Genomic DNA, 280,721 nt, shown 5'->3' with positions numbered 1-280,721 from the left:
ATACGGCCGACTGAAATCCCGCTGCAGTTTGCCAGTTAGAATGCTGCAGGTGCTGTGTACATCTTGAGATTACACACGAGCGTGGGTGCATTTTGGTGCACACACATCTACGTGTGTGTGTGTGTGTGTGCGTGTGTGTGTGTGATTACAGCTAACAAACCCAGCAGCCTGTGATGGCTGTGACGCTGACGCTGCCTATCTGTCCCGCTGATGAGTGCAGTGCATGGCGGTGATTACACGTCTTCACACTGACCTAATGACCGCCCACAGTTCTGTTTTGACATCATGCTGCCTGCTGTTAGAAAAAAAACAACATTTGTGTTTAACTGAGAGAAACAGTGAGGACGTTTGTAATGAGACTCTGAGCTTTGAAGACAATCTGCCTGTTTCCTCTGGTGGATAAGGACATGTGAGGCCTTTGTTTAGGATCTAGGGACAGATCCTAAACAAAGAGTCGTGGGAGACAAGAGGAGAGGGGATTTAAACTGAAACGGTCCAAGGAGGAGTGGAGTGTGGATCTGCTCCTATCAGCATGGATCAGATATGCAGGCAGCTGGACTGGGCAGAGGTAAGAGAAAGCAATGTGTACTAAAGGTCTATGTAAGCGCAGAGATGCAGCACATAGAGCCGCCACAGTCGTCCTCTCAAGGCTTCAGAGGAGCCACAGTTTGGACCTCAGCAGCTCCTCTGCAGCCTCTGCGTCACCGGCCAGGCTGTTAGAACATCATAAACATGCATGAGAACAACATGTGTCAGTCTCTCTGAGTCACTGCAGCATGTCTTCTTCTTCTTCTTCTTCTTCTCCTTCTTCTTCTTCTTCTTCTTCTTCTTCTGAGTTTGATGGAGTGTCCATCAGGGTGCAGGAGGAGGAGGAGGGATTCTCCTCTCACTGTTTGCTCTTCCTCCGCTGCCTTAATAACCAGCTTCTCCCTGAGAGCTCGTGGTTTTATGTCACCTTGGTCAAATCTCTGGATAATTCTGTCTCTTTTTTCAAAGCACTACTCTTGATAGCTCTTTGACAGCGGTGCCTCCAGCAACCTTGCCTACTTGAGCTGGTGAGATGGTGCTTTTGCATTTATTGCTCCGAAATTACAGACTAGGTCACTGTGAAATTTCCCCTCCTCCACTTTCCTCCATTTCCTGTGTGTTTCTGTATGTAGATGCACGGTGGCTTTGCGTTACGTTCTCTCTCTGCCGTCTGTCTTTGTACCGCGGCAGCAGCAGCCACATTCTCACCTGAAAATTTTAAAAGTCCCTTTGTTTGGGTGCTAAACTGTGTGTGTGTATTAGGGGAGCAGGCATAGGCAGGTGCAATAAAAGGTGAAATTACCTCTCGCTGCTTTAGTAAATCAGGCTGAGGGATTTATGGGAGGAATGAAGAGAAGTCTGTGCCCCGCCGGCAAAACGCATTTCAGCCCGGATATAAATCAGAGCGCCTGCTTTCTCTGTGTGTTAAGGCATTTAGCTCAGCGCAAACTGTTAATAAACAACAATAAATAGTCATAAATAATGAACTGTTAGTTAAAAAAGGCAATATTGAAGGAATTTGCTCTCTAAATTAATCAGACAAACAGCCATCAGTGGTAGTTTGGTACATTCACTAGGCCTGCTGTGTGTGTGTGTGTGTGGTTCTCCTTTCTGTGTTGCTATCTTCTGTTTCTGCCCAATTAGAAAGCAGGTGATGTCATGTGGTGGCGTCTCCATCGCTCATTGTCAGGCGTCCCATTGGTCGCCTGTGGGCATATTGTAAGTGTGTGTGAGTGATTTGTCTGTCTACCTGCAGTATCTGTGTGAGTGACAGCACCGCCGTCCTTTGTGTTTGACGCGTGTGCCGGATCGACTCTGCGACCCTGAATAAGAATCAGGGGGGCGGATTCATTATTTATTTGATATTGTTCAGTTTCTCATCTGATTGAAGCGGCTACAAGCGAGCGGCGCCGCAGACCCGGGCGCTTTTCTGGACGCCATGAATCATTTGCGCGGTGAATAATGGGGATTTGCATTGAATCTGGTTTGCCAAGTCGACACTCCAGGCGTCCCGTCGCCTCACGTCAAAGCTCCTGGAATTCTGCTAGAATTTATTCCAAATCTGTCAGTCTAACATCTCCCTCATGTAGGAGAAGTTACAGAACCAGACGGCGCTGGCTGGTATCAGCTGTACTCTCTGCGGCGATGGCGGCGGAGAGACGTGATGATCATGTGGTCGCGTCCCTGCACTGCAGAGAGGAAACGTGGATTCTTTCTCAGCATTTACAGATGCATGGTGTGTTTGTCAGAATGTTGGGAGGCTCATTTCTCTGTTTGTGTTGGATGAGCATCAGCATCCATCAAGATTGTTTTCCTCACATTAACATTCTGCAGTTTGGGTTCAAGCCAGCACTCGGTGCTTTTGCCAAAAGCTGCTGGAGTGAGAACGTTTCTTTGAAAGCCGCCATGATTGTCATGCTAAAGTCCATGGAGATGCTGCAGCTCTTCCTCAGTGTTCTTCCTCTCTTTTTGTGTGTGTGTGTGTGTGTGTGTGTGTGTGTGTGTGTGTGTGTGTGTGCCCGTGGATCATAAGTTACTAAATTATTTATATATCTGGAAAATGAGATGGGCTTGTTTTGACAGATGCTTGTTTTGGGGCAGCGGCCAAAGCTCAGCTTGATTTTCTGGATTGTCACACGGGAGACTTGTGGTTTATACTTTGTTGTTAGACAAACACAAATTGTTGATTTGGCACGTGGTCGAATAATTATGGCTCCTCAAAGAGACGTAATTGTGCAACTGGTTTTGGTTTTGAGGACAATGCAGGACATAGATTTGGGTTTTGGACGGCTGCTCGGCCCGTTTGTTCGTCTGGCCCACGGAACTCTGCTGCCATTTTATAATATCTGTTTACTGAAGATGGAGTTTGATTCCAGGGATTTCTTGGTTGCCTAATCAAAAGGATAATAATGTGTCGGAAGTTTCCATTTGCAGCCATAAAGCCTCTGTTTGTGTTTGAAGCGGAGGAATTAGCCGGACAATCAGGAATCCCTTGAGATTTGACCAGTCGTGCCCTTCAAGCCGTGGCTGTTAATGATGTGTTTAATTGTTTAGGATGTCTTTATTTTCCATCTTAATAACAGCGTTTCCCTGCAGCGCTGAGTCACGGCGGGAGATTAGCCTCCCTGTTTGGCCGTAGATCTCTAAAGGTGACAGCAATGTCACTTTTCACAGGACATAAAAAAGGCGGCGCCTGGCAGAGACTTTATGTGGCCTTTTAATGGATTCAAAATGAATGAGCTTTACCGAGCGGAAAGAAAAGTAGCAACACATCTATTTAATGTTGCTGTGACAGCCCCAAGTGATCAGATTTAATCCTCACAGGTAGCTAATAAGCTTTTATCACAGAGGAGGTTTGTTCCTTTCTTTGTGAGGGGGATGGAGCTGTGAGGGAGCGGGCGAGAGAAAGAGAGCGAGAGAGAGCTGGCTCCTCGCTGACAGGTTTGTTTATTCAGCTGTTTAACATCAATTCCAGGGTCCTGCGTCTTTTAAGAGCAGCTTCCCTTCACCAGGCAGCAACGTGCAAATGGCACCGCGCTGATTGAGCCTCTAAATAAGACAACCGGGTTTTATTAATTCCTTCTTGTGAATAATATTCTCCCCATCTGTAAAACATGAGGCTGAGATTTATCTCTTTTGTCGTCGGGGGTTTAGATTCTCTGGATTGGCTTCATTTGTGGGACCGAGTTTCACCTGAGAGCAAAGAAAACAAGAGCCAACTACCAACAAGCACAGCCAGGAGAATCACTAAACCTGTCTGTGTGTGTGTGTGTGTGTGTGTGTGTGTGCGTGCGTGCGTGCGTGCGTGCGTGCGTGCGTGCGTGCGTGCGTGCGTGCGTGCGTGCGTGCGTGTGTGTGTGCAATCCCATTTGTTTCTGGTTCCAAAGCTGCTGCGCCACAACAAAAGTGAAAGCAGCACAGAAACAGCAAATTGATTTCTTCATTTACAAATCCAACATCTGTGCTGTCTCAACAGGTGTGTGTGTGTGTTTGTGTGTGTGTGTCTGTGTGTCTGTGTGTGTACTGCCTGTGGGCATCTTGTGAGTATGTATGAGCACAAAACATTACTTACGTCCTGCACAATGGAAGCCCATCGCACAGTAAGACCTCATTCATAATGAAGCCAGAAGAGTGAACTTAAGTGGTGAACTTTGCCACAATAACAACATTTCCAATTCCAGTTTTCCAGTCATGTTGCACACCACCTGGGGGCACTCGAAGTACCAATGTTGTGCTTGTACCCCACAGTTTGAGAACCACAGATCTTGGCTAGAAAACAACATTATCCAATCAGAGCTAAACAAGCAGCGATCAAACACACGTTCAGTGTTTCTTTGTCTATTTGTAGAATCTGGAGGGTTTCAGGGTCTCAGGTCTAAACTTGGTCCAAACTCAACCTCCCTAACAGAGCGCTGATGACTCCAGACGGATGGTGTTCAGCTTTATGTTCTTATCAGGTGTAACAGTTGATCCTTTCATCCGCACAGATGTTAGCAGCAGCCGCGCCGCACTGGGGCAGCAGCCGTTACCTCCCAGGACTGCTTCAATCACGGGAGGCTTTCATGTGTCAAAGCATGTGCACAGTGACCTCTGCGACTGAGCAGGCCCGCTGCTGATGTGTTCTGCAGGCCGCCGCCGCCACCGCCACGCTAATCTGGCTGAAGTCTAAACAGGGAATGTATTAGCGCAGCGCCGTACGTGCATAACAAAGTCCTATCTCGGCTACATTTGAAGCTTTTGAGTATTCTGGAGGTGTCGGCAAGGATATTTGGAGGTGAGTTTAATTAGAGCGCAACTCCCCTCTGCAGCGCCAGCCAAAGAATACAGAATAGCTGGAAGACACCAGAAAGCAGCTTCATAACCTTGTCGGGGTTTTGATTTCTTTACTCTTCAGAAAATCACAGCGATCATTTACAAATAAACAATATTGGTTTATGCAGGATAAAATACCAGCGTGTTATATAGCGTAGATGCATGTGTGCATGTGTGTGTGTGTGTGTGTGTGTGTGTTTGGAAACTGAACGTTCTGTCAGTATTGTGGCGTTTAGTTTAACAACCTTTCTCCACTCTTTTCCTGTTGTACTGTAAAATAAACCTGCAGAGCTCAAAGTGCTTATAGAAAAATCTAAATGTGTGTGTGTGTGTGTGTGTGTGTGTGTGTGTGTGTGTGTGTGTGTGTGTGTGTGTGTGTGTGTGGATCCAACATGAGAGGAAGGGATCGATTCTCTCCTCTCTTTCTCCCGTGGCCTCTGGGAGCGAGCCAGAGTGTGCGGCGGCATGACAACAGCCAAAGAGGCTAATTGTCGGTCACATACAGTAAATCTTGGCCAAACGTCGTCTCCTCAAACACCACGCCGCGCCGTGGAAGCCGGCCAACGCATAATTCACCACGCCACCGTTGCCAAAGCCGCTCCAGTCGTGACCTTATCATTTTTGTAAACACACACATAGCCGAGTGTGTTTGGGTTGAAAGAAGACCGAAGCGTTTTTGGAGATGAAAAGCTTCTAAATGAGCCGATTACTAGACTTGGAAAATATTTAAAACTCTTAAGTATGAGATAATAGACGTGCTGTTTCCCTCCCTTAATAGCGGATAACTGGGTTAATGGAGTTTAAACGCGATAACGAAGACGATTCCCCTCTCAAAGACGTTCCGTGGATTGCCAAAATTGGAACACACCTGTGAGAGGGGCTTTCACTCAGCGACTGCCTTTCTCTCAGATTAGTCAGCGAGGATTAGAGGCAATGAGCTTCTTCCCTCTGCGCTCCTTCACGGAGACGGAAGCGTGTCGACAGGGGCGGCGAGATCAGGAGACGAGAGTTCACCAGCAGGGACGACCGCGGCGTGCAGGAACTCTGACATTCGCGCTGTGCGGCTCCGTCTCCGTGACATCCCTGGCGTAATTTCCTCGATGCCAAATGGAAAGGATGAAGGTTTGATGAGTGCAGCTTGAATTCTCACCGGCAGGACCTGATGTCAGCGCTAATAGCTGTGAGCTTAAATGGAAACGCCGATGCTAATTTCCTGCCATATTGTGGGATCTGCAGAGGTCACATGTCAACACGAGTCATGTAAGTGAGTTCTTGAACCCTTTCCTCTGCAGGGGAGTGACAGTGACTCCCTCCTCCCCCCTTTTGCTCCTGCTGCACCCCAACGAACGCTGCTACGCTGGGGCTCTGAAGTCCGTCAGTAGGAGGCGCTGCAGGGACACAAAGCGCTCAATGTATGGATTTCTATCAGGAGGTAGTGAGGCTTTCAGCAGATTCTACCCGGGAGGTTCCATCCTGCCTGAACGCTCCTCCTCCTCCTCCTCCTCTGCCTGTGTGTGAGGAGCAGAAAGCTGGGATGCGGAGCAACATTTCTCAAAGATGAAGGGACGGATGACGGCCTGCTAACAATCGCTTTTGCATCAGCTCACCTCACCTGAGCTAAGCCACCCTGTCATGTTATTAAATGAGCATCAAAGAGCATCACACGGCTCTGTGTTCTGTCTTCAGCTGGATGGGAGGGGAGACGCATCCTGGTGCAATCCGGGGAAATTGATCTATAAATTCTTGCGGAAAAAACACTTTGTTTATCCTGTAGGAGAGGAACAGAAACACAGAGGCTTCAAATTCACAAGCTCCACGTGCAAAAACACCAAAACTATTCAACTAAATGTCTCCTTTAGCCTTTTTTTGAGAAGTTAAAGGTGTAAAGTGTGAGACGTTTGCTGTACCGTTACTTTCAGCCGTGAGATTCTCATTGAACAAGTCGCAGTTTGTTAGAAAGGAACAGCTGGATTGAAACCAGTTTTCATACCGACTTAATTTCCTCACAGTAAATGAAGTCATCTAGTGGTGATTACTGCTCACAATGTGCCTCCAGCCGCACACAACCAAGGAAAGAATGGAGAAAAATGCAAAACAAGTTGTTAAGAACCACATGAACCTGAGTCCTAAGTGATTCCACCTGGATGCTTCTATCAGGGATTTGTTGCTCCAACCTTCAGCAATTTGCAATATTCAAAACAACAAAACAAATCAGATTTTCAACATTAATAGAAACAAAAACATATAAACAACTAGAAATGCAGCACATCTGACCTTTGACCCAAAACAACAGCAGGAATATAAAAACAGACAGACACTAATGGAGACGAAACGTTCTTAACAGAGATTTGCATGTAAGATAATAAGCATTTCATTAAAATAAGGAAATAAATGGAGTTGTTTTTGTATTCACATAAATCCTGGTTAGCCTGTTGTTCTCTGCTGTCTCCACCTTTTCAAACGTGTGTGTTCTAATCTTCCCCTTCGTCTCTCAGTCTGAGTGTGTGACCAACCACCAAACGATGCTGATTGCGAGTCGCACTTTGGCCACGTGCCAAGTCCGCAAAGCGTTAACGGCGCTGCAGTCGCTGAAACACATGGAAATGAAACAGGAGGTGTTCCACTTGTTTGACCTTGCCTCTCTCTCTTTTTTCCCCTTTTCCTAAAAACACTGTTTACTACACTGGAAGTGGAAACACAACTGTGACCAGCTGGCCGGCATCCTCACCGCCGAGCAGCATGAGATGAATATGAAACCGCAGGTCCTCGCATAATGAATTTGCCGGGAGTCTCTGGTTTGATAATGTTTACCTCAATCTTTATCATACAGAGCCATATTGTCATTCATTGAGCATTTGGCGAGTGCACGGCGAGCGCAGCGATTCCTTTTTAGAATGGACGCTCTCACATGGGAGCCAAGCAAGGGGCCACTCTCTCTCTCTCTTCTCTCCCTCTCTCTCTCTCCCTCTCTCTCTCTCTCTGTGCTGATGTGGTGCTCAGGTATGAATCAGACTGCCAGCTGTGACGGCTGATCATGGAAGCTGTCAGCCAGGGAACTTTTCAAGGCAGTCCAGGTTCATCGCCAACTGCTTTCCAGTGAGATTGATGCCAGGCCTGTGTTGAAGGATGGCTCTGTGGTGCAGTCATTGGGCATGGAGATTGAAGCTTAGCCATGGCAGAGCAACGGTGACAAGACTCATTGCCAGAGAATTATATGGAGAGAGAGAGAGAGAGGAGAGAGATGGGAAACACAAGGCCCCCGATTCATTCAGTGCTGATCAGTGGGCCGATCAAAGGACAGTAAAGCACCGAGCACAAAGGGCTGCCACACGTTTCATTAACAGCATATTCAGCTGTTTGGTTTCTACGGCCGCAATGAACAACAACTTAAACATGATTGAGTCGTGGATGCAGAGGAGGATTTGCCCCGTTTGGTTTCCAGTCGTTCCCGTGATCCCCGGGCTTCAGGGGGTGACGGTGTGATGTAATCAGGTAATCAGATTCCTGCTTCTGATGGTAAAACAGGGGATTACTCACTGGATTACATTTTTTAACACTTTTCTGCCAAGCACGCGAGCACACAGCACCTGCTCACAACAGAACTCTCCTCTGCGGCGAAGCTGCCAGTTCACTCGCCCGATGCTGTCAGAACGCAGACGCGAGATTTTCCAAAAGACGATCTTGACAAACGGCCAGCAACACAAATGTAGACGTGCAGACCGGCTCAGCTTCGTCTGTCAGGAGACGCGAGTCAAGCGGCAACAATATCACCTCCAAAATCTGCCTGTTTATTAAGAAACGGAGCCATAAAAAAAGTTTGTATCGCAGTTTATCAGACTATTACATCAGATGACATCACTATAAAAGATTTAATCATTAAACTCCACAAAATTCACAATATTAACGTTAGATTATTCCACATTATGTATCAGACATTAGAGATTAGATTGCTGATCTCTAAAGGGTTTCAACTCTAGGTTATTAAGTTCCTACAGGCCAAACTGCAGACTAATCTGTCTTTAGTAGCAGCGTGTGTGTGATCATGTGATGGTGTGGCTGTATGGCTGCGGTTCTGCTCCATAATTCGCCCCCCTTGACAAGCAGCACATTAGTATTCTGTGTCTGAGGCGGTGATATAGGGTCTGACCTATGTGCTACCAAATGAATTCAATACTGACGATTCCTCACGAGCCATAAACACGTACAGTGAAGCGCCGGCGTCCTGAAAAATGTCACATCCTGGCGTTTCCCCCCGCTTCATTTATTCTTTAACGAGTAGCTTTCATTATTTCCATCCTCTCCTCGTTTTTATCGGACGTCCAAAGTGACGCGGTGATGCCCGGTGATTTCCTTGAAGCCTTACAGACAATTATTTTCCCCGGGTTGAGCGATTAGCTCTCTAAACAAATGCCTCTGCCTTTTTTCCCCAGCAAGGAGGGCTGAAGGTCATCCATCTGTCTGCCTCAATTTTTCCTTTGCTTTGTTGTTGAGTTGCTTTCCCAATATGTGAGGAGAGTCATTGCGTTCAATACAGCGCCGGGCCCGGCACTAGTGCTTGGCACAGTGATAAATCACAACACAGAGAAACAGAACTTTATTTGCATTCAGCTTCCATCCACGTTTGAAGCCACAGATTTGGAATTGAATTTCTCCACCCTCCCGGCTCTCCTTCTCTTCAGTAAGAGGCCGTGATCTCGCCTCTGAAATATCTACCTTGTTTCCCTGAGAAGCCCTGATTCAGCTTGATTCTGGTGGCGGCAGCCGCGGCGCGGCGGCGGAACATTTGCATAGCCGTATAAACGCCAGCAGCAGTTTCCCGCGTCCTCGGCTCGATGGCTGCAAATCCAGCGAGGGAAAGAATCGGTTTGGGCGCGGGCGGCGGTCTTTCAATCTAGTAAAAGCATTAGAAAGCGTGCGGTCATTTATGTCACCATAAGTTATGGTGATTACGGCGAGGATAGAGGAAGGCCCAGAGGAAGCAACCCGCCACCAGATTTTGGAAGATAAACAACAGGGCATGTGGCAGGATGTTGACTGGCTCCCTCCCGGGTTTGCAGACTGCAAAGGGAATCTATCACGTCAAAGAGGCCACAGCCCCGCAGCACACTCCAAATTTGTCCCTCTGCACACACACACACACCCCCACACACACACACACACTCACATAAGCGTTCCGCTCAAGGGCCGGCCCCTTCCACTTGACCGCTCTCAGTGGCAGAGAGCGTATATACTCCCCGTGACAGTGGCACTCTGTTGTCCTGGTGGAGATGGAGTTCAGCCTCTCCTCTCCTCTCCTCTCCTCTCCTCTCCTCTCCTCTCCTCTCCTACCTGCCTCTCTCCAGTCCTCACGTGCCGCCACCTCCCTGTCCTACAAGCAAAAGGTGAAAATCCCAGCAATCCAGGAACAAACACTGTCCATCTTGTCAAACGCCAAACCGTTTTGTTTTTTTTGGGGTTTTTTTTCCCCACCTCCGTTTCCTTTCCTCGGAGCAAATGAGAGCCAGTGGCGTGTTCATCTGTGAGTCAAATGAGGGAACGGTGTCGCCAGGCTAATCTGCTTTGCTCAATCCTGTTTGGGAGTGACTGACAGCGCGCTGATAAGGCTCCAGCCACCTGAAGATGCCAACAGATTGTTCCCATAAATCACATTTGAATGTTGTTTGAGCTCCACTCTCCCAGTCATTTCATCTACTTTTTTAAAATTGTATTTATTAAAACTCTTCAAACCGTAGAGTCACACTCTGATTCACACGTCCTTCATTTGTCAGACGCCAAATTCAACCAAAAACCACAAACACAAATGACTGCAGGATAGAACTTTTGATTGATAACGCGGTAATCTCACTGACAACATTTCTACTTGAAATGTTTTTATGCAAATATGAATTTTAATGTGACGTTTGCTCGTCCTTTGTATTTGTGAGCTTCAAAAAATCGAGGGATTTCCCCAATTCTCGGGTGACATATGGAGCTTTCAGAAGCAGACATCCAGCGGTGGGACTGCACGCTTGCTGCTGCATGGATTTACATTACATCACCATAATCAAGGGCAGGAAGTGTTGCTGTAACAATGTTTTCCTGCTCTGTGGATAAAACTTTTTCTGAAAGTTGATGGGGAGTTGAGTTTAAGTTTAGAGAGCAAATCCTAAACTTCAGCGTCTCCCACAATCCTTTGGGGCTCCACCCTGAATATAAAGAGGATCTCTGACTCTCCTTCCTCATCTACTGGAGCTTCAGACTGACAAATAATGCCACATTACACTCAGGAGGTGATTATACAGTAGATTTAGTAAAGAGATAAAACTATGATCATGTGAGTATGAGAACAATTTCCTCTGAACATAACTGTGAGTAATCAGGCTTCTTCTCAGATTCTCGTCATTCATATGAACGACGATACCAAAGCTGTCACACTTCACAACCCGCGTTTGTATTCTCTCTCCCTTCAGACTGGCAGACAAACATCACTACCATGCGCACACCGTCGTGACTGTGATTAAGTGTGAAATGCAGTATGCGTCTATCAAAGCTGGGGGGAGGGAGGAAGAGAGGGTGTCAGAAGTCTCTGCTGAATCATTATGAGGAAGAATACGTGTGTGTGTGTGCTGTGATGGTTGATTCATCAGCTCTAACTCTTTGTATCGTAGCTTTCACAAAATGTCCTCCACAGCTGATCAGACATTTTGGTGGGGGGTGGGCGGGGCCAATGGGGCGAGTAAGTTGGGAGCTGAACTCGGTTGTTTCCTTCATCAAAACAAACTCAATGAGCTGTAACTTAATATCACTGAGCGGCAAACAAATGTGGTGCAAAAAGCACACAAGGAGTTAAAACAAAAGAAAGAGAAGAGGAACAGGAACAGCTCCCTCTAACTTCCTGAGCTGTCAGATTCAGACTTATTAATCATTAAAGACCCTAATTTCTGCGATTTATTAAATTTAACAGTCACCCTCTCTGGATCCGACAGGGAAGGTGCCGTGAAATGTGACTGACAGGACTAACAGTTAATTATACTTAACACCCCGGAAAGTTTGTTGATGGGACTCCACTGTTTCGGCAGCGGTGGCGGCGGCGGCGCTCTCGTTACGGCTCCTCTTCTTCTCCGGAGTCACAAGTTAGCGAAGTCATTAACGGCACCACCTTCATACACTTGGTGCTATGCTCTGCTGGTCTTAGCGCAATTAAATACATTAAGCATGGCGTGATTAGATCCTGAGTGAAGGCATTATGTGAGGAATTGATTTGATCCTTTGAATAATCACTCCAGCCCTCCTTAAATATAGTCAATACAGTGGGCAGTAATGAGTAGCATGCAGTATTGCATTAGAGCTCCTTCGACACTTCACTGGGTCCCAGATTGCTTTAGGCACAGACATCCTTCCTTGCTAGGCCTAATGAAGCATCTTGCACTCCTGTGGCAGCCTACTTAATCTCCCCACCATGGCTGCATTGTCTGAGGAGAGCGCCTGCATTAGGAGGTTGGAGGTGTGAGCCCGAACCCCCATCAGGAGTTCGCGGCGTCAACATACGGCGCCATCTGCCGAGGTGTTAGAACGGCGGTTCAGTCAGAGTTGAACTGCGTTGTTGCACTGTGTTTGTTCAAGCTGTAGAATTGTCATTTCTTGAAATAGATTTATAGGAATTTGATTATCGAAGCAGATGTTTAACAGAGAAATACTTAAGATACTTCAGAGAAATATGCCTGCAACTAATTGTAGAGTAATATTCCTTTAAAATAAAGGCAGAAAGGCGATTTCATTCACAACAATACCACCACACAGGCCCACAAAGCGACGACACGTCAAACTTCTGCAAATCCAATCACGGCTTCAAGAAACCGCCTCAAAAATTCTGTCGTGTTCCAAATTCACCCGATCACGATGCACCGAGCGTCACTTCGCTCCTCAAACTACCCGACCGACTTCCGCCTCACTAATCCGTCTCGATGTCTGCCGCCGCTCGTTAGACCGTCGCACTTGTGACACCACTGAATCAAGCCTGGTGCTTCTGTCGTACGGTTCTGGAGGCTGCGAGCGCTTCAGCAGATGTCATCGCGCTGTTTACGTTGGCGCTCTGAGGGGTGAAACATTGTTACAGAAATGCATTACCACCCTTCATTAAACTGAGACCAATCGCAGGCAGGATTATGTAAATGAACCCTGATATGAGAATCAGTATGCCCAGGACAAAGAGCCAGCGGTGCCAAGACGAGCTGGCCGGGACGCCGGCGCTCCGAGCCAAGAGTGGCTGGCTCCAGCAGCGGAGAACATGTGTTGGTCTCCATGTTGGAGTTACTTTGCATTTTCACTCCTGACAGTCTTCATCATCCATTTGGAAATGGTGGATGTAATTGGGGAATATGCCAGTGCAGAGATAAAAAGGTGGTCATTAACTCTACCCCCAGAAATCTTTTTGTCTTATTGTTCTACAAACTCAGAGTAATGGTCCGGTCTAAAGAACCATCACAACGCAAATCAATCAAGTGATGACCTTAGCCATCTGTGCATCTCCCTGTTCCTCTATCACATCAGACTGGCTGCTTACAAACTGGCACACACACACACACACACACACACACACACACACACACACGCACACACACACAAACACACACACACACACACACAAACACACACACACACACACTGTCTCGTCATTAGCAGCATATTTTTTCCGGAGCAATGGTGTCTGTTCCGTTGTTGCAATTAATCTAAAGTTCTTGTTATTTCACAAGTCAATCTGAGGCTGGGTCATGAGTCTGACACATCAGACTCCCAAACAAGAGACAGGATAAATTAAGGACGTGTATTTAGACAGGGTTTTATAAGACAAAACAGTCTAATTCAGCGTTTTAGAGCATGAAGTGGTCTCAACAGAGTCGGACTAATCAGGGCAGGAGCCGTACCTCTCTGTGTGTCTGTGTGTCTGTGTGTGTGTGTGTGTGTGTGTGTCTGTGTCTGTGTGTCTGCTCACATCCCCGCACAATACGGATGTCCGGAACCCGAGTGGGCTCCACCAGGCACAGTTTTAATATTCTCTCCATGAGGACAGAGGCCTTTTTATACGGAGCATCAGCATCTCTGAGTGTGCGTCTGTCCCGGGGAGCGAGGCTCCGCCGGGCTGAAGGTAATCGCCATGTTGCCTGCAGCTCTACCAGGGGAGGGATGAGAGCCGCCCCAGGCCACTGTCAGGAGAGCGGAGCAGAGCCCGGGCCGTGTTTGTCATCGCTCCTGGATATGAGCCTCTGTGAGAGCCGGCCCCCTAACAGCGGGGGGGTGGGGTCTCGCTAGTCTTGACGGAGGAAACGTCCTCGTACTCGTCTAGTTTATGGCCGTGATGATGATGAGATGACAGCAGTGGGAGAGACGTGTGTTGGTTTGGAAAATTAAACCGTATCAATTATTCAGACTTTCACCTGCCTCCTCTGCTCGCTTCCCCCCAGCCCAGGGGTTTCCATGACGCCGCTCCCTCCAAACATCCTCACCGGGGGGACGGCGTGACACGGCAGCTGCTATGAACGAGTTTGTGTAAAACAAGAACAACATTAACGTGGACTGATGTCCCGTTGTATCTATGATTAAACTCAACATCCTCCCCGGGGCTGGATGTATATCAGGAGGAGATGAGCGGGTGGAGCCACATGAAATCAGGCCCTGGGCTGTTAGCACTTCGTCACAGAGCCACACACTCCGATACGCGGACCCCCGTGGCGCCCCAGACCACCACTGGGCACTGGACATTATTACAGAGAGCCCAGTGGCGGTGATGTGATGTAGAGGTTCCCCCCCGAGGACGAGCTGCGGAGACAGAGCTGATATTTTTCCTTTATGGTCAGACTGGCAGTGATGTATTGTCCATAATTCAAAATGAGTGGAAATGTGTGGCTTTCTTTAATAGCCTTTAGCATCGTTCAGTGCAAAGTGTTGCGTTATTGATGTCTCCTTAACTGTGCGGCTCTTTCACTGGCCTCAGTATCAAACTGTGTGTGTTTGCGGTGTTGTGATGAAAAGCCCCTGAATGGATCGCAGGGAAAGTCGTGCTTCTCTGGGCGGTAATGACTGATCACGCTGCGTACAATGTATGCAGGCCATTTGTTGGTAGTATTTGCTATTCGTCTTCCCGGGGACGGGGGGGGGGGGGACGAACGCGGCGGGTGCGGCATGAGCGAGTGGGAGGTGGAGGTTGGGTTCTGGTGGATGCATCACCGAGGAAGCTCCCGAGGACACAGAGAGCCGTCTGTGAAGAATAATAAGGAGGGGATTTAAGGATCATTATTACAGATTTTCACAGGAAAACATCCTGAGTCCTAATCCTGCCGGTTCTCCACGGAGGTGTTCCCAGGGTCCTCTGGGTTCCTCCGAGCGGAGAGCCGGGTCCGAATTATACTCTAGTCTAATCAGGTCAAACTGGGTGCCATGCTATTGCAACAGGCCCGAGGCCCCGAGTGTGTGGATACGTGCTCTATCTGAGAGGATCCAGCCAGATCCTCCGTCTCTAATCGCATAATGCATCATAATCACAGCCGGAGATGAAGAGGTGAGATGGAGAGCCCGGTTTGACACGCAGGTGGAAATGGAGGCACGAGGAACAGGGGAGCTGAAAGAAGAGAAGAAGAGTGGGTGCCTTTCTCTCTCTCTCTCTCTCTCTCTCTCTCTCTCTCTCTCTCTCTCTCTCTCCGGTTGTCCGGTCGATGGGCCCGTCAGTTTTGTGTTTCCCTCCCGTGCAGTTTACAGTAAATGAGATCATGGAGGAGCCGGGGGAGCTCAGGTTTGGGCTTCAGACAATAGAACGTGAAGGAAAACGACGGGGGGAAGACATTTATATGAAATATTTGATATTAATATAAAACTAATTATGTGCCAGAGTTTTCTAGAAGCAAGAAATAAAAGAATCTGGTGAATTTAATACAAAGGGGGAATAATGAAAGAGTTTCCCGCTGCAGTGCAGAGAGGAGAAGAAGATGTTAGACTCCACATGTTCAGCACTAATGATGTTTGGTAAAGTTGCCAAAGCTGTTCACCTTAGTTTGTGCAGTGCTGCTCTCTTAAAGCAGCTGTCATAAAGCGACTGCACTCTTCTGGGATCCTGCTCCTCCAGATATCCCCGCTCTCCTCCTGCGCCCTGCATAATTGGTCAGCACAGGTATTTGGCATTGAAAACAAACGGCTAAATCTGAGGTCAGAGAGAAGGAGGCAGGAACTCTGTGGCAGTAGAGCAGCCGATACTGGATGCCAGCTCACTGGGCAGCTCTGGTTGCTCTTTCTGGAAGGCGAGCCGGCGCCTCGGGGAGCGGAAACACCATCAGATTTATAGGGCAACAGCTGCCACCCCGCTTTCTTCGAGCAAACTCGGCTGCAGAGAGATTTGTTAGTATTCACTCTCATCGCTGATAATCTGATTCCCCATTCTGACAGAGTGGCGTAATGATGATCATTCTAAAGAGTGTCAGCTTAGCCCTGCGCTGCTTCACTAGACCAGTTAATTTAAGAATGTGGCTTGCTGCCCTGGCACAATAGCGAGGCACATACATGCTGCGACCCTTATGGATATTCTCAGCCTCGGCCTCAGATTTGTGTGTATAGAGAGGGCGTGAAGTGGGTCACACACCGACGCCGCCCTTATGCATATCGATCCATCTGCACAATGCTCATCCCTGCTTTCCCAAACGCCCCCAGCGTACCAGGCTGTAGATTTTTAAGTAACCCCGGGTGGCTTTTTGTTCCAGTCAATCCATGTGATGATTAGTCTGTGAAAGGTGATCAGACGGCTTCCATCAGGGCGTGACTCGACAAGTCTGAGCGCTCAGGCCTGACAGATGAGGCAAAGACCTCCACTTAAAGATCTCACATCTTTGTTATCTCTCTCTCTCTCTCTCTCTCTCTCTCTCTCTCTCTCTCTCTCTCTCTCTCTCTCTCTCTCTCTCTCTCTGTCTCTCTCTCTCTCTCTCTCTCTCTCTCTCTCTCTGTCTCTCTCTCACCCACTCTCTCTCTCTCCTCGCAGATTGAACTCGTCTCTGTATTTTATTTGGTTCTATTCCATTCCGCTTTTTGTTGCCCTCCCTGTTTTTATTGCGTGATATAACAGAGGACGTGTTGCACTTTGCCCAAGTCGCAACACTTGTCTGTGATGTTTGTAGCTACGACAAGCTGTGTGTCCTTAAAAAGAGAGGCGTTTTCGCTCAGTGTGCACGTTGGGAGAGCAGAAGACACGTGTGACAAATGTGTGACAGATTTCAGCACTTAAGCGCCTTAAATCTTTAATTTGATATCTCAATGGTGTATTACTCTCTGTGTGTCGTCTTAACTCCCTCGCGAGTTAACGGCAGGAGTTGTAGGTTTGGTGGGACGATGAGGAGAAGAAGAAGAAGAAGCTGTAGCCTCAGTGAGCTGAAAACAATAACCAGCTGTTACGGGAAAAACCCTGTCAGAGAGACGGAGAGGGAGGCTTAGTGTTGATCCCAGCGTGGCCCATCATGTACGACGGGCGGGCGGTGTGTTTGGATGGGGAGCCGGAGTATTGAGTCGCCGCGGTGAGTCCCGGGAAGCCGGAGCTCGATAGCTGCAGTGAAAGAAAACGTTCACGCTGTGCTGACGTTACAGTCTAGTGGAACTCCAACGATTTTTTTTTCGCGCCCCCTGTCTTCTATCTGTGCTTCCTCGCCAAAATTGGATCCCGTCCTTCTGTCATGACTCATTGGTTCTTTTCAGAGATGTAAAATCTGTTCCATCTGGCTCCTTCTTGTGTTCCGGTGAAATTGAATGAACAGAGCGACGCTTGTGGAAACTGAATAATTTGTTAGCATTCATGGAGGGACACAGGCTCAGCGCTGTGGCTTTACCTTAACTTACATCTCCTATACGCCGCGTTTAGAGAGCAATGTGACGGAGGGGACATTCATAGAACCGACTGTCATAAAAGGCAGCACAACAAACATGTCCCTCCCCTCCTCTCCCCTACACATACACACGCACACTCAAACACACTCCAAAATACTGATCCAGAGTTTCCCCCCAGTCCAGTCAAGTCTACCTGTAACTGTGAGACACTCATTAGTCCCCTCTTCTGCTGTTGATCCCCAGCCCACATGCTTATGCTGTAGAAGTTCTGTCAGACCAAGCTGCCGGTGTCAGAAATAATGGTACTGTAGGTGTGCGGCGAAGAAAAGTGCGACGAGTGCACTTTCCCTCCCTCCAAAAGAGGAATAATGAAGTACATGGTCCGCGTTCCCCATGGGAGGTGTAATTTGGTTTGCACACCTGACAGTCTGTGATGTGCGTTCCTTTCTCAGGAACAGAGAACATGATTTATTTGCTCTGCTATTTTTGTCTGACCTAATTGGACATTATTCACATCACATCAGTGACAGGTGTAAATGTACCCAGGAAATATGAAAGTTAAATATTATTCCCTAAAGGCAAAAGAATGCATTCAGCCTCCACACCGGAGCGCCGAATGCAATTCAGCAGCTGTCCCTAAGGTTACCGTGTTGTGTTTCCAGCCTCCGTCACAAACCCCCGACACAGAATCAGGAATTAATTGTTGGCAGAGAGAGTGACAGAAGAATATTGAGACAAATTCAGGCCTTTTGTTGAACCTGATCACAGCCGCATGCGGCCAAATCAGCCCGATTGGATCTGTCACATGTGACAACAAATCACTGCAAAGCCGCGTTCCACTTTTTCACGGCGGCGGTGTTGTTCCAGCCTTCGCTTTTACTGCGCTTCACGTGTAAAATGTTGTTGGGGCCGCAGCAGCAATCTGCGCTGCCATAAAAAAAACCGGAGCAATCTCGCCTTGTGGCTGGGTTATAGTGTGTTCATCTCACAGCAGACGTGTCTGTAATGTGGCCCAGATACTGGAGCTGTTGGTATTATGAGGTTATAAACTGAGGCCTTGGGAGTCACGCCTAGCTTCATCATTATGTATGACCGTGACATCTCGCCACGCTTTGGCTAAAAAAAGCAACCGTAACACACAGTACAATAGTGAGACACACAGTTTGTCTGCGTGTGAGCTGGAAGTTGTTTCTCTGTCTCGTCTCATCTGTGCCGACGATGTGAGACGTGTTTGAGTGATAACGAAGACGATTTGAGGTCTTAGTGAAATGTAAGTCTGTTGCAGCGAGCTTCCATTTAATGCTAATGTCTACCAAGTGCTGCTGCGCTCCGTGATCAGCACACACACTTAATCAGAGAGGACCTGCAGCTTCTCTGTCTTCCATAGAACTCGTTGGACATCCATTAGAGGGACATTGATTTTAGTTGGACTTTGACTCACCTGCCCTAATTAGTGTCTTTGCTGAAGTGGATGCTTGGTAACATGCTGTGCCGCTAACAACAGCTAACCTGAATGTTGTGCTGTTGTTTCATTATCTACCTGTCAGACTTCTGTTTCTCGCTCTACCTGTTTGTTTCCAGCTTCCCAACACTCAATGAGAGCGTCTGTACATCAAGCCCCCACTGATTTCACCAATCCCTGACACTTTTAGGTGCAGCACACCTCAGATAGCATGGAGAGCCGTGAGCGTTCACACTCGCAGGGCGGTTCATGTGCTAACCTCACTCTGCCAGCCCATATTGTCATTATATACAAGTGAAATCCGTTTTCTATCGTGTAGCTCTGTTTGCCTGGCAGTAATCTGGATGTTAATACGTTTTGCCCTTGCAGAATTCCAATACTGTAACTGGAACATTTAAAACATCCATATTAATCATAATTCTACTTTCAAATACACACTGTGCAGTGAAATGAGTATTGCCTGATTTAAATGCATTGGATTTAAGAACTAGAGCAGCCAGAATACTGGACCTCATCTGACACACACCAATCCCACTAATCCAAATTTAGGTAACCTGCTTGAGTTTCCACATTTAGATTTCCCTGTTTCACCGCTGCAAACTGCCAGGATTGACTGGAGACTTAGGGGAATGTTTGCATTGAATTTGATCAGTGCCACAAAATGAAAAGGTGTCTAAACCTTAAGAAATGTCATGACAACATATGTACAGAAACAAAGTCAAGTTATTCTATCCAAAGCCGATTCCTCTGCTCCAGATTGGAATCGGTGCCGTCTGCACACATTAGCTTCAGTTTATCATGAATCAGCCCGTAATCAAGTGTTGGTATTAATTATGTCTTACAGACATCATGAACAGCAGCCGCATAGAGGAGTTTGGCTTGTTTGATTGAGGAGATAAGTTGTTAAACGTTAAAGTGGAACAGGAAGATTATCTCATGTCAGATATGTAAAACGCTCCTCGCCGTGTTGAACCTCAGGGGGGGAAATTGGCAGTGGTGACATTTTAACAAATACCAGGGCCAAGCGACTGTGTGACCCTCACTGTGGTTCCCTCCATCCAAACATCCAAACACACTGCGGCTCCCAAATAATCAACAAACTGTGGCACCGTAATTAACATTTATGTTCACTTTCATCCGTCTGCCTCTTTTCCTGTCATTCTTACCATTAATAATCTAATGTAGTCTGACTTCCCTGACTTCCTTTAGTCAAAACAAACCAACGCTTAACAATCAAAATCAGTGCAGATCACCTTTTCACCCCCACAATTCTGCCTCGTGTTTAAACTGTAAAGGAATTAAAAAGGAAAACTGCATACATGTCATCTGTAATGTAAACATTCAATTCATTTAGAGAGAGTTATAATTCATGCATTGCTGATTCAGCCTCTGATAGTCACACTGTAAATTGAGGAACTAAATTTCCCTACAAATGTAAATCAAACAGAATTTAATCTTAACATTGATTAGCCACAGTGCAAACGCACCCTCACGATGCGTTCAGGGTCTCATTGGCTCATGTAAAAAGCCATTTCAGACAATACCCCCCTCTTCTTCTTATTAAACGTCTCGCAAAATTACGACAATGACATTATTACTTGTTTAAATATGCTATGCAAATTTACAGCGGGGTCTTAATTTAAAGAGTGTGCGGTGGCAGATACATTTCTGGAGTTGACTCATGTTGTACATTCCTGGTTCAGGCACCTTTTGCCTTGATAAGCTCCACAGTGTAATTACCCTTCATATTAAGTCGACCATCCCGGATGTAATTGCTCCATATATCAAAACCAACCTGGACACAGATAGAACTTTAGAGCTCCGAGCCCACAAGGTTAATCTCTCCCAACAGCCGAGTGCAGGCAATCAATCTCTGCGGAGGAAGAGTATTCTCTCCGTCCATCCTTTGAGGAGTGTGATGGAGGGCTCTCTCTCTCTCTCTGGGGGCTGAAGTGATGCTCCAGCGACGGTGTGTGAGCAGCTTCTTCACACACCACACATCCATCAATACATCGCCTTCCACACACACACACACATTTCAGCAGGAGGGGATGTTTTTAAATGGATTTTTTTTAAATCGGGGAGGTATTTTTGGGGAGGTGTGTTAATAAATGAAGGGTAAACGCCACCAGCAGGCCCCTCCTCTGTGTGTGTGCATGTAGTAAACAAAAGCATGAGTGATCCGCCGCACGTTGGAGCGCTCTGTAGTCAAGGACGTTCACTGTGGCTCGACTGGGATGACTGCTGAACTGACAATGCTGATAAAATTGAAGCTCTTGTTTTTCTGTCAACATGGGGGCATGAGCAAATCTGATGATTGTTAGTCTATGAAGGAACTATCAGCGAGACTGTCATAGATATCAGCTTTGACAGTGCGAAATTACACATTGCACAGAAGGCAGGGAAGCGAGTGAAAGAGACACTTGTTTGGACAGGGGGGCCTGCGATGAGAACAAGCTGAAGCTGTTGTATTGAGTATGTGAGGAGCTAACCCTGGCAACAGCAGTCAATAGTTATGTATTTTCTATTTTCTCAGGAGTGTAGACTAAAGCCATGAATACATAATTGAACAAAGGGCGAAATATTCCAGGACAAACAAAGCGCCTGCAAGACCCATTAGCATGAGCTGTTTGGGATAAACAAAACTTAATTCCACCTTCTCGTCCGTGTTGCTGCACCGCCGAAACAACAGCTGATGGCTACAGAGTTCCTTGTGGTGCTCTTGGAATGGAAAGTTGCAGCACTCTAATGAATTCCTCTGCACGGAAAAGTTACAGTTTCCACGTGATTGCAATAATGAGCGGGCCGGGCCTTATCTTCAAGCAGTGTCTTCACCCTTAGACCCCGGCAATTGGCGGATTAGAGGACTGTAATTATCGAACACGGTGTGAGAAAATGGTATTTATTGGCATTATCTCAGTTCACGATGTCAGCCTGACTCGATTAACTCCTCTAGTGAAGAGCGAATGAGGTTATGAGCCTTATCAGGTGGGATTGTGCCTGCGAGCTGTTTGCCTGTTTGCCTTTGTCAGTCATGAAGACCTTCTTATTGATGGCTGGGGTCCAAGAGGCTAAACCGATATTACAGTTTTTAATGGCAGCTGTGCAGATACGGCACTCCGCATCCAGCGCCGCCAAAACCTTTTGTTCTTCCTGCCTGCAGGCAAACATGCCTTTAATCAACTCCTGGACCTTGTGCTGAGAGTGGCTTTGGAGATATGTTAATGAAAGCCACAAAGTACAGACTCTGCCTCAGCCGCGCCGCAAAAAACCTCCGCCGCCGCTCCGACACGTTGTGAAAGCCGCTTCGCAAAGCTCATTCAAACGGCGTCCCGCTCTTGGCTGTGATTCAGCCGGCGTCGTTTGAGCGAGACAGACTGAAATGATGCAGCACAGACCTGATAACAGATGAGCCGCTTGTTCTTAAGTGAAGATATCCGTGGCGATCAAGGCAAGAAAACAACAACAACAACAACAGATTACGCATGATGGATGAACAGTGTCGACAGTTGACTTTTAGTGCGGGTTCCAAAACAGCCCAGTGTAATAATAATAATAAAATGCTGAGATCCATTTGTGAAGGATTTCATAAAGCTCTCAGCAGGGGGTCTGAAGCCATAAAGGCCTCGTTTGAACGCCAGGTTAACGCCACACGTGCTTCCTCGCTCATTGTTGTTGTTTTGTTCACATGCCACATTTGCGCTACTTGCGTCAATCTGGAGGAGTTAACACTGTCTCCACTAGGGGGCGGTGTGCAGGCATCTTAACACCTTCAAAACTACTTCAGACAAGTTTTGTACTTATGATAGTAACAGCAGCTGCAGCGGTGATGGAGGAGGTGGAGAAGGTGAGGAGGAAACATTAAGTAATCCTGCCGTGTTCCGTTTCTCCCCACTACTTTCAGCCGTTTCTGCGTCGCTGACAAGACAAAACAACCTCGACTTTACTGCCCCGGCCATTTTTGTGTAACATTAATTCTCCTCATGGCCACAGTGGAAGGGAACATAATCATGGACGGCGCCACCACAAGGTCGAAAAATAACTACCAAAAAGATTAAAAGAGAAAGAAAGTGTTTAGTTTGGTGAGTCATCGCCCAGAACTGGAACGACACGCCGGCACGTCCGCCTCTTTACAAGTTTCCTGTCAGGGGAGAAGTGAACAAGTGGACTCAGCTGTGTGATGCCACACTTATCTTCATACATATGGATCACTCAGCTGCTTCGGAGAGCTTTGTTCTAGCCCATTTAAATCATTGTCAGCTGCTCCTTCCTCTGATTGGCCCAGTTTCATCCCGCCAAGAAATAAGACGTTTACGGAAATTACCCGTTTACCGGAACGCTTTAATGACTTTCAGCAAATGTTGCCTGTTGATGGCGTAATCTCAAGGTGAACGTGTGTGTCGCCTCTCTTCTTCCGTGTGACATGTTGCAGAAAGGCTGGATGCCCTCAGAGCACAACTTTGATGATGGCTTGTGACGGCCTGCCCAGGTGCAAGAATAACATTAGACCTGCTGGACAGGTGGCACTGTGAGAGGGGAGAGCTCGGAGGCTCAATAATGAGGGCTACGCCAGCTAGACCCCCATCTGTTGCCATGCACAGAACTCTGATCCATTTAATTGCCGCGGCGCACTCAAGTTTTGTCACAGATGAGAAAGTGTCGACTCCTCCAAGGTGTGATCACAAGGTTCCTCCTGTCAGGGAGCCATTTTAGGTCACCTACATATGCAGGTTGTTTTAATGGTCGACGCTTTGCCTTTGTCTGTGAATAACATTTGTACTGACATTCTCTCTCTGCCGTGTTAATGTAAAGAACACAAGTGACATGTCTTAATGGCTGAGCTGCTGTGTTATCTCTGCAAGGAGCAAATAACACGTTATACTTGGAGCGAACAGGCTGTGATATTTTCACGGTGAGGTTGACTAATTAGAATATGTGGCGGCGCTTAGAGGAAGATGCCTGGTGAACTACCGGGGTGTCAGATGATAAGAACTTCTTTAAAACGTCCTTGTGAGTCCTTAACTTTCTCCTTTCAAAAGCACATTAAGACTCCCAGGCCGTTGGATGTGAAGCTTCAGGCCCCCCGCTTCCTTCAGAAGGACGCAGGACGAGTGAACAGAGAAAGAGAACCGGCATGAGACCCCGACTCAGAACATTGTGCTCAATATAGTCCTGAAGAATTTGTAAGGGTTCTTTGTGCAGAATGGTGACCAGTTACCTTATACCAGAGTGAAAGAAGCTCACACTCCACAAAGAGAGAACACAGCTGGCAGTGCCCACTTATTTACAAAAGTAGCTGCCAAAGAACACGGAGAAGAACACGGTACACGTCAGGAATGAACCAAGACAAACGTCAGAATCCTCTCTCTGGAGACGCAACTAGCCCCTGTAGTGTTTGGACCAATCACAGGCAGGGGGCGGGAGCAGAAGCAGAGAGGAGTTAGAGGCCCTGCACATGGAGCCACGACAGAGCAGGAATCACTTCATCTCCAGGCTCAGACGACGTCATGTGAAGCTCGCTGTCACCTTGACAATCAAACGGGGAAGCTCGTCTCGGACGGCCACCTACAGGGCGGCACAGGGTGTCACAGCGGCCACAGTGGGAGCTGCTGCACACCTGAGTGGGCACAGGTTCCAGAGGATGTGACCGTCTGCAGGCTGATGCTGCGACAATCTACTTTGATAATTACACAATGGAGAAAATCCACCGCATCCATAGAGATGAATATGGATGGAAGTACGGCCTTGTTCTCTCTCTCTCTCTCCTGCTCCCTCTCTCTCTCTCTCTCTCTCTCTCTCTCTCTCTCTCTCTCCCTCTCTCTCTCTCACTCTTGTGCAGCTTAACTTGGATGATGTGTGTTGTTTCAGAGGGGGAAACAGACAGACAGTCTTTCAGGGATTTAAGAGTAAATCACAGCACTGGGAACCGGGCTGCTGGGAATGACCCTGTCAACAGGGATGTTTGCAAGACGAGCAGTTTCCTTGGATTTCCCACTGTCGGGCCAAAGCGGTGGCGGCGTTGCCAGAACCTGCGGTGAGCCTCGTGTCAAAGGAAAGTGAATTCCCACATACCCTGAGTCAGAACTCGTCTGGGGACTCTGCTGCGTCTGCTGGCTCGCTTCCAGCAGAGAGATCATCTCGTCCTCAGCGGGGTGTGTCTGTGCTCGGGCTGCCCGTCACTTCCCACCGCCTTTTTGTTTTTTTCTCCCCGGGGCCGACTTCATCGAGGGCTAGACGGACGAGGCTTTATTGCTGTGGCGCTTTCTTGATTAGTCTGAACTCTCACAGTCTCAGGTGGAGCGGCGCTGATACAGGCGCTGCTACAAAATTAAAACCTTCCATCTCTTTACACGTCTCATTATTAACAGGGAACAGTTCATCCTAACAGCATCGACTCATTTCCTGTCTTAATGTACAATCAGAGTCCAGCACAATCAGACAAACGCCCACATATTAACCTGTGACCACGGCAACAATGGGAAGGTTCCTGGTTAATGGTCTGAGCTGGTTCCACGCTCTCATTAAAGATGAGCAGCGTGCAGGATGCCAGATCATATGAATGGTCCTTCAGTCCGACCAGCTGGCTCCCAGCGCTGAGCCAGACAACAACAAAGCCTCTGTTTGGTCCTCAGGATTATATTTGTTGTTGTTGCAGGATTATTTCTCCCTGACAGCAGTCAGCAGAAAATATTCCTGACAGACATTCAACATGACATTCAGGACGAGAGGGGGACAAAAAGCTGCAGAATGAAACACAAACCAGAGACAAAGCCTCACCAGCTGATGTAGTTCCACACGCTGCCACCAAACCACCGGGGGCGCCAAAGAGCCACAACACCTTTCTACTTCCTCTTTCAGATGTGAGGGGACAGTGCGACCGTCTGAAGGTTTCCTGCTCGTCCCTCTTTATGGATTCATGCTCGCACGCAGAAGTTTGATTTATTTAAATGTTCTAATATTTAAAAGTCCGATCAATACGTCAGTAGCAGCATCGATCTCACTGAGGGTGACGAGGTCGTTTGGCATCGAGGTGCAGTTTTATTGTTCGGTACACTTAAAAGTAGCACATCGGTCATTTTGCTCACAATCTGAAAGGATCTTTAATTGTTTTAGGTTTGTTGTTTGAAGAATTCCTCTTTGAAATCAATGTGATAATCGATAAAATTGGAGATGGAAGGTGTTCCTGGCACACTGGGTTATTTAGTGAATTTGAATATTCCTTTGTCCTTAGAAGAACAGAAACAAACAGAACAGAACAGAAAGGAACAGAAAAACGCTTCACATTTTCACATTTTCCCTCGCCTGGGTGGTTTGACAATCATTTTGGTTTTGAATGCCTCAGTGAGGGTCTGACCAGCGAGGAGTCAAAGATGAAGAGCTTTTAAGTGTTCTAATGCAGCGCAAATGGCTTCCCTTTGTTCGGAGCAGAGAGCTGTGAATGAGAGCCGCCATGATTGAGGACCAACTCATGGCTGCAGCCTGTCAGCCTCTGATTCTGACACCAACACCTGAGAGCGAGGGGTTTAGTTTAGCTTACGGTCCAACTCCACTCTATCAAACATCTAAACAAACGTCTCCATGACAAACTACAACACGTCCAGGAGTCTTTTTCAGCAGTATTTGAGTGTTTTAGGGTTTATTTCCTCCTTGAAAGCTGCGAGGACGTAACTGACACTCATTTTTAAAAACCTACAACAAATCACGTCGTCTCCCTCAACAAGTTTCAATCCGCGTTGTCGAGCGCAACAATGTTTGCTCTCCGAGATGATTTATGAAGCGTCCATTTCATATCAAGGTGGAAGTCAGAGGCTTTAAGGATGACACGTTGAGAATGTGAACAGATTCATCAAAGTGGATTATCTCTGTGGCCGAACGAACTCTCCAGAGGTTGACCTTCTTTAGAATTCCATCACTGGGACATGGAACACAACTGTGAGTGTGTTTGGGAAGATAAGGGACTGATATGCCAGGAGGGTAATAAAGTGAGAGTGTGTGTGTGTGTGTGTGCGTGTGGGAGCTTTTATAGTAAAGTATGACACAGCAGAGATCCTGGGTTTGGCCTTCTGTATTAATGAGTTTATTTGAAGGGTTGGACATCAACGACAGCCCGCTCACTCCCAGTTTCCTGCCACATAATGACCTTGAGGACGCCAGCGCCTCTTTCTCCGTCACGACTCTCTGTGCCGATAGCTTAGAGGCAGCGGAGGTTGGAGAACAGAAGCCTGACGTGACGGAAACGAATCACAGTGACGGAGCTTGACCAAGACGCTTCATTCAATGATCGTCTAACTACACAACCGTACGTTTGCTATAAATAACAGAAGGTCGTCGTCGTCGTTGTTGTTGTGGTGAGAAAGGCTTCATTTAGTCGACGTGTACTCGCTCCGAGGGAACAACATTATCAGTATGACACAGCTTGAGACGTTCCACACAGAAAACAACACTGTTTTATGTTTAATCCTTTTCATGACAAGACTTTACAGAGCTAAATATCTGAAATACTTGGAAAAAGGGCTGAAGATAACTTCCACACGTCACGCAAAACACCTACAATCATCCCAAGCTACTCGGATCAACATCAATATGGTGTTCTTCTTTCATGCCCCTCAGCGACACAAAGGCGGCGGAGATGCAACGCAGCAAAGTCTTTCAAACGCGCTCCTCTCTCCTGCTGTTCATCATATCTCCCTTAAAATAGCTCCCCCAAGTATTCATAGGGCGTTTTTAAATCTAAATGGACTTCATCCACAGTTGTATCTTGTGGAACCAATTTGCGGCATGGCGGTCTTATCGCCCGATCACTCCACATCTGCTCCTGGAGTGTCGTTCCTGCGGCATTAGAGCCTTGTACTTGAGTAGTCGCCCGGCAAATAAAACACCCCGGCGCCGCAATCTTGAGTCTCAATTCAGACTGCATTAACTCCGCACGGCCCGATGCGTCCCCAAACTGCACAACGCTTTAGTCAAGGTATAAATCAGACGCTTAATGTGAGGAAATGGCAAATTTCCATCGGAGGAATGATTGGAATATTATCATTTTTATCAAATCAAATGGTGGAAATGTCAACATAATGCCCAGGTATTTCTCATTTAAACTTCTGATAAACCTTGTTTCCGACATTATTGTTCCACATTGATTGTGAAATTGGGGGGTTTTGAATTATGCATGTCCCTCGTGTGCTCTATGAAGATATGAGGTCTGACAGAGCAACCATCATGCTAGACTGAAGCCAGAGCAGAGGAGAGGGTGTGTGTGTGTGTGTGTGTGTGTGTGGTGTGTGTGTGTGTCTGTGTGTGTGTGTGTGTGTGTGCCATTATCCTGGGGGTTGGCAGATAAAGACTTTGGAGGGTTGAATCCTGGATTGCCTTAAGCAGGGACGCTCATCTGCATGCACGGTGACATCGCTGCAGACACATTTAATGTCAAGCTATTTTCTGTAACATGGGGGACAATTGATGAAGAACCAAGTGAAGAGTGGAGATGGACACTCCCAACATCTCTGTGGAACATCTGAGCTTTGGTGAACCCCAGCACAGACTGACTGACTGACTGAAGCATGATTGTTTCTATACAACTAAAGTACAGGATTGAGTTAATATGAGACATAATTACGCACAGCAGGCATTTGTTGTTATTGTATTCAAACAAAGGAGTAAATGTAGTTAAATCACTCAGAAGTCTCCTTCCTCTTAAGGTCCTGATGTAACAGGAAGTGTAAGTGCACATGATGCTAATGGATGTTTATAGAGAAATCAATCAATTAAACACAATATGAGAAAGTACAACTTCAAGACAGAGGTCGGTGTTTGTGTTTTACCAAATTTAATTACCGGTCTAAATCTTGTTCATGTTCCTGCGGTGCAAACGTCTTATTACAATCTGTAGAAAAGCTATTTTCTCTTGAAAGCACCATCGGAACAGTAAATCTAAAAAAGAGGCACCACCAGGAGCAAAAACAGAGATTTGATTTAAGTGTTGTGGTGAAGTTAAGGGCCGCTGTGGACAAAATGGTGTCTAGGAGAACAAAAGGGAGAGCAAGGTAATGGACAGCACATTATGGTAACGGCTGACGTTATCTTGGCATCGGTCCGTCTCTAAATTCAAAGCCATGTTCTCTGTGCTTGCCAACATGATTAATGGCTGTATACAAGCTGAGCTACTTCAAAAACAGGCTCATGAATTAAATAAAGGGCTGCATTTCTACCACCGCTGTGAGTTTAAACAACATGTTCACTAACGATACGCTAATTCATCTGCCAAACATCACACTGCCACTGTTTTAAAGTCAAGATGCTTCCTTGCGATGAACCCATCCTTTGCTTCTTCTACTTGTACCGACACAGCTGGCAGGGGCGCTTAAAGAACCTGAAATGGCCTGTTTACACTCAGTATGCACGGCTGAGCTCCAGCAAGAGAACATATAGGTGGATAATGTGGACTAATAGGGGATAGGAAGAATAAAGCAGCGTCAGTCAGGCATTGTTTTCAAGTACAAAGGTCGATTTTTGGTTTTATTTTCTCTACACGGGTGTGAAAACGTGTGTGGCTCTTATTCATCATACGGCGGCTACAACATGACACACCTGTGTGAAATCAACTTTTCTCAATTACTCTGGCTGTCTCTCCGGTGCTCGGCGCTGTAACTGGAGAGGGACGCTCGCCACGTTTACCAAACATGAAGTGTTTCGATTGGAACGCAGTTGAGACAAGATGAGAAAATTGAAGAAGAAATTGGTTTGGGTTGTAGTCAGCAGGTCCAATATGTGTGCCTGTAACGCTGCAGAGAAGCTTTTTAACTTGTGTTTCTACTGGAGCGGCCAGCAGAGACGCGAGCTGTGATTCTGCTCGAGCGACTGGCAGAGAGAGAGAAACACGTCGGCCATCTTCTAATGGGAGCGGCGGCTGTTTACGCCTTAATGAGGTAAAAGCTGGAGGTGAAGACTCTTTCTTTACAGCTCGTCCTCATCAATTATCCAGTAAGCGCTGAATTATTCACATGACCCCGCACGCAGGTGAGGAGATATTATCTCTGTAGAACTTTACAGGCTGTGTCACATCAATCTCAGCTTTTCCATCAGGCCGTTAGCGCTGACGTTACCTGTTGAGCCTGGAAAGCGTCGGGGCCGTCTGCTGAGAGCATTTCTGATGTATTATCCCCTCCAAAGTCCTCATTCAAGTCACCAAATTGCAAAATCATTCCTTTTAAATGACTAATAGTGCACTCACGTTGCTCATTGTTCCTGCCGGTTTGTAATTTACACCTTCAGATGAATCATTTTTGCCTTCAAATTACTCAATTACCCAAATCAATGATGTCACCTTAATTCTGTTTCTTGGTTTCTCTCCATTGATCGTTTGGATTCATTACATTTATATATTGATCTTGGACCGAAGCATGCGGATGAACTAAAGGTAACTAAAGGAGAAACTGAAATAAATAGAAGTGAACACGAAGCTCCAAATCTCAGTTCCAGTTTCATTGTGGGCCTCCAACATGCACAGCTACCTAGAGAAGCTTTAAACTAGCGATACGTGTGTGTGTGTGTGTGTGTGTGTGTGAGGTGAATATGATGAAGTGCTTCCCTGTCAAAGGCTCACTTACAGCCCCGTTGTCCCCGGAGTCTTTGTTGTGTGACTCTGGCCGAGTCGGGAGCTGTGACCCCCGTGCTGCCCCGCTGAGGGACAGAGAGCCGCTCACACTGCGCCGGAGGACAAAGCTCGCAGTGGTGGGCTAAACTAATCACCATAGGGACCAGATCCTATTGCTTCCTCGCAGGCCTGCATCCCCATTCCAGACTCTAAGTGTGAGAGATAAATGAAGGGACTTTCTTCTGCCACACTGAGCTTTGGAAACTCGCAGGATGCAAATGCGGCACAGCAGCTGCATAACAACACCAAACCGATGCCTGCGGTGGCCAAGCTGGCCCGAGTCCCATCTCTCTGCCTCACCGTGTCCCTTATTATCTTATTGCTTCTTATCTCATTGTCATTGACATCTTATTGTTTAGTTTATTGTTTCCTTCCTGCACCCGTGTGGAAGATGGTTGGTGTGTGTGTGTGTGTGTGTGTGTGTGTGTGTGTGTGTGTGTGTGTCCTGCATGTTGTTTCCTCCCAGTGTTTGACTGTTTGAGGTTTGAGTCAGGATGGATGCAGAGCTTATGGGTTTGTTACTGGCTTGGTTTTGTTTTGCTTTTGAATGTTTTTTCTAGCTTTTTGTTGCATAGTAGCTGAACGCTGCTTGTCCGTGTTTAGTTTGGACTCTGGGGACGGCAGACGGGCCGGTCTCAGATGACCTCAGGCTCCATACTGTAAAAGCATTCCTGTGATGTATTTGGGCCCTGAACTATTTTGTGATTTATAGAAGCACAGCAGTATTTTTTAAATCAATGTTCTGACTCCCCAGGACTCAATGCAGAGATTTAAGCACTGAACTGCTGTAATGTGTTCAGACTTTGGAGCAGCAACAATCTGAAGCAGCTTTCTCAGGGATAATAGTCTAACCTACTAGACAGACATTGTTCAGCTCCTTCTTTTCTCCCAGTTTGGAGGAGGCGATGCTGCAACCAGCCGCCTGTTTCTCCGCCTACGGAAGTCAGATGCCGTCTTCCTCTCTGTCGCACTCTGACCGAGTTTGTGGCGCAGCAACAAGATCCCAAACATCCCAAATTCCCTCTGCCAGCCTCCCACATGCCAACACGGACAATTGCGTCTGTAGGATGCACCGCTAATCAGGAGGTGCAGCAGCTTCCAGAGGGAAGTGAAACCAGGCTGGAGGGAAAGTCTAAAAGTGGAAACCAAAGACGTGCAGTTAGATAGAAAACAGCAATAAGATGTTTAGGAAGTAATTACATGAATGGCAAATGAAATAAATGATGAAAAAATGATATAAGCGTCTAAAGATACAAATTACTCGATTAATAATACAAAATAATCAGTAGATGAATCAAATACTGTATCAATATTATATCCTATATATTGGTAACAACAGCCCTAATTAGATTCTGTATGTTTTAACCATTAAGCGAGTATAGACGTCACACATTCTGGCTAAAATATACAAACCTGCCTCATTGTTATTGTGCTGATATGTGACTAAAGTGCTGCTGTGTTGATCCAGATGATGAATGTTTCACTCATTGACATTCTCGGTGCCCTGTTATAGATTTTCAGTGAAAGTCCTCTCAGGAATGTCAAAGCTCTTTACTCTTCAGATAGACTTTATTGATATGCTCCTCATGTGCCGCAAACATTTCCAGTTCACAGCAAAGGAGAATCTTATCATTGTGTCTGACTTTGTCAACACTATTAAATTTAGAAGCGAGTCAGAGATTAATAACTTCCACGCAGAGGGAAAAAGGGAAGAGGTGCAATCTTGGGAGCATACAGAAAGATTAATGAGTGTCAAAAACAATGAATTTTCCATTAGATTGCAGAATGACGCTTGTTACTCGCACGGCTCTCCTCCTCTCAACATCAGATAAGGTGGCGCTTGTTCAAGGATCACAAATAAATGACCTATTTTTTAAGATAAACATTTTGTCCTTTCTGCAGTGTTAAGATTAAACACTGACCCATTTCCAGGGCAGAAATAGCAGCGGGCTCCACTCCACCATCAGCTAGGAGCATTCTAATGATCAGAAACACTTATTTTTACTCAACATTTGGCCTAAGTGTAATTATCTCGCGAAAGAAATGTGCAGTACGTGGAAATTTGCCATTTAGTGTTTTGTGGCAAACATACGCGAAAATGATAATTTATAGAATTCCCCCGACTCCAACAGATATTAATAAGGTTTGCAGTGCGAACACGAGGACAAGGAGAGCTCTCGTCAAACTCTACACTTTGTGTGACGTCCTCAGCCTCTTTCAGGGGGCGAACAAGAGCGAGCGAGCGAGCGAGCGACCTGCGGGGACCCCGAGCCGAAACCAGCAAACACGAGGCCGCTCCGTCATTTACAGCTGACAAAATAATTGCACAACATAAACTAATGCGGAACCTTTGGTACCAAACGCTCGGCGAGGAGAAGTGAAGCACAATGACAAGAAGTATGACACCTGGAGACCCCGAACGCATCAAACAAAAGACCTGCCAAGTCCTGAAAGCACACGGAATAACATGGAGACAAAGACTCACGGATAGAGCAGATCAGCTGTGCATTGAAACGGAAGGTTCAAACAGCTCAGATGGGATAATAAAATAGAGAAAATAAAGGACAGATGGTTTCCACGAGGAGCTTAAACACTAATTCACTGCTAAAATAAAGATTGGAGTGTTTTATCTCCATTTGATCTCACAGGATGCAGCAAGTTTGAACGTTCAGGACACATGAGGAAGGCTAGTGTGACTCTGAGTGTGACGTTCACATGGAATCCACATGTGTTTTGTTTACATGATGGTTAAATAGAATCTATAGAGTCAGAGAAGCTCCGCAGTATCTGAGGCTAACGGATCAGAGCGGCCTTTAGCTTGAAGGTATTTCCTGTTTGGGTGGATGTTTGAGCGACTGAGACGTGTCTGTGTTCTCTGCTTGTTTTCTGCGTCTGTGTCGGTAATCAGACTGAAACTTTGTTGGTTTCTCATCCCGCCCGGCTGGTTGGAAAATCAACAAAGGGCGGGGGAGCGAGCAGCCTTTACCTGCGTGGAGCTGCGGCCTGATTGATGATGATTATCGCATGTTCTGTAGGATGAAGGGCGGCATCTGATCTGAGCTGAACCCAGCAATTTATCAATCAACTGTGTTGAGAAAGTGAGGAAGAGGAAAGCGAGCGGATTTCCATAAGCAGATCAATCGGCTCATCTGGGAAAAGCAACAACTTATTTGAGCTGGAGTGTGTGAAGCTGCTGGAAGAGCAGGTGTGCTGCCCAAGGGCTGGAATAGACTTCATCACTGGAGACTGAACATTCTTCCTCTTCTTCTTCTTTCTTTTGTGTTATTTTTCACATTGACAGACAGACAGGTATGTGTTTAAAGGTGTTTGTTCTTTGTTAAGTCTGCCTGTAGATTGGGTTTTCATCTGCGAGAACAAAAGTGCTTTTACCTGAAGTGCTGCTGAGAGAAGTTCAGTACCTTTAGTTTATTTATGCCATGTGTGCCATAATGTGTTGTTTACATAGAAGGTGAAAGCTGAACTGTACACAGGTTTTTAATTTCCTACAGTTCTATATGGAGCATTGCATTAGAGAGTGTGTGCTGAACTCCCTAATGCATATGAATTCACCCGCCTACACACCTGGATGTACACAAGCCTCCAGGGCGGGCGTGTGTGTGTGTGTGTGTGTGTGTGTGTGTGTGTGTGTGTGTGTGTGTGTGTACGCGCTTCCACATGGTCAGCCGTTTGTGTGTGTGTGGAGCAGAGCACCAACACAGCAACACACATCATCAATAAGAGCCCAGGTTAGACGCACGTCACATTAGACACTGATGGATTTGTGCGCTCGCTCTTCTTCGTTTCTACTCTGAAGAAGAACCCAACTCCAAAAGGGCAGTGTGTATGTGTGTATGTGTGTGTGTGTGTGTGTGTGTGTGTGTGTGTGTGTGTGTGTATTCTCCACTTCTACTCTAATTGCACCCAAAATGTTTCCCTTAAGCATAGAGGAAGTGTTTGTGTGTGTCCTGTGATGCTGTGTGCGTTCTGCAGTAATATCCTCTCTCATCCGGGTCAATGTCTCGCTCCTCTGTCTCATCTGTTAGTCATTGATGTTTAGGTAAATAACTAATTACCCATCCACAGTGCTCAAAAGGTTCTATTTGACACCCGATAGAATATAAATAAGGCTAATGCTGTGTGTAGCGCTCACATTTCCATATTCCATACACCCTGATGTCACCATGGATACAGCAAATGATCATCCTGCTATCAGTGTTAGTCTTTCATACCAGCTATCTAACCTGCTGTTTCCTTGCTTCCCTCCCTCATGCTATCAGTGGCTGGGACAAAAAACAAAGCGAAAGGTGAGTTATTGCCTCTATTTTCTTGCTACATGATTTATGTCGCACACAGTTCCCAATAAACAACGGTGGGATCGGCCTTTTATCTCCCCTTAGAGCCGGGGGAACATTAACATACGCCGCCTGCTGTAAGCCTTTCTGGGATCTTTTCCTAACCTGTATTTATACGGCAGAGGGTTTGCTGAACACGCTCTCGCTCCGTTCAGAGGTCCAACCTGCTCCACATACTGTACTGTATGTATAGATGTGCGTGTTCACACCGGGGAGCTGCCCGTCTCGCCGCCCGGTCATGCCTTGCCTCCATTTGGCCACTGTGCAGCTCCACTGGAGCAGTCGGGGGGTTGTTGTCGGTTCAAGGGCGTCTCTGTGCCGGCGCAGGGAGGGGAGAGTGTTTTTCATTTGCTTTCTCCGCCCAGAGTCTCAGCACGCCGCCTGTGCGTTCAGACCGGGGACCTTCTGCTCACAAGCAGGCTTCTTCTAGGTTACTGCCGGTCAATGTTTAATTTCTGCCCTCCTTTTTATTGTCTTATCCGTGCTTTTGTTGCTTTCACTGCCGTTGGTTACGACGCATCGGCAGGTTTAGATTCATTAAGCACCGATCTGGGAAATCCACATCAGCGCTGATCCCCACAAATAATACACATCTGATCATTCACCATTTCTCTTCCCTTCATTTTGGATTTATATTTTCTATCTCTTATTGTGGTTGTTGTGATTGGGTTCTTCCCTTTTCCCCTGGCTGACGCTGGGACTTCAGCCTCTATGGCATCAAACCACCGCCGCCCCAGTGGCTCTGCCAGTATGGGAACAGATGTTAGTGGCATTACTAATGGATGCCCTCAAATCTGTATTCATAAATCTGTCACCCTGGCTTGTTTTTCTTATTCATCAGTGTGAGGAAGTACACTTGTCTTGTGTTTGGGTGTCAGGCAAACGTTGGCCCTCCTGTTAGGCACAAACACGCCGCCACATTATCACTCTAATCCAAAGGCTTGTATTCATTATGTCAATGTTTTCTTTGAGGAGAATTTAACCAAAACTATGATTAATGTTCACAAATGATGGGAGGGCTTCTTTCTTTTTCCTCATTTTTGCAGTGAAACATTTTCTAATTACAGAACTAATTAGGGAGCTGGTTTTTAATTAACAGCAGATACAGATTCAGGATCCGAACCACTGAATTCTAGTTTCGCCATTTTTTTCCCCCCAACATCATTTACATTCAGAAGGCGATGCATATTCCATTTACATCCTGATAAACAGCATTTATTCACTGTTATTTGCAGATGATGTAATTAGAAGTATCGCTGTAATTATGCTTAATAAGTTTTCATTAGTAGCAGTAAAGATAATGAGGACAATCGCAAGGAACACTGCTGGATTTGTGGGTTTTGTCGGCTTCCTTGTGTTCTAATAAGTTACTGTGCCATTTGTTTAGCAACTGCAGAGGAAAGTAACTTTATATATATATATATATAACTATGACGGATCGTTCTGATAGATAACTGCTGACTGACAGTTTGGTTTTGGTTGCTGCTTTATTCTTCATATCGACAACAACACACATTTCTATCACACTGGAATTTTCCCGCTCACACACTTGGTTTGGTCTGTGTGTGTTGCCAGCTCAGGAATTCAAGGCAGTACTTCAAAGGACCTGTTTTCACTCTATGTGCACAGTGGTGCTGATTAGATTCACATTCAAGCATTGCAAAGATCATGATATTTAATATAAACTGAATCCTCCCTTTGGGTTGGTTGGAGTTTTTCTGCTTCAAGGATTAAAATGTTTTCTGTAATCTTAGAACGCCAAAGTTGAGATAATGTCAAACAATATAAAGCTGTTTTCTTCACTGCACTGAAAATACGGCATCTTAAATTTGAATCATTTTTCCCCCAATAACAGCAGTAGATTTGACTCTAATGTGCTCGTAAATGTTTCCCTTTAATCTGCAGTGTCATTAAAAGCATTATAAACAAGTCATATAAACGTATCAAACAGTGTCAATGTGTTTTAGGCGCATTAAAGTGTTTCAAACTTTCAAAATAGATCCAAAATGAAAATAAGAACATAAACATCTTGATACGTCCCCGTTTAAAGACAGATCTGTATCTCTGACAGTCCAGCCTGCTTAGTGAATCAAACATTCAAGTGAGGCTGTAACTAATCTCCTTCATTCCCACCTGATGGCTTCACGGCACACAAAAGAAAATCCATAGTTATGGTTATTGAGAAAATATGCAGTATAGATCACAATCAAGCTTTTTCCAGTTTGATTTCCTTTAATTAAAGCATTTATCCAGCTGCTCGGTGCTCTGGAGTCGGGCTTGATTGCTATAAAGGGTAACCACAGGACATACTTGCAGGCATATGCATAGCTCAGAGCCATCCAACGTGTAATTTTAACTTTCCCTGCCTCACCTGGAGACTGTACAGAACTCCTGACCCACTTTCTGGAGCTGATGTATCATCGCTCGCCCTTCTCTTCCTGTGCAGCAGGGGAAAAAAAACGCTGCTAAGAGTTTCCCCCAGCAGGGATGTTTTATTGTCACTTCGGCGGATTGTCCACCCCTCCTACCCCCCCCCCCCCCCCCCCCCCCTCCCTCTCCTCCCCCCTCCTCCCACTGTGGCAAATCACAGGGGAGCTGTGCGGCGCTGTGAGTGGAGGGAGGCTCACTGGCGCTCAGTAACAGCCACAGAGTGTCCTCTTTGATGGAGGGTAAAGCTGACAGACAGCTCACTCTGTCTCGCTTACAGGCTTCATCAAGCTTTGTAACAACTCAATCAAGTGACTAGAGCATTTAAGATCACGCCATCAATGCAGAATATGAATGGATGGCGAGGAGACGTGCAGGTGGCGGCTGACCTCCGCACGTGCGTCTTTACAGCCCAGAGATCCTCTGCAGACGAAGCGAGCACACAGCTGACTGCTGGGAAAGCTTTCTGCTAAAAGCATCCACAGGCCATTTACACCTGGAAATATGTGCAGATATTTTATCTTCTGTCTTCTTTCATATTGTAATGTGACGTGCAGATTGGCTGAGAAACAGAGAATATTACTAATGTGATCAAACACGATCACAGCCATCGCTCTGACCATAATTACATATGGATTTTCTTTTGCTAAATGAACTGAATATTACAGGGCCCATACGCTGGAGTCGGCTTATAGATGAGATTGTGTGCGTAAGATGAAATAGGACCATATATGCTTTTACACTTTAAATACCTGCCTCACTTTGCACAGGTGATCTACAAACTGCCTTCAGTCAATGCAGTGCTTTCATCACAGTGTGTGATCCTCATCTTGTGTTTATTTCAAATTGCCTGCGTCGTGGAAATACAAGAGAGAAAGACAAATCCTGCTACAAATGCAGATTCTGTTCTTATGGCAGTGATTTGCATTGCATTAAGAATGATAAATAATGAATCCTTAAAGCACATTCTTACCTAAAACAGACTCCTAGATTGAGATTCTATATTTTCTGTACTCCCCTATTACTTAAACTCTTATTTCCTAAAACAAATCAGCAGGTTTAGATTTAGCTTATTGTGCCTGTTTTGATTTCAGGCATTGATCCGGAATCGTTGAATCTTATAGACCAGACCAGGCTGCTTAAATACTCACAAAACTCTACCTTTAAATGATTAAAGCGACCAAATAAAGGGTTCCTGTTCAGCATCAGAGCGTTGAACACGTCCCAGCCTATTGAACGCCTCAAACCGCCGTGTTCAACATTACGCATCTGAGGCATTATTGTTGCCGCTGAACCAACGAGGCTTAAATTACACCGCCGTCAAGTGGCTGCTTCTGCTGGCGACAGGCTTGACCTTTGAGTCTTTACATAAAGAAATGACATGAAATCTGTTTTGCCAGTTAAGACCGTTCTCAAAAGGTCAGCTGAGGTGAAAGCTATCAAGGTTTGAGGGTTTTGCTCGGCGGAGCCATTGATACTGATGATCCTATCTGGTCCTACAACCCCCCCAGCCACACACACACCCCCATCTACACCCCCATCCGACCACAACCATAGCGTATCCATTAGCAACATGCTGACACTTTCTCCAGTCTGCCTTTGGATACGCCTCTAACCACGGATCTGCCTTTACATTCTATACGGTATCATGTAGTGATTTAGCTGTGGGTGGGGCAGGCAGGACATTCACTCACATCTCCCTTCCTCTACCTCACATTTCAAAGGGAAATACTGTACATTTAGCTCAACCACAGCTGTAGTAAACACCTGGAATCCAGCATGGACCCGTGAGCCGGTTACACTCACAGTTTCCCGTGTTCTTGTTCTTGTTTGGGGGTTTATTTAGAAACCTTTGCAAAGCTTTGATTGTGATTTGATCCACTTTCACTGCAGCATCTGTCAAAGCTGATTTTTGAATGCGGGGCTTTTACTTTAAAGACTGGAGCGGTGTGTTTTTGTGTGTGTTAGCAAGTCAATGCAGCCAAATAGATTTATCCCATTTTGGATTTGGCTTGTATTTCTTGTCTCTTCTTCCCTGTAGTCTGTGTGGAAATACAGTCGAGGGTGCAGTGGAAATCCATCAGAGTGCTGCATTCATGTGCAGTTGTTGGGGGCTGAATAGGAGTTCAGTAATCAAATTTTAGCTTCTGAGTGTGCATCTGTTTTGCTTTGAATGAATCAAAGTCATTGTGTACCTGTGAGCTGGAGTTTGCAGCTCAGCGGTTCATCTTACACCTTCACACCTCTTCTTCTTCTTCAGTTAAAGCAGAACAGACTCATTCCATCATGTTCACATTCCTCCTCTTAACACGCCAAAGCTGTTAACAGACTGTCTCCAAACTAAACAGCATTCCAGTTTATTTTATTTGCCTCACACACACACACACACACACACACACACACACACACACACACACACACACACACACACACACACACACACACACACACACACACACACACCGTGTTTGCGTTCTGGCTTTAAGAGCAACAGCAAGCAAGAAAGCAGCTTTTCAGAATTATTCTTATTTGAAATACAGAGAAGATGAAAGAACATGTAGCTGCATTCCAATAACACACACACCTCAGCATATTAATGTAGTGAGATATGCACACACTCTTCCTCCTGTTTTGACGTCTCTTGCCTGCAGAGGAAGAGTCGCCCTCTCTGAATAGACGAGCAGTATGATTCTACTTCTGCACTACAGGGTGAGAAATCTTTAGAATGCAAGAATACAGGAGGTGTTTTCATTTTTATGAGCTTCTAAAGGTGGGATGAGCATTAATCTAATCCACTTCACTCCCGTGGAGAGAGAGTTGTTGTTAGTTTTGGCAGAACGAGTACATAAATGCTGCTGTGTGATCATATCAATGGGGCTGAGGCCATTTGTGTGACAGGTAGCCATTAACTGGGCCGCCTGACAGCCTGATTATGTCTCTCTCTCTGCTACTGCATCAAGGTTTGGGGTGAGAGTTTTTAGTTTACACCGATTTAATCTATTTTTGCATTTTTTAGTGTTGTTAATCAGCGGTTGCCTTAAATGTATATGGACTCTGGCTCTCTCTCTCCTGTGAGCGGCTCAGGTCTCTTGTACTTTTCTATAAGACTGTATTTATCCCACTGGAGACCGTGACAGAGCATGTTGAACAGCTGCTAAGATGGAGGGCGCTCAAACTCTCCACCGTGTGTTCATCCCAGCTCTTTCTTTAAATGTTTTCTATTTCCTTTTCGTGAGCGGCAACATCGGCTGCAGTAACCGACAAAAGAAGAAGAAGTAAACAGCATTGTTAGAACACAGAGGGGAGCTTTGTATTGTTTCCCCTCATTTTGCAGGGTAACAGCACTGCCCTGAACATGTTACACACCCTGTTAGACACGTGTGTGTGTGTGTGTGTGTGTGTGTGTGTGTGTGATGGCGTGTTGTGCCATCATGTCACAGCTGGCCAGTGTGAACAGACTTACATGGCTTAAATGAACATGACAATATGAAAAGCTGTCTACTATGATACACTGTAAGTAATTAAAATAGTTTCAGAGTTGTGTTACTTTTCCATTTTTAGTAATATAAGAAAATGATGGTCTGGTAGGAAATTAACACTAAAAGTAAAGCTGTAACTCATAAAACATGGCCGCAAAATCCATTATTGTAATGAGAATAAAGCCCCGAGTGTCCTGTCTAAGCATGACATCACCTGTTCACCCCTCCTGGGTGGGAGAAAGTTTGCAAATATAAAGATTTGTGCGGGTGTTGGGTCATAACCTCCGTGTTTGCCTGTCAGACCTCAGACCTCAGACCTGTCTCGTTCCACAGTCTGAAAAAGAATCACTCCGCTCCAAACGGCTTCACCTCAACTTCATTATAACTTCAGAATGATCTCGCTTGAGGCAATATGTGCGTATAAAAGATTAAAACAGTTTAAAATGGGCTCCTATTGTGGTTAAGTGGACCAGAGAGGATAACTAGGAAGCCATTTATACGCAGCAGAGGTCTGAGTTTCTCACTTTCATAATTCCCTCTGCTCCCTCCCATGTCCCTCTTCAATTTGCTTTTTGGAAATTACCAAAGAATAGCTGACGAAATGCATTAATAAACAATAATTTCCCGCTATGCTTCTCTTCTTGTCAAGGAAATTAGATAGCAGAGACGATTCAGGGCCGGTTTGCGAGGCGATTCTCCACGTTGTATACTTTCACTGAGCACAGAGCCGCAATATGGCAAAAAGTACCATACTACACAACCGCACTTCACAATAATACCTCACAATTGTCTGCGGTTCTCAGTATTCCTACCCAAGGAGGTTATAAAGTGGCGACCAGAGGAGCAGTACCAACAATATAAACGTGGAGGTGAAGGGGCTTTTTTGGGGGAGTTGTGATTGAAAGGATGAAGTGGTTTAGCAGTCTGAGCTCGTCTGCCTGAGCATTTCACAGCCTAGGTGTCCTGACAGTGAAATCCAGTCATCCTTCATCTTGAGCCTCGACTCAGGAACTGTCAAGAGAGCCCAGCCTGTGGTGCTAAAGCAGCACTCCAGCTCACAAGAGGCCAAAAGGTCAGAGATGTGGCTCCAGGCAGGCCTTTGACTCCATATAAAGATGGTCAATAAATCTTAAAATCTGTTAAAAAATAATATGTAAGGATACCAAACTAGATATCTTGTGTTTTGTGTCCGAGGCAGGAGACTCGCTGGGAGCCTGCACTGCTGCTTGTTGGTTGAAGCAGATACAGTGGAGGTATAAGACAAGGAGATATGAAATAATGTATGGCTTCCTCTGCTCATCTCATTCTGCCAGCACGATTCCTCTGTCAGACAAAACGTCCCCGGGAATCTTCTTGGAACGTTGCCCGAAGCGCTAACATGTATCAAAGGTCATCAGTGAGAGGGCCAAGAGGAAGAACAAGGTGTTTGTAAACGCATCCAGCTGTGATAACAATGTTTTGAGAAGATGTAGGCGAGCTACAGTAAAGACCAAACGTGTCTGAGCAGCGTTTGTACCTTTGAGCTCCTCTGTGGCTGAAGGATGTCTCATCAATAACCCATACTCCCGCCACACCATCGACTCGCAAGTGCTAACAAACGACAACCAACTTCAGCAGACACAGAGAAACGTGAAGAGAATTTCCCGAGTCGTGTTTCTGCCTCAATTCAAGGCTTTAGGTTTCCACACATTCCCGAGAAAGAACATTTGGCTCTTTATCTTCACGTGTAACCTCTGCTGGCTGGGTGACAAAGGGGGCCGACCGGCTGTGTCAGAGCTTTTAAAGTGGAAAGAGCAGCTGTCCACCGCTGGAAACAGAGCAGGAGGAAGTGACTAAGCGCCCTGTTACACCTTGACAGGGGGTTTGCATTTGCACCCTGCATCACCACGCCTCCTGGTTCTCTGCCTGCACTGTGATCAGATCTGAGTGGGCGTGGCACAGACGTATATAAGCCCATCTTCATCTCTCATTCACTCAAATGTATCGCGCTCGCCTCATTTCAGTGACAGTTCCCCCGTTCAGCGTGTCAACTCCCACTCCATTAAGGTTTTTGAATGCGAGCGAGCACAGTCGAGGAGGAGGAGGAGTGAAGGCGGGGTGGCGTTTACCACTCGTGGTTGAATTTCTTGAATGAATGCGTCCCCGCTGTGCTGCGTAGCGTCAACACTTCCATAGGTGTGACAGAGATGTGATCACAGTGCGAGCCAGATCGGACGGCGATTGGATCAAAACGTGTCCTGCGAGCGTTTACACTCAAACGCTACGAGGCTGCACCATCAAACGGTACGAGTCCAAAGCCTTTGAAGCCTCTGGGGAGCTGCAGAATTGGGCTGTAGGTGCTGTAGGAACTCTAATTGGGAATGTATTTTCTTTGCGTTGTCAGTAATGCTCAGAGCTCTGAACAGTTTTTCTTATTTGTGGCCACTGAGAGTTGCTTTAAATCAGTTTTCTCCCAGATCTGAGAGATAAAAAAAAAAGGCAATGAGACTGCGGGCCCATATTTTGGGAGGGAGGTTGAGTCAAGGTCGCCTCGCTTCAGACGAGGCTGCGCTCTCACCACTATAAAATACTCAGAACTATTCCATCAGGAGTTATTTACAGCAGACAATAGAGTTAAGCTCCAAACCCTCTGTGACCTCTTTGAGGAATTTACTGGGTTTAATCTCTAGAGGAGCGACGGACTCATATACGATGCAGCATCTATTCGTTTTTTTCGAAGGCTAAGCCGAGCCGAGGAGCAGCTATTCTAACGCAGGTGTGAGACGCCGTATACTTTGAGTAAATGTCATCCGTGCTGTTCCAAAGCTTTCACACTCCCCAGTTGGATCAGCGAGTCGCCCCGTGTTTGTCTCACATTAAAAATATACCTCCATCATGGGGGAGTTGTTCTGTCTGCGCCTGCCCACAGAGGAATGCTCCCCGCTAGAGACCTTCAATTTTAATTAAACGGAATATTTATCCACGCCGGATGTTCAGTTTCCTTCCAAATAGGTTACATAGTTTAGAGTTAGCCAATTAATTACAATTATGCCAAGCCACGGCAAATTGTAGTGATTAATTATTTGGCCCTCGAGAGGATTTTATATTGTGGGAGTAAATACTTTGTGACTGTTCGTGATAGGGAATGTGGTTTTTGGAGCTTCTTTACAGCTTTAGAGGCTTCTGTTGTTCTGTCCGCTACAGACAACGACAGCAACTATCAAAGAGAAATGACGGATAGGCTGGACGTGAACATATATGTGTTTATTAACCCTCCAATGTCCAAAGCAAACTTTTAAAATCAGTGTTGTTTTGGGAGGAATGTAGCGTTAAGCTGCCGTTTTTGGGGGAATTTACAAATTACAAAGAGGTGGATTTGTAGTAGGTGAGGGGTCGTATAGGAGAGCGAGACCTGTGTGGCGTCTGTGCTTTATTGCTTTCGTTTCATATTGTTTGGATTAGAATCTTCCTCCAATATTTCTTATCTGGATCTTTTTCCTCAGCTTGGTTCCACAAAGTGGTTGTGAGTGAGATAACGCAAGTTCAAAAGTCCGAGACGAACAAAATGAAACAAGGGAGATGGCAGCACACACAGATGTAACGAGTGGATTGGTAGAAATGTCCTCAATTAATACGAGAGGAACATTTCTGCTGTAATCTGCATTTCATTATAAATATATTCACAATTTGTGGTAAATTCTCTTTACTGTTTATTCAAATTTGGAAAGGTTTGTGACACTTTGATAAACAAAACAATACACGGATCTGCTTCTACTGCAGCACCACCGTGTACACTGAGTGAATACAGTGGCCATCATTATATCCGCCCTGCTGCATTGTTATGAAGGTAACAGACTAATCAGACGCAGTTCCGGACCTGCGGTGTTCCATCAGCGCTAACTCAGACGATGAGCAAACAAACACACAATCCTCATTTCATATCACAATAATAATAAAAGAACTCATCAAAGGTGCTCTTAAATGTGACTCTGTATAATCACGAATGGGACCGTGAAGTCTTGAACCCGTGGACAACGAATTATCAAACAAATCATCGGTTCCATGGTGCCTGTGAAGTGATGGAAGAGATGTTTATTATATTCCAGTTTTTGTTTGTCAGGCGCTGTATGTGTTTGCCATGAGTCATTAGCATGCAGATGGAGGCTCACCAGCTCCGTCTCTATCTGCAAACAACTTCTTGTCACATCAAAGACCCGAGGTGAACCTACGGTTTCATAAACTGCCCCGAAAACTCACTCGGTATGAAAATTAATAATTGTTATTATTCCGTAATGAATGGAGGCGCTGGCTATTTCTTCAACCATCTTTCTCAGTTATTTGTTTTCTTTTTACTCTTGCACACAGCTTACAGTTTATTCTGCAGTGGTGTGCTTGACTGCTCTCTAGCCATTCATCAAGGCGCTGCTTTCCATTATTTGGTGCAGTCAAGTGAAACAGAGAGAAGCTTTTGGGCTGGTATGGCTCATTCTTTCTCCTCTAATTCCTAGCTTCTATTCAACAGAGATGTTCCTCACATTCTTCCACCTTATATCCTGTTTCAGCATTCATTAGTGGAGGCTGTAGAATCATGCAGAATACGCAACAATATAGAAGAATCCTGTTGTTTTGTAATGTATTTGCTTCACACGGAATCATTTTTAACGAGATTCATTTCCAATTCAGCCCTAAGAGATTGATCATTATCATCAACACTGCAGCATTAATCAGCTCATTCAATTCATCGTCTGTTTAAGTGCAGGAGATTTGTATCTTTCTGATGTTCGCCTCCTTTAGGCGCCCACCTGGGTCACAGGAAGCACAAAGCCAATAATCTTAGCCTCATATTCTCGGCCTCTAATGTTGTCAGACTCCGATCCCATCAGGCCAAAAGTCTGAGCTCCATTCTGATAAACGCGCCCAGAGAGACTATTTGAGATGAAATGAAATGGTTATAGTTAACGCCTCACTCCAGAGACGGCCACCGCCAACATCTGTATTCACGTTCACGCCTCGCCTCGCCTCGCCTCGTCATGACAACGCAGAGAGGAGAATAGCGCACAACCACAGCGGGGCCGTGTCTGATTTAACACACATCTGTTACTGTGACATACACTCGTCGCATATCTGTGTTGACAGTGAAGATGCTAGTCATGCACACAGATAACACACACACACACACACAGATAACACACACACACACACATACCGACCCCCCCTTACGTTTCCACTTCCAGCTGCATGCCTAAATATTTGATTGGTAAAACGTTCAGTGTGTAAGTTGATATTAGCAGTTGAGAGATGTGTCAGCAACATTGTGTGTGTGTGTGTTTGTGTGTGTGTGTGTGTGTGTGTGTGTGTGAGGCCGAGTAAACAACCTAACTAATCTGCTGTGTGCTGACATGGTGACTGATGATCGGTGCGCCGGTCGCCTGCCTGAGCGAGCCCCATAATTGTCCATAATTGTTTCATTGTAGCGAGCACTAAAACAAAATCCCCAGGTCAGACGCACATGGCTGCTATGAAAGGAATGAAAGCCCATACGGAGGCTGATATTGGGAATTATAACAAAGAATAAAGCATAAAAGCACACAAAAGCATAGATTCCTACAGATAAGCCTGCTGATCACTTATTGATTCTTCTTCTACAACACATATTTTATTACTTAAAGGCAGACGGATGCTACAAGTAAAGAAAAAGCACAAAAACCCCAATGGTGTCTCTGTTTGGAGGAGCAGCAGCAGCTTCTTTCTATCCAGATATCTCCGTTTACTCCATCCTGGCCTTCCCTCTCGCCTGTCACTGCAGGCAGGTCTCATACTGTTTACTGTAAATATGTGCAAGCTGTCATATTGAAGCCGGCCTCCACTAAAAATAAGAAGATCGCTGCCACTCAGAATAATGTGGCTTAGAGCTGGAAACCTCTGCTGCAATGCTGCAATCCCAAAGTCTACTTCTATCATGAGACCAATAAGGCACCGCACACCGCTATATTCTGAATACTTTCCTCTGAAACGGCTTCTAATAGGGAGGAATCCATCCAGCATGGGAAATTATAATGAAAAATGTGTCATTATAAATCAAAATTCCATCATATCTTATTACAAACTGAACGATTCATTTGTATTCTATTTATTCTATGTCTTGTATTCCGACTGAGTAAGATGACCAAAGTATTTCACCAATATCTAAAAAAATAAATGTAGTATATTATATGTGGAATGGGATATAGTTGTTGTTCCTGTATATTATTGTGGATTTGTGTTTCACAGTGTGCTCGGTCTTGTTAAACATTTGTGAGGTATTTGTTTACTCCCTGTCCTACTTGCCATTCTCTCCCTATCACTCACAGTATAGGAGACGGTGTGTCGGACCTTTGCCAAGTATGGAAGCTCGGTTTTGTCTTATTATTTTGTACATTTCTGCATGAAATGTCCCAATAATACAAGGAGGCAGGTTTTAAAGTGCAGAGCCTAACCCCCCTTGGTTCATGTCTAAACACGCCTTTGTCTATCAGAGGTGACTACACAGGGTCACTCACACACACACACACCTGCCTTGGATCCGTTTGTGGCTCACTGCTTTCCTCAAATGTGATATCACCCTGTAGAGGTGAGGCAGCCACCCAGCAATCACCATCTCCACAAAAAAAAAAAGAGAATGGAATTCACTTTGTGGTTGGCGCAGGGATTGTGTTTGCAGAGTCGCACAGTATTTGCCACACGCAACACTGCTACAGTATGTCAAGAAAGAGGAATTTCATGAATGTATTAGGTGAGACTGAGTTAGCTGCAGCACACACACAACCTGCGCTGACGTTTCCTCACCAAAAAAAACAACACAAACACACAGTGGCGCAGTCGGAGCTCTGATTATGTGAAGTGGCTTTATTGGCCTCACAGGGATAATTAAAAATGAGCCCAGCAACTGGTTTTGCCGTTGCGATCCAGCATATTTATATGATGCGTCTCCACCCCTGCAAAACCAGAAGGATCAATAGTTACATTCATTACTGTTGTTTATTATTTTTTTCCATAGGCCTTTGTGTGAACAGTGAATTGTATCCGCTGGAGACGGGGGGGAAGACGGGGGAGGGCTGCTGCTAGATGACATGATAAAGGAGCTGAAAGTTAGGCAGGAAGTGACAGCATCTCTGCTCATGGTACCCAGCTCCCACTCTGTCACATCCACATCCTCTCCCCTTGTTACTACTGTACACACACACTGTGTCCATCAGGCCAAGTGTATTAAAATCAGACTCAATAACAGTATGGTTGTTGACGTCATGTTGATGCTATAGAATTGGGAGGAATGAGAGGATATGAGGTGTTCCCTGCTGGACTCACTCTCATATTTTCATGAACTATTTATAGTCATTTTTACCCTCGTCTCTACCCAACAATGGTCTCCATTAGGACAGTCAAGGTCAAGGAAGGTCTGCAGACCTTTAGCCATCCCGGCTTCCTGGGATCCCCATGTGAGTTGGACTAATGAGGCAGACAGCTGCTCCCTTCGTTGAAACGTCCCTGTGGTGAACTGTACCTGAGAGGCAGAGACAATGTCACCTTCATACTCAGGCACATCGTGTGCCGCTATGAGAGGACGCCTAAGCCCACTCGTGAAATGAAGAGACTACGTGTACAAACCTTGTGTACAACGACATGCTCTCAGGAAAATCTGCTCCTTCCTGTTGTCAAGTATGAACCAAACAAGTGTGACACACTTGTGTTGTTGTGTTGTGGTAAAGAGGTGAATCAGCTCAGACTCATCCAGCCTTCGCTCCGCTCCGTCTGCCACAAAGATTGTTGGTTGTTTTTGAAGGTTGGCATAGTTCAATAAAAGACACGCAGGATAGAAATGCCTCTGCGATGTAATTAGGGGACTTTGTTCAGACGACAAGTACAAATGTGAAATAAGAAGGTAAAATCCAGCAAGGCCGGGTGATTAGGCCTCATTTGGATGTCTCCTGCACACTGAGACGAGCCGCTGTTTCAGGGTAAGGCAGTGGCTCGGATCGAAGGCTCACAGTGTCTAGGATTATGTGTCAATTTACCACCCAGCTGCAGTTCTAGACTCCACGGCAGAACATGACTACCTCTAATTAGGCCATGCTACCAATTAGGGCCCTGCAATAAGGCGGTGAGGAAGACACTCTGGGAGAGTGAAACCCATCATTGTTATCTGTGTGGGAAACAGTGTTTCCAGCACAGACAGCTGTCCAAGGCTGGAGTCCACGTTGAACAGGCACCCATTAAGCCATATTTGGTTTACTCTGCTGTCAAGGCCTTCATACGGTCCTGGTACATGACGATAGAACATCAAGTCTGAAATGTGTCAAGTCTGAATCTCACATTAACATGATTCAACCGAGGGAAGTGTAAGAACCATTTTCAGAACGGCAATCATGTGACCGTGACCTCACTTCTGTCTCCTGATCCCACAGGTGGCCAAGGTCAGTTCCCCATAACTCAGAATGTGACGGCGGTGGAGGGGGGCTCAGCCAACATGACCTGTCGTGTGGATTATAATGATAACACTTCCCTCCAGTGGTCAAACCCTGCACAACAGACCCTGTTCTTTGGGGACAAGAAAGGTGAGTAATGCTGCTGTCTGGGTGTAATGGCTTTAATGATAAAATGATGAGATGATAGAGAGATGATAAAGATGTCTGGGCTAGATTGCATTAGGCACAGTGGCCTTCATTAATTTTTCAAGCTCAGAATGTACAAAAGTGTCCTCGCCCGCTGTGAGCATCCTGCTTGACTGAGTGGAGGCAAAAGACTACAGAGATTTTTACTTTCTCCCTTAATCTGGAATCGGACTGTTAATAGATGTATGCCTCCATTGATGTCCCAGGGTACAAGCCACACTGAATAAAAGTGTTTTTGAAATGAAGTTTTTGTAATCACGCAACACTGACAGCCTTGTTTACAACCCTGTGCAGTGCCTGTGGATTGTGAAATGATTGGGCCTAATTAGCATGGTAGCTGCCCTATATTTGTGTGGCTGTTTGCATGTCACTCTGCAAGGAAACAGACTGTTGCAACCTTGTGAAACAAGGCGTGAGCCACAAAGAATGATAATGTGCTCTCACACTCGCCAAATCCAATTTAAAAGTGGCAAAAGTCTGCGGTTGATAAATTGGAATTGCGGTGAAAATGAGTAGAACACTGGACGGCTCCTGTAATGGTCGGGGGGGGTTTCATCTTTTAATGTTTCTCCGCCGCATATTAACCGTTTTATTCTATGCGGTAGCTGCTAATACAATATCATTGGTTCAGTGATTGAAGATGAACTTTTATTTGAATAACAATTGACAGGAGAGAGAGAGAGAGAGAGAGAGAGAGAGAGAGAGAGAGAGAGAGAGAGAGAGAGAGAGAGAGAGAGAGAGAGTGAGAGAGAGAGGGGAAGAGGGAGAGAGACAGAGAGAGAGAGACAGAGACAAAGAGAGAGAGGCAGAGAGCGAGAGATAGAGAGACGAAAAAGGAGAGAGAGAGAGACAGAGAGAGACAAAGAGCGAGGGGAGAGAGTAAGTGAGAGAGAAAGACAGGGAGAGAGAGAGAGACAGAGAAGAGAAGGTGAAAGATGAATGAATGGAGAGAAAAAGAATTGGCGTCTTATTTGAAGAAATACTTTCTCCTCACAAGTGATTGGATTTAGTAATGAGGTCTAAGGTGTTTTATTAGATGAAATTACTTCCAAATATAATTAAAGCAAAGTTAACTGAATCTTAAACAGATACTGTTGTGCCGACGAGCCCAAAGGATTTAAACCGAAGCAAAAGGCGTCGAAGCAAATCCATTCTTTTGTTATTGTTAGTTTTCTGTATCCTCTGGTGGCCGACGCATGTTACATTTTAATATTTGACTTTTCACAGCTAATTTTGAGAATCAAAAAATTCAATCAGGCAAACCACAAAAAAACTCGATTGCACATTGTTTGTACTTCAAAGAGGCGGTGAATCATTTAAACGTTATCTCCAAGTCATTTGTTTGAGTGGGAATGAAGTGGGGTAAGTGTGTTTTCTCAGGCGTCTCATCTCCTGTGAATACCTAACATAAATGTGTAATCTGCATCTCCGTGTAAATGTGGAGTGGAGCTGCCGGAGCGTGACGTCTGCCAGCTCACTTGCCCTTTTTCCTGTTGCAGCTGTTTGAATCCCCCCCCCGTTCCTGGGCAAAAGCGAGCTGAAGTTTGCCCGGGCTAAGTGTAGGAACGCTTCCTCTCCATCTCCCCCTCCAAACAGCCGAGTGAAAAAGCTTTATTGGCACGACTAACACAATGCCCGCGAGGCCGTCGGGAGAAACGGGAGGCGTGGAACAACACGGCTCCGTGTGAGGAAGAGGGTGGGAAGCCTGGGAAGGAATCTCTGCTGTGCCAAATCACCAGTTAATTGCTTGGCAGAAGGCAGCAAACGTCCCTCTCCCCGTTTGTTGTGTCTTTCTCGCAGGAGCCAATGAAATATGTCAGAACCAACCCTATGCTTCCTTTCCATCCAACAACCCACTGCAGATTGGCCGAGCCCGAGGCAGGCACTAATGAACAGCTAGTCATAAACTGCTGTCACTGAGTAGATGAGATTAATGCCAGTATGTCGTATTTCCTTCTTCTCACAGTCTGCAGCCGCCGTGTGTTGGCACGGCGACTGTATCCTGAGAAAGCAATGCTATTTTACCTGCGACTCACTTCCTTCCCTTCGTGCTCGTTGTCTAAGTGCTCCATTTTCTCTGGCAAACATGCGAGTTCCCCCGCTCTCCCCTTACAATTTGAGTTTGTCATTGTGTGTGTATGTGTGTGTGTGTGTGTGTGTGTGTGTGTGTGTGTGTGTCTGTAATCCTAAGCAATTCAGTTTTTACAGCTCTTCATTCTGGATCCTCAAGACGGGTAATGATGATAAAGAGGCATCTGCTGTTCAGTCTTAAATTAGACAAAATGCTCTGTGAGGCTTCTTTAAGCAAATCTACTTTTGCTCCTTCCCTCAAGCTCATTATTAGAGATAAGGGCATCTGTCTGCATGTGTTTAGAGTTTGATATAAAATAGTGAGGGAGGAGAAGAGTATTAAAATGACCTTTTTAAATCCTTTGAGCAGCGATGGTGAAGTAAAAAGGAAACATCTGTCCAGACACTGAAGATCCTTATTATATCAATTGGATTTGACAGCTGCTGGGGAAAGTAAGACAAAATCTGATCTTTGCCCCGAATATAATTTGTTCCATTTTAATTCAGGTCTCACAAATGAGAATATGAAAAGAGTAGCAATAACAGGCGAGGAGGAGGAGGAGGAGGAGGAGGAGGAGAGGGATTGCTGTGCCATTCCTGAATTTCAAAGACGCTGAATACCTTAACTCCAGTCCGGTGTCTCTAACAGCAGCGCTTTGAGCAGGGAAGGTAATTATGTGTGAAAGTGATCAGAAACATACAGAATGTGTGCGAGTAAAGGTAAGACTGTTCTAATTAAAGGTTGCATAATTGGACAGCTTTAACAGAAGACCGGAGCGAGCGTGAACATGGAGTGTCCTCAGCCTGCAGCTCCTGGGTTCAGCTGTGCCGGACACGTGGAGGACATGTGAAGTGAAGTGTGGAGTCTGGGATGTTCTGCCGGTGTCTTTAGTAGGAAACAGGAGCACCCAGAGGAGACAGAAAAATGGACTTGGAAGCTTCCAAAATTGCCAGTAGGTGTGAATGAGTTTGTCAGAGTCTATGGATCAATCCCAGTTTGGCCCCGGCTCCCCCGTTTGGCCCCGGTCTCCCTTCATTTGCACCTCTATGTGGAGGTTTCACCATATTAAGGTCAGGCAGTCCCAAAGCGCTGAGGGACGAGTGCGAGAGTGAACATCAGAGACGTTTACAGAATGTTTACAGTTTGATCATTTGCCAAGCGTTACGGGAAAAATACTCTAAGTTCCTCAAATGTGCTTTGCTTGTAGCCATTAGCTCCATCAGGCACATTTCAGATAAAAGCAGAAATCAATTGAAATAGGGCAGATGCATATTTATGTGGAGACGTTACGCAATAGTGGAGCAACAGCCAGTAAACAAACACTCCAGCTAACAAAGAGATGTTTGTTAAGAACATACACGCGTGTGATCCTCAGTCTTTAAGCGTTTAATGACACAGTTAAGTCTCATTCTTAACATTGGCGCTTTCTAGCCATCCTCACAAGTCCATTACCTCCCGTCGCTATTGTAGCATTGCTGCTAATGTGCTCTTAGCGCTAATCTTCTGCCGGCACCATCAAAGTAATTCCCCTCAGTGTGAAATCAGCAGTTGTCCCGTTAAAAACATTTTGGATAATTCATTACCGTGTTCGCAAAATTAGCTTTGTGAAGGAGCTTTAATTATGGTGGCACTTATTTAGCGTGATGTTGAGAAGTTAGCATGAATTTTTATCTGTTACCTTCTAAAGTATCTCAGCAGAATGATGATGACACACACTTGTAAAGGAGAGTGTCGTCTGCTAACAGAATAAGGGGAGAAAATATCCCAAACCGGTCTCAGTGATTTAAAGTGACAGATACTGAATATTCCCTATCAATGCTTTTACTTTGGTGTCCTTTTCCTTTTAGCAGTGAAAGTTGACTTCCAGGTCTCCACTGCTTCTTTCATCGCTGCCTATTAGTTACATCAAGTCATGAGCAGTTTTGTCTGCAGATCGACACAATCCTGGCAGCGCATCCTGGAAGCTGTGACCTACAATTCATCTACACAGCAATGTCAAAGCTTATCATGGAGGGGAGGAGAAGGGATGAGGCTGCAGCGAAGGAAACAGTGTGTAGGTGACAGCTCAATAGCCTAATGTATCATTGGTGAGCGTGTAAATGATAAGAAAGAGTTTTTTTCCTCCTCTCCTCTTCCGTAAGCTGCTCAGTCAAACCGCCCGGCGCTCCAAGACAGTTTTAACCTTGCTAGAATCCCAAAGCTGATCCATATGGGTTGGACTGCCTCAGCACATTTGTCTAAAGCTGAACACATCCCTCCTCTTATATCAAGCCAGCTGGCTCCTTGGCACATTCCCCCCCTTCATCCATTATGTATATCCCATTCTTGGTTGATCATCGCCACCTCGGAGCCTTCAACCTACACTGTGGCGGGGATCAGACAGTCCGGCATGCAGATTCCCTCCGTCGCTACCGGCACCGGACCACGAGACAACAGAGATAGATTACTTTAATAGCCGGGCCAAGACATCATTCATGCATTAGGCCAATTAGCGGAGACTGCAAAGGCGAGCGGCGCGGCGGCACGGCGGCGGTGGCGGCGGGCTGCCACTGTGAAGAAATTGATTTTGGCCTTATGTCTTTGGTGGAATTATCCTTTTATATGTTGCGGAGGTATGAATTATTATTATTACCGAGCAGGACAAATGAGAACAGAGCCGTCCTTTGCTGTCTTCATTATGATTTACTTCACTTTTTTTGGCGTCTGCAGGAAAGGGATAAAACCCTCAGAAGTGATGCTGTGGCGAATCGTAATGACATTCCTGGAGGGAAGCAAGAGCCTTTTGTGAGATACGGCGCATGTGAATAATGCAATTAATGGGAAGCTACTGCAGGTTGCATGTCAGAGTCGGCTAACAAATTGCTCTTTTGATCGAGGCTGATCAAACACCGCATGAACTCATACTGCCGATTAAGCCAGATGTACTGTAAACGCACGCCGTGGCAAATTCCACATCATTTCCCCCTCATCTCAGCACCATCTCCCAACACTTTATGGTTCATCATTCACGACATTTAATTGGAGCATTCAGCTTGGATCATAAAGGTCACAAAGCAAAATTGATCTTAATTGGCTTGTAGTAATCAAAATGCTGTTATGTGCTAGATGAATGCTCTAATGTGAGCATTAAAACATTCATTAACTTGAGAGAATGGAGCATAATTACCAAGGATGCAATTACTGCCGGAAGCCTCCAATGAAAGCGCGTTTAACCCGCCGTCGCAGTAAACACACGTTTGACGGCGTGTGTGTGGCGTCAGAGTGTAGTGGACGCTCACCTTTGTCATCTACTGTATCTACAAGTCCCTCTCTGCCTTGACGTTGACTTTAACCACCAGATTCAGCTTTAATGAAAGCGTGAGATAAGCAAACGACGGCAGGGAATTGATTTTATAAGGAGACGTACAGGTGACATCTTTGTCATCAGACACGTTGGGGAGCTCGCCGAAACAAAGAGTTTCTGTTAACGGCGAGATGAATATGTTGTGGAGTGCAGACTGTCATTACGGCTCCATTCACCCCTTTCTTCTTGATCAGTCACAGCTTCTCATGTGTTCTGCCCTTAAGTAAAGAAAAGCGCTTCCCTCTGAAAGAGACACTTATCTCGTCAGCTTCTTTGTAAAAAAAAAAGTAAAGCCGGTTTGTTCTGACAAGTGTTGTGTTTACTTTTGTGCCGCGGCGGAACAAGTATTCAAATCATACACTTAAGTTAGAGGACAGCACTCCCTCGCAAAGCAAACACCCGGCCGTCCAAATGGATTGTGTTACATAAAACTCATCAAGACTTTAAAGTCAGACGCCGATTGCTTAAAAGTAAAGATGGAGCCATCAGTTAATGTTTCACTCTACTGTGGAATTGTGACTTTGAAGAGAACTTCTGTGTTATTTTCTGTCATTTCTATCATGAAATTAATAATTGAAGTTTTTAATGACACCGCTGGCCAATCAGAAGAGAGCGAGCACGTCAGTTATCACCAGATACAAGCGTAAGAAGCGTTCCATGGTCACAGGTGCAGCTAATGTCTTCCTTCAGACGCTAATGGCTCTGAAAGTGTACTGGGTTACCTTCAGCGCTGTGCAGATCCCATTATAGCTCTGTATACTCCACCATTATCATTAATATAAGGTGGCGCTCTGGTATGAACTCCTCTCAGCACTCTGCTATACGGCGCTCTCCCGTGCCGGTGAATACATATTTGCACTTGAGGAATAATAAAGGCAGATCTGTATTTAAATTCCTTTTAGATGTTTACCTTGAGACACTCTCATTATCATCATCATGAGTTCTGCTGCATCTTTACCTCGCCTCAGACAGTTAGGAGGGGATCTTTGGAGGGGAGGCAGCAGAATGACATCACCACTCTGGCCGTGTTTCACTCGTCTTAATAAAAAAAGAAAATCAATTGGTCTGGAGCAAAACGACTCAAAAGGCAGAGAAAGTTCTGGCGCTGCCGGATGAAGCTCGTGTCAGCGTGTTGGAAACGGACACACTCAAATATATTCAGCCTCATTATTCACCACTCGAAGAGGGAATGTAACCTAGCCGCTGTAAGAATTCCTTCTTCTTTCCATTCCTCCCTCACGCGCTGGAAATTAGTCCAATTTGAGAAGCATCTGCTCCATGGGATCTCTGAGAGTGCAGGCAGGAACAATGGCCCTCTGGAACAAGGCCCTTTCCTTCTCTTAATTGCAGGCGCATGTGTGGTGGGAAAGAGCCCCCTGCCTGCTCCGCTAGCCCTGGCACGCATCCAGAATAGCCCACACAGTCACTGAGCGAGCCGCACACAGCCAGCAGCACACACACGCTCTAATTGCAAAGAGTGGAGCCCCCTGGCTGGGGAAAATGTGTGTGTGGGGCGGGAGGGGGGCTGCGCTAGGGCCCTGTGTTCTTGCTGAAGGACAGATTCTGCCTTCACATTCCAGCACTGGCTCAAAGTGTTTACAGGCCCGGCAAAAGTGGCCCAGTCGGGCTGTGAGCATTGCAGATGTAAAGCATTCTGGCTGAACGGCAGCGCTGCCGGCTGGCGTCCAAGACTAATGGTTAGATGCAAAATGTCCTTTTCTACCCGGACTGTGGGCAGATACTTCATGGTTTTTGATTGGAAACATCAGTGAACATCTGCCTGCTGCTCAGTGGAGTGCAGGAGTGAATGTGCTGTGATGAGTGCACTTCCACTTCCTCTGCTTCTGGTTTTATCTGCGGACAGAGCTAATGTAGCCGCCAGCCAGCCAGACTGGCAGCTCCTCTCCTGCACAGAGTAGAATACCACATCATCATCATCAGAGCCGCTACATTTACTCAGGCTCCGTCCTCAAGTACAAATCTGAGCTACTTTCATTTGGTGCAGCTTTCTACTCTGCCATATTTGTCTGATGGCTGTTCTACAAGATACTTTGCAGATTAAACAGCACTCGGCTGTCATCAGGCATAAAAAAAAACAGGTTTGAGCTGCGGGGCTCAGTGTATTTTAGACATTATCCCAAGAGCTCTGTGAAGGAGAAGCGGTTGAAGAGTTTACTGCAGCTGCAATCCTTTAACTCAAACCTTGAATATACTACAAAGTGGGCAGAACACTTTTCTAAGGTGAAAGCTTTGTATTTCCATTTTTGGATGAGGTGTTAAAGCAGCAATAACAAACACAACGTTACAGCGTGTTCACACTGTTCCACCTCTGACGGAGCTGAAGCCTTTGATGCCGGACACTCAGATCACACTCGGCTGTTCTGACCCAGATTGCTAAGTTTGGATCTAACATTGTTCTCTGAGGCGACCTGAGAGAGAAGAGTGATCCTCTGCTGACATGGTTGGTCGTGCAAATGAGTGTCTGGGAAGGCAAAGCAAACATTACTTTGCATCACTGGGCGGGGGGTTCAGGCCGGGGTGTCAGTTTCACTGATTTGAGACAGCCTTGGTAAGGCCTCCATCACCGGAGATGTACTGCACATTAAGCTGCCATGCTGCAAGGCTGTAGCACACACAAGGTCAGGGTGCAGATTTATGCTTCCTTCTAAGCAGAATGAACAGCACAGGAGCTATCTGGGGTTTGGGGGAAATGAACCTTTTCATCACATTGATTTCCTAAAGCACCTGGAAAAACGCTTTGTCAGCCGCTGGCATTTGGGTCTGATTGTGACAGATCTTCCCACAATCCGGGGCCCCGAAGCCTGGATTGGATCCTAGCAGAGCGCCTTCCCGGCCATATGCTCTTTGAGTAATAGATAACACTTGTCTTTGGGTTATTCAAACCTCCGTACATCTCATTCTATCAATATGTCATTGACCCACATGCTGTGTTGTGCCAGCAGCTGTCGAGCAAAAACGCAGCTTCCAAGTCCATCCTTTGTTTCTAAGTCATTTCTCAGCCACGATGGGAATTCAAACTGTTGGCTTTAGTATTTCAGGAGCTGACACAGATATGATTTAGCTCTGCTCTGTTACAGATCCTACACAGCATTGTTCACCAGATACAGACAGAGAAATGTACCGGGTGTAGATTTCACTTGAAATTATTGAGGGCTTTGCTTTCTACAGCCTTTGTTTGGGATTTAACCCAAAGTGTCAGATTCTTCTCCTCAACTGATCGTTCTTAGGATAGAGTCAGAACATTTACCAGCTTCTCTGAGGTGCTTAGACTCCAGTTATAGGGGGGATAAGAAGTACAAAAGCCACGCTCAACCCCCCCATTCTCTCGCTCTTTCCTCTGTGCACTGGAGAGATAGAGGAGCCTGAGCAAAGGGAAGTATGTCATCTCGTCTGAAGCTTTGATCCTCCCCGCCTCTACTCCATATCGTTTGTGTTCCCATATGGTGTTTGCTTAGACCCCATCACCTCTCCAATGCATCCATCCACCAAAAGGTTTCGCTGTGTTGTGCCAGCGCCTCTGGGCCTCTCAAAGCTCTGGCGGCGAGGACGCTTAACTACAAAGAACATCAGGCAGCTTTGTTTCAGCACGGCGTTTGCTACAGTAAGACGATCAGATGTGTGTATTAAGTCCCGCAGCGCCTAATAAAGCGCCTCTCTCTGATGCCACAGCTTGTTTTTAAATTCTAATTCTGGCATGAAAGATTGTTTTTATTATTTAGGCTACTCTTTACTCTTAAATAACAAAGGGTCTCTATTAAGAAACTTCTCGGGGACATGGATATCTCTCCAGCCAATCAATCTGAGCGTGTGTGTGATTATAAGATAATGATGGGGGAATGATACGCTGTAATTGAAGCAGAAGAGCAGCATTGTTGATAATGACCTACGTCTGTGTAAATCTAATAACCACTGCAGCCAATCCAATCCCAGTCTGTATTACATGTCAGCGCCGCCGCCGTGTTTATCGCTGGAATCAGACGTGAATGGAGCCGGTGATGAATGATCTTCATAGAGGCGGCCTCTTTTATCTGATAGGGCGCCACTTTACACGTTGTTTAAATCCTAATCAAGACCTACTCCTGCTGCATTTCGCCACGTTTGTCCCCGTGTCGCTCAAATCGGATAGAAGTTCAAATGACTTTGTCGGCAGGAGCGTCGGGGGAGAGCGAGCCGGCCGAGCCTAAAGGGAGCGCGGATTAAGAAACTTTAATTTATTCAATGAAGGGCATTTTGTCTGGCCGCCCTCTGGTTGGTCATTTGTTGCAGCAGGTGATTCTGGGTTTAAAAATGCATGAGGTGACACGTCTGAGGTGACCTTTCCCCGGCTTAGCAGCGTGACTCCTCCGCCTTTGTGGGGCTGGATCACATCTGAAAACACCAAAGAGAGAGTGTTCAAGGGATTCACGCACATTTTACCTTTCACTGAATTTGTCCTTCATACGTCAAAGTGCAAAGCTGCTTTCTAAGGAAAATAATAATGAAGAGGTCGACATTGTTTCTGCTGTTTTTGTCTGTAGAGGAACACGGCGTGCTTTAACTGACGTCAAAGAGTTTATGGCTAATTAGAGTTTGGACACACACACAAATGAGAAATGGAAGTGGAGATGCCTCATTTTTTGTTTATTAATTGACTTTTCTGGTGCAGTTTTTCCTTACAGAATCTTCTCCAAAGTGTTGTCCATACGTCTCCAGTACATGTTGTTGTCTCTGATAGTAACTGTTCTGTACAATTTGTACTTTTACAAGCACATATTATTACTGTATGATCTTTCTCTCAGCGTTCTCTCCTGTCTGCCAGCGCCTGTTTCTCCACCTTCTACTTATTCCCCTGCATGCGCGGCTGAATGTTTCTGTTTCTACGTCCTGTCGGCTCACAGTGTTGTTCCTCACTGTGTCGACGGTAGAAGCTGCTGCTGAAAGTCTTGGAGTGTAAATCAATATCAATGCAATGTAAGTGACTGGCTAAATAAATATTATAATCTAGAAGTATAAACGTATTCTGCTGTTCCGCTCGGCTGCTTCCAGCCGATGCCCTCAGAATGCTCACTGGCTGTGAATAAGACTCTCGGCCCAGAATGCAAATCTGAAACAAATGCAACTATTTTGAGCTGTTGACTGCAGAATGTGTTAGCGGCGCCAGACACCGGTGTGAACTAACAGGAAGCACGGGTCCACATGTGGGATCAGCGGTAAGCACTGATGCCTTACAGCAGGTTTGATGCCATCAGCCGTCGTCTGCTTGACTTCCACCCGCAGGCTCCATGTGTGTGGCCCTGCATATGTAGGTGGATACAGGGAATGAATGGATGGACAGTCAGCCGCTCTATGTTCTTGTAAATGTCATCTGCTTTTGTCATCGGCTGATATGAACCCTGTGGGCAGAGGCGGTCCGTGTGTGGGCGGCGGCTCTGCCAGGTGGGAGGAAGGACTGAGACCTTTTGCCACACTGTTTAGGACTGATGAAGCCTTTCGCAGGAACACTGAATCTTCTTCAAGCTCTGTTTCCCCGTCCTCTGGCAGCACTTAAACCCGGTGGCCTGTGTTGTTGTCGTCACCTGCTGAGGATGCAGCTCGGTGCTCTCTGTGATACTTTCTGTCCTCTTTCCCTCCCTAAGCCCTGAGGGACAACAGAATCGAACTGATCCGAGCCTCGTGGCAGGAGCTCACCATCAGGATCGGTGACGTCAGCCTGTCAGACGAGGGCCAGTACACCTGCTCACTCTTCACCATGCCTGTCAAGACCACCAAGGCCTTCCTCACCGTTCTGGGTGAGTACACACCCCCCCCCCACACACACACACACACACACACACCCCCCCCCCCCCCCCCACACACACACACACACACACACACCCTCCCCTCCCCCCTCCTCCGGCCCCGTCTGTGAAAACGTTCCCATCGCGTTTTCAGCCTCTAAGAATCCCGTCACATTTTGTTGTTCTGTTATCTGTCTTCACAAGGGATTCGTCACAATGGAGGAAAACAAAATGTGTGTCTTACATTTTGCCCGGGCATGCAGGAAGAAAGGATGACAGGCAGCCTTGTTGCTTTACGTTATGTCTCTGCACAAAGCGCCCAACCAATTTTCATATGAATGGAGTTTATTTATATGAAAGGAAGAGAGAGGGGGGAGCGACACTAACAGACTTAGTTTGAATCTAACTAAGCGAAGAATAACAGCTGTATATTACGTCGCACAACGGCGCAGAGTTGTGGCTTTGTAATTCGTTGTACACTGTGTAGTTTCCCTGCGCTCGCTGTGTTTCTGTTTAGTCTAATTTATTGATGCCGGTGCCACAGTGATGGAGAGGTGAGGAAGCTCGATAGCGGCTCCTCTCTCTCTCTCTCTCTCTCTCCGTCTCTCTCTCTCCCCTCATTTGCTCGCCCTGGCTCACATTGGACTGGAGAGCAGCTGTCCAGTCGTGGCAGGTTGAATCATGCATCACTCAATCATTTTAACGCCGTTTTAAAGTGTCTGAGTGGGTTCGATCCAGCGTATCTCAGTCGAAATATGAAATTGTGAAGTGTTTGTGCCAACATGAAATGTCGGACAGGGCAAAGAGACAAAACTCAAGCACCTGCATTCATTATCTTCTTTCAACATTTGACTTCATCGCAACAAATCATCGCACGGTAGCGCAACTCGGAGCGGTGGGTTCAGTCCTCTCAGTAGTTCAGACACGGAATAGTTCAAAGAGCAGTTTAAGAACGCAAACACACAGCTACAGAAGAAGCTCGATATGTTTACGCACCGATACTCTCGCCCTGATGTCACACACACTCATGGTGAGTCATCAAACAAACACACACCAGATACAGTGTTGTGCTATTTCAGTTTATCTGTATTGTTTATATTGAGTGTGTATTATGGTGTGTGTAGATCACATCTGTGCATGTATGGACTGAAGCCTGCTGTCACTCCCAGGCTGAGAGGTTCTGACTGCAGAAACTCATCAACCAGAGACTAAATCTGAGTTCTAAATGTTCCATGATACTAATAAAGCTTTGTTCACATTGGTAATGGGAAGATTTTGTAAAATTAGGATCATCCCAGTAACAAATACCATAATTAAGAAGATATTTATAACTAATCAGGTCAGAACATCTAAACTGGGTGAAACAGACACAGGTTCTATTCTCTTTATGACTTCAGAACATGTCTAACGAAGGTGTGAGACTCCTGATTCAGATTCTGCACATGTATCAGCTGTGTTGTGTTCTACATTTATCCCAGGAGTACCAGTGAGACCCGAGATCACCGGATTCACTAAGCCGGCCATGGAGGGCGACGTCATCACCCTGACCTGCACCACGTCAGGCAGCAAACCCGCTGCCGTCCTGCGCTGGTTCCGGAACGACAAAGAGGTCCAAGGTGGGTTTGTGGAGTGGACTCCTCATGGTGACTCCACTTGTAGCCTCTTAGCGTCATCATTACTGCCAAGTGGGTTCTGAGCGCCGTGCTCCTTTGTACTCTGTGTGTGTGGGTATCACACCCCCGCCCCGCCCTCCCTCCATCATGGGTTCACTGCCAATACTTCTATCTCTCTATGGCAACTGCACAATCCTTACTTACTGGACTTGGGAGTTGCTGTATCTCACTATCTGACACAAAAGCAAAGACCCAAGTTTCGGATCAATGAGCAAACTGCAAGAGACAACTTAAGTGCCGCTGATGTCCTTGGTTGATCACAAGTACAAGAACAATAAACCGACCACAACTTCCCCACACGAACAAACATCACATCAATAAATCTGTAGTAGTCTTCGAGGGGATGCGTTTCTTTACCCATCAGCCCCCGTCCGCCTCCACGCTCGATGTCGTGTGGTCGACCAATAAAAAGCCACGCAGGTGTTTTTCTGCTGAAACAGCCGCCTGAGACGACAGACGAGCCCCATTAAACAATCAAATATGAGGACACAAGCCTGCGCGGTCAGGAAGACCCCCATAAGCCCCTGCATCCAGGCAGAACAGTACTGACAGAGACGCTGCATTAGGAAGCAGATGGTGAGATATTAAGGCTGCTGATCTCACTAAACCGGAAGTTCTAGCTCACATCCCTACAGTTTATGCAGTTTGCCTTACAAGCATTTGCTTTTTATACCTTTTTTTCCCCCAAAGTGTGTGAAGCTCAGCACATTGTGTTTTTATAGCCTTTCTCACCTAATTATTTCTCCCTCCAAAAAACAACATCACAGAACAGAAGAAGTATTTCTCCTCAATTTGATGGCGGAGCTAAGCTGTGCCGAGCTCTTTAATGTTCTCCAGCCTGCTGTGGAGTCTGGGTGTGACAGTTGCTCTTTATTGAAGATTTGCACCACAGAGCTTCTTTTTTCGCGGCGGTTCCGTCTGTGTCTGCCCGACGTGGCGCCGTGATTGATGGCTGAGCGGCTGGGATATGAAGTTTTCTTGTTGGAATGACATGCACGTAGGGAGCTGTGAAAGGCCAGCGGTAATCTGGCACACAGCATCACCAGCAGGCAGCCTGTCCATCTGAAGAGCCACTGGAATGATCGCTTTCTCGCTGGATGTCACCGGAATATATGTGAGAGGAGAAGATAGGCCTCAAGCTACTTTGAAGTCTGGAGTCGCCTACGCATTAGACTCATTTCTGTCTCCTGCTCAATAACAATGACCAACAACTTTGACCGATAACTTTGGCTTTAGCTCCGATTTGGCTCTGCTACCAAACTTGTGAATGTATCTCAGTGTATCAAACACACTCGGTCTCACAATAGGAACCTTGTTTCATGAATCTACTGAGGATGGATTTCCCTCTTGATAGACATGTGCTTCACTAATGTATCATCTTGGGCATTGCTGAGATGTTTCAACGTCATCTGTGACCAATCAAGACTTGTAATGTAAGAGAGAATGCACTTTAATGGAATAGAAACATTATTATATTACACTTAAAGCAGATGTTCTCCCTCCTGCTCACCAACGATGCTGCATATACGTTTAATCTCTCCTCCTAAATCTGCTGTGTGTAGATGATCTGAACCTAACAAGCACCAACTCTCCATCGGTGTCCAAATAGTTGGAAATTTCATGTTTTGGGGGGGGGGAACAAATATTTAACCCCTTACCTCCTGCCTAAATCAGGGGGATTTACAAAGCTGCTCAGAGGATACTTAAGAAACGTATAAATATATAATGATATACAGTCCTGGTTCAATGTAAAGTCAAAGAGAGATAAAGAAGTAGAGACTGGAGGGATCAACCTGAAACCTTCATTTCCATGTCAAAGTGTCAAAGAGGAGAGATGCCAATCAGCGCTGAGGATCTAAATCTCTAGTAGATGCGGCGTTAAAGTCTTCTTTAGTGCGGCTGTGCTGTTACCAATGAGTCGTCTCTGGCAAATCATCGCCTCCAGTGTCGGCTGTCATTCAAATCTCTCCCACCGGGCCGCCGCGACGCAAACCTGCGTCACATCAGCAGGTGTGATGGCAGAAACATGACACATTGACTTCATGCTCTGATGATTTGTTTTTCAACAATTCATATTAGAAGTACACAGCATTTACAAAGCTACGACTGCGACTGTCACCTGATGTCAAATAGTGTGTTTGCTAAATTACATGTGTCACAAAATGGCAGCCAGGCATCGCTTCATTCCACCCACTGTCACTTTGTTTGTGTGCATTAAGTGGCCACAAACACACAAGGGCTCAGTCAATATGCAGAATTAGACAAGACATGTAGACTACAGAATACATTTTGTTCTTATTATCATCACTTTGGAGTTAGATGAAGTGTTAATAAGGCAATAAAGAGTCAGTGCTGCTCCAAGCTGCCTTCAAAGTCAAATCACTCAAGTGTTTTTCCCTTTAATCATCTGAAATCACTCAATTGATTATAGGCTGTTACATTTTTTTAATCATCAATCATAACATGTTGGAATAAACAGGAAACAGCTGCCACACAGAGCGATTCTGATCTTTAATCTTTTAAAGCACGTTCAGTCAAAGTGCTTGTCTTCTGTAATTGGTTTGTTTTGTGTACTAACAGTAAACGGTTAAAGGTTTAATATCTTAACAGGTCAGTCAGAGAGTCTAAACTCCAGAGAGGCAGATTGACCCTCTGAACACAGTGAGGTCATGGTCTCACACAGGAACTCAGCCTCCGCTCCACCAACAAAGCTGTAATTAGCAGCTTCCTCCTGTTTTCTGCATCTTCACACTACCAAACAACAATCACATGTAGATATATAAATAAGCTGTTCAGGATGTGAAATTAGGCTTAAACGAGTGTAAAATCTGGCAAAACGGCTCGTGTTCACACTAAAAGAGCAGTTGACATTAATTGAGAGATCAGGCCAAATCCTGAAACACAAAAACACCAGGGTTGTTTCTGTAAACATTTCCAGCCCTAATTACACATCAGCCAACTAATAATGGCTCAGCAGGCGATAGATGAACGCCTTCTATTGGACATCAAAAGGGGAAATATAAAAAATAAGTGGAGATGCATGTTTGATGCCCTCATGCATCAGAAACATGCTGCTAAATCAATAACACTGATTCCTCTGAGGCTGGAGACAACAACGCACACGTCACCAAAACACATACAACCCCAGATCATCTATTATATTACCTATATTTCATATTTCCACATGTATCTGATGGGAGCGGTAAAAGCCCATCACTGAGACTCTTCTAGCCGCAGCCTCACCAAGGTGAAGATTAGAGGAGTTCCCCCCCTCTGCTTCCTGAATGTGGATTTGCTTTGCTCCTTAGGATCCCGGTTCAAAGCCGCTGCACCTGTGCACATTCACCATCTTACGAAAGCTGCCTCGGCAGGTTTTCTGGCGATGCTAGCAGCCGACTTGAAAGAGAGTGACAGCCTCACTGTGGCAGTATTGATGCTGGGGGCGACTTGGCGAATGAGAGGAAAAGCTAGAGAGATTTGTGTTTGATGCCACAGAGGCATTTCCTTTCACTCCTCTGTACTTCTGGGTAAAGTACAAGGTCTTTTACGCTCATGTTTCCTGTTTGCTCCAAATGAAGTGAGATGTGATATTCCCCCAAAAGAATTCATTTGTGATGTATTTATTGATAAGAGTCGGCTGGTTTGAAAGCTAATGTGGTTTGGTGTGAAAATCTTCTCTCATCACAGTATCAGTAACGATCCGGAGCAAAGAGACGGCAGATTAAAAGAGAGTCTGCAACCATTTAACCAAAGCACATCTATAAAAGAGATGGAGGAGGAGAGTTACTCCACAGTGCTCCAGCCTCCGATAGCAGGCAGGAACACTTATGTTCCTCAGCTCATAAGGGGTTAAAAGCTGTGTATCTGACTATTATAGCTTCCCAAAACTGATTTCCTATTTCACTGAGAGCAAGAACACTTCGAATGAACTGTGAGTGTGTGTTTGTATGGACAGGAACTCCAGGGAAGGATGGAGTGGAGGAGTTTGTCAGGTTTGCTTTGGTTTGTTCTGCAGCTTCCAGAGTAAAGCTGCATGTTTTCGTTGCCGTATTTAACCTGCCGTCCACACTAAGCCACAATTATTCACACCTGAGAACTGGGCCTTCCTAACACGCTCTTTATTCTGCATACATCTCAGGCAGGACAGGAAGAAAAGAACCTTCTCAGAGATGATCATTGAAAACATTCCCTTGATTCACTTGAGCTCCGGCTGCCTGGCTGAGACAAACAGAAGCATCCTGCCTCCTCCTCCTCTTCCTCCTCCTCCTCCGACGCCTTCTGTCTCTGCTTATTTTGGATCCTAATACAGCCGATCTTACAGTACAGGTGTCTGTGTTTATCTTTATGCTGCGTTAGAGGAATTTCAAGCATAAGAATGATGCAATATGTGCAGAGGAATTACTCTACACTTTGGTTTAAGCTGCAACCAAATCCCTTTTTATGGAGAAGGAGATATTTTCCTACAGCATTTTAAGATTAAGGCCAGGACTCCATTTGAACAATACACACGTCTATGCACGCAGTGGCTCACACACTTGCTTATGTACTTAATGTCAATCTAGAGGTTTTAAACACAATATCCTCCTGGTGGTGATGAGGGCCCAGAGCCGACACAGCAGCCAGCACACGATCCAGGCCCAGGATGATCTGGGTCTGAGTGTGGACACGGTGTAGGGCAGAGCAAACACAGCAGGAGTGAGTCTGGAGCGATAGAACTCCACTCCACACACTCTGCCAGTGTGAGTGTGGGCTGGTTTGTGTTGACGGGATTGTTTGAGAGATGGTCCTCCAGGAGGAAACACACCCAACCAACCGAGGCAGAGCTCGTACTGCACTTCCCTCAGTGTTCACTCTACTTTGACTCGACTTTCAAAGGCCACGAGTTCTCTCCCTCAAAGGAGACGTGGAGAGGAAAAAACAACAACATCGCTTCTGTCAATGTCAGAAAAGTAGTATCTTGAAATAAAATGTCATGTTTCTCCGCTTTTTACTTAATATACAAGCCAGTCGCTCTCATCCACGCTTCCCTTCCAGAATCATTCAGAAAAGTCTAAACTGCACCATAATAACAAGGGATCATTCTCTTTCAATGCTGCGGATTCTCTCTCTCTATCTCTCTCTCTCTCTCTCTCTCTCTCTCTCTCTCTGCAGGCACTAAGGAGGTGAATGCCACAGGAAAATCCTTCACAGTGAGGAGCAGCCTCCAGTTCCAGGTGGACAGACGGGACGACGGCGTGGCCTACACCTGCAGCGTGGAACACGTCTCACTCTCCAACCCCTACATGACAACCGAGGTGCTGGAGGTCCACTGTGAGTACAGTCATACACACCACAAAGCTGGATTAGACCTGAGATTAGCATTGAGAAGAAATACGAGGATTGAGATTACATTTATGTCTGCAGGTTTAGCTTTGCATTTGCTCAGGATTAGTGCAGGATTAGGTTTCAGGTAAGGGATTAGTGGGAAGGCAGAACAGGGATCCAAGAGCTGCCTGCTGGGTAAGAGAGCTAACTACTGCACTACTCTGTCAGTGTTGGAGGTGAAGCCGTAAACACAGAGATCTGTCATGGCACTGGATTGTTTGTCTCTTCTTTTCAGACGCTCCCCATCTGAAGATCACACATTCACTGATTATTCCACAGGAAGGGCAATACTTCAAATTGGAGTGTGTTTCAAATGGCAACCCGATGTAAGTGTCATAGGAAGAAACTAGACTTCACATTCAGAAATGACGCCATGAGGGAGTGTGAGGGAGAGGATACCTTTCTACATACGGTCTGTGTTTTCTTTGTCAGACCTGAACCGGTGCTGTGGTCTAAAGATGGAGGAGAGCTGCCAGACATTGAGCGTATGATCGTGGAGGGCAGGGAACTAACCATCACCACACTAAACAAAACAGACAATGGCACATACCGCTGCGAGGCCAGCAACCACCTCGGGACCAGCAGTGCAGAGTACATACTGTTTGTATATGGTGGGTACCTCAGTAGTACGGAGGATGGCTTCTGATGCTGTTTCATGTTCAACCTCCGCAGCAAAAATGGTGTTCAAGCCGAGCAATGAATGAGCCCTAAAGCTAAATAATGGTCCTTCAAAGATCAGCGTCATCAGAAGTGACTGCTGAAGACAGTCGGAGTGTGTTCAAGGAAAATGTTTGGGGAAAATCAGAAGTCTAAAGTCCACAGTGGAAACTCTTCTCCTATTTTGTTTTATTTATTTTCTTGAGCAAACTTTGGGGCATAATTAGCAGTTTGTTTGTGTTTTCTCTCAATTTTTCTCTCCACTTCTTCTTTTACCAGAAGCGCAGTCTGAGCTCTCTCTGCCTCTTGAGGACCTCGTGTTTTTCTAAAAAAATATGTTGAACAGTGTCCCCTGGCAGCAGCAGGGAGCACCGGGTTGGTGGTGACATAAAAAAATCTCTGACCAAAAAAAAAAACAAGAAAAACAATCGGGAGTCTTTTTTTTTTTCGGTGATCAATCCAAAACAATGAACTTTAAACCGAATCTACTCCAGAAACAAAAAGGAGAAACAACAACAACCGGCCATAAATGCTCATTTATTATTCAAAAACTGCTAAATTAAAGGTAATAATAGTAAAAGTACACAAATAAATCTTAAGAGCTCTGGTCAAGCAGGAACTACAAGGAAGTGAATCTATTGCCTGGAGAATCCGCCCGTCTTATCTTTGTAGTGCTGCAGGACAATCCAGATAAGTTCACTACGCTACACACACACACACACACACACACACACACACACACACACACACACACACACACACACACACACACACACACACACACACACACACACACACACACACACACACACAGGTTTCACTTTAGATTCTTCCTATAAGAGGAAAAGTGTTAAGGATGCAGAATCCGGCGTGTGAGACCTGCCTGAAGAAGAGATAAATTAATCCCAAGACGATGGATGGGCTGAGAAAGTAAAGACAGCGTGGTGCAGGAGACGGATCATTAAGTGCTCCGCAGCACACGCTTATAATGTTTAGCAAATAAAGCAAAGTCAGAATACCAAAATGGGGCCCGATGCTAAAATACAACTTGGATTTATTTGTTTCCGTGATTGCTAATTAAACAATTCCGCTTGAGTGTGCAGTTTGTTAGGGAAGGATGCGGCTCAGGCTACGGACTTATTCAAGCTCGCCAGCAGTTCATCAATGTAGTGACGTCTCTGTCGGGTTGTGACAGAGGAGGAAGAGCGAGGGGAAGAGGAGGAGAACGCACTCTTCCTCGCGGCTTTAGTCGCCTCAGTGTCTTGTGACGTTGTGTTTTCCGCCGTGAACTGAAATTCCATCCCTCACACTGACAGCTTGGAAGCGTTTATGAATATTATTGTTAATTCAAGTGAAAATAAGGGATTAGTTTAGGTTTAGCTTTGTCATTTCAGCCAAAAATGACAGAAATATGTGGAACTTTGAGGAAGAATACAAACGCGAAACCCATTGAGCAGCTAACAGACTCATCCTAGCTCATGGTGACAGTCTGTCTGACTGAACACTTACCCGGTCTCTTTGGATCGTCTCAGCCTCCGAGCCTAATTTGCTAATGACAGGAGAGCTGAGAAGCAATAAATGTCATCGCTCGGCCTCGATTTATCACCGGCTGCAGTTCTGCTCCTCACTGAACTATGCCAGATAAAGTAGGGAGTGATAATTGTGCCGTCTTGAGATGTATGAGAGGTTTGTATTTGTGTAATAAGGCGTCGTCGTAAATATAAACACTGGGGGAAATCAGCGTGTCTGTCTGCAAAGCTTGTTTCTCACCTCTCATGTGTCACTTCACTGTGTAAGCATGATTATTTTAATAAGCTTTTACTTTCTACTGGAGAGGACTGAGCGATGCACTGATCACATCATTCACTCCGGAACCGATTTGTTACTGCCCCCTGGTGGATGTTAGCATGCGTGCGACCGGATCCTATCAGTGTCCAGGCCACATAAAGCTAACAAACAAAATCATCTACACAACTTGTGGGTGATATTTTGATGCTAGACAGCCAGACTCTGACATCAGGGCAGGATCAGCCTGAGCCCAGCAGAGGGTTAGGAAAGGAAATGACAGACATAAAGATTCTCCACACTTTCCGGCTATAAGACAACCCACGCTTCGACATCATTTATGTTGTCGTAACGTTTCAGGGCGATCATGTCGTCCCCCTCCTGTAGGCCATCGTCTCGTTTCCCTTAAACAGGATGTAGTTAACAGCCACGCTCTCAAAAGAAGGAAAGAAGAAGTGTTCCAGGCAGCAATATGGTTCAAAGTTAATTTGTCTGAGCAGCTATTTGGGGTTGGAGATGGGATTGAACCAAAAACTACAAGCGCTATGCTAATGACTCATAGAAGCATCATTTTAAATATCAAATTAGTCACAGAAGTGTTTTATTTGATCAGCTGGTCTCTGTTTAGGGGCAGAGCTGTTTTCTGGGAAATAAGTTCAAGAGAATTCCCTTTCTCAGCCTTTCTTGGAGCGTTTCCTGTGTGCATGAACTGTATGTCCATTTACCGGCCACCATCAACTGCTCTTATTTCAAAAGGTTAGATGTGGGCTATATGAGTCTTTCATGTGTGACTCATCCTTGTCCCCTACAAATATGTCTGAAAGAATGAACTCTTTCAGAAGCGGAGCTATTTGTGCATCTCCTGTACTTTGTTGCCTCGCACAGCTTTGTTACTTTGCCTGTATTTGCTCCGACCAGGTTTTTTAAAATCCACATGAAGGGATTGATTTGTGCTATTTGATTTCCCTGTAAGTTTTTCTCATGTTAAGCTTGTTCCCTGTGCAGTGGTTTGTTTTTGTTCCCCATTGTTTCTGTTTCATTTAGCAGACGTCATCACCTTAGTGCCTCCATCTCCAGCTCCCCTGCCTCCCTCTAGCCTCCATTCTTCCAGTCTGCTAATACCAACCCCACCACATCAAGCACACGCAGTCACAGCTGCGTCCGCAGGTACGCCCGCACCCTCCCGCGCCCCTCCCCCAACGCTCCACGCACTCACAAACATGAGTCTAAACACACAGCTGATGATTGATGAGCTAACAGCCAGGCTTTGAGCTAGAAAATAGCAATGTTTTACTTGATGAATTCAGCTCTCTCTCTCTCTCTCTCTCTCTCTCTCTCTCTCTCTCTCTCTCTCTCTCTCTCTCTCTCTCTCTCTCTCTCTCTCTCTCTCTCTCTCTCTCTCTCTCTCTCTCTCTCTCTCTCTCTCTCTCTCTCTCTCTCTCTCTCTCTCTCTCTCTCTCTCTCTCTCTCTCTCTCTCTCTCTCTCTCTCTCTCTCTCTCTCCTCTGCAGCAGTGTTTTCCTCTGCAGCAGCTTTATTGCTCTCTGATCAGCTTTATTGTTGGTTGCTGATGAGACAACTTGCAGAGACTGTAGGTGTGAGTTACAATGTGTGATACGGAACAGAGTCGCTAATTAATAGAAGATATGATGTTTATGTTTTGTGAGCTTGTGGGGAGCAAACATGTTAGCATGATGAGCAGCGCCGTAGACAGGTAGCAGCAGACAGGCAGCAGAGCTGTAAAGATGCTTTATTAGGGCGTCTGACGGTCCAGCTGCATCAGGCCATCAACACGGACAGATGCTCATCAAACAATCACTTTAACGAGTGTGATTAAACACACTTTAACCCTTTACATGACGACATCAACATGCTACAGAAGTCAAACTACTCACGGCCCTGTGGCTGCTACTTACTTACTGATAGGCGTCAACCTCAACTTTTGCTAGTTTGTTACTCCGTCTAACAACTATAAGGCCCTCAGAGCACATACCTTTGCCAAGGCTGATTGACTCTACAGTGATAACCCTCCTCCCCCTGCTGACAAACAAACGCTTCATTCTGCCGTTTCAGGAAGCTAAATGTAACAGTGTTTGTTAAAGCGCCACCATCAGGTCCATTGATTCTTCCATGAGTCCACCAGGTTGGGTTACATAAGACTAATTCCACCTTAAGGTACGGCACTTTGTGAACAATAAGCCACGCCCATTCAACTTAGGCAGACAACAATAGCAAATATATAATTCAATATAAATAAAACAATGCTCAAACATCTGTCCGGCTCGGTCCAGATGTTCTACATGCAAACCATTGCGACAGAATTGTAGGCGGACTCGGAAGGAATTCAAAATGGCGGCAGGTCTAGTTGGAGTGTGGCCTGTGTGGATGGATGAGGACACACACAAGGAGTCCAGGGGGGGAGGAGATCACCTCTATGACTTATTACAGCGCCACCATCAGGCTGAGCGGCACTAAAATCTAACGGCCTCTCACCTGGATCATGTCCAACCTGCCCACCAGGTTTCATTGAAAGACATTAATAACGTTTGGAGCTGCTAACAAATGCAACCGAATAAAAAAATCACCTCGTGGATTTGAGGAGGGAAAAGAACCTGCGACCCCTCTGAGTTACTGTATGGCTCCGTGCTCCCTCAGTGTGATTAATCGCGCTCGTAAATGTAAAGCACAGATGATATGAAGTTTTATCGATCGGTCTTTTGTGTAACGATTGTTGGATTTTCAGGTACAAAGTGAATGAGGCGTTCTGGGGCGCTGTGAGCTTCTATCTGAAAGAACATGAAGAGCTCCCAGGGAAACGTGTTTCCTCTGAATTAATAACGTCAAGCTTCCGGCTACACGCAGGAAAATGTCAGCACGGCCTCCTTTGTTCTATCGCGACGCCTTTGTGGATGAATCTGGTGCTTCGCTCCTCGTGGCCCTGAACAGTTCTAGTGTGTTCTGGAGTTCTGCATGCATTTGGCTCTGACACAAGCTTTGCTTTGTCTCACTGTTTCTGCACGCTGTCAAAGTAAAAGCTCAAACAAGATCATGCTAATTTCCAGTGTTGCTTTCAAAACTTTTATGGTGGCTTTTTTATCATGGTGTTGTTCCCCTCGTCTCCCCTTTCTGCTGTCACTGTCTGCAACCATGGCAACAGCCAAAGACTTACCAGGGGCTACAACAGGTAAATATTCCACTGCCAGTTCTTAGATAATCATTCCAAGCCAGATTTGCAGTGTGTGATGCTGGATCTGGATCCGGGTCAAGACACATCATGGCCTCCACCCAGCATGAGCCAAACCATCAGCATGCATGGATGCTCACCCTGCTGACGCCAGCCTCTCTCTCCTCCCGCCCCTCGCTCTCCAGCCATGTCACAGGCTGCATAAGTTATCACACAATATGTCTCTGCTTTGGTTTGTCTTTGCACAATGAAAACAAAAAGGGAGATCGGGCTTTATCCAGAGTGGAGCCATGCTGGAGATTATGTCCCTGTCAATATTGAATTCTTTGTTGTGGTTACAGCCAACAGATGGGCAAAGTCCAAACTTCTCTCTGGAAGCTCTCATATTTCTGTCCATATATATTCTGGATTCAAAATGGCTTCTCTTTCCTCCATTGTTCCTCCCTGGTTTAGTTTGCTATGCTGTCCATGTGTGCCACGCTGCCTGGATCGATATGGGGTTGTGGTTGTGGGGAAGGAAACAGGATTTCTAGATGGTGTATTATTAATTTAACAGCAGATAAGACTAATTAAAGCTAAGAGGGTGATTGATTTCCTCGCCTGGTTCTTGTTCAGATGTTCTGATTTTTCAAAACAATGTGACGGCAGACGTGGTTTATCTGGAATTTGCTTGTTTTTTTTTTGCAGTTGTGTGCGAGTTTATATAGGAAAACACAATCTGTTTACGCCCCAAAGCTTAACGATCTGCTGCGATAAGAGTTAGGCTTGTTGACGCACGTGTTAATGTTAAAGCTGTAGGAATGCAATTTAGCAAACTTTACCCCTGTGTGATATGAAAGTTGCTTATGCTCCTTGTTGACTGTGGAATCGCCTGTACAGATCATTTTGCCCATTGACATGCAACCTTGGAAGGGGAGTTAATTGGAAGTCCCTGATTAAAACAGCCATGGTGGTTTGGATTCTGCATGGACTAACTGTGAACAAACTGCATGTTTCACGACCTCATCTCTCTTTTTACCGCCCCGCACTTTCAGCCGCTGGAAATGAGGGTTTGCTTCCTGTTAACAGATGAGTTTAACAAGGTTTGCAGGGAACATCGCCGCCGTCATTTTCTCAGGGTCACTTTGCAAAACTGAGCCCAAGCCACAGCCATTCATCAAGTTGAGATAATGAGAGCAGGCGAGGTGCACAGTAAAGGCAGTTTACTGCAGGACAGACACAAAGGCCTTCGGCACACACACTCTGACCTCAGGATGCCTCCCGTTAAATAATAAATACCACTTTTTTTTTTTTTTACTGATCCTTTTTAAGAGCGTTGCTATGATAGCCGGCAAGGAGAAAACAAAAGATAGCGTTAAAAAAAATGCCACTCAGAGCTACACGTCTGTTTTAGTAGCGCATGGTTGTTCCCGGTGCCAGGGTTTTTGATTTGTGCGAGCATTTTGCCTTGTTATGTGCCCCAATTTAAGCACTTCAAAGCGGGGACGTGGGGTTTGCTTCTAAAAGTGGCAGAGGCTCACACGGGACCGTCACGCTTCGTTCACAAGTGTAAAAGCTACACCTGGATTATTTTTGTGCCAACAAAGATAAAAAATAAATAACAGTGGCAAAGCAGCTTTCAGGCGGTAATACTATTTTCCCACTCTTCCTCTTCCTCCTCCCTCCTCTCCATCTCCTTTCAGACCCCAACGCTTTAGGACAGCACGGACCTGACCACGCTTTAATCGGCGGCGTCGTTGCAGTCGTGGTCTTCATCACCTTGTGTTTGATAATCGTTCTCGGACGATATCTGGCTAGACATAAAGGTAAATAGAGGACTTGAGCTTGTTTGCTTGGAGGTAAATCCCTGTATTTGTGTGTCACCATGACACTGATGCATGTGTCTACAGGGACGTACTTAACGCATGAGGCCAAAGGAGCAGAGGACGCCCCGGACGCAGACACGGCCATCATCAACGCTGAGGGAAACCATGTGCATGCAGAGGAGAAGAAGGAGTACTTTATCTAGACTTCTCTCTGACAGCAGACATGCAAATCTGAAGCTGCCTCGGTGTCGCTACATGATCGGTTTGAATTTGACTCTTTTGGGTTTTTTTAGCTCATGCAAGGAAATTATGCTTGATTTCAAAATGTCGCCATCTCCCTTTGTAGTGTGTGTAAGCTTTGTACCATTTGGGATTCTATCCAAAGGTTTATGAGTTTGTTTGTATGTTGGTTTGTTTTTGTTTTTGTATCACAAACTACAAAATGCGCTTCAGCTAAATTTGGAAAAGCTTTTTAAAAACCATTCTGCACACATCGACCTATCAAATGCTCTCGTCGGACAAATTTTAAAGAAAGGGGGGTAAAAACAAAACTTGAAGCGACCAGACACAAAACATAGCATAGCAGCACTGTCTCTGCGATTGTCTTTAGCTGGAATCGGCTCCTCTCAGCTTCATCTATACGTTTCCTGCATTGAGTTCAGCTTTTTCTTACCCTGTTGATTTGTAACAACAGAGAACGCGCTAGAAAAATAAAGCACAAAGTCTGAGGACTAACACGGAGAGGGAAACATACAAACTGTTTATTGTCTCAGGATTCAGTACGAGTCGAGATGGAGAGACGGGGGTCACGGACACGGAGAGTTTCAAACATTAGCATTCATTGTCTTGGATGAGAAACTTTGCTTTTCTGTCGGCTATTTGATCTAAGAATCGAGGACCCAAACTGTGTGAGTGGAACCTTGTGTGGGTTCATTATTTATGTTAGTTTTTAATCAAACAACTATGCTCAGTGTGTGGATATTGCTGTAAAATACCTTGCTAATGTGATTATTGGTGAAAAGTATTGTTGAATCTTGGGATCCCTGACACATTTGTATATTAGCATATACAGTACATCTATTTAAAGTATTCAGCAACGTTTTGGTTTGTTTTCTTTCCATTTATCTAAAGGCAAATGAGATTGTTTGGCCACGAGGCATGTATATAATGTGTAAGTATTCAATTTTAGTAAAAGGAAAAACAGGTTACAGCGTTCTCATTTCCTTTCCTGTCACTTTGATGAGATTCTTTTGACATTTTTGAAGACTTATTCAAAACAGGGATTCTAACAAATAAAATGTATTTAAAAAAAAAAAATTCTAGTGGAAACATATGTATTTATTATTATAATTGACACTTATTATATAATACTATAATTGATTGATATTATTGCAGTTATTACTAAAGTAGTTGTCTGACATTAACTTGTCCATTTTTAATTACGTAACTCGTCATGGAAACAATACAACAATCACCGTTATGGCCTTTGAGTTTGCTGCAAACAGTACTAATGACATGTTGAGGCATTGGTGAATCAGACATCCCTCAGTGTAAATAATCACTCTATCAAAGACATCAGACCACATTACCAATGCTCATACATGTTGTTTTGTTAGTTGGGTATGATGCTATAAATAAATAACCCATTTTGTATAAAGTTTGAATCACTGTAATTAATTTGCTTTTTATTGGGGATGTGTGAGATTTTTGGCTTTTTTTTCTCCCAGTATTGAATAATCATTTTACAACTATGTCACTGTAAAAAAAAAAGAAAGAAAAAGAGACAAAGTTCAGATTAAAATATGAACAACTTGAAAAACGGCCATTTTGTTGTGTTCAGGTGAACTGCACTCATCAGCACCCCCTACATGTGAGAGGGAGAATCACACCCTAATCACAGCATCAGCCTCTTCTACATCTGCAGTCACATCAAAGTCACCAGATGCTGAGGAGCAAAACTGTAATTGTGACTCCATGCAAGTGTTAAATATGACTCAGTCTTAAATATTAATAATATGTGCAAAGTGTCTAACTTGTCCAAGGATTAAAAATCATGAAGCTCCTCTGGTAGATTGCCCGAGGCTCTCAGCTCCTCTCTCTTGATTTCTGCATTAATACAGGGTGACAAAAAAAAAGACTCCAGTCTCCCCCGTATTCCTCCCTCATCTCACTGGAGTTTAGTTCGATATGCTTGAAGTGGCGCCGTGAAACCACTCGCAGATGTCAAAACAGCAGGCTGCTGCTGCCCTTGATTGAACAAACTGGAGAGAATTAGGCGGCGTAAGAAAGACGGAGGCAAAGCACTTTGTGTTTGACGTTATGGTCAAGGATCCTGTCTTTAAAGTTGCCGTGCGGCTGATTGCTTTCATTCAAAGATGAAACTTTATTGATCCCTCTGGATGAGTGAGCTCATTGCAACTACAAGAGTAAAAGCAGTGAAGAGAGACGAAGACAAACGCTATCAAACAGCTAGGAAGGTAAATAAGACATGGGAGAGAAGGGGAAGACAGAGAAGGAGGCAAAGTAAGATAGGCAGGATGTATGGGATCTGTGGGTAGTATGGCTGAGAAATGTTAATCAAGCTACACAAACACACACACACACACACCATCAACACCTTAACAACTACATCATATATCTCATTGTCCATCTTCTGTATCTCTTAGTCTCTGCAGTTCAGGCCACACCCTCTCACTCTGACAGCTGCAGTCTGCCTCTGGATTGGAGGATGTTCTCTAAGAGTCTCTGAATGGATTCTTGAGCTCATATTGAACCTCTTCCCCCTCTTAAAGGCAGCACTCGTTCCAGGACACGAGGCCCGAGTCATTATGCTCCTCCATTCTTCAGCGCCCATTGACCTTGAGCATAATGTTGCTTCCTGGCAGACTAATGTTGCCATTATCAACACGCTGGCCGGTCAACCATCTGCCTGCTTCACACTACGACGCTCTGCCCCCCTCTTGTAGCCTCGGCTCCCTGTGCTCACTTCATAATCATTACCCACCAAAAGCCCAGCCAATTCAAATAAACACGGGCTCCCGCTCTCACACTCCTTTGCTTTTAAAGCCCGGTGCTTCGTTAAACTATGCAAATTGAGATAGACCGTCTTGAATAACGCCTGGCAGAAAATAGTCCATAAAGAATCCATCATAATTTAGTAATTGGATATCGAGAGGGGAAACAGTCGTGTGCAATCGTAAATAGCGGGTTGGAAAATGGATTTTCTCTTTACCCTTGAAATGTGAGAGCCGTACCCTGGGCGATGTGGCAGCGTGGCAGCGTGACCTCTGAGGCGGGGCCCTGGAAGTACAACCCGGGCTGAAAGGAGCTGAGCCTCAGTGTATCCTGTAGGCAGGGTCCATATCACCCCTGCAGCTCACCAGAGGCTCTTATCACGGCAGAACAGAGGTCTCCAACTAAACACTCCAGGGGCAAAACCCCTATCTGGAAAAACAGTATTACATTTGAACATATTACCAACACAGCACAGCTCCACTGGGTGCAACGTTACACATGTTCATTCTTCAGCTAATTCCATTTGCAGCTGGAAGAAAAATCAGCCCCGCACGATTACACACTTAAATAGGTTGTGGTACGTTTGCTTTGCTCCGACTCTTATAAAAGGAAAGTTGCAGCAAAGTAAAGTTTCCAGCTGAGCCTGACTGTCAACACCGCTCTTTCTTTCCGTCTCTTTTTTTCTCTACATCCCACAGTTCCCCTGTAGATTAGTGACAGAGCCACGACAAGACCAGGAGAGAAAAACGCCTCCAAGCCTGACTCAGAAAGCGGCCCTTCCTCTGGATTAACGGCGCCATATTTTATGAGGAAATAACAGTAATTCCACTTGTTTTCACTATCCGAGCATGTAAATTGCCTTCTGTAATTCACTGGCCATTTACAGAGAAAGTAAAAAAGGGATAAGGACGGATTTTGAAGTAGGTTTGGCCAAGTACAGTACACTGTTCCCCTGGAGATGAGTGTCAGGGAGAGGTGATGAGGTAATCCTCCTCCCCGTCCTGCATATCGGCCCCATCTACCCAAGAAAGTGCTTTAATTATTATTGTGTCATCATTCATATCGTCTGCCAGGCAAATATTTTGGATGAGTTTCATTCTAATCCGCAGCTCTGTGCCCAAACGTGATGAAGAGGAGGAGGAGGAGGAGATGAAACTCACAACTTTTCAATATCCTCCTTTTTCATTTTCAGAACTTGGAGTGGTGAGTCTGTTATCGTCACCCTCAGAAGCCCGGGGTGGCATTGTTTGTGTAAATGGTTTTGTCTTTGAGTGACAGCTCATTCTAATAGAGGATTGGGAGGAATAAGTGCATGTTTACCTCACGGCTGCCACCTGAGAGAGAAGACGAGAGGCATTGCAGAGGAGAATCGGAGCATCTGTTCGCATGGATTTGTTCAAATGTGTACAGATAAAAGCTGCCAGGCACGTCTTCGCATTTAGACCTTTAAAGCCGGCAGAGGCGGAGCTCAGCCCGGGCCCCGCCGTCGCCCTTCTGACTTATAGCCGCAGCGTTCACGCCTCATCTGTAATCGCTGCTGAATCAGAGGGAAGGACGGTACTATCTTGAGATGTGTTTAGTCTAATCATATTTGATGAGATTAAACAGATCACTCACATTTCCACTTGTGACAGGGCCGAGTGGAATTTAGACGGGAGTCAAATGGTGTGGAACAAAGAACATGAGCTTGTGTTTCCCCCCTGGATGCATCACTGTGCCATTAGGCCAGATGAATGTGTCTAGTCAGATACGACTCCCTTGTTTGCTGCATGAGGGGCTTTCACTTTGTGCGGCGGCGGTGGCGGTGGCGAATCAGGCCACATGCAGGCCCGTGGATGGATGAGAGGGAAACACGGCTCGCCACTGTATCTGAAGCTCATTCATCCACGCGGCCTCACACTCTCTCTGCGGCGCGGCGCAGCTTTAAATAACTTGCCCTGGGATCGTCTGTCTACCATGTGATTTATTCCATCTCGTATTTTTAGATCTAATTAAAACAATCTGTGTTGGGATGAATTTGTGACTCACATGTGCCGGAGAGAGAGAGGGAGAGAGAGAGGAAGGGTACAGTAAGGGAAGCCTCAGCCCGGAAAGTCTTCAGGGGGGCGGGGGGGGAATCATGGCACCTGTGACATAAGCAAGGGAAAAAAATAAACATGTGCCATCTGTTTAGATTTGAGCACTGGAGGTTCTTCCAAGAACTCACAGGAGACTTAATTAAAGTTTGAATATTAGTTACAAGGAGGCTGATGCTCCTCCACTAAAGCGACAGCGAGCAGGAATCCTTAGTTTGATAAGAGAGAAACTCAACCTTAGAGAGATTTAAGAGCTTTGAACTCAAACTGTAGCCGTTTCATCTGCTTTGTATTTAATTCCCCTTTATTCCCTCATTCCTGATACTTATGCACATTTAATGTACACGCAAGGAATGATGATGTTGAATGCAGAGGGAGAGAAGAAATGGCGGTTGTTAAAGGCTAATGAGGCGCCTCGTTAGCCGATAACAAGCGAGCGTTTTTGACAAAGAAGATGAGCTGCCGGCTTATGTTCTTCCTCAAAATCGCATTACTGTTGGATTGTTGTCTAAATTAAACATTCAGCGCTCTCCTGGTTAAACCGAGCCGGGGGTGCGTCTCCCTACAGCAACGTGAACCAAACTAGGGTTTCTAGGTTGCAGTTGGAGGTTTCTGTGAGCTTTCTGAGGTCCACAAGCGTAAAAACAAAGCCGCACCTGTAGAGTGGTTTGGTTGGACTTGGGTGTAGACGGTGAAGCATCCATTATTCAAACCCACCAGATTGCATCACTGAAGGAACAAGAAAGAGATTGGGAGTGTTAGGTAAATATACATTTGTTAAAAAATACATAAACAGCCTGAAGTCTTTAGTGCGTTTGTTTACAGTGAGTCAACAATTACAACATTTGACCGTTACAACATTCTGTCTCATCTCCAATGCAAACAGAAGTCATCCCTGTGTAAACAAGGAGCCGAGGAGGTTCTGCTGTTCTGCATGACGACATGTCAGCGTGAACACTAAGAGTGATTCTCCTCGACCTTGAGCAGCAGCTGAGGGTCGAGGAGACGGGAAGTATGCCAGGAGCAGGATGGCAGAACACGGGGACATTTAAAGTTTAGAGTATCCTGGACACAATCACAAAAACCCACAAGCAATCTGTGGAGAAGGAGCAGAGCAGCCTCAGCCTCAAAAATGTTAAATAGACTAAAATCCTTCAAGTGGTAATTATTCAAAAGAAACAGAAAGCACATACCTCATCCAAGGCCGAGTTGTCCTGCAATTACAAGTACGTCCCTCAATGAACAAATTCAACGGATGGTTGTCTAAGCAATCATGCAACCTCACTACTTATGGTAAAAGAATACACACCACAGATTCATTCACAGGACGCAGCAGCACATTCTGAAGAATAAGCCACGCCCACTCAGCTTTGGCAGCACACTATTTTGTGAGAATTGACCCAAAAATGTAGGAGGTAAAATGTTGCCGAGGAAGCAGTGAGAATGAATAGAAGACACACACATGTACACACACACACAATATTCTCTTCACACAAATAACACATTTCCCCTTCTTCACAAAGCAAACATCTTCTACAGTGACTCCATCTCAACCAACGACCTTCACACACATGAGCCCTCATGACGCCAAACTCCATGACGCTTTAGAGGAGCAGGACCCAAACTCAACAATGCAAAGGCTCAATTAGAGACCCGAAAACCATCTGCGGCTCAGAGCACAGCACACAGACAGGCTGACAGATAGGCAGACAGACTCTGCACCACACTCAGTCATTTCAAACCTCATAACAAAATTGAAAATCCAAACTTTTATTTAGTTGTTGTAAATAACCTTTTGCGACCCGCTACCTTCACGGCACACCAAGGGGCCGCGGGCCACACTTTGGAAAACTCTGCGTACAGACGCATCGTCCAGTCGAAATAAATCACTTCGTATTTGTCTGGTTTGTCATCAAATTAATTAATTAAATAAATATTTCACATAAATAACACATAATAAGCAGACAGAGCATTTAATGAAGTGCATTTATAAACACACAAGTTTCCTTCAAACTTTTGCAAACACACTGCGCAGGTGCGTCAATGAATTAGCATCCAGCCCTTTATCTCGTTACACACACACAAATGTTCTTACAAACTCTTTCTCTGAGCAACTTTTGCAACAATATCATCAAGTTCATGTTCATCTTTTAAACATTAAAGGCACATTCACTGACCTGTGATGATGAACAGAAGACACACACACACACACCGAGCAGGTGTTGGCAGGACGCTTGACTTCTTCTCCTCCTCAATGTGCTGTTGCCTATTCCACACCGCTCGAGCATCAATGCGCCATCTAGCGGCCTGGGTTAGAAACAGCAGTACCTACGAAATTACATGCATGAAAATAATTGAAAGAATACGAATAAGAATATAACGCGGGGTGCCTGTTTTCTTCTTCTAGTGCTGTAATTACACCAATTATACCTCTCCCACCCATTTACATTGACTTACTTACTTTTGACGTCTGTTAATTTGAAAGTGTGACAGGCCACCGGCTACTAATGAGGGAAACATTGGCCGTGTCTGCTGGAGAATAACGTCTGTCAGGTTCTGTATCGGGAAGCAATGACAGGTAATAACAGGCAAGGCTTTTATAAAGTCATATTAAGGAAGAACGAGAAAGAAAGTCCTGCTGTTACTTTCTTTTCTTTACTTTTACTATACCAAGGTTTTGAAATACCAAAGTGTTGCCCGATCGTATCTCTATTGTCTACCGATCAATCCAAATCTATGGTTTTGTGTGCGTGGAGCCCCCAGCAGAGTCTGAGCTCATACCAAAGGACGTCTGGTCTGTTGCTGCTCAGAATAGAGGGGACGGACCTGCGGGACCAGGCAGAGTTTGAATGCTTCCAGAGCGGCGCGGCAGTCGTTCTTATGATGCCAGTCAGTGTGATGGTGAGCCTGGGGGATTTCTCCAGACAGACAGCTCAGTAAGACAACTGATTAAATGGTGGTGAGAAGAGGGAAAATGTTTAATTCAGCCATATTTAGTATTCATGGGACGGACGGCCATACAAGAGTTCACCTTGAGGGGTCATCAGGAAGGGAAGGTCTGGAATCCCAAAGAGCTGCCAGGCCAAGTTTCCACACACTTCTTGGTAACAGCGCTGATTGTGTTTTTAATTGCTTTGATTATCTAGTTTACTTTGGCAGAATTGAAAATGGTAATGCAACACATAACAAATTAACCGACTGATGCGCTGCGAAAACCAGTTCTGTTTGGGATCGGGTGACATCGTGATGGATTCACTCGCGAGAAACCAACGTGCGACTTCAAGCGGCGGATACAAATAAATACATTCATCACACATTCCTCTCTTCGCTCCATCCGTATGACTTTACTCACTTCGATACGCACGTGAGCGTGTTTGAGTAAGAATGATAAGGTAAAGGATGTATATGTGTTATGCTATAGCTGCACTTTACTCACTCATTACTATGGATGAAGCTCAGAGGAGGACCGCTGGGCCTTGACATCGACAGGAGTCAGGATCATCTCATCAGGACGTCTCCAGGGAAGTGACCACGGGGGCCGACCCAGAAGAGACCGGCGTGATTATTGATCCCACCTGGCCTGGGTGAGGGAAATCTGGACTACTTTGTTTAGCAGGCCGCCTCTGAGACCTGGAGACTGATAAGCTGTAGAAAATGGACAGACGGACGGATGGAGTGAGATACAGTGTTTCAGTGAGGCGTTCAGGAGCTTCACTGTGCCATTGTGTCATAGTTTGTAAAAGCGTAAAGCTGATCACTCAAAATAAGTTAGTATTGATTTGCGGTGACCTTTTCCTCTGAGGCACTTTGGCTGACATGACACATTTATTCTGGACCATCACCTTTGTCCTATGATGGAACATTTCCATCCTGAAGGGAGTGCTCTCTCTCTCTCTCTCTCTCTCTCTCTCTCTCTCTCTCTCTCTCTCTCTCTCTCTCTCACCTTATGAAGATACTTTCTGTTTTGCTTTTCTCCTTTAATTTCTTCCCCATCTGTACATCATCACACTGGAAATAGAGCGGCGTGATTAAATAAGGCAAAGCCGTCGCTCTGCCTCTCCCTACGAGCAGGAAGGCTTCCCGAGTGTATTATGCAAAAGGTTTCCCACAAACCCCTCTGTATTCCTCTGTTTGCCGCTTCACCTCGTTCAAAACAACACCATTCATATTAGCTTAGCTTCCTGAGCGAGCGCCAGCTGTACACGCTCCATGAAACCCCTGTGTTCAAGTCCCTCCCCATGATGCTCCAAACTAATTTAATTCTATGCATCAGCAGTTCAATAAACCTACAGAATTGGGTTATTGTCTGAAATGATGGAGAGAAGAGAAAAAGAAAATATTCCAGTTAATCATGTGAGAATGAAGTTTAATGTAAAAATGATTTTCACGTCGACTCGCCGCCCAAATGGGCCCAGAGAGCGACGGATAGCAGAGCGATCCTGCAGTCGCTTGCCAAGTTATTTACTCTGCATCAACACCAGATCCTGTTTACTGTGCGTCGTCTTCAAAGCTATGCCTCATTGTTACAGAGGGGGGGAGATGGAGGGAGGCCAAGTCGGCAAGTAACAGGAAAAGGTTAAGAAAGAAACAGCAGAGTGGAAACTTTTGAAGTGGAGGCGATAATATGCCTCCCATACAGGCTGCATCTATAGCTGCCAGGGCTTTAAAGGGATTATGTTTCACGCAGGAAGGGAGATCCAATAAATGTATGCCTGCATATCGCACCATAAACGCCTGCTTATTAATTCAAGGCTACATGTTTTCATCAATAGCTCTCCCATCAAACACGGTGTATGAATTCATCTGTGGGAAGTCGATACGGCGGGCGGGCCGCCGGGGGGGCGGGCGAGGGAGGGAGGGAGCTTCACCATGAGCTGTGAAATTTGAGAAATGTTGTCAGTAAACAGAATCTCCACCGATCAGCACCAGAAGCCGTTTCTTTCTCACAAAGAGCCAAGATGCTAAACGTTCCCAGAGTGATGAGTGAGTCTGAATGAATGAGCCTCCACATAATCTGCCTTTTGTTCTATTAAGAAGATTTTGTTGCGTTTTGTTGAAATGACTGCAGCAGACAAAGGGATTCAAACCCACAACCTCCTTGTTGTGACATGAAAGTGCTTCCCTAAAGAGAAGAAAGGACATTTAAATAATAATATAGGACTTTATCTGTCAGAAATACATGTATAGTTTTTCAAAAAAATTTCCAGACCAAATTGCATTTATTGATAATCTAGGGTCAAAATTGGATCAGAATTTTTAAAGAAATCCTGCCAATCAATCAAACAAACACCACGTCCTCACCAACCATCATAAAGACTTCACCACACTCCAGCTCCCTTATTTGGTTTAAGGTACATTAAAACAATAAACACACCAGGAATCACAGCAGAGAAGTAAACATTCCCATTTCCCCCTCCGTCCCCACCTGTGCCACCTTGTCTCTGCAGCTTTGTGATAATGATGTCGGATGTCGCCGAGGCTCTTGATCAGCAGAGACACAAGAGCGCCCCAGAGATTGTGAGCAGGACCTTGATCTGCTGAGCCAACACGTTGTCATGGAGCCTGAACCCGCAGAGCGCCCGGGCAGGATAATCATCATAAGTGGCCTCCGTCTCAGTTGGGCCTGATTAGTTGGGGCGAAATGTCCAAATGACCAATGTGGCGTCTGTCATAATTGGTTGTGAGGTGTGACCAAGGGGGCCGTTTGCCCAGAGTTAACAAGGTGGTGGAGGCTCAGGTAAATGGTTATTGTCCTTCAATTCCTCCCATCCCTGTAAATCTGTGTTTGGAAAGGGCAGACAGGGTGCTGGTGATTTATTTATAACGACGAGCAGAGCGAGGATAGGACATCTACACGCTTAGAGGCGTCGGCAATAACAGGGGAATATTGCTTAAACGCTCCACCTCTGATCTGTTATTGACCATCAGGTTTGACGACGCCATGTTAATGACCTGCACACATGCGGGGGGGATCTATAGCTGGTGGGCAGGTCAATAACACACACAGCACACACACAGCACACACACAGCTCCGGTCCCCACGTTCCGCACATAATCAGAGGTCAAAGTGTTTGTAGATCAGCGTGGCGGGCGCCCGGTTGTTTGGACGGAGGGAGCAGGTGGCAGTGACGGAGGTGTTTGACCGTTTCCTCGCTCGGCTATTTTTAGTCACAGCTCAAGGCCCAAATTCATTGTGGCTTAAGTGAGAATGGCAGCCGGGCTGAGGCGGGCGCTGCTCATCAGGTTACTTATAGACAAAGATGGAAAGGAGCAGACATTCCAAGCATGCAACAACGAGGAGGAGGAGAAGAAGAAGAAGCAGAAAGTCTTAAAAGAGCCACAAGCCAAACTTTTCTCTACATATTTGGCAGGGAGTCCATATCCAGTAGGTGTGGAAGGTTGTAGCTTAGTGTTCTTTATGTCTACAGCTGAAGAGGCCGATTACTCAACAGACAGAATGAAAAAGAAAATCAATAGTATGAAGTATGTTGAAATGTCTCTGTGTGTGTGGAATGAAATGAAATGAAAGGTGTGGTAGAAAACCAATTCTGTCTTTATTGGAAAAGTCTCTACAAGTGACTGTTTACACAACCGGGCAATTTAGACTTATTGATCATGGCTACTTCCTGGTTCAGCCGGACTCCGCCCTGATTTCTTCCTTTCCCTCCCTCACTTTTAGGATTATTACCTTGGAATCAGATGTTGACTCCCCGATCTGCACCTCGACATCAGAACTCTGCCTTGACTCAAGCACTACAAATCTACAAAACTCACACACAATAGCTGGAATGCTGTTTAGATATTTATAACACTGAATAATTGAGAAGTGATTCTGTTCTAAAGGTCACTGCTGCAAGGTTAAAATGCAAAGTAAAGAACAGATATTAAAGTTAGAGATGTTGGACACAGAGGTTGTTGCGCATCTCGACTTCTGGTGAGGCAAATTTAGAGTCAATATAATAAAAAGAGTGCAGCGAACCCACAACATGCTGAGTGAGGAGCAAACAGCTGAAGCTTCTAAGGCAGTAAGAAGATGATCATGGTTCAAATCAACCAATGGGTCCAATACAACAATCCTTTACTCTCTAAATGATCAACTGTTCATGTCTACAACCAATACATCTGCAGATACATGTTAATCCTGCACAATGCTGAATCAAATCAAACATTTAAAGCAGCAGTACACCAGTATGAAATAATCATTGGAGAAAATCCCGTATTCACACATATTTATTCAGATTTATTCACAGATTCTGTACCCGGCTGTTGTATCATCTTGTCTTTGGATACATTATGTATCAAAGTTACAAACCCCAGATATAACATAAGGTGCTTCTGTTTCACACAACTTTAATTATATAACGCTGCCATCTGCTGGACAAGGCAGAGCAGACAAATCTGCAATTCACTTCATTACAAATCCTGCAAATCCTGAAGATAAAGAACTTTTAATTCAGCATTTCCTTTCCATGTAATCCTCTGGTGGTCACATCCAGAGGTGATCCTGGTGTCTGATGGGAAAATATGCAGTTGGTTTGCATTTGTTGACTGATTCTGGCCGAACTTCCTTGGTGTTCAAACTGTTTAGAAGCATATTATTACATTTCCAAAGCATTAAAGTATAAATATTGCTCAGCTGCAGCCGGTCTTCCTGTTTTCAGTTTGAATTATGTTGCAGAAACATGGCTCAATGTATGGTTTTGGTATCTGGAGCGATAATATCAGCTGATGTAAGATACAGCATGTGGATATAAACTCATTTTCAGCCACATAGTTGATGTAACCACTTTTAAACTAAAGCTTGGATTCATTGTCCGAGCTTCCACTCTGGGATGAGAGAGACGGTGGAGCTGAGAGCCGCACGCTTTAATCGCCCGGCTGTAATCCACGATTATGCAGAATTAATCATTCAAAAAATAAATTGGAGAGCAAATTTCCATGCGTGCGTTATCTTTTATTCAAAAGATGAAAATCAATACATTTCATAAACAGATGCATATTTTGACAATGTCCAATTATGAATGTGGTCTCAGGCATGAAGATCCTGCCTCCATTCCAGAGTGGAGCCGTTTCAGCAGAGAGACAGCCCCTGGGGGAGCGAGCTGGGACACCTGCAAGTCTCACTCACTGAGACCGTGCTCCAATCAACAGCTTGGAAAAGAGACGTTTACACACACACATGCACGTCAACAATTAATCTTAAGTGTGCAAATCCTGCTGCTCGATGTGAAACGTTATGTGTGATTTTTAATCCTGCTGAGGTCTCAGGTGGACCACACACACACACACACACACACACACACACACACACACACACACACACACACACACACACACACACACACACACACACACACACACACACACACACACACACACACACACACACACACACACAGGCTTGTTTACTTCAGTGTATCAGCTCCTTCATTGAAGCTTGCATGAACACTGAATTCTGCAGAGTTGCAACATTTAAAATGGTAATGAATGCATTTTCATTAAACCATTAATTCTCACATCGTTCTGTTTATTTTCAGAAAGAGTCGTTTCTACAACAAGGCGCTGGACAAATCCTGAACTTAGTCATAAAAAAGTACAAGTTTTGACTTTTTAAAAATATGAAACTCCTAAATGAAAGAATCCTTTGCCATCTAAACAGATCACACCTGATCACACTGAGGGCAAACCTGCATCAGATCCTCTCTGCTTCTATCTTTTACCTCCCTTCCACTCCAAAATACATCTGAAAGACGTCACAGCAGCCTTTCTCACTTAAGAACTGGTACAGCTGCCCCAGGTCCATGTGGTTCCCTCTGGTCCCATGGGGGTCAAACATGGCCTCCTCAAAGCCTGTGAACTTACGCAGGGAGTCCACACTTCCTACAGGACCGCCGTCCTCACCCGGGGCGTCCAGGGCCACGTCCTCCCTGTGTCGAACCATGATCTTCTTCCAGGTCAGGACCTTCACTCTGCAGAGAAGGGGAAACGTTTAGAGAACGATTCAAACCTGCTTCTTGCTGTGACACTCTTCTGCTGAACAGAACATTGGAGGTACCTGGACCAGAACTCCTCACAGGCGCTCTGAGGTCCTTCCACGCAGACGATTCCCGGTTTTCCAGGCATGCTGAATCCAGACAGGCCCAGCTCCTTGGACCACTCCAAGATATGTTTCCTCTTGGTCTTGTTGTAGATGTGGTGACTGTAGATCCACAGGCGGCTGAACACTTCCTGCGGCTTGGGGCAGGGGGCCTCTTTTCTGGAGGAGCTCCTGTCGACGAAGAGGAGCAAGTTGTCCTTCACCCACTCCACGGCGGAGAGGACGCACGGCTCCTCGCGGCAGTTCTCCGTGAGGTAGGCGTTGAGGTCTGCGTGGAGCTGCGTCTGCTGGGCCCGGCTGAGATCCAAACACCTTCAGGAACCAAACACAGCGGGACGAGACTCAAAGACAACTCAAGGGAAAGTGGAGGAGACGGAAGATCAGAGCTGCTGGTAAAGAACGCCACCCTAATAACTTCACTCCTCGGTCCTAAATCAACGCTGGATGTTTCTGCGTCTCACTCCGGGCTCTATGGTTCCGTAGAGCGGTCTCATAGAGCGCACAGAGCTTCCTCTTATGTCCGTTCTGTGTATTCATCCATGCAGGCTTCTTACGGTTTGGCCTACAGCAGATCAATGGCACCGCTTGTTCTCTGCTGCCTGTTTGGGCCGTTTGAGGCTCAGGCTGCTGCGTAGTGCTGCAGGCTTTATGGAATCACTGCTGCTGCTGCTGCTGCCACAGACAGATGGGCCAAGTTAGGAATGTACGTGCTTGAGTTGTTGATGTGGTGTTTCTTCATACATATGGTAGATAGCAAAGTGTGTGGACATGTGTTTCTGCATGGATTTGTCGCTGCTGCCAGTGAGGGGGTGATGAGGAGGAGGATGAGGAGGAGGATGATGTCTCCATCCATGTCTGTCTGCTTCTTTGGTAGCAGGATCTGATTTTCATGAAACTTGGTGGACACACTGGGCCAGATCCTGGGAAGAACCTGTTCAAGTTTGGAGGTGATTGGGATCTGGAACCAAGAACGTCTCATTAGGAGTGATCTGGTCCAGTTAAGGTTCTGATCTGGTGTGTTTATAGACGGGGGTCTAGTAAAGGAGCAAACAGGGACAGAACCCAGCTGAGATAATGCTGACTCAGCGAGGTGGAGACACTTTGATGCATCTTTACTGGTCATTTAAATCCAGAAGTTTATATCTGTGATGTCAGATGGATCTTTATGCTTCAGACCAAGCATGCAGTCAGAACGCAATTTCATTCTCTAAAACTGAGTTATAACTAAGTTCATATTCAGAATGATGAAAAGTATGAAATGTACTTTTATTATATTCAAGAATGCCAGAGGACTCACAGTACTGCTGAGCCCCACACACACACACACACACACACACACACACACACACACACACACACACACACACACACACACACACACACACACACACACACACACACACACACACACACACACACACACACACACACACACACACACACACACACACACACACACACACACACACACTTCTCAGGGTCTTAGATAGTTTAAACTGCACATGGAGATAAGCGCTCTTTCTTGTGAGGTCATTGATTTGAAGCACTTGATCTATGAGCTGCATGTGTAAGCTGAGCACCGTGTGTCCAAATCAGATTAGATTGACTCATAAAAGGGTTTCAGTGTCTGTTCAAGTTTGCTGATGTCACAGATAACTAACGAAGAGACAGGTGGAAGACCTGAGCTCTCATTCCATCAGAAACCAAAGAGAGTGCATTGATTCCACAGACACAGTCACATATGATCACTCAATTTGAGGCTTTAAGGGTCTAGAAATACGTAAGGATCCACAACAACAAAGACCCAAAGTCAGGATCAAGCTTGAGCTCAGGTCCTCCTCCTGTTGTTGAGTTGGGTTGGGTTTGTTTTGTTAACGTAGTAGTGGGAGCACTGACATCATCACTGCAGCGCCTCAAAGTTGTTGACATCATGAATGGAACCACCCCAGCTGCCTCCGTAATGACATCATGAATGAACTCCATAGTGGTTGATGACGTCACAGCCGACACACACACACCCTACTTTTAGAGCACGCTGGAGTTCTCTAAAAGTCGAGTCACGTTTATTTCTAAAGGCCTAAATATCAATGCACAATGTCTCAAAGGACGCTGCAGGCCCAGAACAGCAGGCAGCGCTTCCCCCCGCAGCCCAGAGCTCTGTGGGAAGACAAGGACAAGCTCCCCAAAAGCTTCATGTTTAAGGAGAAGGAGGAAACCCTGGGAGACGCATTTCAAAGAGAGATTCCCTCTGCTCGAGCGGCCAGGTGTGCAATAGGAGCCGCAGGCGGGAAAACATGCAACAATACGGCAAAACAGACAATCGTGCAGCAAAGCGACAAACAAGCGCCGCTTCTTACTCCCAAAGAGAAACCGCTGACATCATGCCGGAGGAGCGACCGCCTCTGTCAGCAGACGGCAATGAAACGCACCAGAGAGTGCCTCGAGCAAAACAGCCTCCAGAAAAGTCAGGTAACCATTACATCATGTACAACACTGGGCTGGGGTCAGGGGTCAGGGGGGGAGGGGGAGGGCTGGGGTGATGGGCAATGAGCGTCACTTTACCTTTGTGTCAGGTGCTAGTTTCCTGCCAGGCTGTAGCCATTAACAAAGGTCAGGGGTCAAGAGGATGATCATACTGGACTGCACAAACTAACATGACTTGACTAATGACTTTGGTATAACATGATCAACAATGACACATGTATGACACAGCTGATCTATTAGGGTGACCACATACTTTTGGCCACGTGCTGTATGTGTTTATGTGACACATCATCCTCAGATAAACAGTTATTAGAGCAGATATGAGTTATTGGAGCAGATATGAGTTATAAGAGCTGCTCACACTCACCGGACTGTGATCTCTGGCAGCACACTCGGGTATTCTGACGGATACGTGCAGGACAAAGTCACCTCCACCTGTGCAGCAACGAGAGACAACGAGACTTAATGACTGTCCGACACTGACATTGCGCAATCCCCGTGACACGCTGACACAGACTTGTTACCTGGGTTACCGTCGCAGGTTCCAGCCTCTGCTTGATGACGAAGTGAGGTCTGCATGCAGGAGGCGAATCGGACGGAGAACAGGTCTCCACAAAGTGCCTGAGCTCGGCAGCGGCCAGCTGATCCGTTAACTCGAACTCGTCCCGGGTGGGAAACATGCTGGACAGCAGCTCCAACTCGGCGAGCTGCGACTCGGCCCACTCGAAATAAGACATGATGCTGGCGACACGCAGGACACGGAGCTCATCCTCACCACTGTCCTCAAATCACTACATTACCGAGCTTTCCGGTGCCGTTTTGCAGACAGTTTGCGTCCACGTTTGCGGATAGATGTTACAGTTTAATTAGTTACCACGTTATCTGGTGACTTTTGCTCGCAGGCGTCACGTGGTAGCCGGTGACGGAAGTGTCAACCTCAAAAGTCCGAACGAGTGTTTGTAATGAAATATAATGTAATGAAAGAAAAGGGAATTCACAAACAGTTGACGTTTTGCGGTTTAATGCACTCAAATGTCAACATTGCCATTCTAATCTGATTGGTTTGCGTGAATTCGTTAATCAGCGTGACTGATTGTACCATTATCTTACGATGTAATAAAATAAAACTGATTTTAAAACGGACTGAAGTCACCAATTAACGTGGTCACTATTTACTACAGTACACCAGCTAACATGACGTGTTACCATCCTGGCCGGACTCGAAAAGTCGTTTCTGCTGACAAAAAAAATGCGGAATATCAGCGTGTTTACATTATTCAGATATATAGAGCGTTTAAGGTGTCATTTAGTTTACAAATAATAATCATAACACACCAAGGCTGTAGTAGCACAAACAAAGCTCGCGTTTCAGTCGTTTCCACCCGGACTGTTTTGGGCAGCACACCGGAAGTGCCCGTCCTGGCAGAGTGGCACCGTCACATTTGGTTCCTCCCGGTCTCCAGCAGCGGAGTCACACATGCAGTTGCTCTGACGCGACTTTATCTATGTAGATTGGTTCTTTGTCACTTTATCGACAGTAAAATACTAAACGTCATGTCCGGTCAAGAGATCTGAGCTACTTACACCTGCAGAAAGTGTAACCTTTGAGGATTTGAGGCTCCATCTGACAGAGTGAGTTGATGGACGTGGCGTTTCAGTCTTATAACGATGATTTATGAAACAGCGGATAAATTGATGTTGATGTTTTACAAAGCTTAGCTTTGATAACTGATGCACACACATCTCACATGTTTAGGTGAACATGGGGAAGAAGAGAGGAAAGGACAGGAGCATCAGAGAGGAAGATGACATAGACCTGACAGGTAAGTAAGAATCACTACAGCCATATCATAACAGTGCTGACTGTGCCTCATCACGTCTGTCTGTCTGTCTCGTCTCAGGTCCGTCCTGTAGACACATTAAAAAGGCAGTCGATCCAGGTTTCCTAAAGAAACTGTCTGCGTCTCCTGATTGGTCGAGCTGCCAGGACTGCAAGACGGAAGAACACAAAGAGAACAACAGCCCCAACGTGCCGCAGGACTGTGAGGAGGAGAAGGAACCCCCTGCTCTGTGGATGTGCCTGAAATGTGGCCACAGAGTGAGTCTGAGTCTGAGCTGACGTGCGGGCGGCTGCTTCACTCGTCACATCATCATCATCATCATCATCATCATCACTCTCACTGTGTCTCTCAGGGCTGCGGACGCAACTCGGAGAACCAGCATGCCATCAGACACTATGAGGTCCCTCGGTCAGAGCCGCACTGCCTGGTGGTCAGCATGGACAGCTGGAATGTGTGGTGAGCATCTTACACACTCGCACACAGGCACACACACATATTCAACTCTGATTGCGGAATTCCTGCATCTCTTCTCTGCATGTCCACCCTGGCAGGTGTTACATCTGTGACGATGACGTTCAGTACTCCAGCACGGGGCAGCTGGCCCAGCTGGTCACCAGCCTGAAGAAGCAAAGCGCCTCAGAGCCCGTGAAGAAGCCGCAGAGACGTAGGTACCAGGGCGAACACACAGGGAGAGGATCTGTGGGTCCTTCACTTCACTTTAAGGTGTTTTGCCTGTTTATTTTAAGGGGCGAAAGAGGAAGAGAGTTCATCGAAAGACGGGCAGCAGCCTGAGCCGGCGGAGGCAGCAGCGCCGGAAATAACGACGTCGGAGCAGAGCAAGGACAAGGAGAACAAGGAGCATAAGGAGAACAAGGAGAACAAGGACCAGCAGAAGAAAGGCGGCAAGAAGGAGAGCGTTCTGAAATCCAAAAGCTCGGGCGCCAGCGAGGGCGGCAGTGTGGTTTCAGTGAAGGGCCTCAGCAACCTGGGGAACACCTGCTTCTTCAACGCCGTCATTCAGGTGAGGGCCGCCACCTTCTGATGGCAGTGATGTCTTACCTGCAGTCTGCTTGTATCGTTCATTGATCTCCCGCCTCCTCCTTCTTCTTCTTCTTCTTCTTCTTCTTCTTCTTCTTCTTCAGAACCTCTCTCAAACGCAGCTCCTACGACAGACGCTCAACACCGTCACAGAAGAGAGGACGAGTCTGGACATAAAGCCGGGGACGTCCACAGATCTGGTGCGTCCTCGTCGTTCTTTCACCATAAATCTAGGACATCTTTCCCTTATTGCTTGTTATTGAAATGAAGTTTGATTGATGTGTTCAGGAGCCGATCGTAGTCCAGTTAGAGCATCCTGGATCCCTGACTCTGTCCATGTGTCATCTACTCAACGAGATCCTGGGGGCCAAGAAGGGCGTGGTCAACCCCAGGGAGCTCTTCACGCAAGTCTGTAAAAAGTGAGCCAGTCGCCGCGTCGATGGAGTCGCAGCTCTGAGCGCCCCGGCGAGTGTCACAGCGTGTGTTTGTGTGTTTATACATCGTCTCCTCTTCCTCTCTGCAGGGCCGCAAGGTTCAAGGGCTTCCAGCAGCAAGACAGCCAGGAGCTCCTCCGCTACCTGCTGGATGGGATGAGAGCAGAGGAGATCAAGGTACGTCTCTCTCTCTCTCTCTCTCTCTCTCTTCTCTCCTTTCCTAAACAAGGCAGAGAATAAAGTTGTGCATGTGTATCCAAATTTGTTATCTGTGACATTGCAGGTGAAAAGAAAGGCTGCAGGTGTGTAGAGATGATGATGATGATGGAGGATTTGAAATGGGATGCAGTCAGAAGTCTTATTTCCATTGTTGCTCTGTGTGATTTTGCACACTTAGCTTGCTCATTTCAGGCTCATTGGCCCTCAGTCTCCTGGAGTCTGAGCCGGCTCATAAATGTGGAGCTTGTTTATGCGTGAAATGCAAAGAATTGCTCCTAAATAGCTTTTTACACGCCGGCCTTCCATTTAATTACCTCTGAGATTTGTCTCTCCCCCGGCGCTCCTCTGATGGCTCGGCTGATTCTCACAGAGGAGAGCTTCTTATGAGAGAGCAATCACAGAGCAAAGAGAGGGAAATTACAGAGAACGCCGCCGCCGCCGCATTGTGTATCTGCTACATCGCCTCTAATGCTTCATCAAAATGTTATTCTCATCGTTTACATTTCAAGCATTAAAATTGCGTTTTGCCCCCCTAGAGAGTGAACGCAGGCATACTGGACGCTCTGAAACGCTCTGGGAGAAGCGGCAATGCAGAAGAGACGAAAACATTAATTAAAGGTGAGTAACAGCATCATTGTTAATGTGGAGAGGAAGTTACTTTTACTTATCGCCGTTTGTTTGAGATGAAATGCGGCAAATCTGACAGCAAAGTTTTGTTTTCAGAGTACGAGAAGAACGGAGCGCCCAGGAACTTTGTGGACCACGTGTTTGGCGGCGAGATGACGAGCACCGTAATGTGTCAGCTGTGTAAAACGGTACGTGACGGGGCAGGAGCGTGGAGGAAACATGGAGGTGATGTCATGTCAGCTTTGTGGTTAACGAGTCATGATTTGCCGTTGCAGGTGTCTGTGGTCACTGAGATGTTCCTGGATCTGTCCCTGCCGGTGTCTGACGAGGTGACGATGAGCTCACAGGCTGTAGTTTGAGATGAACCTTCCAGCTACTGAATGAATGGAATAACGGTGATGTTGTCTTTCAGGCGTACAGGAAGAAGCCCCAGAAGAAAGCGTTTCAGAAGAGCAGCGATCCGAGCCAGGAAGGCAGGAACAGCCCGGCTCTGACCAACGGAGGCGAGGACGTCGCTCCCAGCGGGACGGGAAGCAAGTACCAGCAGAAGAAAGCCAAGAAGCAGGCCAAGAAGCAAGCAAAGGTACTGAGAATACCACAACTAGAGGTGTTGGATGGTTGTCCAGAATGAATGTAACCATCTGCTTGGTTTCCATGGCAGCATCAGAGGAGGCAGCAGAAGCTTGACGGCAGGGTCACCTTGGACAGTCTCACATCGGAGACGGATCCCGACGCAGAAGACGGGCAGCAGGGAGGAGAAGCTGCTGAGAACGGGAAAGAACCTCAAGAAGAACCTTCATCCAGCCAGAGCAACCCTGAAGGTGCGTCTGAGCAGGACGGAGACACGGCCCACACGGCCAAGGAAGAGGAGGAGGAGGAGGAGGACGAAGAGGAGGAGGAGGAAGATTCAGTGATGGACTGCGACTCGCCAGCCTGCAACCGCTTCACCGCCTTATCAGAGGAGCGGCAGGCAAAGGACGGCGAGGTGGAGGACGAGGAAATGACGCACGAAATAGAGAAGATATCCCTGAACGACGCCTGCCTCGACGATTCTGACGCTACGGAAGAAGTCACGGTGAGCGAGAGCCAACCGCCGCCGCCGCCGCCGCCGGAAGACAAAGAATACACGGTGGTCAACCAGGACCCCGAGCTGGCCTTCCACACGCTGGCTCCCAGGGCGGCGCCGGAGAAGCTGCAGTGCTCCGTGCAGTCCTGCCTGTTCCAGTTCACCGAGGTGGAGACGCTGACGCAGAACAACAGCCTGCAGTGCGTCACCTGCACCAGGCGACACCCGGACAGAGCGGCAGGTACCTGAGATTACAGACTGAAGGTGTTTGGTGAAGACATACATCCACTCAAAGACATGTTAGACACACAGATGCATCTTTACCTGTGATCTGTTTCCTCTCGTAGGAGCGAAGAAGAGCGTTTACACCGACGCCCTGAAGCAGATGCTGATCTCCTCGGCCCCCCCGGTGCTCACACTGCATCTGAAGAGATTTCAACAGGTGAGCCACTGGAGAATATGAGGAATGAAACCATTTAATAAATACAACAGCTGGTGATCAACCTAAACCCAACTGTTCCTCTTCCTCCAGAGTGGATACAGTATCTGTAAGGTGAACAGACACGTGCAGTTCCCTCTCATCCTGGATTTAGCCCCGTTCTGTGCTGCACAATGCAAGGTGAGATGATAAGATGTTTCTCTGTGGCTCCACCGCTGTCCTGCTGTGTGAAGCTGCGAGCCTGGACACTAACTGAAGGTTGTTTGTTGACAGAATGTGACGGAGGGAGAGTCTCAGGTGCTGTACAGCCTGTACGGCATCGTGGAGCACAGCGGCACCATGAGGTCGGGACATTACACGGCCTACGTGAAGGCACGACCTCACTGCCCTGCTGCCTCGTCTAACGGACTCAAAGCTGAAGGTACGTTCACTCACACAGGGGAACCAGTGGGACAATAGCTGCTAACATCTGGAGTATCCACCCTGTCCTCTTCTCTTCCTCAGGAGGCGCAGAGCCACCCAGAGGATCCTGGTTCCATATCAGCGACACCAGCGTTCAGCCTGTGCCAGAGAGCAAAGCTCAGAGTTCACAAGCTTACCTCCTCTTCTACGAAAGGATCCTTTGATGGCACCTCGCCACATCTCTCAGGAAATCCAGACAAACCAGCGCGTTGCTGCTTCAGCATCTGACCTCCAGCTGACCGACCTCGGGCCTGCAAGGCACCAAACCTACTTTGACATTATTATACTGAAATGACATATAGGAAGAGTTTTGTTCATTACAGAGGGAGAGAACCACATTCTGCATCATGACTTACATTTAGATACTGCAACATGTGCGACGGTTCACCCAGTTGGTGGTGAACCGATTTAATTTTTGGGTTGTTTGATTAAAATGCAGCACAAAGAGCCGAGTTTCAGTATTCAAGAGCACAACATGGCCAAATGTGTGTGGACGCTTGGAGCAGTAAGGGCACACAGGAGAGGGGGACATGTCCCTCTGGAGGACCTGTGGGGACGGCGACTGGACATGAAGCCTAATCCACAGACATCAGCTCCTCTTATATCACATCACCATCTACAAACACTTTCCACAGAGTCCATGGATCCACTCCAGACTCATAACACAACAGTACTGTGGTTGTAATGGCCGGGTGTCCACATACTTTTGGCCATGCAGTGTCTCTATAATCAGTGGGCAAAAGTCGGTATGAAACAATTTGTACTAAATATTTATATCTGTATTTTTAATAGATGCCGTGTAATGAAATAAATGCCTCCAAACTGAATGTGTCTCTGAGTGAGTTGTGTTGCGCATGCGCAGTGAGGGGGCCGAAGCTCTTCCTGCCTGCCCCGCTGTCACGTGACTCAGTGGGGCCAGGAGACCTTAGAGCGGCAGAGACCGATGGCGCTGTGATCAGCTGTGATCAGGTGTGTTCAGCGGACACACACACGGCAGGTTGGTGATCGATTCATGAAGTTTGTTCGGCTTTTGTCTCCTGAGTAGCGACATGTTAGCTGGGGCCAATGTAGCTGCAGCTACCCGCTAATCCGACGCTACTTTCCCCTTCATGCGACATTTCCTTTTGATTTTAGCATGAGGATGAATATGTCGACACACTCGCACAGTAACTGCAGTAACTTTTCCTTACCATATGTTTATTACGTGTGTGTGCGCGCGTGCAGGCCCGTTAGTTAACTTTGTAAACATGAGTCAGCATTTTGAAACTTGCTTTGTCCCGATTATATGAACATGTTATAACAGTGACTCGACTCAAAGATCAATCTGATCATATATGCACAATCAACACCTTCCTATTATAATCTTTACATATTTATAATCTTAATCAGACTTAACCAGGTGAAGCAGCAGCTGCTTCACATATAAATTACATCTCCAGTATCGTTTTCCTCCTCTTATTCTGCTCAGAGTTCCGCATTTATCTCTTTATTAACACCGAGTCGTGATGAGTGAAACGGGGAGGACATGACGTCACCTCAGGGCTTCACTAAGGCGTCAAAAGACCAAAATAGAAGCAGAAGTAAAGAAAAAACACCATCAACAACACAAACACTCAGCTGCTGAGCATCAGACAGCAGCACAGGTCAGGGGACAGGTGGGACAGAGGGGACAGAGAGGACAGAGGACATGCTGACCTGATCTCTACGCCCCCTCACCACCCCCACCCCTTCTCCTTTATTTTTCCATCATTGCACAATTGCACAGCACATATGATTGCTCAACATGTGTGTGAATTCCTCTATTTCAAACTTGTACTGCAACTGTTGCGCAAGAATTTCCCTCTGGATAAATAAAGTCTTATCTTATCTAAGTGTCCACACATAAGTGAACCAAATACTTACAATAACAGAACACTTCCCAAACGTTATACTTCTGTTGTTACTGTATCTTAATTGTTGATTGATGTTTTATTAGCCCATATTACTGATTTGGGATCTTATGGAGCAGTTAGTATTTACTGTGTGTGTGTAAGGATGTGAGTGTGATGACTGGTTTAGCAGCTGTGAGTGCAGGATGTTGACGTTGCTGAAGGCTGACTCTGCTCTTCCTCCCTCCTCCCTCCTCCCTCCTCTCTCCTCCTCCCTCCCTCCTCCCTCCTCCCTCAGGATGCGTCTGTAGGCACCATGTCCCTCCAGCCCCCCCGCAGGTCGGTGTTCACCTTCCAGTCTGCGGTGCACAGCGGCCACCTGCTCCAGCGTCTGAACGAGCAGAGGCAGCGGGACGTCCTGTGCGACGTGACGGTGGTGGCGGGACACGGGAGCTTCCGGGCCCATCGCTCCGTCCTGGCCTCCTGCAGCGAATACTTCCAGAGCAGGATCACAGACGCCACCAGACTCAGTCCCGTCATCACTCTACCTGATGAGGTCAGTGACCCTCAGCAGGAGGAGGAGGAGGAGCTTCACCTTCGACTGTCTGCACTCACAGGAACGTCTAAGACACAAACCAACGTTCCTCTCCTGGTCTATTGAAGTGTTTTGTTGTTTGCTCTGTCCCATTTCATTACAGGTGACCGCTGAGGGCTTTGAAGCTTTGCTCCAGTTTGCCTACACATCAAAGCTCCTCTTCACCAAAGAAAACATTCAGGCCATCCACAGCAGCGCAGACTTCCTGGGATTTCACAACTTGGAGTCAGCGTGCTTTGATTTCCTCGTTCCAAAGTATTCTGAGGGCAGAAGCCCAGTGAAGGAGGTCAGACGCGAAGCGTGTTGTCAGAACGGAGAGCCCGGTGCCAGCTCAGGCTCCGGCGTAGAGAGCAGCCCACCCAGACCACTTCAGTCTCACAGCCCAGCGGCCTCGGGCAGAGGCGTGCAGACAGAGTCACCGTCACCATGTTCGCCCAGCACACAGGGTCAGAGCCACAGCAGGGAGGAACACTTCTGTCTGGTGAACTGCGGCCCACAGATGGCCCCCTTATCTCTGGGGTTGGCAGCAAACGACGTGTGCCCCATGTTGTCTTTTCCAGACGCCAACAAAGCGGACGACTCCTCTCAGTACTGTGAAGGAGACCTTTTAGAGATAGGAGGTGTGTGCAATCAAAGCCATTTGAGCTTGGCAGGATGTGGCCTGCCCTGCGAGCTGTCGACCCCCAGGGGGCCGAGCGAGCCAGACCTCCTTCAGCCAGCGGGCAGAGAAGTAAATCAGACGGTGGAAACACTCGGGGCTGAAACCAGCTGTAACCCCGGTTCACGTCCACTCAACGCATCAGAGGCAGAAGATTGCGGTGAATTGTTGGAGCAAAATGATGGCAGCCTGGAGCAGAACATGGTGGCTGATCTCTCAGGCCCCACGCTGAGCGCTCTGAGCCAGGCAGAGGGGTTTGAAGAGAGGAGCAGAGAGGAGAGAGAGGTGGCCGAACATCTGGCCAAGGGGTTTTGGCCGGATCTGTGCCAATCTCAGGCTCAGCCGCTCCCCCCTCTGGAGTCCATGGACCAAAGCACTCGAGCAGCCGACTTCCATTGGCTGAAGCAGCTGGACCTGAGCTCCAGCGCCGGAGACTGTCCCTTCCTCAGGGACTTTGGAGGAAGTGAGGACCAGGTCCCGCTGACTGACAGCCTGTCCCAGTCAGAGAAGAGCCCCTACATGTCCTCCTCCGTCAACTCGGGGGAGGATTCAGACCTGGACACAGACGGCGACACGGAGGCCAACAAGAGAAGAGCAGCAGAGGTCGGTGGTGGCGTCTCGCTGATGTTTACAAGTCAAAGACATTTACCAAAAATGAATCCGCTCACTATAACGCCTGTGTGTTTCAGATCAAGCTCCCGTTTCCAGTGGAGCAGATCCTGGTGCTGAGCCGGAGCGCCTTCCAGCAGCTTCTGAGGCACCAGCAGCTCACACAAGAGCAGCTGGAGTTTGTGCACGACGTCCGCCGCCGAAGCAAAAACCGTGTCGCCGCTCAACGCTGCCGCAAGAGGAAGCTGGACAGCATTCAGCAGCTGGAGTGTGAGATCAGTGTGCTGGTAAGTTTCAACACGTTTGGTTTCATTTAAGCCCTCTGGGACCTTTAATGACCTCTAGTGGTGATCGTTAGGAACTGCAACAACACTGTCTTAGCTTATTACAGATGATGACTCAGAGAAGATCCCACCTGACATTACTTACGTTCTTTTGCTAGGAATTGTTGTTGTTATTTATGTATTCAGTCACTGTTTATGAGGTTTGCCAGCTCTTTTGATTCAGTGTTGATAGTAAGGATAGTTTGAGGCTCACTGGTGGAGTAAACTAGAGCAGGTAAGTACAGGAGCCTAGAAGCTCTACTGAATGAGTGAGTGAACATTTGCTGAGCTCTCCTGATGGACGTGCACGTTGCCTAGTAACACCCCGTCGTGAATCAAAGCCATGTGTGATGGAAACAAGCTGCGATTGTTTAACGATCCTGTCTGTCTGCGCTCCACAGAGGAACGAGAAGGAGCGTCTGCTGCACGAGAGAACCCAGCTGGAGCACAACCTGGAGGAGGCCCGGCAGAGTCTCTGCAGCGTGTGCAAGAGCGTCGGCGTGGAGTCGGGCTGCGCGCAGGACCACAACCTCATCCTGGCCAAGCTCTCCTCCCCGGACTTCGCTGCGTCCTGCACGGGCAAAGACCAGGACTCCCAGATGAGCGTGGACATGGTAAGTTGCTCCTCGGGCTGCAACCCGGGGAACTCGCAGACAGAGGGGACGAGCCCTGCGCAGAGCGGCCTGGCACAGAGCGGCCCCGTCCCTGCGTCCGACCTCAACGACTGCCAGGACATCACAGACGGAGGGGAGGAGCCCCGCACAGAGCCCCGAGCTTAGAGCTTAGAGCCTTCATCACTGCCTGCACACTGAACTCCTCCTGCAGGATGGGGGGGTCAGTGGTGTGCTTGACTACATACTGTACTTCCCTCTGTGGGATAGAGACACTTTACTCTCCTGTAGATTTCACTAAACAAAGGCCTGCCTGGTCCCGGTCTCATAACTGGGCTGTATTAACACGATTATGCATCTCACTGTACTAAAGGAACTCTGTATTCATTTTGTTTGAGGTGCAAACGGTTTTCAGGTATTGTCTTCAAAATCCCAGTATGCAAAACGGGAAGAACTTTCTTTGTATTGTTTTCTCAGGGAAAATCATGACATGTGTGTGTGTGATGACAGAGAACACAGGCGTCATTACAAACCCTTCATGTTGACTGTATTTGGTTGAGGGTTCTTTATGATCTTACTCCTCTGCTACCTTTGATAAATATGCACAGCACTAACACAACTTTCATCCCTGAATAGATGTAATTATCTATAGCCACTCTTTTTTAAAGCATTATTTGAATGTCAGACTGAATCACCGTCACATCTCCACAGAGGAGCGGTGTGTTTGATGCTTTATGTGCCTTATGGAAAGAATCCTGGAGATTTAAAGGCAAATCTTTGTATTTTCCTCTGGAGCGCGCACACACACACACACACGCACGCACGCACGCACGCACACACACACACACACGAGGGTTCAGGCCTGCCTGCATGTTGAACACTTTCTATGGAACGCTTTGATTGATTTCAAAATTAAATCGTCTTTTACTGCACCGTGGCTGATTGATGTCAGCCAGGAAGCAAGGAGCAGGAGGGGGATCAGTCGCCCCTCTGCTGGTGGATGTAGTACCTCAGCCTGGCCAGTAAGTGGAGCTGTAATTCTATCCACCGCTCCCATCCACACTGAGGCTGTAGTGACTGAATCATACTGTGGCTGTTTGAAATGCATAATATAGAAACTTCTACTCTGGAGGCTCAGTCTGATATAAAGAGTTCATACAAGTTGAAGGATTAACCTGTAAGTGTTTGGTGAGCGATTAGCCACAAGTATAAATGCTAATAAAGACAAACCTTTACAAATGAAGGCGTTGTGTTGATGATATCAGACCACAAACACAATGGAGGAGCACTTCAGTGATCAGTCAGACACACAAGAGAAGGCTCCAGTATGTTGTGGTGAATCTACAAACAACAACAGTGAGCCTGAAACAATCCAGCTGTGACTGAACTCAACTAGTCCAGTCGCTTTGAGGGCTGAGAACCTCCACAGCCTGTTCACACAATCCATCAATCAACCATCCATAGAGTGTTTGATCCATAGAGCCATTCTGCTGAGTGTGTCTCCTAATGCACACTGACGCTCTGTCCTGCTGCGTGGGGGACGGACGCTCTACAACAAGGAGCCAACACTTTTTGGCACCTGTGTGTATGTGGGAGTCATCTCAGGACAGAAGAGAAGCCAGGCCAAGATGATTATGACTGTGAGGGGGGGAGAGGAGAGGGGCATCATTCTATACCTGGACGTTCCATGACTAACAATGCATTGAATGGTTGATTAGGAGCCGTGTAAATCATACAGGTCTGGCTTCGCCGCGTTACAGGTTGAGGATTTACGATCATATCCTCGTCCTTGAGCCGCCGCGCCGCGCCGGGCCGGGCCTCAGTAAACCAGGCCGCACGTTTGTTTTGGCTCAATTTGTTAGAATTTGCAGAACAATAATGTTCACTGGCCCCGGTCTAAGTGCTCCAGAATAGATTTCCTGACAAAATTGGGATGAATCAGAGTTTTAGGAGGAGGAGGATGTTCACATTGAAAAAGCAATAATGTCAGAATCCTCTCAGTATGTTGTGGTATCTCCTCATCCTCTCAGAGTTTGGATGATATTAACTGCGCTTCATGATCGCAGCGCTGCGTCTCATTGTATCTTCCTCACTACACAAAGCTTAAAGTGCTTGTTACCACAGCAACGAATAAGACTCGTACCAACATCCCCCGAAAGTTGTCTCGCACTTTTAAGGAAGGGTTGCAAGTGGACATGTGGTCTCAGATCTCCACATCCAGAGGATTAGATGATAAGGGCGCAGACAGGAGAACGATATCATCGCCCTCCTCCGCCCTGACACACACACACACACGTCAAGAGTTATGACCTGGAGCTGTTTCTCAATTTCCCAATCACATATTAGGATTCTTCCTGTGTGCAAAAACAAAGATGATCCTCTTTCGCCGCACAGAAAGAGAGACGTGATTTGAGGAGGAAGCAGCTGTGCGGCGTGGCGAGGTCAGAGGTCAGCGGCCCGTAATCCCCGGCCTCATTCATGCCAGATTAAAAACCTGCTCCGAGGTTTTGATTAAGAACGCAGGGTTAGAAGATTAAAGAGCTGCAAACAAGATGAAAGTAGTTTAAGCCCAATCCTGGAATTCATCAGAATGCCAAAACCCTGACCCCTGAACTGTCATTACAGCTGCAGATTAATGCAAAGCCCTCGAGGACTCATACCTCTGCTTCTGTATCTTGTGTGTCTGAAGCTTTCACTGCTTTTTCCCCTTCTTCATTCTGTAATTGTGTTGAAATGTTCAGAGTCACATTGCATCCATTTCCATGCTGCTTCTGCTCCTTCTTCCCTGAAGCAAACGTCTCCAGAGTGACTTCCTTCCATCATTCTGCTCTAATACATCTGCAGTTTCATCCAAATCTGTCCATCAGTTTACTGCATGAATGTAGGATGAAGGTTTTGCGTGCAGAATAAGAAAGGCGGCGGCGGCGGCGCTGCAGACTGGTGTTTCTCTCGCAGGGGGTCAGAATCCTGGAGAAAGACACAATGCCCTGTGTAATCTGTCCCAACATAGGCTCCATGACCTTCTTCAGCAGAACATAAGTCTCATAAGCTGGAGAGCCACTGTGTCCTGACTGATTACATGTCACAGTCAGTGTGAACTCCATCGTGTGGCGAGTGCAGGAGGATGGAGGCCCGGATCCCATTGACAGGATTATATAAATGAGAGCCATAATACTGTAAGCTCCCGGTGAAATGAGAGGCAAGGGGACGTGGCGACCCCAGTGAGCCCGCACCCTGCTCTGCAGCCAGCACCCTGCACCCTGCTCTGCAGCCAGCACTCTGCCCTGCAACCAGCACCCTGCTCTAGAGCCAGCACCCTGCTCTGCTGGCTCCCTGCTCTGCTGGCTCCCTGCTGGCACCCTTCCTTTCAGCTGCCGACCGTCTCCCTTTGTGTTGCACCTTTCACAGATGAAAACATGAGGAATGACTTCTCTCACAGAAACATGTAACAATGCCTGAGAGCTGGTCGGGAAATTGCTTCTCGAGTGTTTTGGGTTTCTAAAAATGAACATAAGAGCTGAATTTATTTTCACTGTCAGCCTCACCCATACCAAACCACCGCCTGAGCGGAGTAAGGCATGTAATGTGTTAAAAAATCATGGCTCCACCTCAGCCATCCCTTCCTGCAGAACCACTGTGCACACTGAGTGAAAACGGGCTGATTTTGGTTGTCTTTTGTAAGGCAACACCAACAAAAAGTCTCATTCACACAGAAGTTGTGGATTTTGGGAAGAACAGTAGTGAAGCAAACTGCCCGTCCAGCATCGGAGGACTTGGTTTACTCTCACTGCCAGACCTTCACACACTTCACACACATCTCTGAAAGGCTTTAATTGGGTCTCAAGGACCTGTTTTAGATGGAGGAGGACCTTTTCCTCATGCGGCCCCGAAAAATCCTCTCTGCAATCACCACAAGTACCAAACAACTCATCACATGATTTGAAAATAGAGGATTCATCTTCATCTATTAATGGCCGGACGAGACGGCGCAGAGCAGAGCAGAGACAGACGGCGTCTCTCTGAGGTTGTCTTAGTCTGACAGAGGACAGAGAATCCTAAACTTTGCCTTTGTTTGGACTTTTTCTTCCCGGTTGTTTGACAGTTTAAAGTCGTCTCCAGGTCTTTCATCACAGCACCGAGAGGAAACAACTGTCAGAACAATAATAATGGGATACTGGAGGAAATTGTTGATGGAAACTGTGTTTACAGGTGAAGACAGCTGTGAGGTGAAAGTAAAACAATCCACTGGACCTGCAGTGTGAAAGCAAATTAAATAAAACCTCAACATCCACGTCCACATGTCAGTGTGTCGTCTTGTTCTGACAGACACGCTATGATGAGACGACGCCCAGAATTGAGAGAAAGCTTGACTCCAAGACTTCGCATTGGTTCTGAATTTTCTCTCGTTTCATTCATAATGACGCCATAATGAGTGAAAGAGTGAAATTAAGATCTGACATTTAAATTGTGAAACCGCACAGTCAAAGCTGTCAATCAAAGCAGCACGGGCAAGGAGTTTCACCACCGACATGAGCGTCACTGCTGTGGTTACATTCACTCCCTCACCGCATGGATTCAGACATTCTTTGCTTTACAAACCAAAGTAATTGCAATTAGTGATCGTTCCCACTTAGATTCCACTCAACTGTCCTTCACCATAGAGATGCTGTAAGTGCTGGAGTCCGGGAGCTCTGTCACACCCTGCTGAGCTCACTTCAATCCTTTAATGCAGAGACAAAGCAAGAGGGAGAGGAAGAGGAGGAGGGAGAGGAAGAGGGAGTTTGTCATCTTCTTTCTACAGATCCTATAAATTCAGACCATTTTCATTTTCATGATCCACTCCTGGATGAAAACACAGTTTTACAATAAGTGAAGCTCCTATAAACCTGGTTTTGTGCTGAAAGCAGGCGGGGATCAATCGATTCAAAGCCATAATGAGGAAGTTTACAGGGATTCTTGGATTTGCTGCGTCTCAGGAGTGGAATCGATTCTTCAAAGTTTGACCCTAAAAACAAATAAGTGATGTTTAGAATGATGCACAACATGTTGGTTTGAATGTTAATCACCGACCTTTGCGGCCCTCAGGCTCCTTATATGGCAGAGCTGCACTCTGAGGTCAAGACTCATTCACCTGCAGGCCACAGAAAGTAAACAAACTCAACTTTAATCCAGAAACATCATAGGGATTTACAGAGGATTTGGGATTTTCCCCGTTTGCTCAATAGATGCTCACTTTGTATCTGAAATCAGGAAAGTTGTATTAAATCCTTTGCATTGTGTAATTGTCAAACTAATAAAGGAGCATAAATGTGGACTTATAGCTTCACACTAGAAGTAAACTAATGTCCATGTTCCTCTTTACATTGAGGGATCTGCTGGGGACCTTTGCAATGATTTAATGAGTAAAAACAAGTCTATTCAAGTCAACTGTTCTGACTTCCTGCTTTGCACACTGAGTGAAAACAGCACTGAAATCCAAAGCATCGACTGATTAAAGGATAAAGGATGGAACGTTCTCACATAACTTTGGTCATTCTGAATCCAAACATGACAGAGATGTATACAGTACATACATGTTCATATGATAGAAAAAGTGTGTGTGTGGACATTACGCAACTTCATGAACAAAAAACTGAAAAGAACCAAATGAGATCTTGAAATACACAAATCCATAGAAACCTCCTGCTGTAGAATCATTTCCTCTCAAACCTACGGCAGACGTTTCAGTGTCAACTCTACATTTACACCCACGTCTTTCTCAAAGGTGGCGTTTGTCAGCTTTACATTCAGGATAAAACATGGACCTGGACCTTCTCAGATCAGTTTCTCTATCCTGGAGTTTGGGATGTGAGTCAGATTTGTCAGGAGATCTGCCAACGTGACAAAGAACGGCGTTTGCCATTCTGACTCTCACGTCATATTAGCTGTATCTGCACATGCATGACACACACACACACACGCTCAGCACAGCTCTAATCCTCCTCTGACCTTTATGATATTTCATTATCTCACTCCTCATGTATCTGATGTTGTTTACGTCCGTTGGTCTGCAGTGATGCAGCAGGAGAAAGAACACAGAGTCCCGTAGAAACCCCTCACTCCTCCTCTTCCTCACAGTATCTTGGCTTGACAAAGTCATTTCCCACACAACACAATATTGTAATTTTTTTTTTTTTGCAAAAACACAGCAAAGGCCAAGATGGTCAAGTGTTCTGACATCAGGACTCAGCATCGCCCGGTTTCCTGATGTGCATAGTTCCTGTTTGGACTCACATCTTGGTGCTACTGAAACTACTGAAACACTAAAACTCTACCATCATTTGATTGTAACAATGCAGTTCTTCTTCTTCACATTCAGACTTGTTTGTCGCTCTGAAGACAACAGCGAGGCTAACTCTCCCCGGTCGCCTTAATACTTGTTGTGCCATTCACACTGGCCGACGCTCACCTCCTCAATGTCCAAGTTCTTCCTGGATTTGTAAATAAACTCTCCGATAGCTACGAACACGGAGAGGACGAGTCCGGCGGCCAGCACAATGAAGATGCCGCCGATGTTCTCCACGCCCAGAGCGCTGGCCTCCTTGCTGTCCTCCTCTGGGCAGCCGTTGCCTCTCCACCACTTCTCCTTCATCATGTGCAGCTTCCCTTCCTCCTGCAGCTGCAGGATGGCGATGGTGACTTTGTCTCTGTAAGGAGATCCTACAGGAGCAAACACAGCAGAGTCAGCAGCAGAAGCACCAAACAAATACTTCTCTGACAATTGAACAATTCAGTAAGAGAAGAGAGAATCCCACAGCAGCGTCACTGGCTGGTTTACTAAGATGATCCTAATAGTTTTCATTTCCCTCCTCTAATGTTACCTATGGGCGTTCCCACTCCGTAGCCCTTTGAGTCAATCAAGCCTCCGATCTGTGTGAGGTTGCAGTTGCGCTGGCTGATGTACTCGATGCTGGTGGACTCCATCAGGAGAGCGTAATCTGTGGTCAGGACCCTCTGGATCCCCTCCCGGTTGTTCTTCATCAAGGCCGTGTTTTTCCTGCTGCTCATGAACGCCCACATCTTCTCATAGGTGGAAATCTTGGATTTCTGCAGAGGGATATGTTGACGGTTAAAGCACGGCAGGTTTGGTAGCAAAGATAATGCAGATAAATGCTCGGTGGTCGACATTCGCTTGATTATAATTCATGGAATAAATCAGAATTTGGAGACAGATGTACGGAGCGATGGTGCCGGTGTGTGGCAGCGTACGATCCACCTGCTTCCTGTTAAGCAGATGGGATGTGACATTTGTGTCAAATCTATCTGCTTCATTGTATTATGGCTGCACATTCAGACATGCTCCATCAGAGGCACATGTCCTGTTACTATGGTGAGTAAGAACTAGTGACCTTCCCTCATTACCTCTGCCAATCACGTTACCTTAAAGAAGGTCATGGTGGAGCCGTCTCTCACAGCGCCGTACTCTATCTTGGTTTGCTTGGCCAAGTCGTCCGCAGAGTCGATGGGCGAGTCCATTCTCTCCACGGTGAGGAAGGCAGCCAAGTTAGCAGTGTATGAGGAGATAATGATCAAAGTGAAGAACCACCAGATTCCACCGACTATCCTGGTAGAGAGAGCCTTAGGCATCAGCTCAGATCCTGGGAGATAAGAACACAACAGAGAATGTGAAATTCCAGAAAGAAACGTAGAGTGTTTTATTCATCAGAGAGGAGGACACGTGTGTGTGTGAGAGAACATCTTATTCCTCCAGGCGCAGCACCAAACGGTGACAGCACAAACACATTAAAACATCTTACCAGGTCTAAAGTAAACACTCAAACACTCAAACACATTAAAATGCTTTCACCTTGCTGCATAAGAGCTCCAACACCAAACCAGACGCTGTTTATCAGAGTAAAGTTGTTTTCCACCACATCTGAATCTGGGTTGCAGGGGTGAGGGTTGTACCACTCATAGGGGGTAAACCTGAAGGAGGAGAAGGTTTACACACACTGCAGCTGAGCACAAAGCATTCAAACCACATCCATAAACTGTGAAATCTGCTGTTACGGAAACTGCTTGGTTGCTTGTAATGCCTTCTTCCAGCTCCTGTTTGTGGCAAAGCTCCAACTGAAGTTGGTTCATTTGGAATTTTGCCACAAACAGATCAGAATCAATATCTGGATCTGGGCTAAATGACACCTTTACACTCAATATTAGGTCATCACAGAATGTTCATTACTTGAGCTTATTCACACTCAGAGGAAAAAGCTTCTGTATCAATTTGGGGTTTGTCATTTAATCATTTCAATGAGGGCTTTGACTTTTGGTTCAGTTTGCAGTTCATATTAAAACAGCAGAACTTTAAATGCCATCCATAAAGCAGTATCGTTCATTTATTATATTAGCATTTTTAGTTAAGTAAAATCACATCGTGTTTCCTTTCTTACCTGGCAATGACGAAGAGCACGCAGCTGACGCCGAGGCAGGCCAGCAGCACGTACATCCAGATGTCGGGGGAGAGCGGGTTGAGGAAGGAGAACACGCCCGGGTTGGTGCCGTTGGGTTTGTGGTAGAGGATGCTGATCCCCAGCGTCATGAAGGGTTTGGAGAAATCGATCACCTTCTCTCTCACGTAGGTGATGGTGAGAGGAGCAACGGCGAGGTCGGCCACCTGGACACACAGACACAAGCCAGCTAAAGCCACAAAGAGCTCCAGTAGTCCTATAAAAACTCTGATCCAACACCGGTGGACTCCTGCTTACATGATCAATGAGTTCCCGCACCATCCCGTTCCACTCGCCCTTGTCGTTCTGAGCTCCATACTTGCCATCAGTCACCAGCTTCACCTCGTAGGAGAAGCCCAGGATGTTGGAGAGCTCTTTGAGCAGGTCCAGGCAGTAGCCTTCAAAGCGGTCGTTCCCGTAAAGCGGCTTATCCGACTTCTTATACATGACGTAAGGATTTTCCTGGAGCGAGATACAAAGTAAACCTCAGTGAATTCACCGGACGGCCCTGAACTAAACGTGGCCTGATTCATTTAAAGTTCATACCAGAATCGTGGTGACAATGAGTGTCCTGTTTGCCATGGAGTCGGTTACATTTGTGGATGCGTCCTTGTTGTTTTCTGTTACATTAAGGCCAGTTTGAGAATTCCACACTCCGATCTGAGCAGAATAGAAAAATTACAGATTACAATCAAATCCATAAAGATGAACAGTGTGTTCCTGTCCTCTGCCAAAGAACATCCTCGCCCCTCTGTTAGCAGGGATCACAGGATTACATGTAAGTGAGGGCAGATAATGTGAAGGAAGGGAGAGAAACCAAAAGTACAAAAGGAACAATTGCTGCACTTAGAGCTCAAGCTTTTCAGTTTGAAACACTTTCACCGATTTTCCGCCAAGTTTCTTTTCCCAATGTGGCCAAAAGTTGTGTTTTCTGCTCGGAAAACTTTACAGTAGTTTTACAGCAAATGGGGTCATGTGAGGGCGAGCACGGCTCAGTTCAGGAAAGCAAATGGGCATGAAAAGAAACCACGTTAAATCTCCATCCACATCTCTGATTATTGATCTCAAAGTTTTAGTTTTTGAACTGTAAAAAGTCAACAATTTGAAAAACCAAAAATAATGAGCCCTAGATATGCAGCAGCACAAATACACAACAGAAGAAGAAGGAGCAGAAATAGAGAGTGTGTGTCTGTGGGTGTGTGTATATGTGTGTGTTGGGTGTGGGGGTGTGTGTGTGTGTGTGGGGGGGGGGGTAGGACCTCAAAGCACAATATCTCATGGAAGCTGAACTTTCATCAATACTACAGACCTTCTTCCACACTTTATTCAGGCGGCTGTTGCCCGCGATTGTCTTGCAGAAACAATCAAAGAAAAGGCATTTTAAACGCACGGGGACTTTACTTAAAGGAACATGCTCAAGAGTACTGCCTTCAAGACACTTACAAGTACTCTGATCGCAGCACTTAGGTATGTTTACACTGTCACTTGACTTTAATGTACTCTGCTTAGACTCTGCTCACTCTGTGCTGCCATCACATTAACATAAGCAAAGTTGAACTGAAAATGACACAAATATTTGCAAAGACGGGGCTGAAAACAGATGAGTTCATTTTTGGAGGTAAAATTAGTCGAACTTGCTCATCAAGCCACCTTAGAAACTAATGTCATGTCTATTAAAGGTGTATTTGCCTTATTTGCATGTATTGGCAGCCTGTAAACACGTGTCATGTCATGTATGTCACCTTCTCCAGCCCGTCCTCCTTCAGGCTGATGACGTCCAGGTCAAACTCTTTCCGTAGACCGTCCGTCCTGTTTATAGCAATCAGTCCTGTTAAGCCGTTCCACTGTGCCTGAGGCAGAGAGGGAAGAGAACAAAGTAACATTTACAGTTCATCTGCACAACTCTGCTTTACCTCAAACCTGCTTTTAATAGCTTTTTTTATCTGAAATCATGATCCTAGATACAAGACAGTGATCATCTGAGGATCTTACAACAGCACAGTTACTAATTCATCCACATTAAGCATTCAGGCAGCAGCTGTGTGAGCCTGAACCCTGCATGTGTCTGCTCTTCACTGAGGAAGACCATGCACAGTGCAGAAGACCTAAAGTAGGTCAAGACTTAAGGTGATAATCCTTAAGGTTTCTTTTTTACACGCATCTCCATTTCAGATGTATAGCTACAGAAAAGAACATTTGCAGATTTGTTTGGATGTCCATGAGTGACATTGTCGCATTTCGCATTGGAATTATGGGAGCTGTTGTTCGCCAACCGGCTGTAATTAAGAGAACGATGATGATCAGTTTGTCGGAAAATAAAGATAAACCAAGTGAAAGTGCTGATTACTGTTAGTGACTAAGACCTCGCTGTTTGATGAGAATGTTTGTCTCCATGGATCTGCATCTGTGAGACAGACTTAACCCTTAAGTACAGATTTGTTTCTGTCATTATGTTCCTCTTTAAATCCTCACCAATCTACAGTGTCGCCACCATGTGTCTCTGTCATTACATGTGTGTGTGTGTGTGTGTGTGTGTAGTGATGACATGGATCTGCTTGGATTGGAGCGTCCAGATGATTTAAAGGCCAGGAATGATCAACATGATACTGAAACTTTACTTAACACAAAGATTAGAGCCTATAGAGAAAGCATCTACAGGCGCTACAGAACTAATATGTTTCTTTAAGCTCAGTGAAACTTTCTGCAACACTTATAGTGATTCTCAGCGTTTTATTTGCCTTGGCTGAAGGAAAATGTTGTTCACGGATAAAGAAGCATGTAAACCTTCATCTCACCTGAAGAACACGTCTACATGCTTGTTCTAATCCCCCCCTACTCCAAACAAGCTCTATACTGTATAAAAGCATAGAGGTTGAGAAAAAATGCCCCACATCACAGCAGCTAAAGCCGGGGGTCAAGGGTCAAGGGTCAATCGGCCTTGGAGGCATCAGCATCTCATCACCGAGCATTAATCCATGTTTCACTTGCTATTTGTTTTCCAGTGACTTTGACCCGATAACAGCAACTGGCAACAAAACAAAGCAGACAGGTTTCTATCAGTCAGTTCGAGCCACATAATGAAAAGAATGGAAGCGGCTGAGAGCTCCTCTGTAATAACTGGAGCAGGATCTATGCTGGTGAATGAAGTGCGACGAGCTGCTTCATCACAAACGGACAAAAAGCTCACACTGGATATCGCCGCTGATTTATGTAACAGCGATGATCAGGAGTCTAATTACACAGCGGATCTGCTGAGCCTGTGGAGCAGAAGAGTTTATTTACTCACATCTATTCTGCACCCTGAGGTGTTGTTAAGAGTTTGGCATTGCCTTTGTCCTTCAATATTCTGTCGCTGCTTGCAAACTGAAAAGCTCATTTGTCAAAGAAACACCTAATTAGAGAACGCTATATAACAAGAGAGGCCATTACATTGGCATTAATAGATCTGAGCCAGGGCTGTAAAAGTCTGCTTCAAAACATAAACGGAGGTTATAAACACGGCTGACCTGCATCTTCCTCAATGTGCAGCGGGTTTAAATGTGCTTTTATGTCATTGTGAGTGGCACTGGTGTCTCCACAGATCGATGCTTAACATGATGAGTAGTTTGGGCCTGGAATTACTCCTGTTGCATTTAATCTTAGTCTGGCTTGATTTGACACAGAAACTTCTCAAGCACATAAAACACAGTATATGCACATGTGAGAAGTCATTGGTCGGAAATGAGCAAGAAATTCCGAACTGGGAGACGTTTACTGTGCTGGACCCTTGGTATTAGTTCACCCGACCCTCTTATCTATAAGAATCCTACAGTTTTAAACATTCATTCATTCCCCGTCTCTTCAGAAAAAACACTGAAAATGAAGATAATGGTCTTAATCATTACTCATGCACCGCACATGATCTCCTCACTCTATTGTTTGTGCTTCTGCAGCCAAGGAAATGAAATAAAGGCGGCAGGCTGTGAAGGGATGGATGGAGCGGCGTCACGCATTCATACACCTCACTTACATCTTTCAGCATGTTCATGAAGCGAGACCCAAAGCGCCAGGGTTTATGTCGGTGGCACTGGAGGGAGCTGACAGTGATCTGGGAGGTGCGTTGCGAGGCGGCGGCCACCATGTAGACGGCGTCGTACATCAGAGCGGCTTCAGTCTGAGAGAGACGCACACGCACACAACAGCATCCATCAGTAGAGATAAGGCATCACATGTCACGCCTTTATCAGATCAGCACGTGTATTTCCCCCCCGAATCACACCCGACTGAAACGCAATCCAGTTTTACGAAAGACACGAGGTACAATCAAGTCGCAGACCACAATCAACCATAGAAGCACAATTTGGTTGGCCGTTTTATTTCAGAGCACTTTACTGATTGTTCACGCAATCAAATAGCAACATCGTGGACAGTTTTGCTCCGACACAAGTGTGGGCGATGACGTGTTTGGGTTAGAGCCTGATGTGTTGTTATGTGCCGCTACAAAGAGATGTTACGGATTCATTTTTACACATCGCCTGGTTTGCTTCATTCGACATCGGTAAAGATTTCAACTAGGTTTGGTTCTTGACATCCATTAGTTTCTAAGATATTTGGATGATTTGGAGTTTGTTCATTCCTGTAGTCTTTACACAAACTGGAAGGCCTTAAATGTCTACAATTAATAGATCTATTATTTATTTTATGAACTCAAAATGCATAAGTAAATATGGAGATCAGATGCTATTGACGGTCACTGACACTGTGCGACAGGAAGCTCTCAGAGGTGGAAAGTATCATTACAGAATTGCACCTAAATTGGTCTACAACTCTAGTGTGACGGTGTGTTTGATGAGTAACTTAGCCTACATGCAAATGAGGATATAAAATAGTAATGCCTCCTTTCGGGGCAAACGCTAAAAAGGCTTGTAAAAGGCTTTTACGAATGAGGGAACATTGATTGTGTGATGCAAATTTGCCTTAACGAGATGTTAAATCTGGTGCTGTGGGAGATGAATTAATTTTCTTTAACACATTTGAGAGGGAAACGTCTGCATGTAATTTCTTCTGCATTTGTCTGAAAATCATAGTGAATGAATGATTTTCCATTCACTGTGAGATAAACCATGGGAGTTGATTTGACGAAGCTTCAACATTGTCAAAGGAGACATTTGAACCTGGGTGTCCACCTTTGCAACAACATTTCCTGTATCAATGCACCATGATCCAACATCAACAGGAGGAAGGTAAACGTAAACTCACTGTAATCATTCCCTCCATCATCCCAGTCTCATCCTTGGAGGGGGCTTGCGTGCGCTCCATGGCCCACTTCTCCACCACTGAGGCCACCTGAGGGTTGTCTATGTTAAGGAGCCTGAAGCCCGTCATGTTGACCCCACTGTAACGGTACGGCTCCAGGTCCAGGGCGAACAAGTCCTGTCGGAAAAGCCGCTGCGATTAACTCAGCCAGACATTTTGTTAGGTTAAAACAATGGAGCAATATATTCTATTGTACTGTGGATCAAAGGCTCGGCTCACAACCGGCAATCTTATTATGAAACCAACCACAGATGTATTCAATCTCCAGGTGAACACACTCATCTAACAGGACACTGACTCAAGACAATGGGACACAGAGCAATAACATGGCACCTCACCAAAGTATATTTTATTACATTTTACCATCTAGTTTTAAAGGGATTATTATGAAAAAAGATGACCTATTTGTAGTTGGGATAAATTGAGATCTTATTAAGATGCTGGATGGCCGATTTCTTACCAAGGTGGTGAAGAAGAAGTGATAATATTCAGTCATCATCCCCATGGACAAGATCTACACAGGATAAGACAAGAATCACTGAATGATTATAAAGTTAACTGTAAGAAATATGAAGTTGTCAATTGTCAACAAATATACAAGGTTCTAAGTTACATAATAGAACAGGTGATAAAAAGGTCGGTCCCAATACCTGGTGAGCTGCCCGGGGAGTCAGCTTTTTATTGGGACACCCTACTTTGCTACACGTCACAAATAGTAAATCCCAATTTTTCAAACTGAGATAAATGGCTGAGATTATATTTAATTGTTATTCTACGTGTTATATTTAACATCTTAACCCCCACATTGGTAAATATGCTTTAAGGAAGGTCATTTAGGGTCATCTCAAATCCATAAGATACATTAAATGGACTTTTTCACATTACTAAAACATTACTGAGTACAATACAGAATAGATAAGATAAGACATTTTTGATTTCCCTTTTATGTCAGTTTATTTGAGATATGATATACAGCTTTCTCTATAATGCATCATTTGGTATCTTTGAAAACACTGGACACTATTATAATTTAATATAAAACTTGATGATGTTTGCCTGAGTTCTAGTCAGTAAGAAGTATTACTCCATAAATAATAACTTTATTTGCATAGCACCTTCAGAAACAGTTTACAGAATGCTTTGACATACAGGACAAACAGAAACGAGGAAATTAAAATATAACACATTACAGACATATAAATATGGAAAAAAACTAATCAAAGAGCACAGAGTTCTCCAGTATGTTGTTGTCATTTATGGCTCCAGGTGAACCCGGTGCTCCAGGTGAACCCTGTGAACCAGGTCTCACTCCAACTGCATGCTGTGAGCATCACCATGGAAACTTCCTTTATGGATTTATCTGCTTCCAGCGCAGCTTTGGTCCCTGAAAATGAAGAAAAAACACCCATGTTTGCCAGTTACTGGCAGATATGTGCCAGTTACCCCGTTGGTAAATTAGTTTAATAACCCTGTTAATTTTAATTTAATGATTCGATATTCATATCTGCGTTAACTTAGCACGAGCGCTACCGCTAGCTAGCCCAGCCCATTAGAAACCAATCGGCCGAGGGAACACAGGCTAACATGCTAATCCACAAAAAGACCGATGTACAAAAATGTCAGAATGAGCATTTATACGGCTCGTGTATAAATAACACCATATCGTGTGACTATTCATGACAAAACGAACCCAAAAGCTCCACAGTAGTTTAAATAACTTACGTTTGAAAGTGACTTGGCTGCTCCGCTCTCTCCTGCGTCAGCCATTGTGGTTCGAAATGTTTCACCTGTAGCTCCGCCGCATTGGATTATGGGATTGCCTGACTCGCTTACGTCACTAAAGTGTGTCCCACGATTTGGTTGTAAACGCGTGTGGCTCAAAATAAGGCTCCGCTCAGAATATAGAACTGAAGAGAAATTCATCATGTCCGACACATATTCACACCTTTTCTATGAAGATATTGATAAGCTGGTTAATATTGAACCACGTCACCTGCTTGAGGACGTCAGCGGATGTTTGGTAGGTGCAGTCGAAGATGACGTAGAACTCTTTCCCCTTCTTCATCTCCTTCAGCAGGGGCCGAGCATCTTTGCTCCCTGTGGGCAGCTGGCGGATCTTGATCTTGATGCTGTACCTGGACGGCGCTTTGATCAGCTCTTGTAAACGAATTAGTCCTTCAATTAAAAACGCAAAGAAAAGACATGAAGTCATTTTTTCAAGATGCCTCTCAAGGTTTGTTTAGATGAGTAGTGGTTGCCAAGATATCAGGAATGCAGGATGGGATGGTTGTTTTTTATAAAGACTTTTCAATCATACATGACTTTAACTCAAATGTATATGTTCCAAGTATTGAGGATTGGTACTTTAATCAATCGGTCATTTTACCAATTTGGAGCTTATTGTCATATCCTAACTGCACTCATGATGCTTTGATTCACGATTTTCCATTCTCTCACCCGTGGCGTCCTCATAAACGATGGTGACAGTCTTCCACTTGTAGTACTGCACAATGTCCAGCACAGCTCGACTGATGGAGGCATATTCAGGATACAGGTTGATAAAGAAGCTGTCCTTATTGTCCACGGAGGGGTGTTTCCAGCGCGTCTGGATGTGCGGGACCTCCAGGGCGTTACAGATGGACTGGACCGCACTGACGGAGGAGCTGTGAGACGGGCCGAACACGGCGCCCACACCCAATGCCAACTGGTCACAGGCTGGAGAGGAAAGTCATCAAGAAAATCCAACAGGTGAGACGCATTAACAACAACAACCTGCCTTCTGGGTTCCTGAGCACATGATATTAAACAGAAGAAAGATCACGCTCACCTCTTCTGGAGGCTTCAAAACTGTCAAACAGGTTTATTCTCTGTATGTCATAGGTCAACGTGGTGTTTGGCATTAAGGCCCGGTTCCTGTTTATGTTGGTTACAGCGAATTTAAAGGCCATTTCTTCAACGCTAATGGGCTCATTCTCAAGCGTCTCAAAGATGCCTCCTGTGGGTAGAGCAGAGAAAGAGAGTTTAAGGCCATGCAAGGCGTGTTTACATGGAGTTGTAGGTGCCAACCCAGCTGGACGTTGACCCTTATGACCTCACATGCACAGCCTCCTAACCTCAGCATGTACATGTTATAGGGTCAAGTCCCTCTTCAGCCACAGCAGCATGTACACAGATTCTTTGTGTGCAAAATAGTGATCCACTGAGTCACTGTCACTCAGGAAATGAATCATCTTTTCACAATAAAACCAAGTTGTCAAGCAAATTTCATCAGTAAAGTCTGTGACCATCTTCAAAATCTTCAAAAGTGCTCGATCTATAATCCTTTTTATTTGACATCGTCTTCATTGAATTTGTCTATCATTTAACACTTTATAACTGTAAAATATAAATCAAACATTCACAAGACACGACTACAAACAATTGTCAACTATGAATAAGGAAAACCCTAAATTTATGCGATCATTTTGCCTTTTGTCTCTGCAGCTACAATCCAGTTTCAAAGTCTGAGCAACTGAAAAACACAATAATGTTCAGTATTCGATTGAGTAAAAACAAACCACATTTCAAAGCATCCTTGAGCACTTAGATCCAGGTGCAGTCACACCCTCTGATGTTCCTTACAAGGCGATAAAACACTTAGCTGATGCGTCTAAAATGAGCCGAGACCAGAAGTGTCCAAACGCAATTTAGACATAGGGACATTTCTTCTTTTATCAAAATCACTTTTCAGCTGGCTGTGTGTGTGCCAGGGCCACAGGGAGGCAGGAGTGTGTGTGTGTGTCTGTGTTGAGAGGCTCTTAATCCACCTCTGTGCTGCAGAGAGATGGCTCTCGTAACATGCCACGGCCGCGTATTACTCCAGCCAGGCACGAGCGCCACAAACAATGCTTCACATTACAGTTACATAAAGTGCACCGTGACAAACAGGCGGATTAAGGGCAGAAACATACAGGATTGTCACCACCTGCATATAAAACGAGCAGAGCTGTGTGAGATTCAGTGTCCTTATCACTGCTGAATGTGTGTGTGCACGTCCGTTTCACCCTGAGCCTTTCAAATGTAAATCGACAGAAATCTGCGGCCTCAGTGATAGGGTTTCTGAAATAACACGGCAAAGATTTGATCTTGGTTTCTATCATGGCGACCACCTGAAGCTGAAGTGGAGGCATCAGTTTCTCTCTCCTGGTTATTAAAAAGATGTGATGGACAGCTGTTTATCCAGCTAATCTCACTAAAACGACCTTCTTTCTGCTTTCTGTGTCCTCTGTCGTTCCTAATATTTGTGACTTAATACATTATGAATACGTACACACAACAATGTCATTTCAATGTTGCAATAGTTTACAAGTGATTTCACACAGACACCGAGGCTCCAGATGGCAATAGGTCATCACGCTCGGTTACAGTCTTTGAAGAATCATCTGTGAAATTGTGATTGAATTGGAGAGGAGCGAGGGCCTTTAACTCTCTCCCCTTGAGACCTTGATTGTGAATGACCTTTTTCTTTGGTGTAGCTTAGCCGCCGCCGCCTCAAACTGAGAGCGCATTGTCTGCACTCGCCGCTCACTAAAAGCGTGCTTGAAAGTGCCAATCCTAATTATGGTTACCAAGTGTGAGTGGGCAGCTGCCACGACCTGTTAAAAGTCTCTCATTCTTTCCACTGGAATTTGATGTTATGAGGCTGAACACACAGAGTCATTTGAGAGGAAATGTTGTCATGATATCCTTAGTATAAAGGGGAAGTAAACATGGACTCAGAGGTCCTGTTATAATCCATTTGGCAGCATGGCAGCAATCACTTCCCGTCATTCTATCCCCATACTAAACAGAGCCGCAGATACACACACACAGGTACAACAAAAACATTTTATTACGTTACATTTTTCATATTTAATCAGAGAAGGATTCATTTCAAATAGAGATAGTACAGGCTATGCATCTGCCAAGTTTGTTAAAGGATATATAACAGATAAGAACAAACGGTGAATAATCAAATAAATACTATTCCGAGTCATTTGGCCTATAAATCAAGACAACAGCTCTTCATGATGCTGATATACTAACAACAGTACAACCAAATGAATTTACTGCCTCTTCCAGAGAGGAATTTACTTCAATTCATTATTGATAAACCAATGGCTGTATTGTGTAATGGCAACCAGACGAGAATGCAACATCTGGATATAAAAGATGCATATTTTAAGTTTTATGATGGAGACAGACGACATAAACCTACAACACAACATTTTATTGTCAACAAAAGGAATATAACGTTATTGCCCTGTTTACTAATTCATTTCCTCTCCCCTCTTGCTCGGCAGAGAAATGTGTCCCGCCGCGTCCGAAAACACATTTGTCTTTCCTCTCATTTCCACCTGAGATATGATCTTAAATTTCTGTTTAAAGCATAATCACTTTCTTTATTTCCACACACGGCGGCCCGGTGGCTACGACGTAAGGTCTGCCTGCACTCACTGTTTATCCAAATCAGCTTTGTGCGCCTGCTGTTTGAAGCAGGCGGTCAGCACGTTGTGTGTCTGTGTGTGATGTGCGTCAGTGTTAGATGGGCTATTGTGCTGCACAGTACAGAACTCAACTACAATCATGCAGTTATTATTATTATCATTATTATTATTATCACACTCGAGGTTACCATCAACCAACAGACAGCTGGAGTGAAGTGTGTGTGTGTGTCGAGTGACTGGAGTGTGTTTATTGGCTGATATATTAACAAGACTGCAAACTGAGGCAGGAAATCACAGTCTGTTATCTCTGTGAATGTTTTCAATTAAAATACCTCACAAAGGACTTTATGCATATCACCAGGAAACTAACTGTCCCTGCTGACACAAAAGGTAAACATGCTCCAGGGAGAGCAGCACAACAAAAACAGGCAGAATAACCTTTAATCACTTGGCTCTGCAGACAGATGTGTGTTCATGCACCACGCGCAAACTAATTGCTTTATTTCACCTTTTAAAAAGGAAATGTTGGACTGAATTCCCTGCTCTTATTCTCATGTAGGGGCCGATTATGAAACGGTCACGATGCTTAAATGTGTTTCATGTGCTGCAGCATGACTGTGCATACTGAGTGAAAACATACTGTATAGAGTAAAGATCCAGGTCTGGTTAGCAGTGACATGACAGGTGCTCGCTCATACTCGTGTTTCCCGGAAGTAAACCACTAAGTGACCTGCCGTGACCCCACATCACACACGGATCAATGTGTTCACCCAATAGGCTATTGACAAACGGACAGGAAAGTTGGAGCTGCCTGAGGTAATTTGTGGAAATCATTACTTATAGTCTGCGGAACATTATTAAAAATGAATAATAAATGCTTAGGAAATTCAATGATTTATGTCCAGTTTTCAAAATACTCTATATGAACACTGACACTGATTTGCTTTAACTTTGACTCTCCTGTGTGATGAATGCAGCCTACGCACACAGCCTGATGTGCTATAGATGCCATTAATTGTGATTCAATGTAATTTTCGGGATCACTGAGCTTGACAATGCTGAGGGATGATGCATGATAGGAGGTCACAGAGACAAAAGATCCGGCCCTGTGCTGCAGGCCACCGCTGAGACGCCCTCAGGTGCTGCGGAGCCTTTTTTCCTTACATTTCTGCTTCTCCCCTGCACTTTACAGAGCAAGAAAATGACTACGGCAGCGCTTAGGTCGCTTTTAATCCGGAAATGTAAAGGAAGAAGTCTTTAGATTCCAAACGGTGACTTTGTGTCTCTGTGCAATTATCATATGAAGGGAAATCTCTTAGGCCGAGGAACACAATGACGTAGTGTTTTGCTTTCTCCTCCCTCCCCAGCCTGATCCAGTTCCCAGCGAGAGCCCACCAGTACCACTCCACCCTGGGCCCGTGCCAGGCCGTGAATGAAAGAGGAGGTCCTAACCGGGCTACTATCTTCGTTTGATGTGGAGCACTGAGGTTCCTCTGTTTGAGCGGGTAACTGCAAGACACCAGGCACCAAAACATTTGGGCAGCGAGAAGGGAAGCAGATTAAAATCACCGAGTCAGCAAAATCTGCACAAATGATAGAAGCACTGGATACTTAAGATGGGTGATGGATTACATCAACTCAAGTTTCTTTACTTAAGAGTCATTATTACTACTGAAGCAAGATGAATGAGAGAATGATGAAATATGATTTTTTTTTTTATCGTAACAACCACGAGCTGCCTTTGTGAGGAGATTTGGTTGCAGCCCTAAGAATCGTATATGAGAAGAGACTTTCTGCATGAAGAAGATTAGTGTTTGTTGTTAAAGGGCTTTGGGGAGAAGATTTAGCGTTATTACCAGCTGCAGAGAACGCAGCCTCAATCTGATGCCAACACTCGCCAAGACAGCGAAGCGTTAATTACACCAAGTCACACACCATATGGGAGAGATTATGAGCGTATGAAAATGACAAAGATTAGGTGGCGTCAGACAGTGATATATGATTTAGAGAGATTTAGGATGTAAAGCACAGATCGGGACTTGGAAAAGGGGGAGGAGCCACTGGGCCATTAGCCTTGAAAGTTGAAGCTCAATGCCACAAGTCTGATTGTTTCTGGCTTTAAAAGTAGAGGAATTTTAGAGGAAGTCTTAAGTCGCCCTGGGCTTTTACTGGAGCAGAGATTGCTGAAGCCTAAATTAAAAAGTCATTTTTTTTGTGATGCAATCTTTCAACCCAAGAGAGGAAAAGAGGCGAGCCAATGGGAAATGAGCAGAGAGCATTAATTTGCCTCCAAACACCAGCTCATTGTGCGCTTCTGTCTGGCTTACATCAGAAATCAAAGGGGGACAGTCTGAGCAAAGGCTCTGCTAAAGTTGAAAGTGGAGAAGCCTTTCATTGTCAACTCTCAAAGGCAACGCAGGCAACTTGGACACACACAGATCCACTTTGATAGATGCTCCCGCTCATTAGCATACAGTATCCAATATAGATCTCCAATCTGAGTCTGTGAGAGAGAAGAGAGGAGCTTCTACTACCAGAGGTAAGGTCATCTCACTGGCAGAGCCTTTGCCCACATTGTTCTCTGTATCTTGTTCACATTCCTCTCTGCCAAACGCATCCTCATGCCAGCAGTGCGAGCTCTCAGATGCAGCAGTGCGCCGGTTTAATCACTCATCTGCCTCTGACCCGCACAGTTAACATGGACACACACACACACACAGGCGGAGACTCCGGTCGCGACCAAGCAAAGTAGATTAATATGATTGGGGAGAAAACCAATTTTCTCAATACCTGGAGACCTTTTGACTCCACCTCTATACTCTGTTGACAGTACATTCCTTATTTAACAAAGGGAGATTTATATACGGGCTTTGATGGAAACATTACAGCAGAATAAAGCAACAAATTGTGTTTACAGTGACTTCACTAATACCATAATACCATCAGCACACATACGGCCCTTAGGGATATTAAATGATACTGAAAATATGATTGTGGGATAACAACAGATTTAGATATCATAGGTCACCACAAACACACTGTCAGTCCCTGTAGAGATGTTAGAGCGACACAAACCGTGTTAGGTGAAGGCGCTCAGAATTGAATGTTATCCTGCTCACAGTTTACTCACATGAAGGGGCTGGACAGAATGGACATTTACCCATTAAATGATGAAGCACACAGTGTATTCAGGCTGTGAGATCATCCTGACAGTCTTTAAACGATAAAAATTGCAGCATCGTAACTTAATGTTGAGTATTGGTTAATTTTTTGGATTCATTTCTTCATGATTAGTGTATAAATTATCAACAAAACTGACAATCCACCATCAAAAGTTAATTAATTCACTGTGATATGAAAGAGAGAAAAGCAGTTAATTCTCAAAAGAAAACAAACAGAACCAGCCATTATTGTTGAAATTTTGGAATCATTTTCTGTCCACATTCATCAGTCCTTTGATCTTAACAACCAGAACTATAAATGCGGAATTGTTATATTGTAGAAATATTTATAAGATTAAAGAAGTGGGTCTGTAGAGCTGCACAGGTGTTAAAATGATATTTATCTTTGTATCATTTGCAGTGATGAGCCCTTTAATTTCAGGCTCCACTGTGAATTCATCTACTCACCAATTCTAAGGACTTGCTGTGAAGTGAGCCAAAACTCTGGCATGAAGTAGAGCAGTGAGAGTAACAGTCCCTTCCTGTTGGCCATGGTCCTCCCTCCTGACTGGAATGAACATTGATATCACTTTGTCTTCCTCGGATCATTCATGCTGATAACTTGCTGCTCCTTGTATCCATAAAGAGAATCAACTGGCATCCGACCCACATCCTTCCCTCAGACATTGTCATGACACCAAAACACACACACACATACATACACACACACTCCACTTGTAATTGTTATTGATCAACTCAATAATTATTCCCGTTTTTCCATTCGCAGCTCCTTGATGCACTAATCAGGTTTTCCTGCCCTGCTTTACTGTCCTGTCGTCCCTCCTATCATTTTCCCGGTGTGTACTTGAATTAAAGGCTGCAAGTGAGAAAGAGGAGGCGCGCTCTGCTGTCAAACTCACGAGAATACTAAACTTTTGTGACGCTCAACCTCGTATTTCAAAATAAAAGTCTTGTGACGGAGCTCCAGATAACTTCAATAGCAACAAACCAAATGATAAGTATCTTTCCTTCCCCGAATCCCTTCAGATTAGATGTGACGTTTAGTTCCGTTATTTAGTGTGTATTTAATCGTTGATGAGTTTAGGGAACTACTACAAACACCCCGTATCTTATCTGTATTATCGTTTTCATGTGGTCTATTTGAGAGTCGTGCTCTTATTGTGAAGGATGCTGTCGTTTCCGCTGTAGTTGTTTTTTGTCGCACGCTTGCCGCATCTTGTCCTCCGTGCTGTCTCCGTATTGAGGACAGAGTCCAGCCGCTGATCCGCGGACATGGTTTTGTCCTGAAGATTAACTTAAAATCTGCCATCGTCCGACCTCGACAGCGTCTTTGCTGCTGCTGCTTCGACGAGGAATGATTAAATATCTGTGCTGCGGGATGGAAGCGCACATGTTAATCACAGACAGTAAAGATTAACGACCTCAAACTGTTGATCTGTCACAGTATCATAGTCAAGTCAATAATCTGGCCCTTTAACACACTTCACTGGGTTTTTAACAGCGGAGTTGAACGTGTAGCGAGGAAGAGGCAGGTTGTGTATGTATGTGTGTGTGAGGAGAAGCTGTTGTTGCTCATCTGCATCCATCAGCAACTTGTTGATGCTCCAAATACTAATTTGTCTCCTCAAATTGGGGAAATGGATAAATATAATCCCAATTTTGCGTCTGTCCACCTTCAGACTGAGACAAAGTACTTCTCTATATTCAAATTTTACGAAGACCTATAAATTGGAGCCATTGCTTGTTATTGAAAATATCGTTACAGTACATCATCGGATTTGTGTGCGTTATTTTTCCATAAACACGCAACATAATCAAGCATTTTTTCCGGAGGATCCATCATGGCTGTAAAGGTGTAATAAGCTGAATACCAAGAGGCTCGTTTACACTTTAACTAGGACATAAAACTGAAGCCTGTAAAACACGGATGTAACTCTGAAACAATCATATCTGTAATATCATCATAAATGGAAAATAAGATAGTCTGGACTGTAGTAAACTAAACTTCATATGATGACTTAATGTCTTTCTCAACTAGAAGTGTGTCGCCAAACAAACTTTGAAAAGAACCAGAGAATATTAATAACATTGATGAAGAGTTGTCTCTCATAAATCCCTGTTTTATAAATGTGTCCATCAGTGTATGAGTCATATCCTCTGACAGGCCTGTTTTCATCTTTTGTTTACATTTGGATCACTGACTGTACCTTTAATAGACAAAATGATGGTATGCATTTACTTATTACGACATGATGTATACGACTATTACAAGTATGCAGAGAACATTAAGATAAATATGTATTTGGAGTCAATCACTTATTCTAGAGTTTATATATATTTATTTTTTTCAATACATTCCCTGATGAAGGTTTTAGCTCATGAAACTTGTCAGCAGATGTTGTTGCTGTGTCTGTCCGCGTCCAGAGCAGCCACCGTATACTCTGCTGCCATCTAGCGGTGAACTTTGGTAGTGTCACGTGTTAGAGTAGGCCACCATGGTCTGAGCATAAACAGGAGAGATGTGTACTGCCAACACGAGCTGTCTTGGCTTAGGCACTGATCACAACACACACACTGTTGGACTGTTGTGTATACAAAACAACATTTGAATATTCAGAGTTCAGCAAAGGTTTAGCTAACAATCAGCCGGGACACAGATACATTTGCTTTACGTCTTTTTCTTTTGTTTTCAGAGTCTTTCCCAGTCCATCAAAGGGCCGATACAGATCCCACCTGAACTGCATGTCTGTAAGAAACCAACAGCAACCAACAATACCAACAATGCCTCCTCCTCCTCCTCCTCCTCAGCATCATCAAAACAGTGAGTGAACTGTGGCATTAAACATATTACACACCTGCCAATATAAATACATAAAGTATAAAGTCTCTAAGTAAGTTGTAATTGTCCTCTATCTGTATTACTTGTACATTAAGTATATAAGTTAAAAGTTTATCCTCTGATCACTGAAGCACATTCTGTTCTTATAAATGCATATACACACACACTCACACACACCCGGGGACACACAGTAAATGTCAAATACGGTGTTAGCTATAAAACCTTAAAAGCTGCGATAAAAAAAGAAGAATTCTCATATATTTTTGTGTTTTCTGTATAAATACAAATATGTCATTAAAGGAGCACGATGTCACCTCTCACCACCAAACACACCCTGTTCTCTTCTCATAAAAACGACAACAGAAAGTCCGATAACAAAATAATAATGGAACCTTATCGTCTGTGTGAGTAGACACTCCAAGCCCACGCAGCCATGACTACCTTCACCTCATTAGTTAGTATGAATCTGCTCCTCGTGGTTAAGTTTACATCATTATTACTTATATATACACTCCACCCCCGCTGCGGCTGCTGTGGTGAGACGGTGGTTCCACTCTTGATGCACTGTATCCTATGAAGACAGGGGTTTGTGGGACTGGATTGAAGCTGGACTGGTAGGACAGCGTGGGATTGTAAGTTAAGGAATATGGAGCAGTGTGCTGACTCATGTACACAGAGTTTCCTGGTGTAGGTGTGTGTCCCATCATGTTGGAGCTGCGTATGGAGGGGTGGTGACCCATACTGCCGTTATACAGCAGAGAGCCATTATCCACCATAGCTGGGTTATAAACAACAGGAGGGTTGAGGAATGTTCCGTTACTTGTCATGACTTGAGGGATGTTCTGCAGCGGCGCCACAAGCTGAGGTCCCACAGAGCCGCGGCCCTGCAGAGAGGGCGGGTTTGGATTGGATCTGATGCTTGAAAGGCTCACGCTTGAGATGGGATGATATCTCATCAGAGTCGATTTGCCGAGCCTCTGCTGGTACCCGAGCGTGTTGGCGGGATGATACATGTCAAACGAGCCCTGGTTTGAAGGCATCCTGCGACAGACAAACAGCACGGCCGAGGCAAAGAGGACGGCGCCGGTCATCGAGCCGACGTAGAGAGCCTCTCCCAGCTCCCTCTTCTGGGCGTCAATCAACAAAGGGTTGTAGAAGTCCCTGATGATGACGTGGCCCGTCCAGGACACGGGGATGAAGACGCAGATGCTGGCCGCGAACTGCATGCCGCCCGCAACCAGCAGGACAATGATCTTGGCACGATCGTTACCCTGAAGACAGGAAGTGCATCGCATTCCCACCAACGCCACAAGGAGCCCCACGCCTGACAAGGCCAGAGAGCAGCACATCAGGCCTCTGGCTGCCTGCAGGTCCGGCGGCAGGAACAGCAGGGAGTCGTACGATTTACACTGCATCCTGATGTTGGCCTGTCTGTAGCAGTTCATCCACAAACCCTCCCACATGGTTTCCATGACGATGATGTCCGCGCCAATAAAAGCCGTCACTCTCCACATTGGCATCCCAGTTGTCGCTGCGGCGCCGATCAGCCCGACCAGGCCGACGCACATGGCAGCTATCTCTGAAATGCCTTGGACCATGGTGCAGAGTGCAGATGGGTCCGGGTCCAGAGTCCAGATCCAGAGTCCAGGTGGAGAAAAGACCAAACCAGGGGCAACTCGGAAGAGAAATAGTCAGAGACGTGTCCGAGACGGTGAAGCACTGGCAAAGTGTGTGTGTGTTTGTATGAGGTGGTTTGTTATGGGAGAGATGCTTTGTGTTCACCTGACTGGCTCATGCTGATGGGGGTGAAGAGGAGCTGCTGATTCTGTGTTTATGCTGTGTGTGGCTGTAGGGGGTTTGTCTCCACCATCAGCTCCTCAACAACAACAACACACTCAGCTCACAACTCAACCCTAATACGTTTCTACCACCTGCTCGATTTTAACTACTCAATACTAATGATAATCTAATGTCTATCTACTTGTCTCTTATTGACTCTTGCCTGCAGTACCTGTGATGACCACAGGAGTGCAGAAAGCAACAAGATGAAGAAGAACCGGCTGATTATTGTACAGCAGAAATCTGTTTTTATTCATAAATGTACATACAGGAAATCCCACCTACACATGAATAGCTTTAATTTGTGTTGTGATGTCATAATGTAAACAAACTGGCCGCCCTTGTTCATATTCCTTTAAACCACAGAAGAGGAATGCAAGAAAATGACGTCATAAAATAGACAAAGTGTAAAAAAAAAGGGTTTAAACTACTTTGACATTTGAAATATTACGGAAGCTTCTCTCAGGTTGAGTTTTGAACTGTAATAGTGAAACAGATCCACCTGTGATCCTCCCCGGAAGCTACCTATGGCCATGTTTGGACAGACGTTGTTTTGCAAAGTGTTTTTGCAAATCCTGTTCACGTGTCTCTACCGTCAGAGCGTCTCTGTCCAACCGTTGTTATCACAAGTTGAACACTTGTTAGTTTGAGCTCCTCTGTGCCGACCACACCTTTAACAAGCAGCACTTAACCTGCATCACGTGTTATTGAACCAGATCCTGTAGCTCCCAGGCATCATACCAGACTCACACACACACACACACACACACACACACACACACATACACACAAGGTGGACTGGTTTTTCCACTTCAGTGTATGTATGTGAGCGACCATAACAGAGTCCAGGCGCTCCTTTGAAATGATTTTATAATGTTCTAATGCACAGCTGATGCTTCAGGGACACAGATCTGCCTGTAGTAAACACAACCGGACAACAGTAACATGTGTGTGACATGTGTGTGACGTGTGTGACCTGCTCTGCCACCTCCGGCTTCTGTTTGGCTTCCCCTGATCAAGTTTCTAATACTGGTAACTAAATAACAACAGGTATGTGTGTGTGTGTGTGTGTGTGTGTGTGTGTGTGTGTGTGTTGTGGCTATGGAGGCTTATGTAAAGTTAATGTCAACGGCCATCAGACTCTGGAGTTTTGAAATGGGCGTAAACATCCGTGAAATATGATCTGAATATAATTACACGCCTCCGTCTGTGGCAAAGGCTCGTTTGTTTTTAGTTTTGAACCAATTTTCATGTCAAACTAAAACAGGAACAAACTGGTTGAAACCAACTTTCACACGCAAACAAGTAAACAAGGTCGTCTCCCAGTGAGGAACGAGTTCAGCCAGCGACCTCTCAGCTTCCTGTCAGAGAACACAAAGCTGACGATGATGTGTGTGTGTGAGGAATACAAATGTAAACATCTTAGCTTCGTAATCGAATTTCCAGCATTCTTCTCATCTCCATTTCTTTTAAATTTAAGATTAAGACCAAATTTCTTCCCCTTAGTTTATGAGCCTCAGTTACAGTTGAGTAATTTCTTCATTAAAGCCAACTCGTCTCACACACACACACACACGCAGCATATGTGTGTACGATTTGCAAACTGAAATGCAAAAACAGAAGCCTGTCAATATAAAAGTAGATTATGTACACATAGAAAAGCAATACGGATAAAGATCGATGAAGATCTTTGTGTTCTATCATGATTCTATCGCAGTGCACCATAAAGAAAACATAAAGAATGCGTGATTCAAAAATCAAAGCTCCGTGTACGTTCACAGTGAAGTTACTCATTGAGTTTTAGATTTGGTTTTGGCTTTGAAATGTTTATTGATCCATTTGAAATGTGTCAGGTTGTATTTCACAGTCAAGGCGCGGTGAAAAGAATGTTCCTCTCATGTGGAGCCTGAAGCTGTGAACTTCATTACCTCGGCCCGTCTAAGTGTTCAGAGATAAGCCACGCCGCTGCGCACAGACGGGTATCTGGACGGGTATCTGGACTCGTAGCTGTAGTTGGTTGATGGGTGTCTGGACAGCATCGGCTGAGGTTGGAACTGTGCGGGATACACCAGCTGTTGTGGTTGAGGGGGCTGTGGGAGATAGCCCATGTAGTCGGAGGGCCTGGAGTACATGTACCTCTCTGATTCTTTGCCCTCAGACTGCAGATTGCAGCATATAAACATGCATCCGCCGGCCAGCAGGAAAATGGAGGCCACCCAGCCGATGTAGAGAGCCTCCCCGAGCTCCCTGCGCTGGGCGTCAATCAGCAGAGGGTTGTAGAAGTCCCTGATGATGACGTGACCCGTCCAGGACACGGGGATGATGACGCAGAAGCACGCCATTATGACCATGCTCCCAGCTATGATGAGGACCATACGCTTGGCCCGGTCATTGTTCTGGATGCAGGAGGTGCACTGCATCCCCACCATACCGATCATCAACCCCAGGCCTCCCAGCGCCAACGAGGCGCACATCAGCCCCCGAGCCGCCTGGAGGTCCGGGCTCAGAGCCAGGAGAGAGTCGTACACCTTACACTGCATTCTGATGTCGGCCTGACGGAAGCAGTTCATCCACAGGCCCTCGTATCGAGTCTCGAACACGATGATGTTCTCCCCAATGAAGGCTGTGACGCGCCACATGGGCATCCCGGTGCTCGCCGCCGCCCCGATGAGCCCAATCAGGGTCAACATGAGACCCACGATCTCCAGCGCTGAGTTGGCCATTCTGTGCTCCTCTTATCCCTCCAAACTCGACAGTGGGAAGCCAGGTTCCTCTATGTGGCGGCTTTGCATCCCGATGTGGGAGGAGCAGGGAGACGTTCACCTGTGCTGCCTCCTCCCTATGGACACGGCATCCGAGCGGGGAGGGGTGGGAGTTGTGACCTGTTGCTAAGAAACACAATCCCCTCTGGCCATTTTTTTCTTTGTACAGCTTCCCCAGGAGCTGCACTAAGCTGCCGCTTTGTTTATTACCAAGTCTCGTTTTACATTCCCAGGGCGGCCTTTACGAGGGAGCCTGAAGAAAAGAGGGTGGTGTTCTGACAAAATAAGGTTGTAGAGGGTTAATAAAACATATCCGTGTGTGTTGGCCATGGATACAGATGTTATGGACGCCAATGAACTCTACGTTTCAGGCCATTTGTTAGAAATTACATCTCGAAATGATATTAAAAAGCATTTTTAGAAACGTTTATGCATCATTGTTTGCAGTGTGTGTGACTGTGTGTGTGTGTGGTGGGCACGACATGTGTATCCATGTGTCCCTGGCAGTGTTGTGTTCCTTCCGTACACCTCCTCCATGTCTACGTGTTGCTCCCCCGTCTCTCCTGGCAGCAGTTTTGCATTGTGGGTGGATCTGTGTGAACAATCTGGTTTCACTGGTTCAGGTAAGTTTCCACCGGAGACAACAGACGACGTTTCTGTTTGCATACCAAGAAAACCAGCAGTTTCACAAGGGTTTCTATTATTTTAAAACAGACGGAAACATGACAGAGCTGCTCCTGTTTTTGACCCTTTATTGTTACCACGTTGGACCTTTCTGTACATTTAGGCCGGGACTGTGAAAAACAAAGTATTTACAAGTACAACAAACATAAAACCTCAACACAATCCTGCTGTTTACATCTGAATAAGGCTGAATAGTGCATCGCTGCTCTCAAAGAGAAGCAGAGAATACTGAGCAACACATACAATTAAATACAGTACACGGTCTTATTATGGAATAAAACACACATGCTGAGATTATTACACAGGAATCAATCATATGGAAACAACACACACACAATTGATCAAAACAGTTCCACCATGAATTCAAGCTCTGTGATTCATTCGGTCTTCTTTGAGAACACATGTGGCCGTTTTCAGCCTTTGGTCGTGTCAGTCATTGATTTTCCTCATTTCAAAGCAAAGTGTCTCTGTGTGCGCCGTGTCCTTCTAGTATTGACTGGGTGTGTACGCCACAGATCCTGGTGGGGGAGCAGAGTAGGCAGGTTGGTAAGTGTACGCAGGCTGGTAGGTGTACGGCTGGTACGCGTATCCGGGCTGGTAGATGTTCCCCGCCTGGTCGAGCGCGATCCTCTCGTCGGATTCTTGGGTTCGGGGAGCGTGGCGGCACAGCAGGATCACCCCGGCAACAAAGAGGACGGCGCCGGTCACCCAGCCGATGTACAAGGCCTCGCCGAGCTCCCTGCGCTGGGCGTCGATCAGCAGAGGGTTGTAGAAGTCCCGGATAATGACGTGGCCGGTCCAGGAAACGGGGATCAGGGTTGTGACGCAGGCCAGGAGGAACAAGCAGCCGCCGGCCACCAGAACCACGTGCTTGGTGCGAGCCCGGTGGTCCACCACTTTGGTACACTTCATGCCAACGGAGGAGACGATGAGGGCGAAGCAGCTCAGGGCCACGGCGCTGCACATGAGACCCCTGGCAGCCTGCAGGTCCGGGGGCAGGAACAGCAGAGAGTCGTACACCTTACACTGCATTCTGATGTTGGCCTGTCTGTAGCAGTTCATCCACAAACCCTCCCAGCGGGTCTCCATGACGATAATATCCGCGCCGATGAAGGCCGTCACCTTCCACATGGGCAGGCCCGTCACAGCGGCCACGCCGATAAGTCCAATGAAGCCGATAACCAGAGCCACCACCTCGCAGCAGACGCCTTCCTCCCGGTTCTTCTTCTCTATCCTCTGCTTCTCCTCATACACAGAGTCGGCGTAGGTCTGGGCCTGCTTCTCGTCGTAATAGGAGCCTACGTAGGACTGAGGCGGCTTGCTGTAGCCACTGTAGGCAGTGTAGTTAGCCATGGCGGCTGTAAGCGCAGAGTCAAAGACAGATCCTCGGCTGCCTCCTCACAGACAAATCTGAGCTCAGGATGAAGAGCAGGAACTTATACACCCTCTGAAAAATGTGAGCAATGCAATGCAGCCTTACTGGTTGAGCTGCTTTCAGATGGAGAGCGATGCACCAAAGAGCAAAACCTTTTCCAATGCTAATGTAACCGCTACTGAACAAAGGACCCTGTGAGTCTCTACTTAGAAGTAGTAAACACAAACTCGATCACTTTGTGAGGTCGTTACTGATCTCAGCAGAGGTCTTCATCACGTTCACTCTGCTGAAACTGGGATTGAGTTCCGTGTGATTTATTTTAGTAAACTTCAGATTAATATATTCCAGAGAGCAAATCTAAAGTTTAAAAGCAGCTTTAGATTGAGTTTAAGCACCCACGCATTTTAGACAGTTTGACCTTTGACCCATCGACAGACACGCCCTCCTGCTCTGGTCTCGCTCCAATCGAAAGCTGGCGGGAAGTTTGCGGGCGTCGAACCGACCTCTCCTCTTTCTTACAGAACATGTAAAGTGAGCCGGAGCGGGACACTGGAGCCGGATGGGTTTCATAGTAACAACGTGCTGTCTGCAGCTCTCAGCCCCACAAAGACTTCCTGCTCTATTTAGCAGCAGATTCATTTTGTTCTTGGCTCGTCTGATTATTTGAAATCTTATAAAACCACACCGAATAATGTGGATCATGTGAGGACTTTAAAATGTCCAAATAATGAACTCAAAAACTGTAATCAAGTAGACAATCACACATTTATTGAAGTAGTAACATTTAGATTAGTTTAACAAAAGTAGCCAACAGCTCAGACAGTAAATACAGTACAATGTTATGATATTACAACAGTAAAGAAAGACACACTAACTGGGTTAAATTCACATGTAACTGTGTTTAAACTCGTCAATCCAGTGCAGAATCCAGTGCAGATAAAATAGGTAGAAATCACAAAATTACAGGAGCTGAGAACCCCAAAGAGTGCAGAGAATACATCAGTAGTGCATTATTTGTTGAAGGTAACGGAGTGCTACACTGTATCTTCATATTGCATACAGCATCTTGACAGGAGGCGTATGAAGTGTAATCATGATGTCCCAGTGCGCTGCAGCTGCTCACACATATGCGTGCTCTTTGTGCGTGCCGCTCGACCTCCTCGTTAAGTCCACACTCTCCCCGGGTGCACTCCTTGCCGCCATGATGTACGTGTCGCCGTAGGGATCTTCCTCCTTTGACTTACGGGAGGAGTAGGTGACCAGGAGGATGACCCCAGTGACCAGCAGGAGGCCAGCGGCGGCCCAGCCAACGAAGAGCGCGGCCCCCAGCTCACGTTTCTCTGAGTCCACCACTGTAGGGTTGTAGAACTTATGGATGACGGTGTGGGTCACCCAGGCAACGGGGACCAACGTGGTCAAACAGGAGAGCAGGAACAAAGCTGCTCCCGCCACCAGGGTGTTGTTTTTGCTCCTCATGTCATCGACGCAGCAGATGCTGTTTCTGATCCCGCATCCCGTGACCAGCAAGGAGACGAGGACCAGGATGATGGAGACGCACATGAGCCCCCTGGCCGCCTGCATCTCGGGGGGCAGGCTGAGCATGGAGTCGTACACCTTACACTGCATCCTGATCTGGTACTGTCTGAAGCAGTTCATCCACAGGCCCTCCCAAAGCTCCTCCATGACGATGAGATTGCTGCCGATAAAGGCCGACACTCGCCACATGGGCACGGCGGTGCTGGTTACCACGCCAAACAGGCCAAGGAAGCCCAGCACCATGGCAACGATCTCCAGCTTTGCGTTCATGGCTCAGGAGGTCCAGCGGCGTCGCTCGTCTGGCATCAAATGTGAAACAAATCCACAACCAGCCCGTATTCACCGGGCTGCAAATCTCTCATCACCGTGAGTGGAATGTGTTTCTACTGGTTGATCTTTGATCAGGTGACCTAACAGTGATTTCAACTAACTAGTAACATACAAAGAACAACTTTGCTTGTTTTCTTTATGCACTCATCACGTCTGGTCATGCATGACGAGCGGTGATGAATCAACTTGACCGGCCTGTTCTGGAGACCAAACCAGGTCAAACTATGCACTGTCATGTCACTCAGTGGGCTGAACCTTCACCCCTGGACTTATTCATCTAAGAAATCTGTTAAAAGCTGGATAAAAAGGATAAAAGGGGAATTGCAATTATCTAAACAAGCATGAATGAGCGTTTCCATCTCAGCCTGTCTCACCTGAACCGTCTGATAACACCAAGGTTACACATACAGAAGATCTGACAGAAGAACCTGACGACTCATGCCTGCCTCAGTCTCCAGGTTCAAGCTGTCAGGGGCTATGAACAGAAAAAAGTTTGCCGCCAACCAACTGTTTGTCATTCTTACAAAACTGCTTGTGAAGTCTAAAGGAACAACTGAATTGAACTTGAATGAAGAATTGGTGACGTAAGCAGGTGACATGTTGAGGTGGGCTGATTGGAAGATGATGTCATACCAGACTTGAACAATTAAAGCGGCCCAGGATGGGCATAGATTAGTGTGAGCATTATTTTTGCAGTATTTATATTTTTATTTTTTTTCTAAATTTCTAAATATCTAAAATTTTAAATTTAAATTTTTGAATTTAAAAGTATTTTTTTCTGGGATTTTTTTGTAAATTTTCTAAAATTAGGAATATTCTAAAAATCATCTTACAGTTTCTAATATTGAGTGAGCAATATTTGTTTTGTCTCATCAGTCAAGTACATGGAGTGTGTTACAGATGGAGGCATGTGTTCCTCTGTGTAGTTACCAACATGAAAGCGTGAGAGAGATACAGATCAGTCAGCACAGGGGACTTCAGGATGTGGAGCCACATGCTTTAGCTTAGTGCCTCAGTTAGTGCAGGAAAGGCGACACCCTGTTAGTCACCATGTTGTCAAAGGAGCAGAGGAGCAGGAACAGAAACTCAAGAGCCTGTCCAGCCGGTTTGCTGAGTGACCACATCCTCAGCTGCTTCACATGTAAACACACACACACAACTTCCTGCTACTACAACGCAACCATAAACCCAAACTTTATTATGACCTGATCGCAGTCGTACATAGAGATTCAGAACAATCAAACGTCCTCATCATGTTATGATGAAACCCTTTCCGATTCGTAGTTTCTATGATCTTTGAGTCGCACGTATGAGGTAGATTTAGTGCCACAGGCAGATGAAGCTGTAAGCAGAAGCAGCTTTGTGCACCACCTGCTGCATGTACGTATGGTTGCTGACTTCATAAAATACTTTAAAAACAAACTAAACCAATAGCTGCAACCACAAATCATTTCAACTATGAACTTTTATATTCTATTTCTCTGATTGTTTTCAATTGCATTCGCTTCTTTAGAGGATTTATCAAAAAGGAATTCAAGCATTTAATGACATTTTCCTCTATTTCCTCGCAAACAAACCCCAATTTCCAAGAAGAGAATCCTACATGTATCCTGTGATAGAGGGGGAATAAATATAAAGATGCATTAAAAGATATTTCTTTATGTGCAGCCTGCTGTGTGGCGTAATCGCAGCTCATCTCTGCACACTGTCGCTCAGAGCTGCACATCTCTGCCTCTCTATCTGAGGAGGACCCCAGGGCCTTTGTGGTGGGGGACTGTGATGGACAAGAGAGCGGGGGGGGCGCTGGTGAGAGAAGAAAGAGAATCAAGCTGGGTGACAGGACGTCCGATAGTCAGAGACAAAGAGGCTTCAGGCTTAGAGACAGAGCAGCGGCACAGTGCTGAGGGGATCTGTGTGTGGCTGAGCCGCACGTTTCATCAAATCAGTTTCTTGGTTGGACTCTAAATAGCAAAATGCGTCTCGTTTGACAGATTCACTCAAGCAGCTATACGCTCATGAAGATACTGTGTCAAGTTCAGCTTTGGTGCATTAATATAAACTGCATAAGGCCTATGAGGTATGAATAACTCAGGTTTACTCTTCATCTCTCAGCTGTGTGGAGTCATCAGAGCGAGGATGACACAACGCTGGATGGAATCCAACGGGAGTTAAGTGCAACACACACACACAATGCACAATCACACACACACACACACAATGCCGGTCAAGGGAACATCAAACATTGCAGAGACAAATGACAAATGTGACATAGTGACAAATGTGCCCAACAGGAAAATCAAGGTGAGATGAGAAGTTAATGAGTCCTGACAAAACAGCAAACAAAGTGTGTTCAAAACAACTAAATGTCACACAGAAATCAACGAAGCTTTAAGTGAAATACTAAGAAAATGCAAGACCAAACATGAATACGTTTAATGGCTTTTTTTATTATTATTTTGACAACCTGTCAAATGTGAGTTTGTTGAGACTCACAATGCTCCATTTGTTTTGCCTGTTAGATGTTGGGTCACCTCACTGATCAATCATTCTGCCTTATTGACCAAAGCTTCTGGCAGCTGAACTGTGTCGTGCCTGTTGAGTATCTGTGACCCATGTAGCAATAAAATCAGGACGAGCTGCAGTTTGACAAAGGAAAGAGGTCCAGTGAGCACAAGTGGACTCTTACAGCACCGACTGAACCAAACACAAACACCAGGGTGCTCGTCGCTCTGCGGAGGCCCCGCTGGCTTTAAACTGCCAACAATGGGACATCAGACTTCTGCAATCATCACCATGAAATTAAATCTGCAAAAGCTGTTCCACTCTGCTCAGCATCACCACATCATCCTACAGCATCTACACACAGGTGGTGCTTGGCTGTAATGTCTCCTAGTAAACTTTTAAGCTCTGGCCTTGATGACATCGTTTCTCAACTAACTTTTAGTTCATCAACGTTCCCAGATGGCTCCTGTGTGGAGGGCCAGGTAGCATCAGGGAACGAGTCAGGAATCAATCACTCCAGACAGGTGCTGAATTATAAGTAGGAAACAAACGTATTTATTATGATATCAATACATTTTTCTATGTACACACAGTAATAAAAATGTAGTCTTAGTAGCACAATGAGTTGTTTACAGGTATGACCTCTTTCTCTTTCTTCACACGCCGTCTCTCCCCTTTGATTGCTTGAGCAAATTTGGACTTTCTCTGTGAAAAATGATTGCAGACAAAAAAAAAAAATATACAGATGAAAAAAAATAATAAATAAAATGTAGCTTTAATCCGTCACATCATTATTTTTTTTATTTTTTTTTTAAACACACGCGCACGACCGTTTAAAATAGCTGACGTGCAAATTCTGTGCCATCCAGAATGAGCAGGCGAAGGATGGATGGAGAATACTGAAGAGAAGTAAAAACCAGAGGAGATGAGGGAAGAGTTCACAGTCAACTAAAAGGCGAAACAGCAAATGCAAATTCAAGTAAAACAGGATTCTGTTAAGTTAAAACAATTTAAAATCCCACCCAAGCCCCTGCGCCTGTGAGAGGAGGAAGAGGAGGGGGGCGGGGCTATTACATAACTCTGCTATTCAACATCATAAGAGAACAAAACAAAATATATTCCAGACTAAATAAAAAAAAAAAAAAGAGAGAGAGAAGTTTGTCTGCAAAACAAGATCAGAATCTTTACACACAACCAGGAATCACCTCCCGACACACACATCAGTGTATATTCATGTGAAAGTACAGTAAACTATGCCAGGCTGAACTAGGGCTGTCCTCTGCCGCTTATTTACTCTATTTAAGGACAAAATAATACGCAGCCCTTCACTAGGATAACATCTCTGAGTCGCACAGACAAAAAAATATTCATGTTTCATATATTCACAATTCCCCAAATTTGGCAACAGCAGGCAGGAGCCTAAATGCTGCCCCCCCTATGTGCAAACCATGCCCCCTCAAAGCCACGGATAGGACCCCATGATTGTACCGTGAGTTCATGTATCAAAGCTTCACCTCAGCCTCTGTGAGACAGCATCTGATTCGCTTCAGTATTGCTCCACCGACCACCGTCCCTGTACACAAAGCATTCGACATGACGGGAAGGAAGGATATATTCTCTAAATGGCTGTGCAGTATACGTGGATGCCCATGCGCTGGAGGTGGGGGGACTGATGTCTGTGTGGCGCCCGTGTCACGCTGTCCGTCTGAGCCTGAACCGCAGTTGGCCTGCTCTTTTATGTGTCGCAGTCTGAGGAGAGCTTCCGTTGCTCCCTGCGCACCCAAACCTCCTTCTCCTTCGCCGCCTGCTTCTCATCCTCCGCTGTGGCACTTTGCTTCAAACTGTCCTCCGTCTCGCTGACGGTCGGAGACTTTGGGTCCTCGCTTGGGGACTTCAGGTCGTCGTCCCCTTCCGTTTCATCGCCGTCCAGGGACAGAGCCGTGACGGAGGCCTCCAGGTCGGCCTCGGAGGACAGCGCTCTGGGCGTCCGGCAGAATTCCTCCTCGTCGTCGCTGAGGATATCCGTCTCCTTCACCTCCTCCGGGTCCTCGTACTCCTCCAGGTCAAACTGCTCTTCCACCCAGCGGTCCGTGTCTCCTGCCAGCTCGGCCTGCTGCTGCTGCTGGTCTTGCTCCCCTTCCTGTTGAGGCAGATCTGGGTCCTTCTCCTGAGGTGAGGCTGCGTCCTGTTCAGGCTCGCCGTCGAAAACAATGTCGGTGTCAATAGTGAAACGGTTGCGCACAAGCTTCCGTCGGCCTAAAGTCCGAGTTGGGGCAGAAGCTGTGGAAAACAAAAATATAATAACTGAAGACATTAATATGAATATATAAATGATTAGTCAACACCGTGTATATTAGTGTGTGTGATAGAGATCGTCACCACTAGAACATCCCAGTCTAAGAATTATAAATAAGTGTGTTAGAATGCAATGTTCTGATGGTAACCATGGCAACATGCCATACTAGCCACATCCTCCCTAAATAGAGCAACAGTATTTTAGGATTCAATTAAGTTATAAACTAAAATCAAATGGCAACAATCACCATTTTGATAACATAGAATGAAGTGGCTGTATCATATTGAAAGGTTGTCATGGTGACAAACTGACAGCTTTAAGAATGTAACTTTAAATTTAAAGGAGGAAGCTGCTCATCTGATCTAATCCTTCACTCTGTAGCTCTGTGCGTCCTGCTGTGATCACAGCTCATCTATATCTGTTCCTCGCTGTCCAGTTTGAATACAGGTCATCTCCCAGAATGCACCGGGGCCTCCTGTCAGTCTCACCTAGCACAGAAAGAATCGGGCCACTCGTCTCATACCTGCTCTATTTATGACGGGCCGGGCCCCCTTCAGGGCACAGAGCCGCTTCCCTCCAAAGGGGACGTACTGCTGGTTGAGCGGTAAACTCTCCGTCTTTAGGAGCTGCCGGCGGTGCTTCTCCCGCAGGATGGAGTGGACGGTCTTCAGGAAGTCTTTCCTGCTCTCTGGAGAGCTGCAGGAGACACAGAGGCACACGGTCAGTTTGTCATAGAGATAAGCGACTGTCAGGGCTGCGGCCATCAAACTTCACTCTCCAGCAGGACGTAAGCGGCACCGGACGAGACCCTCACCTACAGCACAGCTGGAACGTCCTCTCAGGCCGTCCCTCAGACTCAGACTTCATGTGGGCGATCTCACACACAGCAGAGCTCTCGCCATCTGAGGAAGAACACTCACATGTGAGCTCGTGTGATGGGAACTCATTTGTAGCCACTGGCACGGCAGCTTTACGACATCATTGCAGGAAATGGTCGCCGGGTAATCTACCTGCATTGGACAACGCTCTGACTTGAAGAGCATCAGTTGGAATCATGTGACGGAATCGGAAAGGGTCTTTTTCTTCAGAGGATATAGAGACTCGATGGGAGGAACCCTGTGAAAAATGACATCATGAAATCTTGTAATTTGCATCTTACACGACTGGCCAGATGCAAGAACAGACCCAAGTGCAAAATTAAACATTCTTTGGTTTGGCTGGTTTTGTACGCAGCAAAGCGGCGGCAGTGAGCGTGAAGACTTGTGAAGAAGGATAACAGCACCAAACTGCACTGGGGAGAATTGCAAGAGACCCGGGGAGACGTTTGAGTCATCAGACAACAAACATTTCAAAACATGTTGTTGCTGTGTTTTGCCGCTGCATCACTGAGAAAAAGTTGAAAGATATAAATAAGACAGACTTGAAGTGACTCAGACACGACTCGCTCTGATTTCCATAACCTTCTGAGTTCTTTGTGTGGTGGGAATGTGAGCACGGAACTTTCTGGATAACGCCTACTGTGGATATTTAAGTAGTTCCGAGTTTAGCTCCAAAACTTAAGGTCTGAAAATTGGAGTGTGTGAGCTTCTGGGCTTTGTGCTCATTTGAAGGTAAAGGTAAATACCCCTGAATGTAGAAAGGCTGAAGGACACCTGAGGAACCATGACTGTATTGTTGCTTCTCGCTCATTGAAGAACTCACCATTTTCTTCTTATGCTTGGATCCGTCCTTGCACACAAAGACGACTGCCGTTTTAAACACTAGAAGAAGGAACGCAAACAAAGAACCCATTGGTTGTTTTACGGAATCCTTCAAAAGCGACATTCTCCAGCACATCACTTCAACCAGAACCACGCAGGACCCAAGAAGATCTCTCACATACCAAATGTAGCCAGCTGAGGTTCCTTCTTCCATTTTCCTAAGGAGGTGGGTGGGTTGATCCAGGACACGCTGCTGTGGAGCAGCAGGTCGCCCATGGAGAGATCAGCAACCTGCCAACCAAAAACAGTTACGTGTGAACACCCTCACTGACAGAAGGAGAAAAGGGAGCCGAGACCTCGCCCGTCGGCCCGCCGGTCCCTGAGCTCACCTCTTTCTTCTCGCCGCTCTGCTCGGTGATGAGCTGGTCGAACACGGCGCCAAACTCCTCGTGAATCTTCTGCATCTCGTTGATGTGACTCGCCACTTTGTTCATAGCTTTCATGGCAACTGCGGACAAACAAAACCACCATTTTTGCTACTTTGTACTTCACAGTTTAAAGTAGAGTTCTGAATGTCATAGTTTTAGTACTTTCCCATTGTGAAATAAGAACTTTTGCTACTTTGTGAGCATGATTCGGTCTCTAGTAGGGGACAGTAGACACGTGTGTTGGGGTCTCACCATCCAGGTGGTAGTGCTCCTCGCTGTCTGGGTCTGTGAGCGAGTAGAGCTCCCGCAGCAGGAGGGGGTACTTCAAGACCCGCTGGATGGGTTTGATCAGGTACGACTCCAGGGTGGACGAGTGCTGCTGCTTGGGGTTGCGTTCCTCCAGGAAGGCCTTGAAGTCCGGATCTGTTTTGGCTGGAGGAGGGGAAGACGTTTCTTAGACGTGACTCAGGAAGTTTGTTGGTAACAGCGACTTATCCTCATCTTAGACCCAGACCAGATACTACAGGTGAACTGGATCAACATTCCTCCTCCAAAGAGACAAAGCTTCATGTTGATCTATGAGCAGATGAGCTGGTTTTAAAGTAACACCTTTAAAGGAGGACAGGCGATAACTGCTTGACTTTACACCAACGTAAATGTTGCTAATGGCAACAAGAGGAGAGGGGGTCTATCTATCTATCCATCTATCTGCTGGCTGGAGAACAGAGTGTTCAGAGCCATGACCCTGACACTTCGTACCATATTACCGCCTTTTAGCGCCGCCAACCACAGGCTTGAAAGTATGCAGAGGTCAAGCGGACAAACAGGCTGCGTGACGACCCTGCAGGGCAGATTTATGGCAGCTTGCAGGATATGGCAGATGGCTGATGGATAAACACATCCTCTCCTCTGAGCCTGGGAGGAATGCGGGCCCGAGCGCACATTTACTCACCTTTTACGAGGACCTTGGGGACTTTGGTGTGGCTGGCGCAGAAAGCACTGTAGATCTTAAAGCGGTCTGCATAGTAGAGGAATGAGCCCCCCAGGGAGAAGAGGATTTTCTGACAAAAACAATAAAGAACCAGTGGTTGAGAGAGATTTTATGGCCCAGGCATGTGTTCTAGCCTTTCATGTGTGTTTGACAGAGACGTGTTCTACCTTAAACTGATCCACTCGCTCCAGCTTCTCCAGATCAGGGACTAGTCTGGTCCCATCTTCCAGGGTTTTGAGGAATTCAACCTGGAACTCCACCATCTCTGGCAAGTTCCCAAACAGAACATCCAGCTGGAGGGAAGACGCAGAACAAGTAAACGCGTCAGTACGCCTGTGACGTTATCACATTCTGGCACAGACAATAGTGAAGCATAACAAGCAATGTGTCATGATGGAAGTGCATGTAGAACGTCTCTCTCTCTCTGTCTCTCTCTCTCTCTCTCTGGCGTCCTTCAGCTCCCTCTTGTCCTCACACACAGCCACTCTCCACATGATTATGCAACCCACTTTCCTTGGAACGTTACAACAGTGCTGGCATTTAAAAGCCAACCGCCCCTCAAAGGCTCATGGGTAACATTTGACATACCTCATCCTGGGTGAGGAACGTTTCCTTCTGCAACGGAGTTAAATATCTCCCAATGAGGCAGTTGAGATCCTGTAAAACCAGAAAGATGAGATATTATTGCTTCAGTTTCACTCTAGTTTCTGAAGAAATGATTCACAAAGACGCAGCATTTGGCCGAGGCCGAGTGAAGGCGACAGCAGCATACAGAGAGGCACTTCAACCACACACAAGCCAAGAGATTCCATTTGTTAATTGGCCAAATCATAAATTCAAGTCAAATTGGCTACAGCCCATAAGATCTGACCCACAGAGTTGACATCTCAGGCAGGGAAATGTCTCGTTCCTGTCGTTCTTACTTTGATAAGCATGTACTGTCTCTTTAAGTCATTAGCTTTACTTCAGGAGCTCTAATGTGGCCCTCTAAAGCCTCGTAAACATGCTTTCAATTTGTGATTTTGATATGGAAACAATTACGGTTCAGTCACATCTATGCATCAAGGCCAAATGCGATTAAAGTGTAAACACGCATGGAATCGACGTGTTGCCGCTGTAATGGCAGCGCAAGGCGAGTCTGCCCTTTGAGGAGGCGGCGTACTCCAGTTAAGACATTTGCCTGCCAGAACAAATTGATTTGCAATTAATCTGGGTCCATTACTTGGAATAAGCATGCTTGAAGCAGATTTATTGCCTTAATCGCCGAATAATAAAAGTTTTGAAGTGTGTGTAAACAAACTGGAGCATCTCTGGAGGGGACCGAGTCGCTTCTAACCCAGTGTTTATCTCATCTACCCACCGTGTCGCCTCCTCTGGGGGGGGGGGGGGGGATTACTGACAGCAGCAACGTCTGCGACTCAAACTGCACGCAGACATTAAATCAATAATGTCTGAGTAAGTGGGACAAATAGTGAGAGCTACAGACGTGACAGATGCTCCATTGTAGCACCTGTAAAGGCACAAATTCAATCTATAATGGGTATAAATGCGTCTCCCCTTTAATGAGATGGAACATTTCAGAGGGCCTTGACATCATCTCATTACATGCCCCCTCTAACCCAGTTAGCCCACAGAGAGTCATTCATACTGGACAGACAGAAAATGAGATAATATCCAGGCAAGGGCACAGCTGTGTCTCCTTACAGCTCCGGGGACGCAGAGGTAAATATGGACCCGTCATGTGGAATGGGTAATGTTTAAATAGACAGGTACGCAGATTGATGGAGTGGTGAGACACACACACACATCTGTCCCTTCAAAGTAAGAGGAGGCATACTGACTTTGACATAGGTGCGTTCAGTCTCCACCAGCTCACAGATGACTTTGCGGAGCTTGTCGGCGTCGGAGAGCTGCCGGGGAGTGACGGGAGGCGGGAAAGGCGAGTCCGGGCTGGGAGAGGAGGACACACACTCCGAGGGATTCATGTCATGGAGGCTGCGGCAGAAGGCGGCGACTTGCTCCGTGCTCTGCAAAAGGAGCGAGAATAGAGGAATAGATGAGAAGAGGGACGAAAGCACAAGAGAGGTAAACGCACAGTTCCAAGCTTGGAGGAGGAGGAGGGGAAGAATCCAAACACTGATCAGAGAGTAGAGAGGCAGCTCTCCTCCGATCAAACCGCCGTGTCACTTCCCACTGACTGATCTGTGGATTCATGCCAGCAAAGAGGCAGAGGCGCTAAAAAAAACCAAAAGATTTGCACTAATTTGTTCTATTTTCAGTCTGTCATAACAATGATCCTCCGCCTCCCCCTCTCGCTCTCTCTCTCTCTCTCTCTCTCTCTCTCTCTCTCTCTCTCTCTCCCCCTCCCTCCCTCTCTCACTCCCTCCCTCCCTCTCTTGTCCCGGGTGTTTTCTCCCGTCTGACAGCTGGGTGGTGTAATGATCCATCGCTCTCACAGAATCAAAATATACACAAAGCTTATCTGTCCACATACAGTACATGTTGCCTTGGAGACCGGCCCTGATGTGCATTAGACTATCATTTTGACTCAAATAGACCCGGCAGCAGCAGCAGCCTACATGGAAAACTAATACACTTTGTTCACAATGGGCAGCGGGATGAAGCCATGTGGGCGTTATTTTTATTTTTTACGACGGCAAAAGACAAAGCTCCATCTTGTAACCGTCAAACCCTCTCGCCTCAGTTTGGGGCCGAAGCGTTGGAGAAGACAACAAACACGCCCTTTAATCTTACAGTGGCTCATACATACAGATGAGAGTGGAAATGGAGGGAGCAAACACACGGCGTATAAGAGGGGTTTACTAGAAGATACGGGGACCAGCGGGAGCCAGGCGAGGCCTCTGGGTTCCTCTATCACCTTCATCATCAGAGAAGCTCTTCCTCAGGCCCAAATAATAATAAGATTGCCTCCCATGGCTGTGGAATATGAATGAATCACTCAGAGGTGAACAACCACAACAACGTCACTGAGTTTCCTGATGTGACAGTAAATCACTAAGACACACACACACACACACACACACACACACACACACACACACACACACACACACACACACACACACACACACACACACACACACACACACACACACACACACACACACACACACACACACACACACACACACACACACACACACACACACACACACACACACACACACACACACACACACACACACACACACACACACACACACACACACACACACACACACACACACCACCCCCCTCTGGATCCCTGAACGACCGTCTTATCAAAACAACAAACATGAAAATAGAATCTGCTGATACTGAAGTTAACATGAAGCTTCATCTGATCACAGACGAGACTCTTCTCCGTCTGGAGGATGGAGATCAGAGGAGGATTCTCGTCTGCTTTGGCGACGACATTCACAAAACTATGAGGCAGCCAAGAGATCAGCAGATGAATTTCCAAAGTGCTGCAGTGACGAAGGAGACGCAATCTACGCAAATGCCCTCCTTGCCGTTTCTGTTTCATCTCCAGCTGCCGGGGTAGAGATTGTCATTTTCGATGTTACAGTTGCTGATTGAACCTAAAATTGGGTGGAAAGGCACACACAGTGAGATGTGATGCAAGCAACTTCCTGAAATCTCTCTCTGACGCGTGTGTGTGCGTGTGTGAGAGAGAGAGAGAAGAAGTTGAAACCAGCAGGAGAAATCCAGTGAAAAAAGGAAATATGGTGATTTGATTCCTTATCATTCATAAAAGCAGGTTATCAAAAGATCTTTAGTTCTTCTCAATTGACTCCAAAAAGGAAACAGATATTAGATTATAAACATATAGATCCTAAACAATCAGCTGCAGTAAACAAACATTCTCTGGCCCGTTTCCTTCTGGAGCCTGATCAGTCAGTGGCAGTCTGCTCAGAGCCCGGGATCACACTGAGCTCATTATCGCCATGGCACCTTTGGGTGCGAGGAGAGTCATGACGCCACAGCGAGCAGAGCGGGAAACGCCAAAGCCTTCACTCAGAGTCGAACAGAGACACCCGCAGCCATGACATGAACAGAACAATGTGGAGCTGAGGCAGCGGCCGTCCGCTTCTGTGAGCGTCAGCATTGAAATATAGATTACGACCCTGGTTTCAAAAGCATGAAAGAGCCAGCGAGTCTCTTTGATGGAGCGAGGAACACTGAGTTTCTGCCTCCTGAAAGTGTGAGATAAGACCCAAATCACAGCGCCACCAGCCCAGAGACCAAAGTCTACAACCGCCAGAGAGAGACGCCGCCGCGATGACGCAACCTGGGGGGTTCACTCACAAGTCATGCAGAGTCCAAGTCCCGAGTGTGAACATGCAGCGTTCAACTTTCACATCCTACTGCAGATAAAGCGGGACGGGCTCGGGGATGTGACGGGTGAGTCACAGCTCCACCAAGTGTGTGTGCGGTGCTGAACAAAGCAGCTCCACATCACCTCACAGACAAATCAAGACGTAAAGAGGGAATGCAGAGCGAGTGGAGCTCACCAGGTGAAGCATGTCGTAGATGGAGTCGGCCGAGCGCTTCCTCTGCTTGTTCCACTTCAGGACAGACATGGCAGCATGCGGACCGTCAGAGTGCCACACACACAAACACACACACACACAGAGTCCACACTGACCCTCTCAACGCATTCCCCTGCCCTGCCTCTCTTTAAAGAAGAGGAGGAGGAGAGGAGAAGGCGCTGTGGTGGTTTGCGATGAAGGATGAGTGAAGCTGCTCCGCCGCCTCCTCTCCGCCCACCCGCCCGCGCTCGCTGCCTTCCAACTCTTTCGCCTCCCCAATCTGCTGTAGCACCCTGCTGCCACCTATAGCGTTCACTTCTTGCTCTCTCTCCCTCTCTCCCCCTCTCTTTCCTCCGACAGGCTAAACTCGGGCAGATCTTCACGCTTACACTGTGTGCCTGAGTCCTGAAACACACTGGAGACGAGTCTTGATAACGCTCCAAGCCACAGCGAGAGAGAGAGAGTAAGAGAGTGAGAGAGCGAGAGGGGGAGAGGGACGAGGTAACGCAAAGGAGAGGAGAGACAGAGAGAGAGAGACAGAGAGGACTCGCCGCTTCAAGGTTGTGATGGAGGCAGGATCGGGCGGGTGAGGCTCACCGCAGTGGAATATAAATGCAGGATTTGAGGGGAAAGAGGGAGAGAGGAGAGAGAGGGAGAGAGAGAGAGGGAGCGGAGCTGCAGAGGGGGCGAGCGAAGGCTGGAGCGGGAGGTTTTGCAGAGGGAAGTTTTCCGGGGGGGAGGGGGGGAGGAGGGCTCACGTTTACAATCACGCAACATAAAGACGCACAGTGAGGGAGGACAGATGAGCTCAGGGAAACAAAGCAGGAACGTTTTTACGCCAACATACACAAATCAGCTGTCTCATCTCCATCAGATCTCCCATGATGCAACCTGGCAGCCTGAGGCCAGGAGGATCAGAGTGGAAATGTTGAGGTGGATTCTTTCTCTTTTTATGCAGCAGAGATTTGATTTGGTGGTGATGTTCTCTGTGAGGACGTTTGATTGGAGGAGGATAAATACCAGCGAGTCCGCCGCCGCACCAGAGGCTGAGCGGAGATTTCCTGCTTTCAAAAAGGTCAAAACTCAATCAATACGTCGGCGTAGCGATAAGCCAGCGACGGAAAATGATAAAAGTCCATCATGTCTCATTAGACGGAGCTGGAGCAGATGAAGCGGCGCCTGGGAGCTCAGCGTGTGTGTGTGTGTGTGTGTGTGTGTGAAGCTCTCAGAGGCGCTGGGGAACATTTGGAGCAGCAAAACCTTTACATGACAATCAATGTTCTTCCCCAGCCGCTCTGTGATGCTCTGTCACGCCCACTCTGCACTTCAGTGTCGGCCTAAGTGCCATTAAAATAAAACTTCTACAGCTTCCAATCAGTGAAGAAGCTCTTTGGACTGAAAAGAGAAAAAAATAAATCCCTCAAAATGGGAACATTTAGCAAACAGCAAAAGGACCGGTGTGTTATCGGAGCGGGCGCTGATGTCATCGCCACACGGCAGATGAAAGAGAGTCCGAAATATCAGAAGAAATATCAAAGTCGGGAGCGGGATGAAGATTAAAGCGACTCGGGAGTTCTTCATCACCGCACAGATGAGAGCAAACCAAAAGCAATAAGTCATCTTCAGACAGTCGGAGGTGGAAACAAAAGAAACCAGAAACTTTCCCCAGATTAAAAAACAAACCACAAGCCTTTTTAACGTTGCTCAAACCCGTAAAGGCCCATTAATCATCACAGTCCATTCAGCTTCATGCCATAACTGCTGAGGGAGCGTGATTAAAGGTATTAAAGAGAGGAGAGAGCAAAGAGCGCCGACGTGAAGGGCAAAGTGGACTCGCTCAGCCTCTTTCCACTAGATCATTAAGGGACTCGCTCGTCTTCATCAACGCGTCCACCGCTCCCCGTTTGAAGCTCTTAGGAGGAAGACGAAGCTTTCATCTCATCTGGGATCCGACCACAGCGCCTCTACAACGTTTCACTTCTAAAAGCTCACACTGTGTTGCTTTTTGTCTCCCTGGCGTCCTGCGGTGTGGATCTGATGGCTCCAACTCTTCCTCCTCTGCACTTCATCAGTCCACTTCATGTGCGTGTGTGTTCATATTAACCAACAGAACTAATAAAGCCGTTGGGATGAAAGTTCAACCACAGAGGCGTCCATCACTCCGCAATGTGCCACAACATATCGACTGAACAATTCATGTCTGTGTGTGTGTGTGTGCCTGTGTGTGTGTGTGTATATATGTCATCAGGAGTGAATAGCTGCTGTCAAATCTTCAGCGAGGAGAATATCGATGGCGTTTGAGAGCGAGGAGCCTGCAGTTAAACAAGCTGATCAGCCAACGTAGGGACGGCGCTTTGCTTTTGTAACAGAGATAAAAATGAGCCGGTAGCAGATGGAGCCTCCAACTGTGGCAAAGCAAAGAGCTCTTAAGTGTTGTCTTTATAATAACACAGCTGAGGGGGCTGCTGGTGAAAGGGAGAGAGAGAGGGAGAGAGAGAGAGACGAGCGGAGGAGCCGAGCGCATCACAGGAAGGACGAGCTTCCTGCCGCACTCCATCAAACAAACAAAACGCCCCCGGACATGAAGGTCCAGCTCTTACCTTTCTGCACTCGTCTGCCTCGCTGAAGATCTCAGAGTCGTCGTCCAAGCTGTCGCCGGAGCTCTCCAGCAGAAGCCCCACCCCGTCGTCCAGGATCTCCTCTGCACCAAACACACACACACGCACACAAACACGTGAGCTTCATGGCCACCGACAGGATGGGAGCCTGTGAGCGTTCCCGGTCTTCTCGGGCGCTCCTCACCTTGGCTCTGGGAGAAGATGTCGGTGTACAGGTCCTCCTCCACGTCGGAGCGGCGCGGCGGCAGATAGCAGAGCTGGCGGCGCTCCACGGAGGGAAGCGTGTTTACCGTCAGCGCCAGCGAGGCCTGCGAGAACGCCACCTTCATGTCCGAGAAGTTCAGACTGCGGGAGTCTTTACTGTTCAGCTGCAGGATCTCGTCCCCGGCGTTCAGACCTGCAGAGTGGAACCGACGCCATCATCAGCTATGATTCAATCTAGCAGCAGTGACACTTCCTTCACTTAATTAAGACTTTGTATCCCACTAATATGCAAGATGGCGACGATAATTCAATCTCATTTACAGCCAATTAACATCTAATTAAGACTGATGCAGGACACACACACACACACACACACACACACACACACACACACACACACACACACACACACACACACACACACACACACACACACACACACACACACACACACACACACACACACACACACACACACACACACACACACACACACACACACACACACACACACACACACACACACACACACACACACACACACACACCTCTTTTGCTTCTGTAAACCTGCTCGTCGTTAATATAAATTAAATTATATGGAACACACAAACGAACACACACACACTCAATAATTCTCCATAAGCACAGCCTTTGCCACGTTCTTATGTTCCTGTATCCGTTTTCCTCTGCAGGGCCCAAACATCTCATTTTTAAAGTCGGATTTTCACAGAGGATTCTTCCTCTTGGCCCAGAGCGAAATATAAAAATATCCCCTGTTGAAGTTTAATCAGACAATCGGCCCGGCCGCCTCCATTTCCAGCCTCCTCTCCTGCCAGCTGATACAAAATTAACACGGTGTGAAAGCAAAGGGAGGGAGGTGAGATGTGTCTGAGGGAAACAGGCAGCACAGCTTCAGACTGCAGCCCATAAAACACAACAACCAGGAGAATAGTTCGGTTTGATCTTTGTGCTGCTGCTAATGGAGCTCTGTGTGGGCGACCACAGCAGGGGGGGGCGGGACCACAAAGGGCTCACAAGCACGCCCGGAGATATTCAACCGGCAAAACAACTTTAACATTCACAACGTTGGTGACCTGCAGCGTGTTCGCAAACTGAAGAGTCTCAGCTTCATCATCATCTTCCTCCTCCTCTCCTCCCGCAGGCGTGACCCACTTCTCTCTGCTGCTGAGCCCGCGGCAACACTGTGAGCCATCAGAGCGCCTCTAACATCAGGCTACCAGGCCAGAACGTGTGTGTATGAGTGTGTGTGTGTGTTGGTGTTTGCCTGCTGCAGCTCGCTGTCACGTTCAGCGGCACATTTCACACAGGCCAGCGAGGCGGCGTGCCTCTGATTATAGTTATCCCCGTCCTTGAGAACGCCGCCATCCTCCGAGACCTTTCACGCTGATGAATAAACATGTGCTAGAGTGTTTGGAAACAGAAGTCTATTGACTCTATTGACCCCCGTGTGAAAAAAAGAGCCCCCCCCGCTTCAAAACACGTGTGAAAGCCTGAATAGAGAGCAGCGCCGCAGATTCTGAACCGTATCCAATTATTCCACAGACGGAGATGAAATGCCTTTGAAGGAAACGAAGGGTCATGAACCTTTGGCGAAGGCTAATCCGCCCGCCTTCACGTCGGTGATGTAGAGCTGCTGCACTCCGTCCTCTTCCACCACGGAGATGGAGAAACCTGGAGGAGGACAGCAGACGCAGAGGAAGAGTGGGAGAGGAAGGGAGAGGGAGAGAGAGGAGGGCGGTTACATAAGAGCGGCATCAGCACCGATGGGGCCGAGACAACGGAAACGCAGCAGGTAAGAAGGTTAAAACAACAACAACAGCTTCTTCACAGGAGAGCTAATTATGTCAACATGAGCACATCTAGCGTGTGGAAGAGTCACACTGAGTCATACCGTAACCAATCATGCAGGATTCATCTCGGTCAAACTGGATGACTTTTGTTATTTTGGAGCACAGCTCAATTTCCCTGTAAAGCTGTGAAGAAGAAGACAAACAGAGACGAAGTTATTACATTAATCATGCAACAATGTCCTGGTGTTGCTGAGATCCTGCTGCTTCTATGTGTCGCACGTTAAACTGGGCGCATACGAGGGCGTGAGGTCGTTTACGAGGCGACTTCACCACTCTACGCATTACTCTTAAGTGGAATGTGACGCCGTAAATCTAAATGTTTATGGACGAGTGACGTGAGGAGGGAGGAGATGAGGATGAGGAGTCAAGGACGTACCAGGTCGCACACGTCCTCCTCCGGCTTGGGGATGTAGAACTGCACCTGGCTCTCGATCAGGAATTTGAGTCGCAGGTAGTGTTTGGTGGGGTCGAGCTGGTGAGCCTGAGGGAGGAAAGGAAAAGAGAGAGAGAAGGAGAGAAGGAGGGAAGGAGGTGAGTTCAGTCTGAAAGTGGATCAACCTCAATGTTGCTGAGGACCAAGACGAAGCTTCTGTCCGTTAGATTAGAGGTGGAAACTTATTATCTTCTGTTTGCAGGAGGCATCAGTCAAACATCTCATGGTCTCTTTACAGGTTATGTATTCAGTCAAATGCCTTCAAAGGATCAAAGTGCATCCTAACCCTAACCTGTCCCACAACTACACCCACATCCAGTTAAGTTCTGTTTCATTGTGCCACACACTCTCCTCCTCCGACTCCCTGTGTGTGTTTGTCTCATTCATGGTAACCTGAGCTGTGTGATCTGTGTCAGGTGGAGGTCATGCGGAGGTCACGTCACCTTGCAGATGGTCTCCAGCACGCACAGCGCCGACTCCCCGGGCTGGATGATGGTGAGCACCGGCTGGTCGTTAGGCAGACAGACCCAGGAGGGCGTGAGGTGGTCGGGCACCCACAGGTCGCTCTCTGTGCTGGGGCGAGGGAGGCTCTTCACCACACGCTCATCACCTTTCTATTAACACACACACACACACACACACACACACACACGGAGAATAGAGTTTAAGCATCTCAGGACACCAGAATCGCTGCAACGATGCACCAAGAGAGCGACTGCAATAGATTCTCCAAGGATTGAAGCTCATTACTTTACATTTACTGTAGGAGGGGGAGAAGAAGCGCTCCCTAATGAGGCTGAGTCTCCATCATGCTGCTTCATCAGGATACAAAGAGGACTCGCTTTATTCTGGCTGAATAAGTTTCCCCCCTCTTCACCGTCAACTGGGGCCAGACTGAGAGAATACACGACAGCTCCTTACCATGCGTCTGCTGTCTGGATCCTCATACACGCCGTCTGCAGGCTTCTTAATTGGCTCCTCACCATCAGCGAAGACCTGCAGGTTAACAGAGGAGGAAGGCGTGTTGGTATGCGTGTATGACGGCGGTTTGAGTCTGTGTGTGCGTCAGCCGTCCTTTTAGTTAGTGAAAGAGGGAGCTTGCAGACCTGGTTGATGCTAGGGTGGGCTTTAGTCTTCTTCTTTGAGGTGGTGTCCAGACCCCACAGGGAGGAGAACCTGCTCTTACGCTTGGTGGAGGAGCGGGACATGGCCTGAGCTCGCCGCCGCACGCCGCTCTCTGTGCGAGCCGCCACCTACAACAACAACAACAACAGAGCTCAGTCAGGGAATCACACACCAGCACGTTCAGCTCCTGTCACATTCTATTATGCTAATTTATGGCGGGGAGCTCTTCATCAAATCTGATTTCATTTATGTGGCGCTCACAAACAAAGAGACGGTAAAAGGGAAAGAAGTGGACATTTATTTATAGATTTAGAAACTTTAATCCCTTCTTTGCTGCAGCACTAATGTGCACACAGAGTGAAAACATGTCATTCTAAGTCTCCTCCAGGTGTCAAGCTTACATTTTGCTCTCTACAACTACACACCATTTCAATAAGGTAACACACTGTCCCTTTAAGGAGACACAGGCTTGTGTGTGTGTGTGTGTGTGTCTGTGTGTGTCTGTGTGTGTGTGTGTGTGTGTGTGATGTAAACGTATAGTAAGCAGCGTTAGAAAGGGAAAACAGGTCATCGTCTTCTTCGTCAGCTGATGAAGAGGCATCTGCCGCTTGTCAGGCTGCTGCTGCTGCATCCATAAAGAATGCGTTCCTGAGTCGCACGCCTGGTTGAGTTAAAGAGCGAGAGGCTTCACGCAGGCCCGTGAGTGTGTGTGTGTGTGTGTGTGTGTGATGGAGAGTGAAGCTGCAGACACGGAGCCGTCACGTCCCATTCACACACCGGCAGCAGATGCATTCAGACGCTCACACAAAGTGGCATTTCTGGCTCCTCTGGAAGTAGAGTCGCTTGTAAACGCTCTTTAAAAACACGCAGCAGTGAAACAGAGACACAGTGCCGTGCATAGAGACAGGAAGGGCCCCCTCCTGTCCCCCCCCCCCCCCCCCCCCTCATCATATACAATTGTTCTGCCGCTTTTGTGGTTCCGTCACCCTCTCACAGCTCTTTGGGACAGAGTGCTGATACAGACGCTCAGGGGAGGAGGGGAGATGAGTAAATTAGAGAGGAGTGGAACCCAAACGGAGCCGAGCAGAGAGCTGATAGAAAGTGTCTCTTTTGTTCGGCAGCCCACCCTGTGATCTCAACAACCACCTCCTCTGCTGCGCTGCGTCGGTGGATGGAGATGGAGAGAGAGAGAGACAGGGGGAGAGAGAGAGAGAGGGAGAGAGAGAGAGACACACAGGGAGAGAGAGAGAGAGAGACAGAGGGAGAGAAAATAGGACCTCACTGATCTCCTGACACTTCTCTAAAAACAGCAGAGAAATCGAACATAATGCTCTCCTGTGCCGACGACCGCTTTTAGATGTGGAGTGCAGCCAACATACCTCCAACAAGGAAAACTTTATACTTTAGTTCTGGGAGCCATGGTTACCGTCCTGACCTCAACCAAACTCCATCATGATAACAGAAGAATGGAGGACATTTAAGGAGACAAGGGGAAACAAAAAGGAGGGATAAATACCAAAGCGTGGAAGGAGGAGACGGAGAAGATGCCCAGCCGGCCCATTGCCAGCTTGGTGGGGCGGGAGGCGAAGGCCAGCAGGCGTTTGGGGTTGGGCAGCTCGCCGCCCTGCAGGCTGGCCAGGTAGCACCTGAAGCGGAACAGGTCCATGTGAAACTGCTCCAGGTTCTGCTCCCACAGGAAGATCTGCAGAGTGAGAACACAACAACAACAACACGTCCAGTCAGCTGATAGTTTTCACGAGTTTGAGACATTTTGGAGATTCTTCTTCCTCCCATCTCCCAGAAACTGTTACCAGCTCGCTCCGGCCGCTGCCAGCCTGAACTCCCAGCCTGACGCTCTGATGTTTACTGGGGCAGTGGAGCAGCACATTGTCATTATTCACTGAGCCGTCGTCGTCGCCCCCCTCCTCCCCCTCCTCCCCCTCCTGGTCACAGCCCTGTCCTGGTCTTTGGAGTTGGCGACCGGTGCCACGCTGGAAGACTGCGCCCGGCTGCCAAGTAGCCCAGAGACCAGGATGAAACAAAAGCCCACATTCCGCTGGCGGACGGAAGGCTGGGAACGTTTCAGCTTTCCGAGGTAGCGGGCAGGTTTCCATTCAGCCGGGCACAATGTGAAACCCGACGCTGCCAAACCGTGCGGCCCGGCCCGGCTCTACCTAACGGACGGCACAAAGGCCATCTGATCTCCCCTCTCTGTAAACACACCTATCAAAACACAATATGAGCTTTGCAATCAATTGAGGAAATGGCAAACGGATCGAGCGGTGCCAAGTGCATGACAGCTTTAAAAACGCAAACACACACACAAACAAGCAGAGCGTTTGCCAAGAGGTGTGTAGCGTCAGCAGCCTCCAGCGGGCGATGTTACAGGATCGGTTATTTAATCTCTTAATCGCTCCCCTCATGTTTTTAACATGTGAAGAAGTTGCGGATGCTGAAATGTTTGCACACGATGTCTGTGATTAAGACGAGCTAACATCACGTCTGAGCTCACAGCTGGGGAACAGACAGAGCTCAGAGGACGAGACGGGTACTGTCTGGTCCTCAGGCGAGTGTGAGGGTCAGCCTGGACTCTGAACGGGTCAGGGAGGGAGAGGAGGGAGGAAGGAGAGGCACTTTGAAAGACTTCACTACTGGTTTGCAGAGAAAAGCAGGAAATCCTCACTATTTACACACACACACACAGAGAGAGAGAGAGAGAGAGAGAGAGAGAGAGAGAGAGAGAGAGAGACAGAGACAGAGACAGAGACAGAGAGAGACAGAGAGAGAGAGAGACAGACAGAGAGAGAGAGAGAGAGAGAGACAGAGAGACAGAGAGACATACAGAGACAGAGACAGAGAGACAGAGAGAGACAGAGACAGAGACAGAGACAGAGAGACAGAGAGAGACAGAGACAGAGAGAGACACACAGGGAGAGGGAGAGAGAGAGACAGGGAGCGGGAGAGACAGGGAGAGAGAGACACACACACAGAGAGGGAGAGAGACAGAAAGAGAGAGAGAGACAGAAAGAGAGAGAGAGAGACAGAAAGAGAGAGAGAGAGAGACAGAGTGTGTATGTGTGTGTGTGTGCATAAAGCCTTCACCTGATCCAGGATGGTCTTCCTCTTCTTGGTGTCGGTGACGGCAGACAGCTGCATGTCTCCCATCTTCTTCATCTTCTCGTCCATGTCGATCTTCTGCTCCAGCTTCTTGATCTCGGCGCGCAGCAGGCGCACCGTGTCGTCTCGGTGGTGTTGCCGGGCGACGGCGGTGGCGCACGCCGAGTGGATGGCGGTGATCCAGTTCTCCAGCTCCGTCTGGCTGCAGGTCTGAGCGAGGAGGGACAGAGGGTCAGAGGTCACAGAACACAAGGGGGGAGGAGTCTGAACCCGTCTGAGGGGAGAAACTCATTAAAGAGGAGAGTTAAAGTGTAGAAAAGGAGAAGAAGAGAGTGATGAAAGTACCTGGAAGAGGAAGGCGTCCCCCAGAGAGTTACTGAGGCAGAAGACAAAGTCCTTCTTGGGATGCTCGGGGACGGCCTGGACGATGCTGTTCTCTGCCCAGATGGCGTGCTTGGCAATGCTGTTGTGGTCGATGCCCGAGCGCCCGTCGGTCTCGTAGAAGAACAGAGTGCAACCTGAGAAGCCAAGATGAAGAGCGTCAGTGTGTGTGTGTGTGTGGGTGTGTCTATCTGCAGTGAATTAAAGACGATCATGACTTAGAGAAAAAGCAGATTTACTAAAGCAATTTCACTCTGCTCTCCAGTGGCCAACACTAAGAAGTGCAGCATGGCCGACTTACGGAGGAGGGAGGCAGCATCATCATCATCATCCTCACTGATTCAATCTGAAGTGCAGTCAGGTCTCTTAATCATTCATCCTGAGCTGTTTGCTGTGTAATGTTCATGAGTGTGAGTGAATGAACGTATGAACCTTTGAGTGAGACCCAGTAACTCTTCCACTTGCGCCTGGTGGCCGACTCCACCTTCTTGTTCTTCTTATGGACCAGGAAGTTCTTGACGGCGAGCCTCCCGGCCTTGCGCACCATCCCCTGTGCCACGCTGAGCAGCACGTCAGACTGGTAGGCGGAGCTCACGGTGCTCTGCTCGTCGCTCAGCGCCGACCCCGCCTCCTCCAAACTCTCTGTCTGGCAGGAGCTCATCTCCAACTCCTGCCTGAAGTTCTCGTAGACGCCCTGCACGCCCTCGCTGGCCGCGCCCCCGCTGCTGCTGCCGCTGTCGCTGCCGGCGAACAGGCTCCTGCCGGCCGCCGAGCACACGGAGAAGGAGGCCGACATGGTCTTGTAGCGGCGAGACTGGTGCTCCACTTCCACCGTCACCCCGTCGATGCCGCTGTCCTCGTACTCGCTGCCCTCGCCGGCCGTGACGTCCTGCAGCGCGGCGGGAAAACAAGACAGGTGAGACGGCATGTTGACCACAGCTTCTTCATCGCAACAACAAGAGCTACGCTGAGCAGAGACCACGCCGTCCCCGAGGACACGAGGGACAGAGCCGCGCCTCTACAGCCAACATGTCTCTGAGCAGAGCGTCTATAGGTCGCTCTGCTCAGATGCAGTAACTCAGAGTGTGTGTGAGCGCAGCCTGCCCTGCCTGTGGCACCGCGGGGTCTGACCCCCCCTCCTACACGGCCAAGGGCTCCTGGGAGATGAAGGGGGTCCCAGCGACCTCAGTATCTCCATCTGGTCACATGACCCAATCATGCTACGCTCCAGAGCTCCATTCACCCGTGCTGACACACACACACACACACGCTTTACTGTTACACGCCCGCACAGGCCTCACCTCATTATCATAACAAAGGGACGGAGGCATTTCAAAAGGGGGAGTGACTTTAAGCTCCCCCCCCCTCCTCCCATCAGAGCAGCAGGAAAACAACAGTTTCACGGGGAAACGACACATCGCTTCCCTGGCACAGGCCGGCGTTCTCCCTCTGCTCTTAATCTGTTCCTGCAGCTTATTATCTACTGTGTGAGAGGAGCCCAGGGAGGGGGGGGGGGGGGGTCAGCGTTAGGGAAGGTGATGTAACTGAACGACATTAAGATTCTGTCCAGCTTTTGATTCTACCCTCCTGACACACTCTGAGCAGACACACACACACACACACACACACACACACACACACACACACACACACACACACACACACACACACACACACACACACACACACACACACACACACACACACACACACACACACACACACACACACACACACACACACACACACACACACACACACACACACACACACACACACACACACACACACACACACACACACACACACACACACACACACACACACACACACACACACGAGCTCTGAGTGACACATGAACCTAGTACAGACACAGATCACACAGATGAGACCTCAATGTTGGAATAGAGAAGTCGGCTGAATCTGTGCAGCTTTAACTCATCTCTCCACTTTAAATCTGCTTTATTTAGACTGAATAACAGATCTGAGGATAAACAGCATGATGGCCTTCATCAGCTCCATCAAACATGAAGCACCCAGACTACTGCCTCATGTCTACAACCATAGTGTAACTACAATAACACACACACACCAAACATGCATACAACCTCAGAATCTCATGATTCTGTGTGTGACCTGTGAGTGATGTCATGATTGTGTGTGTGTGTTACCTGGATGGTCTGTGCTCTCCGGCCCTGCATGCTTGCACACATGGCGGCCTGGAGGCTGCCCTGCCCCTCAGACAGGCAGTGGGAGCGGCGGCAGGGCAGCGTGAAGGCGCCGTAGTTGTTCCCTTCCTCCTCAGGCGGGGAGATCATCTTCTCGTCCTCGCCCTGCCTGGCGGCCTTGCCGGCGTCCTGCCACTTGGCGTAGCGGCCGTGAGGTTGCCTGCGGGCCGGAGGGCTCTTCTGGTACAGCTGGTCCAGGGAGTTGGCCCGGTCGGCGGGGTCCAGCGCCTTCTCTTCCTTGGGGCTGGACTGGAGGTGGCCGTCGTAGCGAGCGAAGGCTCTGCCGTGGGCCGGGTCGATGATCTCCTCCGTGCTGGTCAGGTGCTCCTGACTGAGGTCGGACATGGAGAACTCCAGGCTGTCCTCCCGCCACATGTCTGCAGACTTTGACCTCTTCTTCTTGAAGCTGACGGACTCCTTGGTGCCGTCTCGGGCTTTCTGGAGGTACGTCACCTCTCCGTCCTGCGCCTCCTCGGCCGTGGGGCGGGGCAGAGTTATACGCATGGTGTCCGTGTGCACAGAGGGGTGGGGGGGCAGGTCGTTGTGGAAGGACATGGGCCGCAGGTTCATGGCCACGCGGTCCACCCAGATGGGGCTCCCAAAGTCGGGGAGGATATTTGTCTCATTGAAGGGCTCCAGGCCATTATCAGCCAGGGACTGAGGGATGCTGGGGGTGCTGCTGGAGCGTGTGCTGGTCTCTGAGTTCCTGTGCTCTATTTTCCCTGAGGAAGCATGTCGAGAGCGTCTGGACTGCTTGTTGGAGATGCGGAGAGAGCGAGACATGTGCTTGCGTGACAGATAGCCACGTTCGTTGCTGTAGAGGGCATGGTCCCCGTGCTGGCTCTCCACATTCCCCATGATTCAGAGGCTGAGGAGGAGCAGAGACACAGCAGGTAAACACACCGTCCATACAGGGAGGGGGCGCTGTGTAAGTCACAGCAGGAAGGAGACAACAGGCGGTGAAATGTTACCTGCAGGAGTGAAGAGTCTCTTCAGGCATTTTGTTGACTAATGGATCTTCAGATAGTTTGGTCCTGCAGCTTCCAGTGTGACCCACAGAGCTCTGAACACAGAGATGACAAGGAAACATCAGAATACAGCAGCTTGAACACACAGCAACTAAATGATACATGCAGGTGTGAGTGTTGTTGTCGTCACACACACACACACACACACACACACACATTCACATCATCAAAGCTCTGTGGCTTCATAAAGAAACCAAAAGATAAACGTTCTTTACTATTAAGAAGAAAGAGACTGGGAAGTGGAACTAGGAAATCAAGGGAGAAGGAAGAACCCATTTTATTTTGGTACCGACCGACCCGATGGTGGCGCTGTAGTAACCAGCCTCAGACATTTGAACCACGACTCTTAAAGCAACATTTACATCTCTGGACTCCCACAACTGAAGCAAACTAAGTGAACATGTGCCTTCACTACTCATGCAAAAAAGATCAAATCAACCAGATGGTGGCGCTATGACAACAGCAAACTTTTTGCCCATGACTTTGGATCTGGAGACAACAGAATTAAACATGTCTGTGTTTAAATGTCTTAATTCAGATATAAAGTCTCTGTAAACTCAAAGATCAACGTAGAATCAGACAGATTCAGTCCAAATCAAAGAGGATCCAGAGTTACAGGGACAAACATGAGCCTGATGTAGGAGGCCGGGTCCTGTTCTGACCCGTCAGAGTCCACTCGGCCCCCGTCAACACGCTCGGGGACTGAAGAGGACGAGGAGGACATAATGATGTGCGTGTGTGTGCAGTGATGGCCTGAGTGCACACCAGTTATTCACAACCGTCTATGTGCCGCTTGTTCTTTAGCTGCATCTGAGAGGACGGTGGAGCGAGAGTGGGGGTGTGTGCGAGTGTATGCATGTGTGTGTGTGTGAGTGTACGCATGTGTGTGTGTTCATACGCTTTCCCATACTGCACATTTGCCCTGCCTCCCTCTTTCTAAGTGCTTGTCCTCCTCCGTGCCTGGGATCATCAACAGATGGGACCACAGATGAACAGGCCTCTCTGTGGTTGTTGTTGTTGTCCCCCTCCCTCCCTGTCCCTCTCCCCTCCCTGTCCCCCCTTTAAGGACAGACCCTGTGGGGGGTCTTTGCATGTGAAGCGGCCGCAGATCGAGCGAGGAGCCCGAGCCTCCTCCTCTGCTGCTGCATGTGCTCCGGCTCCCTGTGAAGACGTTACATAAAGAGAGGCTGACCCCGTTTCTCTGCCTTACGTCGCTCCTCTCCCTCCTCCTCCTCTTCCTCCTCTTCATCTGCAAGCAGCACCGCAGTTTGTTTCTTATTTTATTCATAAGCGAGTGGAAGAGACACAAAGACAATAATGTCAGAGGAGCGAGGAGGGAAGGAGGGAGGACACGAGAAGGACACAGAGACATTAGAGCAGGAACGCTCCCAGGTTTATAGCTTAGCTCACGTGTTGGCCTTTGCATTCTTATATGTATAAAGATAAAGTTTAACAGCTCTGCAGATGTCGTTTCCCCCCTCACAGCCATTCTGTGGGGCCTTAAACATGTAAATACAGTGAGATACAGCTGTGCAGCCTGTGTGTACGGGGCAGCAGCGGGAACTATTTATAGAGCTGGCAGAGGTTCCAGCGCTAACATGATGTGAAATTGGCCAGAAATTAATTAAGACGGTCTGAAGCAGAGAGGTGGAGCTGAAGAAGGAGACGAGGTGGTTTCCTCTGATAGCTTAGAGCTGCAGACCGGCAAGCATGAAGGCAAACCGATCAATAGTCTTCATCAAAGAGGGAAACTGAGCCAAGGTTGGCCAGAGGAAAGAGTAAAACTGCAAACAACGGCTCAGACGGAACAAACCAGGGCAGATCATACCTCCACCAAGGCCCAACCAGTTCTCTCTCTCTCTCACACACACACACACACACACACACACACACACACACACACACACACACACACACACACACACACACACACACACACACACACACACACACACACACACACACACACACACACACACACACACACACACACACACACACACACACACACACACACACACACACACACACACACACACACGACGGAGGCTGCAGGTAATTGGGTCAGCGCCCGTTTTGGACCAGAGTACAGGACAGCAGAAGTTGTGTAGGAGTCGTCCATTAACGCTAATAAAATCCATGAGCGAGAGGAGAAGAGAGGCGAGGATTCCAAACACCCACAGACCCACAAAGAAGAATCGGCTCATTGTGACTCAGCGTGGCTTCACCACGGCGTTACTAGTTTACATCCAAGAGAGCAGAGAAGAAGAAGTACCGGGCTTTAGTGAGGAGGAGTAACAGCAGACGGGACAATGCTCCAAAACAAGTACAATCATATTATACTTCTTTAAACGTACACAAATATTAGCAATAAATAAGTTCAAGTAAGCTGGTGGACATACGTTTTCACTCAGTGTGAACAGATATGCTGCACCTAGCGAAGAATAGAACGGATCCATGTTTCTAAAGGAGCCCTCGAGCCCTAAACTAAAACAACAAACCAGGAGAATCTGCAGCACATTTCCACTTTAAGAGATTGTTAAACTCTTCTTCGCCTGTTTAATTCAGCGTTGTGCAGCTTTGTTTATGTTTAAACGTGCCTCCAGGCCGTCATCATGTCAGAGCTCTGCTTTACGACACTCAGAGTCGAGCTGAGGCCAAAGTTATTACCCAGAGAATCTCTTGGATGAAAACATGTTTAGGGTGTCGACTGAACTGAACAGAATCCGTGTTTACTTTAAAACACAATCCTCTCCTTTTACTCGCCACTCCGCAGAACTTTATTACACCGGCGCCGCTCCCAACCCGGCCTGTGACACCTGAACCTCTCGGGCGGAGCTCGGCACAGCGAGGGGCTCAGGTTTCCTCTCCCTGCCGCTGAGATGCGTGACAGGTAGATTTAAGGTCCTTTGTTATTAAAGGAGCACTTTAAAGCCTCGTATAGGTTTGACAAATATTTGGGCCTGTTGGAGCAGGAGCCAAACCCCCACACACACACACACACACACTCTCTCTCTCTGCTCCTCTGCTGCTGCCTTCAAGGCCCCCGGGACAACAAATGTCAGGGGAGGTGCTTTTATCATTTGAAGGAATTGTGAAATTCTTGCCCTGCGGCCGAAATGTGACTTATGGTCTTTCAAAAGGAGGCAGAACGCAGAGAGTGGAACACCTGGTCACACACACACACACACACACACTCATTCATCAACTCAACACGCAAACGGAGATGGATAATCAAAAAACGGAGGCGATGCAAACAAAGAAGCTGCATCTGTAAAGATATAAACTGGGTTTGACCTCCACTCCGTCTGATCTACTGTTGTTTTCTAAATCGTTCAGGGCTCAAAAGAGTCAAAAGCTGTTTGTTGTTGGAATGATCACACTGGGGAAAGGCAAGAATGCAGAGGGCCGACTAGTTACAAGCTCCAACACACACACCAACCCTGTAATCTACACACTCAGGCTCCTGGGATAATGACACAGGTAGTAGAGTGTGTGTGTGTGTGTGTGTGTGTGTGTGTGTGTGTGTGTGTGTGTGTGTGTGTGTGTGTGTGTGTGTGTGTGTGTGTGTGTGTGTGTGTGTGTGTGTGTGTGTGTGTGTGTGTGTGTGCTCATATTTCCACGCTCACACACCGAGTCAGTCGCCTCTTGGAAGCATCACATCCCTGGACTCATTTCAGGGCTTCCCTCGTGTGGTCAAGCGTTATTACAGGATCCAATATTCCAGAGGGAAATTTGGGAAAAGCACACAGGCTGAATCCATAATGTGTCCCAGCTGAACCACTGACAGGTTCACTTCCTTTATGAATGAAGCAAACCTCCTCCTCCTGTTAGCAGCTTACTATGAACCGTCACCGAGCCGGAGCGAGGAGCATTTCTCCTCACTCGGATCTGTCGCCGTAGAAACCCTGAATAGGCAGAGAACAGCTGGAACACGCGGCGCCTCCATTCATAATGAGAGCAGCTTGAGCTGTCATGAACAGCTTTACGCCGAGTCATGGAACAGACTGCATCGAGGAGCAACGGAGCGGCTAACATTCATTCAACCTCATTCAAAATGTTTATCTGCAGGAGATACAGAGGCTGGAAGTGTGAGCGGAGAGCTGATGAGCATCCAGAGCAGCACTGGAGCCGTTTAGAGAGAGTTTCACGTTACGTTTCTGCTAAATTGTGTTTTCAGCTCCGCTACATTCATGAGAGGGATGCAGTGAAGACGTGAGGTGGAGATGAGACCTCAGTGTGACCATGGGAGCTCCCACTGCATCACCTTTAGCTCCTGCTTCTATTTGGATGCATTCTACATTCTACCCTCATATTTCTGTATTCTTCGGTGGCGTCTGTAACATCTGGCTCCCGGCTGCTGAGGAAAACCAGACCTTTGACCCCATGTGACACATTTACTGTCATGTTTATTCACGTGAACGGTATAAGTGAGACCATAAATGAGACGGCTGTGGTCAAACACAAGCTTCAGCCATCATCAGACAGACGGACACAGGTTTTGCTTCCTACAACAACAGAACAAAGACTTAGAGAAGATGAAACTGTCATGTTGGTGCGACTGTCAGTGTTAAAAGCGTTTGTCCAAAGAAAACAGAAACTATTAAACCAAAAAACTGAACAATTGTCCCCACACAGACACACACACACACACACACACTAATGGTAAATACAAAAGCAACAGTGCGACAGCAAAAACTGAGCTCAGTCGTTTTCCCCTGCTGACTGAATTGATTTTGCGTTGCTGTGCGTGACCCCGTGACCCCTGTGACCCCAGGGCTCTGCGTGTTCATGCAGGACCGCCGCCTGCTGAGGACGCGTGTGTGAGCTGCATTAATAATTCATTAATTCCGGATGATTAAGTGCTTCTGTGGTGTCAGTGAGCTCAGATTTAAAGCCTAAACTCAAACCTTAGCCGGGTTTTGTTGCCCCGGTGTCGTTTGGCTTCAGAGCCGCCTGCCTGCCTGCCGAGCAGCAGCTGGCGTTGTTTGGCCTGGTAACACCTTTGTCCCCGCCGGTGTTTTCTCTGGGGCGCCGCTGTGTGCAGAGGCCGTCGCTTCTTTATGCATCTGCCGCTCGGGCCGAGGGTGCAACAGATGCTGCTGCTGCTCCGCCGGGTCAACAAAGCGACCATTAGAGAGAGGAACCCCAGGTGAACGCAGAGAGCAGCAGAAGCCCGGCACGGTTCTGCCTGCTCAGCTCGTTATTCTCCACACTGCACTCGGCCACAAGTGGATCTCTGAAATTAGCACTGCGACAAAATGTGAGCCTGAGCCAAAACCAGACGACTCCAAATCTCACTTTGACTTTAAAAGGGAAGTGGACTTGTTTTGTTCCTCCAAACTGCCTGAAAACAAAAACAGAAGAGAGAAGTTGTTCCTCTTTGCTTGGCTGAGCACTTTCGTCTCTTATCACCGTCAGCAATTTGCTTGACCGCAGAGACAAAGCCGAGGTGTGATCAGACTAACATCCTGCTCACACACACACACACACACTTAGCTCCTCATTGGCAAACCTTTGAAGTCTTTAAACAGCTGATAACTGGAGTGCTGCAGCAGGGTTACAGCAGGCGGGGGTGATCTGTGTGTGTGTGTGTGTGTGTGTGAGGGGGGGGAGTTTGGGGGTCTTGCGTGACTCTAAACCCCCAACAGGACAGCAGCAAATGGGCCTGTACTTGTTTTTGGATCTTGCAGACACAGAGACCACAGAAGGAAAGAATTCCCCCCCAGACAGTAATGGTAGGTGAAGAGTAAAGAGGGGGCGAGGGTCTGACAGCAGGTTCACCCTCAGATTCATCCTCATTACTGTCACACAGATAAACGCAGCTTTGAAGACGTTCAGCCTCAGCAGAACAAAGCAAAGCTGCCGTTTGATTCAAAAGCAAACTTCTCAAAAGTTAAAGTTACGTTGTTTTCACTCCACTGAGTCAAAGCTGCAGTGACACTTTGATGTGAAGTCACAGCAGCACCGTTAATCACACTGAAGGACAAATGATGCAGCGATTAGAGCAGAATCAGAGACGAGCCTCAGCTAAATGCTCAAGTGTGTAACTGTATATCCTCCTATTATCTCTCAATCTTGCATTAGACTTGAGTCAATACCCTCACATGTCTCACTTTAATGCAGCAGGAGTGAAGGGTTCTAATCCCGCTCACAACAACGAGCGACTGAGCCGCAGTGCAGTGAAGAGACGCTCAGATCAGTGAGGAGCTTCAGTCTGGATGTTTCCCTGTGACGCTCGTGTAATGAAAAAGGGGCTGAAGTCTCTGGTGGCTGTGGTCAGGATGTTTGGACGGACACACACACACACACACACACACACACACACACACACACACACACACACACACACACACACACACACACACACACACACACACACACACACACACACACACACACACACACACACACACACACACACACACACACACACACCTTCTCACAGTCTGGAGCTGTAGTGGCAGTGAAAAGGTCTCTCCTGGAGACGAGCTGCACAGAACATCAGCATTCGCCCTTACATGCCTCACATTCCAGACACACACACACACACTCTCTCTCTCTCTCACACACTCGATGGTGACAGAGTCTATTCTGCCATCAACCTCATCAATACTGGGAGCTCCCCAGTTCCCAGAGCACTTTCCTTTTGTTTTGTGGGGTTTGGTTGCCATGGCGTCTGTGAGCATCATACACACACACACACACACACACACACACACACACACACACACACACACACACACACATCAGCCCAGCGTGATGGAGATGCAGAACAGCTGGGAGATGAAATTACAAACTTATGAGTGATTACTGAAGTCGACACTATTTGGCAGCGTCTCCTCCGGGGATTCCCTCTGGTGTGTGTGTGTGTGTGTGTGTGTGTGTGTCTCGTCTCCGTCCCTCTTTACATCGAAACCTAACTTGAAACTGAGCCGTGTGCAATAGAAACATGGTCAGGTTCAGCCTCACTCAGCCTCAGTCAGCAGACTTCCACTGAGCTCAGGCGTCCTTGTGTAACCTTCACTTACACTAAATTAAAGCTCGACCCAACGTCCCTTCCTAACTCGCTTAGACGGGACGGCAGAAAGCTCCACGCCAACAGCACCGCATGCAAACTGAGCGACGCCATTCATCTGCAGTTTCCCCATGGCGACAGCAGCAGCAGCAGCAGCAGACTCGTCCCCTTCCCCTCCGTGTCCCTGTGCTGGCAGCGGCAGAGACGGGATGCCAAGGACGCGGAGGAGCTGGAAACGTGTTCTCTAATCTGGTTAACTCAGGATGTGCTTCCACAGAGGCGACCATTTCCTTCCAGGTCAGCGAGTGGGAATACCAAGCATGGCCTCAGTTAGCGCGTGTGTGTGTGTGTTTGAGGAGAGGGACACAATCCAATCTGCACTTGAAAACCCATCTGGGTCGGTGTCAAGCCCCGTCTCCTTCATCCCCATCCCAGAATTAACGAGCAGGGAATAAACAGATTCAGTTGCATGAAGGGAAGTGAGCCTCATCCCAGCAGACAGACTCATCCTGGACACAAGAGACACATACTTTCCAAATAAAAAGTTTTCCTAACCCTCTTAAGGGGATTTCCTCCATTTACAAACTGGCTGATGAGATTGCGATCAAACTTCCATCAGTGATTGAAGAGCTCAGGACGACTCCCTCTCTCTCTCCCTCCCTCCTTCTCTGTCTGTCTCTCTCTCTCTCTCCCTCTCTGTCTCGCTCTCTTCTCCGTGGGCTTAACGGTGAAACGCCCCCGGAGCTCCCCACCTCGTCGCTCCCATGTGCGCCGAAGCGGAACCGAGCTGAATCCGGACACACATGATTACACAAAGCTGGACGGAGAATGTGTCCGTTTGCTCCCAGCGCAGGAAAACTCCTCTGCTGCCACGGAGAGAAGTCGGAATTCAACTGGAATCCTCTGTGTTTCCTACTGCAGGCTGAGGCACCGGGCAGCACTTGAATGCCTCATTCTGTTTATCAAGATAAGACTTGAACTCAGATCTTTAATTATTTGTAATAGTGACGGCCTATTAAAAGCTTGTTGGTCGAATGAAAAAAAGTCAGAACAGCGGTGAAAAGTTCAGAAAATTGTCACTTAAATTGCATTTTTCTCCATTAATAGATTATAATCCAGGTTACATCTCTAAAACTGATTAATAATGATAGTTTAACATGTAACTAAAATAATCCAGCCTCTTGTTTACTGTAAAACAAGAAGTTTGCCTTTCTAAATTTGTTGAAATCTTCATCTGCCATCAAACTGCTTAATCAGCAGACCTTTGACTTTTATTTCAACACAAAATGAGAAAAACACACTTCAAAAAAATATATTCTGACAAAAACGAAAGTCTGAACATTTGACGTCATGCAGAAGAACAAAAGCAAGATTTGTGATTTCATGATTAGATCAAAGCAGCAGAGATGAAAGGTTTGCAGTCTGAACTCGGCGCCATTAAAGCCAATTAGGAGGCGGCCAAAGCTTAACAGAAACACACACACACACACACACACACACACACACACACACGTAATCAGGTAACATTCTGTGAAATATGATTCAAAACGTTTTTGGCACCAGTGTGTGAAGATCAGAGCCAAATGAAATAAAGAAGCGGAGCCTGAAGGAGCCAGGATGTGGAGGATCAGAGTCAGAGTCACGCTGAGTTTCCCCCTCATGTTCAAGCGAAGTGACCCAACGACTCGCTGATCTCAGATGAACATCAGCGATCTAAACCGTTTCACAATCTAACCTTTGTTCCGCTCCACACTGAGCCTTCTGACACGGAACCACGCAGACCAAACTGTGATCACACTCACTTTCCCCAGGAGAATAACTTTGTTAGGTCAAATTCAGACCCGCGCTCACGCCGCACGTGATCTTCATCAGCCGGCTTTCAGAAAGGGGGGGAGAGAGAGAGTTTGTGGAAGCTTTAAGAGCGAGACGCCGACCTTCTGTCCTGCTAAGCCTCCAGCAGTCGATACATTTCCATAACTATGACACCAGATGACGGATTGACGCCTCCTCTGCACCGCAGGAGTCACGCCGGGCTCTCAGAGCACAAAGCCCCGATTTGAAATGAACTCGCACGTCACAGAGTCCTCCAGCTCCCCCCAGGATGCACTCCGTTGATGCTCCTTGACTTTGACCATCTCTCCTATTTGCAATTCATCATATCTCTCTCTCTCCCCCTCTCTCTCTCCCCCCCCTCTCGCTCTCTCTCCATCCCAAACGCAGCACCGCGGCCGCCGCTGCTGCTGCTTTGTCATTACAACGACGCAGACACAGGCAGCTTTGTTTCTCTGTGGCAGTAATCGAGAGCAACACAATGGCTCAGCGCCTGTAGTTGTTGGTAAAGTTGTCTCTCACACACACACACACCCACCAGTGTTACAGGTACAAACACGTGCCCCCCCCTCCCCCCCCAAACAGACTGAAGCCCCCAGGAGAGCAGAACACAAAAAGCAATAAAACAGAAACTGAATGAAACTGCTGAGGCCAGAAACTCCTCAGATAATAAAGCAGAGACGTTTACACACTCACTCAGAGAGATTCATGAGGCTGGGGCTGTACTTTACACAACATACTAAAGGGTGAAAACTACATTAAAAATACAACACGTGAAGGCCACACACACACACACAGCTGCCCGGCTAATGTGTGACTAAACAGCTCTTCTGCAAAGTGGGAGGCTGGAGAGCCATTTGTCTCTGTTATCTTTACACACACACACACACGCACACACGCACACACCATGTACAGCAGCGTACCTTATTGTTTACAAGCAGCACGGGTCACTCCTCTGCCTTCACAGACAGATAAATCCAAACATCAGTTAAAGCTCCACACACACACACACAGGCGACTGATGATCCTCCTGCACGTCCACAGCTGACTGACTCCTATCTGCAGGGATGAGTTGAGGAACTGAGAGAAGGAGGGGGGAGTGCCTGTGTGTAACCCCCCCCCCCTCCTCCTCCTCCTCCTGCTGACTCTCTCACACTCTGCACTCTCCTCCTCCCTCCTCCCTTCCTTCCCTCCTCCTCCTCCTCCTCCTCCTCCCCCCTGTACAAACCCTCTGCCAGCAGGAATGTGAGTTCCCTCCCTCGTCTCCTCTTTAATTGCCCCTCCACCCCCCTGAGAGAGGCATTATGTTATCTGACACACCTTTAAAAACACAACAGATAAGACTGATGGCTCAGATTACACAGCAATCTTTCACACAAAAAAAGAAAAGAACCAACATTAAAGCAAATAGAAACGACATCATAATCTTCTTCTAGATTTCTGGGCTTTGATTTGATTTTTAATGAAAGGGCGAAGGGAAATGGAATCAGAGGTGCATGATGGGATGAAAGGTTGTGGCGCATAATTTGGAACACTCAGCAACACTTCCATAATGGACCTGTGAGCCAGCGAGAGAGCGAGAGGGTGAAAGGCTGGACCGCTGTTGTCATAGCACCGGCGATGTCGTGCGGCTACCGCGTAAGCAGCGACAGCGGCGCCGGATTCATTTTGCCATGATGGAGCGGCGGAGGGAACAGGGGAGACAGCGAGAGAGAGAGAGACAGAGAGGACAGAGAGAGAGACAGTGGGAGGGAGGGAGGGAGGGTGTTGGTTCAGCCCAGAGCTGCAGCCTACAGTACATCTCCAGCTCCAGGATCTACTTTGCATACATGACCCGAATGAAAACACGACACGGGCCAGACGAGGTGAGAAAGCAAGGAGAGAGGAGAGGAGAGAGAGAATCAGAGGGGGAGAGAGAGGAGGAGTATTTGCCGTGTCTAGACTGGGTGATGACTGTAGAGGAACCACACACACACACCACTGTGGTCAGTCTGACTTCCTGTGCTGTCATGGTGGAGACCGTCCATACTAAAGCCTTCAGTGCTTCATTAGAGGGGGAAGGGACTTCAGGTCCAAACCAGTCGATGCCACACAGGTGAGCTGCAGCTAGGCAGAGGGCTGAGCCGGCCAATAGCCTCGTTTCTATTAATTAAACTATTCCTCAGGACAACACACACACACACACACGGGGGAACTCATTATTTACACGCTTAAGTACAGAACATAAATGCTGATGTGACTGATCTCTGTGTTCCATTCTTGTCATTGTAAACGAGTCTGTGAACTCTCTCACACACACACACGCACACGCACGCTTCATCTCTCCATTTAGGAGCCGATCGACTCGGACATCGACGGCACGCTCAATACTGCGGCGGAGTGATTTGTCAGGTGAGCCTAACAGCTGCAGATCCCTGGAACACCTCAGAGCGCAACGCTGCCAATCACCTGCAGCAGAACAGAACATGGAGGAGAAGCTGAGGGAGGAAGAGCGGCAGGATGTGACTCCCTACACCCCGCCTGCTTCACCTCACAGGGAGGTTTGCTACACAACACTTCAGCCTTTTGTTTAGCAGAAACACACTGCAGGTAGAAAAGATGAAACCTCCTGGTGGCGTCTCCATGTTTCCTCCTGAGGTCTGATTGGATGAAGGGGATTGTGTTTGCTAACGTGCACAACAGAACAAAGTGAGACGTTAAATGTTTGGATTATGTCGTCATGTTAGGTCGTCCTGCATTATAGAGCAGAGAGACTCCAGGGGGGAGGAGGGGAGGGGAGGGGGGGTGAAGCGCCTCTGGCAGAGATTAGCGCTCAGATGCTTCAGTCCACATTGGTTGACGCCGGCTCAGAGGAGATGCAGAGGGACGAACCTTCACGCTGCTCCTCATGCGTCTCCACTCTGGGCTGTGACTCCAGGGCAGGCGTGGTTTTACATCATCATGTTGCCTCAGCTGCCAGTCTGAGCTCCACTCTGCGTTTCTTATTCCTCTTCACTGTGAGTAAAGCTCTAAACGTTCTCCTCTCTATCTGAGCAGAATGGCAGTTGTGTGATCACAGCAGGGGGCCATTCTGAGTCCAATTAAGACCTTTACATGCCTGAATACATCAGTGAGCCATCGCATCAAGCCAGTCTGTCTGAGTGAGCAAACTTACATTCATGCCATTCCAACCTCATTAAGAAGAATACATGACGTTTGGAAATGACTAACTACTGACACACACACACACACACACACACACACACACACACACACACACACACACACACACACACACACACACACACACACACACACACACACACACACACACACACACACACACACACACACACACACGAGACTTGTGAGCGTCTGTCTCTGCCTAGCACCTCTGTACACACACACACACACGTCCTCACCAGCTGACTGAAGCAGCAGCTCCAGGCTCCACAGCAGAGACGTGTCAGACAGCTGATGAGCTCAGCGTAAAAGAGACCAAACCCAGGATCCAAACCCTTTAATGCTTTAGACATTTGGGCTTTTATTTCCCCAGAGGAACGCTAGGATTCGATCCGGCCTCATGCGACCCAGAACGGGATCAGCGAGCAGAGAGATTAGATGAAGGACGTGAGCAGAATACGCTTTAAAACTTAACTTCCTCTAACAGTGAAGGCTGTGGACAAGCTGAAGAAGATCTGGTCCTTTCAGAGCCAAACATGTCCTGGTAGGCCGACGCCTCTCCATCCTGCTCCTGGGCCAAACTCCCCATCTCTCCCTGGATCTGAACACACCTGATGTAGATAATCAAGCGTGGGTGGAGCAGGGAGGGGTGGGAAATACGCGGTGCTGGGCCCCCCCGAGGACCAAAACACACGTCCGCCCCCCACACGTATTAAATAAAGATCAGTTAATAAGCGACTACACTGTGGACTGTTAAAGGAATTCTAAATGCAGTACTGGAGTTACGTAGCCAGAGATGTGACATTCCGCGGCGCCGTAACATCCGATTGAGCCCGAGCACCATGAACGCTCCCTGAGGAGGCTCGTCTGAATACAGAGCGCTGGTGAAAAGTCCTTTAGTCCTTTAGCTGTGCCACAGACGAGACAAATTGTTGTTAGGCAAAGCTACAGCCGACACAATAGCACAGAAAAGAAAAATGCAAATGCGACAGCCGACATTTAGCAACGCCGCGTAAACACGACGCAACAAGTCCAGAGAGACGAGAGCAGAAGGCATCAAACGGCGACGGGGAGAACAATTAAGCAGCCAGACTCAGAGCGCTCTGCGTCTCACATCATTGAATTCACAATTAACAAACGTACAGTACAGGGAGAGAGCGGCGTTCTGTATTCTGACTGTGTTCTCCGTCTGCTGGTTCTAATTGTATTCGCAGCACTGCAGACAAAAGCTTCTGATCTATAAATACAAACTGCAAAGTGCCTTCTGCTGTTAAAACAAGGAGGTCGGCCCTAAGAGGGGTTGGGTTCAACATAAGGTGCCTGAATGCAGCATCCATCGCCACCAGGGTTCAAGTGTTTACTCTTCCTCTCGATGCTCGTCCCTGTGGCGTTCCTCACAGGACACACACACACACACACACACACACACACACACACACACACACACACACACACACACACACACACACACACACACACACACACACACACACACACACACACACACGAGAACACAGTGTACAACCAATATCTAAAGAGAAGGAAACACGCAACGGTGACGTAAGGCGTGAAAGCCGTAACCCCGGCCGGGGCAGAGATCATTAGCGCCGCACACCAGCAGGTCTGCAGCAGCCAGACGCTCCTCAAGAGTCGACATCAAAGACGACCGTGCAGAGAGAGGAATCGTTTAGAATGCAGGAGGAGAGCCGGGAACGACGGGGCGGGACTCCATGCAAGGAGCTCAGGTGGCTGCCTGGGCTGAGGTATGAAGTGTGTGTGCGTGCGTGTGTGGAGGAAAGGGATGCTGGAAGAGTTGAAAGGATGACATCGCTTGATTCGTGCCACCTTGTACTTTTGTAATATTGGACTTTTTCCAGTTACGATTGATCGATCCTGGTCCTCATTATGATGCTGGAGGAATAGTTCAGTTCGCTCAAAAAGGTGAAGAAAGGTTTGAAAAAGTTGGAGAACTAAAAGTGTGAGGGGTTAAACATGAAATCCATCCAAATCCATCCAAATGCAGCAGGACAGTTGGTTGTTCTGCTACTTTTCCTTCTGATTACTTCATTCCAAACAGGAGCATTGATCATAAAGGAGTCCTTTACTCTAAAGAACACTGCCAACTCTTGTTTACTTCACTTATGTTGAGTTTCCCCTTGTAGTGTTCCAACTTTGACTCCAGGGTCTGAGTTCTTCTCCCACATCGCTTTATCCAGAGTCAAACTCAAGCAAACTCAACATGGAGGAGGAGGAGGAGGAGGAGGAGGAGATGTTTGTGTTTATGATTGATGGCACGGTCACGTTAACCCGACTCCCTCCAAAGTGACTCACACCCTGGGTGGTTTGGAGCACTTAGTATCTATTATTCATCCCAAACCACGAGGCTCCTTATGGAGTGCCGTGGGGCCGACCGGCGTCACGCCACTCCTACCTTCCTGCTCGTGGCGCCAGGAGCAGCAGGAGCGAGGCGAAGCTCTGACGCGGCTTCAGCGCGCTCGACTGTCACGTCTCCAGACCCCCCCACGACCGGCGAGGAGGAGAGCGAGCGAGCGACCGAGCCATCAGCTGCTCCACACGTGCAGCGAGGAATAGAAGCTCACTGTAACCCGGAACAGAATTCACTTGTGCAACGCCGCCGCCGCAACTTTGGCTCCGGAGCGAGATTCATTGCTCCACAGCTCAGGCAAGTTGAAAACATTTGTGGGAACGCTGAGCGGCTCCCTCCCTCGCTCGCCCCCTCTCTCTCTCTCTCTTTCTAGGTGAAAGCCACAGGATTCTGCCTCTTCATTCTCAGCTATGATCAGAATGCAAATCTAGGTTTGTAATAATTTATGAGGAAGATCGCGTCTCCATTACGCCTGGAAGTCGAGCTTGGAATCCAAAACATAAACGCACACAGCTGAGGTGGGCCAAGCTTTCAGGCCTCACACACACACACACACACACACACTCCAGGTTTGGCCTCTGCTTTCTAAGGATACTAAATTAAATGCTTTCTCACATTCTAGAGAGTCCTGCAGTGAGGATGAGTGCAGCTCTGCTCCAGGGAGTCGTCCCCTGGAAAACATCCCACATCTAATGTTGGCAGGCAAAGTCGTTTAGATGTTTCTCCAGTTTTTGTCGGCTGTCAGCATGTTGAGAGTTTGAGACTGAGACTGAGAGACACAGACACACACACACACACACACCAGAGGAGCGTTTCTGTAGTGGACAACACACAGCAGACAAACATGCAGGATCGTGTTAAGTGTGTGTGTGAAAACGTGTGGGAACCAGGATGAGAACTGTGAGTCACATGCTCAGCAACTTGTGGTCTCTACTCTCTACCAACAACAACACACTACTGCCCTCTGCTCACACACACACACAAGTCCACAAGCGAGGACAACAGGATTTCTCATTTCATGTGTCCATAGACGGTGGCAGGCTGAGCGATACGGCAGCACATCAATGCTCCTCACTAATAGAGACAGATGTCCTGTCAGGAGGAACAAGGAAAGACTCTGGGCTCCGACTCAATACGACACACACACGAACACAGAAGACGCAGAGAGGACGGGCCGCCTGTCCTTCATCCATCAACTTGAGCTGGAGAGGAAACAAAGCGCCATTCAGAGACAAACACCCTAAAGACGTCCTGCAGGAGACATAATGTGATTATTCAGTGTACATGTTTCATATGGGAGCGATAGAAGAAGAAGAGCCCGCCCTGCTGCCATATAAGGAGCCTGTTGTTCTGAGCGCAGGAGATAATTCTCACAAGACAAATTTGGCAATCAGCTCGTGCATTCAACATGTGAGTGAGGACCGAAGAGCACATGGAGAAGAAACACATGTGTACAACGCAACCGCTCTGTAACGGCGCTCTGGGTAGCGGAGCGGCAAGGCAACAGTTAAAGATAAAGACCGAAGCTGCCTAAAAACGATCCGAAACATTGGCAGACTGGGGCCTCCAAGTATTTAAAGGTTAACGTTGTTTATACTGTAAATGTCAGACGCAAAGACGAGGTCAGAGGTCAGGCCAACACACAACTTGACCCTGCGGTTCAGTATAAATCTGCTCATTCATTATGGAGGCCGTTAAGGAGCCATTTTCCTGCTTCATCCCAGAGCCTCAGTGTGGCTCAACACTCTCACTGCAATACCAACAACGGCCAGCGGGAGGCGGGAGAATGTCCGCCTTTGTTTGCTGTAGTTTCATATCTCTGCTTATTATTTACATATCAGACGTCCTCTTGTTATCTGAGCGCTTTGTGTTCAGACACAGGGCGACTACAAGAGGCAGCACCGGGCTTAAAATGAATGAACCAGCAGCAGAACAACACCGGCACCATGATATTAGGAGTACAAACATTAATTTGCAGTAATGAAGATGATGTATTCATTAGAGTCCGGGGAGGAAAGCATGACTGGATCACAGCAGTCTGGAGTCGTTCCTCACAACGAGCTCAACACCGGCTTCACTATTTACTTTGCACCATTTTGCAAATGAATGAAGAGTTATGTGCAAGTGGGATGAAGATGAATTATTCACACACACACACACACACACACACACACACACACACACACACACACACACACACACACACACACACACACACACACACACACACACACACACACACACACACACACACACACACACACACACACACACACACACACACACACACACACACACGAAGAATCAACAGTGTTTGATAGTACATTACTGCAAACACATCCAAGAACAAAGTCATGGATTGTACACAAAGCCCAACAAATTACCATCTGAATGTTCAGACATTCTTCTTTGCGTGACGCAGACACACACACACACACACAATCACTCGACCCCTGGACTGCCTGAAGCCGCTCCAACAGTATGAGACCTTTCAGATGGAGAACAACATCTTTAAAGAGCCTGGACACAAGCCAGAGGGAACCCCGACTAGTCCCAACTCGACCCCTGAAAAGACCAGAGAGAGAGAGAGGGAGACAGAGAGAGAGCAAGAGAGAGGGAGCGAGTGAGGTGTGTGTGCAGGCATGTCACACAGGTGGGCTCAGGTTTCCACCCTGAGGACATTGCAGGAACACTGAAGTCATTTTGCTGGAATATGCACATGATGGTTCTCAGGCCAACATTCAGGCCGTTGTTTGGTCCGCGTGGGCCGAACACCTTCAACCGCACAGACCTGCACCTTCTCTCCACTGAAGAAGAAACAACACACCACTGTTCCCTGGCTGCCTTTGTCAAGCCTCCACTTTACTCTTCTCTGGATCACTTTCACAACATCTTGCACTCATTTCTCTTTGCCACAACTACTACCTGATCCTATTTTTACATTTTCATAATCCGTTTGTGCAGCTGTGCAGACTTCACTGGTCAGTAACAACTCAGACTCTATTCTAACAGAATCCTGGAGCATTATTTTCACATCTGGACAGGAATCCCTGTTTCCATGTGGCGATGCTGGTAGAGGGGACTTCATCTGCTCCGCTCTACTTCCTGTCTCGGACCGGACTGGACCCGGCCCAAGAACAGACTTAAATTTGACTCGAGTGGTCTTGACTGCAGTTTTCCTAAAGACCCTCTGCTACTGGAAACAATTGCCTCTCTGTCGTCACCAGACAGGCGTCCATTGTGCTCCTGTATGGCTCCTTCATGCCACACACACACACCTACTGGAAACATGAGGTCAACAATTTCACTACATTATTTTGATCCCTATATTAAATTGGCCCTAATTGCCTCAGGGGGGGAAAATAAAAGATTAATATAGAGGACAAACTGCTGACTGTGTGGAGAAATACTCATGTAGTAAAGTCCCATAGATCCTGAACACGTCGCTGTGTGTAGTGATCCATGATGTCATGTTGAATAGCTTTAGGTTTTAACATTTGAGGATAACATTTCTCATAATGCATCAAGGCCTCGTGTGGAACAGACGCTGACCATCAGTCACACTGGGAACCCTCATGTCAACCATTATCTGTTACTTAGCATTTTGTTTCATGGTTAAAAGATCATTCTCTGTTGTGTCCTCTTATAATCTATTTTGTAAAGTAGAAGTACTTTGCAAAAAGGGGAATTCCAGAAGGGGGAAGTCAGCAATGTCACCTAAAGTTAATATGATAATCAGCCTCATCATGATCGAGTTAACCTGCAGCTCAGGCTAAGTCCATTAAAGAGCCCGATTATATAAAATCGGACACACACACACACACACACACACACACACACACACACACACACACACACACACACACACACACACACACACACACACACACACACACACACACACACACACACACACACACACACACACACACACACACACACACACACACGATGACATTAGAGCTTCATTCATGACAACCGCCTGAGGTCCTCTTGTACACATCTGAGGAGATTCCATAAATGAGCTACAGTATGAATATTCTACATTAATTGAGAAAACTTTCTTGGGAAACACCATTTGACCAAAGTAGAAATGTTCCTGTAAACTTTGAACACAAACAAACAAGGTATGGATTTACTGAGACAGATGTTTACAGCAATCAATCAAAACAATCAATCATTTCCTCACAGTTCCATGATGTGTTGCGTAACCTCCCAGCCCACCTGTGTTCACTTTGTGTCTGAATATTAAACACACACACGCACACAAACACATAAACACTGACGCTCCCCGGCAGAATGCAGCAACAAACTTACCACCAGAAGATCATCCAAGCTACACGCGTCACACACACAGAGACCTGCTGCACCGTGACACCTTACGGTCCTAACAGCGCGCAGCCCCCCGGACGCCTCCAGGTGACGCGTTCAGGTTCCAGCGCCTGTTTTTCTCGCACGTCTTGTTTCACATTATGCGTTGTGGATAGGAAAACAAACTGCGCGGCGGCTGCGCTGCGCATTTGCTGAGTGTTTGGGCCGGAGTGTGTATGTGTGTGTACATGGTGTCCACGCAGCTTAACCCTGTGTGTGTCCAGCATCACACACCGCTCAGATCCGCATTTTTATCGGGCCAAATCAATGATGTGTGAGCGGATCACTCCACCCGCTCCCCGGCCTGCGGGCTCATGTGCCGCCTCAGTGCGGCACCGAGCGGCACCGAGCGGATCAACTTGTATGATGGAGCGACGCGGTCATGCGTGCGGACGGCGCTAGGACCGCGAGGAGGCTGGCTCGGACATGTAGCTAAAGCATCACACACATGATTAACGCGGCGTGTTTACCGGCGTCCTCACGAACAAACGTACCTCAGCATCGCGCCCGTCGGGTCCGCAGCGGCCACTGGTGCACCGGACAACACAGCTTCCGTCTTTCGCATCACGTCCTCCGCCTCCGTGTCTCTGGATCCCGCCGCCTGTCCAAGGTCTGCCCGTCCGCGGACCATGCGTGTTGTGTCCACACGGTCGAGAGGCGGATCCGTCGGTCCTTGGAGACGGCGAGCAAGTGGATCATCAGAGTGCCACTTATGCGCTCACGGAGCCAATCAGCTGCGTGCGGTGACGTGGGAGAGACGCGCAGGATCGAGTGGGTTAGATATCAACCACAGTTGATATTTTCATCCGATTATGGATTAAATGACAGGTTGAATATTAAGATTATTGATGCTGTGACAGGGCCGGACCGAACGTTTTATGGGCCGGATCCATACGTTACCCCCCGCAAAACATATTATTATGAATTTGCAATTTTCCAGGGATATATCTCAAAATATTGAATCTAAATTTAAGAAAGCAACACCAATACTGATATTAACAATAACAACCCTACTTATCATTATTAAATTCACTGTCACATCTTCCTTTTGAAGACCCTTATGGAAACTTAACTTCTTTCTACATTAACATATTAATATAAGTATTGCATTATATTGATCTGTTATTTAAATGTCTTTACAGATGGAACTGATAGATTTCTTCTTGTGTTCATAAACATGTCACCATCTATTCCCCTCCCTGTGCTGCTGTACTCACGTGTTCAACTCAGGGCTTTAGATAAAGATGAGCAAATTCCACACAAACAACACGTCAATGTTTTGGTCACAGCAATCATTGCTTTTAATCTTCCATTACACCAAAACCTGAGGAAAACATGACCACGTTATGATCAAACAGGAAGTTCCGCTGTAGTCACATCCCTGCGTGGTTAACAGTTGGACAGAAGGTGCCAGAAGACTCTCGTACTCTGTTGTTAGTATTTTGTTTTATATGTACAGAACTTGATACTACAAATGTTGGTCATTGAAACAAGGTTGTTGATACCCTCTAGTGGTGGGACAGGGGATCTCATTTATCTTACATCAAATGGAAAGGAGGATTCAAGCATGAGTGTCGTACAAAGGCATCTTACTAAAAACTAAATAGCACGCAGTATAAATGTACATGGTTTACCTGCTAGGTTCATAAACAAAACTCATGCTCCAAAAGTACAGACTTTATATTCTTTTACCTCCAACTACAAGGTTTACCGACCATAAAATGCACAACTTCAAAATATACAAAACCTATCAAAGAGCTACATTTACATACAGTATTTACAACAAAGGTGTCTTCACTTGTGGACTTGTGTTAGCGGGGCCACGTTCAAAACAGTCTTCTCTTTTTCTCCATTGTTTTTTTCAGACACAAACAAAAGAACTTGTGTTCATAAAAAATAAAGTCCTGCACAAGTTTCTGCAACCGTATGGTTGACAGCAGTCAGTTTGAAACAGATCTTCATCAGACATCTGTCACAGTGGTTCCTCCTCCTCCTCCTCTCCTTTCAGCTCCACCGACCTCTACCACCTCCCTCTTTGGAAGGGCGGGAATCCGAAACCTGGCCTCCCGTTCTGGAAATGCCTCTCTTCCCTATCGTCCATCTCCTGCGGTGCCATTGGATGTGGGCGCTGGAAAGGGGGACCGCGAGGAGGGAAGGGCATGGGCATCCTGAAGCGGTCAGGTGGATACATGGGTCCTCTGGGCATCATCTGCGGTGGCATGTGTGGCATGTTTGGAGGTTGATGGTATGGAGGCATGCCAGGCGGGTGCTGCATGGGGGGCATTCCCGGAGCCTGCATGCCTGCTGGGCCTGGTCCACCCATCACTGGAGCTCCAGGAGATCCAAGCTGTCTGTCTGCGCCTCCGTCTGAGCAGGTGCCATTGTCCATGTCCTCCTCTGTAGAGACTCCAGTTTCTGCTGCAGTGGGAGAAAAAGCTGCAAAAATGATTAAAGGAGAAATGTGAAAACAAGGCACAGAGGATATAAAGAACAATAAGAACAAGGACGACAACAACAAGAGATGGGAGGATCCTTGAACACATTTACTGAAGTCTGATTTTGTGCACTTGTATCTTTCAGTATCTTTTGACGACGATGCCAAACCCAGAGTTTTTAAATCTGTACAAATGTCTAACCTGCTGGCAGCTTTGTAGGGTTAAAGCCTGAGGGGGCATAGGGGGGTCCTCCTGCATGTATGGAGGCAGGGGACAGCATGATGGGGCCAGGGAAAGCAGGTGGACTCCCCATGGGCACTGCCTGCTGAACTGGAGGCACCTGGAAGACAAAAGCAAAATGGATTCCACGGTTAGATGTCAAGTAATCACAATAACAAGTCCTGGAAGGAGATGAAGAGAAGACGACACTGTGTAGAAGCTGTGTAAATACGTTCCACAACACAGTCCAGCTTCATGATCAGTGCCACAAATGCCTGTGGATTACTTTAATAACACCAAACACACAAAACCTACATTCTCAAACCCTCACAACGTATTCATCACATTCATTTAGTCAAACAGAGGCTGATTATAAATAGGAAGTTGTAATCCCAGTATTGACAACATGGGGGAGCTGTTGGTGACAGCTGAGGGGAACCAAGACTGGTGCACAAACACACACACAGACACAGGTAGGAGAGAATGTGTGAGCATGTTCAGACGTCCTGATCAGAGCCCAACAACAAACAAGAGCAGCATGTCCATGACAGAGAACATGTATGATGTGTTCCACACAGACACCATGTGGAGGTTACTTCATTCCTTGATGATGTGGCTGTGTACATGGACGTATACAGAAACCAACAGACAAAGAACTGCACTTGATTTGAAAACTGGCAAACCAAACCTGGACGGCACAAGACAGTTTATTATTATACATTATTGTGGTATAAATGACATTAAGAGGACTCACGGCTGATCAACACACCTTCTTCATGACAAATATTCAGTTTTAAAGGACTGGGTCATGTTTCCATTGGGAGTGTATTTCTAAACCTTTGCAGCACTGCTTTGCACACTGATTGTTTTAGTTTAGCATCAGACAACAAAGCAAGCATTTCTTTTGATCTCAATGTTGAAAACACACACACACACTATTATTCCAATGTTTTACACTATGAAAATAAGAAAACAGGGCGATACAGAACATTCTCTCAGAGTCTTGCAGATTCTGCTTTTGGGTCCATATATTGTCAGAATTGCACATTTATGGGCTTTAACTTTCAGTCTGTTATATAAGCAGCAGCTGCTGACACATTAACTCATTTCATGTGGCTCATATGTATTGTATGTATTTGTATTGTTTCTGTAAAAATTACATCCACCCACAAACCTTAAACTCACCTGCTGGGTTTCACATTACAACTAATGTCTGTCAGTCCCTGAACACATCGTGTTTAACTGAGAACCTTGAGGATCATGACATCATCTTTACTGGTTCTTCCTCAGGTGTGGGCCAGTGTTTGCAGGCTACACACCAGTCTCGCCTGCTACTGACTGATCAGCCCTCTGATCACAGCACATCAGGGCAACAATCCAAGTTAGACATAATTACTCGTCTAAAAATGAAGAGCAGCAGCGACACATTCCTATCTGTCTGTGTGTGTGTGTGTGTGCGTGTGTGTGTGTGTGTCCCATGAATCACCTTTGAAACACGTCTCTAGTCAAACCATCCTAATTACATTTGGGACACACACCATCACTGCACACATGACACACACACATTAATCATGAACCAGTCCTCAAGGGATTTTACCAGAGCTCCAATTCTGATAAAGTGCGTAAGTCAACTTGGGTTAAAGTAGAGCCCCTCCCACGAGGAATATATATAATACATATTTTACAAAATCAGACCGCATTAGTGAAATTGCTGTAGTAAGATTAAACACAAGTGAATGATCCTCAATTATATTTTCAATTAGTTCACTGGTTAAAACAATCATATCAAGGTCTCATGTCCTTTGACATTGTTAACACTTACTGCCTCAAATGAATTAAAAACTGTACTTTAAATAGCTCTGAATAAACTGCAGCCTGTAAAAGTCCTCCCATAAAGGAATTTCTGAAGCATCTCACTCATTAAATGAGAATTAATTTTTTTCTGCATAAATTAATGAAAAAAAATATATAAATTAACTTCCAGGTTGGCAAATAATAACAGGTCACCTCTGTGTACGCATTATTGTCTTATTTTAACAGCTTTACTCTCTATTTACTTTATAGACCCTGGTGACCCAGCAGCTACTGGCCATCGGGGGAACTGCAGGTAAATGTGGCTTTAATGAGCTTCAGCTGAGACATTTACAACCTGATCAATTATGATCAAAGTCCAGGTCCATAAGTTAACTTGTGTCAGTTGGTTTTGCAAATGCAGAGACTATTACAAGCAATTTATTATTAAACTAATTCCTCTCCTAGTTAAAGCCAGACCTATCCTGAGCCGAGCCTATCCTGAGCTAGCGCATGTGTCCCGCCTTGCATAAGTTCAGCTTATGTGTGCTTTTCTTTCGACCTTTTTAACTGGCAGATGTTTGAACAATTGGAGAGTTTGACAGTAGCACCATTGTTCCACATGAAATATTTGACATTTAAAAAAATCAAAAAAGATAATGAGCACCCCATTTGAAGTACGTATTCACTGAACACACAGTAAAGACACAACATAAAAATCTATCTTGCTCAGCTAAAATATTTGACCTAAATCTCAACAGTCAATGACACAGAAATATCACTAGAAGACAGAGAAAACCGTGTTAGAATGTCTTGAAAATAATTTGTAAGGGACCTATTTAGTTGGTAAGTGAAGTTGGACTGTGATGCAGCTGATGCTCTAAGGAGCAGCTAGACGTGTCTGCTCTTACCCTGGAGTCCCATCACATCAGCAGGAAATAGGGGAAGTCTGCAGTTCTTTTCCTGCAGGTTCAATTTCCACTGAGTTAAGCCCACGAGCCTGGCAGCTGGGCACTGCATCAATGATCAGGACCCACAGCAACTCAGTGCCAGACATGAAAACTCTGTTCGTATTTCTTTGTTACGGCTTCTTACATGACACTAGAAAAGGTAGAACCACCCGATCCTCCAGTGACACCATGCCACACACATTTCACCTCTTTGACCCAAGCTTCCCCTGACCCCCCCTCCTTAGTACCATGTGCAAGCCATGTTAGGACATGTTTGGATGATGTAGCTTCAACGTTTTAAATTTCTTACCAGACCAAACTGGAGAATTGTTCGCTCCAGCCGATCCCTTGTGCTTTGCATCGACGCTTCTTGGCGACAGTGACGGACGCTTCTTCTTCAGCACAGTGCAAATGGTATTTTCTTGGAATTTGAATGGTTTTTTGTTTCATTCATGTCATTATAGGATGGTGCTAAGCTGCTTCCATTCATGTCAATGTTTTAGTAAATAAAATTAAAACTGCCAATACAAAGCGAATCGAGTGATTTCCGAGCCTCAACTCATGTTTTACCAAGTTTACACTGAAGTAACAGTGGCACATGTTTCCTTTGTGTGTGACATCATTCAATGGGGGGTTGCAAGGTTCTCTTCATGTAAACTGTGATATCATTCATGATGACATCATCATTTATGTCACTGCTAATGTGACATAAATGTCACTGCTTGTTTGAATTAAATTAAAAACACCTGACCTCTCTCTCTCTCTCTCTCTCTCTCTCTCTCTCTCTCTCTCTCTCTCTCTCTCTCTCTCTCTCTCTCTCTCTCTCTCTCTCTCTCTCTCTCTCTCTCTCTCTCTCTCTCTCTCTCTCTCTCTCTCTCTCTCTCTCTCTCTCTCTCTCTCTCTCTCTCTCTCTCTCTCTCTCTCTCTCTCTCTCTCTCTCTCTCTCTCTCTCTCCCCCCCCCCAATTCATCTTTAAAATTACTATTATACACATCCAAAGCCCAGTCTGAGGCTTTCTCCATGCGGCCTCATGGGAGGCTGCTGTTCCCCACATGGCCCTGATGTAACTGCAGTTTTCATGACCTTTCACTTCATTTGCAAGTGCAAATACTCAGATTTTACAATTGAAGTGAAGTAGAAGAAAGGCCAAGACTCAAACCTGTGATTCTGTGATTCAGCAGTGTCATATTATTACATGCTTTAAATACTGTGCGCAGCACATGGAAATACTATTTTCTATTAAAATACTCTTCGAAGTGTATTTTAATGCATAAGAGCTTTGAGAGCAGCTGCAGTGATGTTTAGACACATGCAGATCTTCTGTTCCTATTTAGAAGAATGGATCAAGTGTGCATATATATTAACACAAATGACTTCCTCACGTGTATTATTATTATTAGGTGGCAGTAAATGAGTTTTTGCATTGTAGCATAATAGCAGTTAAACCATTAAATCAAACTTATTTGAGTGATAATCCTAAAATCAGCAAGTTTTCATCTTGTGCCTGACATGTAACAGTAGTGAGGCATAATGACAGCAGGTCGGCCAACAACAGCTCCCTTTCATGCAAAACACACCTGTGGCAGCAAGGTGATGTCACTCGCCATCGTAACCAAACAAACCAGCGTGAGTGTTGTTTTCTGAGTTTTGAAGCAATCAAGTTAATAGAACCCAATAAAAGTAAACTTACCACTTCAACTGGTATTTGGAAGCATTGGCATCACTTTTCTGATTTGTTTCTTCTTCTCCATCAGAGGTGAAGGAGGAGATTGTTTATCCGTGTTACCTTTTGCCGTGTCACTCCCGCTACATATCTGGATGTCTTCTTCTGAATTACGTGGTTTGTTTGTTTTTGTTTTACTTACTATGGAGACGAGACTTGAAAATCCAGTTTCCTCTCCTTTCCTTGTGTCTGTTTACCCAAAAACAGGTTTGCCACGATTTATGAAAAGTCCTAAACGAAGCTGCACGTGAGAATAAACATCAGGAAAATTAATTGAACAGCAAAACCCTGTCGTCTACATACATTTGTTTTTACTATGGTTTATGGTTATGTAATTTAACCCTTCATCTCCCTGTGACCTACAGTACAGTTGCATTGAATTCTCTCATACTTCCTTCCTCTGAATGTTTGAAGACTTCCACAGAACATCAAATGTGAATCATTCTTTCTTTACCTGTAGATAGGCGGCAGAATAAACATTCTACCAAAGTGAATCTGCTGTCAACAAACAAGACATTTCAGCTCAGTCACACATCCACATGCTGCTCAATAAGACGACATCACAAAACGTTTCATCACCCTAAACTTGGAAAATGGTCCTTTCACCTCCCCACCAATATTGGTGTAATCATTGTTCAACTTCATTCAACACAGAGGTCAGGGAGTCAAGAGGAAGAAAAGCCCTTTAAAGCAGCGTTCAAGGAGGGCTGCATCCCAAACAACTCGCATTGTGCCAGGCAGAAAAACTTGAGCTGTAGGTGCTTCAGATGAAGCACACTGAGGCAGGAAGAACACTGAAGAGCAGCTCATCATCATCATTCCAGACATTCAGTGTCAATACTGGCAAGTGACGTCCACACGCCAAATATTTGAATACAAAAGTCTCCAGGAAACAGAAACAAGAGTGACATCTAGATTCATCCATGCAGGATCTGTGTTTGTTACTTTTGTGTTTCCTGTCATGTTCACATACCAAACACACGATATGAACATGCAGCACTGCTTTCACTTCACTTCCTTTCATCTCGCCTCTAAGCTGGAACTGGGACATTCAAAGTTGTGTTGGTGCGGCAAATTGAGAGCAAAGACGACGAGGTGAGCAAGTTTCTAATGTGAAGCTCAAGTCTGAACACCTTTGACCTTTGGGGTTCATATTTTCATGATTATTTGCTGATTAATAAGGAGCTGCATGGAAATGATGACTGTGATCCATGACTACATTTGAGGAAGTACAGACATTGACGGCTTCTGCTGAGCATCCGCCCGCCAGTGACTGGAGGAGGAACTAAATGGTTCCTTCCATGTTTGCATTTCCATCATCAGTCTAATGTGCGTTTCCACAATACAAACACGCAACTTACCCTGTGGCTGCAGATCCTCGTTCTGAGGGCCCGTGCTATCGCTTGACGTCCCTCTCATATGGAGGCTGTTGGGAGTGTGCAGCTCCGTGTCCCAGTTTAGCTTCCATTGGGTCGTACCACTTACTACCACCTCTGTCACAGCAGGCTTATTATTGGGGATCATTTCAAAATCTTGCTTCACTTTAAATTTTTTCTCTGCGCTGCTTCACTTTTGGGGCGATTTTAGTAAAAAGAATAGTTTTCCCGTTTACAAAAGGCAGCGACCTGACCTGACCGATCAACAAGCTCTACCTGAGTACCTACCGTGGGAGTGGAGGTAAATAATGGTTCAGGAGCTACAGTAACAGGACCAAAATGGGTCCTGAAGTTCCAGAGTCCCTGAAACGTCCCAGGGTTCTTGAATTTCCTGCAGTACAGCACTTTGCTGAGAGTGAGGACAAATTTAGTGATGGTGTTTCACAGCTTTCAAACTGTCCCCCTTCTGTGCATGTTTGCCTAAATGACAGATACACCGACTGAGCTCAGAGACATTTGCGTACCGACTGCAATCTGGCCCCGATTTATTCATCATGGCAGAAAATGTGAATCACACAAAATGCAGGAGTGTCTTTAGATATTTTGTAGCTGATGTGCAAAGGCCAAAAGGTCTCAACCTCATATCAAAGACGTCAAAAGGCACTGAGGTGAAGAAAAGCGGTATTCATCATCCTCATGAAGATGGGCTTCACAACATGTTTCTAAATTTTGCTCATGGGCCTCCAGGTTCTGCACCAAAACGCAGCTTAAGTCATAGAAACAATGGAGGACGACAGCAGAGGAAGAAGCGTGCGGAGGCCTGCCACTCACACCACAGGCCTCCAGAGCAGGACACCTGCCTGACAAAGGACTTACAGGTGTGCAGCAGTCTTTGTGGACAGTTAACGCAGCAATACATAAAGGAAAATGATTCAGTATCTGGAGTTCTTAAAGGAGAGCTGTCAGCTTACTGTGCCTCCCACAGAGAAACCATCCGTCCATAATGGACATCAGGTCCGACCAGATGCCCGAGGTCAGTTACTCACAAGTGAGATGAAGAATTTCTCCTCATCAAGCTGCACGTGATGTTAGGTGTGATAAAGTGCAGGCTGTGAGGCTGAGCTGGACCTTGTTTACGTTATGCTTCTGATCAATCAGCAGAATAAACACAGATAATGACCTGGGACCTGATTCTGACCCGAGCTTCCCCAGGCGCTGTTTTTCATATTAATCATATTGGCGTTTGTTTGTTATGAGCTCACTGCTAGTTTGCAGTCATTCAGTAAGACGACTCGCTTTGCAGCTGCACTTCCTTGCCCCGAAAAAAGTGACAGTCACTTTAACATTGGTGTTCTTTAAGTGCAGGTGGATGCTGAGGAAACTGTGACAGTATGGAAATAAACACTTTAACACAATGAGCTCAACTTTGACCACAAGGCCGCCTGGATCTGGAGAAAGGATGAAAAGAAATGGCTTCCCTCTATATACCACTGTGATTTAACTTTTATTAGTTTATTTGAACTGCACAGGACAAGATTACTTAGGGAAGAGAATGATGGATAAGCAGTGACGGCTATAAGTCCTACCAGCAGAGGAGCTTATCTGAATGACGGCGGCTAGAGTGTGGAGTGGATCTGAGGAGGTCAGTTTGTCAATAAAGGCAGAATGCAGAGGGCAATGTCATTTTGTACACAGCGCCTGATAAGATGCTGCAGAGGAACACGTGTGGTAAAAATTGTAAAATGTGAGGCGGCTTTCATACGACAGCAGAAAGTGAAACAAGGAAGGTCAAACATGGAGACTAGACCAGGCTCTCCGGTCCAGCCTTTCATCCTTGACTGCTCAGTGCTCTAACATACTTTGACAGTGATGATGTGTAATCAGATTGATTTTGCTCTCTGGCCTCATTAAAGGCTTCTCTTTGTTTCCTTCACCACATGGGTTTCTCGGTACATTCCAACGACCACAGAACCCAAACTAATGGCAACCTGCTGTGTTGCCTTTAACAGAACCTTGTTGTTGGTTTTTCAACCATAGCTCCGTGTTTATAAGTCAAGAATAATGATGAATAAACACATTAAAGTCAACCAATATAAGATTTAAGTGGCAGTGAGTCCTGTGTACGTCCATGTGGTGACAAAAGAAACAATCCTCCACTCAAGACACTGGAGACACAGCGTCAGTAGGAGGATCGGTGTGGTTGGTATGGTAACCTGCAGTCTAATGTTCACTAGAGATACAGTGATCCTAATGTACCCGACTCCTGAGGGAGGATTGTGCAGCGCAATCTCAAGCTGTTTCCAACTGAATGTATTTGAAAATGCCTTTCCTCCCTGATCAGCGCCCCCTGGTGGGCAACGGGCATACTTTGGGATCTTCTACCAATTGATTGCAAAGTATTTCAAAATATTCCTCTGATTTTTAAAGTTGCTACTTGTTTTGGGTGGAGTTTATGTTATTGTGAGCTTTAACGGTAGGAGTGAAATGACTTTTTGAGGTGCAGAGTGTGATTCAGATAAGCTCCACTAACACGGAGACCCGAGCCTCCACACAGTGAAGCGTTAAAGTAAGCAGACAACAAACACCAGGTGCTTAGAAGCTGTATTATTACCTGAACGTGAGCAGTGACTGATCCGTCTGCTGGTACGTTCTCCAGTGCTCCGTTCACCGTCGGCTTCTTGTTCAGATCCAGGGCGTCTTTCCATTCTGAGCACAACAGAGACAGAAACAAAGGCGGCGTGAGAAGGACGTGGTAACCATGACGCCCCAACTAAAGGAATATGGTCGACGGCGCAGCGCTTATGCTTTGAGTGCTTACCTGAACTCAGAGTTTCGGCGTCCAGCATGCCTCCTTCCCTGTAGCTCTCCAGCTCCTCAAACTTGACTTTGCTCCAGGGGATGTAGGTGACTCCCTGCTCCACATCCCAGAACTTTTTGTGCGCTGCTTTAATACCTTTGTTTAAAGCCCAGGCAATCTATACAAAGACGACATTTACTACAGTCATGGAATTGACAGGCACCACAAAAACAAGCGCTACGAAACTCATGAAACAGGAAACAAAATCAATCAGTGAAAGAGTTGATGTACCTTAATGGGCTTCTGATTGACCTTATACGGCCCCCTGCTGAGTTTGGTCAAGGCGGTGTTGGCATCTTGTCTGTGAACCATAACAATGTAGGCACAACCTCGGGGAGGAATCATCTGGGCAGAGAGCGAAACACACAAGTCCAACGTTAACATCAGATCAGACGGGCTCAGAGGTAAACATGACTTAGGACGAGTCGTGACAAACTTACATTGATCGACTCGATCTGGCCAAACTCTTCCAGGAGCGACATCACGTCAGACTGTTGTGTTCTCTTGTCCAGCTGTCCGACCCACAGCGTGGTGCTGCAAACTACAAGAACAAGAAGATTAGAGCTGGAAAGGGACTGAAGTTGCGAACTGTTTAAATTGGGTATTTAATCTTGGACTCCAGCACGGTCGAGGCTAAACGCAGATACTGGAGACCGACAACATCAAGGCACAACATGCAGCTCAGAAGTTACACTCTGGCAACACAACAAACTGGACGAGGCACCACCTCCATGCTGTGACGCCACATGGCTGTGGAGAACTCATTCATGGGAAAGCTGCCATCTTCCTCAGCCACTGCCTCAAAGATAACTGTAGCTCTGTAGCTATTTCTATCTGCCAACATACAAGACTGGGATTCAGAATCCTGCTGTCAAGTACTGGACCTGACACTACGCATTAGCCTGGTGGCTCCAGAAAAGCTAACGGCTGACTTGGACATGCTGTATTATATACACACAATGATGATGATGAAGGGCACCCAAGGACAGGATGTCATTTTCAAGAGGGATTTATCAGAACTTACCACTGAGCGTCTGGTTCTTCATGCTGGGGAGGCCTTTCTGTCTGCGCTCTCTGTCCTGCTCTCTCTCTCTCCTGTCCTGGGAGCGAGAGCGCGATCTCCAGCGCCGCTCTCTGGAGCGAGAGTTAGAGCGCCGATGCCTTATCCTTTGTGAGCGGGAAGAAGATCTCGACCTTCTCCTCCTGGGCGACCTGAAACAAAGCGAGTCGGAGAGGAAATTGCAGCCGTTACTCTAGTTTCAGCTTGGCAGCAGCAGAAAGAGTGAGACGATATCGGGCAATACTGAGAACACTAATGTGCCTCATTTATCTAGTTAGAACTTTTACAACACGTCAGCCTGTGTTTAAGTTTATTTAAAATGAGTCCTGAAGGCAGAGAAGAATATATGAAATAAAGAGCCAAGGTATCAGATAAAGACAGAACGACTCAAAGTACATAACAAATCAATACGACTGGGGAAAATATTGAGTCCATCTATAATCTATGACATTGTGGTGTTTTTGTGGCGTGTTAAATATTTCAACATTGCCTCTTACCTGGAACCAGATCTGGATCTCCTGCCGTGGACCTTGTGTCTGCTGTCCCTCCTGGAGGTTCTGTCCTCTCTTGAAATTTCCTACAGGACAATGGCAACAACAAAACAGTAGGATGAGTCGTCTGTTATACTGTGGTTTCATTCTGAGAAATAATATGAGACAAGAATGTGGGGATCTAATTCAGTTCAGTCCGGTATTAAAGTGTTATATTAAGGTTGGCAGCACATTGTCTGGTTTCAAATGCATTCATGTAAGAATTTCAACTATTCTGCTTCTGAAATGTGAACCAATGAAGTAAAACTCTTGACACAAACAGGTTAAAGTGAAAGAAGTTCAGGGCTTTTACCCGTGACTGTGAATAAGCTTCGTTTGATGAAGGGAATCCATCAGGCACACGAGACCCACAGTTACTCAGACCTCCGCCCTGCTGAAGAGCAGAAGGACAAACACAGACAGAGATTATAACAAAACTCTGATTACATCAAGCTGAACAGAGCAAAGACACCAGCAGCATGTTTGAATATATTTAGATGAGAATGTTAGAGTTGCGTACCTGGACACCACCAGCGTCTCCCATCATATGATGGCGACCGGCCTCCATGTTGGACATCTCGCCGGGATAGTGGTTATACATATTTCCAGGAATGCCGCTGTCATGACAACACATAAATCAAAGTCAGCCTGGGTCACATGAACACAAAGAATGACCAAAATAACTGGATTGTCAAGAGTGGATGAGTAATAGTAGTATCTTTGTTTACTAGTTTGCCTTTCAGGGTCAAGTACGATTTCCTCCCAATGGCATACAATATACATTCAATGACATTCTATACATTATTGCCCCTTTCTGGTGTAAAACCTGAATAAAACGAGTGTGTTGCAATGAACTTACAGCATCTGAGCATTTCTTTCTTCTTTATTCATTGCGTCCTCTGGTTCATCATCATAATCAAATCGATCCAGAAGTTTCTGTGGAAATGAATTTAAAAGCATGACATCAGTATGAGGATATTGGAGGATTTGCTGTTCAACCTGATGCTGAAGTTGTGTAGTCACCTCAGCTAAGGAGCTTTTGTTGTCTGTGTGTGCGTTGTATGGGTTGATCTGGTCTGCTGGCATCTGGAGCTGTGTTGGGGTGATGGTTGCCGGGGCAGCTGCCAGGGAAATGTCCGCCTGCTGAAGAGACTGGAGCATTCTCTGCAGCTATGTGAGGGAGAGGAGGAAGGTCAAGCATGGATATTTGGGACATCTGCACAACAGAACAGGTGTTGCACTGATCGCCTCCTCACCTCCTGGCCGTGTGGAGACTTAAAGAGCTGCGCCACAGCAGCTAAGGCGTCGGGGCTGGGAAGCTGGGGAATAGCGGCCACGACAGAGGCACTTGAGACAGAGAGCTGAGGCTCTGGCTGGGGGCAAGTGGGACCTGAACAGCGGGGAAATGTGTCAGTGAGAAGGAAATAATGCGCACGGAAGTAGATGACGTGCATTTATATCAGACAGTGTGTTTTGCATGTTTGCTTCCTTCATTTACCTGCCAGTGAGGGCGCAGACACACAGGAGCCATGTCCCATATCCAACAGGGGCTGAATGATGTCCATGTCAAACACTCCGTTCTTCTGCCACAGGTTAAGGACACGGACTAGTTTGGTCTGAAGAAATAGAAGATACACAGGTGAGATATTTCACTCTATATACAGTAAAGCATCCCTGCTGAATAGAGTGTTCATGTCTAAAGCAAACACACAGGGTACCTTATCATCCTCTGGGCAGCTGTACAGGTTTTGGAAAGTTTCTGTGAAGTTCTTGATGAACCTGGGTCCAAATACGTCCTTGTCCACACCAAACTGGTGCCGTGACTGTCGGACAATGGAGTCGACTACGTAAAGGCCCGGGACTTTTAAATCTGGTTTGCACTGATGGAGATAAAAAGACGATCATTTACTCTCTTTGTCTCACAACATCATCACGCTGCAATTTATCTTATCTTGTAATTTAGGTCAGGGGTTTTTCGGGAACAAACCTTCTTGATGAACTTTTCCACAATCTGCACCACGTGTTTGTAAAGCTAAGAAAAAAATACATATATTATTAGTCACAACATAAAACTTCTTGCTTTAACTAACATGAATTAAGTTAAAAAACAGAAATTATAGACTGCAGTCTCTAGATTTACTTTAATACTTTTTTTGTTGCATTAGTTACTCATCCACCATTAAATGCTAAAAAAAATGTTTGCAATGAATTTAGCAACAAAACAGAAATGTAAAATTCTTTGTGAATAATGCCACTGAATTCTGACAAAGCCAATTCAAATATCCATTGCTCCTCTGAGTCACAGTATTGACTTTACCTTGATGGCTTTGATGGCTGACTTTGTTACAGACATCATCTTGGCCCGGGAGATGGGCGGCTTCAAGTCAATCATGGAGAACAACTGTTGAGTATGAGGAGAAACTGTGGTCAGTTGGTGGTTACAAATTCCAGCACCGAAGAAACATTACTGATTTAAATATACATAAAATAGAGAAACTTATATTATTTATAGCCACGCTTCATATTCCAGTCACAGCAGACAGCAGCAGGGTTATGATAACAACTTTATCCACCACGTTCAACTCACAAACCCTCAGTACTTCGGAAACATGTCACTTGACAAATCATTTAGTTTAATCGTGCTAGCAAAGAAATGACTCTACATCACTAAAACATTTTATCACTGACTCAGGAATTATAAGTGATCCCCTACAAGAGGGGTTCCCCCAGGGGAGGCGCGATGTGAATAAGTACCGCCTCAGGTAAATGAATGAGGCGATCACAGCAATCAGCCCATCCGTATTGTTTTATATCGTCTCCCCCGCCCCCCAGAACGATCAACCGTCCCGTTTTGTTTTATATCGTCTCCAGCCCCCACACACACAGAATTCTGATCTATGAAAGGGGGGCCCTGCAGAAAAAGTTTGGGAACCACTGCCTTTCAAACTCACGCCGTGTCAACATTACAACTCAGACAAAAGCACTGAACAAAGCAGCCCACTGGTTTCTATTGCACCGTGTTGCATTCATGGTCACCGATACTGATTTATTGATGACTGGTTTGGTCTGTATCCCGTTTCAGAGGGATGTTTCTCCCTTAATGTTTATAATAACAGAAACCATAAATGTAGCAACTGAAAGTGCTCCGCTGTGTAAGTTGTACACACCGCGGTGACCCCGACGTCCTCCGCGACGAGCTGCTGATTAAACCGTCAATATTTATCAGTGTGGTTCTTCTTCAAAACGCGTCTTACTCAAGCTACATACATGGACTCACCGGAAGCAAAAGTAATGTGAGTTGGTCTCTAATTTATGACGCAACTGTTACGACAGATAGTTAAAAACAGAACAGAGGAGTATTGTGCGCCATCACCAAAGCTTTGTTACCGACAGCTCGAACCGGCCAAAGGTCAACATTAGGCGTTGTTAAGGCCGAAACCAAAGGTCACCATTAGCTGCTGTTTGGAGGGACGTCGCGATGGAATTAAGAGGCCTAACACGACACAGCTACATTCATAACGACTCATTCAACCTGGAAACCAGCCAAACCAAACTGAGTTGACGAAACTGACCAAACTACGCCCTAAATTGTTCAATAATAAAGGACTACAGGCGTTGATATTGTTGTTTACAATCACTACTAACTCAAACCAGCGTAGTGGCCCTAGCTAGCAATTAGCCGTATGCTAGGATTAGGATGTGAGCAAACTTTACCTCCATGTTGAACGCGTTCACTGCATCCATGGTAGTTCGTTGCGTTGCTCAAAATGGATTCACCGACTTGGCTGTTTCGTTATTCTTCACCAGCATAACTCGGTGTAGCTCGAGTTAGTTCACTAGTTCCGTGACGAGTATCGTTGGAAGCTGCAGCGGGGACTAGCTCATCACTTCACGGTACTATGCTAGTGACTGTTAGCCGCGCTGATACGCCCTTTGCGTCGTTACGCCACAGGTCTGGAGGAGTGTGCGTCATTACGTCATAGGTCTGGGGGCGTTGCTGTTTCCTTCAACTACCTGAAAGATCAGTTTCGAGGCGGTGGAAGGGGGCGGGGCTACGTCAAATATAAGGGGTATTAAATAAACAAAACAAATACAAATTGTAATTCAAATACATTTGAATAAACCGAAAAAACAGGGAAAACTTTACTGGAGGAGGGGAGGAAAATTAAATACTGACCTCCTATTGGCCCAAATTGTGACCTTCAGAACTATGATGCTTTCTGAGAGCCTTTACCAGCTAGTTTGGTTTTCTTTTGTTCTTCCTGACACATTTTACTTTTGTCCTTTGCACATCAGTCACTTCTTAAAATGATATTGTATCTAATTACATTATATGAACATGTAAAGTTGTATTTTCAGCTTGAACTTGAAAACTTTTTCTTTTGTGTGTTTATTGGGGCAGATAGGAGATTCCATCAAGAATATTTAATTCATTCCTATATCCATAGAGTCATTCCTCTGAGCACAGGTTTAAACATGTAGAGCTAAGAAGGCAAACAAGCACAAATCAACTCATTGTGGACACTGACACTGGTGTCATGTGTTTGGTGACCCAAAAGGAAGTGAGTTATTAGAGTTAGTACCCTGCATCACTGAGAGTAACCACTGATGTTGAGCATCCAGGTGGGGACATCACCACATGGCCGTGACTTTCCAAACCTGCTGGACTCACTCGACCTCATCAGACTGCTCGTGCACAAATCCCAGAACATACTTTTGCCGTCCACAACCACTTGCAGCAAGATGACAAGATTTCCTTCTCCATTATGCTGCTCAGGCTGGTAATGTGCAGACAGCCCAGCACAGCAGTACACTGTGCAACCCTGTATGTCTGCCATTTAGAATAGAATAGAATAGAATTTATTGTCATTGTACATGACAATACAATAGAATGCATTTGTGCTGTGCCTAAATCTTTGAACAGTGATAAATGAACAGCAATAATCTATAAATAAACAACTATAAATAAATAATAAATAACAATAAATAAACAACACACTGTTCCATTCATACATTAAAACATAAGTGGTCCCAATAGCTCAAGATGTCTCATATGACATGTCTCCACATCACCATATGACATCATATGACATCACGTCATCCCACATGATGTCAATAGCTCCTGTGTTTCAGTGTGACGTTGTGGTTTGTGCACTAGAATGACTGCCACCCCACAGCAGAGAGGTCACATGGGTTGGAGATAGAGCGGGTACAGAGCGTTTATCGAGTGCTTATAGAACCACTCTTTTCTGTATGGTGATGCAGAGACGTACGTTATATATTATTATTATGAAACAATCATATATAATAATATTATATATTATATTATATTCATATAAAGAAGAGAAGGAACCTCGCATAGGTGTCTAGTGCTTCAACCTCCTCTGCCTCAGTGGCTTCATGAAGAAATAAACACTTATTCGCTTTCATCGCTGTTTGTTTGGATCACGCAAACGCTTCCGTGTTTACACTGAGCGCGTCACACACTAACACGCCGCACAGCACTGCCCCCTCGCGGACTGGAGAACGAACTACCCCGACGTCTGGAACGCAACCACAGTTTTTTGTACAACGTCTATGCGATTGCAAACAAAACATCTTAACTAATACGGTAACATCAGTAAACTGCAATCGACAATAATAAATAACAATGTGCCAATAAGTAGTAAGGCGTCCTGTTTGCAAGTCGCAGTTAAACAACATAGAGTCTGTGTTGTCATAGACGAAGACGAAGCGGCGACCCAATTTTCTGCCGGACACGTTTGAGGGAACCGACCGGAAATTGTACTACCGTGTTATTCTTCCGCCAGTCTTCGTAGGCTAATGCTATTCGTACAGATGTAATTATTCCTAATCCAGAGTCGTTGATGGATAATAGAACACAAACTCGAGATCGTGTTCTCTGCTCCCATAGTCTAGTTTTAACGCATGGAAGCAAAACATGAAGGTTTAAATGAATTGGACCATATACAGTTGGGACCGATGTTGGTACTGATTCGTGAGTAAAACATTCATGAACGAAATAGATCAGCTAGTAGATGTTAGATTACCAGAGGACTGCTTTATGTCCTGTTTTGTTATGTCATATTTTATGAATCGTGAAAGAATTATTACATAGTTTGTCTAGTCATATGACTGGAATAGTTCACTTGTAGTACAGCTTCCATACAGTCAACCCAGCTTGTCAGTCGTTGGGGTCGAATATGGATTCAGACCGGAGGAGAGACCGCCAGAGCACCTGGGACTGGGACAGCCCGGTGTGCCGCTCTCAGATGGATGAAATCTTCTTCCGCAAGCACGACTACATCCAGGCCCGCAGCCCAGAGCATGCTGAGTTCTGGGCCTTCTTCGATCGCTTCCAAAGGTTCAAAACAAAGAAGGACATGTGTGGAGCGGGCAGCTCAGAGGGCAGAGAGGCGAGGGGGAAGGCTGGGAAGCTGGATCTGGGCCTCCCTAAAGAATACGACGCCCGATACAGGATTAACATCTCTGTGTGCACCAGGGACATAGAGGAACGTCTTGGGAAGTCCGATCACAGAAACAGACGCAGCTCCTCAGGGCCCGGGACTCCAGAGATCACAGACTGTAGACTCACTCTGCTGCACTTCCTGGATTTCTGCCAAAGACAGAGCTTTGGTAAACTGGCCAAGCTCCGCAGAGACCAGAAGAACCTGCCCATCTTCCAGTACAGAGACAGGATCGTGGAGCTGGTGAGGCAGAACCCTGTGGTGGTGGTGGCAGGAGACACCGGCTGTGGTAAATCCACCCAGGTGCCCCAGTACCTCCTCTCCTCCGGCTTCAGCCAGGTGGCCTGCACTCAGCCAAGAAGGATCGCCTGCATCTCCCTGGCCAAGAGGGTCAGCTTTGAGAGCCTCAACCAGTACGGCTCAAAGGTGTGTACCCTGATCCGGATCAGCCCTGGAGTGAGACGCTGTGTGAGTGTGTGTGAGTAAACTCACATTGCTGTTGTGTTTTTGCAGGTGGGCTTCCAGATCCGCTTCGAGACGAGCCGCACCGCCGCCACCAAGCTGCTGTTCCTGACCGAGGGTCTGCTGCTTAGGCAGATCCAACAGGACGGGGAGCTGGCCCAGTACCAGGTTCTGATCGTGGACGAGGTGCACGAGCGCCACCTCCACTGCGACTTCCTGCTCGGCGTCCTGCGCTCGCTGCTGGCCAACCGCCCCAACCTGCGGCTCGTCCTCATGTCGGCCACCATCAACATCAAACTCTTCTCCGACTATTTTGGCTCCGCCCCCGTACTGCAGGTGCCTGGCAGGCTGTTTCCTATCCAGGTAAGAAGAGGACACGACAAAATCTTCCTCATCGATGAAGCAACCAAGGCTGTGGTAGCATTGATCCTGTTCCCGTTACCTAGGTGACATACCATCCCATCCCGCCCGAGGAGCAGCCGTCCCGCTCAGAGAAGATGGACCCCAGGCCGTACCTCCGCATCCTGCAGGGCATCGACCAGCGTTACCCGCCGGAAGAGAGGGGCGACCTGCTCCTCTTCCTCAGCGGCGTGGCAGAGATCTCCACCATCCAGGAGGCCTGCCAGGTTTACGCCACACACACACGCCGCTGGATCGTGTTGCCGCTCCACAGCACGCTCTCTCTGGCCCAGCAGGATAAGGTGCAGCCCGACCCGCCTCACCTCAGAGGGACACGGCTCGTTTAAAAGCCGCTGTGTTGAATTTTGTTTGGCCCGTCTGCTCATTCTGTTTCCTGTTTCCTCCTGCAGGTGTTCGACATCTCTCCTCCCGGGGTGAGGAAGTGCATCATCTCCACAAACATCGCAGAGACGTCAGTTACCATCGATGGAGTTCGCTTTGTTGTTGACTCAGGTGTGAAACTAATACGGGGACTCAGACTCCATGGATCGCTCTCTGCTGATCCAGATGACATCATCTGATTGGCAGCTGGACCTGTGACCAGACCAGACTGTTGGTGTGAAGCAAACTAAACCTGTAAACACTTCACCCATGGCTCTGTTCTCCTCTGTGCTCCTGCAGGAAAGGTCAAGGAAATGAGTTTCGACCCAAAGGCCAAGATGCAGCGTCTGCAGGAGTTCTGGATCAGCCGAGCCAGTGCCGAGCAGAGGAAGGGCCGAGCGGGTCGTACGGGTCCAGGAGTGTGTTATCGCCTCTACGCCGAGTCCGACTACGACGCCTTTCCTCCTTATCCTGTGCCTGAAATCCACAGAGTGGCTCTGGACTCCCTGGTTCTCCAGGTAACGAGCTGCTGATCCCATAAACCTCCTCCTTATAGAAGCTGAGTGTGATCACAGGCCTGAGGTTGATCTGTGCCTTCTCTTTGCTCCTGCAGATGAAGAGCATGAGCCTTGGAGATCCGCTCTCCTTCGTCTTCATAGATCCTCCTCCAGCTGCCAGCATACAGACGGCTGTGACGTATCTGAAGGAGCAGGGGGCGCTGGACAGGGGAGGAGAGCTGACCTCCATCGGCAGCTTGTTAGCTCAGCTCCCTGTGGACGTCGTCATCGGTAAGTTTCCCTGAAGGTTCCTATCCGTCCATTTCACACACCATCATGTGCTAATCCCCCATTTCTGTAACGTGTGTGTGTCCCTCAGGGAAGATGCTGGTGCTGGGCTCTCTGTTCCAGCTGGTGGAGCCCGTGTTGACGGTGGCGGCGGCTCTCAGCGTCCAGTCGCCCTTCCTGCGCAGCACGCAGCACAACCCGGACTGTGCCACGGCCCGTCAGCCCCTGCACAGCAACCAGGGAGACCCCTTCACTCTGCTCAACACCTTCAACGCCTGGGTGGAGGTCAGCAGAGAGACGCTGTGACACGGCCGCCCAAAGTTCTAAACCACTTTGAGACTCTTGTGTAGCAGCAGAACATCTGTCCTGTCGTCTGTTTGGTACGTTTGTGGCTAAAGTTCACCTTTGACCTCCTCAGATTAAAGGAGACCGAGGCGGAGGATCCAGGAAGTGGTGCAGGAGACGAGGCTTGGAGGAGCAGCGGTTATATGAGATGGTCAACCTGAGGCGTCAGTTCAAGGCAAGCAGAAGAAGCACAGGGGAGCAAACGTCCCGGGCGTCGGTCGTCCATCAGCTTCTCACTCTGCCCTCTCTGTTCACCAGGAGCTGCTGAGGAGTCACAGCCTGCTGGAGTCAGTGGACCGCACAGCGCCCTCTGCTGGCGACCGTGGGCAGCGCAGGGAGAGGCTGACAGAGAGGAGGAAGCTGCACCAGATGAAGAGGGAACACGAGAAACAGGAGGGGAGCAAGCGCAAAATCCTGAGGCTTGAGGAGGGAGAGGACGGGTTCAGCTCCGGGTCAGACGCTGAGGACACGGCCAGAGGCAAGAAGGACAAGGACGGACAGAACGTGGACATACAGGTGAACCCAGAGGGGACTGGTCGGCAGAAACACACCTGTAGAGCGGAGAGACAGGTTCTACAGTGAAACATCATGAGTGTGTGACAAAATAATGAGTCTCTCTCTCTCTCTCTCTCTCTCTCTCTCTCTCTCTCTCTCTCTCTCTCTCTCTCTCTCTCTCTCTCTCTCTCTCTCTCTCTACAGGAAGTGAAGTTCAAGTTGCGTCACAACGTCTCCGAGCTGCAGGAAGCCGTCAATGCCAGTCAGGATCTGCCGTCCCGTCAGCAGGCGGTGCTCAAGCTGCTGCTGTGCCGGGGCCTCTACCCTCAGCTGGCTCTGCCCGACGAGCACAACTCCAACCGCAAGGACTCGGAGCAGGTCGGGGCCAAACACACTTCATCTTCATCTCTGAGCTGAGCTGAAATAGACCAAGAAGTAATAATGCAGCATAAAAGACGTCTCCATTTGTTTCTTTTGCCTTGTGAAGGTTTTCCACACCAAGAATAAGCAGGGAGTGGTGATTCACCCCACCAGTGTGTTCGCCACCGACCCAGAGGTGCTGCATGTTCCTGAGGATGAGAGCGGAGGGACGGGTAAGACCTCTGTCCATAAGACCTCCAACACAACATCTGTCCACGTCTGTCTGTCTGTCTGTCTGTCTTTGATATTTAGTAAAGAATTTAAGCACATTATGGATTTCAGTCCTGATTTTTCAACAATTTGGTCAAAAAGGACGTCTCTGTCTGTCTCTGTCGGTCTCTGTCTGTCTCTGTCTCCCTGTCTGTCCCTGTCTGTCCCTTATGTCTGCCTGCAGAGAGTGAAAGGAGGGACAGCAGCAAACACCAGCTGCTCGCCTTCGTCACTCTGCTGGAGACCAACAAGCCGTATTTGTCCAACTGTGTGAGGGTCCCAGCCCTGCAGGTGAGAAAGCTGACAAATCAAGTGTGTGTAACTGACCAGGGATGATGGTAAACACACATGATCCATGATCCTAATCTGCATGTGTGTGTGTCTCCCCTCCAGGCTCTGCTGCTGGTGTCAAACTCGGTGGACAGTAACGCCGACTGCACCCGTCTGGTGGTGGACGGCTGGTTGGAGCTGGAGGTGAGGGACGGCGAGCAGGCCCTCAAGGTGCTGTCCACCGCTCTGAGCCTCAGGGCCGACTGGGAGCGCCTGCTGCAGGTCCAGCTCAACCAGGGCCAGACCAAGGGGATGGAGGGACCTGGAGTGTCCCGCAAGGTCATGGAGAAGCTGAGTGACCGACTGGTTCGCTTCCTGCTCTACACGGAGGTGTGTAATATTAGTTTATGTAGTATTTCATCATGGAAAACAGACTTTTGAACGTAATGTTAAGGGTAAGAAGCCACGACTGGTTCATGCAATTCAACATAGAGACAGTTGGTGGCAGTAATCCGCCTTAAAAGCTAATAAGGCACCAGTGAGGGGGAAGAAGAAGAAGAAGAGCATAAGAAGAGACATTAAAAGATTACAAATAACAGTTTCTTCTTTCACTCTCTTCACATTTCTCTCAGTTCAAGCTAAAGTTGAACCCTAAACTTCTTTCCCCTGCTGCTCTCAGGTCAGCTACAGTCTGCGGAGGATGACGGCCTTCCAGACCCAGAACCTCTACATCGGCCCCCGGCCTGAGCAGGACCAGCTACAGGCCGAAGCCCCAAACCTGAACTGGCTGAGTCCAGGAGCCGAGGCCAAGCCGGACCCCATCAAAGGAGGCCTGAGGGTCACCGCCTTCTTCACCTACAACTGCCTGGCTGTGAGTCCGGCCCCTCCAACTATGATAATAATAATCAATCAAGCAGTTTTGGGAAGATCAGACATAATTCTTTTATTGGATCTAATTGGATTGGAGATCTATTTGGAATTAAACAGATTTTTCTTCCCCTTTCTTTAACTTATTGAGCTGGAAATTCTAATCTCAGTTTCTGTTTCTCTCTGACCTGCAGGACTCTAAGGATCTGTACAGCGAGTGTTTACGCTCATTCTGGACCTGTCCCATCTGTGACCTCTACTCTCCTCTGACTCCACTGGAGCGCATGCAGCACGAGGCCTCCTGCAGGCCGCCGGGAGAACAGCAGCAACCGGAGGAAGGTCAGGAAACTCACCTCACCGTTACCTATCAGACCTGTTTTGGTTCTTCTAACACGTTCATGTGAGATGCTCGAGTTTTGAAGGAACAACTGTCTGTTTTGGTTTCCAGAGGCAGAAGGCAGCAGAGGAGGCTCCTCCTCCTCTTCCTCAGCGTCCGGCCTGACCCGAGTCTATCACTGTGACGTGTGTGACCAGGACTTGAACCTCACCTCCACCGAGATCCTCAAACACAAAAGACAACACATGTATTCAACCAAGTGAACCACCAGACACATGGCAGCTCCTTTCCTGTAATAAAATGTTTGTTTTTCTAACCGTTTCTTCCTTCTTCTTCCCTCACAGAACACACACAGAAACACACAGAAACACACACACACCAATTTAAAATATAGAGTGAGGGTTTAATAATGATACAAACCCACGATATGTAACACCTCAAAGCAGCACATTGGCACAAAGTCAGAAGTAAGACAGCACAGAAGATAAAAACCTGTCTCCAAAAAATAAAGAATCAGAATAAATATCTCAATAAATAAATAAACAGGTCAATATCTCATTAATTACTTTGAAACTAATAAATACGTACATTTGAAAATATGCACATTGGCAGAAATCAATAACCCAAAAAAGTAAAATAGTACTTAATACAGAGTTACTTACAAATCATAATTTATTGATTACTCAAATCAAAAGGCACATTTATTAAGATGTAAGAATGGGGGCCTGCAGGTGTGATCACATGACTCGGTACTTTACTCTCAACCAGAAGTAGCAAACTGTGCAATGGCTTTACTAGTTCTGTTTAACTGCACCATTGAGTAAGTGTGTGTGTGTGTGTGTGTGTGTGTGTGTGTGTGTGCGTGTGTGTGTGTGTGTGTGTGTGTGTGTGTGTGTGTGTGTGTGTGTGTGTGTGCGTGTGTGTGTGGGGTTCATTTAAGATCAGGTTGGAGAGTGGCAGCCATGTGACCGACGTCTTGACCCGATTTTGAACAGTAAAGATGTCGGTCGTGTTCGCCTCCTCCGTCAGAACCCCGCTCTCCCTCCGCTCCCTTCACTCCCGTTTAAGTCACTTTGGATATAAGAGTTCTTGGCTAAAACCTAAATATGTAAATACTGCGGCTAAAGTGATGGAGTCCCGTTTACGACGCGTGAAGAGACGGATCTTCACCTTCTCACACTCTTCATCACCAGTCTGATCTCCGTCTGATCGTCTGACCTAATTTGATTGAATAAATAAAAACAGATTTGAGGATTTGACCGAGTCTCGCCAAGAAACATTTAGCTCTTTGATTGTGAGAGACGACACCAAACACCAGATTGTTCCCTTTAACAAACACCATGGAAATAATCTTAATCTTAATCTCATTTGCGTGTGTGTGTGTGTGTGTGTGTGGAGCTGGTCCACGGGGTTCCAGAGGTGTCAGTGTTACATCACCAGCATGTGTTTTTGTGTTTTTAAGAGCTTTAGGGTTCAGGATTCAGTCCAGACACGAACCGTCCTCCTCTTTGTTTCTAACACGCCGCACACACACACACACACACACACACACACACACACACACACATCCTCCTCACAACCCGGGGACCGTTTCTCAATTCGCACCTTTGTGGATTACTAAGAGGCAGCAGGGCCGTTTGAATAACAGGGGCATGGAGGGGGTCAGGGGGGCCAGGGAGGTAAAATAGCAGCGTTCTTCACACACGGGGCAACATTCAGCAAACACACGTGCCACAGTCGCCACCACACAAACAAAGACAGAGCTGCGGCCATCTTTGTTCCCCTCTAATGCGTCGCTCCTCTTAACACGCGCCCTTAAACGCCACACGCCTGTGAGCGACAATGAACCTGCTTTTCTTTTCTGCGTCCTACTTTTATTCTCTTCCTCTTCACCTCAGACACAATGGCAGCTACAAATATTCATTCAGCTTCCTGCAGGGTTTTTTTCTCCTCCCCTGTTGGCAGAAAAATAGCTCGTCAGCACATTGTTCATTGTTGTGCGTTTGTGTGTGTGGGTTTTTTTTTGGCGGCGTCTCGCTTAAAGGCCTGAACAGGTCTGCAGATTGGCTCCGTCTGGTTTGGTCTTTGGGGGGTTAGGGTGGTGGGGCTGTAGGTGGACTAGGCTCACCCGGAGGCCTCGGCTGAAAGCACCTTGACTGATTCCACACAGGTACAGCGGGTCGGGACCTTCGCCCCTCTATGACTCCTACTATGGACACACACACACACAAGGGAAGATGGACGTTTGGAGTTAAGTGTGGTTGATTCACGCTCTAAACCGTTTCATGATGAGGAACAGAACCTTGTTGTGGTTACAAAGGGCCAGGATGAGGCTGAAGTCTTTGTGGTCATTGCAACTTCCCTTAACAATAATTGTCCCCTTGCATTTGAACGCAACACGAGTGGCCTCAGATGCTCGCACTTTCATGATGACGGCACTCAATCGTTTGCTCTCTCTCTCTCTCTCTCTCTCTCTCTCTCTCTCTCTCTCTCTCTCTCTCTCTCTCTCTCTCTCTCTCTCTCTCTCTCTCTCTCTCTCTCTCTCTCTCTCTCTCTCTCTCTCTCTCTCTCACTCTCCCTCTCTCTCTCTCTCTCTCTCTCTCTCACACACACACACACACACACACACACACACACACACACACACACACACACACACACACACACACACACACACACACACACACACACACACACACACACACCACGAGTAACATCTGAGGTAAATTAGAGGTAAAGGGGTGACGTGTGTTCATCTGATTGATAAACAAGTCAACACGAAACAAGTAAGTTCCCCATGCTCTCATGTTAGTGGATCTGTGATGGTGTGTGTGGATCGTGTGTGTGTGCCGTTGGGGGATTCCGTCGATTAACGTTTAATAAAATATACCAATTAAAATTATAACAATCATATATATAAACATCTTTCCTTTTTTGTTTTTCTTTCTAAATAAAAAAACAAAAGGACATTTTGAAAGTGTACACATCATCATCGTCGTCTTCGTCGTCTCTTCCTTCGGTTAAAGTCTCCCCTTAACTCTCTCCGTTAGCCGATCCTCAGTAAATCCACAATGAAGGCTCCGGGTGACCCCGCGGAGCCTGATGTGACCCTCAGCAGGCACGGACCCGTGAGGAAGGCCCCAGGTTGAAAAGAGAAAGAGCAGAATGCAGTGGAAGGCCGTCAGGCTTCGGAGGGTCTGGGTCTCCTGAGAGCACTGTTCCACCTGCTCAGCTCCGCCTCCTGCGTTCCCACAGGTGCTCTCTCCTCTCATCTCACCGCCCAGAACCCCTTTGTCCAGGGAAGCCCCTCCCACCCCCCATGCCCGGCCTCATCGGACCGCCTTGTGCTTTCCCCCGCAGCAGCCGCACCTCTCCCCACACCGCAGGCAGGCGCGCAAAGGCAGGTAGCAGCACATGCAGGGCACGAAGAGCGAGAGGGCCAGGAGGGCCAACCAGCGGGCGCAGCACAGCGGGTGAGGGTGACCCCCCAACGAGTCCTCGCACGAGCAAGGCTCCCAGAACTCCCCCTCAGAGTCCGACATGCAGTGGTAGAGCAGACTTTCCGCACACCACACACAGGTCCACTGGCGTAGGCAGTGCAGGGCGGGGTCGGGGGCGTCTCTGCAGCGGCCCCGCCCGTTCTCCGAAGCGCTGAACACAGAGCGGCAGTACACGCAGCGAGAGGAGCACGAGGACGACCCCTGGGGACACGGGCTGTCGTCGTCGGGGGAGATCACCCCCGGGTCGCCGCTGCTGCTGGCCCCGCCTCCTCTCTTACGAGTCCGCGACCGGGGTGTGGCGAGCGAGGTGTGAATGCAGCAGGGAGACGACGAGCCTTTGCACGTCTCCTGGGGTGAGCCAGCACCTGAGGACACGCCCGACACGGCGTTGGGCATGGACATGCAAGTGGGCGAGGACGAGGACAGACGTTGGGAAGCTTTACTGTCCAGAGTCACCGTCACCTCGCAGCCCGCCGTCCCCACTCCTGCTAACTCCTTCTCAAAGCGAACAACGCACAGCTCTGACTTGTCCTGGAGACTCCCTCCACCGCCAACAACCACACCCCCAGTCAGCCCCCCGACCATAGTCCTGGTGGCCCCCGCTCGCCGGTAGTCCTCGTAACCCCGGGAACCCCACAGGTCCTTGCAAGGGTCCACGCTGCGCAGGTCTCCCTCCTCCAGAAGGGAAATGGTGGGCGAGAGGGAGAGAGCGGCGAGGAGGAGGAAGCGGGGCCCACAGGAGGAGTAGGCGGGGCCGGAGGAGGGGGCGGCGGCGTCGGGGGATTCAACACGGCGGCCATTTGTGATAGCTGGTGCTGCCCGGGCCTGGTGTGGATCTGCAGAGAGGGGAGAGGATTACAGAGGGACTGTGTGTGACGCAGCCCCGGTACCTGCAGCTTCTTCATCAGAACATTTTGTCCTAAATGACATGTGGAGGAGAGAAACCGCCATGAACTTAAAACCCAGTGCCCTTTACCTACTCAAGGACCCGGGTGGATCCCCGACACACGTTAGAGAACAATCTATGGTCCGACAAGAGCTTGGTTCTGTTTAAGACAGAAGCAGGTACCCAGTCTGGGATTCCATTTGCTTCAGTGTGTCTAAAACATAAAATATCACTATGAACAGGAAAAGGAGGAACACCTGGATGATTAACAGGACTTCCAGGTTGTAAAACTAAGACTGTCCACTGAGAAGCACAAACAGAAGGGATAGGAAAGGGTAAAGCTCATGTCTTTACCCTGAGGAAGTTAAGCAAGTGATCCACACAGCTCAACCCTGGACTAGACTGCTGGAAAGATCCAGAACTTTGACAACAAAGGTCGGATTTGCTCAAACATCGCCACGAAAGCACGAAACATCTCAAGCTAGCTTAGTCCGGTGACAAATTTGAGGGGTCGTCATCGGGTGTGAAGTTTTGATTCAAATATGTGGGAGTCTCTCTCAGGTTTCCCCTCCAAGATCAAGACGTACAGAAGAATCTTCACCATCTATGTTTCTGATTCATTCCTGCATGTTGATGTATCGTATGTGATGCTGACTGTCAGAATGTGTGCCGTGTTAAAGGAGTTCTTTCAGTTTTTGTCAGACCAGAACACAAACAGGCCACGGTATGTGTGTGTGTGAGGTGCTGAGCTACCTGTGCAGGTGTCTGAGTGGTGACGGCGTGGCTGGAACCGAAACCAAACTCGTCTGGTCGCACGAAGCAGGTGGAGGATGACTCGCTCGTCACTATGGTGATGGGTTTGGGAAGCATCTCCTTCCTGCTGTTGGACGACGACTCGCTGCCTGTATGGGACTGGCAGAGGCCGCATGTCATCCCACCAGACCAACACACACACACACACACACACACACACACCAGTGACTCCTTGAGCCTGGAGACAAACCGCTCAGATACTTACAGCTTGTCCGTCGTCCTCGGTGTCGGCCTCTTCCGGCGTGGAGGACGAAGGCGAGTCGGAGCCTTGATGACCAGAAAAGAAGACGTGAGCTTTCTTCATTGTTTGTTTTTTTGGGAAGTCACATGGAAGGTGATTCAAATGCAACCAAGTCAATCAATCTTTGTATGGATCGCGTCACGTGGACAGAAGTGGACCGTACCTCTGTCCAGCTTGTCTATGACGGCCTGCAGCCCTTTCTCAAAGGAGATGGCATCAGCAGGACTCTGGAACGTAAGGCCAAATTTGCGATCCTCTACTCGCCAGTGGTGGAAGATGGGGTTGACCTTGTTGTACACTAACCCCCTTTGCACTGCGCACTCCAACACCGGCTACACACACACACATGCACACACACAACCACACACACACACACACACACACACACACAGGAAGAAAAGGAACGACGGGGAGAAGAGAAGAAGTCAGTTTACTGGCTGAGAGACGTCCTTTCCTCAAATCACTCCTCACTCCACACGAGTCTACATTGGAGAAGCGTCAGTAGATGTTGAGGATCAAACGTGTCACCATAGATGCAGCCATGACACACACGCACACACTCACTGCTCGATCTCGCAGCCGCTCTCCCCGTATGATGTATTCTCTCCTCCCCCTGCCGTCATGACTCCTCCCCTTACATATGACCACATGACTGAGGCCACCACCTCCGAGGGGCACCCAACCGCCACTGGAGTCATCACGTGTCATCACCACTGCACGAACACGCACACTGTCGGAGAAACCAAGAGTGAGTGAGCAGAGGGCCGTGGCTGATTAAACAACGCCATGATAATGCAGACACACACACACACCTATAACTGTACACAGCCACAAATGCATGCACACACACACACACACACACACACACACACACACACACACACACACACACACACACACACACACACACACACACACACATGTAGGGACAAAAGAGGAGCCCAGATCATCTTCTGTAACACACATGCACAGCAGATTTCAGTTGAGTGTTCGTCTCTCTCAAGCTCTGTTGAACTAAGATAACGTGATGAAATTCACACAAAGAAGACAGAATTGACAGCGAGGCCTTTATGCTCGGCAACAGTGTGACAGCTCCACGGCTCACAGACAGTCAGTCAGACAGACAGGCAGACACCAGAGCCCCAGCAGGGTTTAACAAACCGTGGTCACGTGCTGGAGGTAAATCTAATCAGAATATCACAAGCATGCGATGATGAGGATGAGGATGGTGATGGTGATGGTGATGGTTACAAAGCATGAAGAATGACCAAACGTTAGCGTAGACCTGATATTACCTCATATTTCCCCCCCGAAAATCTGACATTTTTAAAGCATTCCGCCCCCACAAATGTGAATTAAACCTGCAGCATTCACAAGAAGTGCAGGCAGAATGGAAGAACTGCTGTGCCAATGGACACAGAGAGAGAGAGAGAGAGAGGGAGAGAGAGAGAGAGAGGGAGAGAGAGAGGAAGGAAACCAGTGGAAGAGGAGAGAAGTGACCAAATGGGAGGAGGAGGAGGAGGAGGAGGGAGGAAGAGTGTGGATGTATCAATGAACGCGCCCATTCGCCATCAGAGGCCCACCTGCATTCTTGCCAATCGGTTGAATAATTCAGCACCGCGGCTTCCACATGTGCAGCGAGTCGCAGGGTTTTTCTGTGTGTGTGTGTGTGTGTGTGTGTGTTGTGGGTTTTTTTTTTAAATTCCCAAATCACGCTGAATTCTAATTGTTGCGCTGATTTCGTCCCCGTGCAAAACGCTCGCGCTCCCCATTCCGCCCCTGCCGCCGCACGCGCTCATTAACACACCCCGATATCATGTTAGATCGCTTTTTTTATGAATGGAACGCGGCGAGGAAGAGCGGATTGGAAACGGCAGCTCGCGCATTCACATTTATCTTCATCTATCTATCCATTATTATTTTATCAACGGGGCTTTAATACAACACAATCGCGCGCGTGTGTGTGTGTGAGAGAGAGAGATAGAGAGAGAAAGAGAGAGAGAGGAGAGAGAGAAAAGGGAAGAAAAAGGGAACGAGTGGGTGAGAGGATGGAGAGGAAGCGAGGGATGGGGGAGGGGGCCGATGAGAAAAGGGAAGGAGGAGAGGAGGGGTGAGGAAGAGAGAGAGAGAGAGCGACAGAGGGAGAGAGGGAGAGAGAGAGAGAGAGAGGGAGAGAGAAAAAAAATCACATTTCATTCATAAAGTTTGGCTTTAAAAATCATAATGAAACCCCGAGACACGTTGATAAAACCGCGGCGCTTCATCCCTCCCTCGCCTCACTGGAGCCTTGGCTTCAATGACGCGATTCTGGCCCCAAACTCGCCATATTTCGTCTTCTTTTCCTCCCCTCCTCCTCCCCCCTCCATACATTTTACACATTGACTCATTTCGTGACTGTTGTTGCTGTTCACCGCAAACCGACGCGTTCGAATCCCGAATTGTTGCATATAAGCCGCTGCTCGTTTTAACGCGTCTCTCATTCTGCTGTTGTTTGTGTTGAGTGTGTGCGTGTGTGTGTGTGTGTATGTGTGTGTGTGCGTGTGTGTGCCAGTCGGGTCCACATGTAGGTGGCTGAGCGTTTATGACATATTGGCATGGATGTGTCGTTAAACGGGGTGTATGCTGTTGATCCGAGGCGGCGGAGCGGCGCTTGGGTTCCCGGCATGCAGCCGTGTAAAGTGGAGCGCAGCGGCGGCGGCGGCGGCGGTGCCAGTGTGCATGATGCTGCTGCTGCTGCTGCTGCTGCTGCTGCTGGAGCGCTGATGGCGGTGCCGTTGTTCCTGTGCTGGATGGCTAATATGTGCAATGTTAGAAATGAAAATGTAAGGACTTACTCGCCCTCCATGGCTCGCTGTTGCCCGCCGCTTGCAGCAGCCCACCCCGGGGTCTCCTCTCTCTCTCCTCTCTCTCTCTCTCTCTCTTTTTATCCTCCTTTCAGGAAACACTCACAGGCTGACTCTCATTCTCTCTCTATCCGCTCTCATTTTCCTAATCTTTCTCTCTCTTCCTCTTCCTCTCGCTCCTGCTCTCTCCCTCACTCTCTCTCTCCCTCTCTCTCTCTCTCGCTCTCTCTCTCTCTCTCTCTCTCTCCACCTTGATGTCGTTTCGGTGTATCAGGATAGGCTTGAGGTTGCAGCAGCCATTTTCCGCTGGCAGCATCCTCCCTCTCTCTCTCTCCCTCTCTCTCTCTCTCTCTCTCTCCCTCCTTCCCTCTCTCTCTCTCTCTCTCTCTCTCTCTCTCTCTCCCTCTCTCTCCAAATCACTCCCTCCCTCGCTCCCCCTCTCACTCTACCTGCCCTATGCCAACACATCCGCACTAATCATTGACAGCATCGCGGCTTTTGCTGTTATAGGCTCGCGCTGAGGTTTTTTTATTTTTTATTTTTTTTTATCAATGATTAAAATAATACCAGTCTCCCTTTCATATTACTTCCTGTGGTAAAGTATCAATGACATCACGTTCATTGTTAAAACCAAACAAAAAGCAGCTGTGTAGAATAACGAGCGGGCAGCGTTCAGGGCACAAACACACACTCAGCTGTCTTTGTGTCTCCAGCTCTGACTTTGTATCTCTGTATACTCTGTTGCCATGCTCACTATATGGCAGCAGGAGCTATAAAAGCATCAGCTGTTCCACTGTGGGCAAAAGTTTCAGCACCACGGACAGCAGCCTGATCACAGAGAGGATCAGCCATCTTCATCTTCATCTTCACCTAACAGCTCAGTCTGAGGCTTAAGGCTCAAGTTGAAGTACAGATGTGTTCACAGTGACCTCACGTTACTCTATCATCGTTTAAACGTCACAGTGTTTCTCCAGTTTAAGTGATTGTGTCAGATTCTGTTCTAGTATTTGATACTAACACACTAATAGTCATTAAGACAAACTCAGCCTGATCGTCACAGCTCCTCTCTCATGTACAGACTGAGTGCTGCAGCCATGTGGAGGCTCCTGTGGCTGTAGGGGGCGCTGTGTACTGTTTTGATGGAAATATGGAGACGAACTGTCGTTTTGCTGAATTTATATATGATTTTTGGACATTTTCACATTCATAAGTGTAAATTGTCCCAAATGAACGCAGAGCTCAGATCTGGACTTGAACTGTAGGTGTGAAGGACATCTGATCTGAAAACACTGTGAGACTATTGTATGTAGTTTTAAAATGTATATGTCATGTAAGTTTGTAAATCTCTCTCTCTCTCTCACACACACACACACGTAATTTGAGTGTATGATATTTTAATTCAACTCAATATTTATAGTAACTTCATTTATTTAAGTTTGTTTTAGAAACCTAATATAATTCATATGCTGGAAGTGAATTCAGTGCAGAATTCAAACATCATTCAGGTAAAGTAGATTATTCCTTTGAGAAACTGGAAATTAAGGTAGACTACATTAAAATGAAATTAGCCTTTGTGAAGTATGCACTTGAAAATCTGACTTATGAAAAGGAGTTCGTCTAAACTAATGACGAAATTAAACCCGGAATTTACTTTTGTGTTACCAAGGGAAACAATTGAATGAAACTCACCCAGCTGACTGGTCGGCGCCTCGCGCACCTCTACGGGCTCGTTGGTCTAGGGGTATGATTCTCGCTTAGGGTGCGAGAGGTCCCGGGTTCAAATCCCGGACGAGCCCTGTTCTCTGCACGTTTTCTAATTCAGATACATGACACCTCCTCTGGACTTTGTTACTCGCGCCACACTGCTATTTTGCTTGAATTAACAAATCAATAACAGTCACCGTTCTCACCAATAACCACGAAATAGCAATACCTTCAAGGACTGACGTTGAGTTGCTGACACCCGTTGGTTAAAGCTCCTCCGTCTGACTGAGTGGAGGGAGGGACACTTGTGTTTCAGCACCACGGACAGCGGTGAAGATCGCCACAGTCTGATACGCATGCGCACACGTGGACTTCATGTTTCACGGGTGGAGGTGGAGACGGAACCAGAGGAAGGCCTGTGACAAAGTGGACATAACATCAGCAACATAGTCAGGACTAAAACTATTCATATTAAATCAACTTACCTTAGTATGAAACTTACAAAGTATAAAACCCTGAAGAAGCCAAGTGTTGTGGAGAGAGAGACGGGCTACATATCTGCAAAAGAAACCAGGCCTCACTGTTATGACTGCATCCCACTTCTGTTTAGGATTCCAGGAGACATGTTTTGATTGTGGCCTGCATAACTTCTTTCTTTGTCACTTCAAAGGCCTGGAAATGAATGCAGAATAGCTCCAGAATGTAGTGATCTAATTAGTGACCTAATCTGGATTCTAATAACTGCAAAATCACATGTTTGTAAAACAGACAGATAACACACAACACAAACACTAAAGAGGACAGACAGCAATAGAAAACCTTCATCCCGCTCCACACTGTGGTGTTGAACCAGTCATCCTCAGCTGCAGCCATTAATCTTTGTCCAGCTCCTCCACAGGTGTGTCACGTGCCTCATCTACAGGTGAGCCCCCACGAGTCACCACAGCAACAACCTCAGCTGGTTCAGCAGAGCCACAGGAGAGGAGATACTCAGTGAGCAGGACGCTGAGAAGATCAATCACATGATTCCGCCACATCAGTAATTTGTTCTGTATTACTGAAGTTCCTCCATAAATGTAAAGTTTCCAAAAAAGTTAGTTGTTTATCAAAAAAACTGAAATGGACAATAATTCAAAAAGTTCATTATACTGAATTATTTATTGCAGACAAAGATTTTTCAGATCAATTGGATTACAAACCATGGAGGGAGGAAGAGGCACTGCCATTTAGAAAACACTCACAAACTTCAATGGCAATTCTCTGGCTGTTGCTAGGATACAAGGCAAGGGCAATACATTTCTGTGAGCTCCACAAAGGACAAAATGAACTTTGTTTACAAAAAGAATTTGCTTAAATTAGAAAGAAAATGGTTCCGTTGTGGTGATGTGTTTTGTCTGACAGAGGCAAAGTCACAGCATGATGATGGAAAAGAAGTTTATTGTGGTTGATAATGAGCCGACGCGTATAGATTCTGGATCGAGGACTTATGTGAAAATCTGATAAAGGAAATGGCGGGTTTACACGATCATTTCCAGCTGCCGTGCGTATTCGATGACCTGCTGTGCCAGCTCTGTGGAGGGGATGGTCACCTCTTCTGTCCGCTGCTGCTGGCTGGTAAAAGAGTAAAGACCGCCTGGGCTCAAACTCCAGCCCCTCTGAAAGAGAAAGGGATTCATTTTCACCTTCAACATACAGTAAGGGTACACAAAAAACGGATTAACAGTTCAAAGTGATGAACATTCTCTCACTGAGCGTACCTTTTTGGCGTAGTCTGTCATCTTACTGGGGGAGCTGAAGAACAGCACCCGTGTGGCCTCACTGAACTGGATCTGCTCGTAGGCTTTCTCTATGCAACCTGCAATCTCATCACTGCAACACAAAAGGTCAGATTAAGAAGTTATGCACCACACAGCGTGTACAAATGTACAAAGAGCCAAAGGACATCAACGGGTGTCTCAGTTTCCCCTTTGAGAACCTAAGTGAACTCATGGAAAAAGCAAACAGCAAAGAACAGTGACACTGTTAATGACAGGGTGTGTGTGTGCATTTGGATCCTTACCGAATTGTGTCAAGCAGGATATCTATAAAAAAGGTGTAGCTTTCAGCCGGAATGTTCCCTTTGGCCAGGAATACCTTGTTGTAGCTTCCCTCCATTAAGTACTGAAAAGAGCAGGAGAAAATATGAAATAAATAACAGAAAAATAAATGATTATTAAAGTGGTGAGTAGAGTGATTTTCATGAATTATTACAGGGTGCTGCACTGACATTTGTCTAAGTATGCTGTTCCACCAAACCTTCACACCTGAACAGCTTTATTAATTTCTAAATTATGTATAAAAACTTTGGATTGGCTGTCTCCATGTTGTCCATTGAAACATTTGGTTGTATAATATTTGGCACCTGCTCGAGGGAAACTGGGTGTCTGATGTAAACGTTGGTCTGGATATCTCGTGCACTCAGCCGCTCCAGCTCTGTGTGAAACTCAGACACACGGTTCTGCGATAGCAGGAAGAGCAGGTTCAGCCCAAGTAACTGGTGCATGTAGGCGGCCATGGGGAGCTCGTCCCTACAGGAGGAACGGGAAACGAATCGGAAGGTTAGAGAACACATAACAACACCACACTGCATCATGGTCAAAGCTGAACAATCATCATTACTTGTAATCAAAGTAGTAACATTTCAGCTGGGCCATGTATCTCTCAAAGGATGGGATGTCCTTCTTGAGGATACTCCACAAGGCACCGATTTCTAGGACATCACCTGAAACACAAGAGAGAAATCTGGATTAGTGAGGATTATGTGAAAACAGTCACTTTACTTAAGATGTGTCCAGGAATATGGAATATCTGTTCTTGTTCATACTCACGAGCTAATGTGAGCTGCTGCTTAGCGAGTGCAGAGCCACCGGTGGGTAAAAAGTTCAGCTCCAGTAAGGAAATCTGTAAAGAGGTGACATCATCATATTACAATCAGTTTATGTGGGCCTCATGTCAACAACAGACAGCTGAAAATGATTTGATTAATAGATTAGTAACCCAGAGAAAAAACCCAAAGACCTAATGATGACCTCATGATTGTGCTTCAAAGAGCTGCTTAGAGACTTCAGTATCATTTTATCAGCTTAGATTTGATCCATTCACAGACTTAGTTAGATGGCAAACGGTTCTGATAAATCGGGTTTAGTATGCTGCTATAACCTGCAAAATATTTACTTATCAAACATATAAATGTCCACAAATATATTAAAAGATATATTATTGTATTAAAGTAAATGTGTCCTTGGCTGTAACTCTTATTTTCCGCAGTTAAGGGATAATATTAGACTAAATTCTATTGAAACAAATAGTAAATTACTTTAATTTCCAGCGGATTTATGAATTTGCTGTTCTAGATGGACCGTCTGTATGTGACTTTTACTTATTTAGTAAAACAACAACTTTGGTAGAACGTTGACAACATGACGGTTTGTCTTATGATACAATTACTACATCGTTATCTTCTTTCAAATGATGAATCAGTTCCAGGCTGACACTCGGAATGATGACTAAACAAAGATGAGGGGAAATGCGACCCTGAATTAATGAAATTCATAACCAAATAGGTAAAACTGTAACATATAATGACGCATGTAGTAAAAATAGAGGCACAAACGGCTCATAAACATCAGTGTTGTTGTCTGAAGCCCTTTAGCCTCACTATGCTAACTTAGCAACCTTAGCGAGCACAGCTAGCAGACATAGCTAGCGTTTGAGCGTAAACAGCGCGCCCTGGTTAGTGGGACGGCAACAAACAGATACTTTACCTTCAATTTTGTCAAAAGATCTCCGCATTTGCTCAGGTTTGGGCTTTTCTTGTTCCATTCCGTCTTCAGGGTCTCATAGAGCCCCGCAGTTTCTCTCAGCGCCATAGTGATTCTGCAAAATACACGACACCGGCCGCTGGAATACGGCAAATGATTGTCGTAAAACTGCCCGTCCGTCCGAAGACCTGATTGGACGAGGCAGAGCGTCTTCTTCTTTTTGTTTCTGCTAGACTCGGCGATATATTAGCCCATCGCTGCCTTCTGCTGGTCTAGAAATGAATCGCCTTTTAAAGCCTTGATATCGTGAGAAACTGTTAATGACGTTGATGTTTTTGTGGAGCAAAGGTGGTCACACTGAGTTCTCCCCCCTCTTTGATTCACATTTAGGGACCAATCTTATGGAGCATCTTGCTACGGAACAGCACAGGTGACATACTGTGATAAAATAAAATAATCACTCTAATCAAGTTGCTACTAAGTGTTCCACCTACCACTCTGGCCAGATGAAGTAGTTTTAATCATTGAATGTCAGCAAGTGAACTTGAATCTGAAATCTTGACTGTATTGCTGTTTCATGGAAATCAATGTGACAGGTTATTGATCTATTAATTCAAGAAAGGGAAATGAGGTCTGTCTGATTTCGGCGGGCGAAGGAGTACAGCAAAAAGGGAAAAGGTCTCATGGATCTGAATCATGCGTTCATGTACAGGCACGGCAACCAAAGGAGGGCTCGTCCGGGATTTGAACCCGGGACCTCTCGCACCCTAAGCGAGAATCATACCCCTAGACCAACGAGCCATACTCACATTGTGATAAAGCCATTTTATTTGGGCCGGTTCTACCATACTGGACAAAGAAAATTGAATTATTACCACTTTATTTTTTTTAGAAGATTTCGTTTATTTGCTCCTTGAATATCTTTATTTTATTCCTAACAGTGTAAAACCAGTAAACCATTATACGCCGTTTTCATTTATCTGTAAGAGACGAACTGGGTGATCAGTATTTCATAAAATCAAAGATGTAGAGTTCTGACATCTTTACGTATGACATCATTGTTTTAACCGGGCAGTTTGGATGACATCACTCTTTTAACTTGTATGGTTATTGGTTTATTCTAGGTTTGGTAGTTTCGATGGCATCACTCGTTTCTTTTCAGTAGCTGCAGACACTGAAAGGCTGTAAACGACATAAGAAACAGCAGTTTTCTGGCTGAAAGTTTGACTTTGTTATTTCGTGTTTTCGAATTAAACATTTAAAAAAGAAGTTGGCCAAGAAGTGACACATTTACACTTTTACATTTACACAGGAAGCAAGACGAAGTGCAACGACAACAGTTATTAATTTAACGGACTGAAGCTTAAAGTTGTTCTTAGCTGTGGGTGTTTGAGTTTATAATTAGATTTTCAATCTCAGGTAGATTCTGAATCTCCTTGTTGTAAATAAAGTTAGCTAATAATAATAAAAAAAAAACAACTTCCTGTTCGGGCGGCCGTTGAATCAAGATGGCGGCATCCGGCGCGGAACGCTGGCTGAGTGATTTACCAAATCACGAAATATTCAACAAACTGCGCGAAACGGTGAACTGGGAGCCCAGCGAGAATGGAAGGAAGACCGCCAAGAACCTCACCTTCTGTCTGGGGGCGGACTTCTTCGTGTGGGACGATGCGGAACGCGCCTTTTACACCACCAACCTACGGCAGCTGAACTCGGAGCAGAGCAGCGGGAGCTATCAGACCCTGCGGTGCAACAACCCGCCGCTGTTCGAGGTGAGCCGCGTCATCCTCAGCCCCACGCAGCACCACGTCGCGCTGGTCGGGCCGCGCGTGGCCTCGGTGCTGGAGCTCCCGCAGCGGTGGGGGAAGCGGTCGGACTTCGAGGGCGGCCGGCGGGAGATCAACTGCCGGACCATCCCGGTGGCCGAGCGCGTCTTTAGCAGCTCGCCGGCTCTGAGTCTCCGGCAGGCGGCCTGGTACCCGAGCGAGACCGAGGAGCCTCTGCTGGTGCTGCTCACCTCCGATAACACCATCAGGTACACATCTTCATCCTTATCTTCATCTACACTCTGCACTGGACGAGTAACACACGTGTGAAATAGAGACTAGACCAGGCTGAGGGGAATATAAGAGTTACAATTTGTTATGCTACAATAATGTTAAGTTATGAATCAATGTAGTTATATAAGTTATATAAATGTTTCATATTATTACAGAAGCTAGAAATGTGTTACTTTCTGATCTGTGGTTTGGCACGGGTCATGTTTATTGACGGTCTTATCTTGCACCTCCAGGTTCTATGGCCTGAAGTCGCCCCAGACGCCTGCCAGAGTGCTGCCTCTGTCCCAGTCTGAGGAAGACTGCTGCGTGCATCCTCCCGCTCGCTCCTACGCAGCGTCTCTGGGTGAGATCGCCGTAGCGTTCGATTTTGGACCCGTCTCCTCCAACCGTCACCTGGCGGTCCAGTCGTCCAAAGAGCAGCTGGTCTACCCTCTGTACATCCTGTATGAGAATGGCGAGACCTTCGTCAACTATACGAGCCAGGGCAACGTCCTGAGCATCAGTAAGTCGGTGGGGCCCCTCCCCATGTACCCCGCAGCAGAAGATAACTATGGTTACGATGCTTGTGCCATTCTCTGCCTGCCTTGTGTGCCAAATATCCTGGTGATCGCCACGGAAGCGGGGACACTTTATCACTGCATCGTCCTGGAGTCTGAGGAAGAGGACGAGACCGGGGCGGTGCAGAAGTGGACCCGAGGCTCCGGGCCCATCCCGGCTCTCTACGTGTTTGAGTGTGTGGAGCTGGAGCTCACCCTCAAAGTTGCCACGGCGGAGGATGAGGATCCTCAGGAGTTGGACTTTACCTGCCCCATCCGCCTGCACAGAGACCCCCTGTGCCAGCACCGGTACCACTGCACCCACGAGGCCGGGGTGCACAGTGTGGGCCTCATCTGGGTCAACAAGCTGCACAAGTTCCTACAGTCGGGCGAGGAGGACAAAGACAGTCTGCAGGAGCTGGCGGCTGAGAAGCGCTGCATCGTAGAGCACATTCTCTGCACCAGGCCGCTCATAAGCAGCGAGTCGGCCCCCGTGCGTGGCTTCCTGATCATATCGGACCTTTCCCTGGGCGCCACCATGACCTGCATCACCAACACGTACGAGTGCATGCTGCTGCCCCTGCTGAGCTCCATCCGGCCCCCGTCTCCTCCCCTGCTCTGCTCTCACCCGGGGGCAGGCTTTGAGAGTTCCCCCCTGCGTGGACTGGCCGAAGACTCCTTCGAGCAACACGTCCGCAACATCCTCACAAGGAGCGCCACCAACCCTCTGGTGCTCCGGGCCGGAGACAAAGACACGTCGCCGGCACCGTCAGAGTGTCTGCAGCTGCTGAGCAGAGCCACACAGGTGTTCAGGGAAGAATACATCCTCAAACAGGACGCGGCCCGCGAAGAGCTGCAGAGAAGAGTGAAGCTCCTCACAGGTCAGAAGGACAAGCAGCTGGAGGAGATGGCTCTGTGCAGGGAGGAGAGGAAGAGTCTGAGAGAGGCAGCAGAGCGGCTGGCCGACAAGTACGAAGACGCTAAGTATCGCCAAGAAACCATCATGAACAGAGTGAAGAATGTGCTGGGCGGCCTGCAGAGCAAGCTGCCCGTCCTGTCAGACAGCGAGAAGGACATGAAGAAGGAGCTGCAGACCATGAAAGACCAGCTGAAACACCTGGACAACTGCATCAAACAGGTGAACATGAAGATGGAGTACCAGAAGACGCAGGTGGACAAGGGAGCTCCTTCAACCAGGGCCACCGTCTCACTCAATGTCCACCAGAAGAAGGTGGTCCAAGGTGTCCTCAAGGAACAGGGACAGCAGATAGCGGACATGATGAAGCAGATCAAGGACATCAAGAATCATTTCAGCTTCTAAGCTTCAGCGCTTTGCAAATACTTGTAAAATAAAAAAGGACTTTTTCCAATGCTCTTTCGAATACAGTAATGAATCAGTCAGCCTTATCACGTGTGAAGGATACAGGAACGACTCAGCAGAAGAGATGTGTGCTATATTTTGTGTAACTTGTCTTTGATACTATAACACTTTGTATGGAGTTTGCTCTCTTGGTCTTGCAGAACATTTTAGGTTTTGCACACCAGTTTCTAAACGTGTCATGAGTTAGTAAATATGGTTTGCTCATCTCTTCAGATAAATAATAAACCTTACATCACTGTCAACCCGTATGCGTTCATTTATGATCAAATAATAAACGGGAATCAAATCCAACCTACAGCAGAGGACTGATGAGCCTCCACACTGCCCCCTACAGTCAGGCTGGTGTGCTGCAGCAGTGAAGGGCTGCCCTGACCTCTGTGTCCACCGGGTGTCGCCCCTCTGCAGCCTTGCGGTCCTCGGGTTTTCGCCCCACTCGTGTTTCTCCTTTGAGGAATTCCCCACATAAACACAGTGACGTACACGGAGACCCCAGTTTGGCAGAGGAAGTCTGGATGTTGGGGTTGTTCGATGGCGGTCGGACTTCACTGCTTCAGCCGGAGTTACAGCTCGTTATACAGAAGTCTACATAACCCAGTAGAGACCTAGATGTTTATCTGACTCTGCTCACTAGGTTGGCAGTGGGCACTGAATGGCAAAAGGGCACAAAAGAGAGAAGGAGAGATTTTTCTGCTGCACCGTTCCTACAGTATTTCACAGTTCCTCTTCCCAACATGCAAACACACAGGAGAGGGTGTGGTGCTCAGCAGGTCCAGCTCAGGAACGCTGCGAATACAGGGAAGCGGTTCATAAAGGTACAGTGTCTAGATCCTGTGAGTAAGCCCAAGGAAACTTAGCGGACCCTAGGAAAGGAGATATTAATAACTCTTGAGGCCAACCCACCACATTCCTCGCATGTGAGTCACTGTAAGCCAGAGAGCGGCGGGGAAAGGAGTGTACGGCCTCTGTTTCTCATTTGTGTGTCTTTCCATGGAGGAGTGGAAAGGGAGGAGAGGAGACCACCCCCTTCTCCCGCGATCCTTAAAAGACTTATGCAAAACACAGACTCCACCAGGGAGTCAGACAGCTTAAACGGAAAAGTAAAAAGGCGTACCATGCCAACGTAGAACTGAGGGGAAACGTGTTGCGTGTAACTGTGTGTGAGACAGAGCTATGGCATGAGGAGGAGGGGAGGAAGAGGGGGGAGAGACAAGAGGGGGAGCCGTGGAAAATGGTGGTATGGGGACTTGGCAGGGCCGAGTGTGAGTCAATGTTTATCTGGTTTGTCACTGAGAGACGGCCGGAGCTCTATGCTGAGAGAATATATTGTTAACGGAAAGCCAGCGGGACAAAGGAGTTACTAACCAAGCGACAAACACACACACAGACACACACACACACAGTCAGGGCATTTATTTGGTTATGATGATAGTTAACATGAGGACAGTTGGTGGCGCCGTGTACAGTGTTCAGTAATCTATATCAATCATCAGTCTTGTTGTAAATGTCACCATAGTGTGTGACATTCGTATACAACTGAGGTCCTCCTGCACGAATACAACAACAACAACAACAGCAACAGTTACACAATAACATGAAGTGGATGCAAATAAGAAGGAAAACAAGGTGGCATGTAAAGCATTAAGGTGAAACGCAAACAGCTGTTTTTGAGTTGAGAATACTACGAGTACGTCAGTTTGAGCACAGTGGGGCTGATAGTTGTCATAGTAACGTGGATTATACACTCGCAAAACTGACAGGAGCATTATGGCTAAACGTAACACTGTGTCTCTCTGGTCACTGTAGGAATGTAAATATAGATTTAATAAGTTTGAATACAGAAAAGTTTCCTTGTACATTTTTTTTAAACATTGCTCGCCAGCCTACTCGCTCTCTCTCTCGTGTTTTCACTCCTGTTGAGCAAACAAGCAGATAATTTCTCAAGCTCATCACAAAAGCAAACTAAATGGCGCCAGAGGGCAGAACTGGAACCGTGTGACTCCTAAATTATCTTCTGCAGTGAGACACTTGCCAAGCCTGACTCCCACATACAGCATACTGATGTGTGTGTGTGTGTGTGTGTGTGGGTGGGGGGGGGGGGGGGGGGGGGGGGGGGGGGCAAGAAGATATAGAAACAGTAGCATGAGTACAGGAGAGGAGAGGTGAAATCCTGATCCTTCTGTCCATTAATCATGGACATTAATGAGGATATTTCCTATCATAAACTTGAGAGAACATAAAGGGAGATCATGACATCATCTGCAAAGAAACCGGCACCACCACCCAAACGCTACACACTCCTGAGCTTGCAGCTTGAGTGCGACACCAACCTGGACGGTATGGACGGAGGTCGGGGGAGTCGGGGTCACGGTGCCGGGTTCAGGGCTCGTTCTATGTCTTTACAAAGTCTTCGCGACTCCCTTTAGTTCTCTCTTTCACACAGGATGTCACCTCTCCTCTGTACGTAAGTGAGCAGAAAAGAGTCTCAGCATCGGGGAACTGCCTCACATTATGCGTCGGATCCCTTCTGCCTGCGTTTTGACGGCGGGATCAGACGGGACGGGAGCTCGGGGGGAAGACCGTGGCCCTCCAGCTTGACTTCAATCAGATGACTGGCCAAGGCGAATTCTTCATCATCCAGCATGCCGTCGCGGTCGACGTCTGACAGCTTCCAGATGCGACCCAGCACGGAGTTGGGCAGGCGGGAGCTCACCATCCAGTCCTTAGCCTTGTTGCCGCTCAGCTTCCCCTCATTGGGTACCAGGTTATAGAAGATCTCATCGTATTTGGGCTTGTCTTTGGTCACCACCCAGTCCTCGTCCTCCTCGCCTCCCTCTCCGTTCTCCTGGGCGAATGGCTCTCCCTCATTGAAGGGTCCGCAGCGGGTTCCCAGGAAGGCCCCGCCCTGCACACCCGGCATGTCACCTGCCTCCAGCTCCTCCTGCCGCAGCAGGGGCATCAGCTTAGCGATGTCAGAGGACAGCAGCTCGTCCAGGGCCACCATCAGGTTCGGCTTCAGGGTCTTGAACTTAGTGAAGTCGTGGACCATGAGTTGCTCCTTGAGAGGAAACGATGAAAAGCCTTTATTAGCCAGTAGAATGAAGAGTTGTTAGAGATAATAAGGTGGTTAAGAGAAGCCTTTGGGCCTCTGACCCAGACTGACCTGCATCTTGGTAGAGTCGGGGAAGTCTCCAGCAGAGATGTTGTGCTGCAGTTGGATCTTAGAGAAAATCACTGGCAGCTGGTAGATCAGATTCTTCTTTTTATTGTCCTTCCTGAAGACGGAGGGCATCTCCTGCTTCAGATAGCTGATGATGTGGGCGTGGACCTGAGGTTCACAGAAGCAGAACAAGGCCGGTTTAGACGGCAGACAATTCTCCTTGGCCTGTTTTCTTTATTAAGAGGTTGACAAGAGATTTAATCCCTCTCAGTTAAATACAGATGAGGTGATGACAAACAGGGAGAGCAGAGGCCTCCCATAGTGAACACACACATGGGGACAAAACTAAAACACATGCGTTGTGAGTCACTCACCCTAACCAGACGCGCCCTCTTCACCAGGTCATTCAGCTTACGCAGAGCTGCATGGCGAGGAAGATTTTGGATATCGGCAAACAGATCTTCCTCCTCCAGCTCAAACAGCTTGCGATTGTCGGCAACCATCAGCGGCTCGGACCAGAAGGAGCCGATGTAGACGCGCAGGACCTCCGGGGTGTTGAAGACTTTCCCCAGGGACCACATGAGTGCCCCGTACACACGCATCAGCTGCTGGGTGCCCACCATATCCGCCTTGTTGAGCACCACCCTCAGCTTGTCCTCGTTGCCCTTCAGCGCCCCGATGGCCTCGGAGAACTCGTCTGATATCTCCAGTTTGTGGGCGTCAAACAGCAGGATGATGCGATCCACGCGCTCGGCAAACCAGCGGAGCACAGCTGGGAAGTCGTAGCCTGTTTGGACACACAGAGGCTGGATAATTTGTGTGTCTGCGTGTGTGTGTGTGTGTGTGTGTGTGTGTGAGAGAGAGAGAGAGAGATCAACACAATACAACGAAATCACAGGCAGGAGAGGAGAGAAGGTCGACACAGACACAAACCCTTCACACCTCTTACCCAGAACTGTCACAGTGTAACTTACCCATAATGTTTATATGCAGCTTTAACTTTAGTTTGTTGGATGTTGTTAGTCGTCCATGCATAATGGATTTTGTAATAATGAGTTAAACGATGGTGCAGAGAAGAATGAATAACTGTTGAGAGACAGATTGATAGATAGAGAATAAAGTTGCGTCTCAACCGTACATTCCTTCAGATGTGCTGACAGAATTCCTTCTGCTCTATTTCTGTTTCTGATTAGAGTTTTTATTGCCGCTCTGTGTACCGCTGAGAGTTTGTGCTCGTCCCGTTTCCAAGTGTTATTGTGACAGATCGGCAGCATGGGTCCCAGGAGTTAGCCAGGCGTGCCAGAGGGATGAGTTTGTGATGTGAGCTTTCGGGGGTACGTGTCTCTGAAGGCCCCCCCATGCTTCTCTCCTCACCTTTGCTGCTGCTGCGCTCACCTCGGCTCACTCTCTGCTTGGCCCCGGACAGGATGCCCGGCGTGTCGATGATGCTGATGCTCTCCAGGACCTGGTTGGACATCTGGGCACACTGGAATCTGGCATCATCGGCAGAAAGAATGTTATAAATGCTTTACTTCAACCCAGAGTCAGTGAGGTCAGGTTTTGTCTGATACACTCTGTGGAATCTGGACCACGTGAACCACAGCGATACGTTATCACAGAGAGCAAATGTGATCTAAGGAGCAGATTGGAAGCGGCCCCGTCCTAACCCCTCCCCTCCTACAGCGGGCCATTGTGTGGAGCCGGGCCGCTCGGTGCTCTGCGCTTCCTGAAGGAAAATGACCACTTCTGCCAGAATCAAACAATAAGGCTCGCTAACGATGTGTGGCTTGGAACAACAACGCCACTTCCTGCAGCTTATGAGCCTAACGAGCCCACCGGGGTCCCAGAACAGGAAGTCGACGCAAAAGGAGAGACGCAAATACGTTGACAAACACACCCAGCAGAGGTAGAGAGGGAAAACTGGGAAAACTGGCATCAGAACTTCACCGTCTTCTTCTTCTCCTCTTTGGAGCGGGGTGCATTCCTGACACGTCTGGCCTCTCCTGCTCGCTTAAGTGCAGGTTTCTAACGACGGGAATGGACTTTACTCAGAATGTATGATTTCCTCAGTTAGTTTACATCAGCGGAAAAACAAACTCAGGCCAGACAGTAAACAGAGCCGAGTGCTAGGGTTTCATGAAGCCTGCCTGAGTGTGTGAGTGTGTGTGACCTCACTTGTTTGTCTCGACCCCGAGGGGCCGTGGAGCCCCCCTGACCCTGGTCTCTGAGCTTACGTACATGGCAGCTCCCCCCTTTCATCACCTTCTGCGGCGATATCGCTTCCCCTCTCAGTTTTTCCACAAATAAGGCCCAGTGCCTCCCCGCTCCGAAATTTGGCACGAGGACTTGAAAATTCCATCCAGCCTAAAAACTCACACACATTTTCTCTTATCTCTCCTTCCCTGCTCTGCCTTCCCCTCTATGTTCTCTCTCACACACTCTGTCCAGTCCACGTTGTTTCCACATCTGGGCGTCTAAACTGCGAGCGATGTCTTTCCCGCTCACCTGTTGAGGAAGGTGTTTCCGAAAGGGTTAAGCTTGCGGAAAGGCTTGTTCGGGTCGACGATGAGGGCGTTCCCGGGGATGACGTTCTCCACCTCGCCGTGCATGATGGCAGTGAAGCAGTCGGTGGTGGGTTCAGGCCCCACCCTGCTCCCGGGAATATCCTGCTCCAGTAGATACCTGCCAGTCACACACACACACGATGCTGCCTGTTAATGCTTACTTCACACACGACACCTTCATTCAACCACATTCATTAGATATTAGTGCTAAAATTTAAATCCTGAGGTGTTTGACGAAGATGAGCAGGCTTACTTGATGAAGGTGGTCTTTCCTGTGGAGTACTGTCCAACAACCAGCACCATGGGTTTGTTATCAAAATCGGCATCCTCAAGACTTGGGGAGTGGAAGTCATGGAAACCGTAAAACTGCTCCAGAGGCAGCAGCTTCTTACGGTACAGGGACTTGAGCCCTTCAGTCACAGTACGGATCACCTCGGGTGTCTTCTTCACATTTTTCCGTCCCCAACGTGACATTTTCTAAAGGAACGACAAGGAGATTGTTACGGAGATCAGATCAGTGTCAGAGTTGTGTCTGTGTTTATGTTGTCGTATTTCCTAGGGTCGAACCTTGGAAAACCTTCAGGTGTTTCCTGTATTTATGTGAAGTCGCTCAGTCGTCCTTGGAAACAGCCCTGCACACACTGAGGGGAGTGAGGGCAGGTTCTTTTGAAGTCTGGGTCGAGTCAGTCGCCCCACTCTGAAACACAGAGAGGAAAGAAGACACACACACACGCAGACACACAGGAGTTAAACCAAACCGTAAAAGTCCAGAATAAAGCAGTTAAAAAATCCAGAACACCTGGCGATCAAAGCAGACTCACTACTGCAGCAAAGAATCTACAGGCAGAAAAGTGTGGATGTGGAATCTGGAGAGAGCCTGAGCTCACCAGGAGTCACACACTGTCAGTGCATGCCTGGAAAAAGTTTATGTTCACATTGGAAAGCCTGCAAACCCAACCCAGTGTGAAGATCTGCACAGGCAGAAATGACTAAGACATTCTTTTCATCCCCTGCAGCGCTCTGAGGAAGGAGGGGAGAAGTTTTGCGGTTGTGAATAACTCACAATAGGAAAAGCCCTCATCGCCCCACACAGGCCGACTATACAAGGACAAACAGCCCCAACCCTTCAGTCACTGGATCACTGGATTAGGCCTGACTTTACAGCTGTGGCCCTGCTTATTAGAGGCACACGGGCACAAGGTCAGAAGAGGAGAGAGAGAGAGAGAGAGAGAGAGGGAGAGAGAGAGAGAGAGAGAGAGAGGGAGAAAGAGAGAGAGAGAGTAGGAGAGAGAGAGAGAGAGAGAGTGAGAAAGAGAGAAGGAGAGAGAGAGAGAGAGAGGGAGAAAGAGAGACATGCATCAGCAGACATGAACTCATCTGTTTTGCAAATTCCCTTTGAACAGAAGCTAAACTCTGCCCAGAGGAGAACAGGCAGCACAGGCCTGATATGTCACAAGATCAGTGAGCAAAGGCTCCTTGTCAAAATGGCGATTAGTGTGTCAGAGATCTAGAGGAGTGTGTTTTCGATGTGATCCGACCGCCATTACGCAAAAAAAAAAAGAGAGAGGAAACATTGCCCCAGAAAGGTTCAAGTCCCAGTGAGGGCTGATCTCCACCGGCTCCTGTGTGGAGGAAGGCTTTGGGTTGGGCTCTGGGATCAATCCCTTAAACATAAAGGATGATGGAAAATGCCTTGTGGGTTTTTCTTTTCTTTTTTTTTTTTTTCTTTTTGCACCCATAATTGCAACATAGTTTTGTAACAAGTAAGCAAACGTTCAAGCCTGTAGGAGCAAAACATCTGAAAAGAAAGTTCAAATGAAGAGATGAAGACTGTTTCAAAAGGCCGTTTGTTCAAGATTCACACAAACTTTCATGCACATTAATGCTGCGTGTTAACCCTTTAAATCCCACCGTGGCTCAGAATTCTCTTTTTTATTACAGTTTGTCTATAAAGAAGTTCAATCTATAACACACAAGCAGCACTGGAGCCTCATTTAAAGTGTAAAAAGGAGCATTTACCAGGTTATGAGGGAGGAGGACAGACTTCTTTCTCAGCACCTACTTCTCCTCGCTTGCCCTCTGGAGTTTGGAAAATATTTTTGGAGTCGAGTACAAAAAACAGAGGAGCTGCTGGTACATGTACGAGTGAAGCTGTGGAGCGCTGAGCCGAGCGCCAACGCAGCTGGATCACTGGGGATCCTTCTTCTCCAGGGCTTTAATCTACTTCAGATGAGCTCCACGTCTGGCAAGTGTCCTGCCTCTGCTTGCTGAAGGAGCACAAGGCAAACACACACACACACAGGCTCACACTCACACAGACACACACTGAGGGTTAAACTTTTTCTTCTTCTCCTCCTCCTCCTCCTTCACTGCACCTCCTCTTCCAGAGATGCCTGGCAACACTGTGAGCAACAGTAAAACTGCGCTCAGGGCAGAGATGAGCTGAATGGCAGCCAGAGGGTGTGGACCTGCAGGAGGGGGTGGCCACACATTATTCGGGTGGGGTTGATCTCTTTTTTTTCCTAACCTAGCCTCCCTGCGTCCTTATGCATATTCATCTACTACACAAGTTCATACTGCAAAGCGTCCAGATGGAAGTTTGGAATTCCTCTCTAATGGTTTCTTTTATACACGTCTCTGCTCCTGACAGACTTTTTCCTCTCATCAGTCTGAACTCTCTCACTCCTCCCAAACCCCATGAACCCTCAGGGGCCGAAGCTCACAAACCAGCTTCGGATCTTCCTCTCCCTCTAAGCACCTCCTGCTGGTGTGTGTGTGTGTGTGATACAGAGCCTACCTGCTCCGCCCTCACCTCCTCTCATGACCTTCCTCTTCTTCCTCTCTGACACCATTAGAGCCACAAGGTGACGACTGCCGGACACAAACGACTCCACAAGTTCCCATATTTCATAAAAGAAGCAAGGTTTAATTTACACTTTTACTAAATGTACATTTCTTCTTAAAAAGTGTCATTATACACAATAAATACAATACAAAATTAATCTGTAATACTATATTTCAAATTCTCTTACAGTCTTTTTGTACATTATTATTGTTCCTTTTTTTCGCCCCATTTCATCAAAGTTTGTTGGGTTTGTGTTTGAATTGTCCACCAGGCTTTTTTTTTAAAAATAAAAAATAAAAACAACACAAGGGAGGCACAGACGGAGGCGACGACACCCAGCCGACCAATCAGACGCAACGGAGGGGATCCACATGTGTAACTGGCCTGCCCCCTGCTGACTGAACTGCATCCAGTCTGAGAGCGGCAGGGTGTGTGCGTGTGTGAAGGCGGAGGGGGTGAAGGGGGTGTGTGTGTGTGTGTGAAGAGGGGGGGGCGGGGACATGAGCAGCAGAAAGGAATTCCCACTTTCCATCTTCATTTCCATCTCTCTGATTCAGTGTCACATTTCCCAACAGCAGTCAGTCAGTCAGTCAGTCAGTCAGTCAGTCAGTGAGTCTAATTCATGACTCAGACCTTCATTGGCTTCGGAATGTTTTGAATGGCTGTAATGGCTGTCTATGGAAAGCTGACGTACGAGTGCAAAGAGCCCTCGCACAACAATGTACAGTTGCTGTGTAATCTAGAACAGAGTGTGACAGTGTGAGTCTGTGCTGCCTGTAGTATCGTGGGTTCTAGAGTCTGAACTGCTCCTCTGGTGTGTGTTTGTCGGGCAGCGTTTGTTTGTGACGACAGAGGGACAGTACATACTTATCATGATTTCATACTGTGTGTATTCCCCTCTGCCTCTCAGCTGCAGATAGAGTTAAAGGAAGTGTACTGGGTCTTCTGCTCCCCGGGACACTGAGGGGCCGCGACCCCATGATGAGAGAGGCACCGACGCTGCATGAGGAGGAATATGAAAGGGAAACAGAAACAGAGACACTCCTCTGACAGTTTCATCTCTCTACTTGAGCCTCACAGAGATCATATCCACACACCACAGAGACGACAGAGTGGGACAGGGCTGTCTCACCTACGTCACCGTCCGGCTGTAAACCACAGAGAAAGGTCTGGACAATTCAAAAGGACAAACAAAGCCAACAAAGCTTGGCAGAGTAGTACAGTGTGTCTGTTTTCACAGTGCCCCCCCTCCGCCCCTCCCCAGCACCCAAAATGGATCTCCGCGTCCCCCCCGTTAGTGTCCAGCCTGGGGCCGAGGGCCGTTATCTGCTCTGAGTCTGGGGCACCAGGCTGCCGTTGTGGCCGCGCCCACCGACCTGAGGGCGCTGGGCCAGGGAAGAGGACGAGGAAGCGGAGGAGGAGGGCGTAACTGAGGATCTGTGGGACGAGGCTGCCGAGCCCCCCGGGCGTTGGCTTTGGTGTGATCTGCCGCCGCCCCCTTTGAGGTGGTGGCCGCGGGCGGTGGGCTCCTGCTGCAGGTTGAGGATGCTGTCGATGGCGCACTGCAGGTGCTCGTTCAGAGATTCGTCCGGAGGGCTGCCGCTGGAGAAGCTGGCGTTATCCATGTCAGGGGAATCTGACTTGCAGCGTTTGGCAGGAAGTGAAGAGTCTCTTGTGCAGGAGGATTCTGGGGAGGGCGGCCCAGGTGCATGCTGGTCCACCCTAAATGTTCCCCCTGCCCTCTGTCTGTGTTTCCCGCTCATCCTCTTGTACTGACTGATATCTGTCTCTTGGTCTCCGTGCTCCTCTCCTCTCTCCTTCCCTCCCTCTCGCTCTAGGAGCTGTGGGAGATGATGATGCTGCTGCGAGGCTTTGATGCCGCGGTTGAACACCTCGTCCACCTGCTCCAGCCCCTGCACGGCGCTCCCCAAGTGGCCTCCTTCGTGGCTGGACGCCTCCCGGGCTCTCTTCTCCACCTTCACACTGGCTATCACTGTCCGTTCTGAAGGGGGAGACGAGGCCTTGGGCTTGGTTGGCGAGGGCGAGGGTCTCTGGTAGGGCAGGCTGTCGTCCCCTCCTCCCCCCGGCACGCCCGGTCGGACCCGGGGACTTATGTTCTCCCGGTAGGTTTTCCGAAGCGGGAGCCGACAGGTGGTCTGCGAGGACGTGGCGGTGGAGGCGGGATTGTGCTTGACCCCGCCCACATTGTGGTGCTCTAATGTCCCGTTCATCTGAGCGGACGAGGAAGAGGTGGAGGAGGTGGTTACTGACCAAGTGTGAGAGGAAGAGGAAGAGGAGGACAGCGGCGTGCTCGGGGTAGCGGTGCCTCCGGGCGGCGGGTTGGAATGGGTCGTTGCTATGGTGACCGATGAGGGGGAAGGGGTACATTTGGGGGACTGAGTTCTTATGACTGTAGTGGGCGTGGTTGTGAGTGGGCGGGGCTTTGGGGGCGGCACAGCAGGCTCAGGTTTGGGCGGGGGGGGCGGGGCCTGAGGCTGGGGGGCGGGCTGGCTGCTCTGCTGAGGTTGCGGCGTGTGGATGGGGTCTAAGGCAGTGTTGTGGACCACCTTACTGAATCCCGTTTGATCCTGCTTGATCTTCAGCTTCAAGCCAATTCGCCTGCGAGCCTCGTAGGTCTTCATCGGCGGTTTGCTGGTTCGCTGCGGCAGAGCGTCGTCGTCGTCGGCTGTCCGAGACTTAAAGGAAGAGGGGAAAGAAGAAGAAGAAGAAGAAGAAGAAGAAGAAGAAGAATGTCCTGCCGGAGCACGGGTGTAGGAGGAGCTGTGAGCGGCAGGTTCAGCCCCCAGCTTTCCTCCTGGAGCCGGAGCTGAGGCACAGCTGCTGGACCAGGACACAGAGGCCCCGCCCCCTCCCTGCTTTATCACCAGTTTGGTAGGAGGGAAAGGAGCTGCGATAGGTGCTGGAGCAGGAGCAGGAGCTGGAGGAGGAGCTGGGGTCGGGGCCGGAGCACTGGCAGGGACGGGGGCCGGGGCCGGGGCAGGACCTGCAGGCGCCGGAGCCGGAGCGGCTGCTGGGGCTGGAGCGGCTGCGGCGACCACATCACTCGTCGGAGGGGGCTCAGCAGAAGACGACGCCAGCTGTTGGGAGGAAACCACGACGCTCTCCAACATGCGTGCGTTTGCCACAAACTCCTCTGCAAAATAAAACATCCATGTTGTTAGAATGAGACAATTAGAAAAGACTAGACTATGTTTCATTACGTGTGACCACCAAAGCGACAGCCTACCTGGCCTCTCCTTCGCCAATATCCTGTCCTGATTCAGAGCGACCTTCTCCTCCTGGATGAACATCCGGTCGATCATCACCATCTCTGCCGACGGGCCCAGTCTCTGCTCAGGTTCAAACACCACAAGCTATCAGTTCGAAATCAATCCAGGGTGAAGGTGGAGACAGAGACGCTGCGGCAGGAGAGCCGGCTCAGACACTTACCTTGGATTCTGCAAAGAGCAGGTAGCGATATTTATCCAGCATGGCCTGGGTCCTCTTCAGCAGCTGGCTGGAGACTTTCTCAAACTCATCATCCACTGGGCACAGAACAACAGAACATCACAACGTTAATGCAGATCACGGTATGGTGTACATTGAGGTGTTTGAGCGCCGTGGGAGGAGGTGGCCTCTGCGTACCTCTGTCGTAATCTTGTGAGGAGTTGGCGGTTCCCTGGTAGAGGTGGTAAGGCAGCAGTCTGTGGAACGTGTCCTCAAAGGAGTGGAAGGGAGCGCCGTAGTTTGGGTGAAGAGCTGAACCCTGCTGCTTCCTCAGCTGCTCCAGCATCCTACAGGGAGGCGGGAGGGAAGAGGGGTCATTCACTACACACGCACAGAGACGTGAGGGGAGTGGGAACCGTGAATGTGCAACACACACACACACACACACACACACACACACACACACACACACACACACACACACACACACACACACACACACACACACACACACACACACACACACACACACACACACACACACACACACACACACACACACACACACACACCTGGCCTCTTTACTGGGCTCCGCGCTGAAAGGCATCTTCATCGTTGTCGTCTGTGAGAGAGCAAAGACACCGGTGAACAAAACACTCAATCATGGAATCACTCTGTGCTGCTTTCTGCATGTGTGTGTGTGTGTGTCCCTTACATGTGTTTGCATCAAAGCGGGGGCCTGAGGAGCCGACATCTGGGCCAGACCCGGACCCAGCACCTGGATCTGCATCCCCGTCTTCCCCAGAGTCATCCCCCCGACTGAGCTGATCACTCCCGGCTTTGGCTGAACCTGCAGGAGCGTCAGAAACAGATCAGAGGCGGAGCTCGGACAGAGATACACACTCATGTCCCGACTGAAGGACAGATGTAGAGTTCTGAAGCGTAGTCAGCACTCTGACCTGCACAGGCTGGGTAAGGCTGGCTGGAATGACGGTCTGGTTCACCACTGCTCCTCCTGGCCCCTGCACTCCTGAGAACACCTGCAGGTCGCTCGGTGCTGAAACAGGAAGTCACAAAGAATTACAAAGAGAAACGCCTCACCATGACTCCAGAGCAGAGCGGCTCACACACTCTGCCTGACTGCGGCGTGGAGCCTCACCTGTGACGGGGGCTTTGACCAGCACCGACGCCTGCTGCAGCACCGGGGGGAGCTGAGGCGGCGTCCCGACGGGGGCGGACGACGTTATCACCACCTTCTCCACAGACACGTCCTGCTGGGAGCCGAACTGAGCGGCGGTCACAGTTTGAGCTTGAGCCGCCTGCTTGGTTTGCAGCAGGATGTTCTGCTGGACCTGCAGGGACGCCCGCACGGTTGATTAAGTTACCGCTGAACTGAACTGCATTATTTCAGAGGTATTTACATCGTGTGTTGCCTCTTTGTGTGTGTGAACATGCAACCTGACATCACCACTCCATCACCACGGCCACAACAATGACCCGAGGGATGAATGGAGCCCCATGTGCCACAGCAGTAAATCCTGTCTGGCTCCAGATATAAAAGGCTCACACACACTCTCACCTCTCATATTACTCACAGCAACAGTGTGATCAGAGTATCAGATAGAAAAACAAAACAAAACAAAACAAAACACAGGAAAGAAATCAAGCCTACACAACTGTCGCTCTGCTGATTGGCTTTAAAGAAAGAGGAACACGGGAGGAGGGGAGGGGAAACAGGTGAGTGTGATGTTAGTGAGGGGACACACTCCTACCTGGTGCAGCTTCTCCAGCAGCTGCTTCTGTTGATGCGACGGCTGGCCGATGGCAGACAGGGTGTGGATTTGTGCGGCGACTAACTGTAGGTGGTGCTGCTGGTCGGACGACAGGCTCTGGGCGGGAACCTGAGCTTTCACTAAGGTGGCGACGGGCGCGCCGACGGTCGCCGTCATGAACTGGTGCTGCACGGGTGGAGCGGCGGGGGGCTTAGGGGACCGCGACACCGGAGGCATTTCCTGCTGGAAGGGGGCGGGTTGAGAGGTCAGCTGTGCCTGAGGTTGGAGATGAACTTGGATGTGCGTCTGCTGCGACTGCGCCTGCTGGGCCTGGCTCTGAGGGGCCGGCTGGGGGGGCTCCGGGATCTGGTTGTGGACTATAAAGAGCGGCGGGTGGGACGAGGGCGTGCAAGAGCGGGAGGGAGTCAGAGACTGCGGCTGAGGCTGGGAGGGAGGGCGAGACTGCTGTTGATGGTGCGGCGACTGGATCTGGTGGCTCAGGGTGAGGGGCGACCGGGCGGGCTGGGGGCTGTCGGCCAGCGGGGGCGCTGCGGTGTGAGAGGTCAAGGTCGGCATGGGAGACATGCTCTGGATCTTCAAGGGCTGCTGATGTCCAGCGGCCGACGCCTGAAGAAGTGGAACCAACAACAAACACAGATGATTATCTGGCACAAGAGTGTGCAACAGAAGGAAACGTGAACGCAGGAAGAACACGGGACAGACGGCACAAAGTCACACAGTTTAGCATGCACACACTGTAAACGTCTCTATGTGACAGCAGCGTCTACAAAACACACACACATCTGGGAAAAACAATGCAAAACGATACAAAAGCAAAGGGTTAGAAGGTAGAAGCCCATTGATTTGATCTGCTGTCTGTAAAGGATTACACACACACACACACACACACGCACACACACGCGCGCGTAAAGGAGCGATGATCATTTGGCGAGGCAAAAAGAAAACAATTGACAAAAGCAAGAGGTCAGGATTTGCGGGTCTGTGATGTCGGCTCAGGGGGTTGATCTGCAGACTTCAGGGGTGGGGGGGCAGGGAGGGAGGGGCTCTGGTCTGGGGGGGGGGTGGTTGTTGTTGTTAAATACAGGTCAGGATAGTACAAGATGGTTACACGGGGGGGGGGGGGGGGCTGAGACTAAAGGGGAGGTGCAGGGCTGAGAGGTGAGGGTAAAGTGATCAGAGACATGCAGGGGTGCCGGGTTACAGGTTACTGATGTCAGTGGGGATGGTGAGGTGACTGATTGATCCAGGAAGGTGTTAGTCCAGAGGTGAACGAGTGGTTTACCTGGGTGAGCACGAGCATGACTCATTATGTTGGGTTGCATAATGCAGAGACAAGATGAAACACATGCCATGATACAAACCAGGAAGTAATTAACTACAAACTACAATTAGAAGGTAAGAAGTCACCGATTAGTGTTAGTAAGAGTATTGACTAAAGGCTTTAGACATATGGGCGAGTGAGATGATGAATGAAACGATGCAGAGAACCAACAGAAGCTGCAAACAAATGAGGAGAAGTGTCTGAGCTCAGGAAATGCGTAGCAGCAGAGAGACGGATGAGAGGAATGAGAGGCACAGAGCAGAGGTGCAGAGGAACGACGGCAAAAAGGGAAGAGATCCTAATGTGGCGGCAGCAGCAGCAACAAGTGGGTGGGGCTTAACGTAAAGGGGGGGCGTCTTCTACCTGCTCGACCACTGCTGCCATGTGGGAGGGGCCGGGGGGAGGGCTGTGGTTCTGACCCGCCCGGGAGTCGGCTAATTGGCTGTCATGGACTGAGGGAGCAGTGATGCTGTTGCTGCTGACGATTACAGACGCCGGCACGCCCACAGAGGGGGCGGAGTCGGGGGTGGAGTCTGTGCGGTGGTGGTGCTGCTCCTGACACCAGCACGTTAACCGTTTCAGGGTGAGGGAGGGAGGGAGGGAGGAGGGGGGTTTGGAGGAAAGGGGAGTCAAATAATAAACCAAAGATGTCAGACCAAGATATCACTCCATGCATGTTATCTGTTAACTGTACACAATCAAAGCAAACATGCAAAGAGTTGAACTATGACCTGTTGCAGGAACATCTGCAGAGACTCCTGGCTCAGGATCATGCTGGAGCCCTGGTTGGTGAAGAGGACTCTGCCCGGGCTGTGCTGGGCCTGAGAGGAGACCAGGCCCACTGTGGTCACAGAGTTGGCCGTGGACACAGTAATGGACGGAGAGGAGGAGGCGACCGGGCTGGCGGTGGACGCAGACGGAGCCATGGTGAGGATGGAGGCCTGTGGCAGGTGTTGCTGCGTGGGATGAGCCGCCTGGTCGGTGGAACTCCCCAGCACGGTGACACACTCTCCGGCCTGGCCCTGGGCCGTGGTCACGGCTCCGGTGTTGCTGCTGGGGACGCCGCCTGCATGGGACTGGAGGGCCTGCTGAAGGCTCACAGCCGGGCTCAGCCCCTCCACCTGACTCAGCATCGTCAGGGAGTTCTGGATGGGCATGCCCTGAATGACCGTCTGGGCGTGACCCGACATGACCGTGTGGCTCTGCGTCTGCGTCTGAGCCAAAGTGACGGGCATCTGAAAGAGGGTGGGCTGGCCCATCTGACCGGACTGGAGCTGAATGGGTCCGGACAGGATGTGAGCTCCGGAGTGGCCCTGTGAGGTCAGCACCTGGCTCAGGTTGATATTCTGGTTCGTAGTTAAGATTTGGTTAGCAATGAGCTGTCCGCCCGGACCCTGACTGGTTATAATGTGGCCCCCGGGGTGCTGGGTCAGGATCTGCCCACCTGCCTGTAGCTGCGGTAAGAGAAACTGGTGGTTCTGCCCTTGTAGAACAGTCTGTGAGGGGATAACTATGCTGCCTGATTGGTTTAACAGCTGCACACTGAGGGGCTTGCCAGATGCCTGTGCCGCCTGCTGCTTGAACAGGGCTTGTTGAAACTGTGAGCCTTGTGATGTGGCTTGTGTACTCAGGACAACATTAGAGCCGGGCTTTCCTGTCAGAAAGGCTACATTCTGAGCAGCAGAAACTGGGAGCTGTTGGAGCCCCAGAGCCTTGTTGGCATCGTTTTGCAGGCTTTGGGGTGCTGGCTGTGGCTGCTGCTGCTGTTTAAAGAGTTTTGGTTGGATGGCTCCCCCCTGAGGGGGTTTAGGCTGAATGGGTGTCGGTGTGCGCTGGATGATGACGTTCTGCATGATTTGGCCTTGAGGTTGTGTTTGGGATCCAATTCCTGAAGTTAGAGGGGTACTGCCAAAGCCCACGAGCCCAGCAGGAGTCATTGTACCACCACTGCTGCTGTTTGTGCTGCTTACACAAACAGCCGGTCCATTTAAAGCTGGAGATCCCAAAGTGGATTTGTTCCCTTGGATCAGAAGTCCACCTCCAGAGGTAAGAACTGAGCCTCCAAGCCCCGCCTGAGTCCCAGCGGCCGATACCTCAGGCCCAGACTGGTGCAGCTGGTAACCACCCATGGCTTTAGCCAAGATTGGCTGCCCAGACTGGTTGATAGTCATGACTGTAGGCTGACCTACAACCTGGATCTGTCCGATACCCAGATGCCCAGACTGACTCCCGTTAGGAAGAGCTTGGAGGCTTGAGATGGGTTGAAGAGTCACATTTCCCAGGCCAACTTGCTGCATAAATGGTTGGACACTTATGGCCTTATTCATGACCTGGGGTTGAAGCTGAAGGCCCTGCTGAGCGAGCACTGACCCTAGCATGTCAGCTGTAGCATTGGGAGGAGTAGCAGTGGCACTTGGGCCTGAGCCAGGGAAAATCGCTGCTGCTCCCCCAACGCCGACTCCTATGCCTACGCCGACCGCAGCACCCCCAGGCCCAGAGAGGCTGGCATCAGGCAGTGTCTGAACCACCTGTGTAAGACCTGGAATCCCAAAAGAGCCCAGGTCGAGCTCAGCCTCTGCCTCCTGCAAGCTTTGCTCTGTGATGTTGGCCTCTGCCAGGCTCTGCTGCAGGATGTCGCACGGCTCGTGATTTGTCCCGATGCCATTGCTCCCTCCGTCTCCACCTGGGGATCCTCCCAGAATGTCATCATCCTCCAGGAAGTCCAGGTCCACGCTGACCCTGGGCAGGCCTGTGGGCTCGCTGGCCGACAGCTGGACAGCAGGCTGGACTTCTGGAACGTGGCCCTAGAAGGACAGAAGGTGTAAGAGTGACAACAGGCGACGGGGGACGGTTTCTGACCATGACATGGGATGGAGTGGAGAATAACTGCCTGAAAACAAACAGGCCCCATAAAAAGAAAACTCTGGATGTCATATCAAAGCCATTCAAGGTTTGTAGGGTGTAGAGGTCTGTTAGTAGAAAAGACAGGGTAACTGGAAATGCATGCGACATAGACGGAGAGAAAACAGAGGGAAGAGGATTGGGGGATTTTACTCACCCCAGAGGAGGAGAAGAACGAGCTGGAGGGGTCACTCGAACCATCCAAAAGGTCGTCATTGTCCAACTACAGACACACCCACCCAGGATAGGACAGACAGAAACCAAGTGTACCCAAACCAGCAGGCAAAAGCCACCAGGACAGACAGACAGACAGACAGACAGACAGACAGACAGACAGACAGACAGACAGACAGACAGACAGACAGACAGACAGGCAGACAGACAGACAGACAGACCATCAAACAGAGCAGGAGGGTGAGTTAAAGTGCAGGACACAGATTGTAAGGACCAGCAAAAGGATAAAGGGACAGAGGAGCAAAAGAGTGGGATTCACGGGATTTGGGAAGCGTTAGTATCAGCATTGTCTCATTTTGTGGATTTGCAAAATTAAAAGGGGGAAGGCAGGCTGACACCATAAAGAGTGCACTCAAAGGAAGCAAAAGCAACAATAAGAAGAGAGGAAGCCTGTAAATCAATCAAATAGCAGTGAGGGTCGTGGATTGTGAGGTGCGTCGAGGCGAAGGCTGAGGCTCCCTGAGATGCTCCACGCTAAACTCTACCAAACTCATCCCGTTAAGACTCCTGATCACCTCTCTTACTAAACAAACTACATCCATAAATCATAAACTGAGCACATGTGACTTCTTTTTACTGCCGTGTTGCTGTCATACTCACATGGGTCTCTGATCCATGAAGAAAGTCATTGAGAGCTTCTGGGTCACTGTGTGGGGGGGGAGGGGGAAGCAGTGAGGATTAGAACAGAGAGGCACCACAGAAGAAGAGATCAGTCAGTGAGTCACCAAAACATCAAACTGCCTGAACAATGACTTACCAAATTACATCTAACAGGCACCTGCCGTCTTCATCATCCATGACAACTGCAACACAGGAAAACACATTACAGCGGTGAAAGCTTGTTTATTCTTTTAACTATGAGAGAGACGTGCGTGTAAACCTGTCCTCACTCATATGCACCTGCGGTATTTACCTTTATGACGCTCATGTTTACATGTAGTGTTGACACTGTCGAAGTGCGACTGATTCACCTCACTGTTCATGTCTGAGACTGTGCTTCCATATTGTTCCTGGAAGACATTAAAGATGTCCCCTTCACGTTTGCATTCGTGGGTGAATACAAACCCAGTAACGCTTATTTGAATACTGCAGTCCGGTCCAACAGCATTTACTACTGCATCAGAAATGAGCCAACGCGTTTATTCAACACCTTTCTGACAAAGTGTCCACACAAAGTCACACATTCAAAGATTCATGTGGTTGGACTTTATGACATGGCTGTTACACTGAACTGCATTAGACTGAGCACGCGTCCCTAATGAGCAGGGAACTCTGTGTCACATTTGTTTTATCCAAACATGTGTTCTGTTAAAATCTATGACACGTCTATTACCACAACATATTTGGCCCCAGTGTTCATGATTTGGTTATCGAATATCAACATGACGTTTGATTGATTTTCAGCTTTCTGTGATGTAATAATACAACCTTCCTTCTTTCTCTCTCTTTTCTTTCCTTTCCCCCTCTTTCTGTATATAAAATAATCTCCAAAGTATCCTATAATTGTACGGGAAATGTCATGTAAAATGTTTGCTTCAATAAAAACAAATAGCAAAAAAAAACACCATATTGTCAGATGAACATTTGTCTTTTTGTCACAGAGAGCTGTGCTTCAAATGAGAGCATTAATCAAGTGTTTACAGAAAAAAGTGAGTTAGTATGTTTACTCACTGGCCATTATCGTTTTGACTTTAACGAGACTGATGTGATTAAATAGTGAGCTGTAGTTATTCTGACCAATCTAATCAAATATTATAATACATCAGTGTGTTAATAATGTTTAAATGTTACAGAAGAACATAAACCCACAGTTTAAAGTGATGTATAGGCACCACACATACGTAAGAAAAACATAGAGATAATCAGTCACGGTATTAAACAATAGATCAACTCCTCTTGATCTTCAGTTTGGTGAGGATCTAAGCACCATATAAACACTAACAACGCGATCTGCAGCTGTAAGGGAGTTGTGAGATCGAGATGCAGATGTTTGCTACACACGGATCGTGATAGACAACAAACCGAAAACGCGCGGTTTTCACACAGAGCCAGAGTCTCCAGCTGCGGGCTCTCACTGAGCCACCAACACACACAGCAGCCGTGTACACCGTTTACAACAAGAGTACAAAAGTGAAGCCATTTACACTCCAACTCTATCCGACGGGTGAGGAAGGCATCGCTCCGCCGGTTACCGCTCTTAACGCCAGCGGATCGGAGCCATCGCTCGGTCAGAGCCTAGCCAGTGCGCAGGATATGAATGGAGACACTGCAAGCTACGTGCTACATGCTAACTTGTGTTTTCAAAGAGTTTTTCATGCATATTTCACCAATTCACCACAACCATCAACGATTTCCAGTCTTAATAGTGACAAAGCTTTCTAAATTGATAATACGACCGATTCCAACAAGCCGTTTTCCTCCTTTTCAAGTATTTTTGTGCATCTGGATTGAATTTCGTTAGCCTAGCTTCCTAGCCTGCTAAGCTAAAAAAAAGGCTATCAACAATATTCAGCCCGTGCAGCTAGCTTCTGCCTTTGACATTCAAAACAAACCACTGTGCGACACAATAAAAACACTCTTATTGCTCAGCGGCGCCTCGGCACAGCCTACACCGGGAAGTACTGTTTGTTAAGGTGTTAAACCTCAATTGCGTACCGAGCTATCTGCCTCTGTGTGCAAGCAAAATATGAGTAAATGTTGGAATACTCCTGGATGAGGGGGGTATGCTTGGGAATTCGGTGAAAAAGGAGCATGTTTGCCGAGACGCGCGGCAATGTGGCGGCCGGATCGCACTTGCTGTGCAGTCAGCGGCGGCCCTGCAGTCTGCAACTATCGCAGCTTTGTTGCAGTTTTAGGTTTTAATAGAGAAAATGTTCATTATAACAAACTCACCCGAGACGATAGAGGTGCAGGCAGCGCGGGGTCTCCAGGACAGCCTCGCACGGGCTGCTGTGCAGGACCCAACTACAGGCAGGAAACAGGCCACTTCCGGTTTGCCTGATTGAAAATAGTGCGTAAATCGTATGTGGAGCTTGATGAACTATTCGACTGGGATTGATTAGTACATGTATTCGCTGGTTGGTTACAATCGGTTATCACTTGATACATCAACACATACATTTATATTTAGTTTAATGACTGAAAACGGCAAAAGGCAGAGACTATTTATGAAATGTGCCAGCAAACAGCAAACTATCCTTCTCACATCACCTTCAAATTATCAGTATACGCGGCAGTATTCAAACTGTCCACATATTGTACAGCAGATGTCACGGAAATCTAACACATATGTCTTTTGACTGTGGTAGGAGGACAGGGAGGGCAAACTCCACACAAAAATGCCCAGGACCCTTTTTTCTGTAACAGCTAACCATTGATTCAACATGGCACTATTTTCAGACACATTTCCCTAAAACTGCGTTGAAAAGCTGGTGGCTTTAATGTCATGTTTTGAAGACGTTTTTCTATAGAAGCACCTAGTGACCTAGGACTTCCTGTTTGTAAAGAGCCTGTATTAAGTTGTCTATTGTCATGGCAAATCAAATCCTGGATGTTTTTAACGGAGAATACAGTATATCTCAATAATGAACAAAAACAAAAAACAATGACAAAAAAGATGTACGATTTTAAGGGAGAGTTGACATCCTAAAATAAAAACAATGTGGTGCCACGGGAAGAAAGAAGATATTTATGTAAGACTCGCAAATTACTGTAAGGTTATAACCCTGGTTTAGGTTTTGAGAAGCATATCAATGTATTCTCCTCTGCCTTTGTCTGTCTATTGTGTATATAAGATGGCGTAGTCTAAAACTGAACAAAGTGAATCCTGAACAGGTACTGGAGACCGCATCAAGTCAACCCTGAGTCTGTGGAGGAATATGAAGCAGGTCCGAGAGCTTCTGAAGATCTTGTCCCCTCATGTTATAACAATATCATAAAATAATGTTGTGCGTTTTACGCATTTCTCTTGCTCTCTTAAGTCATGGCCGTGAGTTATTTTCAATATATTTAATAGTTCAGAAATCACATAAACAAGCATGCATGCCTACGCAACAACTGGCCATTGTACCAACATTAATGATGCTGTGGCCTAGCGGCTATGTCACCTATCTAAAACGCTCCTGGAAATATTTGTATTCTATGAACATTATGTGACATTATACGGAAATTATTGATATTTGTGTAACAACAGTAATTACATTCAGGATAGAGACACTTGCTTGGGGAGACTACAGTGCGTGCTGCGTTTGCGGACAGTTTATGATTTGCCGAGCAGCCACTGAAGGCAGCATCATGTCCAGCGTCACGTGACAGAGGTGACGTGACACGGCGAACTCTCTGCTCTGCTGCTAACGTTCCTCGGCGAGTTTGTTGACTTTCGCAATTGCTCCTTTTTTACCTTCAGAATTAAAGCAGTGACACAAAAATGGACAATAGCGGGAAAGAGAAAGAAGCCACGGCTTTAATGGCGGAGGCCGAAAAGAAACTGAGGTCGTCTCAGTCGTTTTTTGGAGCGATGTTTGGGTAAGTGTGCCAGCTCGCTAGCTCCAGTTGTGCTAATGTGGTCAAATCGACGGGGCCAAGTAAGCGGAAGATATGGCTTCTAACACACCAGAAAGGCGTCTAAAACTACGCCATAACATCACTGAAGATACAGTATTAACCGTATTATTATATTTTGTATCGTAACTTCTTGTAATTCTTACAAAAACTGGATGTCATTCGATTGTTGTCATCTGTGGGGGTTTAAAATGGAACTTTAGCTTCAAGGCTCGGACATGAACAGAGCAGGAAATAATGGTTTAACCATCTAGAAATAATGTAAATATATTTGTGTGTGTGTGTGTGTGTGTGTTTGATACTTATCCATCTTGCTTTCCTCATAGTTGACGTTCATTTTGCACACAGTTGTAGAAAATAACGTTGAACTGCTGTGTTCCGTTTAGCTGTGCCAGCATCTGGGCCCTGTTGATGTGTGTGTGTGTGGTAAACAGCCATCATTTTACTATTTAACACTTGTGCTTTTGTTGTCGGACAAAATGGCGGTCATTAAAATGTTAATAATTGTTATGGCTTAAATTAGTTATTAAAAAAGTGCTGTAAAAATGTAAACCAACTGCAGTATGTCCTACTGCTTTAAAGTTACCTGAATTGTGTGTGTGTGAATGTGTAACACAACAGTCACGTGAGTCAGATGGGCAGTAGGACATGTGCAAGGTAAAGTAGTGAATTTCTATCTGAACTGGATGCTAAACTGGATGTAAACAAAACCCAAAGTGTGTTTGTGCGAGCTATGTATCACATTATTTGACATGTACAGGGATTTTCACCCCAAAGGTCTGACTTGCTGTGAGTGTTAGTGATGATAAAGATAACAAACAATAATATTCTGCTCCAGTTCATGATTAATGTGCATCATTTGTTCATATATGAGAATGTATTTATATTCACACCTTTTCCTGGTGTGTATACGTCAAAACAAAGACAAGTGAAAATCAAAAAGTTGTAAATGAAGCCTCTTGTTTAAACTCAAGTGTGTCTGCTTCCACACAGGGGTTCATCCAAGATGGAGGAGGCCTGTGACTTGTATGTAAGAGCAGCCAACATGTACAAGATGGCCAAGAACTGGTGTGGTAAGAGGATAGTACAGTTTGAATATGTATAATGATCCATTTTGTCCTTAATTTATACCTCTAAATAACCAGATATCTACATCTTGTGCATTCGTAGCGGCAGGAAATGCTTTCTCCCAAGCTGCCCGCCTTCACCTGCAGATGCAGAGCAAACACGACGCAGCAACTAACTTCATAGACGCTGGAAACGCCTTCAAAAAAGCTGATCCACAAGGTAATGAGTCCTCGTCAGCCTGGGGGGGTCGCCTGCAGTGCCAAACTCATAATGAAGCTGCCTGATCAGTTGCTGTGGCTGGTTGATACAAAGATGATGTCAACAGCTGTCAACTTGTACTTGTTGAAGAGCTTTGTAATTGTAAATCTCAGATCAGCCTTGTTTACATGCAGATGTCATCATAGGAGAACTATCTAAAGAGGAGATGTGAACAAAAGTGATAATCAGGGATGTTATTCTATTTCCCAGGCTGTGATTGGTCAACTGGGATCCTTTCACACCAGAATGTTTTGTATATCTATATGTACTGTATATGGCTGTTATTTAATTGTTGTTTCTTCCAACAGAGGCTATTACCTGCCTAAACCGGGCTATTGAAATATACACGGACATGGTGAGTTCATGAACAAGAGTCAGGATTCAACATGACAGTTGCTAGAAAGAGAAATCGTGAGCTCTGCACAATGTAATTCAACAGTAGAAGTAAATGAACTCTTTGCGTGTTCATAATCTGACACACTTCAGATTGAGCTCCTCTGGTTGACCCCTTTGCTCTCGTGGCGTTGTTGTTTTGGATTTAGGGACGCTTCACCATCGCAGCCAAACATCACATCACCATTGCTGAAATATATGAGACTGAGCTGGTGGACATTGACAAGGTGAGAGGAAAGAATCATCAATTTATTGCATGATTATTTTCTGCTGAAACTCCCACTCTAAAGGTCTGTTTGATTGACTGATGTGTCTTTTGTGCAGTATGTGAACACTTAACACCCTGACCCTGTCTGTTCCAGGCCATTGCTCATTATGAACAGGCAGCAGATTATTACAAAGGTGAAGAATCCACCAGGTGTGTATTTTCAATGAGGCTTTATTCAGCATTGTTCCATTGCTTTGCTTTGCTTTGTTTTGGTTTGGTAAACCTGTATGTATGTATGTATGCATGCACTGATGAGCTTGACTTTGGTTTTCAGTTCAGCAAACAAGTGCCTTCTCAAAGTTGCAACCTATGCAGCTCAACTGGAGCAATACCCAAAAGCTATTGAGATCTATGAACAGGTAAGATGATGTCACCTGCATCTTTAGGTCACTGTGATTGTCACATTGTCACAGTTTGCACTTGAAGCATCCTCAAAGTGTCCGGGAACAAAGTGAGTGGATTTGCTGAACTGCTCTGTGTGTTTTGCAGGTTGGAACCCATGCGATGGACAGCACGCTCCTGAAATACAGTGCCAAGGATCATTTCTTTAAGGCAGCGCTCTGTCACTTCTGTGTAGACATGCTGAATGCAAAAGTAAGTCCGGACCAAAACGTTCTGCCCGTGTGCTTGTAAGACGAGCGTCTGTTCTAATCCTCTTTCTCCGTCAACCAGCTCGCTGTGCAGAAGTACGAAGAAATGTTTCCCGCCTTTTCGGATTCCAGAGAATGCAAGCTGTTGAAGGTAGCGTTTCCTTTTACCATTTTTCAAGCAGCTGGTAGTAGAAAGCCAAAGTCGGAATGATATAGATCATTGTTTTAAAAAAAAATCTTTGTTTTTGTTGTAACCAGAAACTTCTAGATGCCTTTGAAGAACAGAACGTGGACGCTTATACCGATGCGGTAAGTGATCCATGTTTGCTCACTGTTGACAAATTGTTCCAGATGAATGCACGACGGTATTAAGTCAAAGTCTAAGTCTAGTACTGGATTTATGATCAGCAAAGAAAAAAAAATCTAATCTGTTGTTGTGATGAGTAACCTTCATCCTCATCCCAGTGACTTTGTCAGACTTTGAATGTATTTGAATCTCATGCCACGTCATGGCACATGTCACCCTTCTGGTCTCAGGTAAAGGAGTATGACACCATTTCACGGTTGGACCAGTGGCTCACCACCATGCTGCTCCGCATCAAGAAAACCATAGAGGAGGAAGAGAGTGACCTTCGCTGATCCGCTCCCTGCTCATCTTCAAGCCCCCCCCACCCCCGACCCACCTCCCACTCCCCCAAAACCAGATGTGCATCCCTCTTTTCTGCCTTGAGCCTCTTTCTTCCATTCTTGCTGAAAACTCTTGTAATTTTCTGACCTTGACCCCTCATATTTCTGGACGAGTTCTATTTCCTTCCAGCCATGTTGCAGTATTTCCATTCAGCGCTCCAGAACTCTTGTGTCATTGGTGTGATCACGAGTGTCTGGAGTGCCCACTGCACACGTATGTTATTGTGACACAGGTGTCAGCCCGGTGTAAATTAGTTTCATAATTGGGCTGCAATACCAAATACTCACACCAGCACATTACTATTATTATTATAATTACTATTATATAAAGCTGTGTGGGAAGATGCTGAATCATTCACACCTCATGTACAAAATACACTCACTGACCTGAACAACCAAACACACACCTGTTCAACACCCTCACTATGAATCCTACATTTGTAAAGCTGAGAAGCTGATAGTGTTTACTTTGTGATGACATTGTGATAGTGAGGTGGTGTTGAAGTGATGATCAAGTATTTGGTCCAACCCAGTCGCCTCCACCCTCCAACACAGCACAGGCTCCTATAGGACAGCAGCACCAACCATGGAGCTGAACCCACACCTTGTTGTGTTGGATCGTTCTGATGCATCTCATAAAGGGGGACATTAAATCAGAACATTTGTTAATATGAGTAAAAATCACCAGACTGGAGCGCTCAGATTGGCTCGCCTTGGCTCTTTGTACCTTCTGAGCGCTCCAAAGTCCAATCCTAACTGGCACTACATCTCAGCTGAACGAGTCACAAACCCTTCTGCCTTACACTGCGAAGCTCTCAGGACTCACACAGCTCCATTTGTTAGTAAATCCATTCACTTTTTTTGTCACTTTCATATTAAATGCTTTTATTCTACAAAAGATGGAAAGAGCCCATGATCTTTGTGAGCATTTGCATAGTTTGTTATGAATGTATGGGAGTTATTTCTGTCACGACTAACCAGGCTGAAGCGAAACTCTGTGAGGCCTGCATGAGATGCAATAGGTGAGATAAACAAAACAGGTGTAATGCTCTGAACACTGTGTTAGTATGATGGAAACATTATCACATCCTGGGGATTTTTACATGAGCCACGTTGCCTGTCAAACCTTTGAATAAACAGCATCCAGGGTGTGGCTTCAGATGGGGTGTGCTCCATTTGTCTTAAAACAAAGGAAATGTCAATTTTAATGCTAAATATGTAAACTTATCTGTAACATACTTTCATTACATCACGTGTGTGTGAGAGTGTGTGTTTTCTGGTGTCATTGTTTAAAGTCTTTCTAATGTAAAATAAACCGGTAATATGAGATTGGAATATGAAAGATTCAACAAACTGCAGCACCATAATAATTGAGTCGATGAATCGGTCTTCAGGGGAATAAAACGGTGCTGTTATCTTTCTGAGATGTTTAAACTTTTGGCAGGTTTAAGTTTAAACGTTAATGTCTCGTTACTCACAATCTGTCTCCAGTTTGATGTTAAACCTGGTAGAGACACAAGATCATCATGGACCTGCAGTCACCTGCTCCTCTCCTTCTCCTGTTGAGTCATACTGGTGTGGAATAAACAACATTTCTCCTCCATCTTTGTATTTACTGTTTGTATTTTGTAAAGCAAATTCCACATAATGTCGTCTGAAGCTTAAAGAAGCACATTTCAGTTTAATTTCACCGTTAGACAAATGACCATCAATAAGGTCTATACACTAACTAAGACCCCTTTAAAATAGTGTTTTGATTGTGCGCTATTATCATGTGACGTCACTGTGTGAGGCATTAAAGAACATTTTGCTGTGTGTGTCGCGCACAGTTGAAGCCCCGCCCATAAGGTGAGAACAGGCCCACGCGGGGGACTGAATCGAGCGCACCTTGTCTCCTTGAAGACACCTGGACTGTTGTTACGTAGTTCAATGGAACTTTGGCACCGTCATAAGATGCGGAGCTGCTCCACACACACGTTGGTTTCATGTTTGGATCCGACACACGCCGGGAAATAGTTTATCCACCAGCTTTACCGGCCAGGCTGGGCTGTGACTGCTGAAGCGACGCGTCTCCTCTCAGGTAAGAAGGAATCGAACACCGTGTGTATGTGGATCCGCGTGTTTTATTAAACTGCGGTCACACAGCGTGACGGGGTGATCAACATGATCAGGCATCGAGTCACTACCCCCCGGGGAGCAGACGCGTTCAAAGACACACTCCGCTTCATCTGCGAATCCAGAGATTGGATGAATTTGTAGAACTATGCCCAGGTAACTTTTAAAACTCTTAAATTAAATTACATTTATGACGCTCGGTGGTTCCAGAAACAATAATAATTCCCCAGTTTGAACAGTTTGTCTCTTTTGTCACGTTTAGAGGTTTCATCAGAAATAAATGCTACAATACCAAACTTTCCTTGTAATTTTCCACATTGGTTATTGTTACTGATACCTTTCACGAGAGTACAGTTTTACAAGTAAAAATTATACACCAAATTATATTGTAATATTTTCACTTTACCATTTCAAATAAAAAATGTTAATGTAAATGTCTTTCTTTTGAGTCGTAATTACTCAGTTTCACTTAATGATGGTTTCTGAATGCGTCGAATTGAAGAATGCGAGTGGCAGCCGGATGAGCAGGGGCAGCCGGTGAGACGGGTTCAGTCCTCTCACCTGTGGCGATTTTGTAATCATAACTAATCTAACCAAGCCGATATGATAAATCACACACCACCACACTGCCTTCAAATCAAATAATAGTATAAATAAACACTATAATATTTGAAGTCTTAAATAGTGTCAATCGTTATCGTCGTGATTATTATTTTATTATTTTTCATCATCTGAATTTAGTCCGCAGCTGCTCTGGATCGCTTTTATCCTGTTTGGTTCCCACAGGATTTCATCTTCATGTTGTTCTCCTATCAATGTCAAGCCATCTAATTAAACACTGGGGAGTCCAGTGTGTCCAGTAGCAACCAGGAAAGAGCTTCAGAAACCTGTTTGTGAGACCAGCAGGATGTTTTGGATAACAATCTGACACGCATGTTGATGGTGTGTGTGTGTGTGTGTTCAGTCATTGTTTTACACTTTAAAGGTCATTTTGTCGCGTTTTTTCCTGATCTTGCCTTGAGTGCAAGCAACCAGACAGGACCGTGGAAAAGCGGCAGAATATCTAGGATACCACTCTGACATGCATGTTGATGATTGATGTCTTAGTCCCGGTCTAACACTGAAAGGGATGTTTTGTATCCTTTTTCTGCTCTTGCCATGTGTGAATGTGTGTAAACTCACAAGCATGTCACAGTTTGACATCATGAATGGAACCACAGTAGGGAATGTAACTTAATCCAGACACGGTTTGTGTTCGAGTGGCTAGTTACTACAAAACAATGCATGAGACAATAGAAGCTATAAGAGACAAACACAAAGCTAATTATGAACCCTGTGCCCCCGCCCCCCCTCATCCCCCTCCTCTGCAGGTGCACCTGAAGTGTCTGCGGCTTGGCTCAGCCTTCAACACGTGAAGAACAGAATACGCTGGTTTCCAGGAAGCTGCTGGAACATGAGCCGCTTTCAGTAACAACACACCTTTATAATCTTAAGGAGGACCAATGAAGTATATTCAGACATACGTGGCTCTAACGCTCCTTGGAAGTTTGTTCCTGATCTTCTTATTTTCCACCCTGCACACGGACATGGCCTACAGTCACAAGGCCCTGCCAGAGGACAGCAGAAGGCACCTGACCTCCTTGGGCCGTAATAGTACCGCTGCTGCTACGAGACCCCCGCAGCAGAGCACCCCCCAGGTCCAAATTAGGACTACTGCTGCTTCTATAACGCCACCCCCACAGCTAATCAAAGTCCCACACAACCCTGCTCCTCGCTGTAATGTTTCTGTGTCTGTGTCTGTGTCTTATGGCCTCAGAGAGCAGATTCCACACAACAAAGCCTACTGGAACCGTCTGCTGTATTCTGCCCTCGGGAGTGTGAACGATGGCAAATACACTTTCAAATGTGATGTCGGCGTGTCTGACTGCCAGGAGTCGGATCACGAGCTCCTGCAAACCAACGTGCACGACTTCAACTCCTACCCTCAGTTGTTTGGGGAGTTTTTGCGGAGGATTGGCTGCAGGTCCCCTCCGATCCTGATCGACCAGCCCAACAAGTGCCCACCTGGCCCAGGGGACACTGAAGACGGGACCTTCCTGCTTTTTGCCATCAAGTCAAACCCTGAACACTTTGTGCAGAGACAGGCGGTGCGGGAGACGTGGGGACAGGAGCGAGTGTATCAGAGTGGACTGAGAGTCCGCACTGTGTTCCTCCTGGGCAGCTCGTCACTGGATCTCCCCGACCTCAGTCTGCTGCTGTCGTTTGAATCCAAACAGTTTGGAGACATCCTCCAGTGGGACTTCCACGAATCCCTCCTGAACCTGACGCTCAAGGCCAACGTGTTCCTCCGATGGGCAACCAGAAACTGTCCCGACGTCTCCTTCGTGTTCAGTGGAGACGACGATGTTTTTGTCAACACCCCAGCAGTGCTCGACTACCTGAAGTCTCTGGACCCTGCCAAGGCCGCTCAGTCCTATGTTGGACACATCATCAGCACAGCCGCGCCCCTCAGGGACCAAAAGAGCAAATACTACGTCCCTCTGAGTTTCTATGAAGGCCCCTACCCTGCCTACGCCGGCGGTGGTGGTTTTGTCATCTCTGGGCCGCTATTGGAACCCCTATATTACATTTCGCACATCCTCCCGTTTTTCCCCATCGACGATGTCTACATTGGAATGTGCTTTAAGGCGCTTGGAGTTACGCCTGAAGCACATTCGAGCTTCCATACCTTTGACGTCCAGGAGCAGGATCGGGAGGATCTGTGCCTACACAAATCTCTGTTCCTTATTCACCAGCGCAACCCGTATCAGCTGAAGAAGCTGTGGAGAGGCATTCACAGCCCCTTGCTGACTTGTTGAAATCCTTTCCTCCACCTAGGAGGTTGTTTTCTGTCGTGTTTGTCTGTTGGCACAATATCGTATAAAGTGACTAATTTCAATGAAACATGGTGGGAGGCTGGACGTGATCCAGGGAGAAACACATTAAAATGTTGGCACCAGTGAGCATGATGGTGGCGCTGTAATAACTATTTACATTTTGGCCTTTAAGTTTTTAACTGAGTCACTGAATCCCCCTCCCTCCCCCACAGTTTCTTTGTTTCATCATTCATGCATGTAGGCCACGCCCATTCGCTCAAAACTACTAGGAGCAGATGGAAGAGTGGAAGCATCGTCGGCGTGGAGGTGAACCTGTGAAATCTAATCTTCAGACCTCATAAACGGGGGCTTGCTCCGTGTCGACGCCGATTACAGCAGGCTGTAAATGGTCTCGGCCTCTCCTTTTGACCTTTGACTTCTGTACTGTGGCACCAGTAGAGAATATATGGGAACAGAATTTGACTTAGTTTTTTCTACGGACGGACGGACGGACAGACAGACAGACACGCCAAACTATACTGTGATGTAATCTTCACTGAATTAAAAACAAGAGAAATTTGAAGTCTTTAATTCTTTATTTCAAAAATCATGGCCACACAAAGTTCCACTTTTTTTTTCTTTTTTTTGCCACAAAACACCAAACATGTAACAGAGTAATGTGAGGGAGGAGCTACAGGGTTTGTTCTATTGTGTAACAGCATCTGCCACACAGCACACACACAGGCCCATGCTAATGTGGGTTTGTGTGCTAGAAGCCTTTTTTAAAAATGGAGAAATTGTTCCCAAAACAAACATTTAAACAAACAAAAGGAAACCATGTTAGAAACCCGGCCTGGCTCTGACAGCTGCAGCAGCTCCATCACTCCCAGGCCTCTCTCTCTTTATTGCTGTCCTATGTTATGTTGTGTTACTGGGTTTAAACTGAATTCACCGCTTCGTGCGCATTGGAAAACAAACCTGTCGTGATTGCTAAACAGAGGTGTGGTTACAACTTTTAACAGTTTACAGATTCTAACAACTTAAGGCACGGCACCCCGAGGCATGAAGCAGATCCCTTGTCACCTTGCCCGCCCCCTCGCTCGCTCTCTCTCTCTCTCTCTCTCTCTCTCTCGCCCTGCCCCTCCCCGGGCGTACAGAAAAGACGTGGGATGTAATCAAATGTATTTGTGTTATGCGTACAGTAACTGTGCAGTAGTCTAACCCCATCTGAAGAACCCGTTCACCGCGCAGGCCGGCGCCCGTGTTATTTCTCGTACACGTCGAGGGGGTAGTGCTCTTTGTACTGCTGCACGTGCCGCCACAGCGACTCCCTCTGCTTGTTCAGGCTGGGGATCATCTCCTCGTACACGTCGGTGAACATCAGGTCGGGGTTGGGCTTCTGGCGCTTCTCGGCCTTCTCGAACGCCTCCATCACCATCTTGCGGGACTGCTTCCTCCAGCTCCTCTCGTCGTCCTCGCTCCACCAGCTGCGCGCCGTCATGTAGTGCCTCAGCCTGGAGATGGGGTGGTCCTGCTTGTCCCAGTAGTTCACCTCGTCCACCGAGCGGTAGGCTGAGCTGTCGTCGCTCGTGCTGTGGTGACCGATTCTGAGGGGCGAAACGGACAATTTCAAAGTCAAATAACAGAGACGCTCCAGTGCATCGCAGCTCTCCTCATCCTGCGCTGTTCCTCCAATCGCTTCCAAACTCGCCAAATCCATTTCTGTTGTCTTTCACCTGTCCAATCCATAACAATAACCTGCACTGTTTGTCATATCGATCACTTCTCTTGTTCCTCACCTGTGAAGACTCACTACTATGAACTACTATTGTAGTTACAGATGACAATATCCCATCATAATGTCATGTCACTTTGATCCTTTGTTTGTATTCTTTACTTTACAAAGCTGCCAACTTTCCACATTCTATCTCCTGGTAGATATTGGATAGTCTTTATTAGAATGCAACTGTTTGACATTCTGCTCAGGTTACACAAACACTCCTCTGAGCTTCTCTAAGTGTCTGTGGCTGGTGGAGGAGCTTCTGGTTGTCAGTGGTGCTCCAACCATCATTCATTACATTTCCATACCATGGAAATGGCTTCTAAACGGCACGCAGAGGCTTCCAGACTCTTGACCCTCGTATTCAAACGCAGCTTTTTCTGCCTCTCTGGTTTCAGTTGTGTCACAGGTTTGTCTGGCTCTAATTCAAGAGGTAAAGCTCAACCAGCCGCAGAGATAACGTGAGGACCATTAGACTGCTAGCCAACAGATGAATCAAAGGTCTTCAATCGCCCAAACATCAACCAACCTGTAGGTCATGGCCTCGATGAGGAAGGGCTGATTCTCCGCCACGGCTCTGCGGCGAGCTTCTTTCGTCGCGTTGTACACAGCGAACACGTCGTTACCGTCTACGCGGATGGACAGCATGCCGTATCCTGGGCCACGGGCAGCTGTGGGGTCGAGCAGAGACAGGAAGTGAGACAAGCTTGGCTCCTTCAAGGTGAATCTGACAGAGTGACCCTCATGCAGCGTTCTTACCGATGCCGTCGCCTCTGTACTGCTCGTTGGTCGGCGTGGAGATGGCGTAGCCGTTGTTGCGGCAGAAGAAGATCATCGGGCACTCCAGGGTGGCGGAGAAGTTGAAGCCGGCGTGAGCGTCTCCTTCGCTGGCCGCCCCCTCGCCAAAGTAACAGATGACGGCGCGGTTCATGTTCTCTCTCTTGATGGCGTATGCAGCGCCGGTGGCTGAAACAAACATCAGGCATTAACAGACAGCTACGGTCTGACTCACACTGGACTCTCACGGCTGATTACGTTTGATAATACGAGTCCACACTCCTTTGAGAGTTTCAAAGCAGTTTTCAGACACACGCTCACCCTGGGGGATCTGCGTGGCCAGAGGGGAGCTGATGGTGACAAAGTTCAGGTCTTTAGAGCCGTAGTGGACGGGCATCTGCCGGCCTTTGCCGAGATCGTCGGCGTTGGCGTAGCACTGAGCCATGAAGTGATCCAGAGAGAAACCGCGATACATCAGCACACCTGAGGGCGGAGGACACGTCAGCACATCTACTGACTACACCGCCAAACAAGCTTTCAAAAATGAAACTTTGATGTAAACACGTTGGTCTCCATTACCGGCCTCTCTGTATTGACCGAAGACCATGTCGCTTGGGTCCAGAGCGGCGGCGCTGCCAATGTGCGTCCCCTCCTCGCCGTAGTTGGTCATGTAGAAGGAGATTCGCCCCTTTAACAGGAAACAAAAGCTTAGAAAAACTTCTTTGCTTTGACGTGGAAACAGGAACCAGAGACAGGCGGACAGACCTGTCGCTGTGACTCATACAGAATGCGATCCATTGTGTTCAGCATTGTCATCTTCTGGTAAAAGTTCAACACGGTCTCTTTGGAGAGCTGGAAGGAAGTAAAGAGTCAGTCACAGATCATGAAGTGTATCTTGTGTGATTGTGCAACTCTTGATCGTTCTTCTTCCCCTGATTGTCGTTTCAAACCCAAACTACGTGAACAACAGGAGCTAATTGTCTCTCTTTCCAGGCCTCATCTGTTCTGAGTGGGATATTGAACCAGAGGCAGGTGGGCAGGATGATGGTACCTGAGGGTCTTGTGAGGGGTTGATGATGTTGCCCTGCCTGTCCATCACCCGGTAGATTGGGATCCCAGAGATGACGTTGGGCTCGATGAACTCCAGCTGATCCACAAACTCGGCCGAGGCTCCGGGGAACTGTGGCTTCTCCAGCGTGGAGTCAAAGGGCTGCTGCTGGTGCACGGCCTGCAGGGCCACACACAAAAGATCAGGTTTCTCTTAATGATGAGGATCACCAGGGAAACAAGAAGGAAGAAACGGCACGCACAAGAACACTTAGAGGCTCTAATATGCAGATATATGACACGTAGATTAATGAAAGGCAGTCACGCAAGGTAATGAGCAGGAAAACCTGTTTAGTTTTGCAATGTCATTCAATGACAATTCATTCCTGTATGTTTGATGGGAAGTTCATTAGATTATGAATGAATTAATGAATGAATCTGTCTGTCTTCAGATTGGCCACAAAGGTAAACACACCTCGTGATATTTAATAAAAGACTCATTTGATTTAGAACACAACATTTGCCTTTCCTACAATGGTGATGTGATGGTGATAAACGTATCCTTGGCAGCGGGCAAAAGAGCTTAGTGGAGCAGATAACACAGGTCACGGTGTAGCGTCTTACTTTGTGACTAAAGCAGTCGGTGTCTCTTTCTATGACCAAACTATTAAAACCAATGACTTTGGGAAGAGTTGCACTAAAAAATAGGCTTAATTTCAAACAATATCATTCTTGAGCTGGATTCAGAAGGCTGTTCTCGTTTATGTTGTTAATTTATTGGGAAAATATTGGATTCATAACGTAAATATTTGAGAATATATCCCGAGTTTTCCTCTTTATCTTCCTGTTGTATACATTCTGGTCTTTCATCTGTATTTACTGATGATATGTTCTTTCTCTCTGTTGAGCTGCTGTTTGCTCTTCAGTTTGATATGAGTCTGTGTTTGTTCTTGTTTCATTGTTTTTATGTTTGCAGTAGAAAGCGGAACTACCCTCTGCACACCCCTCCGTCTGACCAATCAGAACGCTGCTAGCTAAAGAGCGACCCGTCTCAAGTACCAAATACTCAAATACAATCTGATACACAAGCAGTGTCCACCTATACGCGCAATAATGGGATTATAAGTATCGTCCTTATGTGTTCTTATGAATCATGCAACAACTTCTAATTGACTGCAGGAGAAACAATATGTCAATGATAGCTGTGGTAGGCTAAGCTAACAACCCATCGCGAGACCTGAAGAAGTCAAGCGACCTTTCCTGTTTAGTTACGTTAGCTAGCTAGCTTGCATTCCAGGACTCACACAGACTTTGAAGCCTCTCTGGAGCCTGGACGCCTTCAGTCCGGCTGTCCGGCGCGCAGCCTGGAAGCACAGCCCGTACAGTTTGTTCATGCTGCTCACAGTCGCCATTTGCATAGTGTGTCAACTGTCTCTGCCGGGACAGCTGCTTCACTGCCGGTAAAGCTGCTTCACTGCCGGGACAGTAAGACCCAGGAAGAAGGAGAAAATTAAACAACCGGCGGCGCTTTGAAATCTGCAACCTGCAATACACACACACTGCGCTCAGCCTGCAAACAGCTGCGTCAAGCTCCTAGTGTTACACACAGGGACATCCGGTCAAGCTGCCAGAATAAAACTAACATTCAAGGAGTCAGTGATCTTCAGTCGTCCTCTCACCATTATGCTCAGAATACAGTGACCAATGTACAATTATACGAGTTCATATATTCACTTACATGTTCATACATGCTTATAGACCCTCACATTTATATAGATTTGTTTTAAATAATGATAATAGTAATAATAATAATAATAATAATAATAATAATAATAACAATTGGGCGGGGCACAGATCTGGGGATGGAGGAGTGACATTGATTTATATTTGATTCCAGAAAAGTCTAGAAAAGAAAATGTAAACAATTCTTTTAAAGATAAAAATCACGTGTGTTTTGAGGAGGATTGGACATTTTATCCCACACAATACAATAAACTATTTAATCTTTTTTTATTTCTGTACTTCACACACCATTTTTCTAAGGTATAACGTTTGATTTTGTGAATATTTACATTATGTTCCACTGGCACGTTTTGGTTGTCAATAAACGAAATAAATCTTTATTTTACGCGCTAGTTTTTTCTCCACCCCAGATTCGACACAAGGATGTTATTGCTCAATCGCTCTCTGGTGACACCGACATTTCTTACTTCTTCCACTGCTTTAAACGAACATGTGGGTAAACTTGTCCATTCGTACTACATAACCCTCACTCCTGCTTCCATTCTGTGTAAACTCGAGTATTCGTAAGCTTTGTTCGCTTCCGGGACGGTTCTCCTTCAGTTGCATTGGCTACAGTCTCGTCATCAGTAAGCGCATCAAAACACGGAGCTGTGCGTCATACACCTGCGTCAGGCTCTTTTCAGTGGGACAGCGTGATGGAGGTCTGCGGCTCCACCGGCGTTTCTCTGCGCTCCTTTGGTTGTGAACAGACGTTACTGTCCAGACCAGACGGCTCGGCCTCCTTCACTCAAGGTAAGAGGGCGGAATGGGAGAAGACATCAGAGGGAGCGGCCCGGAGCCTGCAGGGGGGGCCGCCATTGCGCCCAAACACACACAAACACACACACCCGTGGGCTCCGTGAAACTACGAATAAACTTCGAATTAATATAAATATAGAAGAACTTAACAAGTAAAAAGTAGGCAGAATACTGACATTTGTTTTAAAATGGATCACTGTTTCCATAATTGAATCTGTTCCATCCTGTTTTAAAGAACTCCTCTCCTTGGTTAGAGTTAGTTTATTATTTTATTAAGTATTCAGAGGGTCTTTGTTTGTTGATCAGGTATATATTTCAAATACGTCCTGAGCCAATATCTTACTTACTTACTTAATAGTGGAATTCTGGTTTTGTTGTGGCAGCAATCCTTGAATCCTTCCATCAGTCAGAGAAGCTTCATGTGCAGTGATCACAGCTCCTCTGTCCTCACGTAGACTCTATTGACTTGTTGGTGTCGATTCTCTGCCTGACTCATCTGGACAAGGCATCGTTTCCATACCTGTATCATTCATGTACTTCCTGTCCAATCATGCCCTCTTGTGTTCCTTTCTGAAGGAGACTCCAGCGTGTTGGCCGGTGTGTACGGACCTGCTGAGGTGAAAGTCAGCAAGGAGATCTACGACCGAGCCACTTTAGAGGTGGTGGTCCAGCCCAAAGTGGGTCTGCCAAGTAAGACTGGTTTGGCGTTTCCTCTCGTCTGAGCCCTGGTTTTTGTAGTAAACAACACAGTGAAGGACTTACAGCTGCTTTCTTAAGAATACATCAATCTGAATTACAGGGAAATGTGTTTAAAAGACACAATAAATTTTCCTCTTGATGTACTGGAAAACTTGGGAAACTTTCTTACAGAGAACTTGAAAGTTTGCTGTGAACATTGGAGATTGAAGGAGCAAATAACAGAAACGTGTGCCGTCTGTCTCTATGCAGAAGCTGCTTTACCTCTACACACCACAAGGGGGCGGTACGAGATCTATGTCTCTGAAGCTCAATTGTTGTGCATTTTGTTGTTGTTCTCTAGGTGTCAGGGAGCGATCCCAGGAGCAGTGTGTGCGGGAAACATGCGAGGCGTCTCTGCTGTCTTCACTTCACCCTCGCTCCTCGCTCACTCTCATCCTCCAAGTGCTGCATGATGACGGCTCCGTATCCTTCACACAGATTCTATGCAGGTATAGCGTTGAAAGTGACCCAGCGTGTGTTGCCGGTGTGATTCCTTAGCTGCGTTCCAGCTCTTGTCCTGCTTCCTGAACGCGGCCTGCATGGCTCTCATGGACGCCGGCCTGCCGATGAGCTGCCTGTTCTGTGGAGTGACCTGTGCCATCGACTCAGAGGGTCAAACCATCGTAGATCCCACCGCCACTCAGGAGAAGGTAAAGCCCAGGCGTCAGCTTGTGGGCAGTGGTGGTCAAATGGACTCTTTATCCCCCATTATGCTCACCGTCACACACACTCGCTCACTTTCCATTAACTGACAACGAGGACGATTTATGGATCAGGTCATGTCAAGGAAGTGCTGCGGCGCTCGGTCACAAAGCTCATCAAGGAGCTCCTGCACTGTACTTTGGGATCAAACTATGGCGGTGAATAAACTCCTTAAAGGGACATTCACTGATTTCTGATGTCTTAGTTCCATTTAGGTTTATTTTAAAACCTGAAACACACAGAAACTTCTAATTTTAATAGTGTAATTTTCCCTCCACACAGTCTCTTTTGCACAACAATGTTAGACATTTGTGTTCAACCTTTCAGCCCCGTTTGAATCCTTGCTGAATGTATTCTGTTCCTGTTTCTGCTCATCAGGAGAGTCGAGCTCTGATGACCTTTGCTATTGACAGCACAGATTACAGAGTCATGATGACGTCAACCAAAGGATCGTTCTCACTTCCTGAGGTAAAATGAATATGGATGTGGTGCTGTGTGTGTGTGTGTGTGTGTGTGTGTGTGTGTGTGTGTGTGTGTGTGTGTGTGTGTGTGTGTGTGTGTGTGTGTGTGTGTGTGTGTGTGTGTGTGTGTGTGTGTGTGTGTGTGTGTCTCATAACTTGAATGTCCCACATCTGGAGTGTGAAGGCAGGAGTCTTCCTCAGCTCTGATGATGACTGAGATATTTATAGTATAGAGTTTTTGAGGAGGATCTCATTCAGTCTTTGCTCTTCCACAGCTGCAGCAGTGCATCTCAGTCAGTCAGAAAGCTTCAGAGAAGATCTTCCAGTTCTACAGAGACTCTGTCAGGAGGCGATACTCCAAAACCCTCTGATGAAGAAGAAGAAGAAGAGGCTCCATTCCTTTTGTCTTTTTTTAGAAATGTCTTAAAAAAAACCCTCATAAATATTGATATTGTAATAAAAAAATCAGAAAAGACTTTGAGCTACATGTGCTTCAGTTGTTTGCGTGAAGGAGCCTTTTCCTTCATCTTCATCACAAGCAACCAGGAGCCATTTTAAAAGATGCCACCACGTTTATTAGAACTCAGAATGACTCAGAACACGAAGCAGTGCAGAGGAAACAAGGGAACCAGTTCAAAAACAAAGATAGCAATCATCAACGCGGCTCTGAGAGACGGAAAATCACATCAACATAAGGGTCGGAGGGACTAACGTACGTCTTCATCTTGATGGTTTCAAGTTTTCAGGGTCACATCAGACTGGAAGTGCTGTGAGTGTGCGACATGAAGGAATCAAAGGGTTAAACCAGTGCATTTATTGTTTTTGTTTCATATTTACACGTCATTTCATACACTTGGAAAGTACAGAATATCCCATCTGTAATAAAACACAACCTTTGACCTTTTCACAAGAGCTGTGCACTCGCCTTCAGTTATTATGAGAATAAATGAGACGGAACGGAGCGGCGTCCATCTCACCTCAGTGTGACTTTAGGGTAACGTGCCTCCTTAGGCTGGACAGACACTACGAGTTTAGTGTTTGTGTAAGTTACATGTTAACTCTCAGTATCCCGCTGCCTCTTCGCTTTCTGATGCTCCGGCTCACACTGAATGTTTGCACCGAAACCTCCCATCAGTTTTGTCCACTGTCATTTCTGCTATGAAGCATCAGTCTATCAGTTTGTAAGACTCCAACTTGTGGCCTGGAGCACCTCTCTCCTCTCATGTGTACTGTGTACTGTGTGTGTGTGTGTGTGTGTGTGTGTGTGTGTGTGTGTGTGCCATCCAACGACTCTAAATTCAGACAGGTGCGACCAAATGAGGTGTAGATTGGGTTTACGTAAACTCTTAAAGTGTCTGTCCGTGTTTACGGACGTCCAGGTTCAGCTCCATGCTTTTGTACACGAGGACATGTCCGTCATCTGGTCTGAACAGATCCACTGATGTTTATCTAGGACCTGATGAAGTTCTCCTGTCCTGATGTATAAAACCATAGATGTAAAATGGGCTTATGTCCCTTCTGGTCTGACTGTATTGTATGTTTGATTGTTTAGGATTGTCAGAACAGTGTGTGTGGACTCAGTGATCAGCTGACTGCAGTCAGATCTCCCAGGTTTGCCGAGCCCTTCGTCTGGTTGGATTGATCATAATGGATTCTCCGCTCAGTCTTGATACAACACTGATATTGCAGAACACAACAAATTAGTAATCAATAGTTAGTCATCCAGTTCTGTGTTCTATAAAACTATACATCTAAATAGAAAACGTACAGATTTCTTAGTTTTAACCTTGCCGTCTTTTTTTAAACATCATTTTTAATGGGGCTTCCCTCGTCCTGCATGTTGTTTATGGCACATGTACGCTCAATACAAATACGTCCAGAGGGTTTTATATCAACAAAGCTCTTATTGCGTTAATTCAAGACCACATGAAGGAATTAATGGAAGCTTGAAGTGCAAACTAAACCCATGCAGAGCTCTGGAGCTTGAACTTTAACTGAGTCATGCATCAGATGGCTGAGCTCTGGACGTCTGCATTATTCTTCACCACACAAACTAACTTACAGAAGTTCTGTTCGATATGAGATGCACAGTAAAGGGTTTGGATCCTGGTCCTGGAGAGGAAAGTGCCAGCATCTATATGTGGAGGATCATGGAGTATAGCACCACGTTCGCTTATATTAATGCCACAACTCAAACACGGATCATCCTCACATGGTATCTTTTGGCACAAACGCACCTCAATGTAGGCGACATCATTTCTTAGTCCCTCCTTCCTGTGTTTCTGCAGAGACACACAGTATTAAACTGAACCAACCTGCATTTCCTTTCAAAACTCTCAAAACTTTTTTTTTTTTTTTTAAATGAACTTTCAAATATTATAAAGACACAAAAACGTTATCGGTCCACGTGGCAGAAACAAATCACACAAAGAGAAGAAGGTAACATGGAAGCATAGAGTCCAGGAGGTGCTGATGGGTTGGTCTGCATGTTTGAGTCCTTCAGTCTGGGCCCTCTTCTTCATGGAGCCCAGGTGATCCCCCTGGGACAGTGCTGTCCCATGGCGAGGTCCATCAGGATTGATCTCCCATTGTGTCCTTGCTTTGACCTTCTTCCAAATCGGAAGCCATCGCCATGCACGTGATATGGCTCCTTCCATCAGACTGGCCTGGACGCTCCTCCTCTTCCTCCTCCTTCTTCTTCATCAATCCTGTGTTTAGTGACGGCGGTGATATCTACACATCTGCGTTTGTCGCTGTTCTGTTGTTGTTTTTTTTAACTACAGTAATGCTTCACATGTGATGAGAATCCACCAACTACCTATAAAATGAGGACCTAGATGATAATTCAAGGGTGTCGGGTGAACGTGAGATAAATCACACACAGATTAAATCTACACTGAGTGATATTGGATGACTTCTTCTTCAATGAGTGTCCTTAATGTGCGTCCTCTGAGTGACTCCTCATTAGCGCTGAGTTATGTCCTCCTCCATTCAGAGGCCATTGTGATCTCTGCTCAGCGCTCCGCTTCACTCTGCTTCTCCATCACGGCGGTGTGGGTGGAACATGAACGCAGGCAGGGTCCAGGGGGAGACGGAGGGGGGTTAGTCTACATGTCCAGGTGATATGTAGGTGTGTTATGGAATGCATGTCGGTCTGCGTTTGTGTCTTTCCTCGTGCAGGCGCTTGCTTTTAGGGCGGTTTCCCAGACAGGTAGGAAATGAGCGCGGCGATGGCGCAGATGTAAGTGATGATGCCGAACACGATGGAGAGCACGGAGAGCCACAGGGCCTGACGGGAGGCGGTGTTGGCTCCCTGGAAGTCCCCCTGAGCCGACGCCTTGTTGGTCTGAGAGACGGGGGAGAGGAGAGAGAGAGGGAGGGAGGGAGGAAGAGGAGAGAGGGAAAGAGGAGAGGAGAGGTTAGTCATCATCACTGTCTTCCGCTCTCTCCAATCACATGCTGAACTCATATTATGCTCCATCTCTGAATCTCCCTCAGTGTTTGTGCCTCCTTCATCACTCCCTCCCCTCCCTCCCTCCCCCTTGCTCCCCTCTGCCTCCCGTCCTTGTCTTTGACTCTGACCCCTCTTTTGGGTGGCACTCAACCGTATTGGAAATCTATCACCTTGAGGCTGCTTGTTATGGCTCTAATTAAACTGTAACAAAGGCTATTGATCTGATCAGAAGGTCTGTGCATCTCGCCAGTTCGCCTCCAGAAACGTTAATGGGATTTCTTTTCTCCCTCCGCCCCCTGCACTCCTGTTGGGGGGCTTTTCCTCCACGCCGGCCCTAATGGTGACTGATGAGATGGCGACTGTGGAGCATTCACCCTCTTTTCCTTTTGACCTGCTCCATATTTCCACCACATTTACTCTAAGAATCATTTATAATCTGAGCAACGTTGACGCTCACTGAGTTTAACAGCCGTCCGGCCCCTCCACCTCTTTCCAAACTGCTGGAGGAAAGCGAGACGCTGATGTTTGTAACATGCTGACATTGTGTTTATGAGTCGGTACCTTGTTCTAGCTGCGTTCGCAGGATGCTCGGTGTTGTATTGATTTTTAATTCCTTTACAAAATGTGCTGCCCTGTGAGCTCGGGTGCTATTTTCTCTGCCGCCTCTGGTTTATTGGTGCTATTTTCCTTTCTCTGTTACTTGCAGATTAATTGTTGAAACGTCAGAAACGACCTGCATAACAAACACACAGCTCAATGTGAGTGAGGAGAGACAATGCAAACTGGAGAAATTGTTCTGGAAAGAACGAGTGCACTGCTGAAAATGTATAGATTTGATTGTAACATGATGTAACTGTCTGCAAAGACTGAGCCCGACCTCGTCTGGTGGGACCTTGTCCTCTGTCCAGCTTTATGCCGGCGCCATAATCCTGTAAATCTACACGAGCGTAATCCCTCTAACCTCTGAGCTAATTCTATAATGGCCACACTTGTGCGGCACATAAAGCGGCAGAGGACCTGCTGTTGGTTTAGCACCCAAACAGACACACACAATCACACTCGGCTTTCTGTGCAACACGCAAAGGTCGCCGTCGGCCTTGAACTACGGCGGCAGGTTCACTGTTGTCAGCTCAGGCGGGCGGTGTGTGGTGCACTTACCTTCTGTGACAGGTAGAAGGCGGCGATGCCCAGCGGCCAGAAGCAGCAGAGCATGGAGAAGAAGGCCAGTCCCAGGTAGTCCTGAGGGATCATCAGGGGGAAGTTGGTCTCGCTGTCCGTGTCACTGAACTCATCACTGGAGGAGTCCTGGGAACAGACACACACAGGCGCAGGAAGTCAACAGTTAAGACATCAACGATTACAGTCAACATCATCAGCTGTTCAGATGTAGATCCGGTCTCCACCTACAGTCAGATGTTTGTGCTGCTCACTGCTTCTTTAGTTACGTTACCTTATGTGTTCTCCAAAAACAAACGTTAACCTTTGTGCCGGTGCTTGTGCGTTAACGTGACGGAATGAGGTTAGTTTGGATGTGCGGGCGCTGTGCTGACTGCAGGCGCTTCATGAGTCACACACCGCTTTGAAACAGCTGCACATTCAGCCCGGCTTCCTCTCTCGCTCTGACCCTGTCACATCCTGCGCCAAGACACATTTTCCAAAGACGCTCCTGTAACATTTTTAGCACATGCCTCATACGGCAGCACCCACATGCCAAACGCCTTTCCTATCTCTGCGTCTGAGATTAACCCCTTCCGGAGCCCAGGGTTGGGACAGCAGACAAGAATCAGAAAACCTGCAGCATTGTTTTATAGCGCTTCTGTTCTGTGTCTTAGGAAACAGCGAGGCGTCAAATTTGAGCAGAACACCAAACACCTGCTCACACGCCGTCCTCCTGTGGGATCACGCAGAACCGAAACCACCAGATCCATAATCTGAAGCCGTCACGCCGCGGCTCTGTTTGACTCCTCTAACTAAGTCTGTGCTTCTAAAGTGAAGCGGAGTAGAAGCAGACACGGTGCTGTGTTCTGCTCTTTTGAGGTCACTGCAAGGTTTCCCTCCCACAGGCCTGCCTGCACCTTTACGTCACCGCACTCAGCATTCACAATGAGCCGGGGGAGAAACAACGCTTGTCGTGTGCTGCTGTTCTTTTGTCCTTGTGGAGGAAACTCATGAGGACAGTCAACTTTGCAGCAACTCCTTGTCCTTGTTTGAACCATAGGACACAAATGTATTAGCTGGTTAATCTATCGGTCGTTTCCTTTGATTAACTGATGAATCACTTTATCAAATGTGATGCATGCGTCAAACGCCTGTCACATCATTAGCCCATAAAACAATCAAACTAAGAGGCCCTCATTGCACTCATACCTCTGCCAAAGCTGAGTAGTCGTCCAATTATGACTCTGTTTCAAACAAACACGACCAAATTGATTGTGTGGGTTGGTGTGTGTGTGTGTGTGTGTGAGTTTGTGTGTCTGTCCACCTGTCCTAAATCATACAAACTAATAAGCAGCATATGAAATGATGGTAATTGGACCTTTAACTGTGCTGAAAGATGCAAAAGACTCCAAAATCTCCCAAATGAGTGTATTTATATCTCCACAGCTTTCAGACTGATGACTTGCTGTTTCTCCCAGCACATGATATGATGACTGTAAGCGTCTTACGGCTAATTTACATTTTCCCTGTAGGGTGGATTTGTTCAGTGATCTATGAACCATAGAGCCAGCATCCTCTGCTGCTGGAGTGTCATTACGTGAACCTCAGCAGGAAAGGAGCTTTACGTAATCTGACTCTCTGACAGTAAGCGTTCAGTGAATGCGTTACTCATTCCGTACGGCTATATTAAGTTCCCCGCTGCTTCCCAAACTCTGTCCCAATGAAAAGCAGACTCTCTCCTTTTAAATCCAAACCCTGCACTGTTACGTGACGGCCTGGTGGACATAAGATGATCCAATATGGGCATCAGTGTGTCTTGGTTCACGCCTCTTCCTTTGACTTTGGGCATCTACGCCACAAAAAGGAAATTCTACCAATATTCCCATCACAAGTTGTTAGTTTTACTCCATCAAATGTGAATGTAGGGGTCGTAACAGGTCCCACTGGTCTTACCTCAGAGTCTGGCAGCAGGTCGTCCTCGTCGTCCATGCTGTAGGACCCACTGTGGTAGTCCTGAGACTCGGCCAGCAGCTTCCTCTCCAGCATGGATCCCGGTCGGATATCCACAAAGGTGGTCTCCAGGTAGTCCTTGCTCAGCATAGAGTCTGTGTGGCCCCAGATGGGGGCCGGTGGGTAAAAGGAGTCCAGAGTGCGAGTCAAGGAGCATGGGTCCAGTACCTGCTGCTGCTGGAGATCAGGAGCATGTCCACAGTAGCTCCTCCATGCCAGCGGCGGGTAGGCTCGGTCCTCCTCGCACCTCACCAAGATGCCCTTAAACATCCCGCCGGGTGCTTGTCCAGGCCCGAGTCCCGCCCCTGGTCCTGACCCGGGCACCGTCCCCGTCATCATCCTTGGTGCCCCGCTGTTCTTTGGGCTGTTTTCCAGAAGAGGGTGCTCCAGCTCATCCTGATTCTCCATCCCGCTCTTTGAAGGCCAAACACACGAGGGGCCACCACATCAACAACCAAATGCAACGAGGGACTGGAGGGTTTATGCAGACGAAGTTGCTTTCTTGGCTTGACTGTTGCAGTAATAATCCATCTTTAATCTAATTCTTTGTACACCCTTAATGTGCCAGAGCTCGCTGCCTCCTGTGAGCCTCCTGTGTCATGAAGGCGCTCAACATCCTCTCATGTCACAAACTATTTTGCTCCAGTGGTTGATAGCTGGAGGTCTGGCCCATGTCTACCATTTCACATAATTGGAGGCGTCAGTCTTCATAAATATGTTAATGCAGGCTTCTTTCTGACTGGGACAATATGGAAATGTCAATTCTGATGATGGAGAACCTTAATCAGCTGGAGACGCACCAGGCAGTGGGCCCTGTGTTGTGATGTGCACTCAGGAAACCGTCTCTTGTCTCTTGCGGTAGATTAAAACTGGAGAAGGCATCAATACCTCCGCCTCAAGGATAAAAATAGTTTTAGATTGAGCTGGGTGATGATTCGTGAGTTGTGAAATAACCGTAAAGGGAGTTACAAAGATTTTCCTCGACCTTCGTGTTTGCTGCAAAGTGCACGGTGACAAACAGGGAGCAGCCCTTCACATAACTGGACTAATACACAGCAGGGAGCTGAAGCCTGAACACGCAGTCAAACTAGCTGTGCTCTGAAGTGATTGGGGCCATATTCCAAGGGCAGTTAATCAGTAAAAGCAACCAGGCTCCAGAAATGGAGTCCTATGGTGTGTGTCTGCAGGTCACCACTCCTTTGAATATGTTTGTCCCTCCATTGTTACAGCAGGAAGCCATAATAAAGCAATCAAAGCCCTCTGCTGATGATTTATGGCCTTGTGTGTGTGTTTGTGTTTGCAGCTCCTCTGGGACGTGAATGTTTAATGCCTCCTGCCCACTGTGGCTGCGTCTCATTCAGGACAGTGTGGGAGTCGGGCGTCCCTCTATCTGCTCCTCCAGAGACGACTTGTTGCAGGGCTGTAAAGAGGAGAACAAGGTCACACTCACACACTCACACACACACACACTTTACGTAGTTTAACTTTGTAGGTATGAGTCAGTATGAAGTTTGTTTTACTACGAGACAAAGCTCTGGTATACAGTTTAACTTCCAATATGCTAAATCCACAGGAGGTACATTTAAGAATAGGTAGCCATAGCAACAAGACTCCCCCCGACCCCCTCTCTATACATACACACATACATATTAGCTATGTTTACATACAGAGCAATGGTATGATATGAGTTGAACAAAGCTAGTCTGGCTAAAATGGCCTCACTGATATTAGCCGGACGATTCGGGCTGTTAACTCACATGTTAACGCATAAATGTCTTTATAACACATAATCAAGAGTTATTGTGACACTTTGAGCCTCTTCACTGATGTGACACGGGCTCAACTCAATGTAATGGGACTTTTAAGTCCTTAATGAGGTAGCTAGCACTTAGCTAAAGCTACGTCAGCAGCTGAACACGATGGATATGAGTGACGTCAAGAGAAAAATGCCATGTTTGGAGAGGAGGAGGAGGAGGAGGAGGAGGAGGAGGAGGAAACATTATGAAGTATTTAGACTCAAATAACTTCTTTTAGAAAACAGCACATAGCAGCAAGGTGAAGTGAGGCGTTTAGCTGCATCCTGCTGCGGGTTAGCTTGTATGTGGCTCAGTGCTAAAACTGCAGAACGCTCCGTCTCTGCTACATGGACACAACAGAGCGTTCCTGTTTACTGCAACGCTGCAAAATGTCAGTGTCGCAGAAACTCTGAGCGAAAATACTGTTAAAGTAACCGTCTCTTGTGTTTATAGGTCATCAGCTCGACTGGGAACTTGGCCGAGACGTTTGACTACTTGCAGCGTCATGTTGTTTCCTTTTTGTTGCTCAGTGTCTCTGTAAGTAAAGACGCATCTCTCCATTTATGTTTGACATGAATTTGGAGGTTACTTGTGAAGTGTGTGTGTGTGTGTGTGTGTGTGTGTGTGTGTGTACTGCAGCAGCTGCTTTCTGAAAGAGAAAAATCCTTAAACCTTTGGCAGGAGAGCAGAAAGTAAGATAATGTGTCATATATTTAACCCTTCCATTTCCTGTGTACGTAAGCAAATGAATGTTGGCGTGAGGAGGAATTGATTGGAGACTTGTCGGTGCCAAGTTAAAGTAAAATCACCACCATTTTGACGTAATGTGTTCCATCTAGAATCAGTGGAGCGTAGAGAGAGAGAGACGTTATTGTGAGGTGAGGAGTGAAAGAGACGCTGGAGGGCTTTTTTTATTTCTCTGCCGTCTGAATGGGAAAGTGTCAATTCAACAAACTACACTGTGTCTCATCAGTAACTATTCATTCTGAGTGCGTCACTGTCTGCAGATCGATTCACTGACTTGTAGTCGCTCCAGCGCACTGCTCGCAAACTCCTGGAGTAATTGGTGTCTTGGGGCGTGTGTGTGTGTGCGTGTGTGTGCCGTGCTGAGGGCTGCATTGTGCTCCGCACGTTGTCCCCCCTCCCCTCCACCCCCCCGCCATCCGCCCAGCCCATTATGGAGGGCGAGTACCTCTCCTGCTGAACAAAACGAATGATCGCTCAACACAGTCACTGACGTCAGCAACGCCTCACACACACACACTCACTCACACACATATCTGAGCATATGGCACATATGGTTCCTACACATGCTCAATCAGACTGATTCAGCTGTGCACGCAGGCAGGCACACACACACACACACACACACACACACACACACCTCTGGGCCCCCCCCTCTTCCGCCTGACGCAGCCTCATTACAGGAGAGATGCACTCAGCTTTATTATGTCCCCTCCACCCCTCCACCCCCACACCACACCTCCGTCCAGCCACCATAAAAATACTTCTGTCAGCTGTATTATAAGCCGGCCTCCTTTTTCTGATTCTGCAACGCTCATAAAACATCCAGTCAGGTAGAGGGACGCTGGCAAGGACGGTGCTGCAAATCACCACTGACACTTTTACAGAGACTCCTCTTCTCTGCCTCCCTGTCTGTCTCTCTTGTCATATTCACACACACACACATCCGACTCCCTACCTTTCTCACACTGCCTCTTTTTAGGCTTCTCCTCTTCGACCATGCAGCCGTATTGGAGGATCCCTTCAGTCTATGATGCCTCCATACCAGACATTAAGAGAAGTCTTGTTCTCCAGGGGTACGAATGCACAAACGCGGTGAAATGTTGCTTAGAACTGCCATCACGAAAACAGAAAACTGTTGCTACTGACTGTTACACTGATCTCCAGCCTCATCGCAGTCCTCACGACACACACTCAGCCTCTCTCTCTCTTACACACACTCTGTCACACACTCATGCACGGGGCTGGGAGTAATTGCTGTAATATTTCAGCCGATACAGATCGAGGAGATGGAGACACATTGAACAAGCGCGCGTGAAGGAAATGGCAGTGTAGCTGTAGGAAATTGAAGCCGTAAATGCACGCTGGCTTTAATAAAAAAAAAAAGAGAAGACATCTCGTAGAACAGGGATATCAGGCTGATAAGAGCCCAGCAGGCTGCCAGATACGGCAAATAGAAATGAAAACCCAAGTAGCAGTTAAATGTCCTTATTGATTTCATTTCCAAAGCCCTTTTTCTGTGTGTGTGTGTGTGGAGTGAGTGATGAGAGGGGAGAGGAAGAGCTGAGGAGAAAAGATAAGCAAGCAGGCAGGGATGTAAAGTGTGTGCGGCGCAGCCTGTGAAAGCCAAAGTAACATCATGTTCCTATGGAAACACATTCACTGTGGAGGGGGTTATTCACTGCAGGATAAATGAAGCAGAGGCTAATTTGCCGTGTCTTTGCTCTTCCTCTGCCTCGCTTGACAACTGCACGGGAGGATTCCAGTGTAACCAGGCCTCCCAGTAATGCTTCCTTACCGGCACGACGGTGGGTTCGGACGCAGACGGACGTTCCACTTCCCCAGATTTGCTCTAGAAAGTGCTGGGTTTGCTTGAAGCCCCTGTGCAGAATGTGTGTATGACGGCATGAGCTCATTAATCAGTCCACAGTATGTCCCGCTATAACCCCAGAGCATCACACACACACACACACACACACACACACACACACACACACACACACACACACACACACACACACACACACACACACAGACCCCTTGAGGGTCATCTAGCCCTGCCTCCTCCATGCAAACAGACATACATAACCATACACATGCACTCACATCATCATGGACAAACACACACACACACACACACACACACACGCGCACACACTCTGCTCGCACAGCTGGTGCTGGTGTGTAATGAGGCCTGAGGAACGGGGGAAGTAGAACCCATCTGCATTATGTTACAAATGGATCCAGTTTGTGTTGTACATTATGAGGAACATTGTGTTTTGTCCCATCTGCGAGCATCACAGGACGTATAGGGCCTGTACGTCACAAAGCTGTGTTGTTTGCATGCAAACTGTACTTCATCCTTACACTGGGAGCATTTGCTCTTACACAGAATGTATTAATGTACACTTTTTGAGGCCATAGATAGAGATTAGGTTGTGTCAGACTGTGTTAGACTGAAAGGTGTTTTGTGGCACCGATTCACACAGGTAACCAATATAGAAAGAGTAACGGTGCTTAATAACAACCTGGGTCTACATGTTCATAGATTTGTCTATAAGTCAAGATTTCATTTTAATCATTCAATTGCTGAAATCTCTACAATCTATCATAGGAAGCTGGAACATGAGCCCTGAGGAGCTCCATTAGAACCGCAGCTCTGCAATGAACCTCTACTGTATGTAAACATTGTGTCTTTTCCTTTAAGCTGATCCATACTGCAGATATAAATGCTTTGTACTGAACCGACCAGGAGCTCATATTGTGCTGGTGATGTTCAGTATCTGCTCATCTACTGTGAAACTACACACATTTAGTGACAACAGGAAACAAACACGTCTTCATCTCTGGTACTAACAGGGTCTCCTAGGAGATGAAAGTGAAAGGGATTAAGATTTGTAGTTTTCCAGGCTGTTTTGTTCTTTTTCATGTCTGTGGCCTGAGCCCTGCCTCATTATCTCAGAGGAAGGAGGCACTCATAGTGAAATCTGTCATCTGAGCATTACTATTGTTTAGATACATCTATCTTAAGTCTGATGATGATGATGGTGTCCTTGCCTTCCTCCTCAGGCTGTGCTATGTATTGGCACCAGCTGTGTGTGTGTGTGTGTGTGAGAGAGAGTAAGAGAGAGAAAGCACAGGTGGTGGAAAACTGCAGAACAATTTCTCAGTGTGTGTGTGTGTGTGTGTGTGTGTGTGTGTGCATTTGTGAAAGTGACCTCACTGATTTCCACATTGTGTCCAACGCGGTGCAGGATGAAACTCAAGAGGTGCAGAATTGAAGGAGGACACTCGGCGTGTTTTTATCTGTGCTGTGTCAGAATAATGAGCCGTGTGCGTCTGTGTGTGTGTGTATCTGTGCACGTCTGTTTGTGTGTATCTGTGCAGGCGTGTTTGTGTGTATCTGTGCAGGCGTGTTTGTGTGAATCTGTGCACGTCTGTTTGTGTGTATCTGTGCATGTGTGTTTGTGTGTATCTGTGCATGTGTGTTTGTGTGTATCTGTGCAGGCGTGTTTGTGTGTATCTGTGCACGTCTGTTTGTGTGTATCTGTGCATGTGTGTTTGTGTGTATCTGTGCAGGCGCGTTTGTGTGGATCTGTGCACGTCTGTTTATGTGTGCAGGAGTGTTTGTGTGTATCTGTGCACGCCTGGTTGTGTGTGTGTGTGTGTACGCCTGAGACAAAGAGCCGAATGAGGTCATTAGGCTCTCACTGATCTTTACACCAGAGATGATGTATTACACGGCCTCATCTTCATCACAGAGGAAGAGGGGGGGGCTGCTGCTAATTGACGGGGATTCTATCTGAAGGGAGCGGGGGGGGGGCGGGGGTGTTGCTCATTTTCAGCCACAGACACACACACACATAGTTACACATTGTGAGGAACTATCAACTATCAACACTTGATTTGGAACGCTGCCAAGCCAAAGGCAGGAGTGTCCTTAGGAGGTAACACGGACACACACACACACACACACACACTCTCCCCTGAGGCACGACGTCTCACACAACCTCATGTGATCCAAATGAGATCCATCGTTTGGCAGGAAGGTGAAGTTCAGGTTTTCTAACAAAAACCATCAGAATGCGACGTGGCTGTTGTGGCTGTTGTGCTGCGTCTCCAGTGTGCTGAGTGTGTGTGCTGTGCTGAGTATGTGTGCTGTGCCGAGTGTGTGTGCTGTGCCGAGTGTGTGTGCTGTGCTGAGTGTGTGTGTGCTGTGCTGTTTGACGCTGAATGCTGGGCTAAGCAGTATAGCAGTAAATCGCTGTACAAACATAAACAATGGACTATACCTCAGTGTGTGTATCTGTGTGTGTGTGTTTGTGTGTGTGTGGGCGGGTGGGGGTTGCTGATGTGTAAGCGCTGCAATGGGAAAAATACACAAATTCCCAACAGAAAGTCCAAATTAAATCCACATCATTCTAAACACACACACACACACACACACACACACACACACACACACACACACACACACACACAGGAATGAGCTATGATCTGTGTGTTTGAGTCAAATTGGTTGGAAAGACTCTCAGGATCAATCTGGTCTTTATATTCCACAGATTTATTCTTGTTGTCTTTCACACAAACAGCAGATTTGTGATCTATAGTAACTCTCATCCATCCATCGATCATCATGAGGCTCAGTGTGAAGACAGAGATCCAAACCTTATTTGTCAAATGAAGCGGTTGATTATTGATATCAGTGTTGATAGTATGAGCTGGAGCAGTCACACACTGGCTGAATGCAGCCTTGTTGCATGAGATGAGGTCAGAGGCATGAATGCATTCACACACACACACACACACACACAATCCCTTAATTTCACCCTAAACAACACAAATACATGTTCCTCTCTTCTCTAACCTTCTATCAGACCACACAGAGAAGCTTCTCTCTTGGAGGATGAGCTCACCTTTGTGTTGAAAGCTCAGATGTCTCCTGGACGCTGTCCTGCTCTTCCTCGTCCTCTCCTCTCCTGTCCGCAGGAGGTCCAGTCCTTAAAGGAGCAAAGTGGAAACAATCCAGCCTCCCAGTCTGGACCCTCCATCCATCCACAGCACCGCAGAGTGACACACACGCACGCACACTCAGCCCGCACAGCCGCGCATGCAGTGGGAGGGAATCTTCAAGCCGTGTTGGTTTGTGTGTGTGTGTGTGTGTGTGAGAGAGTTGAGCTACAGGGCACCCCTTCTATGAACGCATACAGATGCACACTCACTCACACACACACACACACACACCTGTGCAGCCTTGCAGCAGTAATGTACATGTTTTGTATTCAGATCCTCTCCTTCCCCCTGCAGATCTTCATCTCCTCTGCTCCTCTCCTCCCCACAGAATGCAGATGTTTAGATCATTGTTGTGATATTTGTGTCTGATATCCTCTCAAGTTTCCCCTCCAGCTCTGCTCTGACTCTCTCTCTCTCTCTCTCTCTCTCTCTCTCTCTCTCTCTCTCTCTCTCTCTCCCGCTGTCTCTCTCTCCTTTTTGCCTTTCTTCAGCAATGCTACCTTATCGTGATGGCAGCACTGGGTCCTAAAGCCCGTTGTATGGTGCCTGTGGGTGTAAACCTATGTGTTGTATTTCAATTATTCATGAGGACAGAAACGGGAATCACTGAGTGTGTGTGTGTGTGTGTGTGTGTGTGTGTGTGTGTGTGTGTGTGTGTGTGTGTGTCTGGAGGAATTTAGATTTTCCTCAATTGAAAGATGAATCAGGATGTGATTTGGGATCAGGAATGGGATGAGGAGGAGGATGAGTGTGTGTGTTTGATGCTCTGGATGTATATAAAGCGTTCTATCCTCCTTCCTCTGTGCCTCCATGGTGAAGGAGACACAAATGTTGTGATGATCCTGCTGCGTGCAGGCAGACATAAAAAATGGAAAGAGGCAGCGATCAAAACAGAGGAGGGAGAACAAAAGCTGAGGGAGGTGGAGGAAGGTGGGGGGGGGGCTGGTGCTATGCAGTGAGGTCGCTCTCTCTCTCTCTCTCTCTCTCTCTCTCTCTCTCTCTCTCTCTCTCTCTGTGTGTTATTGCAGATAGGAGGCTGCTAAATGCCCCCAAGCGAGGACGACTCCACTCGGTTTAAGCTCTTTTCTGTCTGCTTCACCCTCTGACCCACTTTGCTCACCTGGGTCAAGATGAATTAGGCTCAGAAGTAAACTCAGAGGAGACGAAGATGATGAAGCATTCAGCCCACCCAGGAATCTTACAGGAGAGCGTGTAAAGTCAGAATATTTTGAGAACAGAAATAGATTTGTGGGCCATAAAATCCAGAAGGGCTGAAGACGTTGACATTGACTTTATTGTGGAAATCTCTCCTTTTTATCTTTTCAGCAGCGGTGGAGCTAAAATGAAACAGTGAGCTCTGTACATACATGTTTCCATGTTTCCCCTTCCTGCAGCTCACATGGGACAAAGGTCAGGTGTTGATTAACGTCAGCTCCTCCCCCCAGCTACACTTGAACCCTTTCTCCTTTTCCTGTTCTTCTTCTTCTCTTCCCTGCTCCTATCTGATGCTCCCTGCTTGTAGTTGGCGGTCAGAGTGACGGTCGGCCTCTCTCCAGTCCATCAGGCCGCAGGATCGATACGCTCTTCTCAGTCGGAGCACATCTTCCTCCTTTTCCCTGCATCTGTCCCCTTTCTCCTTCACGTCCTTCCTCTCTCCCTCTCTGTCACCTCATCTTCCTCCATCTTTCCTCCTGGGTTTCATTGAGCTGGAGCTCGTGGAGTGAAGGAGAGGCGTGGATTGATTCAGGGAGGGAGGAGAGGCTTGGTTCAGTTTCTCCGGTGTGTCACTCTGTTCATCGGCTTCTTATTCAATATAGGATTTCACATTTCTCACACATGATCAGCAGAGATTGTCAGTGATTTTCACGTCGCCACACGGTCACTATGACATTGGTAAAGGATCTTAATAAGTCGTCTATCGCTGATCCACTTATTGATCTGGACCTGATAGCCGGCAGAGAGAAAACGACTCAAAGTAAATAATGACTACAGAAATAATGACTAAACTATGATGATAACTGATGTGTGCATGTGTGTGTGTGTGTGTGTGTGTGTCACTTGATGGGAATAGGACTCTCGGCTCCTGACGTGTCGGTCGCCTCCTCCAAGCCGATTAGGAAATAATGAGCTGACCTCGGATTGAGACGGCCGACAGGTGAGAAGGCTGGGGATGGTCTGACAGACACACATACACGCACACACGCACACACGCACGCACACACACACGCACGCACACACACACACACACACAGACGGGTGTTTAGAAGACGCTCAGCCTCTTCAGATGTGTTGTGATGACAGAAAGGTGAAGTTTTAAACCAAAGCTTGTGAGAACATGAACGGCCACCTCAGCAGTGTCTGCGGGTGTGTGTGTGTGTGTGTGTGTGTGTGTGTGTGTGTGTGTGCCTGGATTAGTATTAGCAGAGAGCCTGAGGAGGAATGTAGCTCAATAGGGAAAACACAGCTAATCCAATCCTCACTGAGTGGAGGGGAAATAAATTCACTTTAGCTCCTAAACCTAATTATTGCTGGAGCGTTCAATCTGTGTGTGTGTCTCATATCATTAGACTTCATTTCTTTAATTCAAATACCAAAAGTGTCTCCTGAGCAGCGGGCGCTCGTCCTCAGGCCGGCTGCTGTCCTCAGTGTAAAACAGCCCTGAGGGAGGTATCGATATTGTAGCATGATGTCATCTGTTATCCTGCTCTGAGTGGAGGCTAACGACATCGTGTTTGTGGGCCGAGCACTTTGGGGCAGGATGTTAATGCAGCAGCTCAATCTGGCGTCTCAGCTAAAGGCAGCAGCTGATGAGGGACCATTTGTGCGTGTGTGTGTGTGCGTGTGTGTGTTTGCGTGCTGCAGGGGTTTGTACAGCAGCACGGAGGAAACGCAGCCTTTATATACCATCGCTCCCGTGTAAGGAGATACAGGGAGAAACGGCGAGGCTCATCACTCTTTCATTTTCCTTTTTTTCCCCGATGTTCTCGCTCCTCGCCGCCTCTGGAGGCCTGAATAATTTATCTTCCATAAGGAAAGAATGCTAAGGGATATACATAAGGACACTGGAAACGGAGAGAGCTCAGCACAACACACACACACACACACACACATACATACACACACCTTCTGCCCACAACATCAACCCCAACCCCCACACACACGCAAGCATGTTTACACAACTCCACTCACGCACAGATGGAGACGGAATATGAATGCGTGGTTCCCATGATCAGTGATGCCTGAGCGAGTGCCATGATTTATATGCGCGGGGAAAGCTCTGGTTCTCTATATTTGGAGCGCTGGTGTGCAGGGAACAACCAGAGGAGAGGAGAGGAGACCCAGGGGAGGAGACAGAGAAGGAGACAGAGTGTCGTTTTCCTCGGGAGGAGAGATTAATTCTGCAGTAAATTGATTACGCAGCGAGAGGAGAGGGAGCAGAGAGTGAGGCGGTGTTAAGGAGGAGAGTTTGGGGAGCAACAAGGCCCAACAGCAGGAAACACAGCTGAGGGCCACCATGACGACAATGAGACACACGGATAAGGGATTCAGTTAAGGCTTAGATTTGATCATTTAAAGGAGACAAGTACAGATATCCATGTTTATGTTTATCAACAAAACACATTGAACCACTTTGGTGTGTGTGTGTGTGTGTGTGTGTGTGTGTGTGTGTGTGTGTTGTTGCTGCGTCGTCTGAACAGTTTACTGAACAGCATTAGAATGTGTTTACAGGTGTGTTTGTCACAGTGTGAGAGCTGTAAACACGCAGCCTCAGCACCTGCAGCAGCCCAGAGTGATGACCGCTGACCGCTGTGAACACACACACACACACACACACAGAGCCAGAGAATCGTACTACAGACACAGACAGAAGCTCTGCAGTGGCTTCCTGCAAATGTGACCTTTCCTCAGTAAAAAACCTGCATAAATGTGTCTCTGCAGCAGAGACGCTGCCAGCTCCAGGCAGCAGCTCCCACATTAAAATGTCTAATAGACACACACACACACACACACACACACACACACACACACACACACACGCGGCGGGCTGTGCTGTGTTGTTTATCATGGGTCACCATATGAAGCAGTGATATGACACAGCTCCCCTCTTCACCTCAGGTCCACTCTGCTCCTCTGTCTCGTCTTCAGGAGGGAGTTTCTTCCCAGACGCAGCGACTTTCCCACATTTTCCTCCTTTTATGAATTCACCTCAAGCTGAACTGAAGCAGCAGCACGTTAAGAACATCAGGAAAGGTCAATGGAACAAACACTAATCTGATCAGACAGCAAGAAATCATCAGGACTCACACCACCTCTCTCTCCCTCTCTCTCTCTCTCTCTCTCTCTCTCTCTCTCTCTCTCTCTCTCTCTCTCTTGGATTTGGATGATGAAATAGTCCGAAATAATCAAATAAAGGCTTAAGTGGCCATTTAAGAGGATTATGCGGGCAAAGTGATGAAGAGGCCTTGATGAAGAAAAAGCTTGAGTTGAGAGCAAAAGA

General features: G+C 47.1%; 22 protein-coding genes and 2 non-coding genes across 32 annotated transcripts; 9 read left to right on the top strand and 15 right to left on the bottom strand.

Moving 5' to 3' along the window:
- Positions 1-48,421: 48,421 nt before the first annotated feature.
- On the top strand, positions 48,422-75,942 carry cadm2b (cell adhesion molecule 2b). The gene is made up of 10 exons (XM_076146205.1): positions 48,422-48,497; positions 49,464-49,613; positions 60,721-60,873; positions 62,340-62,477; positions 67,686-67,844; positions 68,134-68,224; positions 68,331-68,509; positions 73,497-73,523; positions 75,206-75,328; positions 75,413-75,942. The coding sequence occupies exons 1-10, from the start codon at positions 48,422-48,424 to the stop codon at positions 75,529-75,531; spliced, it is 1,215 nt and encodes a 404-aa protein (XP_076002320.1). The 3' UTR covers positions 75,532-75,942.
- Positions 75,943-87,669: 11,727 nt separating this feature from the next.
- On the bottom strand, positions 87,670-93,377 carry rwdd2b (RWD domain containing 2B). The gene is made up of 5 exons (XM_076145883.1): positions 93,335-93,377; positions 92,524-93,233; positions 92,367-92,434; positions 89,474-89,827; positions 87,670-89,387 (listed from the first exon to the last, which is right to left on the bottom strand). Exons 2-5 carry the CDS (start codon positions 92,734-92,736, stop codon positions 89,135-89,137), a joined length of 888 nt encoding a protein of 295 aa, XP_076001998.1. The 5' UTR covers positions 92,737-93,233; positions 93,335-93,377; the 3' UTR covers positions 87,670-89,134.
- A 43-nt stretch (positions 93,378-93,420) lies between these two features.
- On the top strand, positions 93,421-98,952 carry usp16 (ubiquitin specific peptidase 16). Its single transcript, XM_076145880.1, has 18 exons — positions 93,421-93,631; positions 93,756-93,822; positions 93,901-94,097; positions 94,193-94,296; positions 94,392-94,504; positions 94,587-94,861; positions 94,983-95,078; positions 95,167-95,297; positions 95,402-95,489; positions 96,068-96,149; positions 96,255-96,346; positions 96,434-96,487; positions 96,571-96,741; positions 96,820-97,465; positions 97,572-97,666; positions 97,757-97,843; positions 97,937-98,084; positions 98,168-98,952. Exons 2-18 carry the CDS (start codon positions 93,762-93,764, stop codon positions 98,287-98,289), a joined length of 2,562 nt encoding a protein of 853 aa, XP_076001995.1. The 5' UTR covers positions 93,421-93,631; positions 93,756-93,761; the 3' UTR covers positions 98,290-98,952.
- Positions 98,953-99,012: 60 nt separating this feature from the next.
- Positions 99,013-103,151, top strand: LOC142995006 (transcription regulator protein BACH1-like). 2 transcript variants are annotated; one of them, XM_076145881.1, is made up of 5 exons: positions 99,013-99,094; positions 100,292-100,549; positions 100,692-101,849; positions 101,936-102,142; positions 102,580-103,151. In XM_076145881.1, the coding sequence occupies exons 2-5, from the start codon at positions 100,310-100,312 to the stop codon at positions 102,955-102,957; spliced, it is 1,983 nt and encodes a 660-aa protein (XP_076001996.1). In that variant the 5' UTR covers positions 99,013-99,094; positions 100,292-100,309; the 3' UTR covers positions 102,958-103,151. The 2 variants fall into 2 exon arrangements, with proteins under 2 accessions (XP_076001996.1, XP_076001997.1); XM_076145882.1 differs by having other exon boundaries at positions 99,020-99,122.
- A 4,787-nt stretch (positions 103,152-107,938) lies between these two features.
- Positions 107,939-126,034, bottom strand: LOC142995004 (glutamate receptor ionotropic, kainate 1). Its single transcript, XM_076145879.1, has 15 exons — positions 125,665-126,034; positions 119,398-119,565; positions 119,028-119,285; positions 118,564-118,745; positions 117,031-117,084; positions 116,514-116,687; positions 115,285-115,428; positions 113,018-113,125; positions 111,822-111,935; positions 111,534-111,737; positions 111,219-111,442; positions 110,636-110,754; positions 110,209-110,426; positions 109,650-109,875; positions 107,939-109,488 (listed from the first exon to the last, which is right to left on the bottom strand). The coding sequence occupies exons 1-15, from the start codon at positions 125,747-125,749 to the stop codon at positions 109,199-109,201; spliced, it is 2,568 nt and encodes an 855-aa protein (XP_076001994.1). The 5' UTR covers positions 125,750-126,034; the 3' UTR covers positions 107,939-109,198.
- Positions 126,035-127,879: 1,845 nt separating this feature from the next.
- On the bottom strand, positions 127,880-129,796 carry LOC142995152 (claudin-4-like). The gene has a single exon (XM_076146085.1). The coding sequence runs from the start codon at positions 129,652-129,654 to the stop codon at positions 128,557-128,559; it is 1,098 nt and encodes a 365-aa protein (XP_076002200.1). The 5' UTR covers positions 129,655-129,796; the 3' UTR covers positions 127,880-128,556.
- A 205-nt stretch (positions 129,797-130,001) lies between these two features.
- On the bottom strand, positions 130,002-133,298 carry cldn8.1 (claudin 8.1). The gene has a single exon (XM_076146087.1). It carries the CDS (start codon positions 132,616-132,618, stop codon positions 131,842-131,844), a length of 777 nt encoding a protein of 258 aa, XP_076002202.1. The 5' UTR covers positions 132,619-133,298; the 3' UTR covers positions 130,002-131,841.
- A 94-nt stretch (positions 133,299-133,392) lies between these two features.
- cldn8.2 (claudin 8.2) lies at positions 133,393-134,771 on the bottom strand. Its single transcript, XM_076146086.1, has one exon. The coding sequence runs from the start codon at positions 134,692-134,694 to the stop codon at positions 133,828-133,830; it is 867 nt and encodes a 288-aa protein (XP_076002201.1). The 5' UTR covers positions 134,695-134,771; the 3' UTR covers positions 133,393-133,827.
- Positions 134,772-135,462: 691 nt separating this feature from the next.
- Positions 135,463-136,662, bottom strand: LOC142995187 (claudin-4-like). Its single transcript, XM_076146156.1, has one exon. It carries the CDS (start codon positions 136,520-136,522, stop codon positions 135,836-135,838), a length of 687 nt encoding a protein of 228 aa, XP_076002271.1. The 5' UTR covers positions 136,523-136,662; the 3' UTR covers positions 135,463-135,835.
- Positions 136,663-139,612: 2,950 nt separating this feature from the next.
- LOC142995388 (rho guanine nucleotide exchange factor TIAM1-like) lies at positions 139,613-181,462 on the bottom strand. Of its 2 annotated transcripts, none has more exons than XM_076146410.1 (27): positions 181,298-181,462; positions 161,980-162,071; positions 160,952-161,876; positions 159,213-159,669; positions 158,745-158,917; positions 158,385-158,609; positions 156,799-156,984; positions 155,264-155,410; positions 155,079-155,153; positions 154,601-154,771; positions 154,101-154,205; positions 153,766-153,847; positions 153,459-153,545; positions 151,834-152,046; positions 151,632-151,732; positions 146,341-146,526; positions 145,088-145,156; positions 144,667-144,792; positions 144,461-144,569; positions 143,761-143,940; positions 143,470-143,588; positions 143,263-143,371; positions 143,082-143,140; positions 142,391-142,496; positions 142,195-142,282; positions 141,904-142,076; positions 139,613-141,364 (listed from the first exon to the last, which is right to left on the bottom strand). In XM_076146410.1, exons 3-27 carry the CDS (start codon positions 161,864-161,866, stop codon positions 140,820-140,822), a joined length of 4,806 nt encoding a protein of 1,601 aa, XP_076002525.1. In that variant the 5' UTR covers positions 161,867-161,876; positions 161,980-162,071; positions 181,298-181,462; the 3' UTR covers positions 139,613-140,819. The 2 variants fall into 2 exon arrangements, with proteins under 2 accessions (XP_076002525.1, XP_076002526.1); XM_076146411.1 differs by lacking the exon at positions 181,298-181,462 and adding an exon at positions 166,947-167,280.
- Positions 181,463-182,380: 918 nt separating this feature from the next.
- On the bottom strand, positions 182,381-197,685 carry LOC142995163 (SR-related and CTD-associated factor 4-like). Of its 3 annotated transcripts, none has more exons than XM_076146101.1 (18): positions 197,459-197,685; positions 196,062-196,145; positions 195,732-195,776; positions 195,463-195,624; positions 195,243-195,360; positions 195,001-195,134; positions 194,768-194,914; positions 194,604-194,680; positions 194,265-194,361; positions 194,058-194,138; positions 193,712-193,791; positions 193,179-193,366; positions 192,595-192,695; positions 192,386-192,499; positions 192,116-192,272; positions 191,909-192,003; positions 183,440-183,578; positions 182,381-183,239 (listed from the first exon to the last, which is right to left on the bottom strand). In XM_076146101.1, the coding sequence occupies exons 1-18, from the start codon at positions 197,486-197,488 to the stop codon at positions 182,824-182,826; spliced, it is 2,265 nt and encodes a 754-aa protein (XP_076002216.1). In that variant the 5' UTR covers positions 197,489-197,685; the 3' UTR covers positions 182,381-182,823. The 3 variants fall into 3 exon arrangements, with proteins under 3 accessions (XP_076002216.1, XP_076002218.1, XP_076002217.1); XM_076146103.1 differs by having other exon boundaries at positions 182,381-183,221; XM_076146102.1 differs by having other exon boundaries at positions 194,058-194,135.
- Positions 197,686-199,526: 1,841 nt separating this feature from the next.
- On the top strand, positions 199,527-205,471 carry dhx34 (DEAH (Asp-Glu-Ala-His) box polypeptide 34). The gene is made up of 16 exons (XM_076146517.1): positions 199,527-200,637; positions 200,725-201,036; positions 201,120-201,374; positions 201,483-201,585; positions 201,754-201,971; positions 202,067-202,241; positions 202,330-202,523; positions 202,657-202,758; positions 202,842-203,099; positions 203,283-203,456; positions 203,566-203,671; positions 203,893-203,999; positions 204,102-204,368; positions 204,658-204,849; positions 205,040-205,184; positions 205,294-205,471. Exons 1-16 carry the CDS (start codon positions 199,948-199,950, stop codon positions 205,443-205,445), a joined length of 3,450 nt encoding a protein of 1,149 aa, XP_076002632.1. The 5' UTR covers positions 199,527-199,947; the 3' UTR covers positions 205,446-205,471.
- A 3,040-nt stretch (positions 205,472-208,511) lies between these two features.
- spred3 (sprouty related EVH1 domain containing 3) lies at positions 208,512-213,467 on the bottom strand. Its single transcript, XM_076146435.1, is given in 7 exon segments — positions 208,512-209,383; positions 209,386-209,518; positions 210,322-210,480; positions 210,587-210,648; positions 210,786-210,954; positions 211,187-211,352; positions 213,457-213,467. Coding segments are annotated over 7 exon segments (1,572 nt in total).
- A 1,722-nt stretch (positions 213,468-215,189) lies between these two features.
- On the top strand, positions 215,190-215,261 carry trnap-agg (transfer RNA proline (anticodon AGG)). Its single transcript has one exon. It is a non-coding gene; the product is annotated as a tRNA-Pro (tRNA).
- Positions 215,262-216,589: 1,328 nt separating this feature from the next.
- On the bottom strand, positions 216,590-219,131 carry psmd8 (proteasome 26S subunit, non-ATPase 8). The gene is made up of 7 exons (XM_076146040.1): positions 218,973-219,131; positions 218,037-218,109; positions 217,828-217,930; positions 217,571-217,736; positions 217,229-217,329; positions 216,927-217,038; positions 216,590-216,824 (listed from the first exon to the last, which is right to left on the bottom strand). Exons 1-7 carry the CDS (start codon positions 219,075-219,077, stop codon positions 216,687-216,689), a joined length of 798 nt encoding a protein of 265 aa, XP_076002155.1. The 5' UTR covers positions 219,078-219,131; the 3' UTR covers positions 216,590-216,686.
- A 567-nt stretch (positions 219,132-219,698) lies between these two features.
- trnap-agg (transfer RNA proline (anticodon AGG)) lies at positions 219,699-219,770 on the bottom strand. Its single transcript has one exon. It is a non-coding gene; the product is annotated as a tRNA-Pro (tRNA).
- Positions 219,771-220,432: 662 nt separating this feature from the next.
- On the top strand, positions 220,433-223,181 carry nup88 (nucleoporin 88). The gene is made up of 2 exons (XM_076146507.1): positions 220,433-221,004; positions 221,263-223,181. Exons 1-2 carry the CDS (start codon positions 220,478-220,480, stop codon positions 222,884-222,886), a joined length of 2,151 nt encoding a protein of 716 aa, XP_076002622.1. The 5' UTR covers positions 220,433-220,477; the 3' UTR covers positions 222,887-223,181.
- A 1,160-nt stretch (positions 223,182-224,341) lies between these two features.
- Positions 224,342-231,204, bottom strand: ehd2b (EH-domain containing 2b). 2 transcript variants are annotated; one of them, XM_076146038.1, is made up of 8 exons: positions 230,687-231,204; positions 229,235-229,364; positions 228,921-229,144; positions 228,609-228,785; positions 227,478-227,596; positions 226,478-226,890; positions 226,107-226,271; positions 224,342-226,001 (listed from the first exon to the last, which is right to left on the bottom strand). In XM_076146038.1, the coding sequence occupies exons 3-8, from the start codon at positions 229,139-229,141 to the stop codon at positions 225,453-225,455; spliced, it is 1,644 nt and encodes a 547-aa protein (XP_076002153.1). In that variant the 5' UTR covers positions 229,142-229,144; positions 229,235-229,364; positions 230,687-231,204; the 3' UTR covers positions 224,342-225,452. The 2 variants fall into 2 exon arrangements, with proteins under 2 accessions (XP_076002153.1, XP_076002154.1); XM_076146039.1 differs by having other exon boundaries at positions 227,499-227,596; positions 230,687-231,202.
- A 595-nt stretch (positions 231,205-231,799) lies between these two features.
- Positions 231,800-244,209, bottom strand: bicra (BRD4 interacting chromatin remodeling complex associated protein). Of its 3 annotated transcripts, none has more exons than XM_076146018.1 (14): positions 244,101-244,209; positions 241,966-242,011; positions 241,809-241,854; positions 238,805-240,877; positions 238,437-238,628; positions 236,732-237,358; positions 236,119-236,311; positions 235,919-236,016; positions 235,675-235,809; positions 235,532-235,581; positions 235,158-235,306; positions 234,963-235,057; positions 234,760-234,865; positions 231,800-234,666 (listed from the first exon to the last, which is right to left on the bottom strand). In XM_076146018.1, exons 2-14 carry the CDS (start codon positions 242,004-242,006, stop codon positions 232,835-232,837), a joined length of 5,637 nt encoding a protein of 1,878 aa, XP_076002133.1. In that variant the 5' UTR covers positions 242,007-242,011; positions 244,101-244,209; the 3' UTR covers positions 231,800-232,834. The 3 variants fall into 3 exon arrangements, with proteins under 3 accessions (XP_076002133.1, XP_076002134.1, XP_076002135.1); XM_076146019.1 differs by having other exon boundaries at positions 234,760-234,862; XM_076146020.1 differs by lacking the exon at positions 238,437-238,628 and having other exon boundaries at positions 244,101-244,208.
- Positions 244,210-245,505: 1,296 nt separating this feature from the next.
- Positions 245,506-250,637, top strand: napab (N-ethylmaleimide-sensitive factor attachment protein, alpha b). Its single transcript, XM_076146025.1, has 11 exons — positions 245,506-245,732; positions 246,762-246,841; positions 246,939-247,055; positions 247,403-247,449; positions 247,637-247,714; positions 247,850-247,905; positions 248,030-248,114; positions 248,245-248,349; positions 248,428-248,496; positions 248,604-248,654; positions 248,883-250,637. The coding sequence occupies exons 1-11, from the start codon at positions 245,635-245,637 to the stop codon at positions 248,982-248,984; spliced, it is 888 nt and encodes a 295-aa protein (XP_076002140.1). The 5' UTR covers positions 245,506-245,634; the 3' UTR covers positions 248,985-250,637.
- A 237-nt stretch (positions 250,638-250,874) lies between these two features.
- b3gnt2l (UDP-GlcNAc:betaGal beta-1,3-N-acetylglucosaminyltransferase 2, like) lies at positions 250,875-254,270 on the top strand. Of its 2 annotated transcripts, none has more exons than XM_076146022.1 (2): positions 250,875-251,112; positions 252,518-254,270. In XM_076146022.1, the coding sequence occupies exon 2, from the start codon at positions 252,650-252,652 to the stop codon at positions 254,003-254,005; it is 1,356 nt and encodes a 451-aa protein (XP_076002137.1). In that variant the 5' UTR covers positions 250,875-251,112; positions 252,518-252,649; the 3' UTR covers positions 254,006-254,270. The 2 variants fall into 2 exon arrangements, with proteins under 2 accessions (XP_076002137.1, XP_076002138.1); XM_076146023.1 differs by lacking the exon at positions 250,875-251,112 and adding an exon at positions 251,129-251,303.
- Positions 254,271-254,657: 387 nt separating this feature from the next.
- On the bottom strand, positions 254,658-259,228 carry bckdha (branched chain keto acid dehydrogenase E1 subunit alpha). Its single transcript, XM_076146024.1, has 8 exons — positions 258,911-259,228; positions 257,611-257,787; positions 257,325-257,411; positions 257,139-257,247; positions 256,881-257,042; positions 256,542-256,748; positions 256,312-256,453; positions 254,658-255,609 (listed from the first exon to the last, which is right to left on the bottom strand). The coding sequence occupies exons 1-8, from the start codon at positions 259,022-259,024 to the stop codon at positions 255,267-255,269; spliced, it is 1,341 nt and encodes a 446-aa protein (XP_076002139.1). The 5' UTR covers positions 259,025-259,228; the 3' UTR covers positions 254,658-255,266.
- A 384-nt stretch (positions 259,229-259,612) lies between these two features.
- exosc5 (exosome component 5) lies at positions 259,613-262,467 on the top strand. Its single transcript, XM_076146027.1, has 6 exons — positions 259,613-260,141; positions 260,724-260,837; positions 261,187-261,308; positions 261,395-261,535; positions 261,966-262,055; positions 262,324-262,467. The coding sequence occupies exons 1-6, from the start codon at positions 260,045-260,047 to the stop codon at positions 262,417-262,419; spliced, it is 660 nt and encodes a 219-aa protein (XP_076002142.1). The 5' UTR covers positions 259,613-260,044; the 3' UTR covers positions 262,420-262,467.
- Positions 262,468-262,778: 311 nt separating this feature from the next.
- On the bottom strand, positions 262,779-269,078 carry tmem91 (transmembrane protein 91). The gene is made up of 3 exons (XM_076146026.1): positions 268,614-269,078; positions 266,661-266,807; positions 262,779-265,394 (listed from the first exon to the last, which is right to left on the bottom strand). The coding sequence occupies exons 1-3, from the start codon at positions 269,076-269,078 to the stop codon at positions 265,239-265,241; spliced, it is 768 nt and encodes a 255-aa protein (XP_076002141.1). The 3' UTR covers positions 262,779-265,238.
- Between the last annotated feature and the right edge of the window lie 11,643 nt (positions 269,079-280,721).

Source organism: Genypterus blacodes, unplaced genomic scaffold (assembly GCF_046128005.1).
Source record: "Genypterus blacodes isolate CSIRO-AG114 ecotype Tasmania unplaced genomic scaffold, CSIRO-AGI_Gbla_v1 ptg000032l_1, whole genome shotgun sequence".
Lineage (NCBI taxonomy): Eukaryota > Metazoa > Chordata > Actinopteri > Ophidiiformes > Ophidiidae > Genypterus > Genypterus blacodes.
The sequence above is the reverse complement of the archived record's forward strand: the minus strand, read 5'-3'. Positions and strand labels throughout refer to the sequence as shown.

What these genes read in the sequence shown, in the direction of transcription:
- cldn8.1 (XM_076146087.1), bottom strand. Translation starts at nt 132,618, where the DNA reads ATGGCCAACTCAGCGCTGGAGATCGTGGGTCTCATGTTGACCCTGATT.
- exosc5 (XM_076146027.1), top strand. Translation starts at nt 260,045, where the DNA reads ATGGAGGTCTGCGGCTCCACCGGCGTTTCTCTGCGCTCCTTTGGTTGT. An exon ending in TGCTGCATGATGACGGCTCC is followed by an intron (nt 261,309 to 261,394) that starts GTATCCTTCACA and finishes GCTGCGTTCCAG; the next exon opens with CTCTTGTCCTGCTTCCTGAA. An exon ending in GATCGTTCTCACTTCCTGAG is followed by an intron (nt 262,056 to 262,323) that starts GTAAAATGAATA and finishes GCTCTTCCACAG; the next exon opens with CTGCAGCAGTGCATCTCAGT.
- nup88 (XM_076146507.1), top strand. Translation starts at nt 220,478, where the DNA reads ATGGCGGCATCCGGCGCGGAACGCTGGCTGAGTGATTTACCAAATCAC. An exon ending in ACCTCCGATAACACCATCAG is followed by an intron (nt 221,005 to 221,262) that starts GTACACATCTTC and finishes TTGCACCTCCAG; the next exon opens with GTTCTATGGCCTGAAGTCGC.
- LOC142995388 (XM_076146410.1), bottom strand. Translation starts at nt 161,866, where the DNA reads ATGGGGAATGTGGAGAGCCAGCACGGGGACCATGCCCTCTACAGCAAC. An exon ending in AGGAGGACGTGTGCGACCTG is followed by an intron (nt 153,848 to 154,100) that starts GTACGTCCTTGA and finishes TCTTCTTCACAG; the next exon opens with CTTTACAGGGAAATTGAGCT. An exon ending in CCCCAAGGTCCTCGTAAAAG is followed by an intron (nt 143,941 to 144,460) that starts GTGAGTAAATGT and finishes CCCCTCCTCCAG; the next exon opens with CCAAAACAGATCCGGACTTC.
- LOC142995006 (XM_076145881.1), top strand. Translation starts at nt 100,310, where the DNA reads ATGTCCCTCCAGCCCCCCCGCAGGTCGGTGTTCACCTTCCAGTCTGCG. An exon ending in ACAAGAGAAGAGCAGCAGAG is followed by an intron (nt 101,850 to 101,935) that starts GTCGGTGGTGGC and finishes TGTGTGTTTCAG; the next exon opens with ATCAAGCTCCCGTTTCCAGT. An exon ending in AGTGTGAGATCAGTGTGCTG is followed by an intron (nt 102,143 to 102,579) that starts GTAAGTTTCAAC and finishes TGCGCTCCACAG; the next exon opens with AGGAACGAGAAGGAGCGTCT.
- LOC142995004 (XM_076145879.1), bottom strand. Translation starts at nt 125,749, where the DNA reads ATGGCCAACAGGAAGGGACTGTTACTCTCACTGCTCTACTTCATGCCA. An exon ending in CGTTTATGAGGACGCCACGG is followed by an intron (nt 118,746 to 119,027) that starts GTGAGAGAATGG and finishes TTTTAATTGAAG; the next exon opens with GACTAATTCGTTTACAAGAG. An exon ending in AGGAGGACGGGCTGGAGAAG is followed by an intron (nt 111,936 to 113,017) that starts GTGACATACATG and finishes TATTCTGCTCAG; the next exon opens with ATCGGAGTGTGGAATTCTCA.
- LOC142995163 (XM_076146101.1), bottom strand. Translation starts at nt 197,488, where the DNA reads ATGGATGCAGTGAACGCGTTCAACATGGAG. An exon ending in AAGCTTATTCACAGTCACGG is followed by an intron (nt 193,792 to 194,057) that starts GTAAAAGCCCTG and finishes ATTGTCCTGTAG; the next exon opens with GAAATTTCAAGAGAGGACAG. An exon ending in CGCCGAAACTCTGAGTTCAG is followed by an intron (nt 192,004 to 192,115) that starts GTAAGCACTCAA and finishes TGTTGTGCTCAG; the next exon opens with AATGGAAAGACGCCCTGGAT.
- dhx34 (XM_076146517.1), top strand. Translation starts at nt 199,948, where the DNA reads ATGGATTCAGACCGGAGGAGAGACCGCCAGAGCACCTGGGACTGGGAC. An exon ending in ACCGCAAGGACTCGGAGCAG is followed by an intron (nt 203,457 to 203,565) that starts GTCGGGGCCAAA and finishes TGCCTTGTGAAG; the next exon opens with GTTTTCCACACCAAGAATAA. An exon ending in TCACCTACAACTGCCTGGCT is followed by an intron (nt 204,850 to 205,039) that starts GTGAGTCCGGCC and finishes TCTGACCTGCAG; the next exon opens with GACTCTAAGGATCTGTACAG.
- cadm2b (XM_076146205.1), top strand. Translation starts at nt 48,422, where the DNA reads ATGGTCTCCATTAGGACAGTCAAGGTCAAGGAAGGTCTGCAGACCTTT. An exon ending in GGCCTTCCTCACCGTTCTGG is followed by an intron (nt 60,874 to 62,339) that starts GTGAGTACACAC and finishes CATTTATCCCAG; the next exon opens with GAGTACCAGTGAGACCCGAG. An exon ending in GAACGACAAAGAGGTCCAAG is followed by an intron (nt 62,478 to 67,685) that starts GTGGGTTTGTGG and finishes CTCTCTCTGCAG; the next exon opens with GCACTAAGGAGGTGAATGCC.
- cldn8.2 (XM_076146086.1), bottom strand. Translation starts at nt 134,694, where the DNA reads ATGGCTAACTACACTGCCTACAGTGGCTACAGCAAGCCGCCTCAGTCC.
- usp16 (XM_076145880.1), top strand. Translation starts at nt 93,762, where the DNA reads ATGGGGAAGAAGAGAGGAAAGGACAGGAGCATCAGAGAGGAAGATGAC. An exon ending in CGGGGACGTCCACAGATCTG is followed by an intron (nt 95,079 to 95,166) that starts GTGCGTCCTCGT and finishes TGATGTGTTCAG; the next exon opens with GAGCCGATCGTAGTCCAGTT. An exon ending in TGAGAGCAGAGGAGATCAAG is followed by an intron (nt 95,490 to 96,067) that starts GTACGTCTCTCT and finishes TTGCCCCCCTAG; the next exon opens with AGAGTGAACGCAGGCATACT.
- rwdd2b (XM_076145883.1), bottom strand. Translation starts at nt 92,736, where the DNA reads ATGTCTTATTTCGAGTGGGCCGAGTCGCAGCTCGCCGAGTTGGAGCTG. An exon ending in AACCTGCGACGGTAACCCAG is followed by an intron (nt 92,435 to 92,523) that starts GTAACAAGTCTG and finishes GTTGCTGCACAG; the next exon opens with GTGGAGGTGACTTTGTCCTG. An exon ending in TGTGAGGAGTTCTGGTCCAG is followed by an intron (nt 89,388 to 89,473) that starts GTACCTCCAATG and finishes CCTTCTCTGCAG; the next exon opens with AGTGAAGGTCCTGACCTGGA.
- LOC142995187 (XM_076146156.1), bottom strand. Translation starts at nt 136,522, where the DNA reads ATGAACGCAAAGCTGGAGATCGTTGCCATGGTGCTGGGCTTCCTTGGC.
- tmem91 (XM_076146026.1), bottom strand. Translation starts at nt 269,078, where the DNA reads ATGGAGAATCAGGATGAGCTGGAGCACCCTCTTCTGGAAAACAGCCCA. An exon ending in ACCTGCTGCCAGACTCTGAG is followed by an intron (nt 266,808 to 268,613) that starts GTAAGACCAGTG and finishes GTCTGTTCCCAG; the next exon opens with GACTCCTCCAGTGATGAGTT. An exon ending in CCTTCTACCTGTCACAGAAG is followed by an intron (nt 265,395 to 266,660) that starts GTAAGTGCACCA and finishes CCCGTCTCTCAG; the next exon opens with ACCAACAAGGCGTCGGCTCA.
- napab (XM_076146025.1), top strand. Translation starts at nt 245,635, where the DNA reads ATGGACAATAGCGGGAAAGAGAAAGAAGCCACGGCTTTAATGGCGGAG. An exon ending in TTTTTTGGAGCGATGTTTGG is followed by an intron (nt 245,733 to 246,761) that starts GTAAGTGTGCCA and finishes GCTTCCACACAG; the next exon opens with GGGTTCATCCAAGATGGAGG. An exon ending in CAAAAAAGCTGATCCACAAG is followed by an intron (nt 247,056 to 247,402) that starts GTAATGAGTCCT and finishes TTCTTCCAACAG; the next exon opens with AGGCTATTACCTGCCTAAAC.
- bicra (XM_076146018.1), bottom strand. Translation starts at nt 242,006, where the DNA reads ATGGATGATGAAGACGGCAGGTGCCTGTTAGATGTAATTTG. An exon ending in CCGCTTTGATGCAAACACAT is followed by an intron (nt 235,582 to 235,674) that starts GTAAGGGACACA and finishes GCTCTCTCACAG; the next exon opens with ACGACAACGATGAAGATGCC. An exon ending in TGCTCTTTGCAGAATCCAAG is followed by an intron (nt 234,866 to 234,962) that starts GTAAGTGTCTGA and finishes TTTGAACCTGAG; the next exon opens with CAGAGACTGGGCCCGTCGGC.
- psmd8 (XM_076146040.1), bottom strand. Translation starts at nt 219,077, where the DNA reads ATGGCGCTGAGAGAAACTGCGGGGCTCTATGAGACCCTGAAGACGGAA. An exon ending in GCAGCAGCTCACATTAGCTC is followed by an intron (nt 217,931 to 218,036) that starts GTGAGTATGAAC and finishes CTTGTGTTTCAG; the next exon opens with GTGATGTCCTAGAAATCGGT. An exon ending in TGACAGACTACGCCAAAAAG is followed by an intron (nt 216,825 to 216,926) that starts GTACGCTCAGTG and finishes TTTCTCTTTCAG; the next exon opens with AGGGGCTGGAGTTTGAGCCC.
- ehd2b (XM_076146038.1), bottom strand. Translation starts at nt 229,141, where the DNA reads ATGTCACGTTGGGGACGGAAAAATGTGAAGAAGACACCCGAGGTGATC. An exon ending in AGAGGGCGCGTCTGGTTAGG is followed by an intron (nt 226,272 to 226,477) that starts GTGAGTGACTCA and finishes TGTGAACCTCAG; the next exon opens with GTCCACGCCCACATCATCAG. An exon ending in CCGACTCTACCAAGATGCAG is followed by an intron (nt 226,002 to 226,106) that starts GTCAGTCTGGGT and finishes TTTCCTCTCAAG; the next exon opens with GAGCAACTCATGGTCCACGA.
- LOC142995152 (XM_076146085.1), bottom strand. Translation starts at nt 129,654, where the DNA reads ATGGTCCAAGGCATTTCAGAGATAGCTGCCATGTGCGTCGGCCTGGTC.
- b3gnt2l (XM_076146022.1), top strand. Translation starts at nt 252,650, where the DNA reads ATGAAGTATATTCAGACATACGTGGCTCTAACGCTCCTTGGAAGTTTG.
- bckdha (XM_076146024.1), bottom strand. Translation starts at nt 259,024, where the DNA reads ATGCAAATGGCGACTGTGAGCAGCATGAACAAACTGTACGGGCTGTGC. An exon ending in AGAGAGGCTTCAAAGTCTGT is followed by an intron (nt 257,788 to 258,910) that starts GTGAGTCCTGGA and finishes GTGGCCCTGCAG; the next exon opens with GCCGTGCACCAGCAGCAGCC. An exon ending in ATCGAGGCCATGACCTACAG is followed by an intron (nt 255,610 to 256,311) that starts GTTGGTTGATGT and finishes TTCGCCCCTCAG; the next exon opens with AATCGGTCACCACAGCACGA.